Source organism: Scyliorhinus torazame, chromosome 6, assembly GCF_047496885.1.
Source record: "Scyliorhinus torazame isolate Kashiwa2021f chromosome 6, sScyTor2.1, whole genome shotgun sequence".
NCBI classification, from domain to species: Eukaryota; Metazoa; Chordata; class Chondrichthyes; order Carcharhiniformes; family Scyliorhinidae; genus Scyliorhinus; species Scyliorhinus torazame.
In genome coordinates this window covers 304790988-305079345 of record NC_092712.1, presented here as the reverse complement: position 1 = coordinate 305079345, position 288358 = coordinate 304790988, and the positions used below count along the sequence as shown (strand labels likewise).

Here is a 288358-nt window from a genome sequence, read left to right as displayed (position 1 = left end):
TTCCAAATGCTATCAAATTGTTGATAATGGGCACCAGCAACTTCCCTTCTCCCGACACTAGGCTCACAGGTCTATAGTTCCCTGTTTTCTCTCTATTTCCCTTTTTGAATGGCAAAGTTACATTCACTTCCCTCCCCTCTGTAGGAACCATTCCAAAGTCCAAAGAATTTTGGAAAATTACTAACAATGGATCTACTATCGCGACCGTTAACTCGGTTTCTCGCTCCGCAGACGCCACCAGACCTGCTGAATTTTCTGCAGCATTTTCTGTTTCGGTCAGCGAGTTACAAACAGGCGAACAGGGAAAACACTTTGCAAAGGGCTGCAGGGGATTTGCAATTCCCAGAAACTCATTTTAACCCGAGATGTCTGGCATGAACACAGCTAATGATTCACTGAATGCCAGGCCGGGTCCGCTGGGTGCTGCTTACCTCTCCCAGGCAAGATTTCTATATCAATATAGGCCTGGGCGGATTCGATGGGAAATGATGGCGCAGTTTTAAATGGAAGCAAAAAAAAAGTTTTTTGAAGCCCTGAATTATAATTGGCAGCTCTCAAAAAAACTTTAAAGGTGTGGTAGTACAATCGTTAGCACTGCTGCCTCCCGGCGTCAGGGTCCTGGGTTCAATTCTGTCCTCGGGTGATTGCATGGAGTTTTCATATTCTCCCCATATCTGGTGGGTTTCCTCCCACACTCCAAAGGGGTCCAGATTAGTTGGACTGACCATGCTAAATTGTCCCTCAGGGTCCAAAAGGATAGGTGGGATTATGGGGGTTACAGGGCGGGGCACTGGGCTCAGGTAGCGCCCTGTTTCAGAGGGTCGTACAGACTCAATGGGCCGAATGGCTACTTCTGCACTCTAGGGATTCTCTACTCAACTGAGCAGCAAATCTCTCCCCAGATCTAAACACGCAAACAATTCTGCTGCTCGCTTTTATAAAATCACATTTATTGATTTTTCTAAAAGAGGAAAGGAGATGGTAAACAAGATACACTACAGTCCTACACCCCCCCCCCCCCACCCCTTTGACAAAAAAAGAAAGACACAAATATTTGCCAGCCACAGTCAATTCTCAGTGGCTCCTCTTAGAGCCTTCCTTATCCGCTCCAAATCTAGAAAAGACATTCCAACCAGGATGATTTATTTTGGTGTCTAATCAACTAAATAAAATAACAGAAATTAACTGTGGGACAAATGAAAATGAGCATTGTGGATAGCACAATTGCTTCACAGCTCCTGGGTCCCAGGTTCGATTCCCGGCTTGGGTCACTGTCTGTGCGGAGTCTGCACGTTCTCCCCGTGTGTGCGTGGGTTTCCTCCGGGTGCTCCGGTTTCCTCCCACAGTCCAAAGATGTGCAGGTTAGGTGGATTGGCCATTCTAAATTGCCCTTCGTGTCCAAAATTGCCCTTAGTGTTGGGTGGGGTTACTGGGTTATGGGGACAGGGTGCAGGTGTTGACCTTGGGTAGAGTGCTCTTTCCAAGAGCCGGTGCAGACTCACTGGGCCGAATGGCCTCCTTCTGCACTGTAAATTATATGATAATCTATGAAAATGGGCTGTTCCTGGTAGCAGCACTGCCCAAAAATACCAAAGAAGAACGGAAACTTAACAATATCAAATCATAATGTGAAAAGCAGGGTTGATAAAGCAATCCAACCCCTGCGGTGCCCACCAAGCAAGAAGGCCTCGAGAGTGTCCGCGGACACTGCATGCTCCCTCTCCAGGGCCATGAATAAGGCTGCAGAAGAGGGACAGACAGTCTGGCCGGACGATCACCTCGGTCTCCCGCTGCCTGGACCTGTATATGGCGAGTTTCGCCATGCCCAGGAGCAGGCTCACCAGGAGGTCCTCCGCCTTCCCCACCCCTCTCCGCACCGGGTGCCCGGAGATTGGGACCGTGGGGCTGAAGTGCAAAAAAGAATCTTCCAACAATAACGTTGTCAAAAAACTGAAAAGGGAGTGCAACCTGGGACATTCACCGTAGACATGGCTCACGGACTCCACAAGACCGCACAAATGGCGGGGGTCTTGGGCGTCCATGGACCGGTGAAAACGGTGGTTGCACGGTACTGCTGCGTGCGTCACCCTCCACCGCAGGTCCCCAAGATTCCAACCAGGGTGAAACATCGGGGGCTTGTGGGATTTCCAGGTTAATAAAATCCACCTGTGGTATATTCATGAAGCAAATGCAATGACGTCTGCCTCAATCTTAGTAAAACTGACCAGTGCAGATGAGACTCGGAATATGGCTCTCTAAGGACAACAAGGCTGTAGGTCAATATCTAGACATTTGGAAAGAATGTCAAAGAAGGATGACCAAAAAGCGGCCAGCTTCGGGCTTGACCAGAACATGTGGGTATGGTCGGCAGGGGGGGGTGAGCACCTGTCACAAGTGTTGCTGTGGGGAGAAAATCTTAATGCTGGGCTTGGTAAAGTGAATTCTGTGCAGAACTTTCAACTGAACTAAGCTTAACCAAGCACAGGACGTGTGGAGCTGACCCTAAAATGGGCCTTCACCCACAGTCATCCATAAGATGAAACCCAAGCTCTGCTTCGCAACCATTCCTTACCTCATGGAGAGAGGAGGCTCCAGAGGAGAGCATGAGATTGTTCAGCCTTGAAATAGAACCACTGCTGGTTTGAGGAAATGCCAAATCCCTTCCAGGAATGTACTTGGAGGTAGTGGAAAAGGACGGACAGTGTGAGTGAGGAAAACCACGGGCTTGAAAATAGCAGTAAAGACTAGATTCAGGTAAATTATATTTGGCTGCAAGCTCGCTAAAGCTGACATGGTTCCCATCCACAAACAGGGATGGGTTTTTTAAACAATCAACAACAGTTTAACATTCATCATCAGACTTTTTAATTCCAGATGTTTTTTAATGAGTTCAAATTCCGACCAGCTGCCTTGGTGAGGTTTGAACTTGGATCCATCTTGGGTTTCTGGATTACTAGTCCACTGACAATGCCACTACGCCAGCACCTCTGAAATAAAAGGCAGAAAGTGCTGGGAAAACTGCAGAGAGAAACAGAGAGCGGGATTTTAAACCCCCATTCGGCGGCGGGGGAATCGTCCAGTCCCGCTACCATCAAGGGGTTTTCCCGTTGTTCGCACACTGTGCCGCTGGGGGGTGGGGTCGCCGTCAGCGGGACTGGAATAGCCCACCGGCGGGAATGGCCGGAAAATTAAAACCTCTTGGCCAAAAATATCAAAATTATCTTCACTAGGTCCTTGTACCATCAGCTAATTATAAATAAGTTTTTTATTCAAAGCTTTAAAATATCTGGATGATGTTTTTGTCTCTCCAGTTGCTCCTAGCGATGTCCAGATGATTCATCCTTAATTCCTGGAGACTTCAGAACAATCCCTGAAAGATTAGCAAACCCTCAAGGGCCACTTGACATTGACATGAAAAAGTTGGAAAGGAAATTGAATGAACGGCCAATTACTTGTGGGGCGGAGGGGACAGATGGTATGACCGAGGTAGTGAAGGAGTGCTCTGTATCTGTCTTCGCAAAAGAAGAGAATTATGTTAATGTTGGAGTTGAGGAGGGGTGAGATGGGGGTATTGGAAAGGATAAAAAAGTGAATAGAAAGGAGTGCTGAAGGCCAGAATTAAAAAGGTGCTACTACAGCGAGGAAGGAAGGCAGAGGGTTTGGGTCTTCCGAACCTGATGTATTATTACTGGGCGGCGAATGTGGAGAAGGTGCGGAGCTGGGTCAGAGGGGTTGACTCCCAATGGGTCAGAATGGAGGAGAGTTTGGGTAGAGGGTCGGGATTGAAGGCGCTAGCGACAGCGCCGCTCCCGGCGGCCCGTGGAGATACACAGTGTTGCTCTTTTTAACCTTAGTCTATTTGCTCTGTTTAGGTCACCTTTGCTCATGAGTTGCCAGGTATCTTTATGATACCGCCACGTGGTTCAAATTCAGGTTATGATTAATAACACAGCACACCGCTTAGTAAGGATGAAAACAACGGTCATTTATTATATACAACAAGCAATATTAATACCCTAATACTACTTCCTATATAATAAACCTATCACTACTGGCCAATACTTAACTTAGGAAGAGCCCACCAGGTCAGGGAAACGAATGGCTTGTCCAACCAAATCTGGCCCGCGGGATTCAAAAGGCTGCTACAGATCGGTGGCTAGGTGTCTCTACCGGATAGCGATCGTTGGATTCAAACTTACTGTTGCCGGTGGCTGGTCTTGCGAAGGTCTCGAGCAGGCGAAGATGAGAGAGAGAGAGATCTGAACTTGGACCTTTACTTTTATAGGGCCCAGGGGCTTCCCGCCTCCCGGGGCGGCCCTTGACCCTGAGTCCCAAGTGATTGGATTCTGTCCCCAGTCTCTAGAGTCGATGTGTCCAATGGTGAGGCGATTCCTCGATCGGGGGGTGGTCGCTCACCTGTCTTTGTTTCGGCCACTGCAGGCGCCGACAGGTCTGGCCCGGTATTCAATTGCTAATATGTTGCAATTGTTCCCGGGGATAGCCGATTTAACTGTGGATGTCTGAGTAAATTAGGTGTAAACAGTCCTGAATGCAACTGCGGATACCTGGGTTGATGGGCTGTTGATAGCCCTGAGTATCGAACTGGGCTACGTTCCCAGAGCTGAATATGCAAACCTGTCTGCAGCTGCCTGCTTGTGTCTTCTTGGCTGCTTTTCCCAGCAGTCTTTCGGGTTAGCCATTTTAAACTGGGTTTTGGCCAGATTAATCGGAACGCAGCCATTTTCCATGGCTACAACAGGGAGTCCAGTAGTAATAGCTTTGTTGAGAATTTGGAGGCGGTTTCAACAGCACTTCGGGTTGGGGGCAGGGTCAAGGGAAATGCCGATTCGGGGGAACCATAGATTTGAGCCAGGGAAGTGGGATGGAAATTTTCGGAGATGGGAGGAGAAAGGAATTAGGACACTAAAAGATTTGTTTCTTGGGGGTCGTTTTGCGGGATTGAAGGAGCAGGGAGCAAAGTATGGGCTGGAGCAGGGGGAAATATTTAGATACATGCAGGTTCGAGACTTTACCAGAAAGGAGATACAGAGCTTCCCAGTACAGCCGACTTCCTCATTGCCGGAGGAGGTGCTGATGACAGGGGGACTGCAGAAGGGGATAGTATCGTCGGTTTACGGGGCTATTTTGGAGGAGGAGAAGGCACCGCTAGAAGGGATCAAGGCAAAGTGGGATGAAGAGTTGGGAGAGGGTATGGAGGAGGGGGTTCTGGTGTGAGGTGCTCCGGAGGGTGAACGCCTCCACCTCGTGTGCGAGGTTGGGGCTAATACAGCTTAAGGTGGTGTATAGAGTGCACCTTACAAGGGTGAGGATGAGCCGGCTCTTTGAGGAGTTAGAAGATGGATGTGAACATTGTGGGGGCGGGTCCCGCAAATTACGTTCATATGTTTTGTTCCTGTCCAAAGCTGGAGGATTACTGGAAGGTGTTTAGGGGAATCTCTAAAGTGGTGCACGTGAAACTGGACCCGGGCCCTCGGGAAGCCATATTCGGGGTGTCGGGCCAGCCGGGGTTGGAAACGGGCGCGGAGGTAGATGTTGTAGCCTTCGCCTCGTTGATCGCCCGAAGGCGGATCCTGTTTGGTTGGAAATCAACCTCTCCACCCTGAGCCCTGACGTGGCGGCGGGAACTGCTGGAATTCTTGACGCTTGAAAAGGTCAAATTTGAATTGAGGGGAAGGACGGAGGGGTTCAACAATTTATGGGCGTTATTCATTATGCACTTTTGAGAATTAGATCACATCGAACATTAGCGGGGTTGGGGGCTGGGAGAGTTGGGGGAGGGGGACTGTGTATGTTAATGGTGGCTATGGGTGATTCCCGATTCCTTTTTGTCATTTGTTTACGTTAATATGCAGGCTAATGTTTGGGGGTTTGGTGGGAGGATGGGATCGTTGTTATTGATATGGGGATTGACATTGCATTTGTTACTGATTATTGTTTATTGTGTGTAAATTTGAGAGAAAATGTGAAAAAGGAGAATAAAAAGATATTTTTAAATAAGAAAGGAGTGCTGAATAGATTGGCATCACTCAAAGTTAACAAGCCACCTACAATGGTGCTTGGATTTTTTTCAGTGATCTTGGAGTAGAATTCTATAGGATGGGCAGAAGGGCCTCTTTTTGTACTATAAAACTCTATGACCATGTTTGAACTGGATTTGTTTCAGTTAATTTGTTCTAAGAATTAGTTTGAATGGAGCCAACACTTCCTGAGTTTTTGTGCTATCACCTGTTTAAAGGGTGATATTTACCTGTATACCTGGAGGGTTACAACTGGCTCACCTTTACTACTCATCCTCATGATAATTAGGGTTGTTGAGTCATACGTGTGATGCAGTAATGGTGAGACCTCATCTAGAGCACCTTGTACAGTTTTGGTCTCTTTATTTTAGGAGAGATTTGCTTACATTGGGAGGCAGCTTAGAGAAGCTTAACTAGATTGATTCCTGGGATGAAGAGGTTTTCTTTTTTTTTCTTAAATTATTCTTTCATGGGATGTGGGTCAACATTTATTGCTGGTCCCTAATTGCCCCAGAGAAGGATGGTGCTCAGCTGCCTCTTTGCACTGCTGCAGTTTCTATGCAGGTGCACCCACAGTGCTGCTAGGAATTCCAGGATTTTGACCCAGGAACAGTGAAGGAACGATGATTGGATTCCAAGTCAGCATGGTGTGTGCTTTAGAGGGAAACATGCAGGTGGTGATGTTTTCAGGCGCCTGCTCCCCTTGTCCTGCTAGGTGGTAGAGGTTGCAGGTTTGGAAGGTGCTGTCGAAGGAGCATTGGTGAGTTGCTGCAGTACATCCTGGAGATGATACACGGCTGCCACTGTGCGTTGGTGGTGGAGGGAGTTAAAGTTGAAGGTGGCGAATGGGCTATTGATCATTTAACAGGAGCACATTAGGGTTTACATTCACTACTAGGAACATTTATAATTCTGAATTCACCAAATGATCAAGAGATAGTCTTTTCATGGCAGAGAGATCAATAGTATAGCTGCTCTATCTGGCTTCAGCTCCAATACTGAAAACAAAACTAAAACACACCCTGCAGCCTGCTCAAAAACAAAAGTAAAAAGGTGACAGACAGCCCAGCTCCACCCACTCTCTGACATCACTGGAGTAGTAAACACCCGTTTCTTAAAGGTACTCTCACTACAGATATTTATATACATACCCATTTATAAACACCCATTTCTTAAAGGTACTCTCACATGACACTTCAAATGGATAAAACAGATCCCAAACACTGAGCTAACTCTTTAGCAATCACTTTTATATAAAGCACAGTTTTTTCCCCTTGACTTTCTCATCGCTGTGGGAACTGTGGTGTTCTTTATGTTGCTTAATTCAGGATGGTTGGCGTAGTGTTCACAAAGACCACAAAATAGCTTGACTTTAAACAAAGCTATAAATTTATTAACACTACCAATTTGGATTGGACACGTACTCCTAAAGATTCACAGTTGATTAATAGCATTTAACTACACTCATCTACAGCTAATCTTAATATCTGCTCTCACTTACACTATCTGTACTTCTGACTCTCTCTAGCTAACGCCTGCACACACTCTCCCAACAAGGCTTAGCATGACTGTCTTATATAGTTGTAGCTGTAGCTCCCTCTAGTGGCTAGACACTTTGTTAACCCTTGCAGTTAATTGGGAGTTGGTGTTCGAGGATGGGAGTGTTATGATCCCAGTTGGATGGGAAGATTCCAGAATGGAACCCTGGCTAAAAAAAGAATGTGGGCGGGATTCTCCGTCCCGCCAGCCCCGTTTTCAGGCGCTTTGCCCCCGCCGGCAGCGGGATTCTCCATCCCGCAGCCGGCCAATGGGGTTTCCCATTATTGCCACCCTGCGCCATCGGGAAACCCGCAGGTGTGGGTGCGCTGCCGCTGAAGCAGAGGACCCCGCCAACGGAGAATCCCGCAGCGGATCTTTTTAAAAATAAATTTAGAGTACCCAATTCATTTCTTCCAATTAAGGGGAAAGTTAGCGTGGCCAATCCACCCACCCTGCACATCTTTGGGTTGTGAGGGTGAAACCCACGCAGACACGGGGAGAATGTGCAAACTCCACACGGGCAGTGACCCAGGGCCGGGATTGAACTTGGGACCTTGGTGCCGTGTGGCAGCAGTGCTAACCACTGTGCCACTCTGCTGCCCACTCCTGCAGCTTAGCCTTACCTTTTTTTATTAAACGTGGAGGACAGAATCACAGGATCACTAAATAACTAGTTTTAACAACAAGAAAAAAACATTTATTTTTATACTGATAGCCTGTTCGGGGAGGCCGGTACGGGAATTGAACCCGCGCTGTTGGCCTTGTTCTTCATTACAAGCCAAATGTTTAGCCCACTGTGCTGAACCACCCCCAGAATCATGGTACAAAACGTCTTTACTCCCCCCCCCCTTTGCTTCGCATTTACACACAACTTTTAGGACTAACAGGAGTTGCAAATCCAAGCAGGTCTCCTCTCCAGGCTATCAGAGAGGCAAAGGCCAAATCATCAGCCTTCCTCCCCTCAGGAAGTTCCGATCAGTCCGACACCCCAAAGTTCGTCACCAATGGTCACAGCTCCGGCCCGACCCCCACAGTCTCCGACATAGTCTCAACAAGACCCAGACCCAAACAAGCTTAGGGCAGGACCAGCACTTGAGAGTAGTTGGCCGAGCCCCTTAAACAACACTCACACCTGTTCTCTAATCCGGGGAAGAACCCACTTATGCTCACTCTAGTCAGGTGCGCCCTGGGGACTACTTTGAACTGAATCAGGCTCAGCCTGGTCCAAGAAGAGGTGGAATTCACCCTGTTCAAAATATCACTCCACACCCCTCCCTCCAGCCCCAGGCCCAGACACTAGCCATGGGGGCACCCTACAACAGTCTCACCCAGGAGATAAATGTGGGTCCAACCCCAAATGGTCCCCAGACCTCGAAGATGTACCTCCACTCCACCTGGTCAAAAGCCATCTCCCCATCCATGGAGATGATTACCTCAGACTCCTGCCCCATGGAGGGCGACAGGACCACATTCAAAAGTCTCCTGATGTTGGTTGACAATTGTCAGCTCTTGACAAACCCTCCCTGGTCCTCAGCGATCTCTTCTGGCAAGCGCCCCTCCAGACACTTCACCAGAACCTTTGCATCAGTATTCAACAGTGAAATAAGCCTGTGAGATCCACACTCCACAGGATCCTTGTCTTTTTTCGGGATCAGGGAGATCAACGCCTGTGCCAACATGGCCGGACAGAGAATCGTTGAACATCCCCAGTAAGCGTGGTGCCAACAAGGCCGCGAACTGTTTGTAGAATTCCACCGGAAAACCGTCCGCTCCCGGTGCCTTCCCCGATTGGATGGAGCCGATACAATTCATAACCTCCTCCAACCCCAACAGTGCCTCCAATCTCTGCCTCTTCACCCTGTCCACCACCTGGAAGTCCAACTCATCCAAAAACTGCTCCAACAGCCCCCTATAACCTAAAACAAAAAAAACCTTTACCCCCCCCCCAGGATTCAAACCCGCGACATCGGCACCGTGAGGCAGTAGTGCTAACCACTGCGCCACCGTGCTGTCCCCGAGGCAAAGGCTAAATCATCTGCCCCCGCTCCTGTCTGCAGCTCCGGCAAATCCGACACCCCAAATATGGCCCCCCCAGTTGGAACTGGATTCCAAAACCACACGCAGGGTCACTGACATGGTGCTGGAAAACCTCCAAAATATCTCAAACTTCGGGCGGGACCAGAACATAGGTGCACGGTTGGCCGGACCCCTCCCACACCGTTCACATATGTCTCCCGCCCCCCCGAAACAACCGACTCATCCTCGAGTTCGTCAGGTGCACTCTATGTACCACCTTTAACTGCATCAACCCCAGCCTTGCGCACAAGGTTGAGGCATTCACCCACCACAGCACCTCACACCACAACCTTCCTCCAACGCCATCCCCATCTCATCCTTCCACTTGGCCGAAACCCCCCCCTCCAGAGACGCTCCAAAATCCTCCCGTAGATCGCCAAGATGACCCTCCACCCCCAAACCCCATCACCGACAGCACCTCTGCCAACCGGAGTGCCACCGGAAAAGTCGCGAAAACCTGCTTCACAAAATGCCATAAGACATAGGAGCAGAATTATACCATTCAGCCCATTGTTGTGGGAAAATCAACCACTTCGGCAGTCAGACTTGCTGTGGTCAATCAGTGCAGTTTATTGTTGCACGAAACTTCGGGAGAAAGCGTACGTACACCGCGGTACGGTAGCCAGCCTTTCTCGTGGTTTGAATGGCAGTCATTCATTTTATACTTTGGGTTCACAATGAACCCAGATACAAAACACCTTGTTATCTATAAACAGCCACTTCGGGTTCACAATGAGCCGAGATACAGAACAATTATCACCTTGTTATCTTTAAACATTTTATAGATTGTACATCGCTATATGGGCAGCAAGGTAGCACAAGTGGATAGCACTGTGGCTTCACAGCGCCAGGGTCCCAGGTTCGATTCCCCGCTGGGTCACTGTCTGTGCGGAGTCTGCACGTTCTCCCCGTGTCTGCGTGGGTTTCCTCCGGGTGCTCCGGTTTCCTCCCACAGTCCAAAGATGTGCAGGTTAGGTGGATTGGCCATGCTGAATTGCCGTTAGTGACTAAAAAAAAAGGTTAGGCGGGGTTATTGGGTTACGGGGATAGGGTGGAAGTGAGGGCTTAAGTGGGTCGGTGCAGACTCGATGGGCCAAATGGCCTCCCTCTGCATTGTATGTCTATGTTCTATTTGTAAGCGTTTTGCCATTTATACATGGTTATAGTTAAAGAGGTTTTACCGGTTACAGGTAGCAGCAGGAAAGCAGTATCGATTGTCCCTTTGTTTTAGGAAATGGCCCAAGACATTCGTATTAGCATATCATTGTGTACACCTTGGCAGAAGTCAGCTTTATTCAAGTGGTGTCCCGCATTTATGTATTTCTTAATCTTCCTGTCTGGCTCCCTTTGTCCTGGATCTGTTCCTATCTGTCCCTCTGGCACCCCGCTGGGCTCCAGGCATCAGTTATGTCTGCTTTATTCTCTGTGTCTCCATCTTGTGTGTCAGGCAGCCATCTTCTGTGCCAAGTGCCCTTCTGAACCATTTCCCACTTCACTATTGACTGCTCTGCCATTTAAATCATGGCTGATCTGATTCTCATCCCCATTCTCCTACTTTCTCCCCATAACCCCTGATCCCCTTATTAATCAAGAACCTATCTACCTTTGTCTTAAAGACACTCAATGATTTGGCCTCCACAGCTTTCTGCGGCAAAGAGTTCCACAGATTCACCACCTCGCTCAGAGACCTTGAGTGAGCATTGTTCAGTACTGGTCTCCACAAACAGGGACCAGAGGGATTTTACAGAATTTACAGTGCAGAAGGAGGCCATTCGGCCCATCGAGTCTGCACCGGCTCTTTGAAAGAGCACCCCACCCAAGCCCACACTCCCACCCCATCCCCATAACCCAGTAACCCCACCCAACATTAAGGGCAATTTTGGACACTAAGGGCAATTTTATCATGGCCAATCCACCTAACGTGCACATCTTTGGACTGTGGGAGGAAACCGGAGCACCCGGAGGAAACCCACGCACACACGGGGAGAACGTGCAGACTCCGCACAGACAGTGACCCAATGGGGAATCGAACCTGGGACCCTGGAGCTGTGAAGCAATTGTGCTAACCACTATGCTACCGTGCTGGATCTCCCAGGGGATCGGACGCCCCAGGGTGCATGCCCTTTGGCAGGGTGGCATCCTGGCAGTGCCACCTTGGTGCCAGCCTGGCACTCCTAAGGTGCCCAAGTGGCACTACCAGGGGCACTGCCAGGGTTCCAAGCTGGCAATTGTTTGCACAGTGGATGATCCAGGCAGGAGTGCCCTATGTGGGTGTTAGGGAGGGCGGTCGGGGTGCAATCTCTCACCATGCTGAGGGGTTCCGGCGAGCGGAATTCCTTAGTGCACAAAACGGGGCTATGTGCTGCCTCAGCCACGTGTTCCCTGTTGAGGCCCCCTGTCTAACAGGGCAGCATGGTAGCACAAGTGGATAGCACTGTGGCTTCACAGCGCAAGGGTTCCAGCTTATTCTAAGCAATGCTTAGAATGCGAGCTTGGTTCCGCACACATGAGTGCGGCCTCAACCGGGACCTGGGATTCATGTCGCATTACATTCATCCCCCACCATCTGGCCTGCGAAATCCTACCAACTGTCCTGGCTTGACACAATTCACACCTCTTTAACCTGGGGTTACCCCATCTCTGGATCTGTAAAGACTTAATTACCTGCAATGGCAAAATAAATTTTTTATGTTTTTATTTTAGGTGAATTGGCCAATGATAAATTGCCCTTAATGTCCAAAATTGCCCTTGGTGTTGGGTGGAGGTGTTGAGTTTGGGTAGGGTGCTCTTTCCAAGAGCTGGTGCAGACTCAAAGGGCCGAATGGCCTCCTTCTGCACTGTAAATTCAATGATAATCTATGATTAATCTAGGACAAAGGTTCGGCACAACATTGTGGGCCGAAGGGCCTGGTCTGTGCTGTATTTTCTATGTAAATGCTTGCATTCTGAGCATTGTCTGGCATCTTTGAATTTGTCTATATATATTTTTCTGGAACATACCTCTTCATTCACCTGAGGAAGGAGCAGTGCTCCAAAAGCTAGTGTTTGAAACAAACCAGTTGGACTTTAACCTGGTGTTGCAAGACTTCTTATTATACATAGCAACAGGAGGATTAGTGAAGGGTTTAAATTTTACCATTTCTATTTGAACTAATATTTGACGGACTTGAAAGACTCAATGGCAAAATACATTTTTTATGTTTTTATTTTAAAATGGATGACCTGAGCGATTCCACAGGTGATATTTGTGTTTCGTTCAAGTGTATTCTGTGTCTCATTTAGACCACAGCATCGGAACACAAAATCATCTTTAATTGACAATGCCCCGGTTACAGACTGTGACTGTGTTCTGATTACGATGCCGGCATTAACACACAACCGGTCAGTCTTGTGACATTAAAAACTCTTCCACAAGACTGTTGAATTCTTCAGCAAAGCGCAGATGTAGGTTGTGTTTTCCTTCTGCCATCACGTGCAGTCTGTAGACAGAAACATTTTTTTAAAACTTCAGAATCAGTTAAGAGATGGCGAGTGTGAAAGAACTTCCGGTAAAGTCCGGACCATAGAGGTAATTGTACAATCACCTAATTCCTGACAAGCACCTCTGGTGGATGTGGCTCGACAGAAGGAGCACAAATTGATACAATTACCCTTAACTCTACTGGGTGTAGGAGCCCTTTGAACAGGAGGTAAGAAATATCATGTAAATGTGACTTGCACTGTTCTGCACATAATCTCAACACAGCAGGGAAAGAGGTCATTTGGTCCTTTGTCTGTGCTAGCTCTTGGAAACAGCTACACAATTAGTCCCACTGCAACAGAGCTTTCCTTTCCATATTGTTAATTAAATCTCCTCACAGCCTCACCTGGACCCCTTGATGTGCTTGTGCAGGTAGTCTGCGTGAAAACCCGGCATCATTGGGTCTTTCTCTCCGTGAATTATGAGTGTCGGGCATTTGACTTGCGGAAGAACTTCTTTACAAATATTTCCTATTGCAGAAAACACATGAACAAAGTGAGTATGTGTCAGATGGCAATGCAGAATTTAAAAAAGCACTCCCGCTTTTTATGCTGACATGTTCTCTCATATTCAAATGCCAATTAAAAGATCGAGTTTTAGTGTTACTTTACAAATGTTCTGTACACATTATGGCACAGAAGGAGGCTATTCAGCCCATTGAGCCAATGCCAGCTCTCTGTACTCAGGCCTATTCCTCTTGCTCTATCCACACAACCAGGGGCTGGTTTAGCACAGGGCTAAAAAGCTGACTTTGAAAGCAGTCCAAGGCAGGCCAGCAGCATGGTTCAATTCCCATACCAGCCTCCCCGAACAGGCGCCGGAATGTGGCGACTAGGGGCTTTTCACAGTAACTTCATTTGAAGCCTACTTGTGACAATAAGTGATTTTCATTTCATGAAAATTTTCATCTCATGGGCCCATCCAATTTCCTTGGATTTCCAACACTTCTTAAAAATTCATGAACACAGTCTCTTTCTGTCTGAAAAAGATAATGTTGTAAAGACACATCATGTTACTCGGGAACCAAATGAAAAATTTCTCTTGAGTAGAAACTTGTTCAAAAAGTAAGGGCCTGTTCATGACACAGGCCATTATTAACGTGCAAATCTCTCAGCAAACTCCGCGGATGGAGCAATACGCTGCGAGTTGGGAATCCCCAGAATTTGTTGGACAATGTGGTGTCCTTCCGTATGCTTCGCCCAAACTTTATCTGACCCCCACCCCCATCGCCCGCCGTCTCCGACCTGCTGAATTTGCACAATAACTGTCCATTAAACTTGCCACAGAAAAATAAATCTGGTGATTATGTGTAAATTTTAACAACATAACCATTATTAATTCATTGCCAATCAAGTTCTCCTACCCAGAAATCGAACAATTTAAAACTGTGGTGTCTCATTCCTTCAGGTTGTAAATTGTCCTTAGAGATTTAAAAAATAACAAATTTTACATTTTAAAAAATATTTTCCTTTCCCACATCTTTTTTTCTTTCTCCCTTGTTTATTTCTCTCTCTGTACCTGATTTGGCTCCAGGTTAAGGATTAATTTATCAGAGAGCAATATGTACAGCTGTGTATAACATTGAATTGGTTTTAGGGTGGAGATTGAAGACAATGTTTAACACACAGGAATTTCCTCAGGTTCACCTGAATTTACTTAGAGAACAATATTGACAGGAACCTGACCTGTGATGAGTGACGTGAGCAACTGTTCGAGTGGGCTACTGTTAACCAGAACAATCTGGTTACAGAGGGCGAGATTATGCCTTATGGTTCCTCTCTTCGCACTGATGATTAACACTTGCTAGAAATGTGGATGCCAGTTGGAGACAGAATTGGATCTTGCGATTTACTCCTCTGCCACCGAGTCACTGACTGAAGACTCGTATTTTGATTAATTGATGATCTGCAACTGTAGCCCAGCAAGGGACGAGTGGGGAGGTGGTGGTGTAGTGGCATTGGCACTGGACTAGTGATCCAGAGGCCCAGGGTGATATTCTTGGGGACACAGGTTCAAAGCCCAACACAGTAGATAGTGAAATTTTAATTGATAAAGTCTAAGATAACCATGAAACCATTGTCATTAAAAACCCATTTCCATCATTAATGTCCTGTTAGGTAGCAAATATGCCATTCTTCCCTTGTCTGGTCTACATGGACTCCAAATCCACAGAAGTCTGGTTAACTCTTAAATGGCCTAACACACCACTTAGTTCAAGGGCAATTAGGAATGGGCAATAAATGCTGGCCCATCGCGTTTGCACTGGGTAAAAACAACCATCTAAGTATTCTAATCCCATTTTCCAGCACTTGTATACACGTGCACATCTAAATATTTCTTAAATGTCTTGAGGGTCTCTGTCTCCACCACCCTTTCAGGCAGCGACTTCCAGACTCCCACTCGGCTCTGGGTGAAAATGTTTTCCTCACATTCCCACTAAACCTTTAACTTAAATCAATGTCCCCGAAATCATTGATCCCTCCGCTACTCTATCTATGCCCCCATAATTTTATCCATCTCAATCATGTCCCACCCACAGTTTCCTCTGCTCCGAGGAAAACAACCCCAGTCTGTCCAATCTCTCTTCATAACTAAAGCTCTCCAGCCCAGGCAACATCCTGGTAAATCTCCTCTGTCCCCCTTCCAGCTCTATCACATCCCTCCTATAATGTGGATTCCAGAACTGCACACAATGCTCTAGGTGAGGCCAAACCAACATTTTATACAGTTGCAGCATAACCTCCCTGTTCTTAAACTCTATTCGTCGGTAATGAAGGCAAGTATATCATATGTCTTCTTAATCATTTTGTTCACCTACCCTGCTACATTTAGGGGCCAGTGGACATACTCACCAAGGTCCCTCTGATACTCGGTGCTTCCCAGGGTCCTGCCGTTTATCATGTATTCCCTTGACTTGTTTGTCCTGCCCAAGTTCATCACCTCACACTTATCTGGCTGAATTCCATTTGCCACTGATCAGCCCATATGACCAGCCCGTCTATACCCGCCTGTAATCCAAGGCTATCCTCCTCACTATTTACCACCCACCAATTTTCATATCATCTGCGAACCTACTGATCAACCCTCCTACATTCATATCTAAATCATTTATATAATCCACAAACAGCAAGGGCCCCCAACACTGAAAAAGACAATGTTGTCGAGGAGAATACTGAGATTCAGGCTACTAGACTAGAAGGGCTTGAGGTTCATAAGGAGGAGGTGTTAGCAATTCTGGAAAGTGTGAAAATAGATAAGTCACCTGGGCCAGATGGGATTTATCCTAGGATTCTCTGGGAAGCTAGGGAGGAGATTGCTGAGCCTTTGGCCTTGATCTTTAAGTCATCTTTGTCTACAGGAATAGTGCCAGAAGACTGGAGGATAGCAAATGTTGTCCCCTTGTTCAAGAAGGGGAGTAGAGATAACCCCGGTAACTATAGACCAGTGAGCCTTACTTCTGTTGTGGGAAAAATCTTGGAAAGGTTTATAAGAGATAGGATGTATAATCATCTGGAAAGGAATAATTTGATTAGAGATAGTCAACACGGTTTTGTGAAGGGTAGGTCGTGCCTCACAAACCTTATAGAGTTCTTTGAGAAGGTGACCAAACAGGTGGATGAGGGTAAAGCAGTTGATGTGGTATATATGGATTTCAGTAAAGCGTTTGATAAGGTTCCCCATGGTAGGCTACTGCAGAAAATACGGAGGCATGGGATTCAGGGTGATTTAGCAGTTTGGATCAGAAATTGGCTACCTGGAAGAACTCAAAGGGTGGTGGTTGATGGGAAATGTTCAGACTGGAGTCCAGTTACTAGTGGTGTACCACTAGGATCTGTTTTGGGGCCACTGCTGTTTGTCATTTTTATAAATGACCTGGAGGAGGGTGTAGAAGGATGGATGAGTACATTTGCAGATGACACTACAGTGGGTGGAGTTGTGGACAGTGCGGAAGGATGTTACAAGTTACAGAGGGACATAGATAAGCTGCAGCGCTGGGCTGAGAGGTGGCAAATGGAGTTTAATGCAGAAAAGTGTGAGGTGATTCATTTTGGAAGGAATAACAGGAAGACTGAGTACTGGGCTAATGGTAAGATTCTTGGCAGTGTGGATGAGCAGAGAGATCTCGGTATCCATGTACATAGATCCCTAAAAGTTGCCACCCAGGTTGAGAGGGTTGTTAAGAAGGCGTACGGTGTGTTAGCTTCTATTGGTAGAGGGATTGAGTTTAGGAGCCATGAGGCTATACAACACTCTGGTGCGGCCGCATTTGGAGTATTGCGTGCAATTCTGGTCGCTGCATTATAGGAAGGATGTGGAAGCATTGGAAAGGGTGCAGAGGAGATTTACCAGAATGTTGCCTGGTATGGAGGGAAGATCTTATGAGGAAAGGCTGAGGGACTTGAGGCTATTTTCGTTAGAGAGAAGAAGGTTAAGAGGTGACTTAATTGAAGCATACAAGATGATCAGAGGATTGGATAGGGTGGACAGTGAGAGCCTTTTTCCTCGGATGGTGATGTCTAGCACGAGGGGGCATAGCTTTAAATTGAGGGGAGATAGATATAAGACAGATGTCAGAGGTAGGTTCTTTACTCAGTGAGTAGTAAGGGCGTGGAATGCCCTGCCTGCAACAGTAGTGGACTCGCCAACACTAAGGGCATTCAAATGGTCATTGGATAGACATATGGACAATAAGGGAATAGTGTAGATGGGCTTTAGAGTGGTTTCACAGGTCGGCGCAACATCGAGGGCCGAAGGGCCTGTACTGCGCTGTAATGTTCTATGTTCTATGATCCCTGTGGGACCCCACTGGACACAGGCTTCCAGTCAGAAAAACACCCCTCGACCATCACCCCCTGCTTCCTGCCACTCAGACAATTTTGGATCCAATTTGCCAAATTTCCTTGGATCCCATGGGTTCTTACCTTTGCTATCATCTCCCATGTAGGATCTTATCAAAAGCCCTCTGAAGTCCAAGTAGACTACATCAAACGCATTGTCCTTATCTACACACCTGGTCACCTCTTTGAAAATGGTGAGACATGACCTTCCCTTAACAAAACCATGCTGACTGTTCTTGATTAATCCCTGCCTCTCCAAATGCAGATTAATTCTGTCTCTCAGAATTGCTTCCAATAGCTTCCCCATCACTGAGGTTAGACTGACTGGCCTGTAGTTTCCTGGTTTATCCTTTCCTCCCTTCTTGAATAATGGAACCACACTGGCTATCCTCCAGTCCTCCGGCACCTCTCCTGTGGCCAGAGAGGAATTGAAAATTATTGCCAGCGGTCCTGCTATTTTCTTGCTTGCCTCACTCCAACAGCCTGGGATACATTTCATGTGGATTTATTGACGTTGAAGCCTGCCAGAGCACTCAGAACCTCCTCTCTATCTATGTTAATTTCTTAAATTTTATCACAATCCTTCTCCCTGATTTCTATACCCACACTGTCCATCTCAGGAGTGAACACAACACAAAGTATTCATTTAGAATCCTACCTACGTCCCCCAGATCCACACACCAATTACCCACCGTGGACCTTAATGGCACCACTCTTTCGCTAGTTATCCATTTACGCGGCGATATCCAGGGCCCATAAATGAATTTAAAAAAGAACTCAGAAGACAAGTGGTAGCTGGGATTTGGGGATTCACACCAGAAGAAAAGGAAGTGTCCACATTATGAGCCCCATGCCAGCAATGGAGGGGTTACTCTTTTGTTCTCAAGTCTAGAATAGGATTCTAGCTAATGGCATCCTGGCACAAGGTTAATTCAAGACTAATGCTATGGGTCTCACAAGAGACCAGAATCGCACCAGTATTTCCAGCATCTCTATTATTTTTCTGCTTTATTTGGGCTCATACTGTAATTTGTACTGAGACAAATTAATAGGAAACAATTGAAAAAAAAAAATCAACATTTCCCGATCTTTGAAATCCTGCATCATCTTTGTCTCCCACATTGATCTTACCATCTGATCTTTTTTCAATTTCACTGACACCATCTATCCAGGCAGCCCAGGTCTTAGCGAAAGTTTCAGCCCCGTACATCTCCTCCAGGGGCTTTCTCATCTTTTCGCTCCACTTTGAGACATCGCGAACACCTGGAATCAAGCAGGATTGGTGAAGATCAATATTCCGGAGAAGTAACACTGCCACAAATTAATGGGGAAAGTCTAGGCTGTTCGCCCTGTCGCCCATTGTAACCTTGTTAGGAAAATGGTGAGAATGATGAAATGATGTAAAGTGGTAAAATGGTATGTTCATTATATTAAGTGTCACGGGAGTCCCTTTAAGAAATGTTTTTGTCTTATCATATGGCTTCAGTGATGTCATTGTGTGGGTGGAGCTGGGCTGTGGCTCTGAGTTTTTTACTTTCGCTTTGAGTTTGGACTGGTTTTGAGCTGCACAGGTTGAAAGAAGTGTCTCTCCATCTTCATTTTAAAAAGCTGTTTCCAGACTGCTTGATAACCTGAGAGATAATTGCTCTCTGGAAGGAATTCAAATCTTTGAAAAGAGGAACAAGAGTGTCAATAACAAGTCTCATACCAGTAAGAGTGCCGTGTGCTGGGCCACACCTTTGAAAAGGGGTTTCTGGTTTTACTTGGATTTTGTTATTGAATTGGAACAGTTAAGGGGGAATTCATTCAAGGTTATACAGAGATTACTGTAGCTGTGTGGGGTCTTTATGTTTGTAGTTGATTAAAAAGTCTTACTGCGTGGTTTTATACAAATGTTAACTAAATTCGTAGAATAAAGCTTGTTTTTTGATTAAAAGCGTCTAAGAATTCTGTTGAATAACACCGGACAGGCAGGCCCTTGTGCTCACCCCAGCCAAAATCAATAAACAGCTGTAGGTCAGGTGAACTCCATAATATACTTTGGAGTTTTCTGAACCCTGGCCCATAACATATGGTACATATGTAAAGGGCGGTGGTTATTTAGTACTTTGAGTATTTACAAAGAGAGACTGCTGGGACACTTTATTTGGTAGGTAGAGGAGGGTAAGTGTGATGCTGCGTTCTGTAAATAAACCAATTATCAAGGAAAGGATTTACATCTAGTTTCATAAATTCACCACTGGGTTGAGTATCCAATTATCAGGAAGGACCAGCTTCTGCGACTTGGCATCCTTATGGATGCAGGTCAGGGAAAGCCCTTGTAGAATTTTGTGCACAAACTGTTCGGAGAACACATGCGATATTCAGTATTCCCGGTTAGAAAGAACATAGAACATAGAACAGTACGGCACAGTCCAGGCCCTTCAGCCCACGATGTTGTGCCGATCATTTATCCTAATCTAAGATCAACCTAACCTACACCCCGTCAATTTTCTGCTGTCCATGTGTCTGTCTAAGAGTCGCTTAAATGTCCCTAATGACTCTGACTCCACCACCTCTGCTGGCAGTGCATTCCACACACCCACCACTCTCTGTGTAAAGAACCTACCTCTGACATCACCCCTATACCTTCCTCCAATCACCTTGAAATTATGTCTCCTCGTGACAGCCATTTACACCCTGGGGAAAAGTCTCTGGATATCCACTCTATCCATGCCTCTCATCACCTTGTACACCTCTATCAAGTCACCTCTCTGCCTTCTTCGCTCCAGTGAGAAAAGCCCTAGCTCCCTCAACCTTTCTTCATAAGACATGCCCTCCAGAAAGGACAAAGTCTTCACAGCAGCTGGGTGAGGCAGTGGTATTTTGTAAATGTCTCACAATAGTCGTCCGTAATCTATGTATTAGTGCGTGATTGAGGGCTTTAGGATTAAATGCAGTTGTGCAGTAACATTGTGTGATAACACTTTTGCAGTGAAATGCTGTACGGATTTGATCCCTCAGCCTCGGCCAGTTCGCAGTCTCGCATTGAGCAGACGGTGAACAAAAGGGGGAAAAGATTCAACACATCAGGTTGGCTTTCCTTTATCGAGTTGTTTCAGCCACGGTTCAGTGGTCAGCATGCTCACCCTTGAGTCACAGGTCCCATTCCAGCACTCGAGCACAAACAAATCGGGTATGACACTCCAGTGCAGGAGGGCGGGAGGGCAGCACTGCCCGATGTGCGCCATCTTGGCTGCCTCATTTCCTGCGATGCTGGGAGACTGGGTTTCAAAACAAAAAACATTTCTCTGGCAGTAAAGCCCTTTTGGGATGTCCTGTGGTTGTGAATGGTGCTATATAAATGCAAGTCCTGCCTTCAGGTGTGCTGCTGGATTAAGGGCTGGATTCTTCACTCACCACCCAGCCTGAGCTTGTTGTGGGGGGGTGGGGGGTTGTGCGTTAGGGCCGTGGGGGCATTTAGGTATCATTGAGGATGCAGTGAGACGGCAGTGAAGATGGAGCAACCCCTCCCCACACAGCTGTTGTTCCCCAAATGGACTCCTTTCCGCTTAATTGGGACCCCCCCCCCCCCCATGGGAGCTGTGCGAGTGGGAGAGGAGAGTGGCCTGGGAGAGTAGGGGTGGGGTGGGGGGAGGGCCTGTGAGAGGGGCCAGGGTTGGAGCGTTAAATCTTCAGGGATTTTTAACAATGTACCTTAATAACTGCCTTTTGCAGGATTCATGACCTCGTTGATCATTTAGGCCAAGAGCTATTTTATTTAGACGTAGAATGTTCAGGGACTTGGCAGCTGTTAAACTTGAGTCGGAGCTCCATGGCAACCTGGAGCACCATCGATCACACACGAGGCGAGACGGAGAGAACTTCAATCGAGGCTTTATTGAGCAGACTTGTTCAGACTCGTTCCCCAGCAGCTCAGTCACAGAATGCAGCTGCGGGGAGTAAACCGGGTTCTTATACCCCGCCTATCTGGGTGGAGCCCAGTAGGCGGCAGATCCAATCGGGACCCAGCATCTGCCCTCCAATAGCTCCTCGGCATTCATGGTGTACCGTATTACCCCTAATACACACCACCACACAACCATTAATCCTTCAGACTCGCAACCTCAAACTCCCATCTCATAACCGCACTGGGGAGGAATCAAGACCCCAGTTTGGGGAGCTCTGTTCTATGGGGTTCTGTGGAATTCACTGCCCAGTGAAGCAGTTGAGGCTACCTTGTTAAATGTTTTGAAGGCAAAGGTGGAGATATCTTTGAACAGTAAAGGAATTAAGGGTATGCTGAGCGGGTGGGTAAGTGGAGCTGAGTCCACAAAATGATCAGCCATGATCTGGTTGAATGGCGGAGCAGGCTCGAGGGGACAGACGGCCTACTCCTGCTCCTCGTTCTTATGGATCCAAATGGGATTTTAAAAACACACGAGGGAAACTGAAAGAGTAAGATGCAAACCCTGTGCCTGCAAGAATACAACTGTTCACTTTTCAACTGCCAGTCACTGATTTTGTTTCATTAATCCCAGGGTTTTGAAATTCACACTGAGAAGGAATCTTCTCTCATAAGTTAAGGGCCTTGAATTCTGAGTGACTGCCATGAGGGATATTTAAAGCTCATGGCGTAAAATTATTTTCGACCCAGAGGTTACGCAGGCGCAAACCAACAGCCAGAGGCCAGTTCGAAACTAGGCCTCAGGCTTCATTTCAACAGGTTCAACGAGATACAAATGCCTTTTGTACCTCCACAGGAGGCTCACCTGTCTGGGGAATCGGATTTTAGGCCCCGCAGGCGTGTAGTGTGTTTGGGGAGGTTGTGGGATTCTTGTCTATAAGTATTTCCTATAATAGCACCACCAAACGAGCATACTCACTGTTATAAAGTTTTATGTCTTCCGGAGTAAGATAAGCATTTGCCCCCCACACAACCAGTTTGCGAACCAGGCTGGGATATTTCGAGGCGGCGATTAGAGCAGAAATTCCACCGTCACTCCAACCCAGAAGAGAAAATCTCCTGAAGTGCAATGCCTGGAAAGAATGGCAAGATTCATGAGAGTTTGCCATGGCATGAGAATATAGATATAGAGTCATTGCGGCACAGAATGAAACCATTCAACCCATCAAGCCGCTGCCAGCTCTCTGCACAGCAATCCAGTCAGTCCCATTTCTCTACTCAATTCCGGTCACCCCGTTAGTTTATTTACCTGTCATTACCTTGGACACTGCTTCAAATCTCCCCTTTTCGTCGATTTCGGCATGAGAACAGCTGGTGAGTCAGTTTCAGCGGGAGCATTGCGGAAGTGGCTGCTGGGAGGTAAGTCAACCTTTAAAAGCACTTGTCTTTGCAGGGGCAGGCCAGTCGATTTCGGCGGGAGAACAGCTGGTGAGTCAGTTTCAGCGGGAGCATTGCGGAAGGAGGGTGCTGGGAGGTAAGTCAACCTTTAAAAGTACTTGTCTTTGCAGGGGCAGGCCAGTCGATTTCGGCGTGAGAACAGCTGGTGAGTCAGTTTCAGCGGGAGCATTGCGGAAGTGGCTGCTGGGAGGTAAGTCAATCTTTAAAAGCACTTGTCTTTGCAGGGGCAGGCCAGTCGATTTCGGCGTGAGAACAGCTGGTGAGTCAGTTTCAGCGGGAGCATTGCGGAAGTGGCTGCTGGGAGGTAAGTCTGTCCTTTAAAAGCACTTGTCTTTGCAGGGGCAGGCCAGTCGATTTCGGCGTGAGAACAGCTGGTGAGTCAGTTTCAGCGGGAGCATTGCGGAAGTGGTTGCTGGGAGGTAAGTCTGTCCTTTAAAAGCACTTGTCTTTGCAGGGGCAGGCCAGTCGATTTCGGCGGGAGTGGAGCTGGCTGGTTAGTCAATTTCAGCAGGAGCTGAGAATTTTTCTTTTTTTTTTAATTAGTTTTTTAGGCGGGAACAGGAAGTCGACCCGCGGACGTCTGGGAAGACCCTCACCAATAAATTCTGGTGGAGAGGAAACCCGAGACACTACACGTGTAGTGTCTCCCACCCGCCCTCCTCCTCTAACCTAATAATAAAACCCATTGGTCTGAGGTAAGTACCATATTTTATTATATTATTATTATTTTTTATAAAAATTTAATTTAGTTGTTAGCCAGATCTTGGTAGAAAGTTAGAGGAATGGCAGGGAAGGGAGTGCAATGTTCCTCCTGCAGGATGTTTGAGGTGAGGGATGCAGTTAGTGTCCCTGCTGATTTTACCTGCAGGAAGTGCTGCCATCTCCAGCTCCTCCAAGACCGAGTTAGGGAACTGGAGCTGGAGTTGGAAGAACTTCGGATCATTCGGGAGGCAGAAGGGGTCATAGATAGGCGCTTCAGGGAATTAGTTACACCAAAGATTGGAGATAGGTGGGTAACTGTAAGAGGGACTGGGAAAAAGCAGTCAGTGCAGGGATCCCCTGCGTTCGTTCCCCTGAGAAACAAGTATACCGCTTTGGATACTTGTGGGGGGGACGACTTACCAGGGGTAAGCCATGGGGTACGGGCCTCTGGCACGGAGTCTGTCCCTGTTGCTCAGAAGGGAAGGGGGGAGAGGAGCAGAGCATTAGTAATTGGCGACTCTATAGTCAGGGGCACAGATAGGAGATTTTGTGGGAGCGTGAGAGACTCACGTTTGGTATGTTGCCTCCCAGGTGCAAGGGTACGTGATGTCTCGGATCGTGTTTTCCGGGTCCTTAGGGGGAGGGGGAGCAGCCCCAAGTCGTGGTCCACATTGGCACTAACGACATAGGTAGGAAAGTTGACAAGGATGTCAGGCAGGCTTTCAGGTAGCTAGGATGGAAGCTCAGAACTAGAACAAACAGAGTTGTTATCTCTGGGTTGTTGCCCGTGCCACGTGATAGTGAGATGAGGAATAGGGAGAGAGAGCATTTAAACACGTGGCTACAGGGATGGTGCAGGCGGGAGGGATTCAGATTTCTGGATAACTGGGGCTCTTTCTGGGGAAGGTGGGACCTCTACAGACAGGATGGTCTACATCTGAACCTGAGGGGCACAAATATCCTGGGGGGGAGATTTGTTAGTGCTCTTTGGGGGGGTTTAAACTAATGCAGCAGGGGCATGGGAACCTGGATTGTAGTTTTAGGGTAAGGGAGAATGAGAGTATAGAGGTCAGGAGCACAGATTTGACGTCGCAGGAGGGGGCCAGTGTTCAGGTAGGTGGTTTGAAGTGTGTCTACTTCAATGCCAGGAGTATACGAAACAAGGTAGGGGAACTGGCAGCATGGGTTGGTACCTGGGACTTCGATATTGTGGCCATTTCGGAGACATGGATAGAGCAGGGACAGGAATGGATGTTGCAGGTTCCGGGGTTTAGGTGTTTTAGTAAGCTCAGAGAAGGAGGCAAAAGAGGGGGAGGTGTGGCGCTGCTAGTCAAGAGCAGTATTACGGTGGCGGAGAGGATGCTAGATGGGGACTCTTCTTCCGAGGTAGTATGGGCTGAAGTTAGAAACAGGAAAGGAGAGGTCACCCTGTTGGGAGTTTTTTATAGGCCTCCTAATAGTTCTAGGGATGTAGAGGAAAGGATGGCAAAGATGATTCTGGATATGAGCGAAAGTAACAGGGTAGTTATTATGGGAGACTTTAACTTTCCAAATATTGACTGGAAAAGATATAGTTCGAGTACAATAGATGGGTCGTTTTTTGTACAGTGTGTGCAGGAGGGTTTCCTGAAACAATATGTTGACAGGCCAACAAGAGGCGAGGCCACGTTGGATTTGGTTTTGGGTAATGAACCAGGCCAGGTGTTGGATTTGGAGGTAGGAGAGCACTTTGGGGACAGTGACCACAATTCGGTGACGTTTACGTTAATGATGGAAAGGGATAAGTATACACCGCAGGGCAAGAGTTATAGCTGGGGGAAGGGCAATTATGATGCCATTAGACGTGACTTGGGGGGGATAAGGTGGAGAAGTAGGCTGCAAGTGTTGGGCACACTGGATAAGTGGGGCTTGTTCAAGGATCAGCTACTGCGTGTTCTTGATAAGTATGTACCGGTCAGACAGGGAGGAAGGCGTCGAGCGAGGGAACCGTGGTTTACCAAGGAAGTGGAATCTCTTGTTAAGAGGAAGAAGGAGGCCTATGTGAAGATGAAGTGTGAAGTTTCGGTTGGGGCGATGGATAGTTACAAGGTAGCGAGGAAGGATCTAAAGAGAGAGCTAAGACGAGCAAGGAGGGGACATGAGAAGTATTTGGCAGGAAGGATCAAGGAAAACCCAAAAGCTTTCTATAGGTATGTCAGGAATAAGCGAATGACTAGGGAAAGAGTAGGACCAGTCAAGGACAGGGATGGGAAATTGTGTGTGGAGTCTGAAGAGATAGGCGAGATACTAAATGAATATTTTTCGTCAGTATTCACTCAGGAAAAAGATAATGTTGTGGAGGAGAATGCTGAGCCCCAGGCTAATAGAATAGATGGCATTGAGGTACGTATGGAAGAGGTGTTGGCAATTCTGGACAGGCTGAAAATAGATAAGCCCCCGGGACCTGATGGGATTTATCCTAGGATTCTCTGGGAGGCCAGGGAAGAGATTGCTGGGCCTTTGGCTTTGATTTTTATGTCATCATTGGCTACAGGAATAGTGCCAGAGGACTGGAGGACAGCAAATGTGGTCCCTTTGTTCAAAAAGGGGAGCAGAGACAACCCCGGCAACTATAGACCGGTGAGCCTCACGTTTGTAGTGGGTAAAGTCTTGGAGGGGATTATAAGAGACAAGATTTATAATCATCTAGATAGGAATAATATGATCAGGGATAGTCAGCATGGCTTTGTGAAGGGTAGGTCATGCCTCACAAACCTTATTGAGTTCTTTGAGAAGGTGACTGAACAGGTAGACGAGGGTAGAGCAGTTGATGTGGTGTATATGGATTTCAGCAAAGCGTTTGATAAGGTTCCCCACGGTAGGCTATTGCAAAAAATACGGAGGCTGGGGATTGAGGGTGATTTAGAGATGTGGATCAGAAATTGGCTAGCTGAAAGAAGACAGAGGGTAGTGGTTGATGGGAAATGTTCAGAATGGAGTACAGTCACAAGTGGAGTACCACAAGGATCTGTTCTGGGGCCGTTGCTGTTTGTCATTTTTATCAATGACCTAGAGGAAGGCGCAGAAGGGTGGGTGAGTAAATTTGCAGACGATACTAAAGTCGGTGGTGTTGTCGATAGTGTGGAAAGATGTAGCAGGTTACAGAGGGATATAGATAAGCTGCAGAGCTGGGCTGAGAGGTGGCAAATGGAGTTTAATGTAGAGAAGTGTGAGGTGATTCACTTTGGAAGGAATAACAGGAATGCGGAATATTTGGCTAATGGTAAAGTTCTTGAAAGTGTGGATGAGCAGAGGGATCTAGGTGTCCATGTACATAGATCCCTGAAAGTTGCCACCCAGGTTGATAGGGTTGTGAAGAAGGCCTATGGAGTGTTGGCCTTTATTGGTAGAGGGATTGAGTTCCGGATTCGGGAGGTCATGTTGCAGCTGTACAGAACTCTGGTACGGCCGCATTTGGAGTATTGCGTACAGTTCTGGTCACCGCATTATAGGAAGGACGTGGAGGCTTTGGAGCGGGTGCAGAGGAGATTTACCAGGATGTTGCCTGGTATGGAGGGAAAATCTTATGAGGAAAGGCTGATGGACTTGAGGTTGTTTTCGTTGGAGAAAAGAAGGTTAAGAGGAGACTTAATAGAGGCATACAAAATGATCAGGGGGTTGGATAGGGTGGACAGTGAGAGCCTTCTCCCGCGGATGGATATGGCTGGCACGAGGGGACATAACTTTAAACTGAGGGGTAATAGATATAGGACAGAGGTCAGAGGTAGGTTCTTTACGCAAAGAGTAGTGAGGCCGTGGAATGCCCTACCTGCTACAGTAGTGAACTCGCCAACATTGAGGGCATTTAAAAGTTTATTGGATAAACATATGGATGTTAATGGTATAGTGTAGGTTAGATGGCTTTTGTTTCGGTGCAACATCGTGGGCCGAAGGGCCTGTACTGCGCTGTATTGTTCTATGTTCTATGTTCTAATCCCCTTTCCTGCAAGGAGTAAAACCCCATCTCCTCAAACCTAAACTTGTAGCTAAAATCCCTCATCCCGATAGCCGATAAACCTTCTCTGCACCCTCAGAGAACCCAATGTTCATCCTAAAGTGCGATTGGAACTAAATTAAATACTCCAGTTGCCTGATTCTATTCACTCTCGACCTCCTCTCAGGCAGAACATTCCAGTTCGCAAAGCACATGGAGGTGTTGAGGAAGGAGAGGACGGTGGCATTGGTGGGGGAGGCAATTACCCCGGTGAAGGTGGCGGTGTCGAAGGCATCGGCCAAGGTGCGGGAGCAGGGTGAGAAAATGGGGAGTGGAGGAGGCCATGTCGCAGCACAGCGATCGGCTCACCTCGATGGGGGAGGAGCTGCAGGGGGTGGCCGAGGCCAACAAAAGGGCTGTGAGCAAAATTGGAGGTTTTGGAAAATCGATCGCGGCGGCACAATTTGAGGATTGTGGGCCTGCCCGAGGGGGTGCAGGGCCCAAGGCCGACGGAGAACTTTGCCAAGGTGTTGGCAGAGTTGGTGGCGGGGGGGGGGGGGGAGATGATCCCTTTCGGTATGAACTGGACCAGGCTCATCGGTTCGTGAGGCCTAAACCAAAGGAGAATGAGCCGCCAAGAGCAGCGATTGTTTGCTTCCACAGGTTATGCACAGGTATAACACGGGATGAAGGAGAAGGTCCTGAGTTGAGCAAAGCAGAAGCAGGAGGTGCAGGGGGCTGGAGTTGGAATACGTATATACCAGGACTTAATGGTGGAACTGGCGAGGAGGCAGGCGGCCTTCCGCCTAGTGAAGACGGCACTGTATAACAGGGGTGTGTGGTTTTCCGCGGTGTATCCTGTGAAGTTGGGAGTGACCTACAGCTCCAGAGACTTTTACTTTGAGGTGGATGTGATAGTGACAGGGGCATTGGAAGGGGGGTTGGTGGCATTGGCAAGCGTGTATGGCCCTAACTGGGATGAGGTAGGGTTCGTGAGGAAGGTGTGTGGGGCCATTCCCGACTTGGATTCACATGAACTGATAGTGGGTGGGGACTGGGACTTGGTGCAGGAACCAAGGCTGCTCTCGCTTGCCCAGTCGGGGAGGGGGGGGCAGGCGGTGGCGAAGACGTTGACTGGACTGATGGAGGAAATGGGAGGAGTGGACCCGTGGCGGTTTCTACACCCGGGAGAGCGGGAGTATTCGTTTTATCTCTTCGGTCCACAAGGTCTATTTGAGGATAGATTATTTGTGGTGGGGAAGGTGCTGTTTTTTTTTTAGCGTTTTATTCAAACTTGTATTAAAGTAGGTTACAGCAAGTAAACACCCCGGGAAACACTCTTCCCAACAATCAACTATACAGTTTGTACAGACTTTTCCCCTTTTCACCCCCCCCCCTCCCCATCACCCATCAACGCCCCCCCCCACCCCCCGCCCCATATCCCACCCCCTTGCGACGAACAGCTCTTCAAACACGGTCACAAACATCCCCCACCTTTTCTCAAACCCCCCCGCTGAGCCCCTTAACTCATACTTTATCTTCTCTAACCGCAGGAAGTCATACAGGTCACCCAACCATGCTGCTACCCCCGGTGGCGATGCCGACCGCCACTCCAGCAAAATTCGCCGCCGTGCAATCAGAGAGGCGAAGGCCACGACATCGGCCTTCCTCCTCTCCGTGAGCTCCAGCTTCTCCGAAACCCCAAATATCGCCACCAAAGGGTCCGGGTCCACTCCCTCCTCCGCTATCCTGGCTGAGACCGCGAACACTCCCGCCCAGAATCTTCCCAATTTTTCGCAACCCCAAAACATGTGCGCATGATTCGCTGGCCCCTGCCCACACCTCTCACACTCATCTGCTACCCCCTGAAAGAACCCACTCAGTCTCGCCCGAGTCATATGCACCATGTGCACCACCTTAAACTGTATCAGGCTCATCCTTGCACAAGAGGAGGCCCGTTTATCCTTCGCAGTGCCTCACTCCATACTCCCCAATTGATCTCCATTCCCAACTCAGCTTCCCATTTCTCCTTGATCTTCACCACCCGCTCGCCTCCTGCTCCCCCAGCCACTTATATATATCCCCACATCCTGAAGCAGCAGTCACTACAGCAGGGTGTATCTCGGCAATCTAGGGAACCCCTTCCAGACCTTTCATGCAAAGTCCCTAACCTGTAGATACCTGAACTCACTACCCCTCGGCAGCTCTCCCTCTCCCTTAGCTCCTCCAGACTGGCGAACCCTTCCTCCAAATACAAATCCCTCACCTTGACCAGCCCCACTTCCCGCCACCTCCTGTATACACTGTCCATCCCCCCCGGCTCAAACCCATGATTCGTTAGAACCGACAACCCTTCCACCCTAAAATGCTTCCTCAGCTGATTCCATATCTTCACCGTGGACTGCACCACGGGACTCCCTGAATACCTACCCGGAGCCATTGGCAATGCTGCCGTCACCATAGCCCTCAAACTAGACCCCTTACAAGATTTCTCCTCCATCCTAACCCACTCTACCCCTTTTCCTTCCCACCACCGCCGCACCTTGTCACATTCGCCGCCCAATAATAATGAAGCAAGTTTGGCAACGCCAACCCCCCCTGCTGCCTCTGCCTCTGCAGCAGGGTCCTCCCCACACTCGGCACCTTCCCCGCCCATACAAAGTCAGAGATGATTGTGTCCACTTTCCGAAAAAAGGCCTTTGGTATAAAGATCGGGAGAGCCTGAGAGATAAACAAGAACCTCGGCAGAATATTCATTTTCACCACTTGGACCTTCCCCGCCAACGCTAAGTGCAGTGTATCCCACCTCTTAAGATCCTCCCTGGCCTCCTCCACCAGCTTTGTTAAGTTCCACTTATGGAGCCCCGTCCATTCCCTCGCTACCTGAATCCCCAAATACCGAAACCTATCGCACGCTACCGTAAATGGCAACCCCCCTAAATTAGCCCGCTGTGCCAGCTCATTCACCGGGAATACCTCGCTTTTCCCTACATTCAGCTTGTATCCCGAGAACCCTCCAAACCTCCCCAACAGGCCCATAATCCTTCCCGTACTCTCCAACGGATCCGGAACATACAGCAAGAGGTCATCGGCATAGAGCGACGCCCGATGCTCCCTCTGTCCCCTCATTATCTCCTGCCACTCTGCCGACCCCCTGAGAGCCATCGCCATTGGCTCTATGGCCAGTGCAAACAATAACGGCGACAGCGGGCACCCCTGCCTTGTACCCCCATGTAAGTCAAAGCTTTGTGAGCTCATATCATTCGTCCTCACCCTCGCTCTTGGCGCCACATACAGCAACCGCACCCACGCCACAAATCTCGGCCCAAACCCAAACTTTCCCAAAACTTCGAACAAGTACCGCCACTCCACCCGATCAAATGCTTTCTCCGCGTCCATGGACACCACTCCTCCGGTACCAGAGCCCCCGACAGATTCATCACCACATTCAACTGCCGTCTTATATTACTCGCGAGCTGCCTGCCCTTCACGAAGCCTGCTTGATCTTCTGCAACCAACCCCTGGACACAATCCTCTATCCTCCCCGCCAGCAACTTAGCCAATACTTTCACATCCGTGTTCAATAGTGATATGGGTCTACACGACCCACATTCCACCGGGTCCTTCCCTTTATTGGGGATTAGTGTGATTGCTGCCTGCTTCATCGTCTCCGGCAACTCCCCCTTCTCCAATGCTTCATTAAACGCCCCCAACAGATGTGGTGCCAGGTCCGCCGCAAATTCCTTATAAAATTCTGCCGGGTACCCATCTGGCCCAGGGGCCTTCCCTGACTTCATACCCCTGATACTATCCAGCACCTCCCTCAGCCCCAGGAGCTCCTCCAACGCCTGCCTCTTGCTTCCTCCACCTGGGGAAATTCCAGCTCATCCAGAAACCACCCCATGACCCCCTCCTCTCCTCCTGGGTCTGCCTCATAAAGTACCTGGTAATACTCTCTAAATGCCTCATTTATCTCCCTGGCTCTGACACCACATCCCCAGCCCCAGTCCAGATCTTCAATATTTCCCTGGACGCAGCCGGCCTCCGCAGCTGGTGCGCCAGCATGCGGCTCGCCTTCTCCCCATACTCGTATTGCACCCCTCTTGCCCTACGCAGTTGCCCTACCGCCCTCCCCGTTGTCAGCTCTGTCAAATTGCCCCTGCAACCTTTTCCTCCTCGCCAATCCCTCCATGGTGGGCACCCTCGAATATTCCCTGCCCACCTCCACTAACTCGCTCACTAGACGGTCATGTCCCACCCTCCTTTCCTTATTCGCACGAAGCGTAAATGAGATAATTTCTCCCCGGACCACTGCCTTCAGTGCTTCCCAAAAAATGCCCGCCGACACCTCCCCATTCTGATTGAACTCCACGTAATCCCTAATCGCCAACCGCACCTTAACACAAAAACCTCCATCCGCCAACAACCCCGAGTCAAACCTCCACCTCGGCCTCTGCTCTCGTCCCGTACTGAACCGAATATCCAGCCAGTGGGGTGCATGGTCCGAGCTAACTATCCCCGCATACTCTGCCTCCTCCACCCCAACCAAAATCTCCTGACTCACTACAAAGTAATCAATCCTCGAATACACCTTATAGACGTGTGAAAAGAAGGAATACGCCCTTCCCCCTAAGTTCTGAAAGCGCTATGGATCCACCATACCCATCCTCTCCATAAACCCCCCCCAGCTCCCTTGCGATTCTTACCCTACCCATCAACCTGGGGCTCGATCGATCCACCCTCGGCTCCAGGACACAGTTAAAATCTCCTCCCACGATCAACTGGTACGTGGCCAAATCCGGGATTGCTGCCAGCAACCCCCTCATAAAACCCACATCATCCGAATTTGGGGCATACACATTTACCAACTGGTGCCCCTTCCAATACCCCACTCGCAATCACATATCTCCCACCTGGATCCCTCACCTCCTTCGCACTCACGAATCCCATGTTTTTGCTCATTAAAATCGCCACTCCCCTCAATTTCAAATCAAACCCCGAGTGAAAAGCCTGCCCGACCCACCCCTTCCTTAACCTAACCTGGTCCTTCACACAGTGGTGTGTCTCCTGACTTCCGGGTGCGGCGATGACCAGCTAAGTCGCACGTTTCGGCAGCTCCCGGTGGAACGGACTTTTGGGCTCATAAAAGGAGCCCCAACGGCAATTTAAACGGCCAAAAACACTGTGCGGTAAACTAGAAGGGAATCCCCCCGGACACGCATGGATAAAGGAGAGGATAGCAGCCGGATTGCGGAGGATCCTCTGGAGCAGCGGCAAGGAAGGCAAGCTCAAAGCAAGATGGCGTCGGAAGGTGGCCGTTTGTCATGGGGCCCAGACCAACAAGAGTTCCTGCGGCGCTGTGTGGAAGAGCTGAAAAAGGAAGTGAAGAAGGAGTTGTTGGCCCCGATATTACAGGCGATTGAAGGGCTAAAGGAGGAGCAGAAGACCCGAGAGCAGGAGCTTCGGGTCGTGAAGGCAAAGGCTGCTGAAAACGAAGATGAAATACAAGGCCTGGTGGTGAAGACAGAGACGCACGAGGCGCAGCACAAAAGGTGTGTGGAAAGGCTGGAAGTACTGGAGAATAATTCGAGGAGGAAGAATTTAAGGGTTCTGGGTCTTCCCGAAGGCGTAGAAGGGGCGGACGTCGGGACATATGTGAACACGATGCTTCACTCGCTAATGGGATCGGAGGCCCCGACGGGCCCTTTGAAGGTGGAGGGAGCTTATCGAGTTATGGCGCGAAGACCAAGGGCAGGAGAAATACCTCGAGCCATAGTGGTGAGGTTCCACCGCTATAATGACAGAGAGATGGTCCTAAGATGGGCGAAGAAAACTCGGAGCTGCAGGTGGGAGAACGCGGTGATCCGCGTATACCAAGATTGGAGTGCGGAGGTGGCGAGAAGGAGGGCAAGTTTTAATCGGGCTAAGGCGGTGCTTCACAAAAAGATCCAGTTTGGAATGTTACAACCGGCGAGATTGTGGGTCACACACCAAGGGAAGCACCACTACTTTGAGACGGCAGAAGAGGCGTGGACATTCATTGTGGACGAGAAGCTGGAATAGTCTGGCGAGAGAAAGAACTTTTGGGACAAAGTGGTGGGGTGATTATGTGGGGTGAGGAAAAGGGGGGGGGGGGGGATGATTTTTCAGTTTGTTAATCTTGCGATCCTGTAACTTTTCTCTCTTCCCCATGATGGGGGGGCGGGGGGGACAGTATGAGGAACTGTGGGCTGTGGGCGCCGGGCCGAGTGGGAAACGCGGGCTTTGTTCCCGCGCTATGGTAATTATGGCGGGAACAGGGACGCAGGAAGGAGGGGGCCTCGCACAGTGGGGGTCGAGGACAAGGGGGGAAGCCGAGGTCAGCCAGAGTTCGCTGACTTCTGGGAGCAACATGGGGGGTGCAACTATGCTAGGAAGGGATCTAGCGGGGGGGGGGGGGGGGGTAACTGGGTTGCTGCTGCTGGGGAGAAGGGGGAGCTGTTATGGGATGGGGTGGTCGAGGCGGGAGGGCGCCGTCGGGGGGATACACGGGTACGTGGGAACCGGGTGAGGAGCTGGGTTAAAAAAGGGGGTGGCTAGTCGACAAGGGGGGGGGGGTAAAGAGCCCCCCAACCCGGTTGATCACGTGGAATGTGAGAGGGCTGAACGGGCCGATTAAAAGGGCACGGGTACTCGCACACCTAAAGAAATTAAAGGCAGATGTGGTTATGTTGCAGGAGACGCATCTGAAACTGATAGACCAGGTCAGACTACGTAAAGGATGGGTGGGGCAGGTGTTTCATTCGGGTTTGGATGCGAAGAACAGGGGGGTGGCTATCTTGGTGGGGAAACGGGTACTGTTTGAGGCAAAGGCCATAGTGGCGGATAATGGGCGTAGATATGTGATGGTGAGTGGCAGATTGCAAGGGGAGGCGGTGGTTCTAGTGAACGTATATGCCCCGAACTGGGATGATGCCAATTTTATGAGGCGTATGTTGGGACGTATCCCGGACCTGGAGGCGGTAAAGTTGGTAATGGGGGGAGATTTCAATACGGTGCTTGATCCAGGGCTGGACCGATCGAGGTCCAGGACCGGGAGGAGGCCGGCAGCGGCCAGGGTGATCAAGGACTTCATGGAGCAGATGGGAGGGGTAGACCCCATGAGATTTAGTAGGCCTAGGAGTAAGGAGTTCTCATTTTTCTCCCATGTCCACAAACTATATTCACGGATAGACTTTTTTGTCTTGGGAAGGGCACTGATTCCGAAGGTGACAGGGATGGAATATACGGCCATAGCTATTTCGGACCACACTCCACATTGGGTAGACCTGGAGGTAGGAGAGGAAAAAGAACAGCACCCACTCTGGAGAATGGATATGGGCTTATTGGCGGATGAGGGGGTATGTTTAAGGGTGAGGGGGTGCATCGAAAGGTACTTGGAGCTTAATGACAATGGAGAGGTTCAGGTGGGAATGGTCTGGGAGGCGTTGAAGGCGGTGGTTAGAGGTGAACTGATATCCATAAGGGCACATAAAGGGAAACAAGAGGGTAAAGAAAGGGAGCGATTGCTGAAAGAACTTTTGAGGGTGGACAGGCAATATGCGGAGGCACCGGAGGAGGGACTGTACAGGGAAAGACAAAGGCTACATGTGGAGTTTGACCTGCTGACCACGGGTTAAGGCGGAGGCACAGTGGAGGAGGGCACAGGGTGTACAGTATGAGAATGGAGAGAAGGCGAGTCGGCTACTGGCCCACCAATTGAGAAAGAGGGGAGCAGCGAGGGAGATAGGTGGGGTGAGAGATGAGGAGGGAGAGATGGAACGGGGAGCGGAGAGAGTGAACGGGGTGTTCAAGGCATTTTATGAGAGGTTATATAAGGCTCAGCCCCCGGAAGGGAAGGAGGGAATGATGTGTTTCTTGGATCAGCTGGAATTCCCTAAGGTGGAGGAGCAGGAGAGGGTGGGACTGGGAGCACAGATTGCGATGGAGGAGGTGGTAAAAGGGATTGGGAGCATGCAGGCGGGGAAGGCCCCGGGACCGGACGGATTCCCGGTGGAATTTTATAGGAAGTATATGGACTTACTGGCCCCGCTTCTGATGAGAATCTTTAATGAGGCTAGGGAAAGGGGGCAGCTGCCCCCGACTATGTCGGAGGCAACGATATCGCTCCTTTTGAAGAAGGAAAAAGACCCGCTGCAGTGTGGGTCCTACAGGCCCATTTCCCTTTTAAATGTAGATGCTAAGCTCTTGGCCAAGGTGATGGCGACGAGGATAGAGGACTGTGTCCCCGGGGTGGTCCACGAGGATCAAACTGGGTTCGTTAAGGGGAGACAGCTGAACACGAACATACGGAGGTTGCTAGGGGTAATGATGATGCCCCCACCAGAGGGGGAGGCGGAGATAGTGGTGGCGATGGATGCCGAGAAAGCATTTGACAGAGTGGAGTGGGATTATCTGTGGGAGGTGCTGAGGAGATTTGGTTTTGGAGAAGGGTATATCGGATGGGTACAGCTGCTGTATAGGGCCCCGGTGGCGAGCGTGGTCACGAACAGAGGTCTGATTACTTCCATCTTCATAGAGGGACGAGGCAGGGGTGTCCCCTGTCTCCGTTACTGTTTGCATTGGCGATTGAGCCCCTGGCCATAGCACTGAGGGGCTCCAGGAAGTGGAGGGGAGTGCTCAGGGGAGGAGAAGAACACCGGGTATCTCTGTATGCAGATGATTTATTGCTGTATGTTGCGGACCCAGTGGAGGGGATGCCTGAGATAATGCAGACACTCAGGGAGTTTGGGGAATTTTCGGGGTACAAATTGAATATGGGTAAGAGTGAGCTGTTTGTGGGCATCCGGGGGAGCAGAGCAGGGGAATAGATGACTTACCGCTGAGGAAGGTGACAAGAGATTTCCGGTACTTAGGGATTCAGATAGCCAGGAGTTGGGGAACCTTACACCGGCTTAATCTAACAAGATTGGTGGAACAGATGGAGGAGGATTTTAAGAGATGGGACATGGTGCCCCTGTCACTGGTGGGTAGGTTGCAGGCGGTTAAAATGGTAGTCCTCCCGAGATTCCTCTTTGTGTTTCAGTGCCTTCCGGTGATGGTCACGAAGGCTTTTTTCAAGAGAATTGAGAAAAGTATCATGAGTTTTGTGTGGGCCGGGAAAACCCCGAGAGTGAGGAGGCGTTCTTGCAGCGTAGCAGGGACAGGGGGGGGCTGGCACTACCGAGCCTAAGTGAATACTACTGGGCCGCCAATATCTCAATGGTGTGTAAGTGGATGGGAGAAGGGGAGGGAGCGGCGTGGAAGAGATTGGAGATGGCGTCCTGCAAGGGTACCAGCCTACAAGCAATGGTGACGGCGCCGTTGCCGTTCTCCCCGAAGAAATATACCACCAGTCCAGTGGTGGTGGCAACATTAAAAATTTGGGGGCAGTGGAGACGACATAGGGGAAGGACGGGAGCCTCGGTGCGGTCCCCGATAAGAAATAACCATAGGTTTGTCCCGGGGAGAATGGATGGGGGATTTGGAGCATGGCAAAGAGCTGGGGTTGTGCAACTGAGAGATCTGTTCGTAGACAGGACGTTTGCGAGTCTGGGAGCGCTGACGGAAAAATATGGGTTGCCCCAAGGGAATGCATTTCGGTACATGCAACGGAGGGCTTTCGCGAGGCAACAGGTGAGGGAATTCCCGCAGCTCCCGACGCAGGAGGTCCAGGATAGAGTGATCTCGGGGACATGGGTGGGGATGGTAGGGTGTCGGATATATACAGGGAAATGAGGGACGAGGGGGAGATCATGGTGGATGAGTTGAAGGGGAAATGGGAAGAAGAGCTGGGGGAAGAGATTGAGGAGGGGCTGTGGGCTGATGCCCTACGTAGGGTAAACTCGTCGTCCTCGTGTGCCAGGCTAAGCCTGATACAATTCAAGGTTTTACACAGGGCGCATATGACCGGAGCACGGCTCAGTAAATTTTTTGGGGTGGAGGATAGGTGTGGGAGATGCTCGAGAAGCCCAGCAAACCACACACACATGTTTTGGTCATGTCCGGCACTACAGGGGTTCTGGGTGGGGGTGGCAAAGGTGCTTTCGAAGGTGGTGGGAGTCCGGGTCGAGCCAAGCTGGGGGTTGGCTATATTCGGGGTTGCAGAAGAGCCGGGAGTGCAGGAGGCGAAAGAGGCTGATGTCTTGGCCTTTGCGTCCCTAGTAGCCCGGCGAAGGATATTGCTTATGTGGAAGGAAGCCAAACCCCCAGGCATGGAGACCTGGATAAATGACATGGCAGGGTTTAGAAAACTAGAACGGATAAAGTTTGCACTAAGGGGTTCGGCTCAAGGGTTCACCAGGCGGTGGCGGCCGTTCATTGACTACCTCGCAGAACGATAAAGGAAATGGGAAGGTAACAGCAGCAACCTAGGGGGGAGGGGGGGGGGCCCGGGTGGGTCCACAGGGGTGTTTTTGTATAAATATCTGTACTAGGCTATGTATATTGGACCGTTTGATTTTATTTTGGAGAGTTATTATTTTTGATAGGGCAGTTGCCATTTAGTTTATATATTATTTATTTATTTGTTAAAAAGGCCACTGTTATTTATACTGTTTTATTGTTGTAAAAAGGAAAACCTTTGTATTGTTTTGTTTGGCCAAAAAATCTGAATAAAATATATATTTTTTTAAAAGAGGTGTGTCTCCTGCAAAAAGACAACCCCCGCTTTCAAGCTCCTGAGGTGCGTGAACACCCGCGACTTTTTAACCGGCCCATTCAGTCCCCGGATGTTCCACGTTACCAACCTTACCGGAGCCTTGCGCCTCTAATCCCCTCTACCGTCCGTCATCTTCCCCACTTAACTCCTGCACCTTTAATTCCACTCTGTACCTAGCTCATCCCAGATGGCCCCTTTCTTCGTCCTTGACCATATCATCTCTCACCCCCTGCCGCGCCGCAGACCCCCCCCCCCCCAACACAGTTTTTCCCCTTCCCCTTCTTCCCCCCCACTTCCCCTTTCCCCCCTCCCCCCGGCCACCCCTCTTGGCCTTCTCCCCCACCACCTCACTTCCGTTCACCAGCATAACCTGCTAGCGCAGCTGCTCCTGTCCAAAGGCACATCCTAATGACCTCTCTCTCTCTCTCTCTCTCTCCCCCCCCTCCCCCACCCAAACAAGGACTCCTGAACTCCAGGCAGCCTTCTCCAAAAGCAAATAAACAGATGTTAAACACAAACAGTCCCATAAAACAGGAGGGGAGATGGGAACATCCATCCCCACAAACTTTTCACCCCTACAACTCCTTACAATCTCAACATTGAACAGAACCCCCCCCCCCCCCCCCCCCCACAAAAAGAGGCGAAAATCCCCGAATCCCTACACCCACTTCAAACATGCTCCCGACCATTACATAGTGCCAGCACCCCGGTTCCCAATCATTGTCCACTCAGTTCTCTCCCAGTTTATGCTCCTTAACAAAGTCTTCCACCGCTTCTGGGGTCTCGAAATAATACTCCCGGCCTCCGAACGTCACCCATAATTTCACTGGGTAGAGCACCCCAAACCTGGGGCGAAATTCTCCGGTATCGGCGCGATGTCCGCCGACCGGTGCCAAAAACGGCGCAAATCAGTCCGGCATCGCGCCGCCCCAAAGGTGCGGAATCCTCCGCCCCTTGACCGGCCGAGTCCTAACCTTGAGGGGCTAGGCCCGCGCCGGACTGATTTCCACCCCTCCAGCTGGCGGAAGTGCCCCGCCAGCTGGCGCGGAAATGACATTGCCGGGCGGCGCATGCGCGGGAGCGTTGGCGGCCGCTCACGGCATTCCCGTGCATGCGCTGTTGAGGGAGTCTCTTCCGCCTCCGCCATGGTGGAGACCGTGGCGAAGGCGGAAGGAAAAGAGTGCCCCCACGGCACAGGCCCGCCCGCGGATCGGTGGGTCCTGATCGCGGGCCAGGCCACCGTGGGGGCACCCCCCAGGGCCAGATCGCCCCGCGCCCCCCCCAGGACCCCTGAGCCCGCACACGCCGCCTTGTCCCACCGGTAAGAGAGGTGGTTTAATCACGCCGGCGGGACAGGCATTCTAGCAACGGGACTTCGGCCCATCCGGGCGATTCCCGCCCCCGCCGAATCTCCGGTGCCGGAGAATTCGGCAACCGGCGGGGTCGGGATTCACGGCAGCCCCCGGCGATTCTCCGACCCGGCGGGGGGTTGGAGAATCTCGCCCCTGATCTGCCGCCGGTCCAGCACCGCCTTGGCCATGTTGAAACCTGCCCGCCGTTTTGCCAACTCGGCTCCGATGTCCTGATAAATCCGGACGTTATTTCCCTCCCAGTCGCAGCTACGCTTCTCCCTGGCCTGCCGGAGAATTTTCTCTATCTCCACAAATTTATGGAGTCTCACGATCACCGCCCACGGCAGCTCCCCAGCTCTAGGCTTTTGCCTCAGAGACCTATGTGCTCGGTCCACTTCAGGTGCCTTATCTAGCACCTCTTCTGCCAACAGTCCCACCAGCATCCTCAAGACGTACCTCGTGGCACTCACACCTTCCACTCCTGCAGGCTGGCCCACTATTCGCAGGTTCTGCCTACTCGAGGTATTCTCCTGCTCCTCCACCTTTGCCCTCAGCATTTTACAAAGGTCTCCTAGGAGCCCCACCTCTGCCTCCAGAGCCACCACACGATCGCTGTGGTCCGAGATCATTCCTTCAATCTCCCAAATCTGTGACCCCTGCACCTCCAAACACCTCTCCATCTGCTCCAAAGTACTCTTCAGGGGTGCCACATCCTTTGCATGATCCTCATGCATTTCTTTCCTCTGTTTATGGAATTCCTCCTTGATAAAAGTCATCAGTTCCTGTATCTGGGGCCTGACAGCTTGCCCCTCCCCCGCCTGCATGCTGGAAGAGACTGTCTGATGAGCACAAGACTGCTTCAACTTTCCAGCCTAACCTCTCACTGTTTCCTGCTGGGTCCGGTGATCAGAAGACATACCATTCCTGGGGTAAACTACTACTCTAACATTCACCTACGCCTTTTCATCAAAATTCCACCCGGATCTGGGTAAAAAGAGCCCTTTTCTGTGACTTTGAACAGGAACAGCCCTTTATGTAACCAATCACTCCATGGTCACAAGCGGAAGTCCCAGGAAGGCGCTGTTAGCTGGGGTTAAGGGATTAGAGTATTCGGCGATAGTGATTATAGATCATGCGATGCATTGGGTGGACATGGTTTTAGAGAAGGGGGCCGTGCAGAGGCCGGGGTGGAGATTTGGGGCGAAATTCTCCCCCAACGGCGCGGTGTCCGACTGGCGCCCAAAACGGCGCCAATCAGACGGGCATCGCGCCGCCCCAAAGGTGCGGAATGCTCCGCATCTTTGGGGGCCGAGCCCCGACATTGAGGGGCTAGGCCGGCGCCGGAGGGATTTCCGCCCCGCCAGCTGGCGGAAAAGGCGTTTGTTGCCCCGCCAGCTGGCGCGGAAATGACATCCCCGGGCGGCGCATGCGCGGGAGCGTCAGCGGCCGCTGACAGTTTCCCACGCATGCGCAGTGGGGGAGAGTCTCTTCCGCCTCCGCCATGGTGGAGACCGTGGCGGAGGCGGAAGGGAAAGAGTGCCCCCACGGCACAGGCCCGCCCGCGGATCGGTGGGCCCCGATCGCGGGCCAGGCCACCGTGGGGGCACCCCCCGGGGTCAGATCGCCCCGCACCCCCCCAGGACCCCGGAGCCCGCCCGCGCCGCCTTGTCCCGCCGGTAAATACCTACTTTAATTTACGCCGGCAGGACAGGCAATTTCTCGGCGGGACTTTGGCCCATCCGGGCCGGAGAATTGAGCGGGGGGGCCCGCCAACCGGCGCGGGCCGATTCCCGCCCCCGCCCAATCTCCGGTACCGGAGACTTCGGCAACCGGCGGGGGTGGGATTCACGGCGGCCAACGGCCATTCTCCGACCCGGCGGGGGGTCGGAGAATGACGCCCTAGATGTGGGGTTGTTGGGGGACCGAGGGTTTTGTGAAAAGATCGTAAGGGTAATTGAGGAATACGTGGGGTTTAATTGCACGAGGGAGGTTTCCCAGTCGGTGGTATGGGAAGCTCTGAAGGTGGTGGTGAGGGGGGCGTGGGTGTGATATTGTTTAAGGCGAAGGTGGATAAGGAGGAGAGAGTGCAGAGGCAAAGGTTGATAGACGAGATGTTGGAGGTAGACAGGAGGTATGCAGAGGACGTGGATCCAGCGCTTTAGGAAAGGAGGAAGGCGGTGTGCCAATTAAGGCGGGCAAGGGGAGCAGTTCGAGTATGGAGGGAAGGCAGCACGCATGTTGACAGGTCGACTTCGGAAGGAGGCGGCGGTGATGGAAATTGTTCAGGTGCGGGATAGGACGGGGAAATTGGTGGTGGCTCCGGACCAGATTAATAGGGTGTTCGAGGAATTTTTACGAGAAGTTCTATAGGTCGGAGCCAATGGGGGCGAAGACAGGGAACCCTTCCGTGTTGCGGTAATCCACAAGAACCGGATGTCACCAAGTCGGAACCACCAGCCGCTGCCAGTGCCAGTGCACATTGATCCGGGCGATGACTGGTGTGCCACCCTAACGGTCAACCCGAATTCGTCGCCCACCTGAGAGACTTGACTTATGAGCCTGTTAGCACATTGGACTCACTGAATTGTTTTACAGTACTGTTAACAAGTTTCTTTTCTTGGCGTTCATTGTTCCAGAAGTTCTCTCTCGTCGTTTCATGATTGCATTTGTTCTTTTATTGGTACAACCTCGTTGTTCTGTTGTGCACCTGGCACTCTCCTCTGTATATAGTTTAGCCTCATGTACATGTTGTAAATATTGCACACACATACTCAGACGCACTCAGTACACATTTCTATTTATTAGCATGTAGGCACATATCCTTGTGAAAAGGGGGGGGATGTCATGATATCCACATCAGCATATCATGGTGCAATCACACACACACTGATGGACAGGCAGTTGGATCAACCAGCACACACACAACATCGCAGCCAATCACCAGTGAGAGCACACGCACTATAAAACAGGGAACACCACAGTTTTAAGGAGGTGAATGTTTGAACATTCACCTGAGGAAGGAGCAGTGCTCCGAAAGCTAGTGATTCGAAACAACCCTGTTGGACTTTAACCTGGTGTTGTAAGACTTCTTACTGATCTAAATTCACAGTTTGCTATTTGAAGCCCTGTGCCGAACCTAACTGTGACCACAGAAAGCACTGTGGCTGGAAGGTGAGGGTATTTATCCGATACACAAACCTTCATCAGATCCACTGCATCCTGTGCATCCGTGTGATAGAAATCCAAAGGATACTCCCGTTGCGGAGGGATGGAGCGCCCATAGCCCCGAGGGTCCCAGGAAACAACTGTGAAACGTTCCTTGTTCAAAGACTTCAGCTGAGGTCCAAAATCAGTCTGACTGCTGCCTGGAAGTGGAAAACAGAAATGTAAATCTGCCCAATCTTCAAATTCCACTCAGAATGGCAGCTTCCGTTAGTGCTGCATTTACTACTCTACAGCACTCAGAGGAGCAACATGTGACAAAACTTACTCCAACCGCTGCTGTCCACACAGCGCTCTTTGGCAATGATTAAAATAGATTTTTTCCCTTCTGGATAGCCCTCAGTTTTCTCATTCACCTATTGCAGGGGCAGTAATTTATGTCTCCTGGCCTGTTTCTCAGGTACCAGCCCAGACTGTCTGTCTCTCAGTTATTCAATCAGTTTCCCAGTGGATTTCTGAGCAGGGCTCGTCCTCTGCTCCATCCATCAGCTGTTTAAGTCCACATTCAGCCGGGTTCATTAGATCCTGCTCCGGGAGCGGGAGGCATAAATGTGGTAGGTCTTCCACCCCAGCAGCACAAAATTTAGAGTATCCAATTATTTTATTTTTCCAATTAAGGGGCAATTTAGCATGGCCAATTCACCTACTATGCACATCTTTGGATTGATGTGGATTATTCCTCTCTCCAGTCGCACCGTCTGGACCTGTAAAGACTTAATTACCTGCAAAGACTCGCATTCGAAGTATCATCTTGCATCGTTGGCTTTCTCTATATGTGCTGTGTTTGTGTAACCTACCTCTTTACTAACCTGATGAAGTAGCAGCGCTCCAAAAGCTTGTGATTCCAAATAAACCTGCTGGACTTTAAGCTGGTGGTGTAAGACTTCATACTGTGCCCATCCTTCGAGTTGTGGGGTGAGACCCAGCTGACACAGGAGAATGATAATGCACAGAAGGGTGCCATTCAGCCCCTCATACTCATGACAGCTCTTTCAGAGAGCCATCCAACCGATCGCTGCGGTTTCCACACACCCCTTTGGGAAGCCATCTGAGGAAGACATGAGGAGCGTTCTACTGGCCAAATGTGAGCAATGAGATCAAGGACTACATCAGCCAGTGCAGTTCGTGTAATGAATAGCAAACCAAAGAACTGCTTGTGACATCACACATTGACCACAGCTAAACCTTTGATTACATCTCTTCATTCATTAGAACTGACTATCTCATCACCGTTGACTACTATTCAGATGACTGGGAGACAGTGACTACCAATGGGACCATAGAACAGCTGAAAGCATCTTCCGCTCTTCATGGTATTCCTGACAATATGATAAGTGACAGTGGGCCTCAGTTCATGAGTGAAGAGTTCAGACATTTATTGAATAATTGGGAATTTCAGCACGATGTATCATCCCCGCACTATCCCCCGTCAAATGGAAACCGGAGACAGCAGTGTAAATTACCAAAGGGATCATCAGAAAAATCAACATGATCCAGCATAGGTGTGTAAAAAACAATCTCAAGAGTGAAGAAACACACCCAACATCTACTCCCTCAGACAAAAGCTTTTAAACTGCAGTTTTTACAAAAAGTGTCAGAAGCTTCCCCAAAAACCCACAGGTTTGAAAAAGCTACAAAACCTGACAGCCTTTGAAATGCAAAGTTTCTGCTGTGAGAAAAGAGGAAGTGAAACCACTTCGCTCCTTTGATGTGATGAGGAGCTGTCAATCATAACAAGACTGTTTATACACAGTGTGGTTAGCATCAATGCAGGGTACTTGAGATGCCCCTCCTGGTCAGTTGGGAAGGAGGGCGCAGGATTTGAGTTCGGGTTGGGCCTGCTGTCGATCTTTGTGATTGGGCCGCCCGCTCAAGATGGCGGCCCGATAGCAGGATTCTGATGGCGAGCTCCCTGTCATTCATAAATTTACACGGTTCCGGATTCTCCACTGCCGAGAGCTCTTGGTCTCAGAACAGAGAATCCCGGCCATTATGTCAAAAGTGCGAGGAAAAAAGGAAAATAATTGTTGACATGTAATTATAGACGTTTAAATAGTATGCTGCAGACAGAAGATCCAACATTTAAAACATTATCACTAACCTCACCAGTTAGTTCAATTCTAATCCTGCACAGCATAAAACCAAATTATAAAAATGAACAAACTGTAAACTTACCCAGAGCCCCAGGGAGTAGCAATAGTGGATGATCCCCTTTCCCTGTTTGTTGATAATGGAGGTGAACCCCATTAACCTCTATCTTTGCAGAGGTTATCGTGCTGGAATAAAAATAAATTTAGAATCATGTTCAATTTCAGAAATTTATCTTTGTAAACATTCCATATACAAGTGTGGCATGGTGGCTCAGTGGTTAGCACTGCTGCCTCACAGCTCCAGGGTCCCAGGTTCAATTCCGGCCTCGGGTGACTATCTGTGCGGTGTCTGCACTTTCTCCCCGTGTCTGCGTGGGTTCCTTCCGGGTGCTCCGGTTTCCTCCCACAGTCCAAAGATGTGCAGGTTGGGTGAATTGGCCACGCTAAATTGCCCCTTAATTGGAATGTTAAAACATGGTTCATTCAGATTAATTTATCAGGTTTTTACTTCAGAATGACAGAACTTTAAAAATGCAGAGTCAGAAACATCACCACCTGCAAGTGGACGGTAGCACAGTGGTTAGCACTGTTGCTTCACAGCACCAGGGTCTCAGGTTTGATTCCCGGGTTGGGTCATTGTCTGTGCGGAGTCTGTGTCTGCGTGGGTTTCCTCCGGGTGCTCCGATTTCCTCCCACAAGCCCCGAAAGATGTGCTGTTAGATGAATTGGACATTCTGAATTCTCCCTCCGTGCACCCGACCAGGCGCACTGGGCAACTAGAAGATTTTCACAGTAACTTCATTGCAGTGTTAATGTAAGCCTATAAAGATTTATTATTATTATTTCCCTCCAGGCCACCCACCATCCTGACTTGGAAATATATCAGCTGTTCCTTCCCTGTCGGTGGGTCAAAATTCTGGAACTCTCTCCCTAACAGCTCGGTGGGTGTACCTACAGCAATGGACTGCAGCGGTTCAAGGCAGCTCACCACCACCTTCTCAAGGGCAATTAAGGATGGGCAATTAATGTTGACTTTGCCAGTAATGTCCACATTCCGTGAAAAAAACAAGAAGCCATTTGGGTTTTGAAAAAGTTCCCAAGTCTACCTCTCCCGTAAAAGCTTCCATAAGAGTCGGTCCCTGCCGGTGACGGCGGGCGGGAGGCGGCCGCACAATGGAGGGCTCCCGTTCGGGAACGGCATTTTGGGGGCTTTAAGCCCGGTCCCAGGGTCCACGGAGGCGGCAAAAGCAGGGAGAAGGCACAGAGGCAGCAGAGTGAAGGCACAGTGAAAGAAAATGCCGAGGGTGAGCAAAAAAACGTCCGTAAGGAAAACAGCTGATGGTCCGTCGGGGAGTGGAAAGGTCACCGCGGGGTCACCAAGGAAAATGGAGGCTGGAGCACCAGGGGAGGCCGCATTGCTTACGGCTGAAGAAATAACTAAGGTGATGGCTGTGGAATTCGAAAGGCAGTTTACAAATTACATGGAGACAATGAGGGTGATTTAGAGATGTGGATCAGAAATTGGCTAGCTGAAAGAAGACAGAGGGTGGTGGTTGATGGGAAATGTTCAGAATGGAGTACAGTCACAAGTGGAGTACCACAAGGATCTGTTCTGGGGCCGTTGCTGTTTGTCATTTTTATCAATGGCCTAGAGGAAGTCGCAGAAGGGTGGGTGAGTAAATTTGCAGACGATACTAAAGTCGGTGGTGTTGTCGATAGTGTGGAAGGATGTAGCAGGTTACAGAGGGATATAGATAAGCTGCAGAGCTGGGCTGAGAGGTGGCAAATGGAGTTTAATGTAGAGAAGTGTGAGGTGATTCACTTTGGAAGGAATAACAGGAATGCGGAATATTTGGCTAATGGTAAAGTTCTTGGAAGTGTGGATGAGCAGAGGGATCTAGGTGTCGATGTACATAGATCCCTGAAAGTTGCCACCCAGGTTGATAGGGTTGTGAAGAAGGCCTATGGAGTGTTGGCCTTTATTGGTAGAGGGATTGAGTTCCGGAGTCAGGAGGTCATGTTGCAGCTGTACAAAACCCTGGTACGGCCGCATTTGGAGTATTGCGTACAGTTCTGGTCACCGCATTATAGGAAGGACGTGGAGGCTTTGGAGCGGGTGGAGAGGAGATTTACCAGGATGTTGCCTGGTATGGAGGAAAAATCTTATGAGGAAAGGCTGATGGACTTGAGGTTGTTTTCGTTGGAGAGAAGAAGGTTAAGAGGAGACTTAATAGAGGCATACAAAATGATCAGGGGGTTAGATAGGGTGGACAGTGAGAGCCTTCTCCCGTGGATGGAAATGGCTGGCACGAGGGGACATAGCTTTAAACTGAGGGGTAATAGATATAGGACAGAGGTCAGAGGTAGGTTCTTTACGCAAAGAGTGGTGAGGCCGTGGAATGCCCTACCGGCAACAGTAGTGAACTCGCCAACATTGAGGGCATTTAAAAGTTTATTGGATAAGCATATGGATGATAATGGCATAGTGTAGGTTAGATGGCTTTTGTTTTGGTGCAACATCGTGGGCCGAAGGGCTTGTACTGCACTGTATTGTTCTATATTCTATGTTCTATGTAATGAGGAAGGAGCTGAGAGAGGTTTTGAGTGTGCTGGTGGAGGAGGCGGTTTCCCCGGTGATGAAGGCGGTGGCGAGCGCAGTGGCGGAGGTGCGAGAGCAAGGGGAGGCGCTGAAGGAAGTGGAGGAGACGTTATTGCAGCACGGTGATCAACTTGCCTCGATGGGGAAGGAGATGCGGAAGGTAATGGACATTAACAAGGATCTGCGAGGAAAAATGGAAGACCTGGAAAACAGATCCAGGCGACAGAATTTGAGGATTGTGGGGCTGCCCGAAAGAGTTGAATGACCGAAGCCGACTGAGTATTTTGCCGCGATGCTGGCAAAACTATTGGGGGAGGGGAAGGATCCCTCCCGATATGAACTGGATCGGGCTCATCGGTCGTGGAGGCCTGTACCAAAGGCGAGTGAGCCGCCAAGGGCAGTGACTCTGTGCTTCCGTAGGTACAGGGTGAAGGAGAAGGTCCTGAGCTGGGCCAAGCAGAAGCGGGTGGTGCAGTGGGCTGGAGCTGGTATATGTGTATACCAGGACGTTACGGTGGAGCTGGCGAGGAGGCGGGCTGCCTTCAACCGGGTGAAGAGGGCACTGTACATTAGCAATGTGCAGTGCGGCATTGTATATCCAGCGAAGCTGAGGGTGACTTACAAGCTCAGGGACTTTTATTTTGGAACGGCGGAAGCAGCGGAGTAGTTTGCGAAAGCAGAAGGACTGTGGCAGAACTGACAAATTGAGGAATGGCCACGTGCCGATGTAACCTCATGACTGAATTTTCTTTTTTTTTGTTTCACTGCATGCGGGTGTAGGGGCTAAAGGAGCCAATGTTGTATATATTTGGACAAGGGAAGGGACGGGACTTTCACTTTAAATGAGGGCTCTTTGGGGTGTAGGTGGATATGCGGGGTTTATGTGCTAAAAGGGGATTTCTGGGCTTTCCTAGGGCCGGGCAAGGGGGAAAGGGACCCGGGCGGGGGCCTCCACGCTGGCCGGTTTAAGCCCGTCCAGGGTGAACGGGGAGTGAGGTGGGGGGAGGGGCTGCGGCCATCGGAGCCTGGCAGAACAGGGTCCGAAGTGGTCTAGCTGGGGTGGAAAGTTGGGGGTAAGGAACCGAGGTTGGGGGGAGGAGTTTTTACAAGAGGCAGTGGACAGGAGGAGTTGGAGACTGGTGTGGGGGGGGGGGGGGGGGGGGGGGGGGGGGGGGGGGGGGACGACAACTCTTGGGTATCATGTATGGTACTCTTTCAGAGGTTGGATGGCGTTGAGTGTAGGGGGGGGGGCAGTGGGACCTCTATAGGTCAATGGTGACCATGAGGGGTGGTACCGAATTCCTTTTTTTCTTTTTCTCCTTTGTTTTTTGTTGCCGACCGTGGGAAGGGTTTGGTTTATTGGATGTATATATTGACAGGTGGGCCGTTGTTTGGGGGTGGTGGGAGGATGGATCGTTGGTATTGTTAAGGGGGTTGATTTTGTATTTGTTACCGTTTACTGTTTGTGGGTGGGGTGTACATTTTGAAGGAAAATGTGAAAATGGAGAATAAAAACATTTTTTAAAAAAAGAGTCGGTCTCACATCGTTTACAACCACATCCTGGACGGGATTTCCCCGTACTTACCACCAGAGCGATCTTCCGAAAATCCCGCTCTCTGTCTCCAATTCCCCCATAAAGTTCAAGAAGATACATCCCTTCCAATACCCTGTAATCCTGTGACATTCTTCCATCCACCCCCACCACGTCAAGCAAGTCCTTTACTCGCGTCCTGAACTTTGGACTGTTACTCCACTACCTCGTGGCTCGGTAACACTGGCCTGCTCACTTCCTGCCTGCTTCACTGAGCTGGTCACGCACTCAGACCGTTTGTCCTTCCCTCTTGTCCTATCTCTCCCCAGTCCTCCAACCGCCCCAGCACCCTCTCCCGGAACACCGCCCTCCCGCAGCACACAGGATTCCTGCACCCCGCCCCCAAATCATGCTGTTCAGTGTTTCCCTCCTGGCTCACCCAGCATGCCTCGGGATTTTCCTGTCCCCTCTTGAGCTCTCCAGGCCTTTCTACCTCTAGACTTGACCATTCCAACATTCTCCAGGCTGCTCTCCCGCATTCTAACCACAGTAAATCTGAGGTCACATACAACAGTTGCCCGCGCCCAAACTCGCACCAGGTCCTGTTTCCCTATCACCCTCTACGTGTCCGCTGACTTGCATTGGCTCCCAATTTCCTGATTTTAAAACGACCATCCTTGGTTTCAAATCCCTTTGTTACCTTGTCCCTCCCCATCTCTGGAATCTCTTCCAGCCCCCCCTCAAACACCCCCTCACACTCCCCCCTCCACACAAGATATCCACTCTCCTCCAGTTCTCACATCTCGAGCATCCCCGAACTTAACCACTCCACAAACCGGACCTCAAACTCTGGAATACCCTCCCTACACCTCTACATTTCTCTACCTCGCTTTACCCCTTTAAGACACTCTTTAAAGCTAACCTCTCTGACCAAACATTTGGTCATCTGACCTAATATGTGACAATTACCGTGATATATATATTTTTAATGTATTTTATTACATTAAAAGTTACAACACGAACAATTTGGGAAACAAACTTCCCATCAAACAATTATATAGTTTGTCCAAATGTTTCCCCTTAATCACCCTCCCTCCCTCAACTCCTCAAACACGGTCACGCACATCCCCCACCTTGCCTCGAAGCCCTCTGCTGAACCCCTGAACTCATATTTAATCTTTTCCAGCCAAAGAAAGCCATAGACGTCCCCCAGCCAGGCTGCTACCCCCAGTGGCGTTGCTGAGCGCCTCTCCAATAAAATTAATTGCCGGGCAATTAGAGAGGCGAAAGCCACAACACCGACCTTCCTCCCCTCTTATCAGCTCCGGCTTCTTTGATATCCCAAATATTCCTTTTTTTACTGGGAGACTAAGTTGAGGTCTCCCAGTAACCAGGTCGGGCAGCAAAGTAGCATAGTGGTTACCACTATGCCTTCACAGCTCCAGGGTCCCAGGTTTGATTCCCGGCTTGGGTCACTGTCTGTGCGGAGTCTGCACATTCTCCCCGTGTCTCCGTGGGTTTCCTCCGGGTGCTCCGGTTTCCTCCCACAGTCCAAAGATGTGCAGGTTAGGTGGATTGGCTGTGCTAAATTGCCCTTAGTGTCCAAAATTGCCCTTAGTGTTGGGTGGGGTTACTGGGTTATGGGGATAGGGTGGAGGTGTGGGCTTGGGTAGGGTGCTCTTTCCAAGAGCCAGTGCAGACTCGATGGGCCGAATGGCCTCTTTCTGCACTGTACATTCTATGAAATCTATGAAGGTGATGGCAGCTAGGGCAGTGGAACGTTCCTCCTGCAGAATGTTCGAGGTAAGGGAGACCACCGGTGTCCTTGCTGACTTCACTGTGGGAAGTGCTCCTCACAGGCCGTGTTAGGGAACTGGAGCTGGAGCTAGATGAACTGAGGATCATTCGGGAAGCTGAGGGGGGTGATAGATAGAAGCTACAGGGACATAGTTACACCTGAGGACAAAGGTAGCTGGATAACAGTTAGAGGTGGGAAGAGGAGGAAGCAGTCAGTGCAGGGATCCCCTGCGGTTGTTCCTCTCAACAATAAGTATACCGCTTTGGATACTGTTGAGGGGGGCGGGGGGGGAGGTTACTTCAAGTGTATACTTCAACGCAAGAAGCATCAGGAATAAGGTGGGTGAACTTAAGGCATGGATCGGTACTTGGGACTACGATGTGGTGGCCATCACAGAAACTTGGATAGAAGAGGGGCAGAAATGGTTGTTGGAGGTTCCTGGTTATAGATGTTTCAATAAGATTAGGGAGGGTGGTAAAAGAGGTGGGGGGTGGCATTGTTAATTAAAGATAGTATAACAGCTGCAGAAAGGCAGTTCGAGGAGGATCTGCCTACTGAGGTAGTATGGGTTGAAGTCAGAAATAGGAAAGAAGTCACCTTGTTGGGAGTTTTCTATAGGCCCCCCAATAGCAGCAGAGATGTGGAGGAACAGTTTGGGAAACAGATTTTGGAAAGGTGCAGAAGTCACAGGGTAGTAGTCATGGGTGACTTCAACTTTCCAAATATTGGGCGGAAAATTTTTAGATCAAATAGTTTGGATGGGGTGATGTTTGTGCAGTGTGTCCAGGAAGCTTTTCTAACACAGTATGTAGATTGTCCGACCAGAGGGGAGGCCATATTGGATTTTCTACTTGGTAATGAACCAGGGCAAGTGATAGATTTGATAGTGGGGGAGCATTTTGGAGATAGTGACTGCAATTCTGTGACTTTCACTTTAGTAATGGAGAGGGATAGGTACGTGCAACACGGCAAGGTTTACAATTGGGGGAAGGGTAAATACGATGCTGTCAGACAAGAACTGAAGTGCACAAGTTGGGAACATAGGCTGTCAGGGAAGGACACAATTGAAATGTGGAACTTGTTCAAGGAACAGATACTACGTGTCCTTGATATGTATGTCCCTGTCAGGCAGGGAAGCGATAGTCGAGTGAGGAACCATGGTTGACAAGAGAGGTTGAATGTCTTGTTAAGAGGAAGAAGGATACTTACGTAAGGCTGAGGAAACAAGGTTCAGACAGGGCGCTGGAGCGATACAAGATAGCCAGGAGGGAACTGAAGAAAGGGATTAAGAGAGCTAAGAGAGGGCATGAAAAATCTTTGGCGGGTAGGATCAAGGAAAACCCCAAGGCCTTTTACACATATGTGAGAAATATGAGAATGACTAGAGCGAGGGGTAGGTCCGATCAAGGAAAGTAGCAGGAGATTGTGTATTGTGTCTGAAGAGATAGGAGAGGTCTTGAACGAGTACTTTTCTTCAGTATTTACGAATGAGAGGGGCCATATTGTTGGAGAGGACAGTGTAAAACAGACTGGTAAGCTCGAGGAGATACTTGTTAGGAAGGAAGATGTGTTGGGCATTTTGAAAAACTTGAGGATCGGTAAGTCCCCCGGGCCTGACGGGATATATCCAAGGATTCTATTGGAAGCAAGAGATGAAATTGCAGAGCCGTTGGCAATGATCTTTTCGTCCTCAGTCAACAGGGGTGGTACCAGGGGATTGGAGAGTGGCGAATGTCATGCCCCTGTTCTCAAAAGGGAATAGGGATAACCCTGGGAATTACAGGCCAGTTAGTCTTACTTCGGTGGTGGGCAAAGTAATGGAAAGGATACTGAGGGATAGGATTTCTGAGCATCTGGAAAGACACTGCTTGATTAGGGATAGACGGCACGGATTTGTGAGGGGTAGGTCTTGCCTCACAAGTCTTATTGAATTCTTTGAGGAGGTGACCAAGCACGTGGATGAAGGTAAAGAAGTGGACTTCCGGGTGCGGCGATGACCAGCTAAGTCGCACGTTTCGGCAGCTCCCGGTGGAACGGACTTTTGGGCTCTTAATAAGAGCCCCAACGGCAATTTTAATGGCTAGAAGCACTGTGCGGTAAACCAGAAGGGAATCCCCCCTGGAAATGGATGGAAAAAGGAGAGGGAAGTGGCCAGATTGCAGTGGATCCTTTGGAGCAGCGGCAAGGAAGGCAAGCAAGAACCAAGATGGCGACGGAAGGTGGCAGTTTAACATGGGGCCCTGAACAACAAGAGTTTTTGAAATGTTGCGTGGAAGAACTTAAAAAGGAAATGAAGAAGGAGCTGTTGGCCCCGATATTACAGGCGATCGAAGGGCTAAAGGATGAGCAAAAGACCCAGGAGCGGGAGCTTCGGGTCGTGAAGGCAAAAGCTGCCGAGAACGAGGACGATACACAGGGCCTAGTGGTGAAGACGGAGATGCACGAGGCACACCATAAACGATGTGTGGAAAGACTGGAGGTGCTGGAGAATAACGCGAGGAGGAATAATTTAAGGATTCTTGGTCTTCCTGAAGGTGCAGAAGGAGCAGACGTCGGGGCATATGTGAGCACGATGCTGCACTCGTTAATGGGAGCGGAGGCCCCGGCGGGTCCGTTGGAAGTGGAGGGAGCATACCGAGTGATGGCGCGAGGACCGAGAGCAGGAGAAATTCCTAGAGCCATAGTGGTGAGATTCCTCCGTTTTAAGGACAAAGAGATGGTCCTTAGATGGGCAAAGAAAACTCGGAGCAGTAGGTGGGAGAACGCGGTGATCCGCGTATATCAAGACTGGAGTGCGGAAGGGTGGCGAGAAGGAGGGCGAGCTTTAATCGGGCCAAGGCGGTGCTTCACAAAAAGAAGATAAAATTTGGAATGCTGCAACCGGCAAGACTGTGGGTCACATATCGAGGGAGGCACCACTACTTTGAGACGGCGGATGAGGCGTGGACTTTTATTGTGGAAGAAAAACTGGAATAAGTGGGTTATTAAAAAAGAACGTTTGAAACAAAGTGGTGGGACGAATGTGGGGGGCGAAGAGGGGGGGGAAAGATGAGTTTTATGTTATTAATCCTGCGATGCGGTAACTTTTCTCTCTTCCACAGGTGGTGGTGGAGGGAGGAAGGGAGGTGGAGGAGATGGGGCGTTGGCCATGGGGGGCGGGGCCAAAAGGGAAGCGCGGGCTTTGTTCCCGCGCTATGATAATCGTGGCGGGAATAGGGAAGCAGGAAGGAGGGGGCGTCGCACGGTGCGAGCCGAGGTCACGGGGGGAAGCCGAGGTCGGCCAGAGCTTGCTGACTTCTGGGAGCAACATGGGGGGTGTAACTACGCTAGTGGGGGATCTAGCGGGGGGGGGGGGGGGGGTGGGAGGGGGGAGCTACTGGGTTGCTGCTGCTGGGGAGAGGGGGGAGCCGGAATGGGGTGGGGTGGGCGGGGGGGCACCGCCTGGGGGGGGACACAGCTGCGTGGGAACCGGATGAGGAGCTGGAAAAAGGGGATGGCTAATCGACAAGGGGGGGGGGGGTAAAAAGCCCCCCAACCCGGTTTATCACGTGCAATGTGAGAGGGCTGAACGGGCCGATAAAGAGGGCACAAGTACTCGCACACCTTAAGAAACTTAAGGCAGACGTGGTTATGTTACAAGAGACGCACTTGAAACTTATAGGCCAGGTTAGACTACGCAAAGGATGGGTGGGGCAGGTGTTTCATTCGGGGCTAGATGCGAAAAACAGGGGGGTGGCTATACTAGTGGGGAAGTGGGTTATGTTTGAGGCAAAGACCATAGTGGCGGATAGCGGGGGCAGATACGTGATGGTGAGTGGCAAATTACAGGGGGAGGCGGTGGTCTTGGTAAACGTATATGCCCCGAACTGGGATGATGCCAATTTTATGAGGCGCATGCTAGGACGCATCCCGGACCTAGAGGTAGGAAAGTTGGTAATGGGGGGAGATTTTAATACGGTGCTGGAGCCAGGGCTGGACAGGTCGAGAATCAGGACTGGAAGGAGGCCGGCTGCAGCCAAGGTGCTTAAAGATTTTATGGAGCAGATGGGAGGAGTAGACCCGTGGAGATTTAGTAGACCTAGGAGTAAGGAGTTTTCGTTTTTCTCCTATGTCCACAAAGTTTATTCGCGAATAGACTTTTTTGTTTTGGGAAGGGCGTTGATCCCGAAGGTGAGGGGGACGGAGTATACGGCTATAGCCATTTCGGATCACGCTCCACATTGGGTAGACTTGGAGATAGGGGAGGAAACAGAAGGGCGTCCACCCTGGAGAATGGACATGGGACTAATGGCAGATGAAGGGGTGTGTCTAAGGGTGAGGGGGTGCATTGAAAAATACTTGGAACTCAATGATAACGGGGAGGTCCAGGTGGGAGTGGTCTGGAGCTGATATCAATCAGGGCACATAAAGGAAAGCAGGAGAGTAGGGAACGGGAGCGGTTGCTGCAAGAACTTCTGAGGGTGGGCAGGCAATATGCGGAGGCACCGGAGGAGGGACTGTACAGGGAAAGGCAAAGGTTACACGTAGAATTTGACTTGCTGACAACGGGTACTGCAGAAGCACAGTGGAGGAAGGCACAGGGTGTACAGTATGAGTATGGGGAGAAGGCGAGCAGGTTGCTGGCCCATCAATTGAGGAAAAGGGGAGCAGCGAGGGAAATAGGGGGAGTGAGGGATGAGGAAGGAGAGATAGAGCGGGGAGCGGAGAGAGTGAATGGAGTGTTCAAGGCATTCTATAAAAGTTTATACGAAGCTCGGCCCCCGGATGGGAAGGAGAGAATGATGTGCTTCCTGGACCGGCTGGAATTTCCTAAGGTGGAGGAGCAGGAGAGGGTGGGACTGGGAGCACAGATCGAGATAGAGGAAGTAGTGAAAGAAATTAGGAGTATGCAGGCGGGGAAGGCTCCGGGACCGGATGGATTTCCAGTCGAATTTTATAGGAAATATGTGGACTTGCTTGCCCCGATACTGATGAGAACCTTTAATGAGGCGAAGGAAAGGGGACAGCTGCCCCCGACTATGTCGGAGGCAACGATATCGCTTCTCCTAAAGAAGGAAAAAGACCCGCTGCAATGCGGGTCCTATAGACCTATTTCCCTCCTAAATGTAGACGCTAAGATTCTGGCCACGGTAATGGCAATGAGGATAGAGGATTGTGTCCCGGGGGTAGTCCACGAGGACCAAACTGGGTTTGTGAAGGGGAGACAGCTGAATACGAATATACGGAGGCTGCTAGGGGTAATGATGATGCCCCCACCAGAGGGGGAAGCGGAGATAGTGGTGGCGATGGATGCCGAGAAAGCATTTGATAGAGTGGAGTGGGATTATTTGTGGGAGGTGTTGAGGAGATTTGGCTTTGGAGATGAGTATATTGGATGGGTACAGCTGCTGTATAGGGCCCCGATGGCGAGCGTGGTCACGAATGGACGGGGGTCTGCGTATTTTCGGCTCCATAGAGGGACGAGGCAGGGATGTCCTCTGTCTCCATTATTGTTTGCACTGGCGATTGAGCCCCTGGCAATAGCATTGAGGGGTTCCAGGAAGTGGAGGGGAGTACTCAGGGGAGGAGAGGAACACCGGGTATCTCTTTACGCGGACGATTTATTGGTGTATGTAGCAGACCCGGCGGAGGGGATGCCAGAGATAATGCGGATACTTGGGGAGTTTGGAGAATTTTCAGGATATAAGCTGAACATGGGGAAAAGTGAGCTGTTTGTGGTGCATCCAGGGGAGCAGAGCAGAGAAATAGAGGACCTACCGTTGAGGAAGGTAACAGGGGACTTTCGTTACCTGGGGATCCAGATAGCCAAGAATTGGGGTACATTGCATAGGCTAAATTTAACGCGGTTGGTGGAACAGATGGAGGAGGACTTCAAGAGATGGGACATGGTATCCCTGTCATTGGCAGGGAGGGTACAAGCGGTTAAAATGGTGGTCCTCCCGAGATTCCTCTTTGTGTTTCAGTGCCTCCCGGTGGTGATCACGAAGGCTTTTTTCAAAAGGATTGAGAAGAGTATCGTGAGTTTTGTGTGGGCCGGGAAGACCCCGAGAGTGAGGAAGGGATTTCTGCAGCGTAGTAGGGATAGGGGGGGGCTGGCGCTACCGAGCCTGAGTGAGTACTACTGGGCCGCCAACATCTCAATGGTATGTAGGTGCTTGGGAGAAGAGGAGGGAGCGGCGTGGAAGAGATTGGAGAGGGCGTCCTGTAGGGGGACATGCCTACAAGCCATGGTGACGGCGCCGTTGCCGTTCTCACCGAAGAAATACACCACAAGCCCGGTGGTGGTGGCTACTCTGAAAATTTGGGGGCAATGGAGACGGCATAGGGGAAAGACGGGAGCCTCGGTGTGGTCCCCGATAAGAAATAATCATAGGTTTGCTCCGGGGAGAATGGATGGGGGATTTGGAACATGGCAAAGAGCAGGAGTAACACAACTGAGAGATCTGTTTGTAGATGGGACGTTTGCAAGTCTGGGAGCGCTGACCGAAAAATATGGGTTGCCCCAAGGGAATGCATTCCGGTATATGCAACTGAGGGCTTTTGCGAGGCAACAGGTGAGGGAATTCCCGCAGCTCCCGACGCAGGAGGTGCAGGACAGAGTGATCTCAAAGACATGGGTGGGGGACGGTAAGGTGTCAGACATATATAGGGAGATGAGAGACGAGGGGGAGATTATGGTAGACGAGCTGAAAGGGAAATGGGAAGAAGAGCTGGGGGAGGAGATTGAGGAGGGGCTGTGGGCTGATGCCCTAAGTAGGGTAAACTCATCGTCCTCGTGTGCCAGGCTAAGCCTGATACAATTTAAGGTGTTACACAGGGCGCATATGACTGGAACACGGCTTAGCAAATTTTTTGGAGTAGAGGATAGGTGTGCGAGATGCTCGAAAAGCCCAGCGAATCACACCCACATGTTCTGGTCATGTCCGGCACTACAGGGGTTTTGGGTGGGGGTGACAAAGGTGCTTTCGAAGGTAGTGGGGGTCCGGGTCGAACCAAGCTGGGGGTTGGCTATATTCGGGGTTGCAGAAGAGCCGGGAGTGCAGGAGGCGAGAGAGGCTGATGTTTTGGCCTTTGCGTCCCTAGTAGCCCGGCGCAGGATACTGTTGATGTGGAAGGAAGCCAAGCCCCCGGGTGTGGAGACCTGGATAAATGACATGGCAGGGTTTATAAAGCTGGAACGGATCAAGTTCGTCCTAAGGGGATCAGCTCAAGGGTTCACCAGGCGGTGGCAACCGTTCGTCGAATACCTCACAGAAAGATAGAGGGAATGGAAAAGAAGAAGACAGCAGCAGCAGCCCGGGGGGGGGGGGGGGGGGGGGGGGGGCGGGGAGGAGCCAGAGGGATTCTCAGGGATGTTAATATATAAGTATAATATGTATAGGTTGTTGTTATAGATAATTGTATATTGGACTGTTAAAACATATTTTTGGAGAATATTTATCTGGGACAAGGCAGTTGCCATTTAGTTTTGTTTTTGTTTATATATTATTTATTTCTTGTTTATAAAACTGGCCATTGTTATTTATATTGTTATATTACTGTGTAAAGGATACACAATGTACTGTGATGGTTGGCCAATAATTTTCAATAAAATATTTTTTTTAAAAAAGGTAAAGAAGTGGATGTAGTGCACATGGATTTTAGTAAGGCATTTGATCAGGTTCCCCATGGTAGGCTTATGCAGAAATTAACGAGGCATGGGATAGTGGGGAATTTGGCCAGTTGGATAACGAACTGGCTAACCGATAGAAATCAGAGAGTGGTGGTGGATGGCAAATATTCAGCCTGGAGTCCAGTTATCAGTGGCGTACCACAGGGATCAGTTCTGGGTCCTCTGTTGTTTGTGCTTTTCATTAATGACTTGGATGAGGGAGTTGAAGGGTGGGTCAGTAAATTTGCAGACGATACGAAGATTGGTGGAGTTGTGGATAGTGAGGAGGACTTTTGTCGACTGCAAAGAGACATAGATAGGATGCAGAGCTGGGCTGAGAAGTGACAGATGGAGTTTAACCCTGAAAAGTGTGAGGTTGTCCATTTTGGAAGGACAAATATGAATGCGGAATACAGGGTTAACGGTAGGGTTCTTGGCAATGTGGAGGAGCAGAGACATCTTGGGGTCTATGTCCATAGATCTTTGAAAGTTGTTACTCAAGTGGATAGAGCTGTGAAGAAGGCCTATGGTGTGCTCGCGTTCATTAACAGAGGGATTGAATTTAAGAGCCGTGAGGTGATGATGCAGCTGTACAAAACCTTGGTAAGGCCACAGTTGGAGTAGTGTGTGCAGTTCTGGTCACCTCATTTTAGGAAGGATGTGGAAGCTTTGGAAAAGGTGCAAAGGAGATTTACCAGGATGTTGCCTGGAATGGAGAGTAGGTCTTACGAGGAAAGATTGAGGGTGCTCGGAGAAGGATGAGGGGCGACTTGATAGAGGTTTATAAGATGATCAGGGGAATAGATAGAGTAGACAGTCAGAGACTTTTTCCTCGGGTGGAACAAACCATTACAAGGGGACATAGATTTAAGGTGAATGTTGGAAGAATTAGGGGGGGGGATGTCAGAGGTAGGTTCTTTACCCAGAGAGTAGTGGGAGCATGGAATGCACTGCCTGTGGGAGTAGTTGAATGGGAAACATTAGGGACCTTCAAGCGGCTATTGGATAGGTACATGGATTACGGTAGAATGCTGGAGTGTAGATTAATTTGTTCTTAATCTAGGACAGAAGTTCGGCACAACATCGTGGGCCGAAGGGCCTGTTCTGTGCTGTATTTTTCTATGTTCTATATCGCCACCAAAGGATCTGACTCCACCACTCTCCTTGCTAGCACTGCGAACATTCTCACCTAGAATCACTTAACTTTCCACAGCCCCAGAACATGTGTGCGTGATTCGCTGGTCCCCGCCCACACTTCTCACACTCATCTGCCACCCCCTGAAAGAACCCACTCATTCTTACCTGCATCATATGTACCACCTCGAATTGTATCAAGCGCAATCTTGCACACAAGGTCGCATTTACCCTTCGTAGCGTCCCGCTCCACACTGCCCAGTTTATCTCTCCTCCCAGCTCCCCCTCCCACTTCTCCTTAATCTTCACCATCTGCTCACCTCCCTGTTCTCCCAGCCACATGTTTATGTCCCCAATCCTGTCCCCCCCCCCCCTTCCACATCTGGAAACAACAGTCATTACAGCAGGGTGTACCTCGGCAACCTGGGGACCTCTGTCGAAACTTTCAGTGCCAAGTCCCATGCCATGCCTGCAGGTACCTAAACCCACTTCCTCTCGGGAGCTCTACCCTGTCCTTTAATTCCTCCATACCGGCAAACCCTCCTTCCAGATACAAATTCCCTCACCTTAACCAGCCCCACTTCCTATATGTGCCATCTACCCCCCCACCCCCACCCCGCTGAAAACCGTGGTTTTCACACCGACATCCCCTCTATCCTAACGTGCTTCCTCAGCTGGTTCCAGATCCTCACCGTTAACTGGGCTCTCTGAGTCTCTGCTTGATGCCATTGTCAATCAGTCACCATAGCCCTTAAGCTGCACCCCCTACAGGAGGAATCCTGTCATAATTGTGTCCAGTTTCCGAAGGAAAGCCTTCGGTATAAAGATCGGGAGTGTCTGGAAAATGAACCGGAACCTCGGCAGAATGTTCATCTTCACCACTTTGATGCTACAAGTGCAGAGTGTCCCGCGATATGTTTTACAATGTGACTGCGGACGGCTCGGGATGTGTTTTTCTTTTACCTTAACGGTGCCATACAAATGCAAGTTGTTGTTGCTGAGGGCCACACCTCTAAATTCCGAGTTCTGTGGGATGATTTACATCCGAACCTCTGGCCCGTTGGGATGACCTTTTCCAGCCGGCAGTGCACCCCCTCCCGCCCGCCTAGCGGTTTCAATGGGAAATCCCGTTGACAAGCGGCGGGAAGAGAGAATCCCGCTCGAGCGAGCGGCGCCAAGGAACACGGGGCTTGGTGGGGGGGGGGGCCCGGGAGAATCGCGCCCGTTAACTCGGTTTCTCGCTCCACAGGCGCCACCAGACCTGCTGAATTTTCTGCTTCAGTCAGCGAGCTGCAAACAGGCGAACAGGGAAAACACTTTGCAAAGGGCTGCAGGGGAATTGCAATTCCCAGAAACTCCCATTTTGACCCTGGATGTCTGGCATGGACACAGCTAATGATTCACTTCCTGGTCAGCAGGTACTGAACGCCAGGCCGGGTCTGCTTAACCTCACCCAGGCAAGATTTCTAAATCGATACAGACCCTGGTGGATTAGATGGGAAATGGTGGCGGGGCTTTAAAGCGAAACGAGCTTTGTTTAGAAGGCGTGAATTAGAATTGGCAGCTCCCCCCCAAAAAAACTTTAAAGGTGTCCAACCGACCAGCAAATCTCACCCGAGATCTAAAACCACAAACTGCTGCTCCCCCTTAAGCATTCTCACTATTTCTCATGCGGGCGAGAAATGCTTTCAGCTTTAAACGAGCGGGACCTTTGGTTTAGGCAGGGGGAGGCCCCGTCCCGTCCCGCCTGATATTTACCGGCGGTGGGCGATCCCCGGGCTGCAGAGGGACAGGGATCTGGACAGGGAGCTGCGAGCGGCCACCAGCATCTTTCCCAAAGCCAACTCTCCTGGCGCCCCGCCGCCGCCGCCGCTGCTCTCAGCGCTCCGCCTGCAATGAAGCAACAGCTGCTCAAACCTCCCGGGTCCCTCAGCACTTCCCCACCCTGGGCAACATTGCACCCCCCAAATTGCAGCAGAAATAAAGCAGCATCTTTATGTCAGATACAACCTCCATAGCAGAGGGAGCCAAGATTTATAACCCATTACCTCCCAGATTGGGGGGGGGGGGGGGGAATACAGCTCAGTCCAGAGCTCCTACCTCCCTGTTTTACTGATGTTCCATTTAAAGTTTACTCGACCAGCGGGGGACCAGTATTTTTATTCCCCCTGTTTTACTCTTCTAGGTTATTTGTTCTTTTAAGGATCCCGTTTTCTTTTTTTCCCCCACAAATTTGGAAGTACCCAATTTTTTTTTTTTCTAATTAAGGGGCAATTTACTGTGGCTCATCCGGCCACCCTGCACATCTTTGGGTTGTGGGGTTGAAACTCTGACAAACATGGGGAGAATGTGCAAACTCCACACGGACAGTGACCCTAGGACCTCAGCGCTGTAGGCAGCAGTGCTAACCACTGCGCCACCATTCTCTTTACAGAGTCAATCACCTCACCATTGTTCTGGAGTCGCATGTCGACAAGTCTGGGTAAGAACGGCACTGAACCTGATTTTTTAAAATTTAAATTGGGGCGCGGTTCTCCAGAAAGGTTTCTAAGTGTGTTAGCCAGCGGGAATTGCCAGGAGCTTCCCAGTGCTCAGCCTGGCGATGCCGGGAACGCTATTCAACGTTAATTGGTCCACTTAACAAAGCCCCACAGGCTTCACGCCGCAAATGAAGGCTCGCCAGCCGATTCGCCGATAACAGGCTGGCCAGCCCACCCGCCACCCCGCTAACAAGTACTTGCAGACAGTACTTGCACAACCAGCCCCACTCAGCTCGCCACCATGGCACCAAGAAAACCGGTCCCAGGATTTGGAGACTCGGATGTGGGGAGGCTCCTAGAGCACCTTGTACAGTTTTGATATCCTTATTTTAGGAGGCCTTTACTTTCATACATAGATACATAGAAGATAGGAGCAGGAGGAGGCCTTTTGGCCCTTCGAGCCTGCTCCGCCATTTATCACCATCATGGCTGATCATCCAACTCAATAGCCTAATCCTGCTTTCTCCCCATAGCCTTTGATCCCATTCTCCCAAGTGCTATATCCAGCCGCCTCTTGAATATATTCAAAGTTTCAGCATCAACTACTTCCTGTGGTAATGAATTCCACAGGCCCACCACTCTGTGTGAAGAAGTGTCTCCTTATCTCTGTCCGAAATGGTTTACCCTGAATCCTCAGACTATGACCCCTGGTCCTGGACACACCTATCATTGGTAACATCTTCCCTGCATCTACCCTGTCTAGTCCTGTTAGAATTTTATAAGTCTCCATGAGATCCCCCCTCATTCTTCTGAACTCCAGCGAGAACAATCCCAACCTAGTCAATCTCTCCTCGTATGACAGTCCCGCCATCCCTGGAATCAGTCTGGTAAACCTTCGCCGCACTCCCTCCATAGCAAGAACATCCTTCCTCAGAGAAGGAGACCAAGACTGCACACAATACTCCAAGTATGGCCTCACCAAGGTCCTGTACAATTGCAACAACACACCCCTGCTTTTATACTCGAAATCTCTTGCAATGAAGGCCAACATACCATTAGCCTTCTTTACCACCTGCTGCACCTGCATGCTTACCTTCAGCGAATGGTGCACAACAGATTTGTCAAGCATGATTTTCTCTTCATAAATCTATGCTGACTCTGACTGATCCTGCCACTATTTTCTAAGTGTTCCGCTATAAAGTCCTTGATAATGGATTCAAGCATTTTCCCCACTACCGATGTTCGGCTTACTGGTCTATAATTCCCTGCTTTCTCTCTACCTCCCTTTTTGAATATTGGAGTGACATTAGCTACCCTCCAATCTGCAGGGACAGTTCCAGAGTCTATAGAATCCCGGAAGATGACCACCAATGCATCCACTATTTCCAAAGCCACCTCCTTAAGCACTCTGGGATGCAGATTCTCAGGCCCTGGGGATTTATCCGCCTTCAATCCCATCAGTTTTCCCAGCACCATTTCTCTACTAATGTTGATCTCCCTCAGTTCTTCCCTATCACTAAACCTTTCATTCTCCAACATTTCTGGGATCTGATTTGTGTCCTCATTTGTGAAGACAGAACCAAAGTATGTATTCAATTGCTCAGCCATTTCTCTGTCCCTTATTATGCATTGCCCTGTTTCTGTCTGCAGGGGGCCTACATTTCTCTTTCCCAATCTCTATCTCTTCACATATCTGTAGAAACTCTTAGTGTCAGTCTTTATGTTCCCTGCAAGTTTCCTTTCATACTCTTACTTTCCCCTTCGTAATCAATCCCTTCATCCTTCTCTGCTGAATTCTAAACCGCTCCCAATCCTCAGACCTATTACTTTTTTTGGCCAATCTGTATGCTTCTTCCTTGTATCGGATACTATTTCTAATTTCCTTTGTAAGCCATTGATTGGCCCTCTTACCCCCTTTGCTTATGTGCCAGACAGGAATGAGCAGTTGCTGTAGTTCCTCCATGCATTCCTTGAATGTTTGCCATTGTTGATCCACTGTCATCCCTTTAAGTAACTCTCCCCAATCTATCAAGGACAACTCACGCCTCATATCCTCATAGTTCCCTTTATTAAGATTCAGCGCCCTAGTCTCCGAATCAACTACTTCACTCTCCATCTTGATAACAAATTCCATCATGTTATGGTCGTTCATCCCCAAGGGGTCTCGTACAGCCAGATTGGCAATGATTCCCTTCTCATTACACAGTACCCAGTCTAAGATGGCCTGCTCTCGAGTTGGTTCTTCCACATATTGGTCAAGAAAACATTGGGAGGCAGCTCAGAGAAGCTTAACTAGACTGATTCCTGGGATGAAGAGGATTTCTTTTTTTTCTTAAATTATTCTTTCATGGGATGCGGGTCAACATTTATTGCTGGTCCCTAATTGCCCCTGAAAAGGATGGTGCTCAGCTGCCTCTTTGCACTGCTGCAGTTTCTATGCAGGTGCACCCACAGTGCTGCTAGGAATTCCAGGATTTTGACCCAGGAACAGTGAAGGAACGATGATTGGATTCCAAGTCAGCATGGTGTGTGCTTTAGAGGGGAACATGCAGGTGGTGATGTTTTCAGGCGCCTGCTCCCCTTGTCCTGCTAGGTGGTAGAGGTTGCGGGTTTGGAAGGTGCTGTCAAAGGAGCATTGGTGAGTTGCTGCAGTACATCCTGGAGATGCTACACGGCTGCCACTGTGCGTTGGTGGTGGAGGGAGTTAAAGTTGAAGGTGGCGAATGGGCCATTGATCAAGTGGAATTCCTTTTCCTGGATGGTGTCGAGCTCTGGAATTTTGTGGAGCTGCACTCATCCAGACGAGTGGAGATCATTCCATCACATTCCTGACTTGTGTCTTGCAGTTAGATGGTGGACAGGTACTGGAGGTCAGGAGGTGAGTTACTCGCCACTCATTCTGTCATGGGAGTGTCCCTTTAAGAAATGTTTGTATCTTATCACCTGGCTTCAGTGATGTCATTGTATGGGTGGAGCTGGGCTGTGGCTCTGGGAGTTGGTTTTACTTTCGCTTTGGTTTGGGGCTTGTTTTGTGGCTCTGAGTTTTGTTGCTTTTGATTTCACTTTTGGCTGCTGCACTCAGAAAGAGAAGTATCTTCGAGTGTCTCTCCATCTTCAGTTTAAAAGCTGTTCCCAGATTACTTGATAATTTAAAAGAAGGAAGGTATTCAGACCTACTGTTTTGGAAAGGAAACAAGAGCACCCATACCAGGCCTTGAGTGCTGTGTGCTGGGCCACACCTTTGAAAAGGGGTTTATGGGATCTCGTTATTGAATTTGAACAATTAAAGGGGGAAATTTATTAAGGGTGATTCATAGATTACAGTAGCTGTGTGGGGTATTTATGTTGGTAGTTGATAAAAATGCTGACTGCGTGTGTTTATAAAAATGTTAACTGAATTCGTAGAATAAAGCTTGTTTTAGATTAAAAGTGCCGAAGGCCTCTGTTGAATAACACCTGGAAAGTAGGCCTTTGTGCTCATCGTAACCAAAATCGATAAACAGTTGTAGATCAGGTGAACTCCATGATATACTTTGGAGTTTTCTAAACCCTGGCCCATAACAATTCCGACTCCACTTTCCTGAATCCTTCCTCATAATCCTTCCATTTCCCCCACTGTCCAAAGATCTGTCAATCTCAGCCTTGAATATGGTAATCATAGAATTTACAGTGCAGAAGGAGGCCATTCAGCCCATCGAGTCTGCACCGGCTCTTGGAAAGAGCAGCCTACCCAATGTCAACACCTCCACCCTATCCCCATAACCCAGTAACCCCACCCAACACTAAGGACAACTTTGGACACGGAGGGCAAATTATCATGGCCAATCCACCTAACCTGCACATCTTTGGACTGTGGGAGGAAACCGGAGCACCCGGAGGAAACCCACGCACACATGGGGAGGATGTGCAGACTCCGCACAGACAGTGACCCAAGCCGGAATCGAACCTGGGACCCTGGAGCTGTGAAGCAATTGTGCTATCCACAATGCTACCGTGCTGCCCCGTAATGCAGCACCCACAACCCTCTGGGGGAGGGGAGGGGGGGAGCAAGTTCCACAGCTTCACAATCTTTTGGGTGAAAACATTTCTCCTCATCTTAATCCTAAATGATCGATCGCTTACTCGGAGACTATGACGGAATGTTCTAGACTCTCCAGCCATGGGAAAGGATGCATCTCATTTACATTAAACAAACAAGTTTTAGAATCTGTACTTGCATAGATCCAAACACTGAAATCTTCAAATGGATTAAACAGATCACAAACACTGAGCTAACTCTTTAGCAATCACTTTTATATAAAGCACATTTTTTTCTCCTTGACGTTCTCCTCACTGTGGGAACCTAATTAATATAAAGCAATTTCTGAAATGTTGAGCCAACTTTTTTTTTAAAACTACACCCTATTGACTTTTCCATAGCCTGGTAGAAAAGGGGGTGGGGGGGTCATTCAAAATGCGGGCAGCAACTTGTCTCCTCCACGTCTGCTCGCTGAGGCAATTTGGACCATCCCCTAAGGAAAGGAGAATTACAGGAAGCAAAGCACTTCCGACAGTGCAGCACTCCCTCGGCACTACACTGGAGAGGCAGCTTCGATTTTTGTTCCCTGGGTTGGGACTGAGACCTTGAACCTTGTGCCCATATACCGGACACTTCCCACGAAGCAGTAAAATTATTAAAATAACCGTCTGGGATGTTCCCAGTCCAAGCTTCCAAAATTTCGGGTGAATTCCCAGGCCGGCAGCCCCACACGAACCACTGCAAGGCCAAAATTCCAAATTTGTTTGGACCATCTCTGATTTCACCCTGAGTGGGGAGTTCCTGCTCAGAATGACTTTTGCTTTCATTTCACTTCACCATAACCTCATTTAGTCATTGTGTGAGAAGCTGGCCTGTTGGATTCTGTGAAACAAATGATCGTTTTGTCTGCTTACGGTATGTGGAGAAATGTTCCCTCTTGATAAACGATGTCGTTAATGTTCTATTTTTGTAAAAGTGTTATGTCCGTCGTGGTGCAGACATTTCTGTGGCGTAGTTATATTGACAGTGACAATTCGCCGTGACTTTAAAGCACTGATAGATTCGTATGAGCATTTCTCATTTAAAAAAACAGAAGGGAAAGAAGATTAATTGAAGTTCGTCCACAGCGAGGCAATTCCTGTTGTAGTTAATTTGCCCTGAATGTATTTCCCTTCAAAATAAACACCGGGTTGCCAGCTCCTCCACACAGCTTCCAGTGTGGATTCCAACGTGCAGGCATTGTGGACTGTGAGAGCCCTTGCTGCGTCTGCTCCTTTCCTCTTTCAAGTTGCACTTCCTCAAGTTTGAGTTAATTTGTTGTAAGACTTAGTTTGAATGGAGCGGAGGATTTATTTAGCGCTGAACAACTCGCCAAGCCTCCTCCTCCGACAGCACCTCCCAAGCCCACCTAGAATTGAGTCAAAATCCTGGAATTCCGTCTCCAACAGCACGGTGGGTGTGCCTACACCACAGAGACTGCAGCGGTTCAAGAAGGCAGCTCACCACCCACCTTCACAAGGGCAGTTAGAGATGGACAATCACTCTTAAATCCCATGAAAGAATGAACAGCAAAGCTCCCATCATCTGTTGTGTCTTTTATTTATTTTTTTAATAAACATTTTATTGAGGTATTTTTGGTATAGTAACAACAACAAAATATACAATATACATGAAACCATAAACATAGTGCAAAAGCCGTTCACCTTTCGTACAGATCCCACCCTTACTCCCCCTCCCCCCCCCCCCCCCCCCCCCCCCCCCCGACGATTAATTTTCCACGAAGAAGTCAACGAACGGTTGCCACCTCCGGGCGAACCCTAACAGTGACCCTCTCAAGGCAAACTTAATTTTCTCCACACAGAGAAAGCTAGCCATGTCCGATAGCCAGGTCTCCGTCTTCGGGGCTTTGAGTCCCTCCATGCCAATAGTATCCGTCTCCGGGCTACCAGGGAAGCAAAGGCCAGAACGTCTGCTTCTTTCTCCTCCTGGATTCGCGGGTCTTCTGACACCCCGAAAATCTCCACCTCTGGAGTCAGCGCCACCGTTGTTTTTAACACCGTGGACATGACATCTGCAAACCCCTGCCAAAATCCCCTAAGCTTCGGACATGCCCAGAACATGTGGACATGGTTCGCTGGTCTTCCCGTGCATTTTGTACACCTGTCGTCCACCCCAAAGAATCTGCTCATCCGGGCCACCGTAATGTGAGCGGTGCACAACCTTGAATTGTATCAGGCTGAGCCTGGTACATGTTGCGGGGCTGGTTGACTCTATGCAACGCGTCTGCCCATAGACCATCCTCTATCTCACCTCCCAGCTCCTCCTCCCACTTGCGCTTCAGCTCCTCAGTCTGCATCTCCTCTGACCCAGTAAGCTCCTTATAGATGTCTGAGACGTTCCCCTCCCCTACCCACCCTCTGGAAACTACCCTGTCCTGAATCCCCCTTAGCGGTAGGAGCGGGAAGGTTGACACCTGTTTACGTAGGAAGTACCGCCCCTGCAGATACCTGAATTTGTTTCCCCTCGCCAACCCAAACTTTTCCTCCGGCACCCTCATACTCTGAAAGCTCCCCTCTATGAACATATCCCCCATCCTCTCAATCCCGGCTCTCACCACAACCGGAACCCCCCGTCCATACCCCCCGGGGAAAACTGGTGATTATCACAAATTGGGGCTCAGACCAATGCTCCCACTGCTCCCATGCCACCTCCAATGGCCCCAAACTCTCAGGGCCGCCACCACCATGGGGCTGGTTGAGTACCGCGTCGACGGGAGCGGCAGAGGCGCAGTTACCAACGCCCCCAGACTGGTGCCCTTACAAGAAGCCGCCTCCATATGCACCCATGCCGCCCCCCCCCCGCCCCCCCCCCCAACCCATTTCCTGATCATGGCTATATTAGCCGCCCAGTAATAGCTGTTAAAATTTGGCAGCGCCAGTCCGCCCTCTCCCCCACTCTGCTCAAGCATTACCTTCCTTACTCGCGGGGTCTTGTCCACCCAAACGAAGCCCGTGATCACTCTGTTGACCCGCTTAAAAAAGGTGAGACATTGAAATACAAATAGGAACCTCGGGAGTGTTTTGTTACCTGTGTGGTAGGTAACATGTGCTACTCAATCCTTGGTTAATGATGAGGTCTTCTGAATCACGATGAAGAAGATTCGAACTCTTCCAGTAGTAACAAAAGGTTTATTGAGTAACTACAACAATATTTACATGAGTTCTTTACTTTAATACTAGTGATAAGGTTAACAAGATCTAACTATGGTAGCTCTACGTAACTCCACTGGCCATCTAAACTAGTCTGCTTTGATCACTGTGCACCCAAGAGAGAGAGAGAGAGAGAGAGACCCAATGTGGCTGCCTTTTATACCCCTGTTGGTCCGGCCCTCTAGTGATCATGTGGTGCTACTGATGACATATTAACCCCTTGTGTACATGCACATATAGAGATCACTACATCCCCCTTTTTTCGTGTTAGATATTTTCTGTATGTTGTAAAGAAAATTGAACAAACATAATGGATGCAGTTTGCAAAGGCATTTCATAAAATCAATGAGTTAGTCCGTCAAATGTTAATACATTTAGTCTCTTAAGTTTTTTTTTTGCTTGCATGAAATAGGTAGACAAATGATGTTTTTTCAAGTTGTGATGATCTTGACGATTATACAAAACCAATTAATATTTATGAGTCCAATCTTAACAATTTTGTGAGTCCATACTTTATGAGTTTGTACAGTCAAGTTGCTTTAACTTTGATACTAGTGATAAGGTTAACAGGATCTAACTATAGTAACTATATGTAACTCCACTGGCCATCTAAACTAGTGTGCTGTTGCTTTGATCTCCATGCATCCAAGAGAGAGAGAGAGCCCCAATGTGGTTGCCTTTTATACCCCTGTTGGTCTGGCCCTCTAGTGATCATGTGGTGCTACTGATTAACCCCTTGTGTACATGCACATATAGAGATCACTACAAGGAGGACCATCCTTTTCACCGTTTACACCCTCCTGGCCAGAGACAGTGGAAGCGCGTCCCATCTCTGAAAATTGTCCTTCATTTGGTCCACCGGCCGGGTCAGATTCAATTTATGCAGCCGGTCCCATTCCCGTGCCACCTGGATGCCTAGGTACCTAAAACTATCCCCTACTGACCTAAACAACAGCTCTCCCAGTCGCCCCTCCTGTCCCCTCACCTGAACCACAAACATCTCACTCTTTTCCATATTTAACTTATACCCCGAAAACCGGTCAAATTCCCCTATAATCTTCTTGATTTCTTTCATCCCCTCTACTGGGTCCGAAACGTACAGATGCAGCTCATCCGCATAGAGCGAAACCCTGTTCGTCCGTTCACTTGCCACAGGAGCGTGATACAGTAACCTGACCCAGTCAATAAAGCCCCGCCCGAATCCGAACCTTCCCAGTACCTCCCAAAAATAATCCCATTCTATCCGATCAAAAGCCTTTTCTGCATCCATTGCGATCACTACCTCCACCTCCCTACCTTCCGGGGGCATCATGATCACATTTAACAGCCTTCTTACATTGGCCACCAACTGCCTACCCTTAACAAACCCCATCTGGTCCTCCCCAATAACATCCGGAACACAATCCTCAATCCTGGAGGACAAGACTTTGGCCAGCAACTTGGCATCCACATTCAGCAGGGAGATCGGCCTGTAGGACCCACAGAGCTCCGGGTTTTTGTCCCGCTTAAGAATCAGCGAAATCGTTGCCAGTGACATCGCCGGGGGCAGCACCCCTCTTTCCCTTGCCTCATTGAACATTCTCAACAACACTGGCCCCAGTATCCCCGAGAACGTTTTATAAAACTCCACTGGGTACCCGTCCAGACCCGGGGCCTTACCCGCCTGCATGGCCTTCAAGCCCTCCACTATCTCTTCCAGCCCGATTGGGGCCCCCAGCCCTTCTACCCGCTCCCCATCCACCATTGGGAAATTCAGCCTCTCCAAGAAGGGCCTCATCCCCTCCAGCCCCGTAGGGAGTTCCGACCTGTACAGCCTGCTGTAGAAATCCCTAAGCACCTTATTGACCCCTACCGAATCACCAATCAGGTTCCCATCTCCGTCCTTTACTTTCCCTATCTCCCTAGCTGCCTCCCTCTTCCTAAGCTGCTGTGCAAGCATTCTGCTGGCGTTCTCTCCATGTTTGTTGTGTCTTTTATGGGGCCCTGGCTAACCCCTGTCCATCTTCTCCCCTTGCACCCCCTTTTCACAGAGAATACACTCGGTGGCCCTCAGGAAACTAACAAGTGTGGGTCAGAGCCCTCGCCAGTCACTCCGGGAGCTGCAGGGTGAACAGATAAGTCCACAAAATGTCCAAGTACGTTTCAACCAACCTCCTAATGGCAGCACGGACAATCGCCAAATCCCATTGAACAATGATTGGAAATTTGGGGACATAGAATGGCAGTGGCAGTAGTTTACTACCCCACCTTGGTCGTCACCACGGTTCCTCAATGTATGAGTGTGGGCTTCCCTATCCAGCTTCCAGGTGTTGTGTTTGGTCTTTTGTACCTTACGAAGGAATCCACCAAACACTTGAAATGAATGAATGAATGAATGAATGAAAATCGCTTATTGTCACGAGTAGGCTTCAATGAAGTTACTGTGAAAAGCCCCTAGTCGCCACATTCCGGCGCCTGTTCGGGGAGGCTGGTACGGGACACTTCGGCTTGTCCAAACCAAAATCTTTTATTGAGTCTCATGTGGTAAGATAGCAATCTGTTATGGAGCAAGTTATCATGGAGTCTGCTCATTACTCCTCTGGAATCGGCACCGAGAACCGGCCAGTCACTTGTATGTCTTATTACCTGCACCGCCACAAGCTGTTTGGAGGTCGCACACCATCCATCTATGATATAGCCCATAGGCATATCACCAGAGCCCCCTTCCTCACAAAACATTAAGATGTTTTTTACAGGCAACATTCATCTTTAAACTGAATGCAGTCATGATGTTTAGCTAACAAAGTGAATGAGTTTTACTAAGGTGTCCATAAACATGCTGTGCCTGACAAGTACCCTTTTCCTTTGTACAGATCATTGTGCCTCCCTCACGGGATCACCTCTGTGATCAGCTTCTTCAAAGACTGGTTTACGTGCCGGCATCTTGGTTCTTTTGCTCTTCGCTCTGTGCCTTTGGAAGGACTGTGTCCCATGACTGCCATATTTGTATTACTGATTGCTTTCTCTTTCGCTTCCTTGCATGATGCTGTTTGCTACTTGTGGCTGTTTTTGTTGGTGGGATGAGCGAGCTCTCCCAGTCTTCTCTTTCTCCTCGTTACTTTGAGAACGCGGTGATGGATTTTGGTGTGTCTCTTGCTTTTGTTTTTTTCTGCAGCGGCCTCTGGCATGGAGCCGGCTGTTGCGGGTTGAATGGACTGCAGAGGCTTAGGCGCCGCGCCACCTTCGGGTGGTATGACCATGCCCACCTCAGTGGCCTCACCGACATGTTGGAGTACCTTGGTTTCTGGTGCCTGCGTGAAGGCTGGAACTGGGGTTGCAGGTCTCGCCCCTTCTTGGCTTGCAGGAGCAGCGCCACGTGCTCTTCGTCCCTCAAGGTGACAATGCTCTCCGGCTGACCTGATCCAGGCACCTTGATCGAACTCACAAATGTGTGAGTGGTCTATGGAGCTGCATAATGAAATTGTCATCAGCTCTTCCTCTGGGTCAGCCCCAGAGTTGTCTACTATTGCAATCGCCACGTCGCTGTCATCACAATCGTCATCTATGTCCTCCCATTCGTCACCGGTGTCAATGATTTGGGAGTGAATTACAGGAGCCGTTTCAAAGGCCTGGAATGGGTCACCACATACCTCCGAGGCTAGTTTTTCCAAGATCGGGGTGACTTCTTCCGTCTGTGGCTCAGTCAATGGCTGATCCTCCGTTGTATCAGCAGCTCCAAACTCCCGCTCTCCACAGAGGTTGATTATCAACCTCCAAACCCTTCCAATGCGCCCAGGGGAGGCGGTAAGAGATTCATGGTCAGCCATGCTTCACGTGGAGCAGTGGTCCTCCAGCTAGAGCTTCATGTCTAACAGCATGTGCTTCATCAGCCTCATGAGTCACTAGATGTAGGAAGAAGGTGGCTATAGACCACCTTACAGAAAGATGAGGTGCTGCTCTTTGAGCTTACACTGTGCTTCATTGAAACACTGGGGGTGGTGGAAGGCAGAGAGATCTGGGTGGGATGGTGAATTAAAGTGGAGGGTACATTTCTGATGAAAAGTGACAGGGGGCACAGTGGTTAGCACTGCTGCCTCACAGCTCCAGGGAAACTGGGTTCAATTCCAACTTCGGGTGCCTGTCTGTGTGGCGTTTGCACTTTTCCCCCGGCCTGCGTGGGTTTCCTCCGGGTGCTCCGGTTTCCTCCCACAGTCCAAAGATGTGCAGGTTAGGTGGATTGACCATGCTAATTTACTCCTTAGTGTCCAAAAGGTTAGGTAGGGTTACGTGGATAGGGTGGAGGCGTGGGCTTAAGTAGGGTGCTCTTTCTAAGGGCCGACGCAGACTTGGGGGCCGAATGGCCTGCTTCTGGGATTCTATGATAAGATTTTAATTCCAACAGTCTTCTATGAAGCCTGAAAGGTTGTTTCTGGGAGGCTTGGGGATACTTTGGGTAAGTACCCTGACAATCAGGAGGGAGATTTTAAAAAAACAGTCATCAGGGATGGGGATAGGTGGGAAAGTTTGCGATCAGGATTAGAAAGCCTGTAAGTGGGAGTTAGTGTACGGGGATGGGGGTGTTACAATCCCAGTTGGACGGGAAGATTCCAGAATGGAACCCTCCCTCAAAAGACTGTAACTTTAGCTTTTTTTATTAAACGTAGAGGACAGAGTGGCAGGACTACTAAATAACTAGTTTTAACAACAAGTGAAAAACAATTATTAAACAAGAAATTTGGATTATGATTACAAACGCCTTTACTCCCCCCATTGCTTAACATTTACCCACAGGTTTTAGGATTAACACGAGTTGCAAAGTTCATCTTAATCTACAACGGTCTCATTAACACAAAGTCCCTTTTAAGCACACAGGATGGCTGTGGCCAAATACACATATTCCGCCTGCACCCACGTTAGTTTCTGTGGTTTTCTCCTCGGAATCCCCCGCAGATGATTGTCAATGAGAGTTTCCAAACTCCACTGCCAAAAACACACTTCAAAATCTTCCCCCATACGTATGCTTCTGGGCTGGGGCTGGTTTAGCACACCGGGCTAAATAGCTGGCTTTTAAAGCAAACCAAGGCAGGCCAGCAGCACGGTCCAATTCCCATACCAGCCCCCCCCCCCCAGAACAGGCGCCGGAATGTGGCGACTAGGGGCTTTTCACAGTAACTTCATTTGAAGCCTACTTGTGACAATAAGCGATTTTCATTTCATGCTCTCCCTTCGCGGGAAAGCTAAAATGTGGAAGTATATCGGCCTTCCTTCACTGGGTCAAATCCTGGAATTCCGCTCCTAACAGCACTGGGGGAGCGGCTGCACCATGTGGATTGCAGCGGTTCAAGAAGGCAGCTCACCACCACCACCTTCTCCAGGGTAATTAGGGAGGAGCAATAAATGCTGGTCGAGCCAGCCACGCACAATTTTCTTTTAAACTTCACTGTGACAGCAGCTCAGTCAAAGAATATTGTTAATACGAGCAACTAATCACAACACAGCATCCAGTCGAGGTGTAACAAATAAAATATTTCAGCTTTCACTTGCTTCAATGGCCAGCTATTTATCACATACCTTCATGGAGCAAGGCCGCAGTCCTTTAATATTAAGGATTGATTTTCCTGCTGGATTTTCTGCTTACTTTTAACGTGGCCACAGATTGCATTAAACAAACCTGTGCCCCAATCAAATGGCTGTTCAGGGTCCTAATGTCCTGATTTCGAGCATCAACTTGCCCCATCTGGTGGACAACACTGCTCTATATTGCTCCCATATCTGCTGCAAAAGTAGCCACACCTCATTCAGCATCTTTATGATCCCTGTTGATGTTTTAACTGGACGGGAAGATTCCAGAATGGAACCCTGGCTTAAAAGACAGTAACGTTAAAAAAAATTAAAATGCGGAGGAACAGAGTCACGGGACCGCTAATTAGTTTTGGTGCAGAAGGAGGCCATTTGGCCCATCGAGTCTTCACCGAACCTCCGAAAGAGCACTCCACCTGGGCCCAAACCCCCGCCACATCCCCGTAACCCCACCTAACCTTTGGGCACTGAGGGGCAATTTAGGATGGCCAATTCACCTAATCGGCACATTTTTGGATTGGACTACATTATGATACAATGCTTCTTTACTCTCCCAGTTCAGGACTTTACATCAACCCTTATCTCGACGGCTGTACAAACTGTTCACACAATTTCTTTAACTCTCAATTTCGAGACTGGACTAAAATGACACAAAATGTTTCATTCATCTCTGAAGTCTGCTGTCCCACTTTAAATCTAGTTACTGCAATGGTCTCTTTAACTCGGAACACTTTTGGTGACCATTCCTTGAATTGTTCTGAACAATACCTTAACAGAGGCTAAAACTCAGGGATTGGCAGTTGGGGAGGGCTTCCATGAGTGGTCTGGGTGATTGGACAAAATGGATCTTCCCACTTTTGCCCCAGTGGGCAGAAACAACAGAAGACTTCTCAATGGATCCAACACCCCTGTTCCTCCTAGCCCCCAAGAAGTGCTGGAAAAGGATTGGGGAGCCAGCAGCACTTGCCCCCTTGTCGCTGCTATGTGGTCAGACCACCTGATCAATCCATGGAGCCCAAGATTTTTTATATGTAAATTTAGAGTACCTAATTCTTTTTTTCCCAATTAAGGGGCAATTTGGTGTGACCAATCCACCTACCCTGCACATCTTTGTGTTGTGGGGATGAGACCCACACAGACACCGGAAGAATGTGCAAACTCCACACGGACAGTGACCCGGGGCTGGGATCGAACCCGGGTCCTCGGCGCCGGGAGGCAGCAGTGCTAACCACTGCGCCACCGTGCTGCCCTGTGGAGCCCAAATTAATCTTGAATTTGGCCACCAATTGCATTGGGAGCCTGATTTAAATAGGTAAGCGAGGTGCTCTGCCTCTCTCTGGTTGGAGCTTTCGAATCCTGGATATCCAGGTAACAAGATGGTGGGTGTGGGTGTTGCAGGTTGGGGTTGCGTTCTGTGTATTTCACTGAGCAGCTGACTACCTCCACCGATTGTCATGGGGTTAGTACTGAGGCTGTCAACTCTGTATCTCCTTCCACACAGCCTGCCAGACCTGCTGAGTGTTTTCAATCTCTGGAGTTGTTTGTCCAGCAGTTACCCTGTTGCTGGAGAATAAGTGATCATTTGAAACCCCTCCGATCGAGAAAATCTACTGAACGCATTTGTAACGCAGGAAATGTTGCTTCGAGAATTCGAAGAAGGCGTTTGAGAATTGTAGACGGGCGTTTAAAATGTTTTCTTCAGGGAATTGCTGATAGCTTCAGTGGGCTAAATCGGCAGCTATTGAGGAAAAGGTCAGTCTGCTTAACCACTTCCTTACCTTGCAAGTCAGCTGTTCGGGAGAGAGAGGGAGCCAGGACCTTGGAAACAGCGCGGGAGTTTCAAAAAGCGCGGTAGCTGCGAGGCAGAGGGGACAGTTTAAAAGGGCGCGCCGTGGGTGAGGTAAGTACTGATTAACCACTTCCTGACCTTGCAGGTCAGCTGTTCGGGAGAGAGATCAGTTTTGGGAGCAGGCCTATTGGCTGACTGTAAATCAGGAAGGATACAAAGGGTGTGGCTGAAGTGCCTATAGAAACGGAGTGCTGAAGGCAAACAGAGTATCTGAGTTTGGGTAAGGCTGAGTTCGGGTAAGAGGGGAGTGACAAAAAAAAAAAAAAAATCAAATTAATTAAGTAAATTAATTAACTAGTTAAGGGAATTTGGTGCTCACCTGAAGGAGGTGCAGAGAAGCAGACCTGTGAGGGAGTCTCTGGAGCAATTGCATCACAGCCAGCAGGTAAGTGATTGGCTTGTAACTGGTAAGTGATTTCTCTCTCTTTGACTTTCTCTTAGCTGTGTAGTGTAGTTCAAATTTAACTTCAGGTTTAAGTCATGGCAGGAGAGCTCAGACCCGTGTCATGCTCCTCTTGTGAGATGTGGCAAGTCAGGGACCCTTCTGGTGTCCCTGACTCCTTCATCTGCAAGAAGTGTGTCTAACTGCAGCTCCTGTTAGACCGCTTGACGGCTCTGGAGCTGCGGATGGACTCACTTTGGAGCATCCGCGATGCTGAGGAAGTTGTGGATAGCACATTCAGTGAGTTGGTCACACCGCAGATTAAAATTACTGAGGCAGATAGGGAAAGGGTGACCAACAGACAGAGGAAGAGTAGGAAGGCAGTGCAGGGATCCCCTGCGGTCATCTCCCTCCAAAACAGATTTACCGTTTTGGAAACTGTTGGGGGAGATGGCTCACCAGGGGAAGGTGGCAGCAGCCAGGTTCATGGCACCGTGGCTGGCTCTGCTGCACAGAAGGGCGGGAAAAAGAGTGGCAGAGCTATAGTGATAGGGGATTCAATTGTAAGGGGAGTAGACAGGCGTTTCTGCGGACGCAAACGAGAATCCAGGTTGGTATGTTGCCTCCCTGGTGCAAGGGTCAAGGATGTCTCGGAGCGGCTGCGGGGCATTCTGGAGGGGGAGGGTGAACAGCCAGCTGTCGTGGTGCATATAGGCACCAACGATATAGGTAAAAAACGGGATGAGGTCCTACAAGCTGAATTTAGGGAGTTAGGAGTTAAACTAAAAAGTAGGACCTCAAAGGTAGTAATCTCAGGATTGCTACCAGTGCCACGTGATAGTCAGAGTAGGAATGACAGGATAGCTAGGATGAATACGTGGCTTGAGAGATGGTGCAAGAGGGAGGGTTTCAAATTCCTGGGACATTGGGACCGATTCTGGGGGAGGTGGGACCTGTACAAATCGGACGGTCTGCATCTGGGTGGGACCGGAACCAATGTTCTCGGGGGGGTGTTTGCTAGTGCAGTTGGGGAGGGTTTAAACTAATGTGCCAGGGGGATGGGAACCGATGTAGGAAGTCAGTGGGGACAGAAACAAAAGGCAGGAAGGGAGAGTGTGTAAAGCATGACCAGAGAAAGCAGGGCAGAGAGCAAGGAAGGTCTACATTAAACTGCATTTATTTCAATGCAAGGGGCCTGACGGGCAAAGCGGATGAACTCAGGGCATGGACGGGCACATGGGACTGGGATATTATAGCTATGACTGAAACATGGCTAAGGGAGGGGCAGGACTGGCAGCTCAATGTTCCAGGGTACAGATGCTATAGAAAGGATAGAACAGGAGGTAAGAGAGGAGGGGGAGTGGCATTTTTGATTAGGGAGAACATCACAGCAGTACTTAGAGGGGATATATCCGAGGGTTCGCCCACTGAGTCTATATGGGTGGAACTGAAAAATAAGAAGGGAGAGATCACCTTGGTAGGACTGTACTACAGGCCCCCAAATAGTCAGCGGGAAATTGAGGAGCAAATATGTAAGGAGATTACAGATAGCTGCAAGAATAATAGGGTGGTAGTAGTAGGGGACTTTAACTTTCCCAACATTGACTGGGACAGCCATAGCATTAGGGGCTTGGATGGAGGGAAATTTGTTGAGTGTATTCAGGAGGAATTTCTCATTCAGTATGTGGATGGACCGACTAGAGAGGGGGCAAAACTTGACCTCGTCTTGGGAAATAAGGAAGGGCAAGTGACAGAAGTGCTAGTGAGGGATCACTTTGGGACAAGTGACCATAATTCCATTAGTTTTAAGATAGCTATGGAGAATGATAGGTCTGGCCCAAGAGTTAAAATTCTTAATTGGGGCAAGGCCAATTTTGATGGTATCAGGCAGGAACTTGCAGAGGTAGATTGGGGGAGACTATTGGCAGACAAAGGGACGGCTGGTAAATGGGAGGCTTTTAAAAATGTGTTAACCAGGGTGCAGGGTAAGCACATTCCCTTTAGAGTGAAGGGCAAGGCTGGTAGAAGTAGGGAACCCTGGATGACTCGAGATATTGAGACTCTGGTCAAAAAGAAGAAGGAGGCATATGACGTACATAAGCAACTGGGATCAAGTAGATCCCTTGAAGAGTATAGAGATTGTCGAAATAGAGTTAAGAGGGAAATCAGGAGGGCAAAAAGGGGACATGAAATTGCTTTGGCAAATAATGCAAGGGAGAATCCAAAGAGATTCTACAGATACATAAAGGGGAAAAGAGTAACTAGGGACAGAGTAGGGCCTCTTAAGGATCAACAAGGGCATCTATGTGCAGAGCCACAAGAGTTGGGTGAGATCCTGAATGAATATTTCTCATCGGTATTCACGGTGGAGAAAGGCATGGATGTTAGGAAACTAAGGGAAATAAATAGTGATGTCTTGAGAAGTGTGCATATTACAGAGGAGGAGGTGCTGGAAGTCTTAAAGCGCATCAAGGTAGATAAATCCCCGGGACCTGATGAAATGTATCCCAGGATGTTGTGGGAGGCTAGGGAGGAAATTGCGGGTCCCCTAACCGAGATATTTGAATCATCGGCAGCCACAGGTGAGGTGCCTGAAGATTGGAGAGTGGCGAATGTTGTGCCCTTGTTAAAGAAGGGCAGCAGGGAAAAGCCTGGGAACTACAGACCGGTGAGCCTAACGTCTGTAGTAGGTAAGTTGCTAGAAGGTATTCTGAGAGACAGGATCTACAAGCATTTAGAGAGGCAAGGACTGATTCGGGGCAGTCAGCATGGCTTTGTGCGTGGAAAATCATGTCTCACAAATTTGATTGAGTTTTTTGAGGGAGTGACCAAGAAGGTAGATGAGGGCAGTGCAGTAGACGTTGTCTACATGGACTTTAGCAAAGCCTTTGACAAGGTACCGCATGGTAGGTTGTTGCAGAAGGTTAAAGCTCACGGGATCCAGGGTGAGGTTGCCAATTGGATTCAAAATTGGCTGGACGACAGAAGGCAGAGGGTGGTTGTAGAGGGTTGTTTTTCAAACTGGAGGCCTGTGACCAGTGGTGTGCCTCAGGGATCGGTGCTGGGTCCACTGTTATTTGTGATTTATATTAATGATTTGGATGAGAATTTAGGAGGCATGGTTAGTAAGTTTGCAGATGACACCAAGATTGGTGGCACAGTGGATAGCGAAGAAGGTTATCTAGGATTGCAACGGGATCTTGATCAATTAGGCCAGTGGGCCGACGAATGGCAGATGGAGTTTAATTTAGATAAATATGAGGTGATGCATTTTGGCAGATCGAATCAGGCCAGGACCTACTCAGTTAATGGTATGGCGTTGGGGAGAGTTATAGAACAAAGAGATCTAGGAGTACAGGTTCATAGCTCCTTGAAGGTGGAGTCGCAGGTGGACAGGGTGATGAAGAAGGCATTCGGCATGCTTGGTTTCATTGGTCAGAACATTGGATATAGGAGTTGGGACGTCTTGTTGAAGTTGTACAAGACATTGGTACGGCCACACTTGGAATACTGTGTGCAGTTCTGGTCACCCTATTATAGAAAGGATATTATTAAACTAGAAAGAGTGCAGAAAAGATTTACTAGGATGTTGCCGGGACTTGATGGTTTGAGTTATAAGGAGAGGCTGGATAGACTGGGACTTTTTTCCCTGGAGCGTAGGAGGCTTAGGGGTGATCTTATAGAGGTCTATAAAATAATGAGGGGCATAGATAAGGTAGATAGTCAACATCTTTTCCCAAAGGTAGGGGAGTCTAAAACTAGAGGGCATAGGTTTAAGGTGAGAGGGGAGAGATTCAGAAGGGCCCAGAGGGGCAATTTCTTCACTCAGAGGGTAGTGAGTGTCTGGAATAGGCTGCCAGAGGTAGTAGTAGAGGCGGGTACAATTGTGTCTTTCAAAAAGCATTTAGATGGTTACATGGGTAAGATGGGTATAGAGGGTTATGGGCCAAGTGCGGGCAACTGGGACTAGCTTAATGGTAAAAACTGGGCGGCATGGACTGGTTGGGCCGAAGGGCCTGTTTCCATGCTGTAAACTTCTATGATTCTATGTTACTCAGATATCTATCTGAATGACAAATCTGGCTGTCCCCCCCCCCCGAGTCCTCGTCTGACTGACAGGAATTGAGTGTAATGGGTCGCTGCGGAAGGCAAGGCCGTTCAAAGCGAGGTGCTGTTGAACTTTGATCCCGTGACCCGCTTTTCCCTCTTGGAAAATGTGATGTTAACCTTTCCACCTCTCTTGTTATTTGATGGCTACGAACACCGAGGCTTCAACGCCTCTGGATGAGGCTGGTCTAGGCTACATGGTTTTTTAGCCTTCCCAGCAGAAATCTGGCCACAGGCAGGATTTTCCTACAATCATGCTCTTTTTTCCCCCCAAGTGATTGATTGGTCTGTTAATCCTGCTGCAAATAGTGTAGGATTTGGATTTGGATTTGTTTATTGTCACGTGTACCGAGGTACAGTGAAAAGTATTTTTCTGCGAGCAGCTCAACAGATCATTAAGTACATGAAAATAAAATAAAATAAAATAAAATACATAATAGGGCAACCACAAGGTACACAATGTAACTACATAACACCGGCATCGGATGAAGCATACAGGGGTGTAGTGTTAATGAGGTCAGTGCATCAGAGGGTGGTTTAGGAGTCTGGTAACAGCAGAAAAGAAGCTGTTTTTGAGTCTGTCCGTGCGTGTTCTCAGACTTCTGTATTTCCTGCCCGATGGAAGAAGTTGGAAGAGTGAGTAAGTCAGGTGGGAGGGGTCTTTGATTATACTGCCCGCTTTCCCCAGGCAGCAGGAGGTGTAGATGGAGTCAATGGATGGGGGGGCAGGTTTGTGTGATTGGCTGGGCTGTGTTCACGACTCTCTGAAGTTTCTTGTGGTCCTGGGCCGAGCAGTTGCCATACCAGGCTGTGATGCAGCCAGATAGGATGCTTTCTATAGTGCATCTATAAAAGTTGGTAAGCGTTAATGTCGACATGCTGAATTTCCTTAGTTTCCTGAGGAAGTATAGGCGCTGTTGTGCTTTCTTGGTGGTAGCGTCGACGTGGGTGGACCAGGACAGATTTTTGGAGATGTGCACCCCTAGGAATTTGAAACTGCTAACCATCTCCACCTCGGCCCGGATGCTGACAGGGGTGTGTACAGTACTTTGCTTCCTAAAGTCAATGACCAGCTCTTTAGTTTTGCTGGCATTGAGGGAAAGATTGTTGTCGCTGCACCAGTCCACTAGGTTCTCAATCTCCCTCCTGTATTCTAACTCGTCATTATTCGAGATCTGGCCGACTACGGGCAGCACGGTAGCGCAGTGGTTAGCACAATTGCTTCACTGCTCCAGTGTCCCAGGTTCGATTCCCCGCTGGGTCACTGTCTGTGTGGAGTCTGCACGTTCTCCCCGTGTCTGCGTGGGTTTCCTCCGGGTGCTCCGGTTTCCTCCCACAGTCCAAAGATGTGCAGGTTAGGTGGATAGGCCGTGCTAAACTGCCCCTAGTGTCCAAAAAGGTTGGGTGGGGTTACTGTGTTACAGGGATAGGGTAAAGGTGTGGGCTTGGGTAGGCTGCTCTTTCCAAGAGCCGGTGCAGACTCGATGGGCTGAATGACCTCCTTCTGCACTGTAAATTCTATAATGGTCCTATTATCAGCAAACATGTAGATGGAGTTGGAACAAAATGTTTCCATGCAGTTGTGTGTTTACAGGGAGTATAGTAGGGGGCTAAGTACGCAGCCTTGCGGGGTCCCGGTATTGAGGACTATTGTGGAGGAGGTGTTTTTGTTTATTCTTACTGATTGTGGTCTGTGTTTAGACAGTTTACACAAGCATGAAGATAGTATCAATCGATACAAACAATGTTTAAGCCAAGGAATCCATGTCAAGACAGCAGTGTGATCAGCTCTCACATGGCGCTTGGCAATTTTCCTGGTGGGAGGAATTCCCCATTCAGCTTCCATTGAACTCCGTGTCGGCTGCATCACGATGTCTTCTGAAATCCAGACCAGGTTTTCCATTGGGGCACAAGTGGGAAGATCCATTTTGTCCAATTACCCAGCTTTGTTAGCTGTTCATGATGGATGGTTAGTGTGATTGTTGTGTGTATTATTCAACTTCCCCTAAAAGTGAAGCTAGGTGTGGCACTTCGCTGACATCCTGTCCTCTTATCTCATTTGTTCCAGACAATGGAATGCATTTGACCTCCATTAGGAGTAATACCAAACATTCCAGAAACATTTGGTATGCATTGATAAGATCTCTTTCTCCCCAGGAAGGCACAATGCCCTAGGTTTGCTCATTTCTTCCCTTTAATACATGAAATAAAGTAAGCATCGTACAGCCTGGCTAACTGACGACAACTGAGGGCAGCACGGTAGCATTGTGGATAGCACAATTGCTTCACAGCTCCAGGGTCCCAGGTTCGATTCCGGCTTGGGTCACTGTCTGTGCGGAGTCTGCACATCCTCCCCGTGTGTGCGTGGGTTTCCTCCGGGTGCTCCGGTTTCCTCCCACAGTCCAAAGATGTGCAGGTTAGGTGGATTGGCTATGATAAATTGGCCTTAGTGTCCAAAATTACCCTTAGTGTTGGGTGGGGTTACTGGGTTATGGGGATAGGGTAGAGGTGTTGACCTTGAGTAGGATGCTCTTTCCAAGAGCCGGTGCAGACTCGATGGGCCGAATGGCCTCCTTCTGCACTGTAAATTCTATGATAAGTATAGTCAATGGAAGAAACCATGCTGTAATAGATGTAATAGACTGTTAATAGTAGAGCAGGGAAGGCCACTGTAAAGTATAAACATTGGTTGAATGTACAGCATTAAGGGGAGGGTGTCAAGACAATGGATTGGGAACATGACATTCAAAAATGGAGGCCACAGAAACGCAGTGCCAGTTCAGATAGGACATCGGATAGTGAACAGGTTCGCAGGAAAAGGTTGAGAACTATTTAAAGGACATCCCACAGCAGAAGGGAAAGATCAAGCAGTAGCAGTACAGAACAAGATACCAGGCGGGAGAGGGGACGTAGTTTATCAAGGTCTCGGAACATGGGTAAGACTATAAATACTACTAGGAGTAGAAGCATGTGAGATTTTGGTGGCTTCCAATAAATTAGCTGAAAAAGTTTATCAAAGATGCCAAACAGCATGAACTGCATAGTTGGTGTGAATTTGGGGTGTACACGGAAGTACCGGATAGGGGACAAAGAGCTCTATCCCACAGATGAATTTGCACGGAAAAGGTTCTTCCGGATGGAACTTGTAAGGCATTGGCCAGGCTTGTGGCGAGGGGATTTGAAGAAAACATAGAAGATCAGGATTTAAGGGTAGATTCACCTACGGCAGGAAAGGTTATTTTAAAGATCTTCTTGGCTCTATTAGCCACAAAGGCATGGGAATGCAAATCTATAGATATAAAAGCTGCCTTTTTGCAGGGGCTTCAGAGAGACATTTCTCCCCGTCCTCCTAAAGAGGCAGCTAACACAGAAGTTGAACGAATGTGTATATGAATTAAATGATGCGTCTAGAGTCTGGTATTTTTCGGTAAGGTCAGTTTGGTAAAGTTAGACTGTTGTCAGTTGAAAGCAGATCCAGCAATGTTTTACTGGCACTACAAAGGAAATCTTTCTGGCATCTTTATGATGCATGTCGATGATTTTTTGTGGGGTGGGACTAGTGATTTCAAAGCGATTGTAATCTCTGGTTTGAGGAAAGAATTCAGGTTTGGAAGTCAAACTTTCGGTGCATTTAAATCTATTAGACTGGAAATCGGACAGACTAAGTTTACGACAGCAATCTTATTTGGAGAGCATCAGCCCAATAGCAATTAGTTGTGGTTGGGTTTCACAAAAAGACGCAGTGGTTTCAAAGATGGAAAAAGAGCAACTGCGAAGTTTAATTGGGCAACTGAATTGGTTAGATAGACAGACTACACCGGATGTTAGTTTTGATGTTTTAGAGTTGAGTACAAAAATGAATGATCCCAAAGTGGAAGACATAATAAGAGCAAATAAAGCATTGGTCAAACTAAAAATGCAGGAGTGTGTTTTGAGATTCCCGGTTTTAGGTGACCTTAGGCAAATGAAACTCATAGTTTCTTGTGATGCATCCTATGCAAATTTATGTGATGGGGTTTCAAGCGCAGGAGGTTTTATAATTTTCCTTTTGGGGAACAATGGTAAATGTTGCCCTCTTGTGTGGGAAACAAAGAAAATAAGGAGAGTGGGCAAAAGCACTTTGGCTGCTGAGACATTAAGCCTTGTAGAGACGGTGGATATGGCATCTTATATATCTCAGATGTTGACAGAAATTTTGGGATTAGGGGATTTGGGTAACATACCCATTGAGTGTCACATTGACAATAAATCCCTTGGGGAAAATGTGCACTCTACAAAAAGTGTCAATGAGAAAAGGTTAAGGATAGACATCGCAAGTTTGAAGCAGATGTTAGACAGAGGGGAGATAGCAAAAAATTAAATGGGTCAACAGTAGCTATCAATTGTCCGACTGCTTTAGGAAAAGAGGAGCTGGTTCACAAAAACATTTGGATATTGTTAAAGAAGGGCACCTGTTTCTGTGACATTGTTTTTTTTTCCTTCCAAACCTGAAAAAAAGAAGGGGGGAAATTGAGTGTGTTTTTGAGTTTCTTGTAATTTTGTTTTCACCAAATTATTATTTTTTTCTCCAAGAAAGCGAAGACTGTTAAGAAATGGGTAAAGAGGCATTCCAATTAAATGTCTCATTTATGTTAAGTATCCAATAATTGACACTGATAAGCTTCAGGTGGCCCTTGGCACATGTGATGTGATGATAGAGTTTTGTACAAAATTGTGTTAAAGGAAAATAAAGGTGTTTGTGAGAAGGAGCAGAACTTTTCACTCTTTATACAACAGCAGCTAAACGGCTAACACAACTCCTCAGATACTTGACAGGGTAAATGCTGAGAGGATGTTCCCCCTCATGGGAGAGTCTCGGAAGAGTCGAGGGTAAAGTCTTCGAATATACCCTAGGACTCTGCCCCCATGTCCTCTCAGTGGCAAGGAGTTCCAAAGACTCACAACCCTTTAAGAGAAGAAATTCTTCCTCACCTCAGTCTTAAATGGACACCGCTTTATTCTGAGACTTTACCCTCTGGTCCGAGACTCTCCCACGAGGGGGAAACATCCTCTAGGATGTTGCCTGGTATGGGAAGGCATTAGCTATGAGGCGATGTTAGATAAACTCGGTCTGTTCTCACTGGAATGATGGAGATTGAGAGGCAACCTGATAGAGGTCTACAAGATTATGAGTGGCATGGACAGAATGGATAGTCAGATGCTCTTTGCTAGGGCAGGAGAGTCAAATACTCGGGGACATAGGTTTAACCTGTGCGGGGAAAAGTTTAGAACAGATGTGTGAGGCGAGTTTTATACACATGAGGTAAATACGTGGAATGCGCTGCCTGGGAGGTGGCGGGAGCAGGTACGATAGCGGCATTTAAGGGACATCTAGACAAATATATGAATAGGGTGGGAATGGAAGGATACGGACTCTTAAGTGCAGATGGTTTTAGATAAGGCAGGTACCATGGTCAGTGCAGACTTGAAGGGCCGAAGGGCCTGTACCCGTGTTGTATTGTTCTTTGTTCTTTATATGAACATGATGCGGCCAGACTGTCCCACACTGCACTTTGGATGCTTGAAATAGTATAGCGAGAGTTTAGATGTACAGGCTTACCAAATGGCTTTAAGAGGCAGCATATTCCGAACATCAGCAAAATCCCACCAATTGAATCTGCACAGCCCAGAACAAAGGGTCATCTGGACTCGAAATGTTAGCTCTTTTCCCTCCCTACAGGTGCTGCCAGACCTGCTGAGATTTTCCAGCATTTTCTCTTTGGTTTCAGCCCAGAACAAACGTCTGGTAAGGACCCTGGAGTCAGCAAACTAAACGATCTGCTTGAATAAGACCTAAAAATAAGACATGACATTGAGCAATGAAACCACTGATGGGAATTTGACAGTTGTGGCCAGAGCTGGACCTCCTCGTAGCTATTCAGCGATGCTGACTCAATGCTGGTGAACAATTATGAGAAAAACACACATCACACCTTTCAGGCCTTGTCACCCACAATCCCCTGATGCACTTGCCTCTAGGCGCTCTGATAATACCTCTAACCTCCAACCTCCGTTTTTGTCAAGGCTTTTCGCACATAGTGTGGTTAACCCTTTGGTCTGCTATTCTCTCTGTGCTGCAACTGGGATGTGCCCTACGCTCTTTCTCTCCTCCCTGCACCCCCCCCCCCCCCCTTTCTATGCTTGAAATTACCATTTGAAGGAACTGTTGAGCTGTAACTTTGCTGGCACCTGTTTGGAGCATGAAAGCGGGGGGGGAGGCGATGGGTCCACAGTGCGCCTGAACCAAAATTGGGCCTCGGGCCTCAGTAATGTTGTTGGGTTGAGCGGCTGCAATGCGATCAGCAATGACAGAGATTAATTCTAGGTAGTCTGCATCCCTGGGGGAGGGTGTGGGAGCCACGGAGGGTAGAGTGCGCTCGATGTGTTAGGGAGTCGGGGAGAAGAATTTCATGATAATTATCTTCTTAAAACACCTTTCGATGACAACGCCTGCTAACTGATTTAAGAGTTCCGAGCGGGTTCAGTGATTGTTTTGTGGAAACATCTACCGGCTAAACGTTGGGTCAGCTGTACTTCGGGCATTCTAAAATCGGCCCTTATTACCTGCTGGCCAATCAAGCCTGAAGAATCGCCCAACCCAGAACTGGGTCAGACGTGCTTTGGGTGGAGGGGTGTTGATCTTCACAATTGGCTGCTCTTGTGCTCATCTTATGTCACAAGGCAGGTGATGGGACCAGTTTCGGTCCAACTGTCTTATTGGCACTTATTTTCCCCCCAGCTCCTGTAAACGTAGCAAGGGAAAGGGAGCGCACTGAGAGAGTGCAGACTCGCCATAAACGCCAGGAAAACAACAAATCTGACGACAGCAAACCACCAGCAACCAACAAATGTTTATGCCGATCGGAACAAAGTTGGCACAAGTAGGCTTCAAATGAAGTTACTGTGAAAAGCCCCTAGTCACCACATTCCGGCACCTGTTCGGGGAGGCTGGTACGGGAATTGAACCGTGCTGCTGGCCTGCTTTAAAAGCCAGCGATTTAGCCCAGTGTGCTAAACCAGCCCCTGCAGTTATCAACTACCGTTATCAACTTTGAAGGAACGGAAAAATATTTGGGACAGCCCTCCATTACAAAAAAAAACTTAGCTTCTACGGTGCAAATGTTCCCTCCACTCGAAATGGTTGCAGAACAAAAAAACCTGCCGAGAGAGGAAACGGGAAGCTTTTGATACCAGATTGTAGCACCACCGATCAAACACGAGGCGAGACGTAAAGAACTTCAATCGAGGCTTTATTGAGCAGACTTGTTCCCCAGCAGCTCACTCACAGAATGCAGCTGCGGGGATTAAACCCAGGTTCTTATATCCCTCCTATCTGGGTGGAGCCCAGTAGGTGGAGGATCCAATCGGGATCCAGCGTCTGTCCTCCAATAGCTGCTCGGCATTCCTGGTGTACCGTATTACCCCTAATACATACCACCACACAGATGTCTTTGGGTGACTCTGGCCACACATTGGTCTGATTGTTAACCCAACACTGAAGAAAGAAAGCACTCAGAACAGCCCCCAGTTTCTTCCACCATCTGCAAAGGATGGCTCAGCTGGCTTGGCCGCGTCACTTGACTTCCGTCATCAGGTCAAAGCAGTGAGACCCCACTGGACATAGAAGAGGGTCACCCAAGCAAGACTAACAGTAGAGACTGATCAATGGACATAGGAGAAACATGACAACACTGGTTGCGGACAGGAATGAATGAATGAGTGTCGTGACTGCCTCATGCGTCTCTCGGTGAGAGGGTTACTAGGTCTAAGTAAATAAATAATGTGAACTGGAATTCTATACATTCCCTCAGTCTTTGCTTCCTCTTCCTTTTTTTGTTATTAGTCCGTGGGATGTGGGCATCGCTAATTGCCCTTAAAATGACTGGCTTGCTCAGCCCAATTCAGAGGGCATTTTAAGAGTCAACCACATTGCGGTGGGTCTGGAGTCACATGTAGGCCAGACTGGGTAAGGACATCGGTGAACCAAATAGGATTTTACGACAATTGACAATGCTTTCATGCTCAACATTAGACTTTTAATTCCGGACTTTTATTGAGATCAAACCTCACCATCTGCTGTGGTGGGATTCGAACCTGGGTCCCCTGGGACATTAGTCTGGGCCTCTGGATTATTAGCTCAGTGACTACACCACTGCCTCCCCTGAATCTTAAGGCTCTTCAGGCTACAATCTTAACAATTTCTCAGGAGACTAATTTTTTAAAGTTTGAAAGGCAATAGTGGGTCATTTTCAACTTCAATGCCTGAGTAGAGATCTGACAGAACCAACCTCTTGTCTGTTACCAAACCCGTCTGAATTTCATTTCATTTATTTGATTTTTTTCCCCCAGATTCATTCATAGGGTGTGGGTGCTGCTGGTAAGGTCAGAATTTAATGCCCATTCCTAACGGCTGTAGTTTTACCCTGCGACGATGAAGGAGCGGTGATATAGAGGATGGTGTGCAGGCTGTAGGGGAACTTGCAGGCGGTGGAGTTCTTAAGCCTGCCCTGTCCTTGTCCTTCTAGGTGGAAGAGGTAACAGGTTTGGAAGGTGCAGTTGGATAATCTTTTTGCGAAGTCGCTGCCATGCATCTTGTACAACAGTACATGTTGCTGCCAAGCTGTGCTGATGAAAGGTTGACAGGGAGCCCACCCATCCAAAAACTGGCCTCCCTGTCGCCATTTTACACCGGAAGTAGCATTACTTATTCAAGGTCAAGATTCCGCCCCCAACTGGGATGTAAAATGGGAGACAGGTCAGGAGTTGGCAGCGGGGAGATCGGGGTACGGCCATACTCGGTATTTTATGAGCCCCACACCGGGATGCCTTAAAATGCAGTCCCTAGTTTTGAAAATTATTTTGGAGTTGCTGCAAGGAGTGCTACATTCACAAGTATTGCTTTCTCTTCCTTTCCAGCAATGGACGTTCAAACCAAAGCCAGTGATAGATTTGCCCTTGACCTCTACCTGAATCTCTGTGAAAATAACGGAACCGAGAATATTTTCTTTGCTCCATTAAGTATATCAATTGCTCTGGGTATGGTGCATCTTGGAGCCAAGGGCAACACCAGCAGACAGATGGCTAAGGTGGGTGTACTAAATATTCTTTGTATAATCAGAGTCATAGAATTTTACAGTACAAAAAGTGATGGTCCAGAGAGCTCAACTGTATAGCGTTTGACTTCTATTATATCTTTCCTTATCTAACCATCTGTATCCCTGTTTCCCATGCAACCTCTCCAATACCTTAATCAAGTATCTGTTAATCGTCACAGCCTATTAAAGGACGGGGACAATACAGGAATCGGCGGCACAGCAATTTCCTGGCCTAGTTTCGATGGCGTAGATGTGTTGAAACAAATTTCCTTGGTTTATTCCAACCCCCAGAATGGCCATGTTTATTTTAAGGGTTTTTTCTTGCCCCCATTTCTCACAAGATCACATGGCTTTACTGTGTAGTGGGGGAGATAGTATGTGTTGTGATACACATGATATGACGCCTGTTAGAGAAAGTCTGGATGGGTCTGAGGGTCTTTACGCGCCGTTCATTGCCGATGTTTCCAGTTGTATGGCAGTGATAAAGCTAGGGGCCACAAATGTAGCCTGAAGGCCACCGGAGGAGATGGTGGAAGCAGGGACGATAGTGACATTTAAGGGGCATCTTGACAAATACATGAATAGGATGGGAAAAGAGGGATACGGACCCAGGAAGTGTAGAAGATTGTAATTTAGTCGGGCAGCATGGTCGGCACAGGCTTGGAGGGCCGAAGGGCCTGTTCCTGTGCTGTACATTTCTTTGTTTTTGTTCTTTGAAGCGAAATACTGCAAATGCTGGAAACCTGAAATAAACACAAACAAAATACAAATTGCTGAAAATCCTCAGCAGCATCAAGAGTTAACGTTTCAGCTCGAGATTGAAACATTGGCCGGGATCTGGGCGGTCGCGGAAATTCCCACCCAAAGCCAGACAAATTTTCCGTCCCGCCCTTGACACTTCTCACTATGGGCGGGACTGGAAAACCACAGCCGTTAACTCTGTTTTTCAGATGTAGCCATAAATAATGCACCCAATAAGGAATTCAGAAGAAGTTTCTTGGTGAGAATGTGGAGCTTGTTACCGCAGGGAGTAGCTGGGATGAATAGTGTTGATCTATTTAAAGGGGATGTTAAACAAGTGAGGACAAAAGGAATGGAAGGATATGGTGCAGGGTAAGGGGCGTAAACACTGGCATTGATCAGTTGAGCTGAATGGCACAGTTTTTGTGCTGTAAATCCCATGTTAGCTTGGCAATGTAATCAACCTAAGAGGTCATTACCAAGGAGCAGAACCCTTTCCTTCCCTGGCAATCTCACAAGTCCAATCTGGTTCACCACTAAGAGAGATCAGTAGTGGGAACCCTGGCAGATTTACTCTTCCGAGGTCAGAGAACCTTAACCAGTTGTCCTGCCTGTGAAGCAATCAGTTGATTCTCGCAGGTCAAGAACTCTGTACTGGGAGTGGCACGGTGGTGCAGTGGTTAGCACTGCTTGCCTCACGGCGCTGAGGACCCAGGTTCGATCCCGGCCCCGGGTGACGTTCTACCGGTGTCTGCGTGGGTTTCCTCCTGCCGCTCCGGTTTCCTCCCACAGTCCAAAGATGTGCAGGTTAGGTGGATTGGCTATGATAATTACGCGGGGTAGCTGGGATGGGACGGCTGAGTGGGCCAAAGCAGAGTGCTCTTTCGGAGGGGCAGGGCGGACACGATGGGCCTTCTGTCATCTTCTGCACTGTCGAGATTCTATGATTCAATGACCAATCCAGATTCGTGAAGGTGACAGCTGAGAGCCCAGTACGGGGAAAAAAATACTCCGCTCTACAGCATCAACATCTCTCACCCTGTTGAGCAACAAAAAGAAAATCACATTTTTAAAGTTTATGAAATGCTTGAAGATAAAAGGTTCTCATGGTCGAGTTTTAGGAATGAATTTGACTCCTGTTCTTGTTTGTAGGTGCTGCACTTTGACGCGGAAGGACACACCCATTCTGAACTCCAGAGACTGCAATCCAAACTGAGCAACCTCAGCAGTGCCTGTCTTCTGAAGTTGGCAAATGGTCTCTTCATGGAAAAAAGCTTCAACTTTCACCCTGTAAGATGCAATGGAGAATGGTTAACTAAGAAACGAGCCCATCCTGTCTTCGGATGAGGTGTTAAACTGAATAATAATAATCTTTATTGTCACAAGTAGGTTTACATTAACACCACAGTGAAGTTACTGTGAAAATCCCCTAGTCGCCACACTCCGGCGCCTGTTCGGGTACACTGCGGGAGAATTCAGAATGCCCAATAGACAGTGACCCAAGCCGGGAATCAAACCTGGGACCCTGGATTTGTGAAGCAGTAGTGTTGAACCTCTGTGCTACTGTGCCGCCCATGCCACACCCCCTCAATCCCCCACAACCCCGCTCGCCTTGGTAGATATAAAAGATCCCATAGCACTATTTTGATGAAGTGTTGGGGAGTTAACCCTGATGTCCTGGCCAATACTTATCCCTCAATCACCATCAGAAAAACAGACAATCTGGTCGATATCACATTTCTGTTTGTGGGAGCTTCCTGTGCACAAATTGGCTGTCCCGTTTCCTACATTACAACAGTGGCTGCACAGTATTTCATTGGCTGTCAAGCACTGAGACATCCGGTGGACCTGAAAAGGGCTACACAAGTCATTGTTTATTCCAGCTTTATCTACTGTGCAGACTGTACAATGGAAACCACATTACTGACTATTTGACCAAGGGGCAGGCCGCTTAAGTAATTGGAATCCTCATACACAGATCCTTCTCAGAGGATTTGTTTCAGGGGAATATTTCTCACGTTGTCTTTTTCCCCCATTGCAAAGCAAAACAGTTCAGTTTTAGCAGTGAGCATCGCTACCTCAGCACCGTGTTATCATTACACCATATCACATCTGCCGGAGGTGGGCCGCTTGGAAGAGCTGAACATCAGTTCTACAGACTCCCAACTTACAAGGTGAAGCTTCTCTTGTGCTAAAAGACAAACACTCATCCTTACCATATATCCATGTGTCTGGGACACAGTGTGAAACGAGCAACTGGGCTGAGCATTTCCATCGTGACCGAGCATTGTCCAGAGTTCGCTCTATGTTAATCAGCATGCTTCGAAAGTAGAAGGGATATCACGTAGATTCCAGGTGGTCTCCATTAGGAAAGAAAGCAGCAACCAGATTACAGATGTTTACATGACTTCTCAACCAAACTAGTTAGTCCTCGTGGAACTTCTTCCAAACCAGTCTTAACACCTCTTTTTGGACTTGCTTTTCTTGAAGGATTCCTGGCCTTTTACACCTCTTCACTACTTTTATTTAAGATTCCTTTTTAAGTAAATACATCACTTTTCAACAATAAAACCAATGTTTCACCCACGGCCCACTCTCCTTATTAAATGTTTTGCAATTGAATGTATTTTTGATGAGGAATGGATGATTGCGTAAAGGTCTAAAGAGAGAATGGTTTTAGCTGCCCCACCCTCTGCACACATGGGGTGGCCTTTAATCCCCCCCCCCCCCCCCCCCCCCATCCCTGGCAGGGGTGCATTAATCAGGCGGGAGGGTGGCAGATGGGGACTCCTGCCTCCACTTTGATTAAGTTAGTGCGGGAAGATCCATGGATGGCCTCTCCCCCTCCCCCTCCCCCTCCCAGCAGGCAAGGCCCCCGTCACCTCCATTAAATCCAACTCACGCAGTCAGAGAAACAGCACGATTCATTTAAATTCATCCTGGAACTGGCAAAAGAGTGACATATTTGAGAAACCTTTTTCAACAGAACTAATTTAAAATTTAAGTTGGCATAATTAGTTTAAGGGTGAATTCAGACCCAGTTACGTGTCTGCCTTGAATGTTTTATATACAATGTAACAAAGGATTGTGATGGGAGACGAAGGAGGGGTTGCCATGGGAGACGGGAAGGAGGGGAGGGAAGATGGGAATGGAGTGGGAGATGGCTTGGGTTGGGGATGGCACATGAAGGGACGAAATGGGGGTGGCACAAGAGGGATGGCATGGAAAACATGGCATGGCATAAAATGGGGATTTTAAGCACCACTTTGGCAATAAGGGTTCAAACCCCACCATGGTAACAAGTGGAATTTAAATTCAATTTATAAAATCCAGAGAATTCAAACTGTAATGATGAGCACGCTAACTATTATCGATTGACATAAAAATCTGATTCACTAAATGTCCTTCAGGGAAGGAAATCCGCCATCTTTACCTGGTCTGGCCTACATGTGACTCCAGACCCACAGCGATGTGATTGGCTGTTAACTGCCCAGCAAGCCACTCAGTTCAAGGGCAATTAGGGATGGGCAACACACCCGGCCCGTGAAAATAAAATCAAGAAATGATAGATAATGATTTAAAGCTCCTGTGAGTCTCTGTTAATGAAAAGTAAGAATTAGTTACCACATAAGATAAATAAACTGAATTGAACGGAATAAGTCAATAATTACTCGTGTCAAATAAAGTCGTATCTGGGCGGCACGGCGGCGCAGTGGTTAGCACTGCTGCCTCACGGCTCCGAGGACCCGGGTTCGATCCCGGCCCAGGGACACTGTCCATGTGGAGTTTGTGCATTCTCCCCGTGTCTGCGTGGATCTCACCCCCATAATCCAAAAGATGTGCAGGTTAGGTGGATTGGCCACGGTAAATTGCCCCTTAATTGGGAAAACAAATTGGGTACTCTAAATTTATTTTAGAAAAGAGTCATATCTGAATTACATATAGTGCAAGTAAATTTAATATCAATTGACGCAGAACAACAAAATGTGGAATAAGTAAGTGCTATTAGCTTATCCATTGTACTCAGTCCTAGGTGACAATGTTTCACGTTTTGCTTTTCCTGAATCCGTATCTCTGCTTGCTGATTTTTGCAATTTCCTGCCAGCTTTCCTGTTGCGTTTCAATGTGTTCCTTTTGTGTTGGTGTTTGCAGGGATACCTTGAATCTGTATCAAAGTTCTACCGGGCCAAAGTTACCGCTGTTGATTTTGCAGGAGCATCCGAGGAGGCCAGAATCCACATCAACTTGTGGTTGGAAGAACAGACTGAGGGTGAAATGTCAATTTTACAAAATTAGATTTCCTGATTGTGGCAGTCTATCCCTCAGTGAATAGTGGCCAAGGGGCCATTCAAATCTCCCATTAAATTAGCTCACCGATTAATCATTTCATTTTTAAACATCGATAAGCACATTCTGATAGGAATAATTTTTTTGAAAGTAAAGATGGAATTTGAACTGCAAAGGGGAAACGGGAAGGCGGAAGGGGAACGGGGTGTTAAAGTCCCGAAAGTGGCATTGGATCAGGAACCTGACATCATCAGCCCCACTTCCCGGATTGGGCTGGGTGGGTTTGCAGTTGAGCAGGAAACTCCTGTCAAACTGTCGGATTTGACATCATGCAATCAATCGACTTTAAACGTAACCAGCAGTGTGGCTTTCACAGCCAGCGCACGTATTTCCTGAGCTGTCGCAAATTGTAAAGGTCATCTATTAGTAACACAGACACGCAGAGAAAACTGAGAATTTGGTGCTGACAGCACTTCCTCTGAGAGAGAGAGAGAGTGCTCTTCATGCTTGACATGTGATTTCCAACTTCGTGACAGTCAATTACTTGTCTTGGGCGTCACTCACTTTGAGCTGACCCTCCCCCTCCCCCACCTTCGTCCTCACCCCCCCTCCCCTGCCGCTGTCTTCGCCCCTCCCCCTCCCCTGCCGCCGTCTTTGCCCCCTCTGCCATCCTCGCTACCCCATCACCATCCTCCCCTCTCATCACCATCCTCCCCCCTCCTCCCCCGCCGCCATCCTCGTCTCCCCTTCACCCTCCGCCAGCCTCCCCCCTCCGAACCGCCGGCCTTGCCTCACTGCCAGCCTGCACAGCAGCACAGGCACAGCTATGGGTGGCATCTCTGGCAGGGATCAAGAGGAAAGGCAGCACCAACAGCGTGACCAGCTGTTTTCTTCCGAGCTACATTTCAGGCCGAGTGCCACAGGACAAAGGGGATAGTCCAGCTGTGAGTGAGTGAGAGTCCAGCTGTAAGTGAGTGAGACCCCCCCCTTCATCAACACAGGGTCTACAGACAGGACCAAGCTCCGCTCCAGTGTTCACTGCAGCTCATTGCTGACACCTTCAGCTCACTGGAATATGAGCTGGGCTCCTTTCTGCTTGTTCTGTGTGGCTGCTGAAAGCGCAAGAATCTGTGTCCAGTTCAGCCGAACTGCCAGGGGTCCTTTAACTAGAACTTCCTCCTTTGTGACAGCTTTGGCGCATCATCTCACTGGCCTTCACTGATTTTCTGGGGAACCCAAAAGTGGGATGTTAATTCCCGGCTGTTGCAGAGGTGAAGAAAAACTTGCTTCAATTGCAAACCGGATCCTGAACCACTACCAGCCATTAGGTCCTGTGATGTTCTTTGTTTTGTTTAAATTAATATTTTCAAGGTTGTAGTGGTGCTACAAAGAACATGCAGACTTTGTACTAAATCACAGTCAATTTATTTACACTACGCTATAAATTGTGAATTCTTAAGTATGCCGAAAAAGCTAAGTATTAGATCAAATAATTACAATATATATTACTACTGAAAAACACAACTGTCTCCAACCCTCTCTACTAACTCCCTCCAAGATCATGTGGACCACCGTGTGGGTTGTGAGATGTGCTTTTACTCCATCTAGTGGCTGGATGCTGTAACTACACACTATTCTGCATGATCATTCATATATGCAAAGATGATGTACTTGATATAATTACAGGTCCAGGACCAGGTACGTTATGGGGGCCTCAGAGCGTGGATGACAGGTGAAGCTTGGTTGGGAGGGGGGCGGGGGATATGGATATTGAGGTTTGGAGTGTTGGCTAGAGGCCAGCGGGAAGTCCTGTGGTACCCGATGTTAAAAGGGAGCTTCTGATTTTGCCGCCCCACCGAGGCTAGCGGCTGACTTTTTTTGGACTTCCGCATACCCCACCACTCCTCGTTGGGCCAAATGGCCTGATTCTGCGCTGAAAGTACTTTCAAATGCTGCAAATGATTTACAAATATAATAAACGCTGTGCACCATTTAACTTTAGGTAAGATCCGGAACTTGTTAGCCCAAGACACAATTGATCAGGAGTCTAAGCTCGTTCTTGTCAACGCCATCTACTTCAAAGGGAACTGGGAGAAGAAATTTGATGAAGGTGACACTGAAGAAAGGCTATTCAGAGTCACAAAGGTCCTAGAATTTGACAGAAAAATATTTAAAGCAAAGTTTTAAATTTATTATAGGCAATCAGTAAATCTTAAAAGCTGTATTTTTTCCACAGGACAAATCGAAGCCAGTGAAAATGATGTGTCAGAAAGGAATGTTCAACACCGCGTACATTGCGGAAATTGCAACTAATATCCTGGAGCTCCCTTACGTTCAAAATGAGCTGAGTATGATCATCCTGTTGCCTGATGAAATCAGCGGACTGGAAAAGGTGATTTTTAATCATTTGTTCTTGAGATGCCAGTATTGCTGGCGGGGCTAACTGTGGTGATATGCATCACTGTAAATACACAAGGGGTTAATGTAAATACACTAAGACTAAGTAAACACTAGAGGGAGCATCAGAGACATCATGACATGCAGACATACAGCTAATGAACACTTAGAATAGGACACGACCAATGGGCAGTCAAGACACCCAGAGGTGACACTACCACAAGGGGGCAACCCATATAAAAGGACAGGGCACACATGCTCTTTTTCTTTCCACGGGCGGCACTTAGAGAGAAGGACAGGGGCAGATCAGAAGCATCACACCCACCACGTGGCTTAGAGCAGACTGGTTAGTTAGACTGAGTTACTATAGCAAGATTAGCAGGAGAGTCGAACTCAAGTAGGAGAATTGTTAACTGTTCAATAAATGTGTTAAACCTGTCTCCAAGTCTGAACTTTCCTTTGTCAGAGCATACATCAAGGAAGCAGTTTATGCTACATGAAGAAGCAGAACATAACACTAACATTTATCGCCTCTTCCAATTTCCCTTGAGAAGGTGGTAATGATGGCGAACTGCTGCAGTCCGTGTGGTGTAGGTCCATCCACAGTGCTCTAAGGGAGTTCCAAGACTTTTTAACCCAGTGACAGTGAAGGGATGCCGATATAATCCCACCAAGTGTATGGGACTTGGGGATAAATTGCGGGCGAGGGTGCTCCCATGTGTTTATTGTCCTCGCCCTTCTATATGCTCGGGATCATGGGTATTGATCCTGATGTGTGTTGACATGTTGGGTGAGCGGAGGATGTTTACTCTTGGGGAATTTAGAACTAGGGGTCACTTTGTTTCAAAATAAGGGGTCACACATTTAAGACAGAAATGGGAAGAAGTGTTTTTTTCACAGAGGGTCAAGAGCCTCAAAAGACAGCGGAAGCAGCATCTTTGAATATTTTCAAGGCAGAGCTGTTTAGGTTAACAAGGAAGGGGGTGGGGTTTGAAAGGTTATCAGGGTTGGCTGGGGTGTGGGGTTGAGGTTACAATCCGATCAGCCAGGATCTTATTGAATGGTGGAGCAAGCTCAAGGGGCCGAGTGGCCTACGCCTGCTCCTAATTCGTTTGTATGTTTGGAAGGTGCTGTCGCAGGAACCTTGCTGAGTTCAGTAACAGTGACAAAACGGGCTAAAGCAAGGGAAAAAGTTTGATATGTGTTTCTGTTCTTCTGGGTTTGCCATGGAGTTGTCGAAAAAGGATGTTTGTGGTAGTCATGATTTAAAAATAAAAAACTTTGCCTCATCTCCCTCCTTTCCTTTTAGGGCAATGTGACAACTGATCATTACTGGAAATACAAGATCATAAGACTTAGGAGCAGAATTAGGCCACTCGGCCCATCGAGTCTGCTCCGCCATTCAATCAATGATATTTTCTCATCCCCATTCTCCGGCCTTCTCCCCATAACCCCTGATCCCATTATTGATCATGAACCTAATAAGACCATAAGGAATAGAATAAATTCATTTGTCACATGACTGATTCTGTAAAGACGTAGCAATGCTTAACGTTTCACTGGTTGAAGTTTCTCGTGTAGCGGTAATGGGACAGATTTTTTTTTTAATTGGGAAGTTTAGCTGGAGGGTCTTGTCACACTCTGCACAATGGTCTCACAGCTGAAAGGGATTGGAGGGGCAAGTTTATAATAATCAGCAACAGCAGGCTTTGTTTCCGAGTGCTAGGGAAAGGCCCGTGCGGAGCTCCTGGGAAAGGTCGGAGTTAGCTTGTCTCATCCAGCGTCGATTTGTCCCCCATTTTAGCTGCAGAGGAAGCTGACGTACGAGAAGCTATCGAGCTGGACCAGCACAGAAAACTTGGATCTTTCCGAAGTGCTCGTTTACCTGCCCAGGTTCACGCTGGAAGGAAGCTACGACCTGAGGTCCACGCTTTCCACCATGGGAATGTCGGAGGCTTTTGATGCGAAAAGTGCCGATTTCTCCGGGATGGCTGAGTCAGACGTCCTGTCTTTGTCCAAAGTGATTCACAAGTCCTTTGTGGAGGTTCATGAGGAAGGAAGTGAAGCAGCAGCCAGCACGGAGGTCACCATGACGTTTCGGTGTTTGAACTTCACTGATGAGTTCATAGCTGATCATCCTTTCCTATTTTTCATCAGACACAATAAAACTCGAGGCATCCTGTTCTTTGGACGCTTCTCAACACCTTAGAAAGAGCTTCAATGACCTATAACTGGCTGTCTAATATTGCTTGTACCAATCTCTGCAATAATTATGGACCTTGGGTCTTTACCATTTCGAATAGTTCACGGCGAGTTAATTGTGGTGGCAGCTAATAATGTAACTTAACTTTGGTCCTGAATACCACATAATGTCTGTTATTATCTTTTTTTTTTTAAATATATTTTATTGAAAATTTTTTCGATCACAATTTTTTCCCCTTACAAATCAAACATAACAAAAAAGAAAATTTAACAGTGAACAAATGGCTAATCAACATGGTAAACTAATCATTTAACATAAACTAAAACTTTCCACCCCCCCCCCCCCCCCCCCCCCGGGTTGCTGCTGCTGGTCATCTGTCTTCCCTCTAACGTTCCCCTAGGTAGTCGAGAAATGGCTGCCACCGCCTGGTGAACCCTTGAGCCGATCCTCTCAGCGCAAACTTCATCTGCTCCAATTTTATGAACCCCGCCATATCGTTTATCCAGGCCTCCAGTCCGGGGGGTTTCGCTTCCTTCCACATGAGTGAAATCCTACGCCGGGCTACTAGGGACGCAAAGGCCACAACGTCGGCCTCTTTCGCCTTCTGCACTCCCGGCTCATCCGCAACTCCAAATAGAGCTAGCCCCCAGCCTGGTTTGACCCGGGCCTTCACCACCTGCGAAATCACTCCCGTCACTCCCTTCCAATACCCCTCCAGTGCCGGGCACGACCAAAACATATGTGCGTGGTTTGCTGGGCTTCCGCCGCACCTCCCACACTTGTCCTCTACTCCAAAGAACCTGCTCAATCTTTCTCCCATTATGTGTGCTCTATGTAGCACCTTAAATTGAATCAGGCTAAGCCTGGCGCACGAGGAAGAGGAATTTACCCTGCTTAGGGCATCAGCCCACATACCCTCCTCTATCTCCTCCCCTAGCTCTTCTTCCCACTTTCCTTTTAACTCGCCCACCAGCTCCTCCCCCTCTTCCCTCATCTCTCGGTATATCTCGGACACCTTGCCCTCTCCGACCCACACCCCCGAAAGCACTCTGTCCTGGATCCCCTGTGCCGGGAGCAGCGGAAATTCCTTCACCTGTTGTCTTGTGAATGCCCTCACCTGCATATATCTAAGGAAGTTTCCCCGGGGCAACTTATACTTTTCCTCCAATGCTCCCAAGCTCGCAAACGTCCCATCTATAAATAAATCTCCCACCCTCCTAATTCCCAACTGGTGCCAGCTCTGAAATCCTCCATCCATCCTTCCTGGGGCAAACCTGTGGTTGTTCCTGATTGGGGACCCCACTAGGGCTCCCCGCGCACCTCTCTGTCTCCTCCATTGTCCCCAAATATTCAATGTTGCCGCCACCACTGGGTTCGTGGTAAACACTTTGGTCATCACCAGCGCCTCTAGGCTCGTCCCTTACAGGACTTTCTCTCCAGTCTTTTCCACGCCGCTCCCTCTCCCTCCATCATCCATTTACGGCCCAATAGTAGTCGCCCAAATTCGGTAGCGCCAATCCTCCTCTGTCTCTGCTACGTTGTAGGAACCCCCTTCTTACCCTCGGGACTTTCCCTGCCCACACGAAGCTCGTGATGGTCCTGTCTATTTTTTAAAAAAAGGTCTTAGTGATTAGTATAGGGAGACATTGAAATACAAATAAGAACCTCGGGAGGACCATCATCTTAATTGCCTGCACTCTGCCCACCAACGACAGAGGCTGCATGTCCCACCTCTTGAAGTCCTCCTCCATTTGTTCTACCAATCGTGTCAGATTAAGTCTGTGTAAAGTTCCCCAGCTCCTAGCGATCTGAATCCCCAGGGTTCGGAAGTTTCTTTCCACTTTCCTTAGAGGCAGGCCTTCTATCTCTCTACTCTGGTCCCCTGGGTGTATCACGAATAGTTCACTCTTCCACATGTTAAGCCTATATCCCGAGAAATCTCCGAACTCCCTCAATATCTGCATGACCTCTGCCATCCCCCCCACTGGGTCCGTCACATACAACAGTAGGTCATCTGCGTATAGCGACACTCGGTGTTCTTCTCCCCCTCTAATCACCCCTCTCCATTTCCTGGAGTCTCTCAACGCCATGGCCAGAGGTTCAATTGCCAACGCGAACAACAATGGAGATAGCAGGCATCCCTGTCTTGTTCCCCTATATAGTCGGAAATACTCCGATCTTTGCCGACCCGTGACCACACTTGCCGTTGGGGCCCCATAAAGGAGTTTGACCCAGCTAATAAACCCGTTCCCGAACCCAAACCTCCTTAACACCTCCCACAAGTACTCACACTCCACCCTATCAAATGCCTTCTCTGCATCCATTGCCGCCACTATCTCTGCCTCCCCCTCCACTGGGGGCATCATTATCACCCCTAATAGTCGTCGCACGTTGACATTCAGTTGTCTCCCCTTTACGAATCCTGTCTGGTCTTCGTGCACCACCCCCGGGACACAGTCCTCTATCCTCGATGCCAGTACCTTTGCCAGCAATTTGGCGTCCAAATTCAATAATGAAATAGGTCTATAGGACCCGCACTGCAACGGATCTTTATCCCGCTTCAGAATTAGCGATATCGTCGCCTCCGACATTGTCGGGGGTAAAGTCCCTCCTTCCCTGGCCTCATTAAACGTCCTCACCAACAGCGGGGCCAACAAGTCCACGTACTTTCTATAAAATTCCACCGGGAACCCGTCTGGTCCCAGAGCCTTCCCTGCCTGCAGATTCCCCAGCCCCTTAATAACCTCATCCACCCCAATCGGTGCCCCCAGGCCTTCCACCTCCTGCTCCTCCACCCTCGGGAACTTCAATTGATCCAGGAACTGCCGCATCCCCTCCTCTCCGGGGGTTGGGACCTATACAGCCCTTTGGATTTCGGCGGCAGCGGTGCGCAGGGGCCTTCTGGGAGGTGAGTAGTGAATTTAAAAACCCTTACCTGGTCCCGTGTCTGTTCTTCTTTTCTGTTTTATTTGTTTTTATATAAGGCGGGAACCGGACGTTCGACCCGCGGACCTCTGGGAAGTCCCCCCCCAAACCAATAAATTCTGGTGGAGAGGAAACCCGAGGCACAACACGTGTAGTGTCTCCCACCCGCCCTCCTCCTCTAACCTAATAATAAGACCCATTGGTGTGAGGTAAGTGCCATATTATATTATTATTATATTATTAGCATTGTGCAGGTCAAGGTTCGGAGGTGGAGGAGCAGTCTCTGTCAGCGAGAGAACCTGAGAACATCTAAGACACACAGAAGGTAAGAAGGTAAGTAAGTGATTTTTACTTATTTTTACTTTTATACCTTTTTTCAAATTGTGTGTGTCGGGGGGGAAACTGAAGTGACATCACAGAAAAGCTGTGGCCAGAGTGGCTAGTATTTGGTAACTAATTAAACATAATAACTTAATTATAATTTAGAGGGATATCTAAGCCAGAGATCGGAGAGTACTATAGTTAGCTATCGCATTTCTATTAGAAATCTAGTGCTAGGAAAGAGATAGTTGACAGTAACTTTGAAATTTTTAAAAAGATATTTAAAAAAAAAGACAAATTTTAATTTTAATTTTAATTAATTGACGCAATGTCAGTTAGAGGGGTGCTGTGCTCTGACTGTGAGATGTGGCAGGTCCGGGAGGCTTCCAGCGTCCCGGATGGCTTCATCTGCAGAAAGTGCACCCAACTGGAGCTCCTCACAGACCGCATGGTTCGGTTGCAGCAGCAATTGGATGCACTTATGAGCATGCAGGTGGCGGAAAGCGTCATAGATCGCAGTTATGTAAATGTGGTCACACCCAAGGTGCAGGCAGAGAAATGGGTGACCACCAGAAAGGGCAGGCAGTCAGTGCAGGAATCCCCTGTGGTTGTCCCCCTCTCGAACAGATATACCCCTTTGGATACTGTCGGGGGGCATAGCCTATCAGGGGAAAACAGCAGCAGCCAGAGCAGTGGCACCACGGCTGGCTCTGATGTTCAGAAGGGAGGGTCAAAGCGCAGAAGAGTAATAGTAATAGGGGACTCTATAGTCAGGGGCACAGATAGGCGCTTCTGTGGACGTGAAAGAGACTCCAGGATGGTATGTTGCCTCCCTGGTGCCAGGGTCCAGGATGTCTCCGAACGGGTAGAGGGCATCCTGAAGGGGGAGGGCAAACAGGCAGAGGTCGTTGTACATATTGGTACTAACGACATAGGCAGGAAGGGGCATGAGGTCCTGCAGCAGGAGTTCAGGGAGCTACGCAGAAAGTTAAAAGACAGGACCTCGAGGGTTGTAATCTCGGGATTACTCCCTGTGCCACGTGCCAGTGAGGCTAGAAATAGGAAGATAGAGCAGCTAAACACGTGGCTAAACAGCTGGTGTAGGAGGGAGGGTTTCCATTATCTGGACCACTGGGAGCTCTTCCGGGGCAGGTGTGACCTGTATAAGAAGGACGGGTTGCATCTAATCCAGAGAGGCATAAATATCCTGGCCGCGAGGTTTACTAGTGTCACACGGGAGGGTTTAAAACTAGTATGGCAGGGGGGTGGGCACGGGAGCAATAGGTCAGAAGGTGAGAGCATTGAGGGAGAACTAGGGAATAGGGACAGTGTGGCTCTGAGGCAGAGCAGACAGGGAGAAGTTGCTGAACACAGCGTGTCTGGTGGCCTGAAGTGCATATGTTTTAATGCAAGGAGCATTACGGGTAAGGCAGATGAACTTGGAGCTTGGATTAGTACTTGGAACTATGATGTTGTTGCCATTACAGAGACCTGGTTGAGGGAAGGGCAGGATTGGCAGCTAAACGTTCCAGGATTTAGATGTTTCAGGCGGGATGGAGGGGGATGTAAAAGGGGAGGTGGAGTTGCGCTACTTGTTCGGGAGAATATCACAGCTGTACTGCGAGAGGACACCTCAGAGGGCAGTGAGGCTATATGGGTAGAGATCAGGAATAAGAAGGGTGCAGTCACAATGTTGGGGGTATACTACAGGCCTCTCAACAGCCAGCGGGAGATAGAGGAGCAGATAGGTAGACAGATTTTGGAAAAGAGTAAAAACAACAGGGTTGTGGTGATGGGAGACTTCAACTTCCCCAATATTGACTGGGACTCACTTAGTGCCAGGGGCTTAGACGGGGCGGAGTTTGTAAGGAGCATCCAGGAGGGCTTCTTAAAACAATATGTAGTCAGTCCAACTAGGGAAGGGGCGGTACTGGACCTGGTATTGGGGAATGAGCCCGGCCAGGTGGTAGATGTTTCAGTAGGGGAGCATTTCGGTAACAGTGACCACAATTCAGTAAGTTTTAAAGTACTGGTGGACAAGGATAAGAGTGGTCCGAGGATGAATGTGCTAAATTGGGGGAAGGCTAATTATAACAATATTAGGCGGGAACTGAAGAACATAGATTGGGGACGGATGTTTGAGGGCAAATCAACATCTGACATGTGGGAGGCTTTCAAGTGGCAGTTGAAAGGAATACAGGACCGGCATGTTCCTGTGAGGAAGATAGATAAATACGGCAATTTTCGGGAACCTTGGATGACGAGTGATATTGTAGGCCTCGTCAAAAAGAAAAAGGAGGCATTTGTCAGGGCTAAAAGGCTGGGAACAGACGAAGCCTGCGTGGAATATAAGGAAAGTAGGAAGGAACTTAAGCAAGGAGTCAGGAGGGCTAGAAGGAGTCACGAAAAGTCATTGGCAAATAGGGTTAAGGAAAATCCCAAGACTTTTTACACGTACATAAAAAGCAAGAGGGTAGCCAGGGAAAGGGTTGGCCCACTGAAGGATAGGCAAGGGAATCTATGTGTGGAGCCAGAGGAAATGGGCGAGGTACTAAATGAATACTTTGCATCAGTATTCACCAAAGAGAAGGAATTGGTAGATGTTGAGTCTGGAGAAGGGGGTGTAGATAGCCTGGGTCACATTGTGATCCAAAAAGACGAGGTGTTGGGTGTCTTAAAAAATATTAAGGTAGATAAGTCCCCAGGGCCTGATGGGATCTACCCCAGAATACTGAAGGAGGCTGGAGAGGAAATTGCTGAGGCCTTGACTGAAATCTTTGGATCCTCGCTGTCTTCAGGGGATGTCCCGGAGGACTGGAGAATAGCCAATGTTGTTCCTCTGTTTAAGAAGGGTAGCAAGGATAATCCCGGGAACTACAGGCCGGTGAGCCTTACTTCAGTGGTAGGGAAGTTACTGGAGAGAATTCTTCGAGACAGGATCTACTCCCATTTGGAAGCAAATGGACGTATTAGTGAGAGGCAGCACGGTTTTGTGAAGGGAAGGTCGTGTCTCACTAACTTGATAGAGTTTTTCGAGGAGGTCACTAAGATGATTGATGCAGGTAGGGCAGTAGATGTTGTCTATATGGACTTCAGTAAGGCCTTTGACAAGGTCCCTCATGGTAGACTAGTACAAAAGGTGAAGTCACACGGGATCAGGGGTGAGCTGGCAAGGTGGATACAGAACTGGCTAGGCCATAGAAGGCAGAGAGTAGCAATGAAGGGATGCTTTTCTAATTGGAGGGCTGTGACCAGTGGTGTTCCACAGGGATCAGTGCTGGGACCTTTGCTCTTTGTAGTATATATAAATGATTTGGAGGAAAATGTAACTGGTCTGATTAGTAAGTTTGCAGACGACACAAAGGTTGGTGGAATTGCGGATAGCGATGAGGACTGTCGGAGGATACAGCAGGATTTAGATTGTCTGGAGACTTGGGCGGAGAGATGGCAGATGGAGTTTAATCCGGACAAATGTGAGGTAATGCATTTTGGAAGGTCTAATGCAGGTAGGGAATATACAGTGAATGGTAGAACCCTCAAGAGTATTGAAAGTCAAAGAGATCTAGGAGTACAGGTCCACAGGTCATTGAAAGGGGCAACACAGGTGGAGAAGGTAGTCAAGAAGGCATACGGCATGCTTGCCTTCATTGGCCGGGGCATTGAGTATAAGAATTGGCAAGTCATGTTGCAGCTGTATAGAACCTTAGTTAGGCCACACTTGGAGTATAGTGTTCAATTCTGGTCGCCACACTACCAGAAGGATGTGGAGGCTTTAGAGAGGGTGCAGAAGAGATTTACCAGAATGTTGCCTAGTATGGAGGGCATTAGCTATGAGGAGCGGTTGAATAAACTCGGTTTGTTCTCACTGGAACGAAGGAGGTTGAGGGGAGACCTGATAAAGGTATACAAAATTATGAGGGGCATAGACAGAGTGGATAGTCAGAGGCTTTTCCCCAGGGTAGAGGGGTCAATTACTAGGGGGCATAGGTTTAAGGTGAGAGGGGCAAGGTTTAGAGTAGATGTACGAGGCAAGCTTTTTACGCAGAGGGTAGTGGGTGCCTGGAACTCGCTACCGGAGGAGGTAGTGGAAGCAGGGACGATAGGGACATTTAAGGGGCATCTTGACAAATATATGAATAGGATGGGAATAGAAGGATACGGACCCAGGAAGTGTAGAAGATTGTAGTTTAGTCGGGCAGCATGGTCGGCACGGGCTTGGAGGGCCGAAGGGCCTGTTCCTGTGCTGTACATTTCTTTGTTCTTTGTTGTTCATAAAAGGTCTTGAACACCTCGTTTATCTTCCCTGCTCTCCGCACCGTAGCTCCCTTTTCGTCTCTAATTCCCCCTATCTCCCTCGCCGCTGTCCTCTTTCGCAGCTGATGGGCCAGCAAGCGACTAGCCTTTTCCCCATATTCATACCTCCTCCCCTGTGCCTTCCTCCACAGCACCTCCGCCCTTCTGGTAGTCAAAAGGTCGAACTCCGTCTGGAGTCGTCTTCTCTCCCTGTACAGTCCCTCCTCCGGGGTCTCCGCAAATTCCCTGTCCACCCTTAAAATCCCCCCCAGTAATCCTTCCCTTTCCTTGGCCTCTGTTTTCCCTTTGTGGGCCCTAATGGAGATCAGCTCTCCTCTGACCACTGCTTTTAGTGCTTCCCATACCACTCCCACTCGGACCTCCCCATCGTCATTGGCCTCCAGGTACCTCTCAATACATCCCCGCACTCTTCCACACACTCCCTCATCCGCCATCAATCCCACATCCAATCGCCAGAGTGCTCGCTGCTCCCTTTCCTCTCCTAGTTCCAGGTCCACCCAATGTGGGGCATGATCCGAAATAGCTATGGCTGAATACTCAGCTTCTTCCACCCTTGAGATCAACGACCTTCCCAGAACAAAAAAATCTATCCGGGAGTACACTTTATGGACATGGGAGAAGAAGGAGAACTCCCTGGCCCACGGCCTAAGAAATCGCCATGGATCCACTCCCCCCATTTGGTCCATAAACCCCTTGAGCACCTTGGCCGCTGCCGGCCTTCTTCCGGTCTTCGATCTGGATCTATCTAACCCTGGGTCCAGCACGGTGTTGAAGTCCCCTCCCAATATCAAGTTTCCTACCTCCAGGTCCGGTACACTACCCAACATCCGTCTCATAAATCCCGCATCGTCCCAATTCGGGACATATACATTAACCAGCACGACCTCCATTCCCTCCAGCCTGCCACTCACCATTACATATCTACCTCCGCTATCTGCTACAGTGCTCCTTGCTTCAAATGCTACCCGTTTCCCCACCAATATGGCCACCCCTCTATTCTTCACATCTAGTCCTGAGTGGAACACCTGTCCCACCCATCCTTTCCTTAACCTAACTTGGTCCGCCACCTTCAGGTGCGTCTCCTGGAGCATAGCCACGTCTGCCCTTAGTCCTTTCAAATGCGCGAGCACTCGGGCCCTTTTAATCGGTCCATTCAGGCCTCTCACGTTCCACGTGATCAGCCTCACTAGGGGGCTACCTGCCCCCTTCCCGTGTCGACTAGCCATCACCTTCTCTAGGCCAGTCCCGTATCCCGCCTCCGTGCTCCCACTCGCTCCCCAGGCGTCACATTCCATCCCCGTCCACCCACTCTTTAGCCATTTCCTCTTTGATTTCCGCAGCAGCAACCCAGTTATCCCCCCCCCCCCCGCTAGATCCCCTTCTAGCGTGATTGCTCCCCCCATATTACTTCCGCAAGTCAGCTGACTTCAACTGACCCCGGCTACTCCTGCTCCCTCCTTGACCCCCCCGTGTGGGGAACTCCCATCTGCCTTGCGCCTGTCTTCCCGCCATTATCTTTCTGGCGCGGGAACATCCCTTTATCTGACCCGCCTCTTGTGGCGCAGCTCCCTTTCCCCTCCCACTCCCATTCCTCATTCTCCGCCTATGTCCCTTGTTTCCCCCCTCACCGGCGCCCACATTTCTTAGTGTCTCCCCCCTTCCCAATTAACTTCTCTATTTACATCGACAATAACATTCCCGACAGTATCAGTCCCTCAGTTCCGATCCAATTTCTCCTCTTTAATAAAGGTCCATGCTTCTTCCGCCGTTTCGAAATCGTGATGTCTCTCCTGGTACGTGACCCATAGTCGTGCCGGCTGCAGCATCCCGAACTTCACCTTCTTTTTGTGTAACACCTCCTTGGCTCGGTTAAAACTCTCCCTCCTTCTCGCCACCTCCGCACTCCAATCCTGGTACACCCGTACCACTGCATTCTCCCATCTGCTACTCCGTACTTTTTTAGCCCATCTCAGGACCTCTTCTCTATCTTTAAGGCGGTGAAATCGCACGATTGTCGCCCTAGGTGGTTCTCCCGCTTTTGGTCTTCTCGCCGGGATCCGATGTGCCCCCTCCACCTCTAAGGGGCCCGCAGGGGCCTCAGCTCCCATCAACGAGCTTAGCATCGTGCTTACATAAGCCCCGCAATCCGCTCCTTCCACTCCCTCAGGGAGACCCAGTATCCGAAGGTTCTTCCTTCGCGCTCTGTTTTCGAGGGCCTCAATCCTTTCAATGCACTTTTTGTGGAGCGCCTCGTGCGTCTGTGTTTTGACCGCCAGGCCCAGGATCTCGTCCTCATTATCCGTCACCTTCTGCTCCACCACGCGGAGCTCTGTCTCCTGGGTCCTTTGTGCCTCCTTGAGCCCCTCAATTGCCTGTAGCATCGGGGTCAGCACCTCCCTCTTTAGTAGCTCCACACACCGTCTCAAGAATTCATCTTGCTCGGGCCCCCATGCCACCTGGGCTTTCTCCGCCGCCATCTTGTCTTCTCCCTTTCTGTCCCTCTCGTCGAGGATTCCTCGCGCTGCAGCCGCCGCCGCCGATATTTTCCTCTTTCGTTGGGGGGGGGGGGGGGGGAGACTCCCTATTCACTCACCCCACACCGGGTATCGTCGCGCGAAAATTTCCCGTTGGGGCTCTTAAAAGAGGGACTGATACTGTAGGGAAGTGTTTGCATCACTGTCAGAGGAGTTATCTAGGGATCTTCAGGGGGTGGGAAAAAAAATATAAAATTTGAAATAATTAAACAAAATAATTTTGATAGGTGGATAAGAGCATCAAAAATAGACCAGTTTGATCCTGACCTGGTAAAAAGTGAAGTGGTGGTAGGAGTAATAGAACTGTTATCTTTTTCAGTGCTACAATTTATCCTGGGTAATGATATAGCTGGATCACAGGTTGGAGTGATGTCTACTGTGGTTGAAAAGCCAATGGAAAGTCAAACAACTGAAGTGTTGGAAGAAGCATTTCCTGGAGTGTTTCCTGATTGTGTGACAAAATCACAAAGCCACAGATTGAGGCAAGAGGAAGAGAACTCGAGGAATACTGATAGGGAGGCTGCAGTTCAGTAAACAGAAACCATGTTTGATTAGTAGAGGTGGTAGCTGAGGATTCTGGGGGAAGTGAACTTGGTCATCTCAACTGTACTATGGGTAGCCGAAGAACTGGTGTCAAGGAGCGGTTGAGCCCGAAACACTACATTAGTGTTTCCCTTCTCCTCCATCCCCCCAAAAAAGGCACTGTGGAGGACACAAGGGTAAAGGAGAATATCACGGCCAGCAGGTAAGTGATTGGCTGGTAAGTAGTTTTTCTTTTCTATTTTCTTTTCTCTTGTTCTCTCTTGGCATTGTTGTAAAGTTAACTTAAGTCATGGCAGGGGATCCCAGACCCGTGTCATGCTCCTCCTGCGTGATGTGGGAATTCATGGACCCTTCAAGTGTCCCTGACTCCTTCACGTGCAGGAAGCGTGTCCAACTGCAGCTCCTGTCAGACTGCTTGATGGTTCTGGAGCTGCAGGTCGATTCACTGCTGAGGAAATTGTGGATAGCATGGTCAGTAAGTTGGTCACACCACTGAGGAGCATAGGGAATGGGTGACCACCAGACAGAGGAAGAGTAGGAAGGCAGTGCATGGGTCCCCTGCGGTCACCTTCCTCAAAAACAGCTATACCGTTCTGGATACTGTAGGGAGAGATGGCTCACCAAGGGAAAGCTGCAGCTTCCTGTTTCCTAAGTTGGTGGGCCAGCATCCTGCTTGCCTTATCCTTGTACTCATATACTGCCCCACTGATCCTCCAAAACGTCCCTACCACCTTCCCCATAGACACCAATCTAAACTCCAACTGGAGCCTCTGCCTCTACCTCAACATCCCTGCCTCTGGGGCCTCAAAGTACCTCCTGTCCACCCTCAGAATCTCTTCCACCAGCCATGACGTCTCTGCCTGCTCTGCCTTTCTCCCTGTGTGCCTGAATCGAAATAAACTCCATCCCCAGACCATTGCTTGGAGTGCCGGCAAAACATGGAGGCCATGACCTCTCCCATGTAGTCAGCTCTACGTACCCCTAAATGGCGTCCCTCACCCACCTGCACACCTCATCTGCCAACAACCCCATATCCAGCCTCACTGCCTCCCCCCCCCTCCCCCGGGGTCAACTAGCAAATCCACCTGGTGTGGCTAGTCTGGGGCCACAATCGGCGAATACTCCGTGTCGACCACTCCCGCCAGCAACGCCTTGTCCACCACAAAAAAAGTCAAACCGGGAGTACTCTCGGTGCACATGGGAAAAATATGAAAATTCCTTTGTTCTTGGCCTCCCAAACCTCCACGGGTCCGTCCACGTCCCCCCCCCCCCCCCCCCCCCTCCCAATACACTCCATAAATCCCTTCAGCTCGTTTGCCACCGCCAACACCTTCGCCGACCTCGGGCTCGACCGGTTCAACTTGGCTCAATGACCCTGTTAAAATCCTCCCCAGTCCAACGCCGGCATCTCCATATCATTATTATTATTAATACTCAGAGTGTGGAGATTGGTTTGCCTGCTCGAAGGGAGATCTAAACTGCCTTCTGCTCTCCCTTCCATCCAGAGCAGGCCAGACCTCCTACCTGGTCTAATGGACCATGGATGCGATAGATGGGAGGCATTTGTAGGCCCGAAGACATTTAAAAAAAATTTAGAGTACCCAATTATTTGTTTCCAATTGAGGGGCAATTTAGCGTGGCCAATCCACCCACCCTGTACATTTTCTGGGGTTGTGGGCGTGAGATCCAGGCAGAATGTTCAAACTCCACATGGGCAGTGACCCAGGATGGGATGGAACCCGGGTTCTCGCGCCTTGAGGCAGCAGTGCTAACCACTGCACCACCACCCCGCCCGCCCCCGTAGGCTGGGAGACATGTTCAGAGATACTTGCTCGTCATCCCTTGGGAAGGTCCTCCCTGCCGAGCTCCATTGCAGTTTCCTCACACGGAGTGAGAACGCACAGCTCGGGCATGCCCCCGTCCATTTTCTTCCTTTCACTCCTGTTAGGGGCTGTCACCTTCTCCTGCCATGCAAACGAAGGGGGCATTGAGTCAGACACCTTTGGGCCGCAGGTCAAGGACAACTGGCATTGGTGGGCAACGTGCTTTAGCAGAAAGGGTTTTTGGTGGTGTGTCGGTGTGTGGGTGGGGGGGTTTTAGGGTGACGCTGAGAGGTCGGGTGTTGGGCAGCAGAAAGTAGGTTAACAGTGACATCCCGGGGGTGATGGAAGGGACAAATGCCCAGGGGAGACGGGGAAGCACTTTGCTGGGGGGGGGGGCTTGTGCCAATGTGTGGGCAGATAGTTGCCCGCCTCTTCCCCATTGCACCCAACAGTCTTGTCAGCCCCCCCCCCCCCCCCCGCCCGGGGGCGGGGAAATCAGACACCAACTTTTTGTGCCGAGAACGACACTCTGCTATCTTTCTGCAAAGTTAAGCCCCCCATGGAGTGGAACTGTAAATCAAACAAACTACGACAGCAGAGAGACCCTCCTCCGTTAAAATTGGCAGCACCTCAGGTTGTTAGAAATACACATCATACCACACATTATTACTGCGTAAACAATGTTTTAATAAAATACCTCCTCACATTAAAATGTCTTAAAGTACTTGAAACAATTACTTAAAAAAAAATACTTTCCATAATGCAGTGGCTGTATAGGACCAGTGAATCTTGGATGGTGTATATACAATATGTAAAAATACCAGACCAGTAAGAGCAGGAATAGGCCGTCCAGACCCATCAACCACCGCTGATCTTCACACTCAACTTCACTTTCCACCCAATCCCTTCATTCCCATATGGAGTCCAAAAATATATTACTCTCAGTCCTGAATACACCCAACAAATGAGTATCCACAGGTCTCCGGAGATTCATTAAGCAGTCATATCGGACTGGAAACGAGAACTCGGTTTCTCTCTCGACAGAAGCTGCCAGACCGGCTGAGCTTTTTCCAGCACTTCCTGTTTCTATCCCAGAGATTCACATCCCCAGTCCTCAACTTTGCCCTGAAATGACCACTTCCTTATCCTGGAATTATTTCACTTGGTTCTGGACTCCCCATCCAAGGGAGACAACTTCTCAGCACCTACCCTATCGAGCCCTCTCCGACCCTTGTACGCTTCAATTAGATCAATTCTCCTTCTTCTAAAGGCCCATTCTGTTTAATCTCTCTTTATAGGATATCCCTCTTATCCCAGGAAGCAGTCTAATGAACCTGCATTGCACTGCCTCTAAAGAAAGGAAATCCGACCTTGGGTATGAAAACCTAAATTGTGCATTCTACCCCAGGTCTACTCCCACCATAGCCCTTTATACTCGCAGCAAGACATCCTTAAGTGATGTAGCCAGAGTGCTGGAGCAGGTCTCCAGGTGGTCCACTGGAATTTTAGAGCAATGTCTATCACCAAGTCAGATAAGGAGATATTAGATCAGATGGAGGTGGATCTCAACGAGAGTCTTAAAAGGAGGTAAGAGAGGTGTAAATATTTAGGGGCAGGAATCCTGCAGCTGAGGGTCTTGGTAGCTAAAAGCCACCAATGGCAGAGCAATAAAAAGGTTGCTCAAGAGGCCAGAGTTAGAGGAGCGCAGATATCCTGCAGGGTTCGTGGCACTGGAATAGATTAGAGATAGGCAGGGGCAAGGCGATGGAGAGATTTGAAAACGTGGATGAGAATTTTTAAATCGAGACACTGCTAAACGGGAGCCCATGTAGGTCAACCCAGCACAGGGGTGAACAGGAGGGGAAAAGTTAGGACAAAGGCAACAGAGTTTATATGTCAGTATGTAGTATACCTCAAGTATTTGAAGGGTAGAATGTGGGAGGCTGGCCAGGGATACGTTGGAATTGTAACAAAGACGTGGATCTTGGTCAGGTGATCGTTTTTGAAGGGCGGTGAACAACAAATGAAGGGCAAGGTAACCTTTCGAGTTAACATCAGGTCACTTGGCCGATCCATCAGGAAATTAGTGGCATATTGGTAATGTAATCCACAGGCCAGGCTAATACCCTCGGGACATGGGTTCAAATCTTACCTCCACCTACCCAACATCTCTCTTATCTGACTTAGTGACAAAATTGCAGCTAGTAGAATTTTATCAAATTAATTAATAAAAATCTGGAATGGTGCTATGAAACCACCCTTGATTTGACGGCAAAACGAATGCTCCCTTAAGAGAAGGAAATCTGCCACCCTTACCTGGTCTGGCCTACATGTGACTCCCGAAATGGCCTAGCGAGATGCTCCATTCAACGGCGATTTGGGTGGGGCAACAAATGCTGGCCTTGCCAGCGATGTCCATTTCCAATGAAAGATTTTTCTTTTAAAAAGCACAGTGGTAACGTGCAATCTGATTGGTACAAGTCCTCTGCCAATGGACTCTTTTCCGTTCATCGATGGCATCAAGCTGGAGAGCCGTACCAATGAGATGACCGTCCTGCACCTGGTGTGAAAGGGTAAGTAGACTAGCACGCAGGTAGTCACAAGAACATTGGGTGGGATTTTCCAGTCCCGCCCACTGTCTGGTCCCACCAAAGTCAATAGACCTTTGGCTGGCTCGCTGCATCTGCCGTAGGCGGGATCTGCCATGCCAGGGCTGGAAAATCCCAATCATTAGCGAGTTACTGAGGACATAGCATCGACCTCATTACTAAATTCATAGCAAATGTTAGCCAACCGCCCCCAGATGGAAATATTCCTTTGGGGCCTAATTCCTGTTGAAGGACCATGACAACACGAGCTTTACAATATCAGACATGGAAGATCAGGGCAGAATTCTAAAGGATGTGGGCAGCACGGTGGCTCAGTGGTTAGCACTGCTGCCTCACGGCGCCGAGGTCCCAGGTTCCATCCCAGCCCGGAGACACTGTCCGCGTGGAGTTTGCACATTCTCCCCGCCTCTGCGTGGGTTTCACCCCCCACAACTCAAAGATGTGCAGGCTAGGTGGATTGGCCATGCTAAATTGCCCCTTAATTGGAAAAAATTAATTGGGTACTCTAAATTTAAAAAAAAAAGAATTCAAAAGGATTGGACAGTGAAGCGGAAGTTGAACCATGATCTTACTGAATAACGGAGCAGGCTGGAGTATGGCCTACTGCAGCTCCCATTTCTCATGTCCTAATATTCAGCAGTCCCCAATTACAGATAAGTTCATTAAAATTTTTTTTTAAATATTCCTTTCTTTGGAACTGGGAGGAGCTGGAGTGCTAATCCCCCGACCCCAAGGTTCTCGGGTCAGCCTCTCCCAGAGAGCCCTCTACCCGAGGCCTGCTGCTGCTACTGAAGCACGCGGCCTAAATTTCAATCCTGGAGATGGTCGAGGTGCCCAGGTCATCTCGACGAGGCCCATATTTGAGCTGCCCTCTGGCCTATCTATTTGGGCTTGTGCGTCAAGCCTGGGCTCAAAGAACAGGCCCAGACCAACTTCAAGGCGCCCCATTCTCCCTGATCATTATCAGTCAGCTGCACAGCGAGGGCACAGAACCTTTTCAGTTCAGGTGAAGCTGGAGTGGCATCACCCTGCATGGGTCAGACCACTACAAAAGAATAAAAAAAGCATGTGTCCACCTTTGATACGTGAAGAATAAAACCAGGCTGTCCATCATTCTTCCAGTTCAAATTCATCAAATTGTCCAAAGAAATATTCATTGTTTCCAAACCTCGGAGTTGCGACATCAGAACAGCCGGACAAGGTTGAGTTTTGAAGCGATGCACAGCTGCTGGCTATCTTACAACAACAACATGCATTTTATACAGTGCCTTTTGATGTGGTTAAGTGCTCCAAGGCAATTCACAGGAACATTGTCAAATTAAATTTGGCTCCAAGTCACCGAGATATTAGGGCAGAGGGTCAAAAAGGAGGATTTTGAGGGTCTTAAAAGGAAGAATGAGATAGGGCAGCACGTTGGCGAAGTGATTAGCACTGCAGCCTCACGGCGCCGAGGACCCAGGTTCGACCCCGGCTCTGGGTCACTGTCCGTGTGGAGTTTGCACATTCTCCCTGTGTCTGTGTGGGTTTCGCCCCCACAACCCAAAGATGCGCAGGGTAGGTCGATTGGCCACGCTAAAATCGCCCCTTAATTGGGAAAAAAAAAAGAATTGGACACTCTAAATTTTAAAAATAAATAAAAGTAAAGGAAGAATGAGAGATTGAGAGACAGCAAGGTTAATGAGGGAATCACAGAGCTTGGGACCCAGGCAGCTGAAGTCATAGCCTCCAACGGCAGAACAATTCCAATCAGGGATGCACGATTGGTCAGAATTGGTGCAGACCAGATATCTTAGAGGGGTTACACGGAGCTGGAGGAATTTACCCAATTTCCGAAATCATGGAGGGATCTGAAAGAAAGGATGTGAATTTTAAAAACGAGGCCTTGCTCAACCGGAAACCAATGTCGACTTCCAGTTAACGAAAGGCAGAGTGTGGGAAGCCGGCCAGCGTGTTGGAATATTCCCGTCCGGTTGCAGCGAAAATGTGGACGATGGTTTCAGCAGCCAGCAAGCGGAGGGAGGAGCAGAGTTGAGGAACGCCCGAGACGGTGGTCTCAGTAACGGTGAGATATGTGGTCAGAAGCTCCTCGTATGACACTCAAGGCCGCAAAAGGTGCAAGGTTCAGCTTCAGGCAGTTGATTTATTTTTCATCTCGGAGTTAGAGTAGGCTCAGATGCAGTTCTGTAAACTGAGAATCATGTCTGATCTGTTACAACTCTGGAGGGCTTCAGCAAGCTTCCTAACGGTAGCACCTTTTGAGCCTTCCTTCATTTGCCATTTGTGTAACATCTTGAAGACTTTCTCCTTCAGTCCGTCTCTTTCGTAGTCGTGATCAATCTCATCAATCTCGGACTCTCTGAAGCCCAGTTTACGAGCACAATGTTTCCAGTCTTTCCCAAGCTCCACCCGTAATAGATCCAGATGCGATTCCTTAACTGGGCCATCATCATCTGAGGATGGAGTAAAAATTAAATTAGCGTCACATTCCTCCACAACAATCAATAAAAGAGGCGCAATACTGTAGGAAATAGCATTCACCCCAGACCAGAGAGACGATGGTGTAGTGGTCTGGCCGACATGTGACCAGCCACCGGACTAGTAATCCAGAAGCACAATCTAATCCTCCGAGGATGGGTTCAAATCGTGTGTCAAGTTACATTTGCGTAACTCCACTTTGAAGATTAGTCTGTAAGGATTGTTGTGGCGTTCCTCCATACCGTTAGCAAAGAATCGAGCGCAAACTCCCAGAGAAACCCCTGAAGAAATTGTTGCCCGTAATGTACTATAATGCTTTACCACCCAGGGAAATGATTCGTCGAGGTCAGCGATTGCCCAATCACGGCCGGTCCCACTGAGGCAGACAGTCGCAAACTTCCTGCCGCTTCTACATTTAAGACACACGGTTGACTGGCTGCATGATGAGCAGGGGGACAGTCAGCGGCGTGACCAGCATGTCTGACAGCTATACAGCTGACAGATAGACAGCACTTCTTAAGGTAGCCTGTCCCTTTAAAGGGGAACGGCACTCATTGTACAGAAGCTGCTGTTGCTGACTGTCTATCTTGGAGAGAAGCAAAAGCACAGAGAACAGAAGGAGGGAGGAGGTGGAAAGGAGATGATAGGCCATGTTTCTACAAGAAGCTGGGACATCATCAAGGCAATGGGAGCAGGTAGCTAGTGAGGTCAAATCCCAGAATCTGGCCCACAGGACTAAGCAGCAGGGCAGGAACAAGTTCAACAATCTCACATGGATAGTTAAGGTCAGTGAATACATCTTTAAGTGATCCCCCCCTGCCCACCCACCGTGAAACCTCTCAAGCTGCTCAATGTATCACACCCTCATCACTCTCCCATCAGCCATCTCTAGAAACCAGGACTCGGAACTAACATTCAGATAGTCCAACATTTTAAAAATAAATTTAGAGTACGCAAATATTTTCCCCCGCCAATTAATGGCCAATTTAGCGTGGCCAATTCACCTACCCTGCACATCTTTGTGGGGGGGGACCCACACAGACATGGGGAGAATCTGCAAACACCAGACGGACAGTGACCCGGGGCCAATATCGAACCTGGGTCCTCAGCGCTGTGATGCAGCATTGCTAACCACTGTGTCACTCTGCTGCCCCAGATAATTCACCTTACCCTTTTGTACACTGACTAACATTGCCAGCCTCATACCCATTTCCGCAAGCTATTTCAACTATGGCAGGGCACATCAACCAGCAACACCAGGGTGGCACAGTGGTTAGCGTTGCTGTCTCACAATGCCAGGGACCCGGGTTATAATCCGGCCTTGGGTGACTGTCTGTGTGGAGTTTGCACATTCTCCTCGTGTCTGCGTGGGTTTCCTCCCACAGTCCAAAGATGTGCGGGTTAGGTGGATCGGCCACGCTAAAACGCCCCTTAATGTCCAGGGATGTGTAGGTTAGGTTATGGGATTATTGAGGTAGGTCAGGTAAGTAGATTTGGGTGGAGTGCTCTTTCAGAGCGTCGGTGCGGATCCGATGGGCCGATTGGCCTTCTTCTGCTCTCAGGGCATCGAAGACCTGGAGCTGGGTTCAGCCAGTGCAGCCCGACGATGAACGGTGAGAAGAGCAGATGCCCACTAACAAGGCCCCCTCGTGTATCTGACACTCACAGCTGCCCTGTCAGATACTTGCGTTGTAGGTCTGGGTGAGAGTCAGCGCCAGGACATGGCGAGTCATTAGACAGAGACAGCCAGGCCAGGGGAAATGATTACTCCTGTCCCAATTCTAGGTCTCAGATCAGGACTTCAAATCTAGGCCATCTAAGTCATTGCTGATTTGTTCGTGTTAATTTTCCTCCTCCAACTATAAGCAGTTCTTTGACTTTTATGCACATTTAAAAATTCTGACTTACCAAAAATCGTCACGCGCTGAGATTTTAGCACCTGACTGGAAACTTTGGAGTTCTTCTGTTTTCTCGTGTTGAAAACCTGTTTTCCAATATTCATAGTGTTATTGTTGCCAATCTGAACTCCCTTGGCGTCAGACATGCAGATGGTTGATGTATCCTCTAAAAAAAAAACATATATATATATATCATTTAAGGGCTAAGAACATAAAACCCTCTTAGAAACACGTGGCTAAGTGAGAAACTAACTTGTTCATGCAGTTGCTTTAGGTTAAGAAAGACACTTTGGACAATACTTTTCGCCCCCAATGGCGGTGCACACATTGTGTCAATTTTCATGCCACATTTCTGCCCCCGGGTCATTTTCTTGGAGAATGAATGCTGACATCCACACCCCACGAAAGAATAATGGTTTAAAAAAAGTGATATACATCACTGTAAGTACACAAAGGGTTAATGTACATACACTACACCTAGCTAGACACTAGAGGGAGCACCAGAGACATGACACACAGTCAACCAATAGGTCAGTAAGATAGGACACGACCAATGGGCAGTCACGATACACACAGAGGTGACACTACCACAGGAGGGCATTACACCAACCCATATAAAAGGACACATCACACATGCTCAGTCTCTTTCCAGTGGAGACTCTCAGTGAGTAATAACACAGGGTTGATTGAAACACATCACTCCCACCACGTGGATTGTAGCAGACTGGTTAGTCAGTCTGAGTAGCTATAGCAGGATTAACAGTAGCGTCGAACCCAAGTAGGAGAATTGTTAATAGTTCAATAAACGTGTTGAAGCTATCTCAAAGTCTGAACCTTCCTTTGTCAGAGTGAACGTCAAGGAAGCAGCTTATGCTACGTCAAGAGCACAACAAGACAGTATCCAAGTAGTTGCCGAGCTGAAGAAGGATACAGAGATAGGGAGTTGCGAGGCCTTGGCAAGATTTGAAAACAGTAATGAGAATTTTAAGAATTGTTTAACTGGGTGCTATTTTTATTAAATGATATGAACCCCGAAGATCCATGGGCATTCCACTACAACCCCAGTCCCAGACCTGTCAATAAATACAAGCACTAGGATCAGAGTAGGCCATTCAGCCCCTCGAGCCCACTCCCGTCATTCAATACTATCGTGGAAATCTTCTCTCGGCCTCAACTCTACTTTTCTGCCCGTTCTCCTTGACCCTTCTCCTCCTCAAATTTACCCAATATCCCGGCATCCACCGCACTCTGGGCTGGCAAATTCCACAGACTCACGACCCTTTGTGAGAAGTAATTTCTCCTAATCTCTGTTTTAAATCTGCCGCCCCTTATCCTAAAACTATGACCTCTCTCGGTCTAGATTGCCCCACAAGAAGAAGCATCCAATCTACCTCTACTTTGTCAATACCTTTTATCATTTTATATCCCTCAATTAAATATCCTCTCATTCTTCTGAACTCGAGAGAGTCTAGGCCTAAACTGCTCAATCTCTCTTCATATGACAAACCCCTCGTCTCTGGAATCAATCTCGTGAACCTCCTCTGAACTGCCTCCAATGCAACTACATCCCTCCTCACATAAGGTGACCAAAACAGTGTACAATACTCCAGGTGTGGTCTCACCAATGCCTTGTACACTTGTAGCAACATTCTATTCATTTATCTATGAAGGCCAAAGTTCCATTGGCCGTCCTTATTTCCTGCTGTACCTGCACGCTGGATTTCTGCGATTTATGCACGAGGGCACCCAGATCCCTCTGCACTGAGGCACTCTTGAGGTTTCCCTCCATTTCGATCATTTAGTATCCACTTTGGGTCGGAAAAATGGGACGGCAAATGCATCTCTTCAGTCAGGTTCGGAGGGGCACCAGAGCAAGCTCCCTCTTGGCCTAGCTGCCTTTGGATATGGTTGGCTAATTGTACGGTCAAGAACGTGTTGTTTGGCAGTCCCAGGTATCATTTGTTTCGCAATGACTCTGTACGTTATCACACGAGAAAAGCACCATCCGAATCGAATTTTACAGCCCACAAAACGCTTTTCACATTCAATATAGAACAAAGAATAATTTCGCCAATGAAGTGGACTGTGACTTCTGGGCAGGATGGTTAATGACCGCCAGCGAGAACAGAGCCCTACCTTGACCAAGATGACTGTAGTTGTTCGCTTCCCTTGGCACAAACTGGTTTGGTTGATTCCAAACGACATTCCCAATATATTTTCCAGATTCATTTTTATTTCCTGGAAAAACAATAAGAATAGGCAGCGACAACAACAAAAAGTAAATGGTGTTGGAAGAGCGGCAGTTTGTAAAAATGTCATTATTTCTGTTCGGAGGAACAACGCCCGCCAAAGTGGACGTTAATATTACTGGTAAATTGAAAAATAAGAAGTTTGGTTCCAGGCCTTTCACGCTAATTAGCCAGCAGATGTCTAAAATGACTAATTGGAGGGCGGCACTGTGGTTAGCACTGCTGCCTCACGGCGCCGAGGTCCTAGGTTCGATCCTGGCCCCAGGTCACTCTCAGTTTGGACAGAATCAATGGTTGGAAAGTTCAGGCCGTTCCCGCCAACGGGATTTTCCAGTCCCGTCGGTTTCCCGGCAGCGGGGGGGGGGGGGGGGTGTGCATAGAATGGGAAACCCCGTCAACAGCGGCCGGATCTTACAGCCAATGGCTGGTGGACTCTGCCACAGGGGCGTGTGGAAAATCCCACCCAGTGAGTGCGACGATGGACTTCATTGAGCTCGTAAACCTCCACTTCACAAAAGGAGCCTACCACAGAGCTATGCCACCTCTTACGGAAGAAATAAGACAAGGAGTGGGCCGCCCAGCCCCTCAAACCTACTCCACCGTTCAATAAGATAATGTCTGACGAGACGGGATCCACCAGGATTTTCCGCTTCTACCGAAAGGTGACCGACCCTTGGTTAGTTTGCCGCATCTGCATGGCAGGGCTGGACAATCCCAGCCATAGGGCTGGATTCTCCGTTATTGGGACCATGTCCCCACGCCGGCGTCAAAACAGTGTTTCACGCCCGAAAAACTGGTGCGAAAGGGCCACATATTCCTAGCCCTGCAGAGGGCTAGCAGAGACCCGGCCTAGATCGAGCAGCTTTTGCTGCAGATTCGGGCCCCCGCACGTCCGGGTCGCAGACCGTGCATGCGCGCGGCGGCGGCCTCCAGCCGCTGTGCCATGCTCCATGGCAGACTCGGGCCGCGGAGCTGGACCCTAAAACGAACCCCCCCCCCCGATCAGCCACGCGCCCGACCCTGTCCACCCGCACAAACATTTCTCAGCTGCCTATAAGGCCACCCCGCCCTCCAATAGGCCCGCCCCTGACCAGGGCGGCCGCAGACTGAGTCCACAGCCGCCACGCGAGAATCCCGACCGGCTGGAGCACATTAGGTCCCTGCCATTGGGACCTCGGCCGGTCAGGGGCGGAGAGGCCTCTGGCAATGGCCCCTAGGTGGCGCGGTGTACTCTCCGAGCACGCCGCTTTTCGGGGCCCGCAGAATCGGGGGACCGGCACCGATCCCGATTCCAGGCGGGGAAATGGATTCTCCGCCCTCCCGCCGGCCGTGATCTTGGCGTCGGGGTGTGGAGAATCCAACCCATGGTCTCTACACCAGTACCTGAGCCCAAATTCTGATCGACAGGTGACATGTACCACAGGGGTGGCTTACCCCATGGGCACAGGATAAATGTTTGTGCCTCCAAATCCTGCCAAGCCCAACCTCAATCATCAATCAACAGAGGCCCGCTGTGAAGAAAATAACACATTTGGGACTTGCTCCATGGGAAGGAAGCCTCAGCTCTACAAAGCCAGCACCAGCTCAATCCATCAGGTACAGTCCTTATCAGAGGCATCAATACTCCCAAGTGCCTGGGATGTAGAAGATAGCAGCATGTATTTTATGTAGAGTGCCGCGCAGGGAGCCAGCAGTGATACTGTTGGATTAGTTTAGCCTGGATTGACAGACAATTGTTTTGGCAGTGAGGGAGCAGGAGCAGAAACCACAACAATCTTTATTATTGTCACAAGTAGGCTTACATTAACACAGCAATGAAGTTACTGTGAAAATCCCCTCGTCGCCACATTCCGGCGCCTGTTCGGGCACACTGAGGGAGAATTCAGAATGTCCAATTCACCCAACAAGCGCGTCTTTCGGGACTTTGTGGGAGGAAACCGGAGCACCCGGAGGAAACCCACGCAGACAGGGGGAGAATGTGCTGACCGGGCACAGACAGTGACCCAAGCAGGAATCGAACCTGGCGCTGTGAAGCAACAGTGCTAACCATTTTGCTCCCGTTTTGCCCATTGCAGCCTCCACACTGCAAACCTTCTGGCAGGTGTTAAGATGCTCATAAAGTTATCCGAAAAGAAAGAGGTGGAATGTACATCCATAGCCGGCATGGGGACATAAGGGGAAAGTAGGAGCATGGATAGAGGATTGGTTAATTAATAGAAAGCAAAGAGTGGGGATTAATGGGTGTTTCTCTGGTTGGCAATCAGTAGCTAGTGGTGTCCCTCAGGGATCAGTGTTGGGCCCACAACTGTTCACAATTTACATAGATGATTTGGAGTTGGGGACCAAGGGCAATGTGTCCAAGTTTGCAGACGACACCAAGATAAGTGGTAAAGCAAAAAGTGCAGAGGATACTGGAAGTCTGCAGAGGGATTTGGACAGGCTAAGTGAATGGGCTAGGGTCTGGCAGATGGAGTACAATGTTGACAAATGTGAGGTTATCCATTTTGGTAAGAATAACGGCAAAAGGGATTATTATTTAAATGATAAAAAATTAAAACATGCTGCTGTGCAGAGAGATCTGGGTGTGCTAGTGCATGAGTCGCAGAAAGTTGGTTTTCAGGTGCAACAGGTGATTAAGAAGGCAAATGGAATTTTGTCCTTCATTGCTAGAGGGATGGAGTTTAAGACTAGGGAGGTTATGCTGCAATTGTATAAGGTGTTAGTGAGGCCACACCTGGAGTATTGTGTTCAGTTTTGGTCTCCTTACTTGAGAAAGGACGTACTGGCACTGGAGGGTGTGCAGAGGAGATTCACTAGGTTAATCCCAGAGCTGAAGGGGTTGGATTACGAGGAGAGGTTGAGTATACTGGGACTGTACTCGTTGGAATTTAGAAGGATGAGGGGGGATCTTATAGAAACATATAAGATTATGAAGGGAATAGATAGGATAGATGCGGGCAGGTTGTTTCCACTGGCGGGTGAAAGCAGAACTAGGGGGCATAGCCTCAAAATAAGGGGAAGTAGATTTAGGACTGAGTTTAGGAGGAACTTCTTCACCCAAAGGGTTGTGAATCTATGGAATTCCTTGCCCAGTGAAGCAGTAGAGGCTCCTTCATTAAATGTTTTTAAGATAAAGATAGATAGTTTTTTGAAGAATAAAGGGATTAAGGGTTATGGTGTTCGGGCCGGAAAGTGGAGCTGAGTCCACAAAAGATCAGCCATGATCTCATTGAATGGCGGAGCAGGCTCGAGGGGCCAGATGGCCTACTCCTGCTCCTAGTTCTTATGTTCTTATGTTCTACGTGTTATAAACAAGTGTTCATATAATCCTTCTACATCACACCTCTTGGGAATGCCTGAAAACAGTTTCGCTACAATGACTTTGCAAGTGCAGTGACTGGTGTTATAAAAAGAAATGGAGCAGTTACTTTGTACACAGCAACATCCCACAAATGACACACGTGACCAATTAATGTTTTTGCTGATATTGATTGTCGGCCTGGATAATATAAGAATTAACTTTCTTCAAACCCCAACAAGGAGTTTAAAGTCTAGTCTGCAGGATGGTGGCTCAGACAAGGTGGTATTCCTTCACTAGTGCCCCCGTGTGTCAGTTTACAGTAAATGCACAAGTCCTTATGGGGCTTGAATAGTCAAAAAGTGCCCCCTAAAGAACACGGATCCGAATACGAGAAGGAACGTTAAAATCAGTTTGGGTTGTGACTGAGGGTCCGAGGTGGGCTGAAGCCTCGCTGAAAATACAGATTATCTGGTCTTTATCGCGTTGATGTGTGGAGATCTAGCAACGGACAAAAAAGCTGCCAACCGTCCCACAGTATAACAGCGAGCACACTTCTAAAATACTTTCATTGATTAGAAAGCATTTTGGAATGCCCTGAGACCATGAAAGAAACTTTATAAATGCAAGGTTTTTTTTTTAAAAAGACCTTTATCTTTCGGATGTTGAACAACCGTCTTCGCACACCCACCATGTTTTTGGCGTTACCCGAGTATGTGTAACATTGCTTCACTGGACCTTCCGGTCCTGCCAAAGGCAACGCCCATTTGCGTTGCTTGCTGTGCCGTCGAGGGCCCTGCAGCGAGGAGGGTGCAGGAAATCCCGCTGGCGGGAAAGTCTGGAAAACCCCAGCCACAGTCTTTGAATCTTTTTAAGGCAGATGTGGATAGGATTCTCGACAAGCAAAGGGGGCGACAGGTTTTGGGGGGGGCGGCGGCGGCTGTACGGCAAGGAACGAGGTTGCAATCAGCTGCGCCATGATCGCATGGATGGCAGAGTAGCCTCGAAGGGCCGAGTGGCCTACTCGTGCTCGTGATTCCTCTGCCTGAATACATTTGAGGGATTCCTTTGCACCGTACTGTTCTTCCCAGTATTAGCTTTAAGCGCAGAGGGTTTTTGCACAGGGCCCTCGAAATATGGGCAATCGGTCACATTGATGTCAACGCTGCCTTCATAACAGATTGGTCCAGTGCTTTGGCCAGAGGGAGACATTTAACAGGCAAGTTAAAAATAGAATAATAAACAGACTTTTAAAAAATCACTCACGGAAATTAATAAAACAGCACATTACCTGGCTGCTGATGTGGAGTCCAGCTACTGGGATGTCCAGTTTGTGGGTGACCGGTCTCTGTAACAGGAATAAAGCTTGGGGGTCTGTAGGCCAGCCCCGCTTGTCCAGTAGGGATTATTTTACTTGCACCTTGCCAACCAGTTTCTTCCTTGACGGGTTTTGAGCGGCCCATATAATTTGCGTTTCCCATTCTGTGAAACTCCTGCTGGAAGTTCGAATCATGGGAACAATACAGGTCGGCAGATTGTTCGGCAGTGGGTACGTCCAAGTGAGGACGGGGAGACGGGGTGAAATGGAGGCGGTTTGGGAAAACCGGCTCGTTGGAAACTCTCTTGCTTCTCTCCAGCCTGATCTGCTCCATTTTACTCTGAGGGGCAGAAGTGTCCAGGCGGCTGCCGGTCAGGTGGTAGTTCAGTTCCTCATTGAGTTTTCTCCTCACTTGTGTATCGTCGTCGTAGTTCTGCCAAATGCCGCTGTCCGGCTCGCGTTCAGCAGGCTCACTGAGCTTACAGGAGGAGAACATTGCTTCTAGAGGGTTTTCATTGGCAGGCACTCCTTGGGAGCTGTGCAAGGAATTGGGAGCATCTGTAATTTAAATATATACCATTACTACAACTGCAGTTTGTTTTTTTTACAAGAAAGGAAATATGTCACAACTATGGTGGAAAGGGCAGAATTCCTATCCATTTACAGAGCCAAGTGATGTCTCGCACGTCAAATGGCAACCTTCACACTCTACACCGTTAGAGATGGCCTCTCGATGGACTCCATTAAGCTCCATCTCCACGGAAGACCACTGGTGGCAACACAATTGGGGCATCCCTCAGGAATGATCCCACAAGGAGATGATGGAGTAAGGAGCTCCACATTTCTGGACATATTAATGGCCTATTGCTGCGGTTTCCAGAATTCCAGTGATGCTGTTGGGGCAAAGGGCCTGATGACCAATGCTGGCCTTTCACCCAGCTCGCCCACCTCTATGTTGCTCCCCTAAACTGTTCCCGGGGTTGACAGGCCAAACTCCCATTTCAAAAGAAAATCTGGAATTAAATCTAATGATGACTCCACTGCCGATTGTCGTAAAAACCCACCTGATTCACTCATGTCCTTCAGGGAAGGAAATCCGCCGTTCCTTACCCGGTCTGGCCTACATGTGACTCCAGACCCACACAGCGTTGTGATTGACTCCCAACTACACCCCCCACCCCCACTGAAATGGCCCAGCAAGCCACTCAGTTCAAGGGCAATTAGGGATGGGCAACAAATGCTGGCCCAGCCAGCGACATCCGCATCCCAAGAACAAAAAGGGAAATAAAATCTCCCCCCCCACCCTCCACGCAAATCCCCGGAACAAAAATCAGAAGCCCCTGGGACTTTTTTTTCCTGAAGTCGGGCACAGGGAGCCGGATATTCTCCCAACCCGGGAGCGAAAATTCAGGCTTAATTAATCCCATTCCAGAGAAATGAGGAATCAGACACATCTCCCACAATCCTGATTCGCCAGCCGCAATCCTGATTCACCAGCCGCAATCCTGATTCACCGGCCGCAATCCTGATTCACTAGCCGCAATCCTGATTCACCAGCCGCAATCCTGATTCACCGGCCGCAATCCTGATTCACTAGCCACAATCCTGATTCGCCAGCCGCAATCCTGATTCGCCAGCCGCAATCCTGATTCGCCAGCCGCAATCCTGATTCACCGGCCGCAATCCTGATTCACCGGCCGCAATCCTGATTCACCAGCCGCAATCCTGATTCGCCAGCCGCAATCCTGATTCACCAGCCGCAATCCTGATTCACCAGCCGCAATCCTGATTCGCCAGCCGCAATCCTGATTCGCCAGCCGCAATCCTGATTCGCCAGCCGCAATCCTGATTCGCCAGCCGCAATCCTGATTCACCAGCCGCAATCCTGATTCGCCAGCCGCAATCCTGATTCGCCAGCCGCAATCCTGATTCACCAGCCGCAATCCTGATTCGCCAGCCGCAATCCTGATTCGCCAGCCGCAATCCTGATTCACCAGCCGCAACCCTGATTCACCAGCCGCAATCCCGATTCGCCAGCCGCAATCCCGATTCACCAGCCGCAATCCTGATTCACCAGCCGCAATCCTGATTCGCCAGCCGCAATCCTGATTCGCCAGCCGCAATCCTGATTCACCAGCCGCAATCCTGATTCACCAGCCGCAATCCTGATTCGCCAGCCGCAATCCTGATTCACCAGCCGCAATCCTGATTCACCAGCCGCAATCCTGATTCGCCAGCCGCAATCCTGATTCGCCAGCCGCAATCCTGATTCGCCAGCCGCAATCCTGATTCGCCAGCCGCAATCCTGATTCCCCAGCCGCAATCCTGATTCACCAGCCGCAATCCTGATTCACCAGCCGCAATCCTGATTCACCAGCCGCAATCCTGATTCACCAGCCGCAATCCTGATTCACCAGCCGCAATCCTGATTCACCAGCCGCAATCCTGATTCACCAGCCGCAATCCTGATTCACCAGCCGCAATCCTGATTCACCAGTGACATGGGGAGCAATGGGTCATTAACCAGGAGAGGTGAGATGTGGGAGATTACAATACTGTTTATCGGCACGACCAAAAGTGAAGTAAAATACATCCAGAGGAGGAGAAAAATTAGATGGAAACTTACATGTTTAGTATCAAACTTGGAACAATCAGAATACTCGGATCGCATGGGAACAGGAGATAATCTTGCAGTCCCCCAACATTTTTGCATCATTCCATTAGATAATGGCTGTTCTGTATCATTATTCCATCTGCTCACCCTGGTTCCGCAACCCTCAATTCCTCCTCCCTCGGGTACCATGTCCTCAGAGGATGTTGGCATCCATGGACTTCCCTTGGATTGACCCGTGATTACGCTCAGCAAAGCACTGCGGTGGTTTGCTGCTGCCTTGTGCAATACAACTGACCGTGAATCTCTCCTGCTCGTGCCACCCGCCACTGGCGTGCGCGTTGGAAGGATTTTGCAGGTTGATACTCAATCAGCTTGTGGCCACATTCCGAACACGTTCCTGGATTGGGAGTCGAACCCAAGGCTCCTGACCCAGAGGCAGCGACGCTCCCCACCACACCACGAGATCTGCCTTAACCCTCCATTGCCCAACACAAATCTACCAATAAAAGAAAAACGCTGCGGACGATGGAAATCGGAAATGAAACCAGAAAGTGCTGGGAAAGCCCAGCAGGTCTGGCAGCATCCATGAACGTAGAAACAGAGTGAGCGTTTCGAGCCCGATCTGACTTCTTCAGAACTCTCCGACGGGCCATGTGGCCTTGAAACGTCAACTGAAAAATCTATCAATCGCAGTTTGGGTATTTTTAACTGACAGATAGCCGAGGGAAGAGAATTCTAGATTCCCCTTATTCGTTTCTGTGATGTGGAGATGCCGGCTTTGACCACAGTAAAAGTTTTACAACACCGGGTTAAAGCCCAACAGGTTTGTTTCCAATTACTAGCTTTAGGAGCGCTGCTCCTTCCTCAGGTGAATGAAGAGGTAGGTTCCAGAAACATATAGACAAAGCCAAAGATGCAAGACGATACTTTGAATGCGAGCATTTGCAGGTAATTAAGACTTTACAGATCCAGAGAGAGGGGTAATTCCAGGTTAAAGAGATGTGAATTGTCTCAAGCCAGGACAGTTGGTAGGATTTCGACAGTATGTCCTGGTTTGAGACAATTCACACCTCTTTAACCTGGGATTACCCCTCTCTCTGGATCTGTAAAGTCTTAATTACCTGCAAATGCTCGCATTCAAAGTATCGTCTTGCATTTTTGACTTTGTCTATATATATATATATGTTTCTGGAACCTACCTCTTCACTCGAGGAAGGAGCAGTGCTCCGAAAGCTAGTGATTCGAAACAAACCTGTTGGACTTTAACCTGGTGTTGTAAGACTTCTTACTGTTCTTTTCTGTGAAGACGTGCGTTCTGACGTCAACCCTAATTAGCCTGGCTTAATTTTAAGGTTACGCCCTCTTGTTTGGAATTCCTTTGATTCTGTTAGACACCTCAACGAGGTCACCCCTTAATATCCTACATTCAAGGGATCACAAACCTGGTCTATACAGCCTGCCTTCAAAGTTTAGGCCCCCCCCCCCCTCCGTATCGTTTTGGTGAAACAACATGGCACCCCTAACAAGGACAATATCTCCTTCCTGAAGAGCAGCCACCAGAACTGCATGCAGTTACTGAAAATACTGTCTAATCAGAGCAACGTACAATTCTAGTGGCCTTATATTGTATCTTTTTAACCTGCCCACTAGCTTTTCGCGATGTTTGTACTTGAGCCCCCAAATCTCAGTCAGTCCTAATCTAAGGATTGCCGATGTCCCTGAAAACCACAAAATTATTTTCACTACATCATATGTTCCCACAGAAATCGATGTGAAAGCTGGACACCCGGGAAAAACAAAATACAAATCGAGACCTGTACCTCACAGTGCAGAACTGTGAATTCCTAGCTGAAACTGCTTGCCAAATAAAATAGATCATAAAAATCATAGAATTTACAGTGCAGTAGGAGGCCATTCGGCCCATCGAGACTGCACCGGCCCTTGGAAAGAGCAGCCTACTTAAGCCCACGCCTCCACCCCATCCCCGTAGCCCAGCAATCCCACCCAATCTTTTTTTTTTTTGAAACACAAAGGGCAATTTAGCATGGCCAACCCACCTAACCTGCACATCTTTGGACTGTGGGAGGAAACCGGAGCACCCGGAGGAAACCCACGCACACACGGGGAGGACGTGCAGACTCCGCACAGACAGTGACCCAAGCCGGAATCGAACCTGGGACCCTGGAGCTGTGAAGCAATTGTGCTACCACAATGCTACCGTGCTGCCCCATCTAAAATAAATACAAAACAGCTATACTATTACATTTAAAAAAAAAAGATTACAGCACCTCAGCATCAGCTCTTGTGGCGCAGTGGGAAGCGTTCCTACCTCCGAGCCAGAAGCTCCGGGTTTAAATCCCACCCCAGGATTTAATGGTCAAGGACTGTGCACTCATAATGCGGTCAAACCTGAAAAATCCTTCCCCAAAAAACCCCTGCAAAATCCTTCCAAACACAACAATGTCTGGCGGTAAGAGCGGGAGAGACCCTTGGTCTGCCACGCTCCAAGTGGCATGGTGCCCCTCAAGCTACAAGTCCCTGGTGACAGGCTAGCGACCTGTTCTGGGAATTACTAACTACGGAAACAAGACGGAAACCTGCCTCCCGTGCACCACCATGCGGGACTGGAATTGGAACTGGACTCACCTCAGCAGGCAGTAAGTACCAGGCTCCATCTAGTGGCAGACATTGGCCAGAGCAGTTAGCAGCTGAAGTCCCAGCACTACCCGCTCTGCGCTAGCAATCTCTGCCACTAGACGGAACGCAGGGCTTCAGAAGCAAAGACAACAGGGGGCGCCAGAAACAGGGGGCCGCTGAAAGACAGACCTCAAGGATTAATAACAATCGCTTATTGTCACAAGTAGGCTTCAATTAAGTTACTGTGAAAAGCCCCTAGTCGCCACATTCCGGCACCTGCTCGGGGAGGTCGGTACGGGAATTGAACCCGCGCTGATACCTTGTTCTGCATGGGGCTGGTTTAGCACAGGGCTAAATCGCTGGCTTTGAAAGCAGATCAAGACAGGCCAGCTGCACGGTTCAATTCCCGTACCAGCCTCCGCGAACAGGCGCCGGAATGTGGCGACTAGGGGCTTTTCACAGTAACTTCATTTGAAGCCTACTTGTGACAATAAGCGATTTACATTTACATTACAAGCCAGCTGTTTAGCCCACTGTGCTAAACAAGGATTAAGATAAGAACAGAGACCGGGAGGCAGGAATGGGAGCCGGCATGCGTGGGAGAGACAAGGGCAGGAGCAAGAGGAAGAGGTGCTGAGGGCAAGGGTGGAAGCACTGCAGGAAATCTCAGGGGGGGGCAGGAAGGTCATGGAAGCGGAAATCACTGGCAAATTACATTAACGTGAAACTGATTAAATGGATATACGAACACTACTTTAATCATGGCGTTAAAGTGAAACAACACAAAGTTCATCAACAGCAAGTGAAGATTTACTGTACTCCACAGTTCCTAGCTTCTTCCCATTTGGAAAATATCCTGATTTATCTTTCTTTGTTCCAAAGTGGATGAACTCTTTTTCCTGCATTGAACCCCATCTATCAGTTTTGCTCGCTGATGTAATCGATAAACATCTCATTACAACCTTCTAGTCCCATCTACACTATCCTTTTTGAAAGGGCTTACAACCTGGAATATTTATCTCCCAGTCCAGAGTTGGTCTCACGAACGAGGACAACTGAATTTGCTTCTAATTCACTTGTTTTATTTTGTAGCCTGGTGCTTAGGACCTTTAACCGGGCAACTGATCAGATCTGGCCTTTATCGCCTTTGGGCGCACATTTTAAATTCTCACCCTCCTGGTTTAAATAATGCAACAGCAGCGATAAAAATGTATTCAGAAAGAAAGACTGTGCTAGGATCCCGGATGAGCCCCCAATTTTGTTAGCATCTCTGGTGAGGACCGTCCAAATTTAAATGCTGAGCTATCGCTTTAATCAACTCTATCTTCCTCGTCCCTGCAGGTATATTCAACTGCAACCGGTCCGCTAATTCCTAAAGTTTTTTGTTTGAATCACCTTTTGCAAACCACTCAGGGTTATTCTTTCAACAACAGGAAACTCTTAGCCTCTGAAAGAGTCATTTTACAAGTCCCACCTCATTAAACTAGAGTATCAATATCTGAAAACAAAAGCTCCTCACACTCGCTGTCTTTACCCATAGTTAACTTTTACGTTAAAACAAACGTTAATTTAAAAATCGAATTAATGACATTAGCAACAAAGAAATAGCTGTAGAGTTAACAGTTACAATGGCACTTAAGTAAAAGGGAAAACCTTAACTTACTTCCTAAACCTGCCACTATATTCCAATTAAGCAAACCAATATATTTAAAATACCACTCACGAATAAAGTTAACAACCAGTGTGCAAGATCCCATTTTCACACTTGCAAGAGTGGATCCATGGTTGTGTGTAATCACCACTGCTGCTACTGAAGTTTCACATACAATGCAGCTTGACTGAGATTGAGCAATGCACCATTGCTGGACAGAAAGTAGAACTGGGCTAGAAAGCAAATCTTACTGAGAAAGTAGATGAAGGACCAAAAGGCAAGCAGCAGCTAAACTGAAAACAGCAGCACATAATATTGGCACGAATAGTGGGGTGTTTCTCGAGCACGAAGAATGATCCCGTTATCAAATGGGACGTTGCTTTTTTGGGGGCCACTGCAGTGGATGCACCCTGCCCCGAGGCCACACTTACCTCACTTCCTGCACTGACAAAGAGATTGGGGGTGTGCCATTTTTAAATACCACCACGATCTCTGGACCCCCTCCCCCAACATCCCAACTTACCTCGAGCCCCGCCATCCTCCCACCTCACAAGGGCAGGTTACCCCCGGGCCCTCTCCCTGACATGGACAACATGGCACCACCAGCCTGGTGCCCTGGCACTGCCCAGCTGGCCAGCAGTGCCAGGGTGCCCAGATACTACCCTGCCCAGAGCCCAACCACCAGGGGCCTCTGATCGCCTGGGAGACCCCCCCCAAAAAAGATCTAGAGGCACCCCGAGCATCATAAATCTCACAAGAGTCCGCTTGCAAGATTTGACAGCCCCTCATGTCACCAAGTCAGTTTACTGATCCCAGCCAGAGCAACAGTGGAAGCGTTACTATTGGTTCCAGCATTCCCGACATGATGGGGAAAATTGGCCTAAAGTCCCCACTCCTGAATATTATTCAGTAGCTTTGGTGAAAATGCAGGTGTGGCCGGACAATGGGCAAGGAGAGGATCAACCACAGCTCAGTTGGCAGCACTCTCACCCAAGTCAGGCATTCAGGGGTTCAAGTCCCACTGTAAAGGCAAAAGGACGTAGGGTCAAGGTGGACTCTCAGTGCAGGACTGAGAGAGTGCTGCACTGTCAAAGGTGTGTCTTTCAGGTGAGATGGTAAACCCAGCCCCCCTCTACTCTCTCAAGTGGATACAAACGCTCCCATGGCACTATTTTGAAGAAGGCCGAGGGAAGTCCCCTGGTGTCCTGGTCAATATTTATCCTTCAATCAACATCCATATCTGCCCATTATCACATTGCGGAGTGTGGGGACTTGCTGGACCAAATTGGCTGCCTGCTTTCCTCTGTTGCAACAGTCTACTACAATTCAAAAGTATTTAATTGGCTGTAAAAAAAATAATGTTGGCGAGGTCTTGTGGCGCAGTGTGTATCGAGCGTCCCTCCCTCTGAACCAGAAGCTCTGGGTGCGAGTCCCAACCCAGGACTTGGTGGCCAAGGCAGATGCGTTCATATCGCAGCACGGTAGCAGTGGGCAGCACGGTAGCATTGTGGATAGCACAATTGCTTCACAGCTCCAGGGTCCCAGGTTCGATTCCCAGCTTGGGTCGCTGACTGTGCGGAGTCTGCACATCGTCCTCGTGTGTGCGTGGGTTTCCTCCGGGTGCTCCGGTTTCCTCCCACAGTCCAAAGATGTGCAGGTTAGGTGGATTGGCCATGATAAATTGCCCTTGGTGTTCAAAATTGCCCTTAGTGTTGGGTAGGGTTACTGGGTTATGGGGATAGGGTGGAAGTGTTGACCTTGGGTAGGGTGCTCTTTCCAAGAGCCGGTGCAGACTCGATGGGCCGAATGGCCTCCTTCTGCACTATAAATTCTATGATACTATGATATCGCGACCAAACAGGTTGAGTATGAACCTGCAAATCCTTCCAAACACGCCAATGGCTGGCGGTAAGAGCGGGAGAGACCCCTAGGTCAATCACACTTGATGTGGAGTAACGTCCCTCAAGCTACAAGACCCTGACGACAGACTAGCGACCGGTTCCAGGAACTACTAACTACGGCAACAGACAGTAGTCTCCCTTAGTGCATCACTAGATGCGGGAAGAGAATTGGAATTGGAAAGCCTTTTTTGGTATCATAGAATTTACAGTGCAGAAGGAGGCCATTCGGCCCATCGAGTCTGCACCGGCTCTAAGAGCACCCTACCCAAGGTCAACACCTCCACCCCATCCCCATAACCCAGTAACCCCACCCAACACTAAGGGCAATTTTGGACACGAAGAGCAATTTATCATGGCCAATCCACCTAACCTGCACATCTTTGGACAGTGGGAGGAAACCGGAGCACCCGGAGGAAACCCACGCACACACGGGGAGGATGTGCAGACTCCGCACAGACAGTGACTCAAGCCAGAATTGAACCTGGGACCCTGGAGCTGTGAAGCAATTGTGCTATCCACAATGCTACCGTGCTGCCCTGAGGTATCCTGAGGTTGTGAAAGGTGCCATGTAAATACAATAAATACAAGGGGGTGGGGGGGAAGAGAGAGAGAGAGAATCAGGAGTGGAGGGCATTGTTTAATTAAGTAGTTGGAGCTGATATAAATGGGCAATATGTTCATGCCCAAGCCTCCCTGGTTGGAGAAAGAGCAGAGAGTGTCCATCGTTCCGTGACCGCAGGGCCTGGAGAACATCATCAGTCCCGGAATTGACATTTTAATTTGATTTGTTCAGTTTCCTTTAAATGTTTTGTCTTTTTGCAACAGTAACCCATTAATGGGCTGCCAGTTAGTCAATTAGTTTATTTATTTGACTGTTCTTTTCAAAAGAGTCTACATAGGGGATAGCTGGGACACTGGGAGGGTGGAAGGGGCACTTTGAGATTGCATTGCATTAAACTCTCTCTATATATGAAGAAAAGCTCGGTATCTTGGTTTGACCTCAACTGGTTTGGATCATGTTAACAAACATGATTAAGTGGAGGACCTTTAAGAACTGAATGGTCGTTTTTTTGTTGCCAACAAGGGACCACATTAAACTCCAATTCATTGTTAAATTCCTCAAAAGTGAAATCGTACGGACAAATGAAAAAAATAGCTTTGTGCTTTGTTCACCCTCCAATAAAACAAATTTACTACTGAGCAAAATGCAAGAATTACCTTTTGTAGGGGTGTCTGGCATTAGGCCATCACAATCCGCCTGCAAAGACTGCATCCTTTTCACTAGTTCTCTTGGGGCAGTCGGTTTCTTCTGGGACAATGCCTGAAATTGTTAAAACAGGGGGGAATATTGGGTGTATGAATTCCAGTCCGAGAAAGGACGCGGTTATACAGCTGCTCTGTTCAGAGCCCTTATCATAGATTATCATAGAATTTACAGTGCAGAAGGAGGCCATTCGGCCCATCGAGTCTGCACCGGCTCTTGGAAAGAGCACCCTACCCAAGGTCAACACCTCCCCCCTATCCCCATAACCCAGTAACCCCACCCAACACCAAGGGCAATTTTGGACACTAAGGGCAATTTATCATGGCCAATCCACCTAACCTGCACATCTTTGGACTGTGGGAGGAAACCGGAGCGCCCGGAGGAAACCCACGCAGACACGGGGAGGATGTGCAGACTCCGCACAGCCAGTGACCCAAGCCGGAATCGAACCTGGGACCCTGGAGCTGTGAAGCAATTGTGCTATCCACCCTTGGTTCGGAGTACCTCAATTCGGAGGAGAGAGTCACGCCGGGCTCTTCTGCATAACCACTGTCATTACCCTGGGACGCAGTAACTGACCATATGAAGCACATTGCAAAAGTTCGACAATTCTCTGCCGTATGAAAAGGCGGTTTATCGACGTAAAGTCTTTATCATTTCTTATTTTTAAATTTCATAGTACCCAATTAATTTTTTCCAATTAAGGGGCAATTTAGTGTGGCCAATCCACCTACCCTGCACATCTTTGGGTTGTGGGAGTGAAAACCATGCAAACACAGGGAGAATGTGCAAACTCCACACGGACAGTGACCCAGGGCCGGGATTCGAACCTGGGACCTCGGCACCGTGAGGCTGCAGGGCTAACACACTGCGCCACCGTGCTGCACAAGATTTTATCATTTATTTCGCTTTCCTAATGAACATCCTAAGTTTTGCTGTGCCTGTAAATGATTCTTGACAATTGCATTAAACATCTCCCATTGTGTTTGCAAGTGTGCCACATTTCAATTATATTAAAACTCGGCTTCATATGGGACACCCTGAGGTACTTCACATCCAACAAGTTATTTTCCGAGATGTCCTCGCCCTTATGAGCGTCTTGTTGCCCAGTGGGGTAGCGTCCCTCCCCCTAAACCTCCGGGTTTGAGTCCCACCCCAGGACTTGGTTGCCAAGGAAGGTGCGTTCATAACGCGGCCCAACAGGTTGAGTAACAACGTGAAAATCCTTCCAAACACGCCAATGGCTGGCGGCAAGAGTGGGAGAGACCCAGGTCCAGCAACACTTGCTGTGGAGTGGGCCCACTTAAAGCTATAAGCCTCTGGAGGCGGACTAGCGACCTACTGCAGGAAACACCTCACTATGGGAGCAGATGAAATTTTGCCTTGTGCGACACTAGGTGTGGGAACAGGAATGACAACAACAATTCCCCTTATATCTGCAAGCTTGGCAAACACACTGGAAGGTGCTAGAAACAGCAATTTTAAAATAAAATGACCTTGGCACATGGGAGGTGCTGGTACGTCTACATTTATTGCCTGCTGTCTGACCTGAGAAAGTGGCAGTGGCTTCCCAATCCTTGGGGAGCAGCGGTCCTACAATGGTATTAAGTAAGGAGGTAGTGGCAATGATAAAGTTCATATCTCAGGCAGGATAGTTTGTCACCTGAAGGGGATACTTGGGCTTTCTTGATGTATGAAATTGTTGTACTTGTCCTTGATCGTGGAGATTGTGCAACTAGGATGAGCTTCAGTGAGGGGGGCTTGGGGGCACTGAGCGTGGTGTATTCAAACTAGATGAGTAGCCAGTTAAATTAGTCTTGATGGCGTGACTGCCTTTGACCCGGAAGCATTACAGTAATTTGTAACTTCTGTCTGTGAATTCTGCAGTTGGTTCTTAGAGTGTTTGAAAATCCACTTTTAAGAGTTTGCATCAACTGTAAAGGGATCAACTGCAATTTTCTTAACACATGCTCCAAGCGACCCAGCGATTTTTAAGCAGGAACATTGTTTTAACACTTGATTTTATTAACCAATTATACTTATAACAGAAGTTCTAAATTCTGACTAGACGTCTGGCTGGCATGATCTGGCATAGGTAACAGGGAACAGCGAGTAGCACTAAAATGCTGTTTCTCAGGTTGGGGGGCAGTCACCAGAGAGAGTCCCACAGGGATCAGTGCAGGGACCGCAACTCTTCACAATATATATTAATGATTTGGAGAAAAGAACTGAGTGCACTTGTGGCCAAATTTGGCGATGACATGAAGGTCAGCATGGTAGCACAGTTGTTAGCACTGTTGCTTCACCGCACCAGAAACCCAGGTTCGATTCCCAGTTTGGATCACTGTCTGTCTGGAGTCTGCACGTTCGCCCCGTGTCTGCGTGGGTTTCCTCTGGGTGCTCCGGTTTCCTCCCACAAGTCCCGAATGAAGTGCTTGTTATGTAATTTGGACATTCCGAATTCTTCCTCAGTGTACCCGAACAGGCGCCGGAATGTGGCGACTAGGGGATTTTCACAGTAACTTTATTGCGGTGTTAGTGTAAGCCTACTTGTGACACTAATAAAGATTATTATTATTATTCTGCTCTCAAAGAGCGGCGAATCTTTGGAATTCTTTACCTCAGGAAGCTGTAACGGTGGAGTGCTTGAACATTTTCAAGGTTGAGATCAAGAGATTTTAAGGGTTACCGAGAAAAGGCAGAAAGATTTACTTGTGAGTGTTCAACTATTCAACTGTGTACTACTAACTATTCAGCTGTGCACTACAAACTATTCAACTGTGTCACACCCAAAAACCTTTTGCAATTTAAAAAGAACGTTACATTCACACTCTAAACACATTGCAGAATATTTGATCAGTCACTTTCTGGAACAATGCTTACTCTTAATTCTTTCACACCTTCGTCAATCAATCTTCTCAGCTCCCTTTCATAGAATGGTCGGAATTTCTGGTCACACTCTGAAAGAGAGAAGATTGTTATTTACAGTTTAGATATAAAAGGAATGATAAGGGCTTCAATTCTTTTAATTATTCTGGAACTTCCCTTACATGGAGCCCTATTTTTTTTTACAAAATTATCCAATTAATTTTTTCCAATTAAGGGGCAATTTAGCGTGGACCTGCACCTACCCTGCACATCTTTTTGGGTTGTGGGGGCGAAACCCACGCAAACACGGGAAGAACGTGCAAACACCACACGAACAGTGACCCAGAGGCGGGATCGAACCTGGGACCTCGGCGCCGTGAGGCAACCGTGCTAAACACTGCACCACCGTGCTGCCCTTACATGGAGCCCTATTAATATTTAACCAGATGGTGAACACTTTAGATCAAGGGAAACCTCTCTTATTTTATCATTATTTCACCGAATACATAAAGTGATCTCTATGTATATTCTTGATTGCAACCCCTTACACAAACATTCACTCCCTCCACCACCGATGAACAGTGGCAGCCGTGTGCACCATCTACAAGATGCACTGGAGGGTCTCACCAAAGTTCCTTAGGCAGCAAACCCAAGACTACTACCAATTAGAAGGCCAAGAGCAGCAGATATCTGGGAACGCCACCACCTGGAAACGAGAGTAACCTCCAAGATGCTTGGATCACTTATGGGGAGTTACTTGACACCACTCAGTCTTATACAGATCCGATGTGTTCCATAATAAAATTGGTACTTTAGTTCACACCTAATGAAGCCAAACATTCAAGTTCCGTAAAATAAGGAAAGCACTGCGGATACTGGAATCTGAAACAAGAACAGAGAATGCCGCAACACATCCAGCAGCACCTGCAGACAGAGGAAACGGAGTTAATGTTTCGAGTCCTTTGGCTTTTCATCAGAACTAAAGAAATGTGTTGGATATTAGACCGTAGCAGATACTGCAACAAGATGCAGAAACTTTGCAAACAAAAGACAGATGCAGTGAAGCCCAAAACAAAGTTGGAAGAGCAGCATCTCATCTTCCAATTAGGCATGTTACAGCACTCAGGATTCAACACCAAGTCCAACACCTTTAGAGCATGACCTTGCTCTTCCATCTTAAACCCTTTAAAAAAATAATCCCATACATTTATTGTCTCAATGCAATAATCCTCCCTCCCCGACACCAATCCATCTGCCTCATGTTCTTAAACTTTCTACATCATGTTGCAATCTCTCCTAACCACGGTTTAATATCCAACACATTTCTCCCTCTCTTTAGTTCTGATGAAGGGCCGAACGGACTCGAAACATTAGCCCCGTTTTCCCTCGCTACGGATGCTGCCGGACCTGGTGTTTTTCCTAAATTCCCTGTTCTTGATTCAAGTTTAATGTGGTGCTAAAAGACTCTAGAAATTGATCAAGGTTTATACCTATCAATTTAGACTTGCGCAGTACATAAAAGGCTTGAATCAAAAAGCTGGGTGGCCAGACACTGCTGGACCAGCGGCAACCAGAAGGTGTGGGCGAGAGTCGTGCATTTCTTTAGGCCAGCCTTCAAAAGTAGGACATCTCCGCCCAGCATTCCCGCAAGGAAAAAAACAGGGTCAAAGTTCAGACAAGTGCCCACCTTTAAAAGGAAGCCTCTCCTCGGGGTCATTTTCCCAACACCGCTCCATTAAACAAACAATATCGTGGGGTGAACCATCAGGAATTTCGTTCATATCAGGTCGATCTCCACTGAGGACTAGCTGGTGGACCTGGGCATCATTCAGTGCATCTGAGGACATAGACAAAAGAAAACATCTGAGACGCAACGCTAATGTCCAATGGGTCATTTGTAAACTGTGCGCCGGTATCTGTCTGACAATCGAGGTCTGATGAAACTTTGCTTTTCATGTTTGGTGGGAGAAGTGTGGGTAGCTGTTCAGGTGAATTCTGTGCTCATTTTCCAACACTTGGACACCCACACAATGACCTGAGACAACAGGTTTTGATTTGGTTTACATCTCACGAATGATTCCAAATTAAAATCGTAAAACGGTTGTAGCACAGAGGGCCATTTGATCCACCATGCCCCTGATCAGCTGAGAATTATCTTCCCTGTGTTGTTGGTGCCAGTTTTCTGTTAAGGACATGGAGGTAAGGTATTCCAACGCTCTGGGCAGTTATGGTAGGATATGCAGGTGTTCAAAACCTTCACTAATTTCCTCCATTTGCCCAGTGAGATGACTGCCTGTGGACACGTTAAAGCTGCACTGGTCAGTCTTGACGTGGATCTTGGAGGTAACTTGGCATAACTTGCTTCTGTTTAGCATTACGTTCTGTTGTTCAGTATCAACATGACTTTCTTTGAACAATTATATTGAAAAAGAAACAAACATAATATCAAAAGAATGAGAGGCAATGAATCACCGGTAGGAAGGATCTTGCCCAACACAACCCTATCCCCCTCCCTATTAGGAGATGGCCATCTGTTCCTTGTTGTTCAATGGTGCTCCCACTGAGCACTGACACTTGTTCACCAATTAACATATTCCGCTCTCTTACGTTTTGCCACTATTAGCACTCTTCAGTCCCTATTGGCACCATTAACACACGTCCTTTGTCTTATGTCCATGACATCTTTGTCAGTATCTCCTTTGCCCTTACCTATTCCTGCCTTTCTAATCTACCCCACCCCCTGCACCCCCTCTCTAAGCATATAACTCACTATGGCTTAGATTCTCTATTCTGGAACCTGAAGTGCTCCTGCCAGCGGAGAATCGCTATTGGTCACTGTTGGAGCGGGGCCTATTACGCAAGTCTCTCCTCTTCACCATGCTAATTAATATATGGTGAGAGCTCGCCGGATTCCCAGTAATGGGCCATCCGACACGTAGATTCGGCGGCAAAAAGCAAATCTTGCAATCCCCCCACCCCCGACAAATTGGAGAACCCCCCCCCCTTTTCTTCCCACCCCCACAAGCATAAGGACGACTCAGTTCCCTACCCACCAATCTCGTCAGACACCCATCAGAGACCACCCCACCCCCCATCACATCAGAGACCCTCCCCACACATGAGAGGTGCCTCTCCCCCACCTCATGTCGGAGGCCCCTGCCTGAAAGCTGAAGTTCAGTCCAGGCAGTGGAGTGAAAAATCACTGTATTTTAACTTACCTTTTCCTAACATCTGCTGCCTGACAGAAGTGTTTAAAGCAGCAGCTGTTACAGTGTCAGAGGCTTCCCTGAAAGCCAAGTACATTTCAAATGGCCTCAAATACTTTGACAGCCTTTGAAATGCAAATCTTCTGGGATGGCACGGTAGAGCAGTAGTTAGCACTGCTGCCTCATGACACCGTGGACCCGGGTTCAATCCCGGCCCCGGGTCAGGGGAGATTTGAATTGTGGGGGGGGGGGGGGGGGGGGGGGAAAGAGGGTTTTCTGATGTGCTTTGGGTGGACACCTCAGTTATGCACTGACCACTTTGGAGTCCACCACGTCAGGGCTACGCTTGGGCAAACTTGCATGAAAGTCTGCCGGGCATTTCCTGCTGAGGGTGTCGGTGCATAACGAATTTGCATCCTCCCACCAGCATGGGGCGGGTAGCGTGTTGAGGCCTCCCTTGACATTCCACTCTGCCCTCGATCAGGCAATGGAGAATGCACCCCTACATTCCTATCCCTTTTCAATTCTGTAGACTGGTCAGGTGGACTTGACACGTTAACTGTGCTTCTTTCTCCACGGATGCTGCCTGACCTGGAGTTCACCCAGCACTTTCTATTTTATTTTTCATTTTAGTCGGGAATCTGCAATATTCAGAATGAGTAACGCACATTCATACGGTTCTTTGTTGGTCAGGATCACCCAGACCACGATGGCAAAACTGTACACGTCAGACTTGTACGTGGCCTTGGTATTCAGCGAGCGCAAATGTTCAGGTGCCAGGTAGAACAACGTGCCCGCGTTGTTCTGCAGCTTGGACCCCATTTGGCTCCGTCTCCTTTGCTCTTCGGTGGTGAACCGACTCCAGGTTTTGAAGATTGCCACACCTAGATCCGCGATCTGGGAAAAAAAAGAGTGGGGAGGGGGGAAGAAAGCAAAACGCCATTTAAGAAACGGTCCGAGCTTCAACTTCTCAGTCATGAATGCAGTTTGCAAAGTATTACAGTAAATTGTAGTTGAAAATTGCCTGATTTTTAAAACTCCCTTACCCAGGAGGTTCAACAGGAGGCAATTAGGTGCGTGGGTAAATTAACCCACCCTGTATGGATACATGTCCTCAGACAACAGGGGCGAGAGGCAGGGCTGTAACACTGTGGCTATCTGCTAGTAAATTTACTCTAACCTGTTTCATCTATGCAAAAGAAGCATTAAAAAACATTTTTTTTTTAAAAGCAGGTTAAGGCATCCGTTAAAACTTTGAAGAGGAGAATGTCAGGGGATTAGAATTTAATAGTTTGACTGCTTTTAATCGGCAATGCTGCCAGCCTGCCTGTACAGAATGCATACTTCCATCTAGTGGAACTGAGCAGTCAAACCAGTTCTCCCAAAAGGTGTCTACGGCATGCTGCCCTGGAAACAATACCAAAAACACTGTCGTGGTACCAAGGTTTTGTAAAGCCAAGGGAGCACAAATTCAGGGGGCAAAGGGGAGAATTTGTGCTAACCTTTGCCCCAAATAAATATAGAAACACTCAAGTCGGAGGAGGCCATTCAGCCCTTCGAACCTGCTCCACCGTTCAATATGTTCATGGCAGATCCTCTTAACGTTTTTATTTCAAAATACTTTTATTGAACTTTTAACATTTTATATCAAAAAATAACAAAACCAACACATGTATCAACAAATGAGAGAATTTCAACCGACAACAGTGACAATACCGACCCTTAACGCAAACCCCCCCCCCCCCCTCCGCCCCCAGCGACCAATTCCTTAAAGTACAATATGAAAGGCCGTCATCTATGGTAGAACCCATTGGTTGACCCCCTCACAGTGAACCTGACCTTCTCGAGGTACAGAAACTCCATCAAGTCAAGTCACCGAGCCAGGCCTGAGGCACAAGGTGCCGTTACCTGCCTCCAACCCAGCAGAATCCACCGCCCAGCAATCAACGAGGTGGATCCGTGCCCATCCTCAACGCCAGCTGGTCCAACGCCCCAAATATAGCTACGAACAGACAGGACTTTTAGTCAATATTTATGATAGCTAATATAGTGCTGAAGAAAGACCCCAAAGACGAGATGGATCAACCACAAACTCGGACAGTATGATGTAGCGTTCGTCCTGTGGTGGGACTCATTCTAGGTCCTGTGGTGGGACTCAAAATAGGTCCCACCTTCTCCTGCCACCTGGCCTTCACCTCTTCTACTGAAACCTGCTCTTTCCCCAAGATCCATCCATAAATCCCAGGCGTGCTGCCCTCTTCTGATCCCACGCAGGACAGAATCCTCCCCAATAAAATGAATGGCGGCGCTACCGGGAACGTCAGAAATGTCTGTCACACCAAATCCCGTACCTGGATATATCAGAACCCACAAGTCCAGCTTTCTCCTACACCTCCTCCAAGCTGTCAAACTGCCCCTCCAGAAACAAACCCCTCAGTCTCCAGAAAACAAACCCCTCACACTCTACAGAAAACAAACCCCTCACTCTCCAGAAAACAAACCCATCACTCTCTCCAGAAACAAACCCCTCACTCTCCAGAAAACAAACCCCTCACACTCTCCAGAAACAAACCCCTCACTCTCCAGAAAACAAACACATCACTCTCTCCAGAAACAAACCCATCACTCTCCAGAAAACAAACCCCTCACTTTCCAGAAAACAAACCCATCACGCTCCAGAAACAAACCCCTCACACTCTCCAGAAACAAACCCCTCACTCTCCAGAAACAAACCCCTCACTCTCCAGAAACAAACTCCTCACTCTCCAGAAAACAATCCCATCACACTCTCCAGAAACAAACCCCTCACTCTCCAGAAACAAACCCCTCACTCACCAGAAACAAACCCCTCACTCTCCAGAAAACAATCCCATCACACGCTCCAGAAAATAAATCCCTCACACTCTCCAGAAACAAACCCATCACACTCTCCAGAAACAAACCCCTCACTCTCCAGAAACAAACCCATCACACTCTCCAGAAACAAACCCCTCACACTCTCCAGAAAACAAACCCCTCACACTCTCCAGAAACAAACCCCTCACTCTCCAGAAAACAAACCCATCACACTCTCCAGAAAACAAACCCATCACACTCTCCAGAAACAAACACCTCACACTCTCCAGAAACAAACCCCCCACTCTCTCCAGAAAAAAAACCCCTCACACTCTCCAGAAAACAAACCCATCACTCTCCAGAAAACAAACCCTTCACACTCTCCAGAAACAAACCCCTCACTCTCCAGAAACAAACCCATCACTCTCCAGAAACAAACTCCTCACTCTCCAGAAAACAAACCCATCACACTCTCCAGAAACAAACCCCTCACTCTCCAGAAAACAAACCCATCACACTCTCCAGAAACAAACCCCTCACACTCTCCAGAAACAAACCCCTCACTCTCCAGAAAACAAACCCCTCACTCTCCAGAAAACAAACCCCTCACTCTCCAGAAAACAAACCCCTCACACTCTCCAGAAACAAACCCCTCACTCTCCAGAAAACAAACCCCTCACTCTCCAGAAAACAAACCCCTCACACTCTCCAGAAAACAAACCCATCACACTCTCCAGAAAACAAACCCCTCACTCTCCAGAAAACAAACCCCTCTCCAGAAAACAAACCCCTCACTCTCCAGAAAACAAACCCCTCACACTCTCCAGAAAACAAACCCCTCACACTCTCCAGAAAACAAACCCATCACACTCTCCAGAAACAAACCCCTCACACTCTCCAGAAAACAAACCCCTCACTCTCCAGAAAACAAACCCATCACTCTCTCCAGAAACAAACCCCTCACTCTCCAGAAAACAAACCCCTCACACTCTCCAGAAAACAAACCCCTCACTTTCCAGAAAACAAACCCATCACACTCTCCAGAAACAAACCCCTAACTCTCCAGAAAACAAACCCCTCACACTCTCCAGAAAACAAACCCCTCACTCTCCAGAAAACAAACCCATCACACTCTCCAGAAACAAACCCCTCACTCTCCAGAAACAAACCCCTCACACTCTCCAGAAAACAAACCCCTCACTCTCCAGAAAACAAACCCATCACACTCTCCAGAAACAAACCCCTCACTCTCCAGAAACAAACCCCTCACTCTCCAGAAACAAACCCCTCACTCTCCAGAAACAAACCCCTCACTCTCCAGAAACAAACCCATCACACTCTCCAGAAAACAAACCCCTCCCTCTCCAGAAACAAACCCCTCACTCACCAGGAACAAACCCCATACTCTCCATAAAACAAACCCCTCACAGTCTCCAGAAACAAACCCATCACACTCTCCAGAAAACAAACCCATCACACTCGCCAGAAACAAACCCCCTCACTCTCCAGAAACAAACCCCTCACTCTCCAGAAAACAAACCCCTCACTTTCCAGAAACAAACCCATCACTCTCCAGAAAACAAACCCATCACACTCTCCAGAAACAAACCCATCACTCTCCAGAAAACAAACCCCTCACTTTCCAGAAACAAACCCATCACTCTCTCCAGAAACAAACCCATCACTCTCCAGAAACAAACCCCTCACACTCTCCAGAAACAAACCCATCACTCTCCAGAAACAAACCCATCACTCTCCAGAAACAAACCCTTCACTCTCCAGAAAACAAACCCCTCACTCTCCAGAAACAAACCCATCACTCTCCAGAAACAAGCCCCTCACTCTCCAGAAACAAGCCCCTCAATCTCCAGAAACAAACCCCTCACACTCCCCAGAAAACAAACCCCTCTCTCCCCAGAAACAAACCCCTCTCTCTCCAGAAACAAACCCCTCACTCTCCAGAAACAAACCCATCACACTCTCCAGAAACAAACCCCTCACTCTCCAGAAAGAAACCCCTCACACTCTCCAGAAACAAACCCCTCACTCTCCAGAAACAAACCCATCACACTCTCCAGAAACAAACCCCTCACTTTACAGAAAGCAAACCCCTCACTCTCCAGAAAACAAACTCCTCACATTCTCCAGAAACAAACCCCTCACTCTCCAGAAAACAAACTCCTCACATTCTCCAGAAACAAACCCCTCACTCTCTCCAGAAACAAACCCCTCACTCTCTCCAGAAACAAACCCCTCACACTCTCCAGAAAACAAACCCCTCACTCTCCAGAAAACAAACTCCTCACATTCTCCAGAAACAAACCCCTCACTCTCCAGAAACAAACCCCTCACTCTCCAGAAACAAACCCCTCACTCTCCAGAAACAAACCCCTCACTCTCTCCAGAAACAAACCCCTCACTCTCTCCAGAAACAAACCTCTCACTCTCTCCAGAAAACAAAACCCCTCACCCTCCAGAAACAAACCCCTCACACTCTCCAGAAACAAACCCCTCACTCTCCAGAAACAAACCCCTCTCCAGAAACAAACCCCTCACACTCTCCTGAAAACAAACCCCTCAAACTCTCTAGAAACAAACCCCTCACTCTCCAGAAACAAACCCCTCACTCTCCAGAAAACAAACCCCTCACTCTCCAGAAAACAAGCCCCTCACTCTCCAGAAAACAAACCCCTCACTCTCCAGAAAACAAACCCCTCACACTCTCCAGAAACAAACCCCTCCCTCTCCAGAAACAAACCCCTCACTCACCAGGAACAAACCCCATACTCTCCATAAAACAAACCCCTCACAGTCTCCAGAAAACAAACCCCTTACACTCTCCAGAAACAAACCCCTCACTCTCCAGAAACAAACCCTTCACACTCTCCAGAAACAAACCCCTCACACTCTCCAGAAACAAACCCCTCACACTCTCCAGAAAACAAACCCATTACACTCTCCAGAAACAAACCCCTCACTCTCCAGAAAACAAACCCATCACACTCTCCAGAAACAAACCCCTCACTCTCCAGAAACGAACTCATCACTCTCCAGAAAACAAACCCCTCACTTTCCAGAAACGAACTCATCACTCTCCAGAAACAAACCCCTCACACTCTCCAGAAACAAACCCATCACTCTACAGAAACAAACCCCTCACTCTCCAGAAAACAAACCCATCACTCTCCAGAAACAAACCCATCACTCACCAGAAACAAGCCCCTCACTCTCCAGAAACAAGCCCCTCACTCTCCAGAAACAAACCCCTCACACTCCCCAGAAAACAAACCCCTCTCTCTCCAGAAACAAACCCCTCTCTCTCCAGAAACAAACCCCTCACTCTCCAGAAACAAACCCATCACACTCTCCAGAAACAAACCCCTCACTCTCCAGAAACAAACCCATCACACTCTCCAGAAACAAACCCCTCACTCTCCAGAAACAAACCCATCACTCTCCAGAAACAAACCCCTCACACTCTCCAGAAACAAACCCCTCACTCTCCAGAAAGAAACCCCTCACACTCTCCAGAAACAAACCCCTCACTCTCCAGAAACAAACCCATCACACTCTCCAGAAACAAACCCCTCACTTTACAGAAAACAAGCCCCTCACTCTCCAGAAAACAAACTCCTCACATTCTCCAGAAACAAACCCCTCACTCTCCAGAAAACAAACTCCTCACATTCTCCAGAAACAAACCCCTCACTCTCCAGAAAACAAACTCCTCACATTCTCCAGAAACAAACCGCTCACTCTCCAGAAACAAACCCCTCACTCTCTCCAGAAACAAACCCCTCACTCTCTCCAGAAACAAACCCCTCACTCTCTCCAGAAACAAACCCCTCACTCTCTCCAGAAAACAAACCCCTCACCCTCCAGAAACAAACACCTCACACTCTCCAGAAACAAACCCCTCTCCAGAAACAAACCCCTCACACTCTCCTGAAAACAAACCCCTCACACTCTCTAGAAACAAACCCCTCACTCTCCAGAAACAAACCCCTCACTCTCCAGAAAACAAACCCCTCACTCTCCAGAAACAAACCCCTCACACTCCAGAATCAAACCCCTCACACTCTCCAGAAACAAAACCCTCACACGCTCCAGAAACAAACCCCTCACACTCTCCAGAAAACAAACCCATCACTCTCTCCAGAAACAAACCCCTCACTCTCTCCAGAAACAAACCCCTCACTCTCTCCAGAAACAAACCCCTCACTCTCTCCAGAAACAAACCCCTCACTTTCCAGAAAACAAACCCATAACTCTCCAGAAAACAAACCCCTCACACTCTCCAGAAACAAACCCCTCACTCTCCAGAAACAAACCCATCACACTCTCCAGAAACAAACCCCTCACACTCTCCAGAAACAAACCCCTCACACTCTCCAGAAACAAACCCCTCACACTCTCCAGAAACAAACCCCTCCCTCTCTCCAGAAACAAACCCCTCACTCTCCAGAAACATACCCCTCACACTCTCCAGAAACAAACCCCTCACTCTCCAGAAACAAAACCCTCACTTTCCAGAAACAAACCCCTCACTCGCCTGAAAACAAACCCATCACACTCTCCAGAAACAAACCCCTCACTCTCCAGAAACAAACCCCTCACTCACCAGAAACAAACCCCTCACTCACCAGAAACAAACCCCTCTCTCTCCATTAAACAAACCCCTCACAGTCTCCAGAAAACAAACCCCTTACACTCTCCAGAAACAAACCCCTCACTCTCCAGAAACAAACCCTTCAGTCTCCAGAAACAAACTCCTCACTCTCCAGAAACAAACACATCACACTCTCCAGAAACAAACCCATCACTCTCCAGAAAACAAACCCCTCACTTTCCAGAAAACAAACCCATCACGCTCCAGAAACAAACCCCTCACACTCTCCAGAAACAAACCCCTCACTCTCCAGAAACAAACCCCTCACTCTCCAGAAACAAACCCCTCACTCTCCAGAAAACAATCCCATCACACTCTCCAGAAACAAACCCCTCACTCTCCAGAAACAAACCCCTCACTCACCACAAAACAAACCCCTCACTCTCCAGAAACAAACCCCTCACACTCTCCAGAAAACAAACCCCTCACTCTCCACAAAACAAACCCCTCACTCTCCAGAAACAAACACCTCACACTCTCCAGAAACAAACCCCTCTCCAGAAACAAACCCCTCACACTCTCCTGAAAACAAACCCCTCACACTCTCTAGAAACAAACCCCTCACTCTGCAGAAACAAACCCCTCACTCTCCAGAAAACAAACCCCTCACTCTCCAGAAAACAAACCCCTCACTCTCCAGAAACAAACCCCTCACACTCCAGAATCAAACCCCTCACACTCTCCAGAAACAAAACCCTCACACGCTCCAGAAACAAACCCCTCACACTCTCCAGAAAACAAACCCATCACTCTCTCCAGAAACAAACCCCTCACTCTCTCCAGAAACAAACCCCTCACTCTCTCCAGAAACAAACCCCTCACTCTCTCCAGAAACAAACCCCTCACTTTCCAGAAAACAAACCCATAACTCTCCAGAAAACAAACCCCTCACACTCTCCAGAAACAAACCCCTCACACTCTCCAGAAACAAACCCCTCACTCTCCAGAAACAAACCCATCACACTCTCCAGAAACAAACCCCTCACACTCTCCAGAAACAAACCCCTCACACTCTCCAGAAACAAACCCCTCACACTCTCCAGAAACAAACCCCTCCCTCTCTCCAGAAACAAACCCCTCACTCTCCAGAAACATACCCCTCACACTCTCCAGAAACAAACCCCTCACTCTCCAGAAACAAAACCCTCACTTTCCAGAAACAAACCCCTCACTCGCCTGAAAACAAACCCATCACACTCTCCAGAAACAAACCCCTCACTCTCCAGAAACAAACCCCTCACTCACCAGAAACAACCCCTCACTCACCAGAAACAAACCCCTCTCTCTCCATTAAACAAACCCCTCACAGTCTCCAGAAAACAAACCCCTTACACTCTCCAGAAAAAAAACCCTCACTCTCCAGAAACAAACCCTTCACAGTCTCCAGAAACAAACTCCTCACTCTCCAGAAACAAACTCCTCACTCTCCAGAAACAAACACATCACACTCTCCAGAAACAAACCCATCACTCTCCACAAAACAAACCCCTCACTTTCCAGAAAACAAACCCATCACGCTCCAGAAACAAACCCCTCACACTCTCCAGAAACAAACCCCTCACTCTCCAGAAACAAACCCCTCACTCTCCAGAAACAAACCCCTCACTCTCCAGAAAACAATCCCATCACACTCTCCAGAAACAAACCCCTCACTCTCCAGAAACAAACCCCTCACTCACCACAAAACAAACCCCTCACTCTCCAGAAACAAACCCCTCACACTCTCCAGAAAACAAACCCCTCACTCTCCACAAAACAAACCCCTCACTCTCCAGAAACAAACCCCTCACACTCTCCAGAAAACAAACCCCTCACTCTCCAGAAAACAAACCCATCACACTCTCCAGAAACAAACCCCTCACTCTCCAGAAACAAACCCCTCACACTCTCCAGAAAACAAACCCCTCACTCTCCACAAAACAAACCCCTCACTCTCCAGAAAACAAACCCATCACACTCTCCAGAAACAAACCCCTCACTCTCTCCAGAAACAAACCCATCACTCTCCAGAAACAAACCCCTCAATCTCCAGAAACAAACCCCTCACACTCCCCAGAAAACAAACCCCTCTCTCTCCAGAAACAAACCCCTCTCTCTCCAGAAACAAACCCCTCACTCTCCAGAAACAAACCCATCACACTCTCCAGAAACAAACCCCTCACTCTCCAGAAACAAACCCATCACACTCTCCAGAAACAAACCCCTCACTCTCCAGAAACAAACCCATCACTCTCCAGAAAACAAACCCCTCACACTCTCCAGAAAACAAACCCCTCACTCTCCAGAAAGGAACCGCTCACACTCTCCAGAAACAAACCCCTCACTCTCCAGAAACAAACCCATCACACTCTCCAGAAACATACCCCTCACTTTACAGAAAACAAACCCCTCACTCTCCAGAAAACAAACTCCTCACATTCTCCAGAAACAAACCCCTCACTCTCCAGAAAACAAACTCCTCACATTCTCCAGAAACAAACCCCTCACTCTCTCCAGAAACAAATCCCTCACTCTCTCCAGAAACAAACCCCTCACACTCTCCAGAAAACAAACCCCTCACTCTCCAGAAAACAAACTCCTCACATTCTCCAGAAACAAACCCCTCACTCTCCAGAAACAAACCCCTCACTCTCCAGAAACAAACCCCTCACTCTCTCCAGAAACAAATCCCTCACTCTCTCCAGAAACAAACCTCTCACTCTCTCCAGAAAACAAACCCCTCACCCTCCAGAAACAAACCCCTCACACTCTCCAGAAACAAACCCCTCACTCTCCAGAAACAAACCCCTCTCCAGAAACAAACCCCTCACACTCTCCTGAAAACAAACCCCTCACACTCTCGAGAAACAAACCCCTCACTCTCCAGAAACAAACCCCTCACTCTCCAGAAAACAAACCCCTCACTCTCCAGAAAACAAACCCCTCACTCTCCAGAAAACAAACCCCTCACTCTCCAGAAAACAAACCCCTCACACTCTCCAGAAACAAACCCCTCACTCTCCAGAAACAAACCCCTCACTCACCAGAAACAAACCCCATACTCTCCATAAAACAAACCCCTCACAGTCTCCAGAAAACAAACCTCTTACACTCTCCAGAAACAAACCCCTCACTCTCCAGAAACAAACCCTTCACACTCTCCAGAAAGAAACTCCTCACTCTCCAGAAACAAACCCCTCACACTCTCCAGAAACAAATCCCTCACACTCTCCAGAAAACAAACCCATTACACTCTCCAGAAAACAAACCCATCACACTCTCCAGAAACAAACCCCTCACTCTCCAGAAACGAACTCATCACTCTCCAGAAAACAAACCCCTCACTTTCCAGAAACAAACCCATCACTCTCCAGAAACAAACCCATCACACTCTCCAGAAACAAACCCATCACTCTCCAGAAACAAACCCCTCACTCTCCAGAAAACAAACCCATCACTCTCCAGAAACAAGCCCATCACTCACCAGAAACAAGCCCCTCACTCTCCAGAAACAAAGCCATCACTCTCCAGAAACAAACCCCTCACTCTCCAGAAACAAACCCCTCACACTCCCCAGAAAACAAACCCCTCTCTCTCCAGAAACAAACCCCTCTCTCTCCAGAAACAAACCCCTCACTCTCCAGAAACAAACCCATCACACTCTCCAGAAACAAACCCCTCACTCTCCAGAAACAAACCCATCACACTCTCCAGAAACAAACCCCTCACTCTCCAGAAACAAACCCATCACACTCTCCAGAAACAAACCCCTCACTCTCCAGAAAGAAACCCCTCAAACTCTCCAGAAACAAACCCCTCACTCTCCAGAGACAAACCCATCACACTCTCCAGAAACAAACCCCTCACTTTACAGAAAACAAACCCCTCACTCTCCAGAAAACAAACTCCTCACATTCTCCAGAAACAAACCCCTCACTCTCCAGAAAACAAACTCCTCACATTCTCCAGAAACAAACCGCTCACTCTCCAGAAACAAACCCCTCACTCTCTCCAGAAACAAACCCCTCACTCTCTCCAGAAACAAACCCCTCACTCTCTCCAGAAAACAAACCCCTCACCCTCCAGAAACAAACACCTCACACTCTCCAGAAACAAACCCCTCTCCAGAAACAAACCCCTCACACTCTCCTGAAAACAAACCCCTCACACTCTCTAGAAACAAACCCCTCACTCTCCAGAAACAAATCCCTCACTCTCCAGAAAACAAACCCCTCACTCTCCAGAAACAAACCCCTCACACTCTTCAGAAACAAAACCCTCACACTCTCCAGAAACAAACCCCTCACACTCTCCAGAAAACAATCCCATCACTCTCTCCAGAAACAAACCCCTCACTCTCTCCAGAAACAAACCCCTCACTTTCCAGAAAACAAACACATAACTCTCCAGAAAACAAACCCCTCACACTCTCCAGAAACAAACCCCTCACTCTCCAGAAACAAACCCATCACACTCTCCAGAAACAAACCCCTCACACTCTCCAGAAACAAACCCCTCACACTCTCCAGAAACAAACCCCTCACACTCTCCAGAAACCCCTCCCTCTCTCCAGAAACAAACCCCTCACTCTCCAGAAACAAACCCCTCACACTCTCCAGAAACAAACCCCTCACTCTCCAGAAACAAAACCCTCACTTTCCAGAAACAAACCCCTCACTCGCCTGAAAACAAACCCATCACACTCTCCAGAAACAAACCCCTCACTCTCCAGAAACAAACCCCTCACTCACCAGAAACAAACCCCTCACTCACCAGAAACAAACCCCCCACTCACCGGAAACAAACCCCTCCCTCTCCATGAAACAAACCCCTCACAGTCTCCAGAAAACAAACCACTTACACTCTCCAGAAACAAACCACTCACTCTCCAGAAACAAACCCTTCACACTCTCCAGAAAACAAACCCATCACACTCTCCAGAAACAAACCCCTCACACTCTCCAGAAACAAACCCCTCACACTCTTCAGAAACAAACCCCTCACTCTCCAGAAACAATCCCCTCACTCACCAGAAACAAACCCCATACTCTCCATAAAACAACCCCCTCACAGTCTCCAGAAAACAAACCCCTTACACTCTCCAGAAACAAACCCCTCACTCTCCAGAAACAAACCCCTCACACTCTCCAGAAAACAAACCCATCACACTCTCCAGAAACAAACCCCTCACTCTCCAGAAAACAAACCCATCACACTCTCCAGAAACAAACCCCTCACTCTCCAGAAACAAACCCATCACTCTCCAGAAAACAAACCCCTCACTTTCCAGAAACAAACCCATCACTCTCTCCAGAAACAAACCCATCACTCTCCAGAAACAAACCCCTCACACTCTCCAGAAACAAACCCATCACTCTCCAGAAACAAACCCATCACTCTCCAGAAACAAACCCCTCACTCTCCAGAAAACAAACCCCTCACTCTCCAGAAACAAACCCATCACTCTCCAGAAACAAGCCCCTCACTCTCCAGAAACAAGCCCCTCAATCTCCAGAAACAAACCCCTCAATCTCCAGAAACAAACCCCTCACACTCCCCAGAAAACAAACCCCTCTCTCTCCAGAAACAAACCCCTCTCTCTCCAGAAACAAACCCCTCACTCTCCAGAAACAAACCCATCACACTCTCCAGAAACAAACCCCTCACTCTCCAGAAACAAACCCATCACACTCTCCAGAAACAAACCCCTCACTCTCCAGAAACAAACCCATCACACTCTCCAAAAACAAACCCCTCACTCTCCAGAAAGGAACCCCTCACACTCTCCAGAAACAAACCCCTCACTCTCCAGAAACAAACCCATCACACTCTCCAGAAACAAACCCCTCACTTTACAGAAAACAAACCCCTCACTCTCCAGAAAACAAACTCCTCACATTCTCCAGAAACAAACCCCTCACTCTCCAGAAAACAAACTCCTCACATTCTCCAGAAACAAACCCCTCACTCTCTCCAGAAACAAACCCCTCACTCTCTCCAGAACGAAACCCCTCACACTCTCCAGAAAACAAACCCCTCACTCTCCAGAAAACAAACTCCTCACATTCTCCAGAAACAAACCCCTCACTCTCCAGAAACAAACCCCTCACTCCCCAGAAACAAACCCCTCACTCTCTCCAGAAACAAACCCCTCACTCTCTCCAGAAACAAACCTCTCACTCTCTCCAGAAAACAAACCCCTCACCCTCCAGAAACAAACCCCTCACACTCTCCAGAAACAAACCCCTCACTCTCCAGAAACAAACCCCTCTCCAGAAACAAACCCCTCACACTCTCCTGAAAACAAACCCCTCACACTCTCTAGAAACAAACCCCTCACTCTCCAGAAACAAACCCCTCACTCTCCAGAAAACAAACCCCTCACTCTCCAGAAAACAAACCCCTCACTCTCCAGAAAACAAACCCCTCACTCTCCAGAAAACAAACCCCTCACACTCTCCAGAAACAAACCCCTCACTCTCCAGAAACAAACCCCTCACTCACCAGAAACAAACCCCATACTCTCCATAAAACAAACCCCTCACAGTCTACAGAAAACAAACCCCTTACACTCTCCAGAAACAAACCCCTCACTCTCCAGAAACAAACCCTTCACTCTCCAGAAACAAACTCCTCACTCTCCAGAAACAAACCACTCACACTCTCCAGAAACAAACCCCTCACACTCTCCAGAAAACAAACCCATTACACTCTCCAGAAAACAAACCCATCACACTCTCCAGAAACAAACCCCTCACTTTCCAGAAACAAACCCATCACTCTCCAGAAACAAACCCATCACTCTCCAGAAACAAACCCATCACTCACCAGAAACAAGCCCCTCACTCTCCAGAAACAAACCCATCACTCTCCAGAAACAAACCCCTCACTCTCCAGAAACAAACCCCTCACACTCCCCAGAAAACAAACCCCTCTCTCTCCAGAAACAAACCTCTCTCTCTCCAGAAACAAACCCCTCACTCTCCAGAAACAAACCCATCACACTCTCCAGAAACAAACCCCTCACTCTCCAGAAACAAACCCATCACTCTCTCCAGAAACAAACCCCTCACTCTCCAGAAACAAACCCATCACACTCTCCAGAAACAAACCCCTCACTCTCCAGAAACAAACCCATCACACTCTCCAGAAACAAACCCCTCACTCTCCAGAAAGAAACCCCTCACACTCTCCAGAAACAAACCCCTCACTCTCCAGAGACAAACCCATCACACTCTCCAGAAACAAACCCCTCACTTTACAGAAAACAAACCCCTCACTCTCCAGAAAACAAACTCCTCACATTCTCCAGAAACAAACCGCTCACTCTCCAGAAACAAACCCCTCACTCTCTCCAGAAACAAACCCCTCACTCTCTCCAGAAACAAACCCCTCACTCTCTCCAGAAAACAAACCCCTCACCCTCCAGAAACAAACACCTCACACTCTCCAGAAACAAACCCCTCTCCAGAAACAAACCCCTCACACTCTCCTGAAAACAAACCCCTCACACTCTCTAGAAACAAACCCCTCACTCTCCAGAAACAAACCCCTCACTCTCCAGAAAACAAACCCCTCACTCTCCAGAAAACAAACCCCTCACTCTCCAGAAACAAACCCCTCACACTCTTCAGAAACAAAACCCTCACACTCTCCAGAAACAAACCCCTCACACTCTCCAGAAAACAATCCCATCACTCTCTCCAGAAACAAACCGCTCACTCTCTCCAGAAACAAACCCCTCACTTTCCACAAAACAAACACATAACTCTCCAGAAAACAAACCCCTCACTCTCTCCAGAAACAAACCCATCACTCTCCAGAAACAAACCCCTCAATCTCCAGAAACAAACCCCTCACACTCCCCAGAAAACAAACCCCTCTCTCTCCAGAAACAAACCCCTCTCTCTCCAGAAACAAACCCCTCACTCTCCAGAAACAAACCCATCACACTCTCCAGAAACAAACCCCTCACTCTCCAGAAACAAACCCATCACACTCTCCAGAAACAAACCCCTCACTCTCCAGAAACAAACCCATCACTCTCCAGAAAACAAACCCCTCACACTCTCCAGAAAACAAACCCCTCACTCTCCAGAAAGGAACCGCTCACACTCTCCAGAAACAAACCCCTCACTCTCCAGAAACAAACCCATCACACTCTCCAGAAACATACCCCTCACTTTACAGAAAACAAACCCCTCACTCTCCAGAAAACAAACTCCTCACATTCTCCAGAAACAAACCCCTCACTCTCCAGAAAACAAACTCCTCACATTCTCCAGAAACAAACCCCTCACTCTCTCCAGAAACAAATCCCTCACTCTCTCCAGAAACAAACCCCTCACACTCTCCAGAAAACAAACCCCTCACTCTCCAGAAAACAAACTCCTCACATTCTCCAGAAACAAACCCCTCACTCTCCAGAAACAAACCCCTCACTCTCCAGAAACAAACCCCTCACTCTCTCCAGAAACAAATCCCTCACTCTCTCCAGAAACAAACCTCTCACTCTCTCCAGAAAACAAACCCCTCACCCTCCAGAAACAAACCCCTCACACTCTCCAGAAACAAACCCCTCACTCTCCAGAAACAAACCCCTCTCCAGAAACAAACCCCTCACACTCTCCTGAAAACAAACCCCTCACACTCTCGAGAAACAAACCCCTCACTCTCCAGAAACAAACCCCTCACTCTCCAGAAAACAAACCCCTCACTCTCCAGAAAACAAACCCCTCACTCTCCAGAAAACAAACCCCTCACTCTCCAGAAAACAAACCCCTCACACTCTCCAGAAACAAACCCCTCACTCTCCAGAAACAAACCCCTCACTCACCAGAAACAAACCCCATACTCTCCATAAAACAAACCCCTCACAGTCTCCAGAAAACAAACCTCTTACACTCTCCAGAAACAAACCCCTCACTCTCCAGAAACAAACCCTTCACACTCTCCAGAAAGAAACTCCTCACTCTCCAGAAACAAACCCCTCACACTCTCCAGAAACAAATCCCTCACACTCTCCAGAAAACAAACCCATTACACTCTCCAGAAAACAAACCCATCACACTCTCCAGAAACAAACCCCTCACTCTCCAGAAACGAACTCATCACTCTCCAGAAAACAAACCCCTCACTTTCCAGAAACAAACCCATCACTCTCCAGAAACAAACCCATCACACTCTCCAGAAACAAACCCATCACTCTCCAGAAACAAACCCCTCACTCTCCAGAAAACAAACCCATCACTCTCCAGAAACAAGCCCATCACTCACCAGAAACAAGCCCCTCACTCTCCAGAAACAAAGCCATCACTCTCCAGAAACAAACCCCTCACTCTCCAGAAACAAACCCCTCACACTCCCCAGAAAACAAACCCCTCTCTCTCCAGAAACAAACCCCTCTCTCTCCAGAAACAAACCCCTCACTCTCCAGAAACAAACCCATCACACTCTCCAGAAACAAACCCCTCACTCTCCAGAAACAAACCCATCACACTCTCCAGAAACAAACCCCTCACTCTCCAGAAACAAACCCATCACACTCTCCAGAAACAAACCCCTCACTCTCCAGAAAGAAACCCCTCAAACTCTCCAGAAACAAACCCCTCACTCTCCAGAGACAAACCCATCACACTCTCCAGAAACAAACCCCTCACTTTACAGAAAACAAACCCCTCACTCTCCAGAAAACAAACTCCTCACATTCTCCAGAAACAAACCCCTCACTCTCCAGAAAACAAACTCCTCACATTCTCCAGAAACAAACCGCTCACTCTCCAGAAACAAACCCCTCACTCTCTCCAGAAACAAACCCCTCACTCTCTCCAGAAACAAACCCCTCACTCTCTCCAGAAAACAAACCCCTCACCCTCCAGAAACAAACACCTCACACTCTCCAGAAACAAACCCCTCTCCAGAAACAAACCCCTCACACTCTCCTGAAAACAAACCCCTCACACTCTCTAGAAACAAACCCCTCACTCTCCAGAAACAAATCCCTCACTCTCCAGAAAACAAACCCCTCACTCTCCAGAAACAAACCCCTCACACTCTTCAGAAACAAAACCCTCACACTCTCCAGAAACAAACCCCTCACACTCTCCAGAAAACAATCCCATCACTCTCTCCAGAAACAAACCCCTCACTCTCTCCAGAAACAAACCCCTCACTTTCCAGAAAACAAACACATAACTCTCCAGAAAACAAACCCCTCACACTCTCCAGAAACAAACCCCTCACTCTCCAGAAACAAACCCATCACACTCTCCAGAAACAAACCCCTCACACTCTCCAGAAACAAACCCCTCACACTCTCCAGAAACAAACCCCTCACACTCTCCAGAAACCCCTCCCTCTCTCCAGAAACAAACCCCTCACTCTCCAGAAACAAACCCCTCACACTCTCCAGAAACAAACCCCTCACTCTCCAGAAACAAAACCCTCACTTTCCAGAAACAAACCCCTCACTCGCCTGAAAACAAACCCATCACACTCTCCAGAAACAAACCCCTCACTCTCCAGAAACAAACCCCTCACTCACCAGAAACAAACCCCTCACTCACCAGAAACAAACCCCCCACTCACCGGAAACAAACCCCTCCCTCTCCATGAAACAAACCCCTCACAGTCTCCAGAAAACAAACCACTTACACTCTCCAGAAACAAACCACTCACTCTCCAGAAACAAACCCTTCACACTCTCCAGAAAACAAACCCATCACACTCTCCAGAAACAAACCCCTCACACTCTCCAGAAACAAACCCCTCACACTCTTCAGAAACAAACCCCTCACTCTCCAGAAACAATCCCCTCACTCACCAGAAACAAACCCCATACTCTCCATAAAACAACCCCCTCACAGTCTCCAGAAAACAAACCCCTTACACTCTCCAGAAACAAACCCCTCACTCTCCAGAAACAAACCCCTCACACTCTCCAGAAAACAAACCCATCACACTCTCCAGAAACAAACCCCTCACTCTCCAGAAAACAAACCCATCACACTCTCCAGAAACAAACCCCTCACTCTCCAGAAACAAACCCATCACTCTCCAGAAAACAAACCCCTCACTTTCCAGAAACAAACCCATCACTCTCTCCAGAAACAAACCCATCACTCTCCAGAAACAAACCCCTCACACTCTCCAGAAACAAACCCATCACTCTCCAGAAACAAACCCATCACTCTCCAGAAACAAACCCCTCACTCTCCAGAAAACAAACCCCTCACTCTCCAGAAACAAACCCATCACTCTCCAGAAACAAGCCCCTCACTCTCCAGAAACAAGCCCCTCAATCTCCAGAAACAAACCCCTCAATCTCCAGAAACAAACCCCTCACACTCCCCAGAAAACAAACCCCTCTCTCTCCAGAAACAAACCCCTCTCTCTCCAGAAACAAACCCCTCACTCTCCAGAAACAAACCCATCACACTCTCCAGAAACAAACCCCTCACTCTCCAGAAACAAACCCATCACACTCTCCAGAAACAAACCCCTCACTCTCCAGAAACAAACCCATCACACTCTCCAAAAACAAACCCCTCACTCTCCAGAAAGGAACCCCTCACACTCTCCAGAAACAAACCCCTCACTCTCCAGAAACAAACCCATCACACTCTCCAGAAACAAACCCCTCACTTTACAGAAAACAAACCCCTCACTCTCCAGAAAACAAACTCCTCACATTCTCCAGAAACAAACCCCTCACTCTCCAGAAAACAAACTCCTCACATTCTCCAGAAACAAACCCCTCACTCTCTCCAGAAACAAACCCCTCACTCTCTCCAGAACGAAACCCCTCACACTCTCCAGAAAACAAACCCCTCACTCTCCAGAAAACAAACTCCTCACATTCTCCAGAAACAAACCCCTCACTCTCCAGAAACAAACCCCTCACTCCCCAGAAACAAACCCCTCACTCTCTCCAGAAACAAACCCCTCACTCTCTCCAGAAACAAACCTCTCACTCTCTCCAGAAAACAAACCCCTCACCCTCCAGAAACAAACCCCTCACACTCTCCAGAAACAAACCCCTCACTCTCCAGAAACAAACCCCTCTCCAGAAACAAACCCCTCACACTCTCCTGAAAACAAACCCCTCACACTCTCTAGAAACAAACCCCTCACTCTCCAGAAACAAACCCCTCACTCTCCAGAAAACAAACCCCTCACTCTCCAGAAAACAAACCCCTCACTCTCCAGAAAACAAACCCCTCACTCTCCAGAAAACAAACCCCTCACACTCTCCAGAAACAAACCCCTCACTCTCCAGAAACAAACCCCTCACTCACCAGAAACAAACCCCATACTCTCCATAAAACAAACCCCTCACAGTCTACAGAAAACAAACCCCTTACACTCTCCAGAAACAAACCCCTCACTCTCCAGAAACAAACCCTTCACTCTCCAGAAACAAACTCCTCACTCTCCAGAAACAAACCACTCACACTCTCCAGAAACAAACCCCTCACACTCTCCAGAAAACAAACCCATTACACTCTCCAGAAAACAAACCCATCACACTCTCCAGAAACAAACCCCTCACTCTCCAGAAACGAACTCATCACTCTCCAGAAACAAACCCCTCACTTTCCAGAAACAAACCCATCACTCTCCAGAAACAAACCCATCACTCTCCAGAAACAAACCCATCACTCACCAGAAACAAGCCCCTCACTCTCCAGAAACAAACCCATCACTCTCCAGAAACAAACCCCTCACTCTCCAGAAACAAACCCCTCACACTCCCCAGAAAACAAACCCCTCTCTCTCCAGAAACAAACCTCTCTCTCTCCAGAAACAAACCCCTCACTCTCCAGAAACAAACCCATCACACTCTCCAGAAACAAACCCCTCACTCTCCAGAAACAAACCCATCACTCTCTCCAGAAACAAACCCCTCACTCTCCAGAAACAAACCCATCACACTCTCCAGAAACAAACCCCTCACTCTCCAGAAACAAACCCATCACACTCTCCAGAAACAAACCCCTCACTCTCCAGAAAGAAACCCCTCACACTCTCCAGAAACAAACCCCTCACTCTCCAGAGACAAACCCATCACACTCTCCAGAAACAAACCCCTCACTTTACAGAAAACAAACCCCTCACTCTCCAGAAAACAAACTCCTCACATTCTCCAGAAACAAACCGCTCACTCTCCAGAAACAAACCCCTCACTCTCTCCAGAAACAAACCCCTCACTCTCTCCAGAAACAAACCCCTCACTCTCTCCAGAAAACAAACCCCTCACCCTCCAGAAACAAACACCTCACACTCTCCAGAAACAAACCCCTCTCCAGAAACAAACCCCTCACACTCTCCTGAAAACAAACCCCTCACACTCTCTAGAAACAAACCCCTCACTCTCCAGAAACAAACCCCTCACTCTCCAGAAAACAAACCCCTCACTCTCCAGAAAACAAACCCCTCACTCTCCAGAAACAAACCCCTCACACTCTTCAGAAACAAAACCCTCACACTCTCCAGAAACAAACCCCTCACACTCTCCAGAAAACAATCCCATCACTCTCTCCAGAAACAAACCGCTCACTCTCTCCAGAAACAAACCCCTCACTTTCCAGAAAACAAACACATAACTCTCCAGAAAACAAACCCCTCACACTCTCCAGAAAACAATCCCATCACTCTCTCCAGAAACAAACCCCTCACTCTCTCCAGAAACAAACCCCTCACTTTCCAGAAAACAAACACATAACTCTCCAGAAAACAAACCCCTCACACTCTCCAGAAACAAACCCCTCACTCTCCAGAAACAAACCCATCACACTCTCAGGAAACAAACCCCTCACACTCTCCAGAAACAAACCCCTCACACTCTCCAGAAACAAACCCCTCACACTCTCCAGAAACAAACCCCTCACTCTCCAGAAACAAACCCCTCACACTCTCCAGAAACCCCTCCCTCTCTCCAGAAACAAACCCATCACACTCTCAGGAAACAAACCCCTCACACTCTCCAGAAACAAACCCCTCACACTCTCCAGAAACAAACCCCTCACACTCTCCAGAAACAAACCCCTCACTCTCCAGAAACAAACCCCTCACACTCTCCAGAAACCCCTCCCTCTCTCCAGAAACAAACCCCTCACTCTCCAGAAACAAACCCCTCACACTCTCCAGAAACAAACCCCTCACTCTCCAGAAACAAAACCCTCACTTTCCAGAAACAAACCCCTCACTCGCCTGAAAACAAACCCATCACACTCTCCAGAAACAAACCCCTCACTCTCCAGAAACAAACCCCTCACTCACCAGAAACAAACCCCTCACTCACCAGAAACAAACCCCCCACTCACCGGAAACAAACCCCTCCCTCTCCATGAAACAAACCCCTCACAGTCTCCAGAAAACAAACCCCTTACACTCTCCAGAAACAAACCCCTCACTCTCCAGAAACAAACCCTTCACACTCTCCAGAAACAAACTCCTCACTCTCCAGAAACAAACCCCTCACACTCTCCAGAAACAAACCCCTCACACTCTCCAGAAACAAACCCCTCACTCTCCAGAAACAAACCCTTCACACTCTCCAGAAACAAACTCCTCACTCTCCAGAAACAAACTCCTCACTCTCCAGAAACAAACCCCTCACACTCTCCAGAAAACAATCCCATCACTCTCTCCAGAAACAAACCCCTCACTCTCTCCAGAAACAAACCCCTCACTTTCCAGAAAACAAACACATAACTCTCCAGAAAACAAACCCCTCACACTCTCCAGAAACAAACCCCTCACTCTCCAGAAACAAACCCATCACACTCTCCAGAAACAAACCCCTCACACTCTCCAGAAACAAACCCCTCACACTCTCCAGAAACAAACCCCTCACACTCTCCAGAAACCCCTCCCTCTCTCCAGAAACAAACCCCTCGCTCTCCAGAAACAAACCCCTCACACTCTCCAGAAACAAACCCCTCACTCTCCAGAAACAAAACCCTCACTTTCCAGAAACAAACCCCTCACTCGCCTGAAAACAAACCCATCACACTCTCCAGAAACAAACCCCTCACTCTCCAGAAACAAACCCCTCACTCACCAGAAACAAACCCCTCACTCACCAGAAACAAACCCCCCACTCACCGGAAACAAACCCCTCCCTCTCCATGAAACAAACCCCTCACAGTCTCCAGAAAACAAACCCCTTACACTCTCCAGAAACAAACCCCTCACTCTCCAGAACCAAACCCTTCACACTCTCCAGAAACAAACTCCTCACTCTCCAGAAACAAACCCCTCACACTCTCCAGAAACAAACCCCTCACACTCTCCAGAAACAAACCCCTCACTCTCCAGAAACAAACCCTTCACACTCTCCAGAAACAAACTCCTCACTCTCCAGAAACAAACACATCACACTCTCCAGAAACAAACCCATCACTCTCCAGAAACCAAACCCCTCACTTTCCAGAAAACAAACCCATCACGCTCCAGAAACAAACCCCTCACACTCTCCAGAAACAAACCCCTCACTCTCCAGAAACAAACCCCTCACTCTCCAGAAACAAACCCCTCACTCTCCAGAAAACAATCCCATCACACTCTCCAGAAACAAATCCCTCACTCTCCAGAAACAAACCCCTCACTCACCACAAAACAAACCCCTCACTCTCCAGAAACAAACCCCTCACACTCTCCAGAAAACAAACCCCTCAGTCTCCACAAAACAAACCCCTCACTCTCCAGAAACAAAACCCCTCACACTCTCCAGAAAACAAACCCCTCACTCTCCACAAAACAAACCCCTCACTCTCCAGAAAACAAACCCATCACGCTCTCCAGAAACAAACCCCTCACTCTCCAGAAACAAACCCCTCACACTCTCCAGAAAACAAACCCCTCACTCTCCACAAAACAAACCCCTCACTCTCCAGAAAACTAACCCATCACACTCTCCAGAAACAAACCCCTCACTCTCTCCAGAAACAAACCCCTCACTCTCCACAAAACAAACCCCTCACTCTCCAGAAAACAAACCCATCACACTCTCCAGAAACAAACCCCTGACTCTCCAGAAAACAAACCCATCACACTCTCCAGAAACAAACTCCTCACTCTCCAGAAACAAACCCCTCACACTCTCCAGAAACAAACCCCTGACTCTCCAGAAAACAAACCCATCACACTCTCCAGAAACAAACCCCTCACACTCTCCAGAAACAAACGCCTCACACTCTCCAGAAACAAACCCCTCACTCTCCAGAAACAAACCCCTCACTCACCAGAAACAAACCCCATACTCTCCATAAAACAACCCCCTCACAGTCTCCAGAAAACAAACCCCTTACACTCTCCAGAAACAAACCCCTCACTCTCCAGAAACAAACCCCTCACTCACCAGAAACAAACCCCATACTCTCCATAAAACAAACCCCTCACAGTCTACAGAAAACAAACCCCTTACACTCTCCAGAAACAAACCCCTCACTCTCCAGAAACAAACCCTTCACTCTCCAGAAACAAACTCCTCACTCTCCAGAAACAAACCACTCACACTCTCCAGAAACAAACCCCTCACACTCTCCAGAAAACAAACCCATTACACTCTCCAGAAAACAAACCCATCACACTCTCCAGAAACAAACCCCTCACTCTCCAGAAACGAACTCATCACTCTCCAGAAACAAACCCCTCACTTTCCAGAAACAAACCCATCACTCTCCAGAAACAAACCCATCACTCTCCAGAAACAAACCCATCACTCACCAGAAACAAGCCCCTCACTCTCCAGAAACAAACCCATCACTCTCCAGAAACAAACCCCTCACTCTCCAGAAACAAACCCCTCACACTCCCCAGAAAACAAACCCCTCTCTCTCCAGAAACAAACCTCTCTCTCTCCAGAAACAAACCCCTCACTCTCCAGAAACAAACCCATCACACTCTCCAGAAACAAACCCCTCACTCTCCAGAAACAAACCCATCACTCTCTCCAGAAACAAACCCCTCACTCTCCAGAAACAAACCCATCACACTCTCCAGAAACAAACCCCTCACTCTCCAGAAACAAACCCATCACACTCTCCAGAAACAAACCCCTCACTCTCCAGAAAGAAACCCCTCACACTCTCCAGAAACAAACCCCTCACTCTCCAGAGACAAACCCATCACACTCTCCAGAAACAAACCCCTCACTTTACAGAAAACAAACCCCTCACTCTCCAGAAAACAAACTCCTCACATTCTCCAGAAACAAACCGCTCACTCTCCAGAAACAAACCCCTCACTCTCTCCAGAAACAAACCCCTCACTCTCTCCAGAAACAAACCCCTCACTCTCTCCAGAAAACAAACCCCTCACCCTCCAGAAACAAACACCTCACACTCTCCAGAAACAAACCCCTCTCCAGAAACAAACCCCTCACACTCTCCTTAAAACAAACCCCTCACACTCTCTAGAAACAAACCCCTCACTCTCCAGAAACAAACCCCTCACTCTCCAGAAAACAAACCCCTCACTCTCCAGAAAACAAACCCCTCACTCTCCAGAAACAAACCCCTCACACTCTTCAGAAACAAAACCCTCACACTCTCCAGAAACAAACCCCTCACACTCTCCAGAAAACAATCCCATCACTCTCTCCAGAAACAAACCGCTCACTCTCTCCAGAAACAAACCCCTCACTTTCCAGAAAACAAACACATAACTCTCCAGAAAACAAACCCCTCACACTCTCCAGAAAACAATCCCATCACTCTCTCCAGAAACAAACCCCTCACTCTCTCCAGAAACAAACCCCTCACTTTCCAGAAAACAAACACATAACTCTCCAGAAAACAAACCCCTCACACTCTCCAGAAACAAACCCCTCACTCTCCAGAAACAAACCCATCACACTCTCAGGAAACAAACCCCTCACACTCTCCAGAAACAAACCCCTCACACTCTCCAGAAACAAACCCCTCACACTCTCCAGAAACAAACCCCTCACTCTCCAGAAACAAACCCCTCACACTCTCGAGAAACCCCTCCCTCTCTCCAGAAACAAACCCATCACACTCTCAGGAAACAAACCCCTCACACTCTCCAGAAACAAACCCCTCACACTCTCCAGAAACAAACCCCTCACACTCTCCAGAAACAAACCCCTCACACTCCAGAAACAAACCCCTCACACTCTCCAGAAACCCCTCCCTCTCTCCAGAAACAAACCCCTCACTCTCCAGAAACAAACCCCTCACACTCTCCAGAAACAAACCCCTCACTCTCCAGAAACAAAACCCTCACTTTCCAGAAACAAACCCCTCACTCGCCTGAAAACAAACCCATCACACTCTCCAGAAACAAACCCCTCACTCTCCAGAAACAAACCCCTCACTCACCAGAAACAAACCCCTCACTCACCAGAAACAAACCCCCCACTCACCGGAAACAAACCCCTCCCTCTCCATGAAACAAACCCCTCACAGTCTCCAGAAAACAAACCCCTTACACTCTCCAGAAACAAACCCCTCACTCTCCAGAAACAAACCCTTCACACTCTCCAGAAACAAACTCCTCACTCTCCAGAAACAAACCCCTCACACTCTCCAGAAACAAACCCCTCACACTCTCCAGAAACAAACCCCTCACTCTCCAGAAACAAACCCTTCACACTCTCCAGAAACAAACTCCTCACTCTCCAGAAACAAACTCCTCACTCTCCAGAAACAAACCCCTCACACTCTCCAGAAAACAATCCCATCACTCTCTCCAGAAACAAACCCCTCACTCTCTCCAGAAACAAACCCCTCACTTTCCAGAAAACAAACACATAACTCTCCAGAAAACAAACCCCTCACACTCTCCAGAAACAAACCCCTCACTCTCCAGAAACAAACCCATCACACTCTCCAGAAACAAACCCCTCACACTCTCCAGAAACAAACCCCTCACACTCTCCAGAAACAAACCCCTCACACTCTCCAGAAACCCCTCCCTCTCTCCAGAAACAAACCCCTCACTCTCCAGAAACAAACCCCTCACACTCTCCAGAAACAAACCCCTCACTCTCCAGAAACAAAACCCTCACTTTCCAGAAACAAACCCCTCACTCGCCTGAAAACAAACCCATCACACTCTCCAGAAACAAACCCCTCACTCTCCAGAAACAAACCCCTCACTCACCAGAAACAAACCCCTCACTCACCAGAAACAAACCCCCCACTCACCGGAAACAAACCCCTCCCTCTCCATGAAACAAACCCCTCACAGTCTCCAGAAAACAAACCCCTTACACTCTCCAGAAACAAACCCCTCACTCTCCAGAACCAAACCCTTCACACTCTCCAGAAACAAACTCCTCACTCTCCAGAAACAAACCCCTCACACTCTCCAGAAACAAACCCCTCACACTCTCCAGAAACAAACCCCTCACTCTCCAGAAACAAACCCTTCACACTCTCCAGAAACAAACTCCTCACTCTCCAGAAACAAACACATCACACTCTCCAGAAACAAACCCATCACTCTCCAGAAACCAAACCCCTCACTTTCCAGAAAACAAACCCATCACGCTCCAGAAACAAACCCCTCACACTCTCCAGAAACAAACCCCTCACTCTCCAGAAACAAACCCCTCACTCTCCAGAAACAAACCCCTCACTCTCCAGAAAACAATCCCATCACACTCTCCAGAAACAAATCCCTCACTCTCCAGAAACAAACCCCTCACTCACCACAAAACAAACCCCTCACTCTCCAGAAACAAACCCCTCACACTCTCCAGAAAACAAACCCCTCAGTCTCCACAAAACAAACCCCTCACTCTCCAGAAACAAAACCCCTCACACTCTCCAGAAAACAAACCCCTCACTCTCCACAAAACAAACCCCTCACTCTCCAGAAAACAAACCCATCACGCTCTCCAGAAACAAACCCCTCACTCTCCAGAAACAAACCCCTCACACTCTCCAGAAAACAAACCCCTCACTCTCCACAAAACAAACCCCTCACTCTCCAGAAAACTAACCCATCACACTCTCCAGAAACAAACCCCTCACTCTCTCCAGAAACAAACCCCTCACTCTCCACAAAACAAACCCCTCACTCTCCAGAAAACAAACCCATCACACTCTCCAGAAACAAACCCCTGACTCTCCAGAAAACAAACCCATCACACTCTCCAGAAACAAACTCCTCACTCTCCAGAAACAAACCCCTCACACTCTCCAGAAACAAACCCCTGACTCTCCAGAAAACAAACCCATCACACTCTCCAGAAACAAACCCCTCACACTCTCCAGAAACAAACGCCTCACACTCTCCAGAAACAAACCCCTCACTCTCCAGAAACAAACCCCTCACTCACCAGAAACAAACCCCATACTCTCCATAAAACAACCCCCTCACAGTCTCCAGAAAACAAACCCCTTACACTCTCCAGAAACAAACCCCTCACTCTCCAGAAACAAACCCCTCACACTCTCCAGAAAACAAACCCATCACACTCTCCAGAAACAAACCCCTCACTCTCCAGAAAACAAACCCATCACACTCTCCAGAAACAAACCCCTCACTCTCCAGAAACAAACCCATCACTCTCCAGAAAACAAACCCCTCACTTTCCAGAAACAAACCCATCACTCTCTCCAGAAACAAACCCATCACTCTCCAGAAACAAACCCCTCACACTCTCCAGAAACAAACCCATCACTCACCAGAAACAAACCCATCACTCTCCAGAAACAAACCCCTCACTCTCCAGAAAACAAACCCGTCACTCTCCAGAAACAAACCCATCACTCTCCAGAAACAAGCCCCTCACTCTCCAGAAACAAGCCCCATAATCTCCAGAAACAAACCCCTCAATCTCCAGAAACAAACCCCTCACACTCCCCAGAAAACAAACCCCTCTCTCTCCAGAAACAAACCCCTCTCTCTCCAGAAACAAACCCCTCACTCTCCAGAAACAAACCCATCACACTCTCCAGAAACAAACCCCTCACTCTCCAGAAACAAACCCATCACACTCTCCAGAAACAAACCCATCACACTCTCCAGAAACAAACCCATCACACTCTCCAAAAACAAACCCCTCACTCTCCAGAAAGGAACCCCTCACACTCTCCAGAAACAAACCCATCACTCTCCAGAAACAAACCCATCACTCTCCAGAAGCAAACCCCTCACTCTCCAGAAACAAACCCCTCACTCTCCAGAAAACAAACCCATCACTCTCCAGAAACAAACCCATCACTCACCAGAAACAAGCCCCTCACTCTCCAGAAACAAACCCATCACTCTCCAGAAACAAACCCCTCACTCTCCAGAAACAAACCCCTTACACTCCCCAGAAAACAAACCCCTCTCTCTCCAGAAACAAAACCCTCTCTCTCCAGAAACAAACCCCTCACTCTCCAGAAACAAACCCATCACACTCTCCAGAAACAAACCCCTCACTCTCCAGAAACAAACCCATCACACTCTCCAGAAACAAACCCCTCACTCTCCAGAGACAAACCCCTCACACTCTCCAGAAACAAACCCCTCACTTTACAGAAAACAAACCCCTCACTCTCCAGAAAACAAACTCCTCACATTCTCCAGAAACAAACCCCTCACTCTCCAGAAAACAAACTCCTCACATTCTCCAGAAACAAACCGCTCACTCTCCAGAAACAAACCCCTCACTCTCTCCAGAAACAAACCCCTCACTCTCTCCAGAAACAAACCCCTCACTCTCTCCAGAAAACAAACCCCTCACCCTCCAGAAACAAACACCTCACACTCTCCAGAAACAAACCCCTCTCCAGAAACAAACCCCTCTCCAGAAACAAACCCCTCACACTCTCCTGAAAACAAACCCCTCACACTCTCTAGAAACAAACCCCTCACTCTCCAGAAACAAACCCCTCACTCTCCAGAAAACAAACCCCTCACTCTCCAGAAAACAAACCCCTCACTCTCCAGAAACAAACCCCTCACACTCTTCAGAAACAAAACCCTCACACTCTCCAGAAACAAACCCCTCACACTCTCCAGAAAACAATCCCATCACTCTCTCCAGAAACAAACCCCTCACTCTCTCCAGAAACAAACCCCTCACTTTCCAGAAAACAAACACATAACTCTCCAGAAAACAAACCCCTCACACTCTCCAGAAACAAACCCCTCACTCTCCAGAAACAAACCCATCACACTCTCCAGAAACAAACCCCTGACACTCTCCAGAAACAAACCCCTCACACTCTCCAGAAACCCCTCCCTCTCTCCAGAAACAAACCCCTCACTCTCCAGAAACAAACCCCTCACACTCTCCAGAAACAAACCCCTCACTCTCCAGAAACAAACCCTCACTTTCCAGAAACAAACCCCTCACTCGCCTGAAAACAAACCCATCACACTCTCCAGAAACAAACCCCTCACTCTCCAGAAACAAACCCCTCACTCACCAGAAACAAACCCCTCACTCACCAGAAACAAACCCCCCACTCACCGGAAACAAACCCCTCCCTCTCTCCAGAAACAAACCCCTCACTTTTCAGAAAACAAACACATAACTCTCCAGAAAACAAACCCCTCACACTCTCCAGAAACAAAACCCTCACTCTCCAGAAACAAACCCATCACACTCTCCAGAAACAAACCCCTGACACTCTCCAGTAACAAACCCCTCACACTCTCCAGAAACAAACCCCTCACACTCTCCAGAAACCCCTCCCTCTCTCCAGAAACAAACCCCTCACTCTCCAGAAACAAACCCCTCACACTCTCCAGAAACAAACCCCTCACTCTCCAGAAACAAACGCTCACTTTCCAGAAACAAACCCCTCACTCGCCTGAAAACAAACCCATCACACTCTCCAGAAACAAACCCCTCACTCTCCAGAAACAAACCCCTCACTCACCAGAAACAAACCCCTCACTCACCAGAAACAAACCCCCCACTCACCGGAAACAAACCCCTCCCTCTCCATGAAACAAACCCCTCACAGTCTCCAGAAAACAAACCCCTTACACTCTCCAGAAACAAACCCCTCACTCTCCAGAAACAAACCCTTCACACTCTCCAGAAAACAAACCCATCACACTCTCCAGAAACAAACCCCTCACACTCTCCAGAAACAAACCCCTCACACTCTCCAGAAACAAACCCCTCACTCTCCAGAAACAAACCCCTCACTCACCAGAAACAAACCCCATACTCTCCATAAAACAACCCCCTCACAGTCTCCAGAAAACAAACCCCTTACACTCTCCAGAAACAAACCCCTCACTCTCCAGAAACAAACCCCTCACACTCTCCAGAAAACCAACCCATCACACTCTCCAGAAACAAACCCCTCACTCTCCAGAAAACAAACCCATCACACTCTCCAGAAACAAACCCCTCACTCTCCAGAAACAAACCCATCACTCTCCAGAAAACAAACCCCTCACTTTCCAGAAACAAACCCATCACTCTCTCCAGAAACAAACCCATCACTCTCCAGAAACAAACCCCTCACACTCTCCAGAAACAAACCCATCAATCTCCAGAAACAAACGCATCACTCTCCAGAAACAAACCCCTCACTCTCCAGAAAACAAACCCCTCACTCTCCAGAAACAAACCCATCACTCTCCAGAAACAAGCCCCTCAATCTCCAGAAACAAACCCCTCAATCTCCAGAAACAAACCCCTCACACTCCCCAGAAAACAAACCCCTCTCTCTCCAGAAACAAACCCCTCTCTCTCCAGAAACAAACCCCTCACTCTCCAGAAACAAACCCATCACACTCTCCAGAAACAAACCCCTCACTCTCCAGAAACAAAGCCATCACACTCTCAAAAAACAAACCCCTCACTCTCCAGAAAGGAACCGCTCACACTCTCCAGAAACAAACCCCTCACTCTCCAGAAACAAACCCATCACACTCTCCAGAAACAAACCCCTCACTTTACAGAAAACAAACCCCTCACTCTCCAGAAAACAAACTCCTCACATTCTCCAGAAACAAACCCCTCACTCTCCAGAAAACAAACTCCTCACATTCTCCAGAAACAAACCCCTCACTCTCTCCAGAAACAAACCCCTCACTCTCTCCAGAAACAAACCCCTCACACTCTCCAGAAAACAAACCCCTCACTCTCCAGAAAACAAACTCCTCACATTCTCCAGAAACAAACCCCTCACTCTCCAGAAACAAACCCCTCACTCCCCAGAAACAAACCCCTCACTCTCTCCAGAAACAAACCCCTCACTCTCTCCAGAAACAAACCTCTCACTCTCAACAGAAAACAAACCCCTCACCCTCCAGAAACAAACCCCTCACACTCTCCAGAAACAAACCCCTCACTCTCCAGAAACAAACCCCTCTCCAGAAACAAACCCCTCACACTCTCCTGAAAACAAACCCCTCACACTCTCTAGAAACAAACCCTTCACTCTCCAGAAACAAACCCCTCACTCTCCAGAAAACAAACCCCTCACTCTCCAGAAAACAAACCCCTCACTCTCCAGAAAACAAACCCCTCACTCTCCAGAAAACAAACCCCTCACACTCTCCAGAAACAAACCCCTCACTCTCCAGAAACAAACCCCTCACTCACCAGAAACAAACCCCATACCCTCCATAAAACAAACCCCTCACAGTCTCCAGAAAACAAACCCCTTACACTCTCCAGAAACAAACCCCTCACTCTCCAGAAACAAACCCTTCACACTCTCCAGAAACAAACTCCTCACTCTCCAGAAACAAACCCCTCACACTCTCCAGAAACAAACCCCTCACACTCTCCAGAAAACAAACCCATTACACTCTCCAGAAAACAAACCCATCACACTCTCCAGAAACAAACCCCTCACTCTCCAGAAACGAACTCATCACTCTCCAGAAAACAAACCCCTCACTTTCCAGAAACAAACCCATCACTCTCCAGAAACAAACCCATCACACTCTCCAGAAACAAACCCATCACTCTCCAGAAACAAACCCATCACTCTCCAGAAACAAACCCCTCACTCTCCAGAAAACAAACCCATCACTCTCCAGAAACAAACCCATCACTCACCAGAAACAAGCCCCTCACTCTCCAGAAACAAACCCATCACTCTCCAGAAACAAACCCCTCACTCTCCAGAAACAAACCCCTCACACTCCCCAGAAAACAAACCCCTCTCTCTCCAGAAACAAACCCCTCTCTCTCCAGAAACAAACCCCTGACTCTCCAGAAAACAAACCCATCACACTCTCTAGAAACAAACTCCTCACTCTCCAGAAACAAACCCCTCACACTCTCCAGAAACAAACCCCTGACTCTCCAGAAAACAAACCCATAACACTCTCCAGAAACAAACCCCTCACACTCTCCAGAAAACAAACCCATCACACTCTCCAGAAACAAACCCCTCACTCTCCAGAAAACAAACCCATCACACTCTCCAGAAACAAACCCCTCACTCTCCAGAAACAAACCCATCACTCTCCAGAAAACAAACCCCTCACTTTCCAGAAACAAACCCATCACTCTCTCCAGAAACAAACCCATCACTCTCCAGAAACAAACCCCTCACACTCTCCAGAAACAAACCCATCACTCACCAGAAACAAACCCATCACTCTCCAGAAACAAACCCCTCACTCTCCAGAAAACAAACCCGTCACTCTCCAGAAACAAACCCATCACTCTCCAGAAACAAGCCCCTCACTCTCCAGAAACAAGCCCCATAATCTCCAGAAACAAACCCCTCAATCTCCAGAAACAAACCCCTCACACTCCCCAGAAAACAAACCCCTCTCTCTCCAGAAAACAAACTCCTCACATTCTCCAGAAACAAACCCCTCACTCTCCAGAAAACAAACTCCTCACATTCTCCAGAAACAAACCCCTCACTCTCTCCAGAAACAAACCCCTCACTCTCTCCAGAAACAAACCCCTCACACTCTCCAGAAAACAAACCCCTCACTCTCCAGAAAACAAACTCCTCACATTCTCCAGAAACAAACCCCTCACTCTCCAGAAACAAACCCCTCACTCTCCAGAAACAAACCCCTCACTCTCTCCAGAAACAAACCCCTCACTCTCTCCAGAAACAAACCTCTCACTCTCTCCAGAAAACAAACGCCTCACCCTCCAGAAACAAACCTCTCACACTCTCCAGAAACAAACCCCTCACTCTCCAGAAACAAACCCCTCTCCAGAAACAAACCCCTCACACTCTCCTGAAAACAAACCCCTCACACTCTCTAGAAACAAACCCCTCACTCTCCAGAAACAAACCCCTCACTCTCCAGAAAACAAACCCCTCACTCTCCAGAAAACAAACCCCTCACTCTCCAGAAAACAAACCCCTCACTCTCCAGAAAACAAACCCCTCACGCTCTCCAGAAACAAACCCCTCACTCTCCAGAAACAAACCCCTCACTCACCAGAAACAAACCCCATACTCTCCATAAAACAAACCCCTCACAGTCTCCAGAAAACAAACCCCTTACACTCTCCAGAAACAAACCCCTCACTCTCCAGAAACAAACCCTTCACACTCTCCAGAAACAAACCCCTCACTCTCCAGAAAACAAACCCATCACTCTCCAGAAACAAACTCATCACTCTCCAGAAAACAAACCCCTCACTTTCCAGAAATAAACCCATCACTCTCCAGAAACAAACCCATCACACTCTCCAGAAACAAACCCCTCACTCTCCAGAAACAAACCCATCACTCTCCAGAAACAAACCCCTCACTCTCCAGAAAACAAACCCATCACTCTCCAGAAACAAACCCATCACTCACCAGAAACACGCCCCTCACTCTCCAGAAAACAAACCCCTCTCTCTCCAGAAACAAACCCCTCTCTCTCCAGAAACAAACCCCTCACTCTCCAGAAACAAACCCATCACACTCTCCAGAAACAAACCCCTCACTCTCCAGAAACAAACCCATCACACTCTCCAGAAACAAACCCATCACTCTCCAGAAACAAACCGCTCACTCTCCAGAAAGAAACCCATCACACTCTCCAGAAACAAACCCCTCACTTTACAGAAAACAAACCCCTCACTCTCCAGAAAACAAACTCCTCACATTCTCCAGAAACAAACCCCTCACTCTCCAGAAAACAAACTCCTCACATTCTCCAGAAACAAACCGCTCACTCTCCAGAAACAAACCCCTCACTCTCTCCAGAAACAAACCCCTCACTCTCTCCAGAAACAAACCCCTCACTCTCTCCAGAAAACAAACCCCTCACCCTCCAGAAACAAACACCTCACACTCTCCAGAAACAAACCCCTCTCCAGAAACAAACCCCTCACACTCTCCTGAAAACAAACCCCTCACACTCTCTAGAAACAAACCCCTCACTCTCCAGAAACAAACCCCTCACTCTCCAGAAAACAAACCCCTCACTCTCCAGAAAACAAACCCCTCACTCTCCAGAAACAAACCCCTCACACTCTTCAGAAACAAAACCCTCACACTCTCAAGAAACAAACCCCTCACACTCTCCAGAAAACAAACCCATCACTCTCTCCAGAAACAAACCCCTCACTCTCTCCAGAAACAAACCCCTCACTTTCCAGAAAACAAACACATAACTCTCCAGAAAACAAACCCCTCACACTCTCCAGAAACAAACCCCTCACTCTCCAGAAACAAACCCATCACACTCTCCAGAAACAAACCCCTCACACTCTCCAGAAACAAACCCCTCACACTCTCCAGAAACAAACCCCTCACACTGTCCAGAAACCCCTCCCTCTCTCCAGAAACAAACCCCTCACTCTCCAGAAACAAACCCATCACTCTCCAGAAACAAACCCCTCACTCTCCAGAAACAAACCCATCACTCTCCAGAAACAAACCCCTCACTCTCCAGAAACAAACGCTCACTTTCCAGAAACAAACCCCTCACTCGCCTGAAAACAAACCCATCACACTCTCCAGAAACAAACCCCTCACTCTCCAGAAACAAACCCCTCACTCACCAGAAACAAACCCCTCACTCACCAGAAACAAACCCCCCACTCACCGGAAACCCCTCCCTCTCCATGAAACAAACCCCTCACAGTCTCCAGAAAACAAACCCCTTACACTCTCCAGAAACAAACCCCTCACTCTCCAGAAACAAACCCTTCACACTCTCCAGAAAACAAACCCATCACACTCTCCAGAAACAAACCCCTCACACTCTCCAGAAACAAACCCCTCACACTCTCCAGAAACAAACCCCTCACTCTCCAGAAACAAACCCCTCACTCACCAGAAACAAACCCCATACTCTCCATAAAACAACCCCCTCACAGTCTCCAGAAAACAAACCCCTTACACTCTCCAGAAACAAACCCCTCACTCTCCAGAAACAAACCCCTCACACTCTCCAGAAAACAAACCCATCACACTCTCCAGAAACAAACCCCTCACTCTCCAGAAAACAAACCCATCACACTCTCCAGAAACAAACCCCTCACTCTCCAGAAACAAACCCATCACTCTCCAGAAAACAAACCCCTCACTTTCCAGAAACAAACCCATCACTCTCTCCAGAAACAAACCCATCACTCTCCAGAAACAAACCCCTCACACTCTCCAGAAACAAACCCATCAATCTCCAGAAACAAACGCATCACTCTCCAGAAACAAACCCCTCACTCTCCAGAAAACAAACCCCTCACTCTCCAGAAACAAACCCATCACTCTCCAGAAACAAGCCCCTCAATCTCCAGAAACAAACCCCTCAATCTCCAGAAACAAACCCCTCACACTCCCCAGAAAACAAACCCCTCTCTCTCCAGAAACAAACCCCTCTCTCTCCAGAAACAAACCCCTCACTCTCCAGAAACAAACCCATCACACTCTCCAGAAACAAACCCCTCACTCTCCAGAAACAAAGCCATCACACTCTCAAAAAACAAACCCCTCACTCTCCAGAAAGGAACCCCTCACACTCTCCAGAAACAAACCCCTCACTCTCCAGAAACAAACCCATCACACTCTCCAGAAACAAACCCCTCACTTTACAGAAAACAAACCCCTCACTCTCCAGAAAACAAACTCCTCACATTCTCCAGAAACAAACCCCTCACTCTCTCCAGAAACAAACCCCTCACTCTCTCCAGAAACAAACCCCTCACACTCTCCAGAAAACAAACCCCTCACTCTCCAGAAAACAAACTCCTCACATTCTCCAGAAACAAACCCCTCACTCTCCAGAAACAAACCCCTCACTCCCCAGAAACAAACCCCTCACTCTCTCCAGAAACAAACCCCTCACTCTCTCCAGAAACAAACCTCTCACTCTCTCCAGAAAACAAACCCCTCACCCTCCAGAAACAAACCCCTCACACTCTCCAGAAACAAACCCCTCACTCTCCAGAAACAAACCCCTCTCCAGAAACAAACCCCTCACACTCTCCTGAAAACAAACCCCTCACACTCTCTAGAAACAAACCCCTCACTCTCCAGAAGCAAACCCCTCACTCTCCAGAAAACAAACCCCTCACTCTCCAGAAAACAAACCCCTCACTCTCCAGAAAACAAACCCCTCACTCTCCAGAAAACAAACCCCTCACACTCTCCAGAAACAAACCCCTCACTCTCCAGAAACAAACCCCTCACTCACCAGAAACAAACCCCATACCCTCCATAAAACAAACCCCTCACTCTCCAGAAACAAACCCTTCACACTCTCCAGAAACAAACTCCTCACTCTCCAGAAACAAACCCCTCACACTCTCCAGAAACAAACCCCTCACACTCTCCAGAAAACAAACCCATTACACTCTCCAGAAAACAAACCCATCACACTCTCCAGAAACAAACCCCTCACTCTCCAGAAACGAACTCATCACTCTCCAGAAAACAAACCCCTCACTTTCCAGAAACAAGCCCATCACTCTCCAGAAACAAACCCATCACACTCTCCAGAAACAAACCCATCACTCTCCAGAAACAAACCCATCACTCTCCAGAAACAAACCCCTCACTCTCCAGAAAACAAACCCATCACTCTCCAGAAACAAACCCATCACTCACCAGAAACAAGCCCCTCACTCTCCAGAAACAAACCCATCACTCTCCAGAAACAAACCCCTCACTCTCCAGAAACAAACCCCTCACACTCCCCAGAAAACAAACCCCTCTCTCTCCAGAAACAAACCCCTCTCTCTCCAGAAACAAACCCGACTCTCCAGAAAACAAACCCATCACACTCTCTAGAAACAAACTCCTCACTCTCCAGAAACAAACCCCTCACACTCTCCAGAAACAAACCCCTGACTCTCCAGAAAACAAACCCATAACACTCTCCAGAAACAAACCCCTCACACTCTCCAGAAAACAAACCCATCACACTCTCCAGAAACAAACCCCTCACTCTCCAGAAAACAAACCCATCACACTCTCCAGAAACAAACCCCTCACTCTCCAGAAACAAACCCATCACTCTCCAGAAAACAAACCCCTCACTTTCCAGAAACAAACCCATCACTCTCTCCAGAAACAAACCCATCACTCTCCAGAAACAAACCCCTCACACTCTCCAGAAACAAACCCATCACTCACCAGAAACAAACCCATCACTCTCCAGAAACAAACCCCTCACTCTCCAGAAAACAAACCCGTCACTCTCCAGAAACAAACCCATCACTCTCCAGAAACAAGCCCCTCACTCTCCAGAAACAAGCCCCATAATCTCCAGAAACAAACCCCTCAATCTCCAGAAACAAACCCCTCACACTCCCCAGAAAACAAACCCCTCTCTCTCCAGAAAACAAACTCCTCACATTCTCCAGAAACAAACCCCTCACTCTCCAGAAAACAAACTCCTCACATTCTCCAGAAACAAACCCCTCACTCTCTCCAGAAACAAACCCCTCACTCTCTCCAGAAACAAACCCCTCACACTCTCCAGAAAACAAACCCCTCACTCTCCAGAAAACAAACTCCTCACATTCTCCAGAAACAAACCCCTCACTCTCCAGAAACAAACCCCTCACTCTCCAGAAACAAACCCCTCACTCTCTCCAGAAACAAACCCCTCACTCTCTCCAGAAACAAACCTCTCACTCTCTCCAGAAAACAAACCCCTCACCCTCCAGAAACAAACCTCTCACACTCTCCAGAAACAAACCCCTCACTCTCCAGAAACAAACCCCTCTCCAGAAACAAACCCCTCACACTCTCCTGAAAACAAACCCCTCACACTCTCTAGAAACAAACCCCTCACTCTCCAGAAACAAACCCCTCACTCTCCAGAAAACAAACCCCTCACTCTCCAGAAAACAAACCCCTCACTCTCCAGAAAACAAACCCCTCACTCTCCAGAAAACAAACCCCTCACTCTCCAGAAAACAAACCCCTCACGCTCTCCAGAAACAAACCCCTCACTCTCCAGAAACAAACCCCTCACTCACCAGAAACAAACCCCATACTCTCCATAAAACAAACCCCTCACAGTCTCCAGAAAACAAACCCCTTACACTCTCCAGAAACAAACCCCTCACTCTCCAGAAACAAACCCTTCACACTCTCCAGAAACAAACCCCTCACTCTCCAGAAAACAAACCCATCACTCTCCAGAAACAAACTCATCACTCTCCAGAAAACAAACCCCTCACTTTCCAGAAATAAACCCATCACTCTCCAGAAACAAACCCATCACACTCTCCAGAAACAAACCCCTCACTCTCCAGAAACAAACCCATCACTCTCCAGAAACAAACCCCTCACTCTCCAGAAAACAAACCCATCACTCTCCACAAACAAACCCATCACTCACCAGAAACAAGCCCCTCACTCTCCAGAAAACAAACCCCTCTCTCTCCAGAAACAAACCCCTCTCTCTCCAGAAACAAACCCCTCACTCTCCAGAAACAAACCCATCACACTCTCCAGAAACAAACCCCTCACTCTCCAGAAACAAACCCATCACACTCTCCAGAAACAAACCCATCACTCTCCAGAAACAAACCGCTCACTCTCCAGAAAGAAACCCATCACACTCTCCAGAAACAAACCCCTCACTTTACAGAAAACAAACCCCTCACTCTCCAGAAAACAAACTCCTCACATTCTCCAGAAACAAACCCCTCACTCTCCAGAAAACAAACTCCTCACATTCTCCAGAAACAAACCGCTCACTCTCCAGAAACAAACCCCTCACTCTCTCCAGAAACAAACCCCTCACTCTCTCCAGAAACAAACCCCTCACTCTCTCCAGAAAACAAACCCCTCACCCTCCAGAAACAAACACCTCACACTCTCCAGAAACAAACCCCTCTCCAGAAACAAACCCCTCACACTCTCCTGAAAACAAACCCCTCACACTCTCTAGAAACAAACCCCTCACTCTCCAGAAACAAACCCCTCACTCTCCAGAAAACAAACCCCTCACTCTCCAGAAAACAAACCCCTCACTCTCCAGAAAACAAACCCCTCACACTCTTCAGAAACAAAACCCTCACACTCTCAAGAAACAAACCCCTCACACTCTCCAGAAAACAAACCCATCACTCTCTCCAGAAACAAACCCCTCACTCTCTCCAGAAACAAATCCCTCACTTTCCAGAAAACAAACACATAACTCTCCAGAAAACAAACCCCTCACACTCTCCAGAAACAAACCCCTCACTCTCCAGAAACAAACCCATCACACTCTCCAGAAACAAACCCCTCACACTCTCCAGAAACAAACCCCTCACACTCTCCAGAAACAAACCCCTCACACTGTCCAGAAACCCCTCCCTCTCTCCAGAAACAAACCCCTCACTCTCCAGAAACAAACCCATCACTCTCCAGAAACAAACCCCTCACTCTCCAGAAAACAAACCCATCACTCTCCAGAAACAAACCCATCACTCACCAGAAACAAGCCCCTCACTCTCCAGAAACAAACCCATCACTCTCCAGAAACAAACCCCTCACTCTCCAGAAACAAACCCCTCACACTCCCCAGAAAACAAACCCCTCTCTCTCCAGAAACAAACCCCTCTCTCTCCAGAAACAAACCCCTGACTCTCCAGAAAACAAACCCATCACACTCTCTAGAAACAAACTCCTCACTCTCCAGAAACAAACCCCTCACACTCTCCAGAAACAAACCCCTCACTCTCCAGAAACAAACCCATCACTCTCCAGAAACAAACCCCTCACTCTCCAGAAAACAAACCCATCACTCTCCAGAAACAAACCCATCACTCACCAGAAACAAGCCCCTCACTCTCCAGAAAACAAACCCCTCTCTCTCCAGAAACAAACCCCTCTCTCTCCAGAAACAAACCCCTCACTCTCCAGAAACAAACCCATCACACTCTCCAGAAACAAACCCCTCACTCTCCAGAAACAAACCCATCACACTCTCCAGAAACAAACCCATCACTCTCCAGAAACAAACCGCTCACTCTCCAGAAAGAAACCCATCACACTCTCCAGAAACAAACCCCTCACTTTACAGAAAACAAACCCCTCACTCTCCAGAAAACAAACTCCTCACATTCTCCAGAAACAAACCCCTCACTCTCCAGAAAACAAACTCCTCACATTCTCCAGAAACAAACCGCTCACTCTCCAGAAACAAACCCCTCACTCTCTCCAGAAACAAACCCCTCACTCTCTCCAGAAACAAACCCCTCACTCTCTCCAGAAAACAAACCCCTCACCCTCCAGAAACAAACACCTCACACTCTCCAGAAACAAACCCCTCTCCAGAAACAAACCCCTCACACTCTCCTGAAAACAAACCCCTCACACTCTCTAGAAACAAACCCCTCACTCTCCAGAAACAAACCCCTCACTCTCCAGAAAACAAACCCCTCACTCTCCAGAAAACAAACCCCTCACTCTCCAGAAACAAACCCCTCACACTCTTCAGAAACAAAACCCTCACACTCTCAAGAAACAAACCCCTCACACTCTCCAGAAAACAAACCCATCACTCTCTCCAGAAACAAACCCCTCACTCTCTCCAGAAACAAACCCCTCACTTTCCAGAAAACAAACACATAACTCTCCAGAAAACAAACCCCTCACACTCTCCAGAAACAAACCCCTCACTCTCCAGAAACAAACCCATCACACTCTCCAGAAACAAACCCCTCACACTCTCCAGAAACAAACCCCTCACACTGTCCAGAAACCCCTCCCTCTCTCCAGAAACAAACCCCTCACTCTCCAGAAACAAACCCATCACTCTCCAGAAACAAACCCCTCACTCTCCAGAAAACAAACCCATCACTCTCCAGAAACAAACCCATCACTCACCAGAAACAAGCCCCTCACTCTCCAGAAACAAACCCATCACTCTCCAGAAACAAACCCCTCACTCTCCAGAAACAAACCCCTCACACTCCCCAGAAAACAAACCCCTCTCTCTCCAGAAACAAACCCCTCTCTCTCCAGAAACAAACCCCTGACTCTCCAGAAAACAAACCCATCACACTCTCTAGAAACAAACTCCTCACTCTCCAGAAACAAACCCCTCACACTCTCCAGAAACAAACCCCTGACTCTCCAGAAAACAAACCCATAACACTCTCCAGAAACAAACCCCTCACACTCTCCAGAAAACAAACCCATCACACTCTCCAGAAACAAACCCCTCACTCTCCAGAAAACAAACCCATCACACTCTCCAGAAACAAACCCCTCACTCTCCAGAAACAAACCCATCACTCTCCAGAAAACAAACCCCTCACTTTCCAGAAACAAACCCATCACTCTCTCCAGAAACAAACCCATCACTCTCCAGAAACAAACCCCTCACACTCTCCAGAAACAAACCCATCACTCACCAGAAACAAACCCATCACTCTCCAGAAACAAACCCCTCACTCTCCAGAAAACAAACCCGTCACTCTCCAGAAACAAACCCATCACTCTCCAGAAACAAGCCCCTCACTCTCCAGAAACAAGCCCCATAATCTCCAGAAACAAACCCCTCAATCTCCAGAAACAAACCCCTCACACTCCCCAGAAAACAAACCCCTCTCTCTCCAGAAAACAAACTCCTCACATTCTCCAGAAACAAACCCCTCACTCTCCAGAAAACAAACTCCTCACATTCTCCAGAAACAAACCCCTCACTCTCTCCAGAAACAAACCCCTCACTCTCTCCAGAAACAAACCCCTCACACTCTCCAGAAAACAAACCCCTCACTCTCCAGAAAACAAACTCCTCACATTCTCCAGAAACAAACACCTCACTCTCCAGAAACAAACCCCTCACTCTCCAGAAACAAACCCCTCACTCTCTCCAGAAACAAACCCCTCACTCTCTCCAGAAACAAACCTCTCACTCTCTCCAGAAAACAAACCCCTCACCCTCCAGAAACAAACCTCTCACACTCTCCAGAAACAAACCCCTCACTCTCCAGAAACAAACCCCTCTCCAGAAACAAACCCCTCACACTCTCCTGAAAACAAACCCCTCACACTCTCTAGAAACAAACCCCTCACTCTCCAGAAACAAACCCCTCACTCTCCAGAAAACAAACCCCTCACTCTCCAGAAAACAAACCCCTCACTCTCCAGAAAACAAACCCCTCACTCTCCAGAAAACAAACCCCTCACTCTCCAGAAAACAAACCCCTCACGCTCTCCAGAAACAAACCCCTCACTCTCCAGAAACAAACCCCTCACTCACCAGAAACAAACACCATACTCTCCATAAAACAAACCCCTCACAGTCTCCAGAAAACAAACCCCTTACACTCTCCAGAAACAAACCCCTCACTCTCCAGAAACAAACCCTTCACACTCTCCAGAAACAAACCCCTCACTCTCCAGAAAACAAACCCATCACTCTCCAGAAACAAACTCATCACTCTCCAGAAAACAAACCCCTCACTTTCCAGAAATAAACCCATCACTCTCCAGAAACAAACCCATCACACTCTCCAGAAACAAACCCCTCACTCTCCAGAAACAAACCCATCACTCTCCAGAAACAAACCCCTCACTCTCCAGAAAACAAACCCATCACTCTCCAGAAACAAACCCATCACTCACCAGAAACAAGCCCCTCACTCTCCAGAAAACAAACCCCTCTCTCTCCAGAAACAAACCCCTCTCTCTCCAGAAACAAACCCCTCACTCTCCAGAAACAAACCCATCACACTCTCCAGAAACAAACCCCTCACTCTCCAGAAACAAACCCATCACACTCTCCAGAAACAAACCCATCACTCTCCAGAAACAAACCGCTCACTCTCCAGAAAGAAACCCATCACACTCTCCAGAAACAAACCCCTCACTTTACAGAAAACAAAGCCCTCACTCTCCAGAAAACAAACTCCTCACATTCTCCAGAAACAAACCCCTCACTCTCCAGAAAACAAACTCCTCACATTCTCCAGAAACAAACCGCTCACTCTCCAGAAACAAACCCCTCACTCTCTCCAGAAACAAACCCCTCACTCTCTCCAGAAACAAACCCCTCACTCTCTCCAGAAAACAAACCCCTCACCCTCCAGAAACAAACACCTCACACTCTCCAGAAACAAACCCCTCTCCAGAAACAAACCCCTCACACTCTCCTGAAAACAAACCCCTCACACTCTCTAGAAACAAACCCCTCACTCTCCAGAAACAAACCCCTCACTCTCCAGAAAACAAACCCCTCACTCTCCAGAAAACAAACCCCTCACTCTCCAGAAACAAACCCCTCACACTCTTCAGAAACAAAACCCTCACACTCTCCAGAAACAAACCCCTCACACTCTCCAGAAAACAAACCCATCACTCTCTCCAGAAACAAACCCCTCACTCTCTCCAGAAACAAACCCCTCACTTTCCAGAAAACAAACACATAACTCTCCAGAAAACAAACCCCTCACACTCTCCAGAAACAAACCCCTCACTCTCCAGAAACAAACCCATCACACTCTCCAGAAACAAACCCCTCACACTCTCCAGAAACAAACCCCTCACACTCTCCAGAAACAAACCCCTCACACTGTCCAGAAACCCCTCCCTCTCTCCAGAAACAAACCCCTCACTCTCCAGAAACAAACCCCTCACATTCTCCAGAAACAAACCCCTCACTCTCCAGAAACAAAACCCTCACTTTCCAGAAACAAACCCCTCACTCGCCTGAAAACAAACCCATCACACTCTCCAGAAACAATCCCCTCACTCTCCAGAAACAAACCCCTCACTCACCAGAAACAAACCCCTCACTCACCAGAAACAAACCCCTCACTCACCAGAAACAAACCCCTCCCTCTCCATGAAACAAACCCCTCACAGTCTCCAGAAAACAAACCCCTTACACTCCCCAGAAACAAACCCCTCACTCTCCAGAAACAAACCCTTCACACTCTCCAGAAACAAACTCCTCACTCTCCAGAAACAAACCCCTCACACTCTCCAGAAACAAACCCCTCACACTCTCCAGAAACAAACCCCTCACACTCTCCAGAAAACAAACCCATCACACTCTCCAGAAAACAAACCCCTCACACTCTCCAGAAAACAAACCCAACACACTCTCCAGAAACAAACCCATCACACTCTCCAGAAACAAACCCCTCACACTCTACTGAAACAAACCCATCACTCTCCAGAAACAAACCCATCACACTCTCCAGAAAACAAACCCCTCACTCTCCAGAAACAAACCCATCACTCTCCAGAAAACAAACCCATCACTCTCCAGAAACAAACCCCTCACACTCTCCAGAAACAAACCCCTCACTCTCCAGAAACAAACCCATCACACTCTCCAGAAACAAACCCCTCACTCTCCAGAAAGAAATCCCTCACACTCTCCAGAAACAAACCCCTCACTCTCCAGAGACAAACCCATCACACTCTCCAGAAACAACCCCCTCACTTCACAGAAAACAAACCCCTCACTCTCCAGAAAACAAACTCCTCACATTCTCCAGAAACAAACCGCTCACTCTCCAGAAACAAAACCCTCACTCTCTCCAGAAACAACCCCCTCACTCTCTCCAGAAACAAACCCCTCACTCTCTCCAGAAAACAAACCCCTCACCCTCCAGAAACAAACACCTCACACTCTCCAGAAACAAACCCCTCTCCAGAAACAAACCCCTCACACTCTCCTGAAAACAAACCCCTCACACTCTCTAGAAACAAACCCCTCACTCTCCAGAAACAAACCCCTCACTCTCCAGAAAACAAACCCCTCACTCTCCAGAAAACAAACCCCTCACTCTCCAGAAACAAACCCCTCACACTCTTCAGAAACAAAACCCTCACACTCTCCAGAAGCAAACCCCTCACACTCTCCAGAAAACAATCCCATCACTCTCTCCAGAAACAAACCCCTCACTCTCTCCAGAAACAAACCCCTCACTTTCCAGAAAACAAACACATAACTCTCCAGAAAACAAACCCCTCACACTCTCCAGAAACAAACCCCTCATTCTCCAGAAACAAACCCATCACACTCTCCAGAAACAAACCCCTCACACTCTCCAGAAACAAACCCCTCACACTCTCCAGAAACAAACCCCTCACACTCTCCAGAAACCCCTCCCTCTCTCCAGAAACAAACCCCTCACTCTCCAGAAACAAACCCCTCACACTCTCCAGAAACAAACCCCTCACTCTCCAGAAACAAAACCCTCACTTTCCAGAAACAAACCCCTCACTCGCCTGAAAACAAACCCATCACACTCTCCAGAAACAAACCCCTCACTCTCCAGAAACAAACCCCTCACTCACCAGAAACAAACCCCTCACTCACCAGAAACAAACCCCCCACTCACCGGAAACAAACCCCTCCCTCTCCATGAAACAAACCCCTCACAGTCTCCAGAAAACAAACCCCTTACACTCTCCAGAAACAAACCCCTCACTCTCCAGAAACAAACCCTTCACACTCTCCAGAAACAAACTCCTCACTCTCCAGAAACAAACCCCTCACACTCTCCAGAAACAAACCCCTCACACTCTCCAGAAACAAACCCCTCACTCTCCAGAAACAAACCCTTCACACTCTCCAGAAACAAACTCCTCACTCTCCAGAAACAAACACATCACACTCTCCAGAAACAAACCCATCACTCTCCAGAAAACAAACCCCTCACTTTCCAGAAAACAAACCCATCACGCTCCAGAAACAAACCCCTCACACTCTCCAGAAACAAATCCCTCACTCTCCAGAAACAAACCCCTCACTCTCCAGAAACAAACCCCTCACTCTCCAGAAAACAATCCCATCACACTCTCCAGAAACAAATCCCTCACTCTCCAGAAACAAACCCCTCACTCACCACAAAACAAACCCCTCACTCTCCAGAAACATACCCCTCACACTCTCCAGAAAACAAACCCCTCACTCTCCACAAAACAAACCCCTCACTCTCCAGAAACAAACCCCTCACACTCTCCAGAAAACAAACCCCTCACTCTCCACAAAACAAACCCCTCACTCTCCAGAAAACAAACCCATCACGCTCTCCAGAAACAAACCCCTCACTCTCCAGAAACAAACCCCTCACACTCTCCAGAAAACAAACCCCTCACTCTCCACAAAACAAACCCCTCACTCTCCAGAAAACAAACCCATCACACTCTCCAGAAACAAACCCCTCACTCTCTCCAGAAACAAACCCCTCACTCTCCACAAAACAAACCCCTCACTCTCCAGAAAACAAACCCATCACACTCTCCAGAAACAAACCCCTGACTCTCCAGAAAACAAACCCATCACACTCTCCAGAAACAAACTCCTCACTCTCCAGAAACAAACCCCTCACACTCTCCAGAAACAAACCCCTGACTCTCCAGAAAACAAACCCATCACACTCTCCAGAAACAAACCCCTCACACTCTCCAGAAACAAACCCCTCACTTTACAGAAAACAAACCCCTCACTCTCCAGAAAACAAACTCCTCACATTCTCCAGAAACAAACCCCTCACTGTCTCCAGAAACAAACCCCTCACTCTCTCCAGAAACAAACCCCTCACACTCTCCAGAAAACAAACCCCTCACTCACCAGAAAACAAACTCCTCACATTCTCCAGAAACAAACCCCTCACTCTCCAGAAACAAACCCCTCACTCTCCAGAAACAAACCCCTCACTCTCCAGAAAACAAACCCATCACACTCGCCAGAAACAAACCCCTCACTCTCCAGAAACAAACCCCTCACTCTCCAGAAAACAAACCCCTCACTTTCCAGAAACAAACCCATCACTCTCCAGTAAACAAACCCATCACACTCTCCAGAAACAAACCCATCACTCTCCAGAAAACAAACCCCTCACTTTCCAGAAACAAACCCATCACTCTCTCCAGAAACAAACCCATCACTCTCCAGAAACAAACCCCTCACACTCTCCAGAAACAAACCCATCACTCTCTCCAGAAACAAACCCATCACTCTCCAGAAACAAACCCTTCACTCTCCAGAAAACAAACCCCTCACTCTCCAGAAACAAACCCATCACTCTCCAGAAACAAGCCCCTCACTCTCCAGAAACAAGCCCCTCAATCTCCAGAAACAAACCCCTCACACTCCCCAGAAAACAAACCCCTCTCTCTCCAGAAACAAACCCCTCTCTCTCCAGAAACAAACCCCTCACTCTCCAGAAACAAACCCATCACACTCTCCAGAAACAAACCCCTCACTCTCCAGAAACAAACCCATCACACTCTCCAGAAACAAACCCCTCACTCTCCAGAAACAAACCCATCACACTCTCCAGAAACAAACCCCTCACTCTCCAGAAAGAAACCCCTCACACTCTCCAGAAACAAACCCCTCACTCTCCAGAAACAAACCCATCACACTCTCCAGAAACAAACCCCTCACTTTACAGAAAACAAACCCCTCACTCTCCAGAAAACAAACTCCTCACATTCTCCAGAAACAAACCCCTCACTCTCTCCAGAAACAAACCCCTTACTCTCTCCAGAAACAAACCCCTCACACTCTCCAGAAAACAAACCCCTCACTCACCAGAAAACAAACTCCTCACATTCTCCAGAAACAAACCCCTCACTCTCCAGAAACAAACCCCTCACTCTCCAGAAACAAACCCCTCACTCTCCAGAAAACAAACCCATCACACTCGCCAGAAACAAACCCCTCACTCTCCAGAAACAAACCCCTCACTCTCCAGAAAACAAACCCCTCACTTTCCAGAAACAAACCCATCACTCTCCAGTAAACAAACCCATCACACTCTCCAGAAACAAACCCATCACTCTCCAGAAAACAAACCCCTCACTTTCCAGAAACAAACCCATCACTCTCTCCAGAAACAAACCCATCACTCTCCAGAAACAAACCCCTCACACTCTCCAGAAACAAACCCATCACTCTCTCCAGAAACAAACCCATCACTCTCCAGAAACAAACCCTTCACTCTCCAGAAAACAAACCCCTCACTCTCCAGAAACAAACCCATCACTCTCCAGAAACAAGCCCCTCACTCTCCAGAAACAAACCCATCACACTCTCCAGAAACAAACCCCTCACTCTCCAGAAACAAACCCATCACACTCTCCAGAAACAAACCCCTCACTCTCCAGAAACAAACCCATCACACTCTCCAGAAACAAACCCCTCACTCTCCAGAAAGAAACCCCTCACACTCTCCAGAAACAAACCCCTCACTCTCCAGAAACAAACCCATCACACTCTCCAGAAACAAACCCTTCACTTTACAGAAAACAAACCCCTCACTCTCCAGAAAACAAACTCCTCACATTCTCCAGAAACAAACCCCTCACTCTCTCCAGAAACAAACCCCTCACTCTCTCCAGAAACAAACCCCTCACACTCTCCAGAAAATAAACCCCTCGCTCTCCAGAAAACAAACTCCTCACATTCTCCAGAAACAAACCCCTCACTCTCCAGAAACAAACCCCTCACTCTCCAGAAACAAACCCCTCACTCTCCAGAAACAAACCCCTCACTCTCTCCAGAAACAAACCCCTCACTCTCTCCAGAAACAAACCTCTCACTCTCTCCAGAAAACAAACCCCTCACCCTCCAGAAACAAACCCCTCACACTCTCCAGAAACAAACCCCTCACTCTCCAGAAACAAACCCCTCTCCAGAAACAAACCCCTCACACTCTCCTGAAAACAAACCCCTCACACTCTCTAGAAACAAACCCCTCACACTCTCTAGAAACAAACCCCTCACTCTCCAGAAACAAACCCCTCACTCTCCAGAAAACAAACCCCTCACTCTCCAGAAAACAAACCCCTCACTCTCCATAAAACAACCCCCTCACAGTCTCCAGAAAACAAACCCCTTACACTCTCCAGAAACAAACCCCTCACTCTCCAGAAACCAACCCCTCACTCTCTCCAGAAACAAACCTTTCACACTTTCTAGAAACAAACGCCTCACTTTCCAGAAAACAAACCCATAACTCTCCAGAAAACAAACTCCTCACTCTCCAGAAAACAAACCCATCACTCTCCAGAAACAAACTCCTCACACTCTCCAGAAATAAACCCCTCACTCTCCAGAAACAAACCCCTCACTCTCCAGAAAACAAACCCCTCACTCTCCAGAAAACAAACCCCTCACTCTCCAGAAAACAAACCCCTCACTCTCCAGAAAACAAACCCATAACTCTCCGGAAAACAAACCCCTCACTCTCCAGAAACAAACCCATCACACTCTCCAGAAACAAACCCCTCACTCTCCAGAAACAAACCCCTCACTCTCCAGAAACAAACCCCTCACTCTCCAGAAACAAACCCCTCACTCTCTCCAGAAACAAACCCCTCACTCTCTCCAGAAACAAACCCCTCACACTCTCCAGAAACAAACCCCTCACTCTCCAGAAACAAACCCCTCTCCAGAAACAAACCCCTCACACTCTCCTGAAAACAAACTCCTCACATTCTCCAGAAACAAACCCCTCACACTCTCCAGAAACAAACCCCTCACTCTCCAGAAACAAACCCCTCACTCTCCAGAAACAAACCCCTCACTCTCCAGAAACAAACCCCTCACTCTCCAGAAACAAACCCCTCACTCTCCAGAAACAAACCCCTCACTCTCCACAAAACAAACCCCTCACTCTCCAGAAACAAACCCCTCACTCTCCAGAAACAAACCCCTCACTCTCCAGAACAAACCCCTCACACCTCTCCAGAAACAAACCCCTCACACTCTCCAGAAACAAACCCCTCACACTCTCCAGAAAACAAACCCATCACTCTCCAGAAACAAACCCCTCACACTCTCCAGAAACAAACCCCTCACTCTCCAGAAACAAATCCATCACACTCTCCAGAAACAAACCCCACACTCTCCAGAAACAAACCCATCACACTCTCCAGAAACAAACCCCTCACTCTCCAGAAACAAATCCCTCACACTCTCCAGAAACAAACCCCTCACTCTCCAGAAACAAACCCATCACACTCTCCAGAAACAAACCCCTCACACTCTCCAGAAACAAACCCCTCACTCTCCAGAAACAAACCCCTCTCCAGAAACAAACCCCTCACACTCTCCTGAAAACAAACTCCTCACATTCTCCAGAAACAAACCCCTCACACTCTCCAGAAACAAACCCCTCACTCTCCAGAAACAAACCCCTCACTCTCCAGAAACAAACCCCTCACTCTCCAGAAACAAACCCCTCACACTCCAGAAAACAAACCCCTCACTCTCCACAAAACAAACCCCTCACTCTCCAGAAACAAACCCCTCACTCTCCAGAAACAAACCCCTCACTCTCCAGAACAAACCCCTCACACCTCTCAAGAAACAAACCCCTCACACTCTCCAGAAACAAACCCCTCACACTCTCCAGAAAACAAACCCATCACTCTCCAGAAACAAACCCCTCACACTCTCCAGAAACAAACCCCTCACTTTCCAGAAACAAATCCATCACACTCTCCAGAAACAAACCCCTCACTCTCCAGAAACAAATCCCTCACACTCTCCAGAAACAAACCCCTCACTCTCCAGAAACAAACCCCTCACTCTCCAGAAACAAACCCCTCACTCTCCAGAAACAAACCCATCACACTCTCCAGAAACAAACCCCTCACTCTCCAGAAACAAATCCCTCACACTCTCCAGAAACAAACCCCTCACTCTCCAGAAACAAACCCCTCACTCTCCAGAAACAAACCCCTCACTCTCCAGAAAACAAACTCCTCACTTTCTCCAGAAACAAACCCCTCACACTCTCCAGAAACAAACCCCTCACTCTCCAGAAACAAACCCATCACACTCTCCAGAAACAAACCCCTCACTTTACAAAAAACAAACCCCTCACTCTCCAGAAAACAAACTCCTCACATTCTCCAGAAACAAACGCCTCACTCTCCAGAAACTAAACCCTCACTCTCCAGAAACAAACCCCTCACTCTCTCCAGAAACAAACCCCTCACACTCTCCAGAAACAAACCCCTCACACTCTCCAGAAACAAACCCCTCACTCTCCAGAAACAAACCCCTCTCCAGAAACAAACCCCTCACTTTCCAGAAAACAAACCCCTCACTCTCCAGAAAACAAACCCATCACTCTCCAGAAAACAAACCCCTCACTCTCCAGAAAACAAACCCCTCACTCTCCAGAAACAAACCCATCACACTCTCCAGAAACAAACACCTCACTTTACAAAAATCAAACCCCTCACTCTCCAGAAAACAAACTCCTCACATTCTCCAGAAACAAACCCCTCACTCTCCAGAAACAAAACCCTCACTCTCCAGAAACAAACCCCTCACTCTCTCCAGAAACAAACCCCTCACACTCTCCAGAAACAAACCCCTCACACTCTCCAGAAACAAACCCCTCACTCTCCAGAAACAAACCCCTGACTCTCCAGAAACAAACCCCTCACTCTCCAGAAACAAACCCCCTCACACTCTCCAGAAAACAAACCCATCACTCTCCAGAAACAAACCCCTCACACTCTCCAGAAACAAACCCTCACTCTCCAGAAACAAATCCATCACACTCTCCAGAAACAAACCCCTCACTCTCCAGAAACAAACCCATCACACTCTCCAGAAACAAACCCCTCACTCTCCAGAAACAAATCCCTCACACTCTCCAGAAACAAACCCCTCACTCTCCAGAAACAAACCCATCACACTCTCCAGAAACAAACCCCTCACTCTCTAGAAAACAAACTCCTCACTTTCTCCAGAAACAAACCCCTCACACTATCCAGAAACAAACCCCTCACTCTCCAGAAACAAACCCATCACACTCTCCAGAAACAAACCCCTCACTTTACAAAAAACAAACCCCTCACTCTACAGAAAAGAAACTCCTCACATTCTCCAGAAACAAACCCCTCACTCTCCAGAAACAAAACCCTCACTCTCTCCAGAAACAAACCCCTCACACTCTCCAGAAACAAACCCCTCACACTCTCCAGAAACAAACCCCTCACTCTCCAGAAACAAACCCCTCTCCAGAAACAAACCCCTCACTCTCCAGAAAACAAACCCCTCACTCTCCAGAAAACAAACCCCTCACTCTCCAGAAAACAAACCCCTCACTCTCCAGAAAACAAACCCCTCACTCTCCAGAAACAAACCCATCACACTCTCCAGAAACAAACCCCTCACTTTACAAAAATCAAACCCCTCACTCTCCAGAAAACAAACTCCTCACATTCTCCAGAAACAAACCCCTCACTCTCCAGAAACAAAGCCCTCACTCTCCAGAAACAAACCCCTCACTCTCTCCAGAAACAAACCCCTCACACTCTCCAGAAAAAAAACCCTCACACTCTCCAGAAACAAACCCCTCACTCTCCAGAAACAAACCCCTCTCCAGAAACAAACCCCTCATACTCTCCTGAAAACAAACTCCTCACATTCTCCAGAAACAAACCCCTCACACTCTCCAGAAACAAACCCCTCACTCTCCAGAAACAAACCCCTCACTCTCCAGAAACAAACCCCTCACTCTCCAGAAACAAACCCCTCACTCTCCAGAAAACAAACTCCTCACATTCTCCAGAAACAAACCCCTCACTCTCCAGAAACAAAACACTCACTCTCCAGAAACAAACCCCTCACTCTCTCCAGAAACAAACCCCTCACACTCTCCAGAAACAAACCCCTCACACTCTCCAGAAACAAACCCCTCACTCTCCAGAAACAAACCCCTCTCCAGAAACAAACCCCTCATACTCTCCTGAAAACAAACTCCTCACTTTCTCCAGAAACAAACCCCTCACACTCTCCAGAAACAAACCCCTCACTCTCCAGAAACAAACCCCTCACTCTCCAGAAACAAACCCCTCACTCTCCAGAAACAACCCCCTCACTCTCCAGAAACAAACCCCTCACTCTCCAGAAAACAAACCCCTCACTCTCCAGAAACAAACCCATCACACTCTCCAGAAACAAACCCCTCACTCTCCAGAAACAAACCCCTCACTCTCCAGAAACAAACCCATCACACTCTCCAGAAACAAACCCCTCACTTTACAAAAAACAAACCCCTCACTCTCCAGAAAACAAACTCCTCACTTTCTCCAGAAACAAACCCCTCACACTCTCCAGAAACAAACCCCTCACTCTCCAGAAACAAACCCATCACACTCTCCAGAAACAAACCCCTCACTTTACAAAAGACAAACCCCTCACTCTCCAGAAAACAAACTCCTCACTCTCTCCAGAAACAAACCCCTCACACTCTCCAGAAACAAACCCCTCACACTCTCCAGAAACAAACCCCTCACTCTCCAGAAACAAACCCCTCTCCAGAAACAAACCCCTCACTCTCCAGAAAACAAACCCCTCACTCTCCAGAAAACAAACCCCTCACTCTCCAGAAAACAAACCCATCACTCTCCAGAAAACAAACCCCTCACTCTCCAGAAAACAAACCCCTCACTCTCCAGAAACAAACCCATCACACTCGCCAGAAACAAACCCCTCACTTTACAAAAATCAAACCCCTCACTCTCCAGAAAACAAACTCCTCACATTCTCCAGAAACAAACCCCTCACTCTCCAGAAACAAAACCCTCACTCTCCAGAAACAAACCCCTCACTCTCTCCAGAAACAAACCCCTCACACTCTCCAGAAACAAACCCCTCACACTCTCCAGAAACAAACACCTCTCACTCTCCAGAAACAAACCCCTCACTCTCCAGAAACAAACCCCTCACTCTCCAGAAACAAACCCCTCACTCTCTCCAGAAAACAAACCCATCACTCTCCAGAAACAAACCCCTCACACTCTCCAGAAACAAACCCCTCACTCTCCAGATACAAATCCATCACACTCTCCAGAAACAAACCCCTCACTCTCCAGAAACAAACCCATCACACTCTCCAGAAACAAACCCCTCACTCTCCAGAAACAAATCCCTCACACTCTCCAGAAACAAACCCCTCACTCTCCAGAAACAAACCCATCACACTCTCCAGAAACAAACCCCTCACTCTCCAGAAAACAAACTCCTCACTTTCTCCAGAAACAAACCCCTCACACTCTCCAGAAACAAACCCCTCACTCTCCAGAAACAAACCCATCACACTCTCCAGAAACAAACCCCTCACTCTCTCCAGAAACAAACCCCTCACACTCTCCAGAAACAAACCCCTCACACTCTCCAGAAACAAACCCCTCACTTTACAAAAAACAAACCCCTCACTCTCCAGAAAACAAACTCCTCACATTCTCCAGAAACAAACCCCTCACTCTCCAGAAACAAAACCCTCACTCTCCAGAAACAAACCCCTCACTCTCCCCAGAAACAAACCCCTCACACTCTCCAGAAACAAACCCCTCACACTCTCCAGAAACAAATCCCTCACTCTCCAGAAAGAAACCCCTCTCCAGAAACAAACCCCTCACTCTCCAGAAAACAAACCCCTCACTCTCCAGAAAACAAACCCCTCACTCTCCAGAAAACAAACCCCTCACTCTCCAGAAACAAACCCCTCACTCTCCAGAAACAAACCCCCCACTCTCCAGAAACAAACCCCTCACTCTCCAGAAAACAAACTCCTCACATTCTCCAGAAACAAACTCCTCACTCTCCAGAAACAAAACCCTCACTCTCCAGAAACAAATCCCTCACTCTCTCCAGAAACAAAGCCCTCACACTCTCCAGAAACAAACCCCTCACACTCTCCAGAAACAAACCCCTCACTCTCCAGAAACAAAGACCTCTCCAGAAACAAACCCCTCATACTCTCCTGAAAACAAACTCCTCACATTCTCCAGAAACAAACCCCTCACACTCTCCAGAAACAAACCCCTCACTCTCCAGAAACAAACCCCTCACTCTCCAGAAACAAACCCCTCACTCTCCAGAAAACAAACCCCTCACTCTCCAGAAAACAAACCCCTCACTCTCCAGAAAACAAACCCCTCACTCTCCAGAAACAAACCCCTCACACTCTCCAGAAAACAAACCCCTCACTCTCCAGAAAACAAACCCCTCACTCTCCAGAAACAAACCCCTCACACTCTCCAGAAACAAATCCCTCACACTCTCCAGAAACAAACCCCTCACTCACCAGAAACAAACCCCTCACTCTCCAGAAACAAACCCCTCACTCTCTCCAGAAACAAACCCCTCACTCTCTAGAAACAAACCCCTCACTCTCCAGAAACAAACCCCTCACTCTCCAGAAACAAACCCCTCACTCTCTCCAGAAACAAACCCATCACTCTCTCCAGGAAACAAACCCCTCACCCTCCAGAAACAAACACCTCACACTCTCCAGAAACAAACCCCTCACTCTCCAGAAACAAGCCCCTCTCCAGAAACAGACCCCTCACACTCTCCTGAAAACAAACCCCTCACACTCTCCAGAAACAAACCCCTCACTCTCCAGAAACAAGCCCCTCTCCAGAAACAGACCCCTCACACTCTCCTGAAAACAAACCCCTCACACTCTCCAGAAACAAGCCCCTCACTCTCCAGAAACAAACCCCTCACACTCTCCAGAAACAAAACCCTCACTCTCTCCAGAAACAAACCCCTCACTCTCTCCAGAAACAAACCCCTCACACTCTCCAGAAAACAAACCCCTCACTCTCCAGAAACAAACACCTCACTCTCCAGAAACAAACCCCTCACTCTCCAGAAACAAACCCATCACACTCTCCAGTAACAAACCCCTCACTCTCCAGAAACAAACCCCTCACTCTCCAGAAACAAACCCCTCACTCTCCAGAAAACAAACTCCTCACACTCTCCAGAAAACAAACCCCTCACTCTCCAGAAACAAACCCCTCACACTCTCCAGAAACAAACCCCTCACTCTCCAGAAACAAACCCCTCTCCAGAAACAAACCCCTCATACTCTCCTGAAAACAAACTCCTCACATTCTCCAGAAACAAACCCCTCACACTCTCCAGAAACAAACCCCTCACTCTCCAGAAACAAACCCCTCACTCTCCAGAAACAAACCCCCCACTCTCCAGAAACAAACCCCTCACTCTCCAGAAAACAAACTCCTCACATTCTCCAGAAACAAACTCCTCACTCTCCAGAAACAAAACCCTCACTCTCCAGAAACAAACACCTCACTCTCTCCAGAAACAAAGCCCTCACACTCTCCAGAAACAAACCCCTCACACTCTCCAGAAACAAACCCCTCACTCTCCAGAAACAAACCCCTCTCCAGAAACAAACCCCTCATACTCTCCTGAAAACAAACTCCTCACATTCTCCAGAAACAAACCCCTCACACTCTCCAGAAACAAACCCCTCACTCTCCAGAAACAAACCCCTCACTCTCCAGAAACAAACCCCTCACTCTCCAGAAACAAACCCCTCACTCTCCAGAAAACAAACCCCTCACTCTCCAGAAACAAACCCCTCACTCTCTCCAGAAACAAACCCCTCACTCTCTCCAGAAACAAACCCCTCACACTCTCCAGAAAATAAACCCCTCGCTCTCCAGAAAACAAACTCCTCACATTCTCCAGAAACAAACCCCTCACTCTCCAGAAACAAACCCCTCACTCTCCAGAAACAAACCCCTCACTCTCCAGAAACAAACCCCTCACTCTCTCCAGAAACAAACCCCTCACTCTCCAGAAACAAACCCCTCACTCTCCAGAAAACAAACCCCTCACTCTCCAGAAAACAAACCCCTCACTCTCCATAAAACAACCCCCTCACAGTCTCCAGAAAACAAACCCCTTACACTCTCCAGAAACAAACCCCTCACTCTCCAGAAACCAACCCCTCACTCTCTCCAGAAACAAACCTTTCACACTTTCTAGAAACAAACGCCTCACTTTCCAGAAAACAAACCCATAACTCTCCAGAAAACAAACTCCTCACTCTCCAGAAAACAAACCCATCACTCTCCAGAAACAAACTCCTCACACTCTCCAGAAATAAACCCCTCACTCTCCAGAAACAAACCCCTCACTCTCCAGAAAACAAACCCCTCACTCTCCAGAAAACAAACCCCTCACTCTCCAGAAAACAAACCCCTCACTCTCCAGAAAACAAACCCATAACTCTCCGGAAAACAAACCCCTCACTCTCCAGAAACAAACCCATCACACTCTCCAGAAACAAACCCCTCACTCTCCAGAAACAAACCCCTCACTCTCCAGAAACAAACCCCTCACTCTCCAGAAACAAACCCCTCACTCTCTCCAGAAACAAACCCCTCACTCTCTCCAGAAACAAACCCCTCACACTCTCCAGAAACAAACCCCTCACTCTCCAGAAACAAACCCCTCTCCAGAAACAAACCCCTCACACTCTCCTGAAAACAAACTCCTCACATTCTCCAGAAACAAACCCCTCACACTCTCCAGAAACAAACCCCTCACTCTCCAGAAACAAACCCCTCACTCTCCAGAAACAAACCCCTCACTCTCCAGAAACAAACCCCTCACTCTCCAGAAACAAACCCCTCACTCTCCAGAAACAAACCCCTCACTCTCCACAAAACAAACCCCTCACTCTCCAGAAACAAACCCCTCACTCTCCAGAAACAAACCCCTCACTCTCCAGAACAAACCCCTCACACCTCTCCAGAAACAAACCCCTCACACTCTCCAGAAACAAACCCCTCACACTCTCCAGAAAACAAACCCATCACTCTCCAGAAACAAACCCCTCACACTCTCCAGAAACAAACCCCTCACTCTCCAGAAACAAATCCATCACACTCTCCAGAAACAAACCCCACACTCTCCAGAAACAAACCCATCACACTCTCCAGAAACAAACCCCTCACTCTCCAGAAACAAATCCCTCACACTCTCCAGAAACAAACCCCTCACTCTCCAGAAACAAACCCATCACACTCTCCAGAAACAAACCCCTCACACTCTCCAGAAACAAACCCCTCACTCTCCAGAAACAAACCCCTCTCCAGAAACAAACCCCTCACACTCTCCTGAAAACAAACTCCTCACATTCTCCAGAAACAAACCCCTCACACTCTCCAGAAACAAACCCCTCACTCTCCAGAAACAAACCCCTCACTCTCCAGAAACAAACCCCTCACTCTCCAGAAACAAACCCCTCACACTCCAGAAAACAAACCCCTCACTCTCCACAAAACAAACCCCTCACTCTCCAGAAACAAACCCCTCACTCTCCAGAAACAAACCCCTCACTCTCCAGAACAAACCCCTCACACCTCTCAAGAAACAAACCCCTCACACTCTCCAGAAACAAACCCCTCACACTCTCCAGAAAACAAACCCATCACTCTCCAGAAACAAACCCCTCACACTCTCCAGAAACAAACCCCTCACTTTCCAGAAACAAATCCATCACACTCTCCAGAAACAAACCCCTCACTCTCCAGAAACAAATCCCTCACACTCTCCAGAAACAAACCCCTCACTCTCCAGAAACAAACCCCTCACTCTCCAGAAACAAACCCCTCACTCTCCAGAAACAAACCCATCACACTCTCCAGAAACAAACCCCTCACTCTCCAGAAACAAATCCCTCACACTCTCCAGAAACAAACCCCTCACTCTCCAGAAACAAACCCCTCACTCTCCAGAAACAAACCCCTCACTCTCCAGAAAACAAACTCCTCACTTTCTCCAGAAACAAACCCCTCACACTCTCCAGAAACAAACCCCTCACTCTCCAGAAACAAACCCATCACACTCTCCAGAAACAAACCCCTCACTTTACAAAAAACAAACCCCTCACTCTCCAGAAAACAAACTCCTCACATTCTCCAGAAACAAACGCCTCACTCTCCAGAAACTAAACCCTCACTCTCCAGAAACAAACCCCTCACTCTCTCCAGAAACAAACCCCTCACACTCTCCAGAAACAAACCCCTCACACTCTCCAGAAACAAACCCCTCACTCTCCAGAAACAAACCCCTCTCCAGAAACAAACCCCTCACTTTCCAGAAAACAAACCCCTCACTCTCCAGAAAACAAACCCATCACTCTCCAGAAAACAAACCCCTCACTCTCCAGAAAACAAACCCCTCACTCTCCAGAAACAAACCCATCACACTCTCCAGAAACAAACACCTCACTTTACAAAAATCAAACCCCTCACTCTCCAGAAAACAAACTCCTCACATTCTCCAGAAACAAACCCCTCACTCTCCAGAAACAAAACCCTCACTCTCCAGAAACAAACCCCTCACTCTCTCCAGAAACAAACCCCTCACACTCTCCAGAAACAAACCCCTCACTCTCCAGAAACAAACCCCTGACTCTCCAGAAACAAACCCCTCACTCTCCAGAAACAAACCCCCTCACACTCTCCAGAAAACAAACCCATCACTCTCCAGAAACAAACCCCTCACACTCTCCAGAAACAAACCCTCACTCTCCAGAAACAAATCCATCACACTCTCCAGAAACAAACCCCTCACTCTCCAGAAACAAACCCATCACACTCTCCAGAAACAAACCCCTCACTCTCCAGAAACAAATCCCTCACACTCTCCAGAAACAAACCCCTCACTCTCCAGAAACAAACCCATCACACTCTCCAGAAACAAACCCCTCACTCTCTAGAAAACAAACTCCTCACTTTCTCCAGAAACAAACCCCTCACACTATCCAGAAACAAACCCCTCACTCTCCAGAAACAAACCCATCACACTCTCCAGAAACAAACCCCTCACTTTACAAAAAACAAACCCCTCACTCTACAGAAAAGAAACTCCTCACATTCTCCAGAAACAAACCCCTCACTCTCCAGAAACAAAACCCTCACTCTCTCCAGAAACAAACCCCTCACACTCTCCAGAAACAAACCCCTCACACTCTCCAGAAACAAACCCCTCACTCTCCAGAAACAAACCCCTCTCCAGAAACAAACCCCTCACTCTCCAGAAAACAAACCCCTCACTCTCCAGAAAACAAACCCCTCACTCTCCAGAAAACAAACCCCTCACTCTCCAGAAAACAAACCCCTCACTCTCCAGAAACAAACCCATCACACTCTCCAGAAACAAACCCCTCACTTTACAAAAATCAAACCCCTCACTCTCCAGAAAACAAACTCCTCACATTCTCCAGAAACAAACCCCTCACTCTCCAGAAACAAAGCCCTCACTCTCCAGAAACAAACCCCTCACTCTCTCCAGAAACAAACCCCTCACACTCTCCAGAAAAAAACCCCTCACACTCTCCAGAAACAAACCCCTCACTCTCCAGAAACAAACCCCTCTCCAGAAACAAACCCCTCATACTCTCCTGAAAACAAACTCCTCACATTCTCCAGAAACAAACCCCTCACACTCTCCAGAAACAAACCCCTCACTCTCCAGAAACAAACCCCTCACTCTCCAGAAACAAACCCCTCACTCTCCAGAAACAAACCCCTCACTCTCCAGAAAACAAACTCCTCACATTCTCCAGAAACAAACCCCTCACTCTCCAGAAACAAAACCCTCACTCTCCAGAAACAAACCCCTCACTCTCTCCAGAAACAAACCCCTCACACTCTCCAGAAACAAACCCCTCACACTCTCCAGAAACAAACCCCTCACTCTCCAGAAACAAACCCCTCTCCAGAAACAAACCCCTCATACTCTCCTGAAAACAAACTCCTCACTTTCTCCAGAAACAAACCCCTCACACTCTCCAGAAACAAACCCCTCACTCTCCAGAAACAAACCCCTCACTCTCCAGAAACAAACCCCTCACTCTCCAGAAACAACCCCCTCACTCTCCAGAAACAAACCCCTCACTCTCCAGAAAACAAACCCCTCACTCTCCAGAAACAAACCCATCACACTCTCCAGAAACAAACCCCTCACTCTCCAGAAACAAACCCCTCACTCTCCAGAAACAAACCCATCACACTCTCCAGAAACAAACCCCTCACTTTACAAAAAACAAACCCCTCACTCTCCAGAAAACAAACTCCTCACTTTCTCCAGAAACAAACCCCTCACACTCTCCAGAAACAAACCCCTCACTCTCCAGAAACAAACCCATCACACTCTCCAGAAACAAACCCCTCACTTTACAAAAGACAAACCCCTCACTCTCCAGAAAACAAACTCCTCACTCTCTCCAGAAACAAACCCCTCACACTCTCCAGAAACAAACCCCTCACACTCTCCAGAAACAAACCCCTCACTCTCCAGAAACAAACCCCTCTCCAGAAACAAACCCCTCACTCTCCAGAAAACAAACCCCTCACTCTCCAGAAAACAAACCCCTCACTCTCCAGAAAACAAACCCATCACTCTCCAGAAAACAAACCCCTCACTCTCCAGAAAACAAACCCCTCACTCTCCAGAAACAAACCCATCACACTCGCCAGAAACAAACCCCTCACTTTACAAAAATCAAACCCCTCACTCTCCAGAAAACAAACTCCTCACATTCTCCAGAAACAAACCCCTCACTCTCCAGAAACAAAACCCTCACTCTCCAGAAACAAACCCCTCACTCTCTCCAGAAACAAACCCCTCACACTCTCCAGAAACAAACCCCTCACACTCTCCAGAAACAAACACCTCTCACTCTCCAGAAACAAACCCCTCACTCTCCAGAAACAAACCCCTCACTCTCCAGAAACAAACCCCTCACACTCTCCAGAAAACAAACCCATCACTCTCCAGAAACAAACCCCTCACACTCTCCAGAAACAAACCCCTCACTCTCCAGATACAAATCCATCACACTCTCCAGAAACAAACCCCTCACTCTCCAGAAACAAACCCATCACACTCTCCAGAAACAAACCCCTCACTCTCCAGAAACAAATCCCTCACACTCTCCAGAAACAAACCCCTCACTCTCCAGAAACAAACCCATCACACTCTCCAGAAACAAACCCCTCACTCTCCAGAAAACAAACTCCTCACTTTCTCCAGAAACAAACCCCTCACACTCTCCAGAAACAAACCCCTCACTCTCCAGAAACAAACCCATCACACTCTCCAGAAACAAACCCCTCACTCTCTCCAGAAACAAACCCCTCACACTCTCCAGAAACAAACCCCTCACACTCTCCAGAAACAAACCCCTCACTTTACAAAAAACAAACCCCTCACTCTCCAGAAAACAAACTCCTCACATTCTCCAGAAACAAACCCCTCACTCTCCAGAAACAAAACCCTCACTCTCCAGAAACAAACCCCTCACTCTCCCCAGAAACAAACCCCTCACACTCTCCAGAAACAAACCCCTCACACTCTCCAGAAACAAATCCCTCACTCTCCAGAAAGAAACCCCTCTCCAGAAACAAACCCCTCACTCTCCAGAAAACAAACCCCTCACTCTCCAGAAAACAAACCCCTCACTCTCCAGAAAACAAACCCCTCACTCTCCAGAAACAAACCCCTCACTCTCCAGAAACAAACCCCCCACTCTCCAGAAACAAACCCCTCACTCTCCAGAAAACAAACTCCTCACATTCTCCAGAAACAAACTCCTCACTCTCCAGAAACAAAACCCTCACTCTCCAGAAACAAATCCCTCACTCTCTCCAGAAACAAAGCCCTCACACTCTCCAGAAACAAACCCCTCACACTCTCCAGAAACAAACCCCTCACTCTCCAGAAACAAAGACCTCTCCAGAAACAAACCCCTCATACTCTCCTGAAAACAAACTCCTCACATTCTCCAGAAACAAACCCCTCACACTCTCCAGAAACAAACCCCTCACTCTCCAGAAACAAACCCCTCACTCTCCAGAAACAAACCCCTCACTCTCCAGAAAACAAACCCCTCACTCTCCAGAAAACAAACCCCTCACTCTCCAGAAAACAAACCCCTCACTCTCCAGAAACAAACCCCTCACACTCTCCAGAAAACAAACCCCTCACTCTCCAGAAAACAAACCCCTCACTCTCCAGAAACAAACCCCTCACACTCTCCAGAAACAAATCCCTCACACTCTCCAGAAACAAACCCCTCACTCACCAGAAACAAACCCCTCACTCTCCAGAAACAAACCCCTCACTCTCTCCAGAAACAAACCCCTCACTCTCTAGAAACAAACCCCTCACTCTCCAGAAACAAACCCCTCACTCTCCAGAAACAAACCCCTCACTCTCTCCAGAAACAAACCCATCACTCTCTCCAGGAAACAAACCCCTCACCCTCCAGAAACAAACACCTCACACTCTCCAGAAACAAACCCCTCACTCTCCAGAAACAAGCCCCTCTCCAGAAACAGACCCCTCACACTCTCCTGAAAACAAACCCCTCACACTCTCCAGAAACAAACCCCTCACTCTCCAGAAACAAGCCCCTCTCCAGAAACAGACCCCTCACACTCTCCTGAAAACAAACCCCTCACACTCTCCAGAAACAAGCCCCTCACTCTCCAGAAACAAACCCCTCACACTCTCCAGAAACAAAACCCTCACTCTCTCCAGAAACAAACCCCTCACTCTCTCCAGAAACAAACCCCTCACACTCTCCAGAAAACAAACCCCTCACTCTCCAGAAACAAACACCTCACTCTCCAGAAACAAACCCCTCACTCTCCAGAAACAAACCCATCACACTCTCCAGTAACAAACCCCTCACTCTCCAGAAACAAACCCCTCACTCTCCAGAAACAAACCCCTCACTCTCCAGAAAACAAACTCCTCACACTCTCCAGAAAACAAACCCCTCACTCTCCAGAAACAAACCCCTCACACTCTCCAGAAACAAACCCCTCACTCTCCAGAAACAAACCCCTCTCCAGAAACAAACCCCTCATACTCTCCTGAAAACAAACTCCTCACATTCTCCAGAAACAAACCCCTCACACTCTCCAGAAACAAACCCCTCACTCTCCAGAAACAAACCCCTCACTCTCCAGAAACAAACCCCCCACTCTCCAGAAACAAACCCCTCACTCTCCAGAAAACAAACTCCTCACATTCTCCAGAAACAAACTCCTCACTCTCCAGAAACAAAACCCTCACTCTCCAGAAACAAACACCTCACTCTCTCCAGAAACAAAGCCCTCACACTCTCCAGAAACAAACCCCTCACACTCTCCAGAAACAAACCCCTCACTCTCCAGAAACAAACCCCTCTCCAGAAACAAACCCCTCATACTCTCCTGAAAACAAACTCCTCACATTCTCCAGAAACAAACCCCTCACACTCTCCAGAAACAAACCCCTCACTCTCCAGAAACAAACCCCTCACTCTCCAGAAACAAACCCCTCACTCTCCAGAAACAAACCCCTCACTCTCCAGAAAACAAACCCCTCACTCTCCAGAAAACAAACCCCTCACTCTCCAGAAACAAACCCCTCACACTCTCCAGAAAACAAACCCCTCACTCTCCAGAAAACAAACCCCTCACTCTCCAGAAACAAACCCCTCACACTCTCCAGAAACAAATCCCTCACACTCTCCAGAAACAAACCCCTCACTCACCAGAAACAAACCCCTCACTCTCCAGAAACAAACCCCTCACTCTCTCCAGAAACAAACCCCTCACTCTCTAGAAACAAACCCCTCACTCTCCAGAAACAAACCCCTCACTCTCCAGAAACAAACCCCTCACTCTCTCCAGAAACAAACCCATCACTCTCTCCAGGAAACAAACCCCTCACCCTCCAGAAACAAACACCTCACACTCTCCAGAAACAAACCCCTCACTCTCCAGAAACAAGCCCCTCTCCAGAAACAGACCCCTCACACTCTCCTGAAAACAAACCCCTCACACTCTCCAGAAACAAACCCCTCACTCTCCAGAAACAAACCCCTCACACTCTCCAGAAACAAAACCCTCACTCTCTCCAGAAACAAACCCCTCACTCTCTCCAGAAACAAACCCCTCACACTCTCCAGAAAACAAACCCCTCACTCTCCAGAAACAAACACCTCACTCTCCAGAAACAAACCCCTCACTCTCCAGAAACAAACCCATCACACTCTCCAGAAACAAACCCCTCACTCTCCAGAAACAAACCCCTCACTCTCCAGAAAACAAACTCCTCACATTCTCCAGAAACAAACCCCTCACTCTCCAGAAACAAACCCCTCACTCTCCAGAAACAAACCCCTCACTCTCTCCAGAAACCAACCCCTCACTCTCTCCAGGAAACAAACCCCTCACCCTCCAGAAACAAACACCTCACACTCTCCAGAAACAAACCCCTCACTCTCCAGAAACAAACCCCTCTCCAGAAACAGACCCCTCACACTCTCCTGAAAACAAACCCCTCACACTCTCCAGAAACATACCCCTCACTCTCCAGAAACAAACCCCTCACACTCTCCAGAAACAAAACCCTCACTCTCCAGAAAACAAACCCATCACACTCTCCAGAAACAAACCCCTCACTCTACAGAAAACAAACCCCTCACTCTCCAGAAAACAAACCCCTCACTCTCCAGAAACAAACCCCTCACACTCTCCAGAAACAAAACCCTCACTCTCCAGAAACAAACCCCTCACACTCTCCAGAAACAAACCCCTCACACTCTCCAGAAAACAAACACCTCACACTCTCCAGAAACAAACCCCTCACTCTCCAGAAACAAAACCCTCACTCTCCAGAAACAAACCCCTCACTCTCTCCAGAAACAAACCCCTCACACTCTCCAGAAACAAACCCCTCACACTCTCCAGAAACAAACCCCTCACTCTCCAGAAACAAACCCCTGACTCTCCAGAAACAAACCCCTCACTCTCCAGAAACAAACCCCCTCACACTCTCCAGAAACAAACCCCTCACACTCTCCAGAAACAAACCCCTCACTCTCCAGAAACAAATCCATCACACTCTCCAGAAACAAACCCCTCACTCTCCAGAAACAAACCCATCACACTCTCCAGAAACAAACCCCTCACTCTCCAGAAACAAATCCCTCACACTCTCCAGAAACAAACCCCTCACTCTCCAGAAACAAACCCATCACACTCTCCAGAAACAAACCCCTCACTCTCTAGAAAACAAACTCCTCACTTTCTCCAGAAACAAACCCCTCACTCTCCAGAAACAAACCCCTCACTCTCCAGAAACAAACCCCTCACTCTCTCCAGAAACCAACCCCTCACTCTCTCCAGGAAACAAACCCCTCACCCTCCAGAAACAAACACCTCACACTCTCCAGAAACAAACCCCTCACTCTCCAGAAACAAACCCCTCTCCAGAAACAGACCCCTCACACTCTCCTGAAAACAAACCCCTCACACTCTCCAGAAACATACCCCTCACTCTCCAGAAACAAACCCCTCACACTCTCCAGAAACAAAACCCTCACACTCCAGAAAACAAACCCATCACACTCTCCAGAAACAAACCCCTCACTCTACAGAAAACAAACCCCTCACTCTCCAGAAAACAAACCCCTCACTCTCCAGAAACAAACCCCTCACACTCTCCAGAAACAAAACCCTCACTCTCCAGAAACAAACCCCTCACACTCTCCAGAAACAAACCCCTCACACTCTCCAGAAAACAAACACCTCACACTCTCCAGAAACAAACCCCTCACTCTCCAGAAACAAAACCCTCACTCTCCAGAAACAAACCCCTCACTCTCTCCAGAAACAAACCCCTCACACTCTCCAGAAACAAACCCCTCACACTCTCCAGAAACAAACCCCTCACTCTCCAGAAACAAACCCCTGACTCTCCAGAAACAAACCCCTCACTCTCCAGAAACAAACCCCCTCACACTCTCCAGAAACAAACCCCTCACACTCTCCAGAAACAAACCCCTCACTCTCCAGAAACAAATCCATCACACTCTCCAGAAACAAACCCCTCACTCTCCAGAAACAAACCCATCACACTCTCCAGAAACAAACCCCTCACTCTCCAGAAACAAATCCCTCACACTCTCCAGAAACAAACCCCTCACTCTCCAGAAACAAACCCATCACACTCTCCAGAAACAAACCCCTCACTCTCTAGAAAACAAACTCCTCACTTTCTCCAGAAACAAACCCCTCACACTCTCCAGAAACAAACCCCTCACTCTCCAGAAACAAACCCATCACACTCTCCAGAAACAAACCCCTCACTTTACAAAAAACAAACCCCTCACTCTCCAGAAAAGAAACTCCTCACATTCTCCAGAAACAAACCCCTCACTCTCCAGAAACAAAACCCTCACTCTCCAGAAACAAACCCCTCACTCTCTCCAGAAACAAACCCCTCACACTCTCCAGAAACAAACCCCTCACACACTCCAGAAACAAACCCCTCACTCTCCAGAAACAAACCCCTCTCCAGAAACAAACCCCTCACTCTCCAGAAAACAAACCCCTCACTCTCCAGAAAACAAACCCCTCACTCTCCAGAAAACAAACCCCTCACTCTCCAGAAAACAAACCCCTCACTCTCCAGAAACAAACCCATCACACTCTCCAGAAACAAACCCCTCACTTTACAAAAATCAAACCCCTCACTCTCCAGAAAACAAACTCCTCACATTCTCCAGAAACAAACCCCTCACTCTCCAGAAACAAAACCCTCACTCTCCAGAAACAAACCCCTCACTCTCTCCAGAAACAAAGCCCTCACACTCTCCAGAAACAAACCCCTCACACTCTCCAGAAACAAACCCCTCACTCTCCAGAAACAAACCCCTCTCCAGAAACAAACCCCTCATACTCTCCTGAAAACAAACTCCTCACATTCTCCAGAAACAAACCCCTCACACTCTCCAGAAACAAACCCCTCACTCTCCAGAAACAAACCCCTCACTCTCCAGAAACAAACCCCTCACTCTCCAGAAACAAACCCCTCACTCTCCAGAAAACAAACTCCACACATTCTCCAGAAACAAACCCCTCACTCTCCAGAAACAAAACCCTCACTCTCCAGAAACAAACCCCTCACTCTCTCCAGAAACAAACCCCTCACACTCTCCAGAAACAAACCCCTCACACTCTCCAGAAACAAACCCCTCACTCTCCAGAAACAAACCCCTCTCCAGAAACAAACCCCTCATACTCTCCTGAAAACAAACTCCTCACTTTCTCCAGAAACAAACCCCTCACACTCTCCAGAAACAAACCCCTCACTCTCCAGAAACAAACCCCTCACTCTCCAGAAACAAACCCCTCACTCTCCAGAAACAAACCCCTCACTCTCCAGAAACAAATCCCTCACTCTCCAGAAAACAAACCCCTCACTCTCCAGAAACAAACCCATCACACTCTCCAGAAACAAACCCCTCACTCTCCAGAAACAAACCCCTCACTCTCCAGAAACAAACCCATCACACTCTCCAGAAACAAACCCCTCACTTTACAAAAAACAAACCCCTCACTCTCCATAAAACAAACTCCTCACTTTCTCCAGAAACAAACCCCTCACACTCTCCAGAAACAAACCCCTCACTCTCCAGAAACAAACCCATCACACTCTCCAGAAACAAACCCCTCACTTTACAAAAAACAAACCCCTCACTCTCCAGAAAACAAACTCCTCACTCTCTCCAGAAACAAACCCCTCACACTCTCCAGAAACAAACCCCTCACACTCTCCAGAAACAAACCCCTCACTCTCCAGAAACAAACCCCTCTCCAGAAACAAACCCCTCACTCTCCAGAAAACAAACCCCTCACTCTCCAGAAAACAAACCCATCACTCTCCAGAAAACAAACCCCTCACTCTCCAGAAAACAAACCCCTCACTCTCCAGAAACAAACCCATCACACTCTCCAGAAACAAACCCCTCACTTTACAAAAATCAAACCCCTCACTCTCCAGAAAACAAACTCCTCACATTCTCCAGAAACAAACCCCTCACTCTCCAGAAACAAAACCCTCACTCTCCAGAAACAAACCCCTCACTCTCTCCAGAAACAAACCCCTCACACTCTCCAGAAACAAACCCCTCACACTCTCCAGAAACAAACACCTCACACTCTCCAGAAACAAACCCCTCACTCTCCAGAAACAAACCCCTCACTCTCCAGAAACAAACCCCTCACACTCTCCAGAAAACAAACCCATCACTCTCCAGAAACAAACCCCTCACACTCTCCAGAAACAAACCCCTCACTCTCCAGATACAAATCCATCACACTCTCCAGAAACAAACCCCTCACTCTCCAGAAACAAACCCATCACACTCTCCAGAAACAAACCCCTCACTCTCCAGAAACAAATCCCTCACACTCTCCAGAAACAAACCCCTCACTCTCCAGAAACAAACCCATCACACTCTCCAGAAACAAACCCCTCACTCTCCAGAAAACAAACTCCTCACTTTCTCCAGAAACAAACCCCTCACACTCTCCAGAAACAAACCCCTCACTCTCCAGAAACAAACCCATCACACTCTCCAGAAACAAACCCCTCACTCTCTCCAGAAACAAACCCCTCACACTCTCCAGAAACAAACCCCTCACACTCTCCAGAAACAAACCCCTCACTTTACAAAAAACAAACCCCTAACTCTCCAGAAAACAAACTCCTCACATTCTCCAGAAACAAACCCCTCACTCTCCAGAAACAAAACCCTCACTCTCCAGAAACAAACCCCTCACTCTCTCCAGAAACAAACCCCTCACACTCTCCAGAAACAAACCCCTCACTTTACAAAAAACAAACCCCTCACTCTCCAGAAAACAAACTCCTCACATTCTCCAGAAACAAACCCCTCACTCTCCAGAAACAAAACCCTCACTCTCCAGAAACAAACCCCTCACTCTCTCCAGAAACAAACCCCTCACACTCTCCAGAAACAAACCCCTCACACTCTCCAGAAACAAACCCCTCACTCTCCAGAAACAAACCCCTCTCCAGAAACAAACCCCTCACTCTCCAGAAAACAAACCCCTCACTCTCCAGAAAACAAACCCCTCACTCTCCAGAAAATAAACCCCTCACTCTCCAGAAACAAACCCATCACACTCTCCAGAAACAAACCCCTCACTTTACAAAAATCAAACCCCTCACTCTCCAGAAAACAAACTCCTCACATTCTCCAGAAACAAACCCCTCACTCTCCAGAAACAAAACCCTCACTCTCCAGAAACAAACCCCTCACTCTCTCCAGAAACAAACCCCTCACACTCTCCAGAAACAAACCCCTCTCTCTCCAGAAACAAACCCCTCTCCAGAAACAAACACCTCATACTCTCCTGAAAACAAACTCCTCACATTCTCCAGAAACAAACCCCTCACACTCTCCAGAAACAAACCCCTCACTCTCCAGAAACAAACCCCTCACTCTCCAGAAACAAACCCCCCACTCTCCAGAAACAAACCCCTCACTCTCCAGAAAACAAACTCCTCACATTCTCCAGAAACAAACTCCTCACTCTCCAGAAACAAAACCCTCACTCTCCAGAAACAAACACCTCACTCTCTCCAGAAACAAAGCCCTCACACTCTCCAGAAACAAACCCCTCACACTCTCCAGAAACAAACCCCTCACTCTCCAGAAACAAACCCCTCTCCAGAAACAAACCCCTCATACTCTCCTGAAAACAAACTCCTCACATTCTCCAGAAACAAACCCCTCACACTCTCCAGAAACAAACCCCTCACTCTCCAGAAACAAACCCCTCACTCTCCAGAAACAAACCCCTCACTCTCCAGAAACAAACCCCTCACTCTCCAGAAAACAAACCCCTCACTCTCCAGAAAACAAACCCCTCACTCTCCAGAAACAAACCCCTCACACTCTCCAGAAAACAAACCCCTCACTCTCCAGAAAACAAACCCCTCACTCTCCAGAAACAAACCCCTCACACTCTCCAGAAACAAATCCCTCACACTCTCCAGAAACAAACCCCTCACTCACCAGATACAAACCCCTCACTCTCCAGAAACAAACCCCTCACTCTCTCCAGAAACAAACCCCTCACTCTCTAGAAACAAACCCCTCACTCTCCAGAAACAAACCCCTCACTCTCCAGAAACAAACCCCTCACTCTCTCCAGAAACAAACCCATCACTCTCTCCAGGAAACAAACCCCTCACCCTCCAGAAACAAACACCTCACACTCTCCAGAAACAAACCCCTCACTCTCCAGAAACAAGCCCCTCTCCAGAAACATACCACTCACACTCTCCTGAAAACAAACCCCTCACACTCTCCAGAAACAAACCCCTCACTCTCCAGAAACAAACCCCTCACACTCTCCAGAAACAAAACCCTCACTCTCTCCAGAAACAAACCCCTCACTCTCTCCAGAAACAAACCCCTCACTCTCTCCAGAAAACAAACCCCTCACTCTCCAGAAACAAACACCTCACTCTCCAGAAACAAACCCCTCACTCTCCAGAAACAAACCCCTCACTCTCCAGAAACAAACCCATCACACTCTCCAGAAACAAACCCCTCACTTTACAAAAAACAAACCCCTCACTCTCCAGAAAACAAACTCCTCACTTTCTCCAGAAACAAACCCCTCACACTCTCCAGAAACAAACCCCTCACTCTCCAGAAACAAACCCATCACACTCTCCAGAAACAAACCCCTCACTTTACAAAAAACAAACCCCTCACTCTCCAGAAAACAAACTCCTCACTCTCTCCAGAAACAAACCCCTCACACTCTCCAGAAACAAACCCCTCACACTCTCCAGAAACAAACCCCTCACTCTCCAGAAACAAACCCCTCTCCAGAAACAAACCCCTCACTCTCCAGAAAACAAACCCCTCACTCTCCAGAAAACAAACCCATCACTCTCCAGAAAACAAACCCCTCACTCTCCAGAAAACAAACCCCTCACTCTCCAGAAACAAACCCATCACACTCTCCAGAAACAAACCCCTCACTTTACAAAAATCAAACCCCTCACTCTCCAGAAAACAAACTCCTCACATTCTCCAGAAACAAACCCCTCACTCTCCAGAAACAAAACCCTCACTCTCCAGAAACAAACCCCTCACACTCTCCAGAAACAAACCCCTCACACTCTCCAGAAACAAACCCCTCACACTCTCCAGAAACAAACCCCTCACTCTCCAGAAACAAACCCCTCACTCTCCAGAAACAAACCCCTCACACTCTCCAGAAAACAAACCCATCACTCTCCAGAAACAAACCCCTCACACTCTCCAGAAACAAAACCCTCACTCTCCAGAAACAAACCCCTCACTCTCTCCAGAAACAAACCCCTCACACTCTCCAGAAACAAACCCCTCACACTCTCCAGAAACAAACCCCTCACACTCTCCAGAAACAAACCCCTCACTCTCCAGAAACAAACCCCTCACTCTCCAGAAACAAACCCCTCACACTCTCCAGAAAACAAACCCATCACTCTCCAGAAACAAACCCCTCACACTCTCCAGAAACAAACCCCTCACTCTCCAGATACAAATCCATCACACTCTCCAGAAACAAACCCCTCACTCTCCAGAAACAAACCCATCACACTCTCCAGAAACAAACCCCTCACTCTCCAGAAAACAAACCCCTCACTCTCCAGAAAACAAACCCCTCACTCTCCAGAAAACAAACCCCTCACTCTCCAGAAAACAAACCCCTCACTCTCCAGAAACAAACCCATCACACTCTCCAGAAACAAACCCCTCACTTTACAAAAATCAAACCCCTCACTCTCCAGAAAACAAACTCCTCACATTCTCCAGAAACAAACCCCTCACTCTCCAGAAACAAAACCCTCACTCTCCAGAAACAAACCCCTCACTCTCTCCAGAAACAAAGCCCTCACACTCTCCAGAAACAAACCCCTCACACTCTCCAGAAACAAACCCCTCACTCTCCAGAAACAAACCCCTCTCCAGAAACAAACCCCTCATACTCTCCTGAAAACAAACTCCTCACATTCTCCAGAAACAAACCCCTCACACTCTCCAGAAACAAACCCCTCACTCTCCAGAAACAAACCCCTCACTCTCCAGAAACAAACCCCTCACTCTCCAGAAACAAACCCCTCACTCTCCAGAAAACAAACTCCTCACATTCTCCAGAAACAAACCCCTCACTCTCCAGAAACAAAACCCTCACTCTCCAGAAACAAACCCCTCACTCTCTCCAGAAACAAACCCCTCACACTCTCCAGAAACAAACCCCTCACACTCTCCAGAAACAAACCCCTCACTCTCCAGAAACAAACCCCTCTCCAGAAACAAACCCCTCATACTCTCCTGAAAACAAACTCCTCACTTTCTCCAGAAACAAACCCCTCACACTCTCCAGAAACAAACCCCTCACTCTCCAGAAACAAACCCCTCACTCTCCAGAAACAAACCCCTCACTCTCCAGAAACAAACCCCTCACTCTCCAGAAACAAACCCCTCACTCTCCAGAAAACAAACCCCTCACTCTCCAGAAACAAACCCATCACACTCTCCAGAAACAAACCCCTCACTCTCCAGAAACAAACCCCTCACTCTCCAGAAACAAACCCATCACACTCTCCAGAAACAAACCCCTCACTTTACAAAAAACAAACCCCTCACTCTCCAGAAAACAAACTCCTCACTTTCTCCAGAAACAAACCCCTCACACTCTCCAGAAACAAACCCCTCACTCTCCAGAAACAAACCCATCACACTCTCCAGAAACAAACCCCTCACTTTACAAAAAACAAACCCCTCACTCTCCAGAAAACAAACTCCTCACTCTCTCCAGAAACAAACCCCTCACACTCTCCAGAAACAAACCCCTCACACTCTCCAGAAACAAACCCCTCACTCTCCAGAAACAAACCCCTCTCCAGAAACAAACCCCTCACTCTCCAGAAAACAAACCCCTCACTCTCCAGAAAACAAACCCATCACTCTCCAGAAAACAAACCCCTCACTCTCCAGAAAACAAACCCCTCACTCTCCAGAAACAAACCCATCACACTCTCCAGAAACAAACCCCTCACTTTACAAAAATCAAACCCCTCACTCTCCAGAAAACAAACTCCTCACATTCTCCAGAAACAAACCCCTCACTCTCCAGAAACAAAACCCTCACTCTCCAGAAACAAACCCCTCACTCTCTCCAGAAACAAACCCCTCACACTCTCCAGAAACAAACCCCTCACACTCTCCAGAAACAAACACCTCACACTCTCCAGAAACAAACCCCTCACTCTCCAGAAACAAACCCCTCACTCTCCAGAAACAAACCCCTCACACTCTCCAGAAAACAAACCCATCACTCTCCAGAAACAAACCCCTCACACTCTCCAGAAACAAACCCCTCACTCTCCAGATACAAATCCATCACACTCTCCAGAAACAAACCCCTCACTCTCCAGAAACAAACCCATCACACTCTCCAGAAACAAACCCCTCACTCTCCAGAAACAAATCCCTCACACTCTCCAGAAACAAACCCCTCACTCTCCAGAAAACAAACTCCTCACTTTCTCCAGAAACAAACCCCTCACACTCTCCAGAAACAAACCCCTCACTCTCCAGAAACAAACCCATCACACTCTCCAGAAACAAACCCCTCACTCTCTCCAGAAACAAACCCCTCACACTCTCCAGAAACAAACCCCTCACACTCTCCAGAAACAAACCCCTCACTTTACAAAAAACAAACCCCTCACTCTCCAGAAAACAAACTCCTCACATTCTCCAGAAACAAACCCCTCACTCTCCAGAAACAAAACCCTCACTCTCCAGAAACAAACCCCTCACTCTCTCCAGAAACAAACCCCTCACACTCTCCAGAAACAAACCCCTCACTTTACAAAAAACAAACCCCTCACTCTCCAGAAAACAAACTCCTCACATTCTCCAGAAACAAACCGCTCACTCTCCAGAAACAAAACCCTCACTCTCCAGAAACAAACCCCTCACTCTCTCCAGAAACAAACCCCTCACACTCTCCAGAAACAAACCCCTCACACTCTCCAGAAACAAACCCCTCACTCTCCAGAAACAAACCCCTCTCCAGAAACAAACCCCTCACTCTCCAGAAAACAAACCCCTCACTCTCCAGAAAACAAACCCCTCACTCTCCAGAAAATAAACCCCTCACTCTCCAGAAACAAACCCATCACACTCTCCAGAAACAAACCCCTCACTTTACAAAAATCAAACCCCTCACTCTCCAGAAAACAAACTCCTCACATTCTCCAGAAACAAACCCCTCACTCTCCAGAAACAAAACCCTCACTCTCCAGAAACAAACCCCTCACTCTCTCCAGAAACAAACCCCTCACACTCTCCAGAAACAAACCCCTCTCTCTCCAGAAACAAACCCCTCTCCAGAAACAAACCCCTCATACTCTCCTGAAAACAAACTCCTCACATTCTCCAGAAACAAACCCCTCACACTCTCCAGAAACAAACCCCTCACTCTCCAGAAACAAACCCCTCACTCTCCAGAAACAAACCCCCCACTCTCCAGAAACAAACCCCTCACTCTCCAGAAAACAAACTCCTCACATTCTCCAGAAACAAACTCCTCACTCTCCAGAAACAAAACCCTCACTCTCCAGAAACAAACACCTCACTCTCTCCAGAAACAAAGCCCTCACACTCTCCAGAAACAAACCCCTCACACTCTCCAGAAACAAACCCCTCACTCTCCAGAAACAAACCCCTCTCCAGAAACAAACCCCTCATACTCTCCTGAAAACAAACTCCTCACATTCTCCAGAAACAAACCCCTCACACTCTCCAGAAACAAACCCCTCACTCTCCAGAAACAAACCCCTCACTCTCCAGAAACAAACCCCTCACTCTCCAGAAACAAACCCCTCACTCTCCAGAAAACAAACCCCTCACTCTCCAGAAAACAAACCCCTCACTCTCCAGAAACAAACCCCTCACACTCTCCAGAAAACAAACCCCTCACTCTCCAGAAAACAAACCCCTCACTCTCCAGAAACAAACCCTTCACACTCTCCAGAAACAAATCCCTCACACTCTCCAGAAACAAACCCCTCACTCACCAGATACAAACCCCTCACTCTCCAGAAACAAACCCCTCACTCTCTCCAGAAACAAACCCCTCACTCTCTAGAAACAAACCCCTCACTCTCCAGAAACAAACCCCTCACTCTCCAGAAACAAACCCCTCACTCTCTCCAGAAACAAACCCATCACTCTCTCCAGGAAACAAACCCCTCACCCTCCAGAAACAAACACCTCACACTCTCCAGAAACAAACCCCTCACTCTCCAGAAACAAGCCCCTCTCCAGAAACATACCCCTCACACTCTCCTGAAAACAAACCCCTCACACTCTCCAGAAACAAACCCCTCACTCTCCAGAAACAAACCCCTCACACTCTCCAGAAACAAAACCCTCACTCTCTCCAGAAACAAACCCCTCACTCTCTCCAGAAACAAACCCCTCACTCTCTCCAGAAAACAAACCCCTCACTCTCCAGAAACAAACACCTCACTCTCCAGAAACAAACCCCTCACTCTCCAGAAACAAACCCCTCACTCTCCAGAAACAAACCCATCACACTCTCCAGAAACAAACCCCTCACTTTACAAAAAACAAACCCCTCACTCTCCAGAAAACAAACTCCTCACTTTCTCCAGAAACAAACCCCTCACACTCTCCAGAAACAAACCCCTCACTCTCCAGAAACAAACCCATCACACTCTCCAGAAACAAACCCCTCACTTTACAAAAAACAAACCCCTCACTCTCCAGAAAACAAACTCCTCACTCTCTCCAGAAACAAACCCCTCACACTCTCCAGAAACAAACCCCTCACACTCTCCAGAAACAAACCCCTCACTCTCCAGAAACAAACCCCTCTCCAGAAACAAACCCCTCACTCTCCAGAAAACAAACCCCTCACTCTCCAGAAAACAAACCCATCACTCTCCAGAAAACAAACCCCTCACTCTCCAGAAAACAAACCCCTCACTCTCCAGAAACAAACCCATCACACTCTCCAGAAACAAACCCCTCACTTTACAAAAATCAAACCCCTCACTCTCCAGAAAACAAACTCCTCACATTCTCCAGAAACAAACCCCTCACTCTCCAGAAACAAAACCCTCACTCTCCAGAAACAAACCCCTCACTCTCTCCAGAAACAAACCCCTCACACTCTCCAGAAACAAACCCCTCACACTCTCCAGAAACAAACCCCTCACACTCTCCAGAAACAAACCCCTCACTCTCCAGAAACAAACCCCTCACTCTCCAGAAACAAACCCCTCACACTCTCCAGAAAACAAACCCATCACTCTCCAGAAACAAACCCCTCACACTCTCCAGAAACAAACCCCTCACTCTCCAGATACAAATCCATCACACTCTCCAGAAACAAACCCCTCACTCTCCAGAAACAAACCCATCACACTCTCCAGAAACAAACCCCTCACTCTCCAGAAACAAATCCCTCACACTCTCCAGAAACAAACCCCTCACTCTCCAGAAACAAACCCATCACACTCTCCAGAAACAAACCCCTCACTCTCCAGAAAACAAACTCCTCACTTTCTCCAGAAACAAACCCCTCACACTCTCCAGAAACAAACCCCTCACTCTCCAGAAACAAACCCATCACACTCTCCAGAAACAAACCCCTCACTCTCTCCAGAAACAAACCCCTCACACTCTCCAGAAACAAACCCCTCACACTCTCCAGAAACAAACCCCTCACTTTACAAAAAACAAACCCCTCACTCTCCAGAAAACAAACTCCTCACATTCTCCAGAAACAAACCCCTCACTCTCCAGAAACAAAACCCTCACTCTCCAGAAACAAACCCCTCACTCTCTCCAGAAACAAACCCCTCACACTCTCCAGAAACAAACCCCTCACACTCTCCAGAAACAAACCCCTCACTCTCCAGAAACAAACCCCTCTCCAGAAACAAACCCCTCACTCTCCAGAAAACAAACCCCTCACTCTCCAGAAAACAAACCCCTCACTCTCCAGAAAATAAACCCCTCACTCTCCAGAAAATAAACCCCTCACTCTCCAGAAACAAACCCATCACACTCTCCAGAAACAAACCCCTCACTTTACAAAAATCAAACCCCTAACTCTCCAGAAAACAAACTCCTCACATTCTCCAGAAACAAACCCCTCACTCTCCAGAAACAAAACCCTCACTCTCCAGAAACAAACCCCTCACTCTCTCCAGAAACAAACCCCTCACACTCTCCAGAAACAAACCCCTCTCTCTCCAGAAACAAACCCCTCTCCAGAAACAAATCCCTCATACTCTCCTGAAAACAAACTCCTCACATTCTCCAGAAACAAACCCCTCACACTCTCCAGAAACAAACCCCTCACTCTCCAGAAAACAAACTCCTCACATTCTCCAGAAACAAACTCCTCACTCTCCAGAAACAAAACCCTCACTCTCCAGAAACAAACACCTCACTCTCTCCAGAAACAAAGCCCTCACACTCTCCAGAAACAAACCCCTCACACTCTCCAGAAACAAACCCCTCACTCTCCAGAAACAAACCCCTCTCCAGAAACAAACCCCTCATACTCTCCTGAAAACAAACTCCTCACATTCTCCAGAAACAAACCCCTCACACTCTCCAGAAACAAACCCCTCACTCTCCAGAAACAAACCCCTCACTCTCCAGAAACAAACCCCTCACTCTCCAGAAACAAACCCCTCACTCTCCAGAAAACAAACCCCTCACTCTCCAGAAAACAAACCCCTCACTCTCCAGAAACAAACCCCTCACACTCTCCAGAAAACAAACCCCTCACTCTCCAGAAAACAAACCCCTCACTCTCCAGAAACAAACCCCTCACACTCTCCAGAAACAAATCCCTCACACTCTCCAGAAACAAACCCCTCACTCACCAGATACAAACCCCTCACTCTCCAGAAACAAACCCCTCACTCTCTCCAGAAACAAACCCCTCACTCTCTAGAAACAAACCCCTCACTCTCCAGAAACAAACCCCTCACTCTCCAGAAACAAACCCCTCACTCTCTCCAGAAACAAACCCATCACTCTCTCCAGGAAACAAACCCCTCACCCTCCAGAAACAAACACCTCACACTCTCCAGAAACAAACCCCTCACTCTCCAGAAACAAGCCCCTCTCCAGAAACATACCCCTCACACTCTCCTGAAAACAAACCCCTCACACTCTCCAGAAACAAACCCCTCACTCTCCAGAAACAAACCCCTCACACTCTCCAGAAACAAAACCCTCACTCTCTCCAGAAACAAACCCCTCACTCTCTCCAGAAACAAACCCCTCACTCTCTCCAGAAAACAAACCCCTCACTCTCCAGAAACAAACACCTCACTCTCCAGAAACAAACCCCTCACTCTCCAGAAACAAACCCATCACACTCTCCAGAAACAAACCCCTCACTCTCCAGAAACAAACCCCTCACTCTCCAGAAAACAAACTCCTCACATTCTCCAGAAACAAACCCCTCACTCTCCAGAAACAAACCCCTCACTCTCCAGAAACAAACCCCTCACTCTCTCCAGAAACCAACCCCTCACTCTCTCCAGGAAACAAACCCCTCACCCTCCAGAAACAAACACCTCACACTCTCCAGAAACAAACCCCTCACTCTCCAGAAACAAACCCCTCTCCAGAAACAGACCCCTCACACTCTCCTGAAAACAAACCCCTCACACTCTCCAGAAACATACCCCTCACTCTCCAGAAACAAACCCCTCACACTCTCCAGAAACAAAACACTCACTCTCCAGAAAACAAACCCATCACACTCTCCAGAAACAAACCCCTCACTCTCCAGAAAACAAACCCCTCACTCTACAGAAAACAAACCCCTCACTCTCCAGAAACAAACCCCTCACACTCTCCAGAAACAAAACCCTCACTCTCCAGAAACAAACCCCTCACACTCTCCAGAAACAAACCCCTCACACTCTCCAGAAAACAAACACCTCACACTCTCCAGAAACAAACCCCTCACTCTCCAGAAACAAACCCATCACTCTCTCCAGAAACAAACCCCTCACTCTCCAGAAACAAACCCCTCACGCTCTCCAGAAACAAACCCCTCACACTCTCCAGAAACAAACCCCTCACACTCTCCAGAAACAAACCCCTCACACTCTCCAGAAACAAACCCCTCACACTCTCCAGAAACAAATCCCTCACACTCTCCAGAAACCCCTCACTCTCCAGAAAACAAACCCCTCACTCTCCAGAAACAAACCCCTCACTCTCCAGAAACAAACCCATCACACTCTCCAGAAACAAACCCCTCACTTTACAAAAAACAAACCCCTCACTCTCCAGAAAACAAACTCCTCACTCTCTCCAGAAACAAACCCCTCACACTCTCCAGAAACAAACCCCTCACACTCTCCAGAAACAAACCCCTCACTCTCCAGAAACAAACCCCTCTCCAGAAACAAACCCCTCACTCTCCAGAAAACAAACCCCTCACTCTCCAGAAAACAAACCCATCACTCTCCAGAAAACAAACCCCTCACTCTCCAGAAAACAAACCCCTCACTCTCCAGAAACAAACCCATCACACTCTCCAGAAACAAACCCCTCACTTTACAAAAATCAAACCCCTCACTCTCCAGAAAACAAACTCCTCACATTCTCCAGAAACAAACCCCTCACTCTCCAGAAACAAAACCCTCACTCTCCAGAAACAAACCCCTCACTCTCTCCAGAAACAAACCCCTCACACTCTCCAGAAACAAACCCCTCACACTCTCCAGAAACAAACCCCTCACACTCTCCAGAAACAAACCCCTCACTCTCCAGAAACAAACCCCTCACTCTCCAGAAACAAACCCCTCACACTCTCCAGAAAACAAACCCATCACTCTCCAGAAACAAACCCCTCACACTCTCCAGAAACAAACCCCTCACTCTCCAGATACAAATCCATCACACTCTCCAGAAACAAACCCCTCACTCTCCAGAAACAAACCCATCACACTCTCCAGAAACAAACCCCTCACTCTCCAGAAACAAATCCCTCACACTCTCCAGAAACAAACCCCTCACTCTCCAGAAACAAACCCATCACACTCTCCAGAAACAAACCCCTCACTCTCCAGAAAACAAACTCCTCACTTTCTCCAGAAACAAACCCCTCACACTCTCCAGAAACAAACCCCTCACTCTCCAGAAACAAACCCATCACACTCTCCAGAAACAAACCCCTCACTCTCTCCAGAAACAAACCCCTCACACTCTCCAGAAACAAACCCCTCACACTCTCCAGAAACAAACCCCTCACTTTACAAAAAACAAACCCCTCACTCTCCAGAAAACAAACTCCTCACATTCTCCAGAAACAAACCCCTCACTCTCCAGAAACAAAACCCTCACTCTCCAGAAACAAACCCCTCACTCTCTCCAGAAACAAACCCCTCACACTCTCCAGAAACAAACCCCTCACACTCTCCAGAAACAAACCCCTCACTCTCCAGAAACAAACCCCTCTCCAGAAACAAACCCCTCACTCTCCAGAAAACAAACCCCTCACTCTCCAGAAAACAAACCCCTCACTCTCCAGAAAATAAACCCCTCACTCTCCAGAAAATAAACCCCTCACTCTCCAGAAACAAACCCATCACACTCTCCAGAAACAAACCCCTCACTTTACAAAAATCAAACCCCTAACTCTCCAGAAAACAAACTCCTCACATTCTCCAGAAACAAACCCCTCACTCTCCAGAAACAAAACCCTCACTCTCCAGAAACAAACCCCTCACTCTCTCCAGAAACAAACCCCTCACACTCTCCAGAAACAAACCCCTCTCTCTCCAGAAACAAACCCCTCTCCAGAAACAAATCCCTCATACTCTCCTGAAAACAAACTCCTCACATTCTCCAGAAACAAACCCCTCACACTCTCCAGAAACAAACCCCTCACTCTCCAGAAAACAAACTCCTCACATTCTCCAGAAACAAACTCCTCACTCTCCAGAAACAAAACCCTCACTCTCCAGAAACAAACACCTCACTCTCTCCAGAAACAAAGCCCTCACACTCTCCAGAAACAAACCCCTCACACTCTCCAGAAACAAACCCCTCACTCTCCAGAAACAAACCCCTCTCCAGAAACAAACCCCTCATACTCTCCTGAAAACAAACTCCTCACATTCTCCAGAAACAAACCCCTCACACTCTCCAGAAACAAACCCCTCACTCTCCAGAAACAAACCCCTCACTCTCCAGAAACAAACCCCTCACTCTCCAGAAACAAACCCCTCACTCTCCAGAAAACAAACCCCTCACTCTCCAGAAAACAAACCCCTCACTCTCCAGAAACAAACCCCTCACACTCTCCAGAAAACAAACCCCTCACTCTCCAGAAAACAAACCCCTCACTCTCCAGAAACAAACCCCTCACACTCTCCAGAAACAAATCCCTCACACTCTCCAGAAACAAACCCCTCACTCACCAGATACAAACCCCTCACTCTCCAGAAACAAACCCCTCACTCTCTCCAGAAACAAACCCCTCACTCTCTAGAAACAAACCCCTCACTCTCCAGAAACAAACCCCTCACTCTCCAGAAACAAACCCCTCACTCTCTCCAGAAACAAACCCATCACTCTCTCCAGGAAACAAACCCCTCACCCTCCAGAAACAAACACCTCACACTCTCCAGAAACAAACCCCTCACTCTCCAGAAACAAGCCCCTCTCCAGAAACATACCCCTCACACTCTCCTGAAAACAAACCCCTCACACTCTCCAGAAACAAACCCCTCACTCTCCAGAAACAAACCCCTCACACTCTCCAGAAACAAAACCCTCACTCTCTCCAGAAACAAACCCCTCACTCTCTCCAGAAACAAACCCCTCACTCTCTCCAGAAAACAAACCCCTCACTCTCCAGAAACAAACACCTCACTCTCCAGAAACAAACCCCTCACTCTCCAGAAACAAACCCATCACACTCTCCAGAAACAAACCCCTCACTCTCCAGAAACAAACCCCTCACTCTCCAGAAAACAAACTCCTCACATTCTCCAGAAACAAACCCCTCACTCTCCAGAAACAAACCCCTCACTCTCCAGAAACAAACCCCTCACTCTCTCCAGAAACCAACCCCTCACTCTCTCCAGGAAACAAACCCCTCACCCTCCAGAAACAAACACCTCACACTCTCCAGAAACAAACCCCTCACTCTCCAGAAACAAACCCCTCTCCAGAAACAGACCCCTCACACTCTCCTGAAAACAAACCCCTCACACTCTCCAGAAACATACCCCTCACTCTCCAGAAACAAACCCCTCACACTCTCCAGAAACAAAACACTCACTCTCCAGAAAACAAACCCATCACACTCTCCAGAAACAAACCCCTCACTCTCCAGAAAACAAACCCCTCACTCTACAGAAAACAAACCCCTCACTCTCCAGAAACAAACCCCTCACACTCTCCAGAAACAAAACCCTCACTCTCCAGAAACAAACCCCTCACACTCTCCAGAAACAAACCCCTCACACTCTCCAGAAAACAAACACCTCACACTCTCCAGAAACAAACCCCTCACTCTCCAGAAACAAACCCATCACTCTCTCCAGAAACAAACCCCTCACTCTCCAGAAACAAACCCCTCACGCTCTCCAGAAACAAACCCCTCACACTCTCCAGAAACAAACCCCTCACACTCTCCAGAAACAAACCCCTCACACTCTCCAGAAACAAATCCCTCACACTCTCCAGAAACCCCTCACTCTCCAGAAAACAAACCCCTCACTCTCCAGAAACAAAGAACAACAAAGAACAAAGAAATGTACAGCACAGGAACAGGCCCTTCGGCCCTCCAAGCCCGTGCCGACCATGCTGCCCGACTAAACTACAATCTTCTACACTTCCTGGGACCGTATCCCTCTATTCCCATCCTATTCATGTATTTGTCAAGATGCCCCTTAAATGTCACTATCGTCCCTGCTTCCACCACCTCCTCCGGTAGCGAGTTCCAGGCACCCACTACCCTCTGCGTAAAAAACTTGCCTCGTACATCTACTCTAAACCTTGCCCCTCTCACCTTAAACCTATGCCCCCTAGTAATTGACCCCTCTACCCTGGGGAAAAGCCTCTGACTATCCACTCTGTCTATGCCCCTCATAATTTTGTATACCTCTATCAGGTCTCCCCTCAACCTCCTTCGTTCCAGTGAGAACAAACCAAGTTTATTCAACCGCTCCTCATAGCTAATGCCCTCCATACCAGGCAACATTCTGGTAAATCTCTTCTGCACCCTCTCTAAAGCCTCCACATCCTTCTGGTAGTGTGGCGACCAGAATTGAACACTATACTTCAAGTGTACTCCAGAAAACAAACCCCTCACGCTCTCCAGAAACAAACCCCTCACTCTCTCCAGAAACAAACCGCTCACACTTTCCAGAAACAAACGCCTCAGTTTCCAGAAAACAAACCCATAACTCTCTAGAAAACAAACTCCTCACTCTCCAGAAAACAAACCCATCACTCTCCAGAAACAAACCCCTCACACTCTCCAGAAATAAACCCCTCACTCTCCAGAAACAAACCCCTCACTCTCCAGAAAACAAACCCCTCACTCTCCAGAAAACAAACCCCTCACTCTCCAGAAAACAAACCCCTCACTTTCCAGAAAACAAACCCATAACTCTCCGGAAAACAAACCCCTCACTCTCCAGAAACAAACCCATCACACTCTGCAGAAACAAACCCCTCACTCTCCAGAAACAAACCCCTCACTCTCCAGAAACAAACCCCTCACTCTCCAGAAACAAACCCCTCACTCTCTCCAGAAACAAACCCCTCACTCTCTCCAGAAACAAACCCCTCACACTCTCCAGAAACAAACCCCTCACTCTCCAGAAACAAACCCCTCACTCTCCAGAAACAAACCCCTCACTCTCCAGAAACAATCCCCTCACACTCCAGAAAACAAACCCCTCACTCTCCACAAAACAAACCCCTCACTCTCCAGAAACAAACCCCTCACTCTCCAGAAACAAACCCCTCACACTCTCCAGAAACAAACCCCTCACACTCTCCAGAAACAAACCCCTCACACTCTCCAGAAAACAAACCCATCACTCTCCAGAAACAAACCCCTCACACTCTCCAGAAACAAACCCCTCACTCTCCAGAAACAAATCCATCACACTCTCCAGAAACAAACCCCTCACTCTCCAGAAACAAACCCATCACACTCTCCAGAAACAAACCCCTCACTCTCCAGAAACAAATCCCTCACACTCTCCAGAAACAAACCCCTCACTCTCCAGAAACAAACCCATCACACTCTCCAGAAACAAACCCCTCACTCTCCAGAAAACAAACTCCTCACATTCTCCAGAAACAAACCCCTCACTCTCCAGAAACAAAACCCTCACTCTCCAGAAACAAAACCCTCACTCTCTCCAGAAACAAACCCCTCACACTCTCCAGAAACAAACCCCTCACACTCTCCAGAAACAAACCCCTCACACTCTCCAGAAACAACCCCTCACTCTCCAGAAACAAACCCCTCTCCAGAAACAAACCCCTCATACTCTCCTGAAAACAAACTCCTCACATTCTCCAGAAACAAACCCCTCACACTCTCCAGAAACAAACCCCTCACTCTCCAGAAACAAACCCCTCACTCTCCAGAAACAAACCCCTCACTCTCCAGAAAACAAACTCCTCACATTCTCCAGAAACAAACCCCTCACTCTCCAGAAACAAAACCCTCAGTCTCCAGAAACAAACCCCTCACTCTCTCCAGAAACAAACCCCTCACACTCTCCAGAAACAAACCCCTCACACTCTCCAGAAACAAACCCCTCACTCTCCAGAAACAAACCCCTCACTCTCCAGAAACAAACCCCTCACTCTCCAGAAACAAACCCCTCACTCTCCAGAAAACAAACCCCTCACTCTCCAGAAAACAAACCCCTCACTCTCCAGAAACAAACCCCTCACACTCTCCAGAAAACAAACCCCTCACTCTCCAGAAAACAAACCCCTCACTCTCCAGAAACAAACCCCTCACACTCTCCAGAAACAAATCCCTCACACTCTCCAGAAACAAACCCCTCACTCACCAGATACAAACCCCTCACTCTCCAGAAACAAACCCCTCACTCTCTCCAGAAACAAACCCCTCACTCTCTAGAAACAAACCCCTCACTCTCCAGAAACAAACCCCTCACTCTCCAGAAACAAACCCCTCACTCTCTCCAGAAACAAACCCATCACTCTCTCCAGGAAACAAACCCCTCACCCTCCAGAAACAAACACCTCACACTCTCCAGAAACAAACCCCTCACTCTCCAGAAACAAGCCCCTCTCCAGAAACATACCCCTCACACTCTCCTGAAAACAAACCCCTCACACTCTCCAGAAACAAACCCCTCACTCTCCAGAAACAAACCCCTCACACTCTCCAGAAACAAAACCCTCACTCTCTCCAGAAACAAACCCCTCACTCTCTCCAGAAACAAACCCCTCACTCTCTCCAGAAAACAAACCCCTCACTCTCCAGAAACAAACACCTCACTCTCCAGAAACAAACCCCTCACTCTCCAGAAACAAACCCATCACACTCTCCAGAAACAAACCCCTCACTCTCCAGAAACAAACCCCTCACTCTCCAGAAAACAAACTCCTCACATTCTCCAGAAACAAACCCCTCACTCTCCAGAAACAAACCCCTCACTCTCCAGAAACAAACCCCTCACTCTCTCCAGAAACCAACCCCTCACTCTCTCCAGGAAACAAACCCCTCACCCTCCAGAAACAAACACCTCACACTCTCCAGAAACAAACCCCTCACTCTCCAGAAACAAACCCCTCTCCAGAAACAGACCCCTCACACTCTCCTGAAAACAAACCCCTCACACTCTCCAGAAACATACCCCTCACTCTCCAGAAACAAACCCCTCACACTCTCCAGAAACAAAACACTCACTCTCCAGAAAACAAACCCATCACACTCTCCAGAAACAAACCCCTCACTCTCCAGAAAACAAACCCCTCACTCTACAGAAAACAAACCCCTCACTCTCCAGAAACAAACCCCTCACACTCTCCAGAAACAAAACCCTCACTCTCCAGAAACAAACCCCTCACACTCTCCAGAAACAAACCCCTCACACTCTCCAGAAAACAAACACCTCACACTCTCCAGAAACAAACCCCTCACTCTCCAGAAACAAACCCATCACTCTCTCCAGAAACAAACCCCTCACTCTCCAGAAACAAACCCCTCACGCTCTCCAGAAACAAACCCCTCACACTCTCCAGAAACAAACCCCTCACACTCTCCAGAAACAAACCCCTCACACTCTCCAGAAACAAATCCCTCACACTCTCCAGAAACCCCTCACTCTCCAGAAAACAAACCCCTCACTCTCCAGAAACAAAGAACAACAAAGAACAAAGAAATGTACAGCACAGGAACAGGCCCTTCGGCCCTCCAAGCCCGTGCCGACCATGCTGCCCGACTAAACTACAATCTTCTACACTTCCTGGGACCGTATCCCTCTATTCCCATCCTATTCATGTATTTGTCAAGATGCCCCTTAAATGTCACTATCGTCCCTGCTTCCACCACCTCCTCCGGTAGCGAGTTCCAGGCACCCACTACCCTCTGCGTAAAAAACTTGCCTCGTACATCTACTCTAAACCTTGCCCCTCTCACCTTAAACCTATGCCCCCTAGTAATTGACCCCTCTACCCTGGGGAAAAGCCTCTGACTATCCACTCTGTCTATGCCCCTCATAATTTTGTATACCTCTATCAGGTCTCCCCTCAACCTCCTTCGTTCCAGTGAGAACAAACCAAGTTTATTCAACCGCTCCTCATAGCTAATGCCCTCCATACCAGGCAACATTCTGGTAAATCTCTTCTGCACCCTCTCTAAAGCCTCCACATCCTTCTGGTAGTGTGGCGACCAGAATTGAACACTATACTTCAAGTGTACTCCAGAAAACAAACCCCTCACGCTCTCCAGAAACAAACCCCTCACTCTCTCCAGAAACAAACCGCTCACACTTTCCAGAAACAAACGCCTCAGTTTCCAGAAAACAAACCCATAACTCTCTAGAAAACAAACTCCTCACTCTCCAGAAAACAAACCCATCACTCTCCAGAAACAAACCCCTCACACTCTCCAGAAATAAACCCCTCACTCTCCAGAAACAAACCCCTCACTCTCCAGAAAACAAACCCCTCACTCTCCAGAAAACAAACCCCTCACTCTCCAGAAAACAAACCCCTCACTTTCCAGAAAACAAACCCATAACTCTCCGGAAAACAAACCCCTCACTCTCCAGAAACAAACCCATCACACTCTGCAGAAACAAACCCCTCACTCTCCAGAAACAAACCCCTCACTCTCCAGAAACAAACCCCTCACTCTCCAGAAACAAACCCCTCACTCTCTCCAGAAACAAACCCCTCACTCTCTCCAGAAACAAACCCCTCACACTCTCCAGAAACAAACCCCTCACTCTCCAGAAACAAACCCCTCACTCTCCAGAAACAAACCCCTCACTCTCCAGAAACAATCCCCTCACACTCCAGAAAACAAACCCCTCACTCTCCACAAAACAAACCCCTCACTCTCCAGAAACAAACCCCTCACTCTCCAGAAACAAACCCCTCACACTCTCCAGAAACAAACCCCTCACACTCTCCAGAAACAAACCCCTCACACTCTCCAGAAAACAAACCCATCACTCTCCAGAAACAAACCCCTCACACTCTCCAGAAACAAACCCCTCACTCTCCAGAAACAAATCCATCACACTCTCCAGAAACAAACCCCTCACTCTCCAGAAACAAACCCATCACACTCTCCAGAAACAAACCCCTCACTCTCCAGAAACAAATCCCTCACACTCTCCAGAAACAAACCCCTCACTCTCCAGAAACAAACCCATCACACTCTCCAGAAACAAACCCCTCACTCTCCAGAAAACAAACTCCTCACATTCTCCAGAAACAAACCCCTCACTCTCCAGAAACAAAACCCTCACTCTCCAGAAACAAAACCCTCACTCTCTCCAGAAACAAACCCCTCACACTCTCCAGAAACAAACCCCTCACACTCTCCAGAAACAAACCCCTCACACTCTCCAGAAACAACCCCTCACTCTCCAGAAACAAACCCCTCTCCAGAAACAAACCCCTCATACTCTCCTGAAAACAAACTCCTCACATTCTCCAGAAACAAACCCCTCACACTCTCCAGAAACAAACCCCTCACTCTCCAGAAACAAACCCCTCACTCTCCAGAAACAAACCCCTCACTCTCCAGAAAACAAACTCCTCACATTCTCCAGAAACAAACCCCTCACTCTCCAGAAACAAAACCCTCAGTCTCCAGAAACAAACCCCTCACTCTCTCCAGAAACAAACCCCTCACACTCTCCAGAAACAAACCCCTCACACTCTCCAGAAACAAACCCCTCACTCTCCAGAAACAAACCCCTCTCCAGAAACAAACCCCTCATACTCTCCAGAAAACAAACCCCTCACTCCCCAGAAAACAAACCCATCACTCTCTCCAGAAACAAACCCCTCACTCTCCAGAAAACAAACCCCTCACTCTCCAGAAAACAAACCCCTCTCTCCAGGAAACAAACCCCTCACTCTCCAGAAACAAACCCCTCACTCTCCAGAAAACAAACCCCTCACTCTCCAGAAAACAAACCCCTCACTCTCCAGAAAACAAACCCCTCACTCTCCAGAAAACAAACCCCTCACTCTCCAGAAAACAAACCCCTCACTCTCCAGAAACAAACCCCTCACACTCTCCAGAAAACAAACCCCTCACTCTCCAGAAAACAAACCCCTCACTCTCCAGAAACAAACCCCTCACACTCTCCAGAAACAAACCCCTCACACTCTCCAGAAACAAACCCCTCACTCTCCAGAAACAAACCGCTCACTCTCCAGAAACAAACCCATCACTCTCTCCAGAAACAAACCCCTCACTCTCTAGAAACAAACCCCTCACTCTCCAGAAACAAACCCCTCACTCTCTCCAGAAACAAACCCATCACTCTCTCCAGAAAAAAACCCTCACTTTCCAGCAAACAAACCCATAACTCTCCAGAAAACAAACCCCTCACACTCTCCAGAAACAAACCCCTCACTCTCCAGAAACAAACCCCTCACTCTCCAGAAAACAAACCCCTCACTTTCCAGAAAACAAACCCATAACTCTCCAGAAAACAAACCCCTCACACTCTCCAGAAACAAACCCCTCACTCTCCAGAAACAAACCCCTCACTCTCTCCAGAAACAAACCCATCACTCTCTCCAGAAACAAACCCATCACTCTCTCCAGAAACAAACACCTCACACTCTCCAGAAACAAACCCCTCACACTCTCCAGAAACAAACCCCTCACACTCTCCAGAAACAAACCCCTCACTCTCCAGAAACAAACCCCTCACTCTCCAGAAACAAACCCCTCACACTCTCCAGAAACTAACCCCTCACACTCTCCAGAAACAAACCCGTCACTCTCCAGAAACAAACCCCTCACACTCTCCAGCTACTTATATTTCCACCCCCAAATGTGCCATCCAATTTCGCCGGTTCAAACAAATGATTCCTGCAGGTAGGGCATCTTGACACTGCTCCCAGCTTAAAATGCTGACGGGGCTGCCGATTTCAAAGTAGAGACGACCACTGGGTTCGAAGAATATTTCACCGGAGCAACCGGCAGAGACGCCATCACCAGCGCCTCGAAGCTAGACCCTTTGCACGACCCCCAACTCCATCCGCACCCAGGTAGCTTCCTGGTCACCATCCCACTTCATCACCTTCTCCTCATTAGCAGCACAATAATTAATCATCAAATTTGGCAGTTACCCCCCCCCCCCCCCCCCCCACACTCCTACAGCACCTTACCCGCCGGCTTATCCCTCTCGAGGACCTCCCACCAAATCTGAGGAGTTCTCCCCGCCCATATAAAACCCGCCATGAGCCGCTCCATCCCCTGGAAGAACGACTTAGGTAGAAAAACTGGGTGGCACTGAAAGAAAAACAAGAATCACAAAAAGATATATATCTGAATGGATTGAACTTGGCCTGCCAGCGACAACGGAAGGCTATCCCACCATCTGCTCTTCCCAAAGCTTAATTTATACCCCAAAAAGGAGCTAAACCGGCCCAATATACCCATGGTGTCCCCCATAACTGGCTCCGGATCTCTTACATGCAGCAAGTGGTCATCCGCATACAAGGACACCCTGTGTTCCATTCCACACATCACAATTCCCTTCCATTCATCAGCGGCTCTCAAAGCAATAGCACTGGCTCGATCGCCAATGCAAACAAAAGAGGAGGCAGAGGATACGCCTGCCTTGTCCCGCTATGCAGCCAAAACGAACCTGAACTCGTGGTGTTAGTGCGCACACTAGCAGACAGAGCTTTATATAGCAACCGCACCAATGACACAAATCCAGGACCCAGCCCAAACGTCTCCAGAACCGCGAAAAGATAGCTCCACTCAACCCAATCAAACACTTTTCCTGCATCCAGAGACACGATTATCTCCGGCTCTGGCCCACCGCCGGTGCAAGAACTACGTTGAGTAGCCGCGTCATGTTGGACGACAGCTTTCACAAAGCCTGTCTGATCTTCCCCCATTACCGCCGGCAGACCGGGCTCCAACCTCAACACCAAGACCGTAGCGGCTTAGCCAATAGCTTTGCATCCACATTGAGCAGCGAAAGGGGGTGGTATGCCCAGCACTCTGTGGGGTCCTTATCCTTCTTCAGGAGAAGGGCGATGGATGACTGCCCCAACGTCTCCGGTAGAGAACCCCACGCCCGTGAATCATCAAACATCCCCAAATTTCATTTAAAATTCTACCGGGAACCTGTCTGGCCCTGATGCCTTCCCCGTCTGCACCTTTCCTGAAGCCGTGCGAACCTCGTCCAACCCCAGCGGCGCTTCAACTCTTCCCGTAATTCCTTCCCCACCTGGGGGAACCACAAACCCTCTTAGGAACTCTGCCATCCCCTGCTCGTCCTCTGGCAGGTCAGGGTTATAGAGTCCCTCATTGAAGGTCTGAAACACCCCATCCCCGTTCATCTTTTCTGTGGTGGAAGCCAACATAGCGCCCCACCCAGCTCCTGAACGATCTCGCTAGTAGCTGATCCTCTATCACAACGCCATACTCCCACGCTCACTCCATACAGCTTCCTATTTCCTTCTAAATATATTCAGGCGCTTGGCTTCCACAGCCTTCTGTGGTATAGAATTCCACAGGTTCACCACCCTCAGTGAAGAAGTTTCTCCTCATCTCAGTCACAAATGGCCTACCCGGTATCCTGAGACTTGTGACCCTTTGTACTAGACCTTCCCACCCACCCAGCTGCAACATCATCCCTGCTTACAGTCTATCCAGCCCTGTCAGAACTTTATACATTTCCATGAGATGTTCTAGTGAATATAGACCTGGTCAACCCAATCTCTTCTCCTATGACAGTCCTGTCACCCCAGGAATCAGACTCGTGAACCTTTGCTGCATTCCCTCTATGGCAAGTAGATACTTTTTTAGATAAGGAGACCGACATTGCACACAATACTCACAGGTGTGGGGGGTGGGGAGTTCCCGATGTGGCGGAGGATCTTGTATAGGGCAACAGCAGGATGAGCGCCCAGCCCCTGGTTTCACCAAGGCCCTGTACACCTGCAGCAAGACACCCTTGCTCCAGTCTTCTTTTCAATTCATTTTACGGGATGTGGGCGTCATTGGTTAGGCCAGCATTTATTGCCCATTCCTAGTTGCCCTTCAGAAATTGGTGGTGAGTTGTCTTCTTGAACTGCTGCAATCCTGGAGGTGTAAGTACACCCAGAGTGCTGTTAGAGAGAGAGTTCCAGGATTGTGGCTCAGCGACAGTGAAGGAACGGCGATATATTTCCGAGTCAGGGTGATGAGTGACTTGGAGGGGAGCCTCCAGGTGGTGGAGTTCCCAGGTATCTGCTGCTCTTGTCATTATAGATGGTAGTGTTATCCAGAGGTAGCGATATTCGGGGTGTCGGAAGGCCCGGGAGTCCAGGGGGTGAGAGAGGCCGATGTCTTGGCCTTTGCCTCCCTGTTAGCCCGGAGTTGGATCTTGCTTGGATGGAGGGACTCGGAGCCAGCGGAAGCGGGGGTGTGGATGAGTGACCTGCCAGAATTCCTACGGCTGGAGAAGGTCAAGTTCGTAGAGAGGGGGTCGATGGATGGGCTCACTCGGAGGGGGAAGCCGTTCATTGATTACTTTAAGGAAGATTGAGGAGTCAGCAAAAAAGTGTGTGGGGGGGGGTGAAATGGGAAAGGCAGGATGGGAGAAGGGGGGTGAGAGAGTGGGTGTAGGTTATTTATAATGCTGTATAATTCTGCTTCGAATTGTTTTTCTGAAAATGCCTGCATAAATTATTTTTGAAAAATAGATGGTGGTGATCATGGGTCTTCTTGCAATGAAGGCCAATACTGCTGGCTGTAGCTGCAATACTTGTTCACCCATTCCTCCCTCTGCCCAACAACCCCTGCCACCATTCACACCCCACCCCTACCTCTACTGGGGTGCCTATCCTCCTCTGGACTCCCGGTTCAGCTCACAGATTGCTCTGGCCTTACACTGAAACCTTCAAAAAAAGGGCAACAATCTCCAATATTCATCTTCTGGTCTAATAGAATCAGACAAAGATTTACTCTCTTGTTTTTTATAAATTTATTGTACCCAATTCTTTTTTCCAATTAAGGGGCAATTTAATGTGGCCAATTGGCCTAGCCTGCACATCTTTGGCCAATTCACCTGGCCTGCAAATCGGCGTTGTGAGGCAGCAGTGCTAACCACTGCTCCACCATGCCACTCCTAGATTTACTCTCTTATTAGGAATTTCCTGAACTGTGCTACCCAATGTTCTTGAAAGGAAACACATTTAAAAAATTGCACTGAAGGGACGTTTCAAAGTGTTCTACAGCCAATGGAGTACTTTTGAAATGGAGTCGCTGTTGCAATGTAGCAAATGTGGCAACTGAATTGTGCACAGCAAACTCCCAGAAACATCTATGTGATAAGGACCAGATCATCTGTGTTCTTGTGATATAGATTTTGGCCTGGACATCTGGGGATAACCTCCATGCTCTTCTTCCAAATAGTGCCTGGGGATCTTCTTACATTCACCCAAGCACACTGTTGGGACTGCATTGTAATACCTCATCCAAAGATGGCACCTCCAGCAGTGCAGCACTCCTTCAGTACTGCGCTGGAGCGTCAGCCTTGAATTGGTGCTGAAGCCCCAGAGTGGGACTTGAATCCGGAGATTCAGGAGCAGCAAGAGAGCTACCAGTTGACTCGAGGCTTTCGACGCACTTGGATACAAACGGACAAGCTTCATTGAAACAATCCTAAGGCGCCACTGAATGAGCAGTAGGGCAGTCTACCTCACGTCCTGCCAACGTTTATTCCTCAACCAATACCTGTAGCGTCCTCCATGGCTCAGTAATAGCACTCTCACCCCTGGATCAACAGATTGGTCAAATTCCACACCGGGAACTTCAACACATGATCTAGGCTGACAATTCAGTGCAGTGCCGAGGGCAGGCGGCACTTGTTACAGGTGTGGTCTTTCAAATGAGACATCAAACAAACAATCCTCCCTCTACTGGTGGACATAAATATTCCCATGGCATTATTTTGAAGATGAGCGGGTTAGTTGTGTCCTGCCCAATATTTATCTCTCAATTGGCTGCTTGCCGGTGTATCTGTGCACCAGGGGGTCTTGATAAATAGCAGAAAACAGGCGTGTGGCAAATCAGCAGCCCAGTTTTCTATTTCCTTAAATGGAATAGGAAATTGGGGCATGATGTACATTGGCCACTTCCTTCTGCCCTGTGATTGGTCGCCAGCGTTCTGTTGCTGGATTTCCCACCCAGCAGCGTAGTTACTAATCTGGCCAGCTGGGAAATAGCATTTTAAAAATGACAATTGGACATCTTCGAGCGCTTCCCTTGTCCCTGTTAACTAGATAACGCTAGTTGGTGATGTCAAAACTAAGGCACCAAATCTTTTCTAACCGAGAGGACGCAGCTGTGGGGAGGCAGTGGCGTAGTGGTATTGTCACTGGACTAGTAAACCTGAAACCCAGAGTAATGCTCTGGGGTCCCTGGTTCAAATCCCGCCACTGCAGGTGGTGAAATTTGAATTCAATAAAAATCCGGAATTAAAAGTCTAAATGCTGACCGTTGTCGAAACCCACGTGGTTCACTAATGTCCTGTAGGGAAGGAAATCTGCAGTCCTTACCTGGTCTGGCCTACATGTGACTCCAGACCCACACAGCAGTGTGGTTGACTCCTAATTGCCCCCTCAAGAACAATTAGGAATGGGCAATAAATGTTGGCCCAGCCTGTGGCACCAAGTCCCATGAACGAATAAAAAGAGAGCACCCAGTGTCCCAGCTATCCCCTATTTACATGTGTTCAAAACTATCACCTATTTCCCATAACAATGTAATTGATAAGACATTGACACCCACCAAACACCACTCCCTCCTCTGGCAGCACGGTAGCATTGTGGATAGCACAATTGCTTCACGGGTCCCAAGTTCGATTCCTGGGTCACTGTCTGTGCGGAGTCTGCACATCCTCCCCGTGTGTGAGTGGGTTTCCTCCCACGGTCCAAAGATGTGCAGGTTAGGTGGGTTGGCCATGATAAATTGCCCTTAGTGTCCAAAATTGCCCTTAGTGTTGGGTGGGGTTACTGGGTTATGGGAATCGGGTGGAGGTGTTGACCTTGGGTAGGGTGCTCTTTCCAAGAGCCGGTGCAGTCTCGATGGGCCGAATGGCCTCCTTCTGCACTGTAAATTCTATGTTAATTTATGTCCCTAATTGCTTTGAAAAGGCAGTGAACTTCCTTCTTGAACACAGCCGAGCAGTTTGCTAGGCCATATCAGAGGGCAGATAAGAGGACTGTGGGACTAGAATTACATATAGGTCAGACAGTGTAAGGATGGCAGATTTCCATCCTAAAAGGACATTAGTGAACCAGATGGGTGGCTACAACAATGAGATACATGCATCGTGATCACTCATACTGCAACCAATCTTTTTATTCCAGATTTGTTTAATTAATTGAATTTAAATTCCTCAGCTTCCATGGCAGGATACGAATTAATGTCTCTGGATCATTGGTCCAGGTCACTGGATTACTATTCCAGTAACATTACCTCTACTAATATCATTTCTACTAACATAACCATTAATCCTAATATAGCCACTATGCTAATATATATTCAAGTCATTTGAATTAGCTCAACCTTCGAACACTCGATAAAAAACCCCAATAGTAAATTGTATTTTTAGGACATTACAAAATGTAAACAATTACTTCATTCATTTCCTACCTTGATGTGATAATCTTTATCGACCAAGATATTTTCAGGTTTTAGGTCTTTGTGGACAATATGCATTTCGTGTAAATAAGTCATTCCTTCGATGACTTCTAGGATTATTCTTCCTTTCACAGAGAGTGGGATAATTACCTGGAAGCACACAAAATAGGAAAGTGAACGAAAGACCATTCGCTTGTCTACACTGTAAAACACCGGGTTACTGTGGGTCAACATATTCCTGGAGCTTTAATCACATGCCTTGCCCCCACACTCCAACCAGTCAGACAACATGTCCAATCTTGTGACGCACTGCCTTCCAATGTGGATTGGAAAGCAAAAGCCTTCATTAATCAATGGGATGATGCTTGACTGTTAGTCAAACAACTTTTATTTCCCCGTTTGCATATTTTTACATTTATGCTCAAGGAAAATATTTTTAATGTCCTTGTGATTGTTCTCCAGGGTGGCACACAGCAGTGTCCCAGAGATTGATCCTCAATTCCTGAAGACCCTCCGGGCCCAATGCTGTAGCTGCCAAGTGTGGGAGATTGTTGCACATTTTAGACACTTACACTGTGTAAAAGCTGCAGCAGGTTCCCATTCTCCATGAATTGCATGACAAGCGAATAATTGCCATCTTCCAAAATAACCCCTATCAACTTGATGACTCGGTCATGGTCCAACTGGTGCATCATTTTACCCTCCTCGAGGAGAGAAGTATTGTATCTGCAAAATGGAAACAGTGATGTTGCAAAACTCCTTCCACTGAACAAGTGGTTTCACTTTCAGATTTAAACAACCAACCTACCGACCCTGCAGAAGCTGTAGGTCAGATTCCTAAAGTCAGTATTTTGCAATTTCTTATTAAAGTCTAATTCAAAAGTTAAGTTTAATCATCAAAGTCCAATGATGTTGTGTTTGACGCTAAATTTACAACTGGGCAGGTTGTCCAGTGTAGCCATTTTTCCCACTGCCAACCATCAGAATTACACCCCCCTACCCTCCCCGCCCCACCCCCCATGTGTCTGGCCTCAAGCATGAGGCATGGGGGAGGGGAGCAAGGAGAGGGGTAGCGAGTCTGAGGGGTGGGTTGAGGGAATAAAGTTTGGGGAGAGGGGGGAAGGCAAGGGGGAAATCAAGGAGCTCTAGGGGAGGAGAGGAGAGCGAGGAATCCATCTACAAGACAGCATTTGATTGCAAGCCCACCTAGGCAGCAGAAAGGCCCTCCAAAGCAGGGCCTAGGAGCACAGGCCCTCCCAGTCTGCCACTGGTTTCTCTTTCCCCCCCTCCCCAGCAGCCTAATTTTGTTGCGTCATGAAAATTGAGAAAATTTCAGTCAATCTTCATTAACTATCATTAACAAGACTCTTAATGAGACTAATTGGCTGCTTTCATTGTGAAGCTGGGTAGCCTTGCCAGACCCTGGGCCTACCTCCTACAAAATGAATGGTGCCAGGAAACTGGCATATCTTTTGGATCCCGCCTTCCTCCGTTCCCAGACTCGGCAGGGCTCAAAGGTTCTGCCCCCTGACATGTGTCTGGCAGGCAGCACCTCACTCATTGGCCCTTTCTCAGCATTAAGCCTTCAAGTGGATGGGAACATGCTCAAGAGGTGCACCAAGGCCAGGTAAGTAACCCTCCAGATAAAATTAAAAGCCCAGTGATTGAGGGAGTGGACAGATGCAGAACACTTTTTTTTTTGTGTATGAAAATCTGGCATCTTGTAAACAACTTCCATCAATTCCTGCATTTTCCAAGCAGTGTGGAATTAATTTCTAGTATTCTCAAACAAGTATGACATTTTTGCAAGTGTAAGTACTTTGGGAATAATCGACGTTATTCGTAGTTCATGTTACACTTACTCTGTGCGTTGCGGTCCTGTATACACTGTTTTTAAAACAACGAGGCCGTGTTTCCTGGTGCAGCATAAAGACACCATTCCAAAACCTCCACCATCCATGGGCTGCTTCTCAATCAACTCATTGGAGTCTATGCGGATGTCGTCAAGAGACATGGTTGTTCTTTCTGAGCTTTCCTTAACCGCACTAACCCAGCTTTTGCTCATAACTAGTTTGTTTCTCTGCACCTATTGCAAAAAGAGAGAAGCCAGTTCACAATTATTGCCATTTTAAGATTATTTTTACAGGCTGCTATAAACAGCATTGAAACTCACCTAAAGACATCCCGTAGACCACCTTACACCTTATTACGAAAGTGCCTTTTTCACACCTCTTACTCAAACTGCATTATTGTTGGAAAGAGAGAAATGTTGCAAAAGTTTTTCATCTTGCACTTCGCAGGACAAATGCAAAGAGGCGCATAAAGACTTTCTTCTCGTCCACACTGAACCACGTAGGCCGGCCGGAATTTTCCAATCGTTCCCATCGGCGGAATCGGACGATCCTGCTGATGGCGAACCCCCGCAGTGGATTTACTGCCGGTGGGGGGTGGATACAATGGGAAACACCGTTGACAACACCAGGACCAGAAGGTCCCGCTGCCAGCCAATGGCCTCCATGAAACACGTTGAGGGGGGTGGGCAGCAAATCCCACCCCTAGATTTCAGTGGAGTATTGTCAGGTATGCAAGGCTGTTCATCCCAACAACTGGCTGATTGAGCATGTTCTATCAGTTGTTTGTAATAGGTAGTACAGACCATACTCAGCCAGCCTGCGCTTGCGAAGCACAAAATAAAACATCCACCGTTAGATGTGATTCTACAATTGGGCAGCACTTGCCAAACAATCCTGAGTGCGCTACTTGCCATATCAACAGGAGTAGGCCATTCGGCCTCGGAAGCCTGCTCCGCCATTCAATAGGATCATGGTCGATCCAACGTTCCTCACCTCCACTTTTCGGCCCTTTCCTCGGAACCCTTGATTCCCTTACTGATCCAGAATCTAATCTATCTCAGCCTTAAATATACACAAGGCCTCTTCCCCCACAGCTCTCTGTGGCAAGGAGTTCCAAAGACTCACAACCCTCAGAGAAGAAATTCCTCCTCAACTCACTTTTAAATGGGCACCTCTTTATTCTGAGACTATTCCCTCTGGTCTGAGACTCTCTCATGAGGGGAAATATCCTCTCAGCATTTACCCTGTCAAGCCCCTTAAGAATCCTGTATATGGACTTCTAGGTGCGGCGATGACCAGCTAAGTCGCACATTTCGGCAGCTCCCGGTGGAACGGACTTTTGGGCTCTTAATAGGAGACCCAACGGCAATTTTAACGGCTAAAAACACTGTGCGGTAAACCAGAAGGGAATCCCCCCTGGATACGGATGGAAAAAGGAGAGGAAAGTGGCCAGATTGCAGTGGATCCTTTAGCGCAGCGGCAAGGAAGGCAAGCACAAACCAAGATGGCGTCGGAAGGTGGCAGTTTAATATGGGGGCCCTGAACAACACGAGTTCTTGAAGCGCTGCGTGGAAGAACTTAAAAAGGAGATGAAGAAGGAGCTGTTGGCCCCGATATTACAGGCGATTGAAGGGCTAAAGGATGAGCAAAAGACCCAGGAGCAGGAGCTTCGGGTCGTGAAGGCAAAGGCTGCCGAGAACGAGGACGATATACAGGGCCTGGTGGTGAAGATGGAGATGCACGAGGCACACCATAAAAGGTGTGTGGAAAGGCTGGAGGTGCTGGAGAATAATGCGAGGAGGAAGAATTTAAGGATTCTTGGTCTTCCCGAGGGTGCAGAGGGGGCGGACGTCGGGGCATATGTGAGCGCGATGCTGCACTCGTTAATGGGATCGGAGGCCCCGACGGGTCCGTTGGAGGTGGAGGGAGCTTATCGAGTTATGGCGCGAAGACCGAGTGCTGGAGAAATTCCCCGAGCCATAGTGGTGAGATTTCTCCGATATAAGGACAGAGAGATGGTCTTCAGATGGGCAAAGAAAACTCGGAGCAGTAGGTGGGAGAACGCGGTGATCCGCGTATATCAAGATTGGAGTGCGGAGGTGGCGAGAAGGAGGGCGTGCTTTAATCGGGCCAAGGCGGTGCTTCATAAAAGGAAGGTCAAATTTGGAATGCTGCAGCCGGCAAGACTGTGGGTCACACATCAAGGGAAACACCACTACTTTGAAACGGCAGATGAGGCATGGACATTTATTGTCGAAGGGAAATTGGAATAAGTGGGTTATAAAAAAGAACGTTTGGGACAAAGTGGTGGGGCGAATATGGGGGACGAAGAGGGGGAAAAAGGGGGGAAGAGATGATTTTTAAGTTGTTAATCCTGCGACCCTGTAACTTTTCTCTCTTCTCCATGTTATGGGGGAGGGAGGGAGGGAGGTGGAGGAGCTGGGGGCGTCGGCCATTGGGGGCAGGGCCAAAAGGGAAGCGCGGGCTTTGTTCCCGCGCTATGATAATTATGGCGGGAACAAGGAAGCAGGAAGGAGGGGGCGTCGCACAGTGCGAGCCGAGGTCACAGGGGGAAGCCGAGGTCGGCCAGAGTTTGCTGACTTCTGGGAGCAACATGGGGGGTGCAATTACGCTAGTGAGGGATCTAGCCGGGGGGGGGGGGGGGGTTAACTGGGTTGCTGCTGCTGGGGAGAAGGGGGAGCTGGTATGGGGTGGGGTGGGCGGGGCGGGGGAGCGCCGCCTGGGGGGGGACACAGCTACGTGGGAACCGGGTGAGGAGCTGGATAAAAAAAAGGGGATGGCTAGTCGACAAAGGGGGGGGGGGGGGGGGTAAAGAGCCCCCCAACCCGGCTGATCACGTGGAATGTGAGAGGGCTGAACGGGCCGATAAAGAGGGCACGGGTACTCGCACACCTAAAGAAACTTAAGGCAGATGTGGTTATGCTGCAGGAGACGCATTTGAAACTGATAGACCAGGTCAGACTACGCAAAGGATGGGTGGGGCAGGTGTTTCATTCGGGGCTAGATGCAAAAAACAGGGGGGTGGCCATACTAGTGGGGAAGCGGGTAATGTTTGAGGCAAAGACCATAGTGGCGGATAGTGGGGGCAGATACGTGATGGTGAGTGGCAAATTACAAGGGGAGGCGGTGGTCTTAGTGAACGTATATGCCCCGAACTGGGATGATGCCAACTTTATGAGGCGCATGCTAGGACGTATCCCGGACCTAGAGGCGGGGAAGCTGGTAATGGGTGGAGATTTTAACACGGTGCTGGAACCAGGGCTGGACAGATCGAGGTCCAGGACCGGAAGGATGCCGGCTGCAGCTAGGGTGCTTAAGGACTTTATGGAGCAGATGGGAGGAGTAGACCCCTGGAGATTTAGTAGACCTAGGAGCAAGGAGTTTTCGTTTTTCTCCTATGTCCACAAAGTTTATTCACGGATAGACTTTTTTGTTTTGGGAAGGGCGCTGATCCCGAAGGTGACGGGGACGGAATATACGGCTATAGCTATTTCGGATCAAGCTCCACATTGGGTGGACTTGGAGATAGGGGAGGAAAAAGAACAGCGTCCACCCTGGAGAATGGACATGGGACTATTGGCGGACGAGGGGGTGTGCTTAAGGGTGAGGGGGTGTATTGAAAGGTACTTGGAACTCAATGATAATGGGGAGGTCCAGGTGGGAGTGGTCTGGGAGGCGCTGAAGGCAGTGGTTAGAGGGGAGCTGATATCAATCAGGGCACATAAAGGAAAGCAGGAGGGTAGGGAACGGGAGCGGTTGCTGAAAGAACTTCTGAGGGTGGACAGGCAATATGCGGAGGCACCGGAGGAGGGACTGTACAGGGAAAGGCAAAGGCAACATGTAGAATTTGATTTGCTGACTACGGGTAATGCAGAGGCACAGTGGAGGAAGGCACAGGGTGTACAGTACGAATATGGGGAGAAGGCGAGCAGGTTGCTGGCCCACCAACTGAGGAAAAGGGGAGCAGCGAGGGAGATAGGTGGAGTGAGAGATGAGGAGGGAGAGATGGAGCGGGGAGCGGAGAGGGTGAATGGAGTGTTCAAGGCATTCTATGAAAGATTATATAAAGCTCAGCCCCTGGAAGGGAAGGAGAGAATGATGTGTTTTCTGGACCAGCTGGAATTTCCTAAGGTGGAGGAGCAGGAGAGGGTGGGACTGGGAGCACAGATTGAGATGGAGGAAGTAGTGAAAGGAGTTTGGAGCATGCAGGCGGGGAAGGCCCCGGGACCAGACGGATTCCCAGTTGAATTTTACAGGAAATATGTGGACTTGCTGGCCCCGCTACTGATGAGAACCTTTAATGAGGCGAGGGAAAGGGGGCAGCTGCCCCCGACTATGTCAGAGGCAATGATATCGCTCCTCCTAAAGAAGGAAAAAGACCCGCTGCAATGCGGGTCCTATAGGCCTATTTCCCTCCTGAACGTGGACGCTAAGATTCTGGCCAAAGTAATGGCAATGAGGATCGAGGATTGTGTCCCGGGGGTGGTCCATGAGGACCAAACTGGGTTTGTGAAGGGGAGACAGCTGAATACGAATATACGGAGGCTGCTAGGGGTAATGATGATGCCCCCACCAGAGGGGGAAGCGGAGATAGTGGTGGCGATGGATGCCGAGAAAGCATTTGATAGAGTGGAGTGGGATTATTTGTGGGAGGTGCTGAGGAGATTTGGCTTTGGAGATGGGTATATAAGATGGGTACAGCTGCTGTATAGGGCCCCGATGGCGAGCGTGGTCACGAATGGACGGGGGGTCTGAATATTTTCGGCTCCATAGAGGGACGAGGCAGGGATGTCCTCTGTCCCCATTATTGTTTGCACTGGCGATTGAGCCCCTGGCAATAGCATTGAGGGGTTCCAGGAAGTGGAGGGGAGTACTCAGGGGGGGAGAAGAACACTGGGTATCTCTGTATGCGGATGATTTGTTGCTATATGTGGCGGACCCGGCGGAGGGGATGCCAGAGATAATGCAGATACTTGGGGAGTTTGGAGATTTCTCAGGGTATAAATTGAATATGGGGAAAAGTGAGTTGTTTGTGGTGCATCCAGGGGAGCAGAGCAGAGAAATAGAGGACTTACCGTTGCGGAAGGTAACAAGGGACTTTCGGTACTTGGGGATCCAGATAGCCAAGAATTGGGGTACATTGCATAGGCTAAATTTAACGCGGTTGGTGGAACAGATGGAGGAGGACTTTAAGAGATGGGACATGGTGTCCCTGTCACTGGCAGGGAGGGTGCAGGCGGTTAAAATGGTGGTCCTCCCGAGATTCCTTTTTGTTTCAGTGCCTCCCAGTGGTGGTCACGAAGGCTTTTTTCAAAAGAATTGAGAAGAGTATTCCGAGTTTTGTGTGGGCCGGGAAGACCCCGAGAGTGAGGAAGGGATTTTTGCAGCGTAGTAGGGATAGGGGGGGGCTGGCACTACCGAGCCTAAGTGAGTACTACTGGGCCGCCAATATCTCAATGGTGTGTAAGTGGATGGGAGAAGAGGAGGGAGCGGCGTGGAAGAGATTGGAGAGGGCGTCCTGCAGGGGGACTAGCCTACAAGCTATGGTGACGGCGCCGTTGCCGTTCTCACCGAAGAAATACACCACAGGCCCGGTGGTGGTGGCCACACTGAAAATCTGGGGGCAGTGGAGACGGCACAGGGGAAAGACGGGAGCCTCGGTGCGGTCCCCGATAAGAAATAACCATAGGTTTGTTCCGGGGAGAATGGATGGGGGATTTGGAGCATGGCAAAGAGAAGGGGTAACACAATTGAGAGATCTGTTCGTAGATGGGACGTTTGCGAGTCTGGGAGCGCTGACGGAAAAATATGGGTTGCCCCAAGGGAATGCATTTCGGTATATACAACTGAGGGCTTTTGCGAGGCAACAGGTGAGGGAATTCCCGCAGCTCCCGACGCAGGAGGTGCAGGACAGAGTGATCTCAGAGACATGGGTGGGGGACGGTAAGGTGTCAGACATATATAGGGAAATGAGGGACGAGGGGGAGATCATGGTAGATGAGCTGAAAGGGAAATGGTAAGAAGAGCTGGGGGAGGAGATTGAGGAGGGGCTGTGGGCTGATGCCCTAAGTAGGGTAAACTCATCGTCCTCGTGTGCCAGGCTAAGCCTGATACAATTTAAGGTGTTACACAGGGCGCATATGACTGGAGCACGGCTCAGTAAATTTTTTGGAGTAGAGGATAGGTGTGCGAGATGCTCGAGAAGCCCAGCGAATCATACCCACATGTTCTGGTCATGCCCGGCACTACAGGGGTTTTGGGTGGGGGTGGCAAAGGTGCTTTCGAAGGTGGTGGGGGTCCAGGTCGAACCAAGCTGGGGGTTGGCTATATTCGGGGTTGCAGAAGAGCCGGGAGTGCAGGAGGCGAGAGAGGCTGATGTTTTGGTCTTTGCGTCCCTAGTAGCCCGGCGCAGGATATTGTTAATGTGGAAGGAAGCCAAGCCCCCGGGTGTGGAGACCTGGATAAATGACATGGCAGGGTTTATAAAGTTGGAACGGATTAAATTTGTTCTAAGGGGGTCGGCTCAAGGGTTCACCAGGCGGTGGCAACCGTTCGTCGAATACCTCACAGAAAGATAGAGGGAATGGAAAAGAAGAAGACAGCAGCAGCAACCCCGGGGGGGGGGGGGGGGGGAAGAGAGGAATCAGAAGGACTCTCAGGGATGTTACTTTATATGTATAGGTATTTGGTATATGTAATTGTATATTGGATTGTTGGATTGTATTTTTGGAGAGTATTTATCTTGGATAAGGCAGTTGCCATTTAGTTTTATTTTTGATTTTGTTCATATATTATTTATTTACTTGTTTAAAACTGGCCATTGTTATTTATATTGTTTTATTGCTGTGTAAAGGAAACGCTATGTGCTGTTATGTTTGGCCAAAAAATCTTGAATAAAATATATATTTTTAAAAAAAGAATCCTGTATATTTCAATTCTTCTAAATTCCAATGGGTAGAGTCCCAACCTGTTTAAACTTTGCTAAGAAGACAATCCCTCCACACCAGGGATCATCCTGGTGAACTTTCTCTGAAACTCCTCCAATTAAATAATATATTCCCTTAAATAAGGGGACCAAAACTGCTCACAAGTACTCCAGGTGTGGTCTCACCAGTACCCTGTACAGTTACAACAAGCCTTCCCGACTCTTATACTCCAACCCCCTTAAAATAAGGGCCTATGTTCCATTAGCCTTCCTGATGACCTGCTGCCCCTGTGTGTTCGCTTTCTGTGTTTCATGCACAGGTACTCTCAAGTTCCGTTGTGTTGCAGCTTTCTGCAGTTGTTCTCAATTTAAGTAATACTCTGTTATTTTGTCCTTGAAGCCATGCTGACTCTGCTTGACTAGTTTATGATTTTCCAAATGTACTGCCGTTACTTCCTTGATAATCAATTCCAACACTTTTCCAACAATAGATGTTTGGCTAGTTGGCCTATTGTGACCCACTTTTTGCCTTCCCCCCTTTTTGAATAGGGGTGTCACTTTGGAAGTTTTCCAAAATTCCAGAATTCAAGGATTTTTGGAAAGTTACAACCTGCCGGAGGTGGTGGTGGAAGCAGGGACGATAGTGACAATCAAGGGGCATCTTGACTAATACATGAATAGGATGGGAATAAAGGGATACGGACCCAGGAAGTGTAGAAGATTTTAGTTTAGATGGGCAGCATGGTCTGCACAGGCTTGGAGGGCCGAAGGGCCTGTTCCTGTGCTGTACTTTTCTTTGATCTTTGTTCTTTCTTTGTTCAATGCACCCACCATCGCTGTAGCTACTTCTTTTAGGGTCCTTGTATTCAAGCCATCAGGGCCAGGAGACTTATTTGCCTTTAGCCCCATTAGTTTGTCTAATACTACTTCTCTCTTTATGGTATTTAATTCCCCCCCTGTATTCTTTCGTATTAATGGGATGTTTGAAATATCTTCCACCGTGAAGATTGATGCAAAATATCTGCTCAACTCCTCTGTCATTTCCTTGTTCCCTATAACTCTTCCCAGATTCATTTTCAAAGGGGCTTATTGTCATGCGAGGGTACCTTTAAGACTTGATGTTTGAGCAATGTACCTTTAAGAAAACAGTGATGTCATAGAGTGGGTGGAGCTCAGCTCAGTTCAGCCATTTTGGAGCTTCAGGTTTGAAAAGGGCCTGGCTGGTTTTGCTGAGAGCAGTTTAAAAGTGCCTGGCTGTTTTGCACTTTGGCAGTTTGAAAAGAGCTTGGTGAGTGTCTGTGCTTTGCAGTGAGCTGGATTTGCTATGATGTCTGACATAAAAGACCATCTCTGGATCATTTGGGTGATTTAAAGTAAAGCCTTTAACCTGATGTGATTTTGTTTAAAGGTGTTAAGTCTCTTGGAAGCTTGAAGGAACATTTTGAGAAATTATTTACTGTTATTTTCTGAGTTATCTTTGAAGTAAGGGGTGCTAAGAGATCCAATGTTTATTTAAGATGTTAAGTTGAGTTCATGGAATAAACAGTGTTTTGTGTTTAAAAACCCATGTGTCCATAATTGTAATCCCACACCTAGGGAACAAGCCGTGTGCTAGGAAAAGCAACAAATACATTGAAGGGAGAGGTTGGTTAAACTCCATGATACATTTTGGGGTTCTGAAAACGCCTCGCCCATAACAATATGTTCACTTTGACCTCACTCTTCCTTTTTATATATTTAACAAAGCTGTGGTCATTTTTTAACATTCCTCGCTCATTTACCATTGTAGTTTATTTTCTCCCTCTTTATTATCTTTTTATTCCTCCTTTACTGGATTCATCCCAATCATCCCAATCTTTGGTTCTATCACTGACTTATGCCTCCTTATATGCTTTTTCTTTCAACTTAATACCCACCTTTAATTCCTTGGTTAGCCATGGTTGTTTTATCCCCTTAGGATCTTTCCTCCTTACTGGGATATATTTTTGCTGAGACATGAATTACCTCGTTCAATGTCTGTCACTGCTTGTCTACCGTCTTTCCTATTAATCCATCCGCCTGGCCCCCTTGAGCTAACTCTACCCTCATTTCATTGTAATTTCCTTTAAGTTGCACACAGTTGTTTCTGAACCAAGTTTCTCACTTTTCAAGCAGAATATTAAATTCCATAATATTATGAGGTTCCTTTACTTTGAGATCATTTATTACCCTTGACTCATTACCCATTACCAGACCGAGGATAGCCTTTTCCCTGGTCGGCTCCATGTCATATTGCTCTAGAACACTACCCCTAATGCACTCTGAATTTGTTGCCATAGCCAGCCTTACCAACTTGATTAACCCAATCAACATGAAAATTAAAATCACCCATAATTATTGCTCTATTCTTTTTACATGCTCGTATTATTTATTGACTTATATGCTTTCATGGCTACTGTTTGGGGGGGTCTATACACTACCCCTACCAATGTCTTCTGTTTTTTACCTCCACCCAAATGGACTCTACATCATCCAAGTCCAGATCGTCTCTCAAAACGGTCCTCATTTCATCTCTTATCAACAGTGCTGCCCCGACTTCCGGTGACGGCCATGGTGAATTGTCGCACATTTGATGGCTCCTGCTCAAGGTGGATTTTATTGGACCTTCCCCACACGTATTGAGGGTTTGTTAAGTGCAACAGGTGTGCGAGTGCCCAGGGAGGGTAATACCCCTCTGGTGAGATCGGTGTATGGATCAGGGGACGAGGAGTGTCACGAGAGCAGCTGGAACAGGACAGTTTTCGTGGTGCACCACAGATTAAGATGGCGGAGGGAAGGCGGAAGAGGCTGAGAGAGAAACTGAAGAATCGCTCCAGGAGACAGAAGCTGAGGATTGTCAGGATGCCTGAGGGCATCGAGGGAGCGGAGGCCGCCAAGTATGTGATGAGAATGTTGGAGCAGTTGATGGGGGAGGGGGCTTTTGACGGACGTCTTGAGGTGGATCGAGCACACAGGGTGCTGAGGAGGAGGATGCAGGTGGGGGAGCTGCTGACGGCAATGATGGCGCAGCTGCATCATTTCTTGGACAAAGAAAAGATTCCAAAATGGGCGAGGCAGACCAGGAGGTGCACCTGGGAAGGGAGTAAGTGCGGGTTTACCAAGACCTGGGTGCGAAGTTGGCGAAGAGAGGAGCCGGGTTCAACAGGATAAAGGCTGCCCTCTTCAAGAAGGGGGTGAAGTTTGGGGTTTTGCACCCTGCCCGCTTGTGGGTGACACATCAGAAACAGAAGTTTTATTTTGACTCGCCAGAGGCGGCGATTGGCTTTATGAGGAGCCATGGACTGGGAGGTGTGTGAGGATATTGAACTTGAGAGGAGTTTTGTGCCTATGGTAAAGTATATCAGGTGGGTTTTGGGGGGTTGGTTTCAACAGTGCAGTGGTGATCGAGAGTGTGCTTTTTGTTCTTCTTTGGATGGGGGGGGGGGGGGGAAGCTGGAGGCCTTGAGCAGGGGCCACCTTGCGAGGTGGGCGGGCTAGTTAACAGACGTGGGGGGTCAGCAGGGGAATTTGGCCGGTTTTCAGCTATAAATTGAACATAGATTGAGGTGCGTCCGATCAATGCCAGAAGGCAGGAGAGGAGATTAGGAGAGTTACCATTTAGGATGGTGGGGACAAGCTTCAGGTACTTCTGCAATCGGGTGGTGCGGAGCTGGGCCCAGCTGCATAGAGTGAACCTGGCTCGACTGGTGGAGGGGATGAAGGCGGATTTTAAGAGGTGGGACGTTTTGCCACTGTCACTGGCTGGGCGAGTGCAGATAGTGAAAGTGACGGTGCTGCCGAGGTTTCGGTTCATATTTCAGAACCTCCATATCTTTGCCCCCAAGTCTTTTTTTCGGAAAGTCAATGGGCTGATCTTGGGGTTTGTGAGGGCAGGGAAGGCCCCGCGGGCACGGTGGGCTTTTGTGGAAGGGGAGTGGGGGAATGTATTGGCCTTTGCCTCGCTGATAAACAGGAGACAGATTTTGCTGGGGGTGGGGGGACTTGGAGCCTCCTAAAGCGAGGGTGTGGGTGAGCGACCCGGCAGAAAAGTTCACTCTGCAGGGGTCGGTTGAGGGGCTTGTCCGGAGGTGGAAACAGTTCATGGATTTCTTCAAGGAGAATTGAGGGGTCAGTGGGGAAGGCGGAACATGGAAGTCAGTGTCAGGGAGGCTGTGGTGAGGCTTATTTATCGAGTTGATGTGTTGCTCTTTTGACATTTTATAAATATATATTTGTTAAATGCCTTGAATAAATTTTTTTAAAAATTTAAAAACAGTGTTACTCCATCACCTGTTCCTTCCCGCCTGTCCTTCCGAAAGGTTAAATATCCCTGAATGTTAACCAACCAACCCTCTTTTTATTTCATAGAATTTACAGTGCAGAAGGAGGCCATTCGGCCCATCGAGTCTGCACCGGCTCTTGGAAAGAGCAACCTACCCAAGGTCCACACCTCCACCCTATCCCCATAACGCAGCAACCCCACCCAACACTAAGGGCAATCTCTTGTGGTAAGAGAATTGTGAACAAAGTCCCTTTGTGTTTCTGATTTCCGAAGGATTTTCCCATTTAGAAAATAGTCTACGCCTAAATTCCTCCTTCCAAAGTGCATAACCTCACACTTTTCCACATTGTATTTCATTTGCCACTTCATTGCCCACTCTCCGAGCTTGTCCAAGTCCTTCTGCAGCCCCCTTGCTTCCTCAATACTACCTGTCCCTCTACCGATCTTTGGATCAACTTAGCAACAGTGCCTTCAGTACCTCCTTCCAGATCATTACTGTATATTGTGAAAAGTTGTGGTCCCAGCACAGACCCCTGAGGCACACCACTAGTCACTGGCTGCCATCCTGAAAAAGACCCCTTTATCCCCACTCTCTGCCTTCTGCCAGTCAGCCAATCCTCTATCCATGCCAGAATCTTGCCCTTAACACCATGGGCGTTTAACTTTTTTAAAAAAATGTTATTAAAGGTTTTCATTAAATATCAATAACAAAATGAGAAAAAAGAACCCAACAGGGTTAAGTACAAAACACAATCTAAAAAATCAACCCGCCAAACCCCTCCCCCCCCGTACATAAATAATAAATTGACATTAACACCCCGACTTAACACAACAGGTGTATACACCCCCTCAGACCCTCCAGTGTAAATAACATAAACAAAAATAAAGCAACCCCCCCCCGCCGAGCTGCTGCTGCCATTGACCAATGTCTATCATTCTGCCAGAAAGTCTAAGAACGATTGCCACCGCCTAAAGAACCCTTGTACCGACCCTCTCAAGGCAAATTTCACTCTCTCCAATTTAATGAACCCTGCCATATCGCTGATCCAGGATCCCACGCTTGGGGGCCTCGCATCTTTCCACTGAAGGAGAATCCTTCGCCGGGCTACCAGGGACGCAAAGGCCAGAATTCCGGCCTCTTTCGCCTCCTGTACTCCCGACTCGTCTGCCGCCCCAAATATTGCGAGACCCCAGCCTGGTCTGACCCTGGATCCTACCACCCTCGACACCGTCCTCGCTGCGCCCTTCCAAAATTCCTCCAGCGCTGGGCATGCCCAGAACATATGGGTGTGATTTGCTGGGCTCCCTGAGCACCTAACACACCTGTCCTCACCCCCAAAGAACCTGCTCATCCTTGTCCCGGTCAGGTGTGCCCTGTGCAGCACCTTAAACTGTATGAGGCTGAGCCTCGCGCACGAAGAGGAAGAATTGACCCTCCCTAGGGCATCTGCCCACGTCCCCTCTTCGGTCTCCTCTCCCAACTCCTCCTCCCACTTACCTTTCAACTCCACCACCGAGGCCTCCTCCTCCTCCTGCATCACCTGGTAAGTTTACGAGATCTTCCCCACCCCCCACCCCCCGAGAGCACCTTGTCCGGTACTGTGTGTGGCAGTAGCCGCGGGAATTCCACCACCTGCCTTCCCCACCTGCATGCTTCCTATCCCTTTGATCAGCTCCTCCAGCCCAATCGGGGCCCCCAGTCCCGCCACCAGTCCCTCTTTACCTTTGGAAACCTCAATTGGTCCAGGAAACGGCCCATCCCTCCCTCCTCCAGTGGGGGCTCGGATCGGTACAATTCCTCGTAGAAGTCCCTGAAGACCCCATTGTGCCAACCCCACTCCGCACCACGCTCCCTCCTCTGTCCTTAACTCCCCCGATCTCCCTAGCTGCGTTCCGCTTCCGAAGCTGATGCGCCAGCATCCGGCTTGCCTTTTCCCCATATTCGTAGGCCGCCCCTGGGCCTTCCTCCACTGCACCTCCGCCTTCCTGGTGGTCACCAGGTCGAATTCGGCCCGGAGGCTGCGCCTCTTCCTCAACAATCCTTCCTCGGGCTCTTGCGCATACCTCCTGTCTACCCTCACCGTCTCCCCCACCAGCCTCTCCCTCTCCCCCCGCTCCCTCCACTCCTTGTGGGCCCTAATGGAGATCAGCTCTCCCCTCACCACCGCCTTCAGTGCCTTCCATACCATCCCCACTCGGACCTCCCCGTTGTCGTTGGTCTCCAAGTACCTCGCTATACTTCCTCGGACACGCTCGCTCACCTCCTCGTCCGCCAACAGCCTCACCTACAAGCGCCACAGCGGGCGCTGGTCCCTCTCCTCCCCCATATCCAAGTCCACCCAATGTGGGGCGTGGTCCGAAATGGCTATTGCCGAATATTCGGTATCCTCTACTCTCGCTATCAGCGTCTTACTCAAAATGAAAAATTCGATTAGAGAATAAGCCTTATGGACATGTGAGAAGAATGAAAATTGGGGCTGTTTAGCACAGGGCTAAATCGCTGGCTTTGAAAGCAGACCAGCAGCACAGTTCAATTCCCGTAACAGCCTCCCCGAACAGGTGCCGGAATGTGGCGACTAGGGGCGTTTCACAGTAACTTCATTGAAGCCTACTTGTGACAATAAGCGATTTTCATTTCATTTCAAATTCCCTAGCCCCCGGCCTTGCAAATCTCCAGGGGTCCACCCCTCCCATTTGGCATGGGCTTTTAACTTATTTAACAGTCTTCTATGCGGCACCTTGTCAACGGCCTTCTGGAAATCTAAATAAATCACGTCCACTAGTTCTCCTTTGTCTAACTTCCTTGGAGGGCAAAGTGGGGTTGGGGATGCTGGGACGTAGCCTGGTTTCACCCCTAACGTTCTCCCCACACACACAGCAGTGGGACTGCTCTCTCCCAACGAAAGCAAAATACCCATAGACATAGAATTTACAGTGCAGAAGGAGGCCATTTGGCCCATCGAGTCCTTACTGGATAGACCAACCCACCTAAGCCTATACCTCCAACCTACCCCTACACCCAGTAATCCCACCTAACCTTTTTTGAACACTATGGGCAATTTAGTATGGCCAATGCACCTAACCTAGACATCTTTGTACTGTGGGAGGAAACCCACGCAGACACGGGGAGAACGTGCAGACTCCACACAGACAGTGACCCAAGCTGGGAATCGAACCTGGGACCTGGAGCTGTGAAGCAACTGTGCTAACCACTGTGCTACCTTGCTGCCAAGGCTGGAGGTGGCCCTTAATTGTCCAATTAAGTGTCCCAATTGGCTACCTGGCAGAATCGATCTTTATTCATCATTTTGAAGGCACAAATGTTTTTTATTTTAAAAAAATAAATAAAACTAGACTGCCACCTTCCCCAGCAGAATCAGCTGATAGCTTCAGGCAGGGTCCCAGCGACAGGTCTCGACTGCTGCCTCCGCGCCTCCTCATTCTAGCCGGGGTAAAAGACCCCAAATGTTCGGTCTGACGCCCGAAAACCCCGGTAACATTGTGGATGATTCTGTTGTTAACAATCTTAATAGCTTGCGAGTTTGTTTTTAAAAAAAAAAACAATGGCAGGCAGGCTGCTGATTCTGGAGCCTGCCCAACTTCCGTATTATTAAAGGACGGTGTTATAACACTGGGTTGGTGACCTCAGGTCATCCCGTCAGAATTTACTGAAGGGCGGAGGAGCAGAACGCCCGATTTCCGATCGTAGAATTCCCCCGTGTCGTAGCATGATGCCACACAACTTTGCTGGTGTGTGACAATACACTCATGTCATAACACACCACGGTTATCGGCAAATTATGCAAATACTTGTGTTTCCTAGCAAGATGGAACTGATTTGTGAATTAGCTTTTCACTTGCAGCACCCTGTTCAGTGACACCCAGTCAGCCCCTTGCGGTTTCGATGAAAGGTTTTTGGGAGTGGCCTGAGTGGATACAGGACCCCCCCCCCCCCCCCCCCCCCCCCCCAGGTCTTGGCTAAGACGTGTCGAGTAAAACATGGGGAAAAACTTGCACTGCTGCAAGTTATCTGCTTATGGGAACCTCTGCTTGAACATTCAAAGAAATAACGACAGCAACAAACTGCTTTGTGTGCAAATGAGGAGGAAAGTGGGGGAGGTAGCAGAAATGACTAACCCTAACTTTGCGATCAAAGTCAAAATACTGCCAAGTATTGATTTCCCCATAGATGCAGCATTTTACAGCGGTTTCAGCATCCTCACAACTTGTCAAAGAAAATCCAAGCACCCAGTAAATTCCTTCCCCTGAATCTCGACATATCTCATAGTTGGAGAGATGATGGTGCAGTGGCAATGCCACTAATGATGGTCTAGGTTCATGTTCCAAATGACACCAGTTCAAATCCCACCATGGCAGCTGGTGAAATTTAAATTCAACTAACAATTAGCTTTTATATTTGCAACAATCTCATTAATAAGTTTTCTAAAGTTCACATCAACTACGCCTGCATCCTGGAGCAGGACTTTTAATCTTTGACAAGAAGATGAAGCAAATTGTCCTGTCACGTCAAAATAACTTTTTTTTTTCCTCTGATGCCACCAATACATCTCCAAGTTTCTGATTAGAATCATGACGTGCTATTAAGCGTAATGAAACAATGCTCTGATTCTGTGCTATTGATGCTAATTCTGACATCTCTAATGCTATCCGGGGGTTGAAACACTGCTCGTGTCTGAATAAGTGCAGAATAAGTGGGAGGCTCTGGCTGCCGGTGAAATACCACCACTCTTATTGTTTTTTCACTTACCCAGTGAGGCTTCTGGTCGGGAAAACCCAAGCGGGCGTTTCACCAGGATGCTGCCTGCGATGGAACATTTAAGTTATGAAGATAGGCTTGGATTGTTTTCGCTGGAGCAGAAGAGAAACTGAGGGGCGACCTGATCGAGGTGGACAAGATTATGAGAGGCAGGTACAGGGTGGATAGGGAGAAGCTGTTCCCCTTAGTTAAGTAAGAAGTCTTACAACACCAGGTTAACTAAGGGTCAGCTACGAGGGGACACGAGTTCAAAGTGAGGGATGGGAGGTCGGGGGGGGGAATTTGAGGAAAAGCTTTTTTATGCAGAGGGTGGTGACGGTCTGGAACGCACTACCTGGGAGGGTGGTAGAGGCGAGTTGGCTCACATCCTTCAAAAAAATACCTGGATGAGCACTTGGCACGTCATAATATTCAAGGTTATGGGCTAAGTGCTGGCAAATGGGATTAGGGTTGGCAGATCAGGTGCCTTTCATGCGGCGGTGCAGACTCGACGGGCCGAAGGGCCTTTCCTGCACTGTGTTTTTCTGTGATTGGGTAAATTGCAGATCCACAGACTTTCCAAATATAATTGCTTTATTATGCTCTGTGTTGCAGCTTCATTTCTGCCTTATGCATGAAAGGCTTATCTAACAGCAAAGCTATCCCCCTCGGGACTGTAACAAAACGGCTTCTTTCCAGCTGTTTTGTATGGAATCCCCACTCTTGCTGCTGCCCTCAAGGTTTCATCATCGCAGAACCTGAAACAGGTAGAACTTTAGAATCGCTCAGCCGTGAGGATCAATGCATGGAGGTCTGAGGGAATGAAATAATATTTTGGACAATCTGTCCCACACACTGTTGAGGTACAACCACCAGTTAAATTAATCCACAACTAATACACCAGACTAAAAAATGCTTTATGACCAGTACAACTCCTTCGGACTGATTATTACGATCTTCAGTGTCATGATATGCAGACATGCAGATAATGATAGACAGGCAGCTAATGAACACAGAGAACAGGGCATGACCAATGAGCAGGCAGGACATTCAGGGGTGGTATCTCACTGTAAAAGGCACGAGGTACTCACACTCCGCCTCTTTCCACCGATGAACATCTCCAGAGTGAGTCAGGGTGTATGTACAGTATCACACCTCCAGCACGTGGCTAAGAGCTCGTCTGGTTCAGTCAGACAGAGTAACCACACTTGGGTTAGCAGAGAGTCGAACTCACAGAGAACTGAGCTAACTGTGCTACTGGTTCAATAAATCAGATTGAACTAACTTCAAGGTCTGGAGTATCTTTTCGTTAAAGCTGCATCCAGTTGCAGCCTGTGTTATCCCAGAGTACAGAACACAACATGCTACCAGGAGACTGCTTAATCCAGGTGGTTTACCTCAGTCCGTTCCGTGACAACCAGCGAATGTATCCCGGTACCATGGAGAAGATTCAGGCTCTTCACCAGCTCAGGACCTCCGGCAATCTCAGTGCCAATTGGCGGACATTCAAGCAAAAGTGTCTGCTGTACATCGAAGCTTCAGACGTCATGGGTGCGCCTGATGCAAGGAAGATCGCACTTCTCCTCTTAACAGCGGGTGATCAAGCCATCAAACTCATCAACTTTTTTCACTTCACCGAAGGCCAGGACAAGACAAAGTTTCAGACCATCCTGGACAAGTTTGACAGTCACTGTGAAGTGGACACCAATGAAATCTTCAAGCTCTACATATTCAAACAGCATCTACAAGGTAAAGATGAATCTTTCAACTCCTTCTTTACTAACCTCCGCCTGCTAGGGCTGTCCTGCAACTTTGGTGATATTGTTGACTCCATGATCAGAGACCAAATCGTTTTTGGAGTTCACTCTGGGGTAGCTCTGAGAGAGCAGCTACTGAAAATCAAGCATATGACCCTGCCAGTCGCGATTGAAACATGCACAGTGCATGAGCACGCCAAAACTCGCTATGCCCAGTACAAATCGGCTGAAAATGAGAAACTTGCCTCCCACGAGGCAGAGAGTGTGCAGGCCATTTCCCGGATGCAGTGCCTCAGCATTGATGAAAGCGGCCATTTCGCGCACTTTTTCCGGGGCCCCATGCATGCGCGATGAAACGGGATTAACGAAGCGGCCGACACCCGCACTGCGCATGTGCAACGACGCGCGGAGCGTCAGGACGCCAACGTCATGGCGTGCTCGGACTGCGGCAACGCCCACTTAAAGAAACACTGCCCTGCAAGAGGCAGGCAATGTTTAAACTGCTGGAAGCCTGGACTCTATGCAGCCTTGTGCAGGTCTGCACCACCAGTCAGGGGCCAGCGCTCCCAATTCCGATGGCGGCGCATTCAGAGTGTGCAACAACGATTACAGGATTCTGATACTGGCAGCACAACGGATCCAGAGGAAGAATGCCTGGACTCCGCCTACTGTGTGGGCATCATTACCAAATGTGAATATGCCACATCCAACTCATCACAAATTCAATCCATCCTCGCTGTGGATTCTGCAGATGAATGACGTGCGGTGATGCAGGTCAACCACTGCTCCATCCAGTTTAAGCTGGACACAGGTGCTTCTGCCAACCTCCTCTCACAGGCAGATTTCAAACACATCAAGAAGCCCCCCAAGGTCCTTCCAGCAGCCTGCAGGCTCCTGGACTACAACGGAAATGCCATCACGGCACTGGGATCCTGCTATCTACTCATCTCCAACCGGAGCACCCATGCACGGTTACGGTTTGGAATTGTCAAGCCAGACGGTGCATCCCTACTTGGCGCGCACGCCTGCAAGCAGCTGAACCTCGTGCAGCGGGTTTACACAACGACATCCTCCAATGTGGATCTTCAGGCCGGCATTGACGACATCCTCGCTCAGTGTCCGGATGTGATCGACGGGATGGGCACGCTGCCATATTGATACAACATTCTGCTACGACCTGATGCCAAGCCAGTGGTCCCCGCACCACGCCGGGTCCCGGCTCCACTGAGGGAGCGCCTGAAGGCACAGCTCAAGGATCTTTAGCAACAGGGCATCATTTCCAAGGTAACCGAACCGACTGACTGGGTCAGCTCGATGGTATGTGTCAGAAAGCCTTCGGGAGACCTGCGCATCTGCATTGATCCCAAGGATCTCAATAAGAATATAATGCGTGAACATTACCCCATCCCGAAGCGGGAGGAACTCACCAGTGAGATGGCACAAGCACGTTTTTTCACCAAGTTAGACGCGTCACATGGATTTTGACAAATCCAGCTGGTAGAGTCCAGCAGAAGGCTCTGCACCGTCAACACACCGTTTGGCAGATACTGCTACAATCGCATGCCGTTTGGCATTGTCTCGGCATCGGAGATCTTCCATCGCATCATGGAGCAGATGATGGAGGGCATTGAAGGGATTTGTGTGTACGTGGATGACATCATCATATGGTCCACGACCCCTGAGGAGCATGTTTCCCGTCTCCAGCAGGTATTCCGCCGTGTCCATGCCAATGGCCTGAAGCTGAACAGGTCCAAATGTTGCTTTGGCATGTCGACACTCGTGTACATAACACATCATTCGGCTTCCGAATTCTCTGCATCAAACGTTACTTCAAAGAATCATGCTGGTCATTTCAGCAGTTCGCTGCATCGTTCAATTTAAGTCAAAACTGAAGCACGTGTTAACTGTTCCCTGGTCATCCCCCGGGTCCACTCGCCGAATATTGCTGCCACAATTGCTAAAAGCGCTTTCATTCTTACTCCTTCAGTCTGCAACTCTTCCTTTGTACTTGCACCCAGTATCTGGACAAATGCAAAATGGCACAATCATCGAACCCTCCATCCTTTGCGACACCGTGGAACGTGCCATTTGTGCCAGAGGCTGCTAGAAATGCCAGCTTCCCCAGGAACCTGTTCAAGGCAGATATCTGCTCCAAAAGAGAGAGTATCGTTCCAAGAACTGAACCCTCAGTTCAGACCAGGAGCCTGTCCACGTGTGACAGATTAGCACGTTGCAGCGGTTTGAATGTGAGCACTGGACAAGGAATCCCCAAACTGAGTTCCTGCGATCTTTTATTCAGTCTGTTTAAGTCTACGACATTATCTCCATGAAATGATATCCGTCTTTCAAAATGTGACCATGTCTCGTAGGTATCCAATAGACCGGCTTTCTGCGAAAAGTCATCCATGGAACCTGATAGAGGAGCCAAACCGTCCTCCGTATCCAACTGATGCGTATCCAGTTCACAAAGAACTTTGCTTAAGGAAGCCACAATGCAAAGACCACAGCACGTTTCCTCTTTGGTAAGGACGCAACCGGTGTCCACACATTTACTTCATTCTTCCACTGTTCATAAGGTTTGGATTCAGAGAGCTTCACATCCTGATAACTTGCTTTCCCTCCGTTCTTCATCAAAGCTGGCCGGATGGTAATCTTCTGTCCTGAAATAATATTCTTAGTTTCCAGCCTTCACCTTCAGGCAGCCATTCTCTGCCACCATATTGATTGAACTTCTTACAAATAGTTGGTGAAGGAAGAGACCAGTAGTCAATCTTTGCATAGTTTTAGATTTATTCCCAAAGTGAGACATTACAAATGTATATCACCTGACTCTACACCCTATCATCTGTGTCGATAAGTGTCTCTACACCCCTGTCTGCATCAATGGCGCCAAGGTGGAGATCATAGTTAATCATAGAATTGTCAGCGCTGAAAGAGGCCTTTCGGCCCATCGAGTCTGCACCGGTCCTTGGGAAGAGCACCCCAGCCTAGCCCACACCTCCACCCCATCCCCTTTTTGTACCCCAAGGGCAATTTAGCATAGCCAATCCACCTAACCCGCACATCTTTGGACTGTGGGAGGAAACCGGAGCACCCGGAGAAAGCCCACGCACACACGGGGAGAACTTGCAGACTCCATGCAGTGACCCAAGCCGGGAATCGAACCCGGGAACCTGGAGCTGTGAAGCAACTGTGCTAACCACTGTGCTGCCTTCAACCAGGTGGTTAACAGCTTCAAATTCCTAGGTAGGCACATGACCAAAACTCTGTCCTGGTACACCCACGTCGACGCTACGACCAAGGAACACAGCAGCACCTACACTTTCTCAGGAAACTAAGGAAATTCTGCACAAACACATTGACTCTTACCAATTATTACAGATGCACCACAGAAAGCATCCTATCTGACTTTATCACAGTCTGGTGTGGCAACTGCTTGGCCCAAGACCGTAAGGAATTACAAAGAGTCGTGAACACAGCCCAGTCCATCATGCAAACCCGCCTCCCCTCCATTGCCTCTGTCTACACCTCCAGCTGCCTTAGGAATGCGGGTAGCATAATCAAAAAAAACCTCTCACCAGGCTTATTCATTCTTCCAACACTAACAGATCCGAAAACAGATTCTTCCCCGCTGTAACCAGACTCTTAAACGACCCTCTTATGGTCTGTCTGATCTCTTCATACATCTTCTGTACTGAGTAGTACTACACTCCTGGATGCTTCACCCGATGCCTGTGTCTATGTATTTACATTGTGTATTTTACATTTGCCCTATGTATTTTCATGTACAGAATTGCACGCAGAACAATGCTTTTCACCGTACCTCTGTACACATTCAAACAAACCCCATGGAGTGATCATTTATACTCCTAAGTATCAGTCAACAGATCAAGCAAATAAACAAATGAACTTTCTAAATGGATACTATAATTTTACTGTAACTCTTTAAAAAAACTTTAGCTGAAGCTTATCAAATTAAAATATCATTTGAGGGGCTGATGATGCATTCCAGCCCCAGCAGTGCCCACTGGTCGCGGAAAGTGCTGGTGGTCGCTGCATCCTCCTTCCCCAGGAAACCTTGGCATGTTCTTTATACATGGATGGGATGGATACGGCACAAGGAAGTGCTGAGGGTTTTAGCCAAGGTTGGTATCATGACCAGTACAGGCTTGGAGGGCCGAAGGGCCTGTTCCTGTGCTGTATTGTTCTTTATTAACCACAGCAGAAAGTGATCCTTCATATTGTTGCTATGATTTTACCCTTGAAAGTGTATGCCTCATTCATGCTCCAGATTGGAGCAGGGTCTGACACATTCGAGAGCTCTGGAGAAAAGGGTGTTTTTGCAGCTGTAGCAGGAGATTGCAACAACATTGAGGTTGCCGTTTCTTTCGGGATGGGTTGCGAGTGGTGATGATGCAAGTGTTTGAGGTGGGAGGGAGTTGGGGATGACAGGATGGCATCCCTGGAGAATCATTGTTGTGTGCCATTGTGCCCAAGGTTTCCCGGGGAAGGAGGATGCAGCGACCACCAGAATTCAAACTGCATTCCGCTGAGGCTTCCTCCTCACAGGAAAGGAAATTGGATGGAGATGCCCTAGTGGGGAAGTCCTGGTTTACACCCAGCAGCTCACTGGAGAGAAATTGGTCGTCAGATGCCCTAACCTCAGAAGATGCAAAAGTAAGCCAATTTAACAAGGAGACAGGTTAACTGCTTGAAAATATGCCAAGAAAGGAGGGCAGCACGGTGGCGCAGTGGGTTAGCCCTGCTGCCTCACGGCGCCAAGGTCCCAAGTTCAATTCTGGGTCACTGTCCGTGTGGAGTTTGCACATTCTCCCAGTGTCTGCGTGGCTTTTGCCCCCACAACCCAAAGATGTGCAGGGTAGGTGGATTAGCCACGCTAAATTGCCCCTTAATTAGAAAAAAAATGAATTGGGTACTCTAAATTTTTTAAAAGAAAAAAAAAAAAATGCCAAGAAAGGGACGAAAATGAATAGTAAAAGGAATATTTAAATTTGGAACAACGGTAATTGAATGTTTTTTGAAGCATCAGCCTTCAAAAACTACAATGAGGCCGATAGTGAGGGAAGTGAAACCACGAGGTGGCAAAACGCACGCTTGAGCAACAATGCGGAACAAATGCTTCACACACACATTGGTGGTTTGAACTCGAGTAGAATAATACAGCCTTTGGGCTGCACTCGCAAAGCTGCACAAAGCACGTTCACCTTTCGTATTTAATTCTCAGCGCTGGGCCTGTCTCCTTCCATTCTCTGCAGAATCGGAGGTTCCTGTTGGCATTTTGAATCGCCAGTTTTCAGCCCAGCCTTTGCAAGATGGTGGAAGGTTAATGGACCGATTCACAAAATGGTGCTAAATTAGATATAATTTGCAACTGTACTTTAAGAAATGAATTTGATTCATTTCCTATAGGATTTCAATGGCATCGCAAACGATTTTAAGCAAACCCGCAGGATATGCAGCTCGAAGCGAGTTGAGGGCTGCAATATTTAAGTACAACATATACAAGTGTTGTGTTCAGTCGGCTTTCACCCTTTCTTGATCAGTCCAAAGATGTGCAGGTCAGGTGGGGTTACGAGGATAGGGCAGGGAAGTGGGCCAAGATAGGGTGCTCTTGCAGAGGGTTGGTGCTGACTTGATGGGCCGAATGGCCTCCTTCTGCACCGTAGGGATTCTAATAAAAACAATTGGGCCTCGATTGTAGTGCCTCCAGCCTGCGTGTCAGTTCTCCAGTTCCAGCCTCGCATCCTCTCCCTCAGCATTGCAGACTGTTGACCCTTCAAGTTCGATGGCCTCTGATTAGGCCCTCCAACTTGAAGAGCCCGTCATCCACCTTTAGGTGGATGGCAAGCCTGACCTATGGCTATTAGTTGGCCACTCCAGGGACAAATCACAACGGGTGACTATTTTTCCACAGAGTTCGGGCTTCTGACTCTCATTCCGGCCTGATGGCGAGGTTCAAGCATCTTCATCCCCTCAAAGCTCCAGAAAAGCTCAGTTACTACGCTTTTACCCTTAAAAGTGCATGCCTCATTCATGCTCCAGGTGGGGGCACAGTCTGACACCGAGTCGCGTTTTAAGATGCCAATCCTGAGCTTTACTTTCCGACTCCTACTGTCAAACTGAAGTCCCCACAACAGCTGAGGTATCCGGGATTTAAAGTCGGTGTCATGATATTCAAACACACACATCATGATGGACACACCAACAGACAAATCAGAACACACAACACCACAACCAATCACACACAAAGACAGGAACCATATAAAAGCACAAACACAACACCTGGTGGACAGTAGGTCTGGGGACAAGGACACGGACACGACCTGTTTTAACATCACAAAGAGGGAATCCCCACGTGCAGAGTATCAAGACAAAACTGTACATAGAAAGTTTAAATAAAATAGCGTTGTACCATATACAACTGTGTTGGCTCATCTGTGTGTCAGAACGCCCAACACCACATGGTACAGGAGTGGATCGATACCTGCCAACTAACCTGCCATTCTGGACATGGACCGCACCGACAAACCGCAGCCGTTGCAAGTCGCGGGGAACCTTGGTACCAATTGGAAGCTCTTCAGGCAGCGATTTGACCTGTACATCCGAGCCAATGAGAAACAGAGTGCCTCGGATGAAACGAAGATTGCACTGCTCCTCTTCTACGCAGGGCAGCACGCCCTCGACGTCTTCAACTCACTGGTGTTCGAAGAAGGGGAAAACCAATCCAAGTATGACACGGTCATCCTGAAACTGGACCAGCACTTTAATGTTGAAGTGAATGAATGTTTTGAAAGATACCTCTTTCAGCAACGCCTGCAAGGTAAGGAGCTTTTTCAACCCTTTTTGATGCACCTCCGAATGCTAGCGCAGTCCTGCGGTTACGGCAGCACCACAGAGTCCATGATCAGGGACCAGATTGTTTTTGGCGTTGCCTCCAGTGGCCTACGCCAGCAGCTTCTTAAAATAAAAGGCCTCACCTTAGCGTCTGCAGTGGAAGCCTGTGTCCTCCACGAGAATGCAACCTGCCGTTTTGCCCGATTTCAGGCGTCCGAACTGGCACGGAGGGGGTCCCCAGCCGTCGAATCGGCAAGCCAGGCCGCCCACAACGCCGAACGCATCCAGGCCGTCGATTACTTCCCGACCCGCGGCCCCGACGAGAGCGGCCGCTTCCCGCGCTTTTCGCGGTCTCCCGCGCTGGTGCGCGCCAAAAATAACGGCCACATCGAGGGACGCACTGCGCAGGCGCGCCCACCGCAAGATCGCACTGCGCATGCGCAGTGGCGCAACGAACGCCGTGACGTCATGACGTGCGGCAATTGTGGAGCTGTACACTTAAAAGGGAAATGTCCTGCTAAAAACCGACAGTGCCTCAGATGTGGCAAGATGGGCCACTATGCTGCCCACTGTCGTGCGGCTCAACTCATGGATCCTGCACATCCCCGACAATCTCGCAGACAAGTCAGGACCGTCCAGCCCACGCATCAAGACTTCCAGTTAAGTGATGCAGATGACCAGGATGCCTTCCGCGTTTCCGTCATCGATGTCAACAAGGTCAATGCCATCAATCCAGCCGATGAGTGGTGTGCCACCCTGACGGTCAACCGATCGCGCGTCACCTTCCGTCTGGACACCGGCGCATCCGCCAACCTGATTGCATATTCTGAATTCCAGGCCATGAAGGTCAAACCACCCATCACGCCATCCCGGCTCAAGATGGTTGATTATAACGGGAACGTCATCCCGTCCATAGGATCTTGCCAGCTACAGATAACTCACAAGACGCACACGGCCACACTCCCCTTCGAAGTTGTCGGCTCATCAAAAGACTCGTTACTGGGCGCACAGGCGTGTAAGGTCCTTCACCTGGTACAGCGCATTATGTCTCTCTCTCCAGATGAGATATCCGACTTCCCGGATGCGGAGTTCCACGCAAATCTCCATTCCCTCCTTGCTCACAACCAGGAGGTTTTTGAAGGCATGGGGACATTGCCATACACGTACAAGATTCGACTCAAACCGGACGTCATCCCTGACGTTCACGCACCTCGCAGGATTCCTGTGCCACTCAAAGACCGCCTCAAGTTGCAGCTGCAGGCTCTTCAGGACCAAGGGGTCCTATCCAGGGTCACGGAGCCCACGCCATGGGTCAGCTGCATGGTCTGTGTAAAGAAGCCCTCTGGCGAGCTCCGCATATGTATAGATCCTAAAGATCTGAATAACAACATCATGCGGGAACACTATCCCATCATGAAACGAGAGGAACTCACCAGCGAGATGGCGCAAGCCAAAATATTTACCAAATTGGATGCGTCCAAAGGATTTTGGCAGATCCAATTGGACCCGGCCAGCCGAAGGCTATGCACGTTCAACACCCCTTTTGGCAGATTCTGCTACAACCGGATGCCATTCGGCATCATTTCAGCATCTGAAGTTTTCCACCGCATTATGGAGCAGATGATGGAAGGCATCGAAGGGGTACGTGTATATGTGGACGATGTCATCATTTGGTCCACCACTCGGCAGGAACACATGCATCGTCTACGACGCGTCTTCACCCGCATACGACAAAATGGCCTGCGTCTCAACCGCGCCAAGTGTGCCTTCGGCCAGACTGAGCTGAAATTCCTCGGGGAACACATCTCACGATCAGGGGTCCGTCCCGATGCAGACAAAGTTAGCGCCATCACAGCCATGCCACGACCGGCTGACAAGAAGGCTGTCCTAAGATTCTTGGGCATGGTCAACTTCCTTGGGAAGTTCATTCCCAACCTGGCTTCTCATACAACGAATATGCGCCATCTCATAAAAAAATCAACAGAATTCCACTGGCAACAATCGCATCAGCTGGAATGGGAGGAGCTCAAGCACAAACTGGTCACGGCACCAGTGTTGGCGTTCTTTGACACGGCTCGCCCTACAAAGATCTCAACGGATGCCAGCCAATCTGGTATTGGAGCGGTACTCCTGCAAAAAGACAGCACGTCGTCATGGGCCCCGCTTGCATATGCCTCACGAGCCATGACCCCTACCGAACAGCGCTACGCGCAAATAGAAAAAGAATGCCTGGGCTTGTTAACTGGACTGGACAAGTTCCACGACTATGTGTATGGTCTTCCACGATTTACGGTTGAAACTGACCACCGCCCCCTGGTCAACATCATTATCAAAGACCTGAACGACATGACCCCTCGCCTCCAGCGCATCTTACTTAAACTCAGGAGGTATGATTTCAAACTGATCTACACTCCGGGGAAGGGTCTCATTGTGGCGGACACGCTCTCCCGAGCAGTGAGCACACCACCAGATGCGGAGGGGTTCGTGCGTCAAATTGAGGCACACGTGACTCTGACAGCAGCAAATCTGCCAGCTGATGACCCAAGTCTGGCCCACATACGCGCAGAGACGGCGACTGACCCCTTCTACAGCGAGTGATGCGCCACATGGTGGAAGGGTGGCTCAAAGAGCAATGCCCCCAGTTTTATAATGTGCGAGATGACCTTACCAACATAGACTGGGTCCTTATGAAATTAGACAGGATTGTTATTCCGCACAGCATGCGCCAGAAGATTCTTAATCAACTACACGAAGGCCACTTGGGCGTCGAAAAATGCAAACGAAGGGCCCGAGAGGCGGTATATTGGCCGGGTATTAATGAAGACATAGCCAACATGGTGCTCAATTGCACAACCTGTCAGAGGTTTCAGCCGGCGCAACCTCCGGAGACGCTTCTACCACACGAGTTGGTGACGTCCCCCTGGGCGAAGGTGGGTGTTGACCTATTTCACGCGCTCGGCAGAGATTACATCATTATTATAGATTACTTCTCAAACTACCCGGAAGTCATGCCTCTACATGATCTGACGTCGTCCACAGTCATTGGGGCCTGCAAGGAAACATTTGCTCGCCATGGCATTCCAAGGACTGTCATGTCAGACAATGGACCCTGTTTCGCCAGCCGTGAATGGCCGTCCTTTGCCGCAGCATATGGTTTCACTCATGTGACATCCAGCCCTCTACATCCACAGTCGAATGGGAAGGCAGAGAAGGGTGTCCACATTGCCAAGTGGCTCCTGTGCAAGGCGGCTGCTGCCGGATCGGACTTTAACCTCGCCTTGCTGGCCTATCGATCGGCCCCGCTTTCCACGGGTCTCTCGCCAGCGCAGCTCCTAATGGGTCGCTCCCTCAGGTACCATCCATCCTGGCACCAACAACAGACCATGAGACGGTTCTTCATAACATGCAAATGCAGCTTGATCGCCAGAAAAGTCAGTACGACACACGAGCGATGGACCTGCCCCCCCTGTCCTCCGGAGACAAAGTACGCGTCCATCAACCGTATGGTGGCTGGTCAGCACCGGCCGAAGTCCTCCGACGTGTGGCTCCCCGCTCGTTCCTGATTCGCATGCCAGATGGTTCAGTGCGTCGCCGCAATCGGCGCGCCCTTCGCCGACTTCCACGCTCGCAGCCACACAGTACACACACGCCAGATCCTCAACAGTCTTCCGAGGATGACTTCGTGGAGCTGCCGCAGATCACGCCCTCTCCATCGCCACCCATGGCCAAGCTTGCACATCAGCCGGTGGTTCTTGACCCACCCTTGAGGCGGTCAACCCGAACTCGTTGCAAGCCCATTAGACAGGACTTATAACACCGTTCATATGTTCAAAAAGTTACACACTTCTGTATTATAACCTGTTGTTGTTTATCGTTCCAGATATCGTCTGACTGGACCACTGTTCAAATTTTTTTTCTCGTTCGCATTCATGTTCTGTTATGGTACAACCTTGTTGATGTGACGCACCCGACATCGCCCCATGTAAATAGTTACGTCATATGCACATGCTGTACACAACACACACACACTCTTAGATGCACTCACGGCACGATTATATCTATTACCACGTAGGCACATATCTTTGAATATCATGACACCCCCCCCTTTTTACAAACACATACATCACGATGGACACACCAACAGACAAATCAGAACACACAACACCACAACCAATCACACACACAGACAGGAACCATATAAAAGCACGAACACGACACCTGGTGGACAGTAGGTCTGGGGACAAGGACACGGACACGACCTGTTTTAACATCACAAACAGGGAATCCCCACGTGCAGAGTATCAAGACAAAACTGTACACAGAAAGTTTAAATAAAATAGCGTTGTACCATATACAACTGTGTTGGCTCATCTGTGTGTCAGAACGCCCAACACCACAGTCTGAAGGGAGCCTCGGAAGATTTAAGCAGATCTTGTTCCTGGGAAAATGATCTCAATTGGAGGATCTGATGGCCCCCTCCTGCCCGGCAGGATATGATGGTCCTGCCGAAGGAAACGGCAATAAAATAGCCCTCCATTTCCGCCTGGGGGTGGGGCAGTAAGATCCTGGCCCAACAGTACCTTTCAATGGAATTAGGCACAAAGAAATCGCCCACATTTACAGAAAAAGCTGCTTTTCTTAAATCAAGTATGACTCATTGATTTTTTAAAAAAAAACAGTGAATCAAGAAACAGTCCTGAGCTGATTAATTAATTTAGTTCTCCATTTATTAGGATCCACACCCTTGCTCTTTTTCACCCAGCATCAACAGTTCCTTTGTGACTGACTGAATTAGTTTGTTTGAAATTTGTTCTTCCTCGTTTTCCCACTGTTAATGATAATATGAATATATGACGCCAGCAGACTCGATCCCTCTCCCTGGCAACAGTCAGATCGAGCGGGATTCTCCGGCCTCATCCACGGCGAGACCTGTTGCGAGGGAGAGAGGAAAATTTGGCATTCCAGCCTAGACTCCATTCACTCTGTGGCACCGGAAAATCCCAGCCGCTGAACGAGGACGGACGATTTCGGCACTTAAGTCAGCCTGTGACAATGTTTGACTTTATTCCTATCTCAGCTGCTCCGGAACCCCTCATTCGTGCCTTTTGTTACCTCCAGACTTGACGACTCCAATGCACTCCTGGCTGGTCTCCCGCATTCTACCCTCCTCCCAAGACTCTGCTGCCTGGGCCTGGAGTGGCACCGTGTCCAGTTGCCCCCTCACCCCAGCGTACCCGGACAGGCGTCGGAATGTGACGACTAAGGGCTTTTCACAGTAACTTCATTGCAGTGTTAATGTAAGCCTACGTGTCAATAATAAAGATTATCACTGATCTACAATGGCTCCCAGTCAAGCAAAGTCTTCATTTTGAAATTCACATCCTTGCTTTCAAATCACTCCACAGTCTTGCCTCTCCCTATATTCGTAATCTCCTCCAGCCTCACGACTTTCCGAGATATCTGCACTCCTCTAATTCTGGCCTCTTGTGCATTCCCGATTTTAATTGCTCCACCAATAGTGATTGTGCCTTCTGCTGCCTACTCCCAAGCTAATGGAATTCCCTCCCTCCACTGCCCCCGCTCTCCCTCGCTCTCGCCCTTCAAGACACTCCTTAAAATTTATCTTTCATCTCCTGATATGGTTTTGGTTGTACTTTGACCTCGTGCAAAACTTTGCTACATTTTATTGCGCGAAAGGAACGATCTAAATAAAGTTCTCGTTACCATTCAAATTTATCCATTGGTGCCAAGTCTTTGGACATAAGACCACAAGATATAGGAGCAGAATTAGGCCACTCGGCCCATCGAGTCTGCTCCATCATTCAATCATGGCTGATACTTTTCTCATCCCCATTCTCCTACCTTCTCCCCATAACTCCTGATCCCCTTATTAATCAAGAACCTATCTATCTCTGTTTTAAAGACACTCAGTGATTTGGCCTCCACAGCCTTCTGCGGCAAAGAGTTCCACGGATTCACCACTCTCTGGCTGAAGAAATTCCTCTTCATCTCTGTTTTAAAAGATCGTCCCTTTAGTCTGAGATGGTATGTTCTGCTTCTAGTTTTTCTGACAAGTGGAAATATCCTCTCCAGGTCCACTCTATCCAGGCCTAAGTTTCATAAAGATCCCCCCTCATCCTTCTCAACTCCAACGAGTACAGACCCCAAGCCCTCAACCGTTCCTCATACGACAAGCTCTTCATTCCAGGGATCATTCTTGTGAACCTTCTCTGGACCCTTTCCAAAGCCAGCACATCCTTCCTTAGATACGTCCAAAACTGCTCACAATACTCCAAATGTGGTCTGACCAGAGCCTTATACAGAATCAGAAGTACATCCCTGGTCTTGTATTGCTCTCGACATGAATGCTAACATTGCATTTGCCTCCTAACTGCCGACTGACCCTGCATGTTAACCTTAAGAGAATCTTGAACAAGGACTCCTAATTCCCTTTGTGCTTCTGATTTCCCAAGCATTTCCCCTTGTAGAAAATAGTCTATGCCTCCATTCCTCCTTCCAAAGTGCATAACCTCATACTTTTTCACATTGTATTCCATCTGCCACTTCTTTGACCACTCTCCTAGCTGTCCAAATCCTTCTGCAGCCCCCCTGCTTCAATACTACCTGTCCCTCTACAGATCTTTGTATCATCTGCAAACTTAGCAAGTGTCTTCAGTTCCTTCTTCCAGATCAGATCATTAATGTATATTGTGAAAAGTTGTGGTCCCAGCACAGACCCCTGAGGCACACTACCAGTCACCGGCTGCCATCCTGAAAAAGACCCCTTTATCCCCACTCTCTGCCTTCTGCCAGTCAGCCAATCCTCTATCCATGCCAGGATCTTACCCTTAACACCATGGGCTTATTTAACAGTCTCCTATGTGGTACCTTGTCAACGGCCTTCTGGAAATCAAAATAAATTGTGTCCACTGGTTCTCCTTTGTCTAACTTCCTTGTTACCTCCTCAAAGAACTCCCTTGACGATGTTGTGCTGACTCAGTCCTATTTTAACATGCAGGTGGGGTTACTGGGATAAGTTGGAAGCTTAAATGGGTGCTCTTTCCAAGGGCCGGTGCAGACTCGATGGGCCGAATGGCCTCCTTCTGCACTGTAATTTCTATGGTTCTACTTCCAAGTACTCCGCGATCTCATCTTTAATAATGGGCTCTAAAATTTTACCAATGACCAAAGGCAGGCAAACCGGCCTATAATTTCCTGTCTTCTGCCCCCCTCCCTTCGTAAACAGGGGTGTTACATTAGCCACCTTCCAGTCCTCTGGAACCCTTCCTGCCTCCAGTGATTCCTGAAAGATCACCACCAATGCGTCCACAATCTCCTCAGCTATCTCTTTCAGAACTCTTGTGGTTTAGCCCATCCAGTCCAGGTGATTTATCCACCTTTAGACCTTTCAGTTTCGCCAAAACCTTCTTCTTAGTGATGGCCACTGCACTCACCTGCACCCCCTGATTCTCCTGGAGCTCTGGCATCCCACTTGTGTCTTCCACCTTGAAGATTGATGCAAAGTAGCTATTGAGTTCCTCTGCCATTTCTTTGTTTCCTTTTATTATCATTGTCTTTTCCCTCCCTAGAGCAAAATTTCCTCTTCCCCCTAAAGCAAAATTCCGCAGATTCTGGAAAACTGAAATAAAAGCAGAAAAGGCTCAGCGGGTCTAGAAAGTATTTAATAATAATAATAATAATAATAGCTTGTCACAAGTAGGCTTCAATGAAGTTACTGTGAAAAGCCCCTAGTCGCCACATTCCGGCGCCTGTTCGGGGAGGCTGGTACGGGAATTGAACCCGTGCTGCTGGTCTCGTTCTGTATTAGAAGCCAGCTGTTTAGCCCACTGCTAAACCAGCCCCTTTGGTTTCCCCTGTGAAGAAACAGAGATATGGGGGATATTTTGCACCCTGCAACAGCGTGTTTCTGGGCGGCGGGAGGGAGTCCGGCTTTGGCCAGCAACGGGATCTTCTAGCCTCATTGCTGTCAATGGGATTTCCCATTGAATCCACCCCTCTCCCCAACGCCGGGAATCCCGTGGCGGGAGCGGAGGCTCCGGCTGGGGCGAATGGCTGGAAAATCCACCCCACCACGCCAACGTTTTCAGATTGAGGACCATTGTTTGTCTGGGCTGAAAAATATCAGAGACGGTAACAGGTTTTAAGCAAGTACAGAGGTATAATAATAATCTTTTATTGTCACAAGTAGGCTTACATTAACACTGCAATGAAGTTACTGTGAAAAGCCCCTAGTCGCCACATTCCGGCGCCTGTTCGGGTAAGCTGGTACGGGAATTGAACCCGCGCTGCTGGCCTTGTTCAGCATCACAAACCAGCTGTCTAGCCCACTGAGCTAAACCAGCCCTGGGAGGAGTGAAGGGGAAGAAGGGGAACATTGCCAACAGTTGCCATTCAAAAACAAAAATGGGAGCAGAGGTTATGACATAAATCTGAAATATTAATTCTGTTCCTCTCCCCACAGATGCTGAGTATTCCCCAACATTTTCTGTTTTTATTTCCCCTTCCCCAATCTATTCAGTCACCTCTAAATACTTAATTATTTAAATTAGGCCGTCGGAGAACCGTTATGGCACAGAACGTGGCCATTCGGCCCATCATGTCTGCACCGGCTCTCCAAATGAACATTATGGCCTAGTGCCATTGGCCTGCCTTTTCCACGTACCTCTATACGCTGATTTGATTCAAGTCATCATTTAATGCCCTCCGAGTGCTTCAATTGAACCTGCCTCCACCAGACTCCCAGGCATTTCAGACTTGAGCCACTCATTGTGTGAAAACAATTTTTCTCACATCGCATTTGCTACTTTTGCAAGTCACTTTAAATCTGTGCCCTCCTGTTCTTGATCCTTTTATGAGCAGGTACCCCCCGGTCTACTCTGTCCAGCCCTCGCATGATTTTGGACAACTCTATCAAAACTCTTCTTAGCCTTCTTCTCTCCAGAGAGAATAGTTCCAACCTCTCCGATCTATCCCCATAACTGATGCCTCTCATCCTTGGAACCATTCTTGTAAACCTCCTGCACTCTCTCCAAAGCATCCACAGCCTTCCTATAGTGCGGCGCCCAGAACTGAACACAATATTCCAGCTGAGGCCTAACTAGAGTCTTGTACAAGTTCAGCATAACCTCCTTGCTCTTGTACTCTATGCCACCATTAATAAAGCCCAGAATATTATTTGATTTATTAAAACTGCTCTCTCCACCTGTTCTGCCACATTCAGTGATCTATGCACATATGCACCTGGAACCCTATGCTCCTGCACCCCCTTATTTTATATTATTTCTCCACATTCTTCCCACCAAAGTGCATTCTCACATCTCTCCGCATTGAACTTCATTTGCCACCTATCTGCCCACTCCACCAACTTGTCTACATCCTTTTGAAATTCCACACGGTCCTCTTCATGGTTTACAGTGCTTCTAAGTTTTGTCTCATTCTCAAACTTTGAAATTGTGCCCTGCACACCAAAATCTAGATCATTAATATGTGTCAGGAAAAACAAGGGTCCCAATACCGACAAGGAATACCAATGTACACACACTCTAACTCATTCACCTGAAATTCCTCTCCCTGGTCTCATAGCAAAGACATTAACCCATTTAAGATTTAACGTCTCTGCACAAGTGGCAGAAACAAATTTCAGATAAATGCATTAAGTAATTTAGAGATGGATTGGATTTGTTTATTGTCACGTGTACCGAGGTACAGTGAAAAGTATTTGCGAGCAGCTCAAACAGATCATTTAGTACACGAAAAGAAAAGAAATAGAAAATACATAAAAGGGCAACACAAGGTACACAATGCAAATACAAATACATAGACACCGGGTGCATCGGGTGAAGCATACAGGAGTGTAGTATTAATCAGGACAGTTCATTAGAGGGTCATTTAGGAGTCTGGCAACAGCGGGGAAGAAGCTGTTTTTGAATTTGTTTGTGCGTGTTCTCAGACTTCTGTATCTCCTGCCCGATGGAAGAAGTTGGAAGAGTGAGTAAGCCGGGTGTGAGAGGTCTTTGATTATGCTGCCCGCTTTCCTCAAGCAGCGGGAGATGTAGATAGAGTCAATGGATGGGAGGCAGGTTTGTGTGATGGACTGGGCTGTGTTCATGATTCTGAAGGTTCTTGCGGTCTTGGGCCGAGCAGTTGTATCTCTGGGCCTTGATACCTCTCCAAATCGAATCTTTTTACCCTCTCATTTAACCTTTGTCTTTCCTATCCCAATTAAAATCTCTCAATCTACACACATGCTTTCAACACCAATGTTCGGTCCTCATTTTGTTTGTATGTTAACATACAACTTGTGGATTTGACACGCATGTTGCAAAAAAAAACATTTCATTGCTTTTTTAAATCTCCCGTTATTCCATTGCCTCACATTTCTCACTGTTTTCTATCCTCATCTCTTGCTCTAGTTTCTTGTTTTAATCCTTTCTTCTGTCTTTCTAATTTATATTTTTCTAGTTGAAGTTTCTTAATACTTTTTACTTATATTCAACATAAATAAGATCCGTGTCCATGGACACTACTATCCGAACCTCTACGACCTGTCTGCAAGGTTTCAGAAGTCGTGGTACAAACAATGAGCTGGATATAGTACGAACTACCATCATATTCACACATAATTGCAGGCCCAAGTGATCTCCTTGAGCCAGTGAAGAAAATAAATCCTGCTGATAGTCTTGAATGCACAGGCTAAAATACTCATTTTAATCTATTTAGAATGAAAAAAATATAGGGACGCAAAACTCTACAGGCCAGTTAGCTTAACATTTATCACAGAATTGTGGGGGCCATTCGGCCCATCGTGTCTGCACCAGTTCTCCAAACAAGCATTGTGACTTGTGCCATTCCCAAGCCATTTCCCCCTACCCCTGCACATAGAAACAATCACCCAATGCCCTCTTGAATGCCTCGATTGAATCTGCCTCCACCACACCTCCAGGCAGTGCATCCCAAATCCCATCTACTCGCTGGGTGAAAACGTTTTTTCCTCACATCACATTTGCTTCTTTTTGCAAATCACTGTTCTGCCATTCAATTAGGTCATGGGTGATTTATACCTCCACTCCATTAACCCAACTTTTCTCCTTATTTTTTAACACCCTTGCGTAACAGAAACATTATTTATCCGGGTTTTAAAACATTCCATTAATCCAGCCTGAACAGTTGTTTTTTGTGTTCCAGGTTTTCTCTCCCCTTCCTGACATCCCCAGAATGGTCTCGCTCAAATTTTGTTACATTCCTTGCTCTGAACAACTACCACCACAGGAAATAATTACACTTGATATAACTTATCAAATTCTTTAATCATTTTAAACAATTAGATCACCCTGCGCCATCCTCTATACTCAATGGAATACAAGCCTAGCTTACGCAACCTGCCCTCCTAATTTAACTCTTTTAGCCCCAGTATAATTCTGCCAAATCTGCATCTCCTCTAATTTCACTATCACCATCTTGAAGCCCAGTGCCCAGAGCAGATGCAGTCTGAACAAGAGGCTGACACAATTAAAGCATAACTTCCACCCTGTTGTATTGCTACCGCTGAGTGTCTTTAAGACATAGATAGGTTCTTGATTAATAACAGAATCAGGGGTTATGGGGAGAAAGCAGGAGAATGGGGTTAGAAAAATATCAACCATGATTGAATGGCGGAGCAGACTCAATGGGCAGAGTGGCCTAATTCTGCTCTTATGTCTTATGAGAGATGAAGCAGAATACTTCATTAGTCCATTCAGGTTTGTTTTGCATCAGGAATGAGTGGTTCTGCATGGAATGGACTCTCTAACTTGCTCTGCTCATTCAGAGTTCCTATAGTTTCTTGCTATTTGAGAAATACTCTCATTTATCTTTATTGGGTCCAAAGCAGATGCCCTCACACATCGAGTGACTTCTGGCACAGCAACAGTGTTTAGCACTACTGCCTCACAGCAACAGGAACCCAGGTTCAATTCATGCCTTGGGTGACTGTCTGTTTGGGTTTCCTCTGGGCGCTGTTTCATCCCACAGTCCAAAGATGTGTGGATTGGCCATGCCAAATTATCCCAAAGTGTCCGATGGTTAGGTGCAGTTACCAGATTACAGGGATAGGGTGCTCCTTCAGAGAGTCGGTGCTGCCGAAGGGATTCTACAAATAGCGCTGCCTTCCTTCAGTGGGGTGTCACCACAGTGTGTGGGTGGACTATGGTACATGCTCAGGTCTGTGGATGGACCTTCCCAAGGTCAAAGCTGACACCAAAACAAATTATACGCTGCATATCTTGACTCTCGGGCAGTGTCAGAGGCAGCAAGTGGATTAAAGAATAGATACGGGCAGGAGATTTAGAGGGGGTTTGAGGGAAAGCTTTGCACCCAGACATAGAATTTACAGTGCAGAAGGAGGCCATTCGGCCCATCAAGTCACCACCGACCCTTGGAAAGAGCATCCCACTCAAGCCCACGATTCCACCCTATCCCAGTAACCCCACCTAACGTTTTTGGACACCAAGGGCAATTTAGCATTTCCAATCCACCTAACCTACACAACTTTGGACTGTGGGAGGAAACCGGGAGCACCCGGAGGACACCCACCCAGACACGGGGAGAACGTGCAAACTCCACACAGACAGTGACCCAAGCCGGGAATCGAACCTGGGACCCTGGAGCTGTGAAGCAACTGTGCTACTGTGCCGCCCTGGTGGGAATCTGGATCTCACGACCTGAAAGGGTAGTAGAGGCGGGAACCCCTGCAACATTTAAGAAGCATTTAGATGAGCACTTGAAACGCTGTAACATACAAGACAAGGCCCAAGTTCGGGAAAATGGGACTGGAAATGGAGGGGGGGGGGGGGAGGTGCTTGATAGGTGGGGGTGGTGCTTGATAGGTGGGAGGGGTGCTTGATGAGGGGGGGATGCTTGATGAGGGGGGGGTGCTTGATGAGGAGGGGGGGTGCTTGATGAGGGGGGGGTGCTTGATGAGGGGGGGTGCTTGATGAGGGGGGGTGCTTGATGAGGGGGGGGTGCTTAATGAGGGGGGGGTGCTTGATGGGATGGGGGGGTGCTTGATGGGATGGGGGGGTGCTTGATGGGATGGGGGGGTGCTTGATGGGATGGGGGGGGTGCTTGATGGGGGGGTGCTTGATGGGATGAGGGGGTGCTTGATGGGATGGGGGGGTGCTTGATGGGATGGGGGGGGTGCTTGATGGGATGGGGGGGGGTGCTTGATGGGATGGGGGGGGTGCTTGATGGGATGGGGGGGGTGCTTGATGGGATGGGGGGGTGCTTGATGGGATGGGGGGTGCTTGATGGATGGGGGTGCTTGATCGGGATGGGGGGTGCTTGATGGGATGGGGGGGTGCTTGATGGGATGGGGGGGTGCTTGTGGGGGGGTGCTTGATGGGATGGGGGGGGTGCTTGATGGGATGGGGGGGGTGCTTGATGGGATGGGGGGTGCTTGATGGGATGGGGGGTTGCTTGATGGGATGGGGGGGTTGCTTGATGGGATGGGGGGGTTGCTTGATGGGATGGGGGGGTTGCTTGATGGGATGGGGGGTGCTTGATGGGATGGGGGTGCTTGATGGGATGGGGGGTGCTTGATGGATGGGGGGGGTGCTTGATGGGATGGGGGGGTGCTTGATGGGATGGGGGGGTGCCTGATGGGATGGGGGGGTGCTTGATGGGATGGGGGGTGCTTGATGGGATGGGGGGGTGCTTGATGGGATGGGGGGGGGGTGCTTGATGGGATGGATGGGGGGGGGTGCTTGATGGGATGGATGGGGGGGGGGATGCTTGATGGGATGGATGGGGGGGGGGGGGGGGGGGGGGATGCTTGATGGGATGGATGGGGGGGGGGGGGGGGGTGCTTGATGGCCGGCACAGACGCGACGGGCCGAAAGGGCCTCGTTTCTGAGCTGCAAAACTCTACGACTCTTAATTTGATGAAGGTGCCCGTTTGTGAGGTGGTTGCAGAGTGAAAGCTGCTCCGTGTTGGCAGCCGATCAAAGGCCACATATCCAGGGGCAGACCTACCGGGACTGCTGCAAAAGGCGCTGTTTAAACTTGCTCTTCAGCCCCCCCCCCCCCCCCCCCCCCAACTTCCTCGGGTCGCCATTGCATTTACCGGAAAGGAAATCAGATAAGTTGAGAACATGTCCAAGCGCCGGACAGGAGGCAGGGAGGGTCTCCAAAAATCACCCGAGGGGTGTGAAAGCCCAGGCCCCGGGGGGGGGGGGGGAGGTGTGCCCTCCCCTCACTCTCCCCCCTCACTCTCCCCCCTCACTCACCCTCCCCAGCCAGATGACACTGAGGGCAGTGGGCAGGTTGCCCCGCTGATGGTAACACTTACCTGCGCTGTATCCCCGGTCAGCAGTTACATTGTTGCCTCCAGCTCTCCCTTTCCCACCTCCCCGCCGCCTGCCTTCCTTCCGCCTCAGCCCGGCCGCTTGTTGCACAAGAGGCAGTGGGAGCGCCGCCCCATTCGGGGGAACCCCCGTCCCCGGGTGAGGAGGGTTGTCGCTGACTCGGGGGTTGCGGGTCTGAGCGCCTCCTGCCAGTGAACAGTCCCAGCCGGTCTTATCGCGGTGCATTTAGCTTGCGGTGGTTGTTCACCTACCTACTACCACTTCTTTCTTTTTGCGCACCAACCATGTCATTTAGTTGTAAAAATTACAAATATTAAACATCCTATATTGCTTCGCAGTTGCTGATTGGCTGCCATGCCTGCCACTTCAAACCCAGCTCTATCAGCCTGACTTAGCATTAAATAAAACTGCTGCCTGCCCTCATCCCAGACATGTTTGTCATGGGGCTGAATTTCTTTCTGAGGTCAACAGTTACTCTGTTCTTTGAAGCCGGCTGTACAAGGATGCAGGCAAGATCAATGCAGGTCAATACTGTACCCAGTATCACAGGGTGTAATCTAAGGAAAGGCTCTGTACAATTGCAGCCAGGCATCTTTACCCCTGTACTCCAAGCCCCCAGTGATGAAGGCGAACATCCTCATTTACCTTCACAGAATAATATAGAAGAGACCTTTTGGCCCATCCAATCTGCGCCGAGACAGGAAGATATCTATCTGACCTGCCCAGCGCCAGGGTCCCAGGTTCGATTCCTGGCTTGGATCACTGTCTGTGCGGAGTCTGCACGATCTCCCCGTGTCTGCGTGGGTTTCCTCCGGGTACTCCGGTTTTCTCCCACAAGTCCCCAAAAATGTGCTTTTTAGGTGAATTGGACATTCTGAATTCTTCCTCAGTGTACCCGAACAGGCGCCGGAGTGTGGCGACTAGGGGATTTTCACAGTAACTTCATTGCGGTGTTACTGTGAGCCTTCTTGCGGCAATAATAAAGATTATTATTATTAGTCCCATTTACCAGCACTTGGACCATAACCTTCCTTAATGATTGGTGCTATCTTTTAGCGAGTCATGAGCGAGTTTAGGGTCTTACCAGGCTCCTAAATGACCCTCATATGGACTGAACTGATCTCTCCACACATCTTCTCTACCCCACCCAGCCAGACTTTCACCCCCTACCCCCGAGCTCAACCTGACCTGACTTGTGACACACGCACACACTCCGCTCTGCCTGCACGAGGCCAGCCCTTTTAAAAAATATTTTATTCAGGATTTTTCATATTGTGCAGAACAAAGGTAAGCATACACACATCAAAAACAAAAATATATATTACATCGGTCGTCTCCCATTATTTACATCATTTTGTTATTTACAGCGGTTAGAGCATCTTGTTTTACTTTCCCAAGTAGGCGTTCATTTCTAGCTGGGTCCTCTGCCTCCCCCTCCCCCTTTTCTTCCTGACCCCCCCCCCCTTCCCTTCTGGCCTTCTGGAGTGTCCTCTTCCCTCATCAGTTCTTATGTCCTGTTCCTGTTTGGTTGGCGTGACTCCGTGTATTATCTTATTTGCCGGGCATGGTTGGGCTCCATGACTCTATATTCCCCCCTCCCCCTCTCCATTCCCTTCCCCCTCCCCTCCCCTTCCCCCCCCCCCACTCCCCTCTCTCCTCCCCACTCCCCTCTGTCCTCCCCACAACCCTGTCCCCACTCTCCTCCCCCCCCCCTTTCATTTACGTTTGTGGTTATACCGTGGCTACCCTCTCCCTTCCTCTGGCTTATTGGCTGTTGGCTACAAACAAGTCTTGGAACAACCTGGTGAATGATCCCATGTTTTGTGAAACCTATGGCACTTTCTCTTCCCCCCCCCCCCCACCCTGCCGTTGTTGCCCCCCCCCCCATGTTCCCCCGTTTCTTCCCCTAGTTGTTTGCCTGTTATTGATGTGTACCCACACACACCCCTTTGCCTGGCGCTCTCTCCCTTGTTGGAGACAAACCACGGCCCCTCTCTCGCTCATGTTTCCTGGTGCAAGCTTTCCCGCTAGTGTGGTGGCCCCCCTCGCGGGGTCAGTTATGTGTGCACCCGTCACCCGCTATCTGTTCTCCCTACCTGCTGTTCTCCTCCACCTTTCCTGCGCTCTACTGACCTCGCTCTTTCCTTTCTCTGTTGCAACTCCCGTCCTCAGAACGAGGCAATGCAGTCCCGTGCAAAGTGTCCTTCGAGATGGTTAATTAAATTATTAAATATTTTGGTTGCTCTTTTCACCGTTGCTGTTTCTCCAGGACAAATTTGTCCGCATCTGCAGGGACCGTGAAGAAGTGTTCCCTGCCCTGGAATGTGGCCCAGAGTTTGGTCAGGTACAGCATCCCAAATTTACACTGCTCTTATGCAGGGCTGCTTTCACCCTGTTCCCTGCCCACGCTTGGCCAGGTCAACCCCAATGTCCTGGTAGATCCTGATCCAGTGACCTTCCCAGTTACAGTTTTTCATCTGTCTTGCCCAGCGCAGGATTCTTTCCTAGTCTTGATACCGGTTCGCCTTAATGTAGTTTTTACCTCACCACTATTCTTAGAATTCCCCCTATACCATAAAGGACCGATTTATTCGAAATGGTGAGCAGGGATTCTCATTCCCCGACTCCTACGCAGACTTCGGCGGGTGCTATTCGGGTCAAACTAGTGTTTCAAGTTATCCCCGGTATAACCCGTATCTTCGTAGAAGAATTTTACCTACTTACCACTTAGTAACTTACACACAGGTCCAGCTTGCTAAGTGAAGTAAAGTAAACTTTTTAAAGAAAATAATAATAACCACTCTTTCAGGTTATCAATTTGAACTTAACTTTATTTTCAAGTTAAAAGAGAATAACTACTTTTACAGAAAGGTAGAAAGATCTTTTCTTGTTCGGACCAGTTGCAGACTTTCAAGTCTCTCTTGACAATCAGTCTTCTTTAACTTTTGGTCTTCTGCTGAGTTCTCTGGGCTGCTTGGTCTCTCGATGTTGCTTGTCCCATTACCGAGGAAGATGCTCTTCTGATTATCTGCTCATTATCCCCAGTTTTTATAGCCATTTGGGGCCCCTTAACCTCTGCACCTGGCACCCTTCAGTCTGTCTGCATGACATTTGGTAGGCTAAATTTTAGCAGTTTAGAAGCGTGGTGCTGCTTCTACAGCGATAGTGCAGTTTCATCCTCCCTAGCTCGCCATCCCTGACTGCATTTTTCTCGCTTTGCTTGACATGTCATAAATTTGTGTGCCTTAGTTCGCACTCTTTTGGTTTCATGGGCGAAATTCTCCCCCAACGGCGCGATGTCCGCCAACTGGCGCCAAAAACGGCGCCAGACGGGCATCGCGCCGTCCCAAAGGTGCGGAATGCTCCGCATCTTTGGGGGCCGAGCCCGAACATTGAGGGGCTAGGCCGGCGCCGGAGGGATTTCCGCCCCGCCAGCTGGTGGAAATACCATTTGTTGTCCCGCCAGCTGGCGCTGAAATGCGGCGCATGCGCGGGAGCGTCAGCGGCCGCCGACAGTTTCCAGCGCATGCGCAGTGGGGAGAGTCTCTTCCGCCTCCGCCATGGTGGAGGGCCGTGGCGGAGGCGGAAGGGAAAGAGTGCCCCCACGGCACAAAACCCGCCCGCGGATCGGTGGGCCCCGATCGCGGGCCAGGCCACCGTGGGCGCACCCCCCGGGGTCAGATCGCCCCGCACCACCCCCCCCCCCCCAAGACCCCGGAGCCCATCCACGCCGCCTGGTCCCGCCGGTAAATACCAGCTTTGATTTACGCCGGCGGGACAGGCAATTTCTGGGCAAGACTTCGGCCCATCCGGGCCGGAGAATCCAGCGGGGGGTCCCGCCAACCGGCGCGGCTCAATTCCCGCCCCCGCCCAATCTCCGGTAACGGAGACTTCGGCGGGGGAGGGGGCGGGATTCACGGCGGCCAACGGCCATTCTCCGACCCGGCAGGGGGTCGGAGAATGACGCCCCATGTCTTTGCTGATGCACTTTTTCTCTGATTCGACTCGGGTCATCTTCAGGTTAACCTAATGTCATGTTAGTATTATCCTCCCTGATTCTAACTTTATCTGCTTTGACCATCTTCAAAAGGTTTTAACTTCCAATGCGATGTACGTTATAATGTTACTTTGTCACGTTCTAGTTTCCTCAATTTTCTTTTTTAAAATATTTCTAGTTTCCTCAATTTTCTTTTTTAAAATATGTTTTATTGAAATTTTTTCCCAAACAACAATTTTTCCCCTCTTACAAAGCAAACACAACAATAACAATACAGAAATTTTTAACAATACACAAGTAACAAAACCCCTTTATCTTTGACCTAAACTAAACTAAACCCCCCCCCCCCCTTCCCCCTGGGTTGCTGCTGCTGGTCATCTGTCTTCCCTCTAACGTTCCCCTAGGTAGTCGAGAAATGGCTGCCACCGCCTGGTGAACCCTTGAGCCGATCCTCTCAGGGCAAACTTTATCTACTCCAGTTTAATGAACCCCGCCATATCATTTACCCAGGCCTCCAGTCCGGGGGGTTTCGCCTCCTTCCACATGAGTAGGATCCTGCGCCGGGCTACTAGGGATGCAAAGGCCACAACGTCGGCCTCTTTCGCCACCTGCACTCCCGGCTCTTCCGCAACTCCAAATAGAGCTAACCCCCAGCCTGGTTTGACCCGGGCCTTCACCACCCGCGAAATCACTCCGTCACTCCCTTCCAATACCCTTCCAGTGCCGGGCACGCCCAAAACATATGTGCGTGGTTTGCCGGGCTCCCGCCACACCTCCCACATTTGTCCTCCACTCCAAAGAACCTGCTCAATCTTGCTCCCGTTATGTGTGCTCTATGTAGCACCTTAAATTGAATCAGGCTAAGCCTGGCGCATGAGGAAGAGGAATTTACCCTGCTTAGGGCATCAGCCCACATACCCTCCTCTATCTCCTCCCCTAGTTCTTCTTCCCACTTTCCTTTTAGTTCGCCCACCGACTCCTCCCCCTCTTCCCTCATCTCTCGGTAAATCTCTGCCACCTTGCCCTCTCCGACCCACACCCCTGAAAGCACCCTGTCCTGTATCCCCTGTGTCGGGAGCAACGGAAATTCCCTCACCTGTTGTCTAGTAAACGCCCTCACCTGCATATATCTCAAGAAATTTCCCCGGGGCAACTTATACTTTTCCTCCAATGCTCCCAAGCTCGCAAAAGTCCCATCTATAAATAAATCTCCCACCCTCCTAATTCCCAACTGGTACCAGCTCTGAAATCCTCCATCCATTCTTCCTGGGACGAACCTATGGTTGTTCCTGATTGGGGACCCCACCAGGGCTCCCCGCACCCCTCTCTGTCGCCTCCACTGTCCCCAGATATTCAATGTTGCCGCCACCACTGGGTTTGTGGTAAACTTTTTAGGTGAGATCGGTAGCGGCGCCGTCACCAGCGCCTCTAAACTCGTCCCTTTACAGGACTTTCTCTCCAGTCTTTTCCACGCCGCTCCCTCACCCTCCATCATCCATTTACGTACATTGCCACATTGGCGGCCCAATAGTAATCGCCCAAGTTCGGTAGTGCCAATCCTCCTCTGTCCCTACTACGCTGAAGGAACCCCCTCCTTACTCTCGGAACTTTCCCTGCCCACACGAAGCTCGTGATGCTCCTATCTATTTTATTAAAAAAGGTCTTGGTGATTAGTATAGGGAGACATTGAAATACAAATAAGAACCTCGGGAGGACCATCATCTTAATTGCTTGCACCCTGCCCGCCAGCGATAGTGGCTGCATGTCCCACCTCTTGAAGTCCTCCTCCATTTGTTCTACCAACCCTGTCAGATTAAGTCTGTGCAAGGTTCCCCAGCTCCTAGCGATCTGAATCCCCAGGTATCGGAAGTTTCTTTCCACTTTCCTTAGAGGCAAGCCTTCTATCTCTCTACTCTGGTCCCCTGGATGTATCACAAATAATTCACTCTTCCCCATGTTTAGCCTATACCCCGAGAAATCCCCGAACCCCCTCAAAATTCGCATAACCTCTATCATCCCCCCCGCTGGGTCTGACACGTATAACAATAGGTCATCCGCGTTTAACGAGACTCGGTGTTCTTCTCCCCTCTAATCACCCCTCTCCATTTCCTGGAGTCTCTCAACGCCATGGCCAGAGGTTCAATTGCCAACGCGAACAACAATGGAGACAGCGGGCATCCCTGTCTTGTTCCCCATATAGTTGGAAATACTCCGATCTATGTCGACCTGTAACTACGCTTGCCGTTGGAGCCTCATAAGAAGTCTAACCCAGCTAATAAACCCGTTCCCAAACCCAAACCTCCTTAACACTTCCCATAAATACTCCACTCCACCCTATCAAATGCCTTCTCTGCATCCATTGCCGCCACTATCTCTGCCTCCCCCTCCACTGGGGGCATCATTATCACCCCTAATAGTCGTCGCACGTTAACATTCAGTTGTCCTCCCTTTTACGAACCCTGTCTGGTCTTCGTGCACCACCCCCGGGACACAGTCCTCTATCCTCGATGCCAGTACCTTTGCCAACAATTTGGCGTCCGCGTTCAATAATGAAATGGGTCTATAGGACCCTCACTGCAACGGATCTTTATCCCTCTTCAAAATTAATGCTATCGTCGCCTCCGACATCGTCGGGGTAGAGTCCCCCCTTTCCTGGCCTCATTGAACGTCCTCACCATCAACGGGGCCAACAAGTCCACATATTTTCTGTAATACTCCACCGGGAACCCGTCTGGTCCTGGGGCCTTCCCTGCTTGCATGCTTCCCAGTCCCTTAATAACCTCGTCCACCCCAATCGGTGCCCCCAGGCCTACCACCCCCCGCTCCTCCACTTTCGGGAACCTCAATTGGTCCAGGAACTGCCGCATCCCTCCTCTCCCTCTGGGGGTTGAGACCTATACAGTTCCTCATAGAAGGTCTTGAACACCTCATTTATCTTTCCTGCCCTTCGCACCGTGGCTCCCCTTTCGTCTCTAATTCCTCCTATCTCCCTCGCTGCTGCCCTCTTTCGCAATTGATGAGCCAACAGGCGACTAGCCTTTTCCCCATATTCATACCTCCTCCCCTGTGCCTTCCTCCACAGTACCTCCGCCTTTCTGGTGGTCAGAAGGTCAAATTCGTCTGGAGTCGTCTCCTCTCCCTGTACAATTCCTCCTCCGGGGTCTCTGCAAATTCCCTATCCACCCTTAAAATCTCCCCCAGTAATCTTTCCCTTTCCTTGGCCTCTGTTTTCCTTTTGTGGGCCCCAATGGAGATCAGCTCTCCTCTGACCACCGCTTTTAGTGCTTCCCATACCACTCCCACAGGGACCTCGCCGTCGTCATTGACCTCCAGGTATCTCTCAATACACCCCCGCACTCTTGCACACACTCCCTCATCCGCCATCAGTCCACATCTAATCGCCAGAGTGTTCTCTGCTCCCTTTCCTCTCCTAATTCCAGGTCCACCCAATGTGGGGCATGATCCGAAACCGCTATGGCTGAGTACTCAGCTTCTTCCACCCTAGAGATCAACGACCTTCCCAAAACAAAAAAATCTATCCGGGAGTACACTTTATGGACATGGGAGAAGAAGGAAAACTCCCTAGCCCTAGGTCTAAGAAATCGCCATGGAAGTTTCCTCAATTTATTAATCAGTTGTTTCATTTTATTATTAGTGTTAGCAACTTTTCACACTTTAACAAGAGTTTTTAAATCAATCAAATGTCT

The 288358-nt window shown here is 48.6% G+C and overlaps 3 protein-coding genes across 11 annotated transcripts; 1 reads left to right on the top strand and 2 right to left on the bottom strand.

The window, feature by feature from the left end:
* Positions 1-12840: 12840 nt before the first annotated feature.
* Positions 12841-62011, bottom strand: bphl (biphenyl hydrolase like). Of its 2 annotated transcripts, none has more exons than XM_072509990.1 (7): positions 61845-62011; positions 45458-45558; positions 43259-43425; positions 22877-23030; positions 19143-19274; positions 13520-13643; positions 12841-13132 (listed from the first exon to the last, which is right to left on the bottom strand). In XM_072509990.1, exons 1-7 carry the CDS (start codon positions 61913-61915, stop codon positions 13036-13038), a joined length of 846 nt encoding a protein of 281 aa, XP_072366091.1. In that variant the 5' UTR covers positions 61916-62011; the 3' UTR covers positions 12841-13035. The 2 variants fall into 2 exon arrangements, with proteins under 2 accessions (XP_072366091.1, XP_072366092.1); XM_072509991.1 differs by lacking the exon at positions 61845-62011 and adding an exon at positions 61050-61406.
* LOC140425557 (serpin B6-like) lies at positions 61406-100666 on the top strand. Of its 8 annotated transcripts, none has more exons than XM_072509983.1 (8): positions 61476-61543; positions 62521-62568; positions 90646-90815; positions 92718-92855; positions 95718-95835; positions 97855-97997; positions 98089-98244; positions 100054-100666. In XM_072509983.1, the coding sequence occupies exons 2-8, from the start codon at positions 62553-62555 to the stop codon at positions 100456-100458; spliced, it is 1146 nt and encodes a 381-aa protein (XP_072366084.1). In that variant the 5' UTR covers positions 61476-61543; positions 62521-62552; the 3' UTR covers positions 100459-100666. The 8 variants fall into 8 exon arrangements, with proteins under 8 accessions (XP_072366089.1, XP_072366088.1, XP_072366084.1 ...); XM_072509984.1 differs by having other exon boundaries at positions 61488-61504; XM_072509985.1 differs by lacking the exon at positions 61476-61543 and adding an exon at positions 71824-71928 and having other exon boundaries at positions 62168-62568.
* A 12909-nt stretch (positions 100667-113575) lies between these two features.
* On the bottom strand, positions 113576-280854 carry ripk1l (receptor (TNFRSF)-interacting serine-threonine kinase 1, like). The gene is made up of 12 exons (XM_072509980.1): positions 280639-280854; positions 241690-241913; positions 240400-240553; positions 239840-239977; positions 143569-143797; positions 141382-141531; positions 139710-139786; positions 136781-136883; positions 126733-127317; positions 122031-122132; positions 119905-120060; positions 113576-117971 (listed from the first exon to the last, which is right to left on the bottom strand). The coding sequence occupies exons 2-12, from the start codon at positions 241890-241892 to the stop codon at positions 117691-117693; spliced, it is 2178 nt and encodes a 725-aa protein (XP_072366081.1). The 5' UTR covers positions 241893-241913; positions 280639-280854; the 3' UTR covers positions 113576-117690.
* Between the last annotated feature and the right edge of the window lie 7504 nt (positions 280855-288358).

What these genes read in the sequence shown, in the direction of transcription:
- bphl (XM_072509990.1), bottom strand. Translation starts at nt 61,915, where the DNA reads ATGCTGGTGGCCGCTCGCAGCTCCCTGTCCAGATCCCTGTCCCTCTGC. An exon ending in CCGGGGATCGCCCACCGCCG is followed by an intron (nt 45,559 to 61,844) that starts GTAAATATCAGG and finishes TTTTTATTCCAG; the next exon opens with CACGATAACCTCTGCAAAGA. An exon ending in ATGCAGTGGATCTGATGAAG is followed by an intron (nt 23,031 to 43,258) that starts GTTTGTGTATCG and finishes CATTCTTTCCAG; the next exon opens with GCATTGCACTTCAGGAGATT.
- LOC140425557 (XM_072509981.1), top strand. Translation starts at nt 67,478, where the DNA reads ATGATCGTTTTGTCTGCTTACG. An exon ending in GATCGTTTTGTCTGCTTACG is followed by an intron (nt 67,500 to 90,645) that starts GTATGTGGAGAA and finishes CTTCCTTTCCAG; the next exon opens with CAATGGACGTTCAAACCAAA. An exon ending in GTTGGAAGAACAGACTGAGG is followed by an intron (nt 95,836 to 97,854) that starts GTGAAATGTCAA and finishes ATTTAACTTTAG; the next exon opens with GTAAGATCCGGAACTTGTTA.
- ripk1l (XM_072509980.1), bottom strand. Translation starts at nt 241,892, where the DNA reads ATGAGCAAAAGCTGGGTTAGTGCGGTTAAGGAAAGCTCAGAAAGAACA. An exon ending in CAACAAAGAACCGTATGAAT is followed by an intron (nt 141,532 to 143,568) that starts GTGCGTTACTCA and finishes CTATGTCCTCAG; the next exon opens with ATGCACTGAATGATGCCCAG. An exon ending in GGAGAGGCTTCCTTTTAAAG is followed by an intron (nt 139,787 to 141,381) that starts GTGGGCACTTGT and finishes TCTCTCTTTCAG; the next exon opens with AGTGTGACCAGAAATTCCGA.